Source organism: Castor canadensis, chromosome 5 (assembly GCF_047511655.1).
Source record: "Castor canadensis chromosome 5, mCasCan1.hap1v2, whole genome shotgun sequence".
Taxonomy (NCBI): Eukaryota; Metazoa; Chordata; class Mammalia; order Rodentia; family Castoridae; genus Castor; species Castor canadensis.
The window spans coordinates 6,066,535-6,354,892 of NC_133390.1; the positions used below are offsets into that span (position 1 = coordinate 6,066,535).

A 288,358-nucleotide genomic window follows, 5' to 3' on the forward strand; every position below is an offset into this window, starting at 1 on the left:
AATTTTCCTTTCTACTCTTAATAAAGAACACTGGACATTATTGTTCTAGTAAATCTTTAAGCATTGATCGAGAAAAACAGAATTAAAAGGTGTGAATATAGATTCCAAAAAATCATCAAAGGAAGATTTTGGAACAAGGTGGATTAAAAGTAAACAAATTAAATGAACAAACAAATCACAACTCCTGGAAAAAAATCCATCGAGGGCTATTAGAATTTTTCAAAGTTGCTTAAAACTTGTCCAAACTCAAAGAATTTCAACAGTGAGAGTGAACCTTACTGTAAAGCATTGGGTGATGAAGCTATGTCAACATGGGCTCATCCACGGCAAGGAAGGCACCCCGCTGGTAGGTACAGGTAATGGGGGAGGCTTTAAGCGTGTGGGTATGGGGGATTGGGGGGTGACTTTAACATTTGAGATGTGTATTTGTGTGACTCCACTGTCTACTCCAGACTATGAAAATCTTTTATTTATTTTATTTTATTTTATTCATATGTGCATACAACGTTTGGGTCATTTCTCCCCCCTTCCCCCTACCCCCTCCCTTACCCCCCTAACCCCTCGCTACCAGGCAGAAACTATTTTGCCCTTATCTCTAATTTTGTCAGACTATCAAAATCTTCTGAGGATCAATCTTTATATCCCAGGTCTTATTGCAAGTGTCTTTTACTATAAAATAGTCGTGTGTCACTGCGTGCAGGAGATGCACTGTTGGGCGATTTTGTCATTGTATAAACATAGCAGCTAAGGTACCACTAGGAGACAGAACCTCATGGGACCACCATGGTGTAGGTCGCCCATGGTTGACTGAACTCTCATGCTACATCACATAGCTGCATTTCGAACTTTTTCTGAAGGTCAGTGGCACTTACAAAAATTTTAGAGGAACATAGAAAAATTGGATGGAATTCAGAAAACAGCAAATGTAATGTCTGTGACGATGGAAGCCAGGACTCTGGAGGGACACTGCGGGTGCCACCGTCATTAGATTCTCCTTCAGATCTCACCTGCACCAGCCAAACCACATCTCCATGTAGAAGCCATCCCAGAGGCTCTGCGGGAGGCACTGTGGTTAGATGTCTGCCTGTTGTCAACCCTGGAATTAATCCAGGGAAAGTGCTTGGTGAATACTGGTCACCATTTTTGCCTTGTTTTTTGAGACTGATGCCCACTCTGTTGCCCAGGCTAGTCTCAAACTCCTGGGCTCAAGGGTCCTCCACCCCAGCCTCTTGAGAAGTGGGGACTGCAGGTGTGTGGCTGGGCCAGCTCTGTCACCTACAAATCAGGAGTGGAGGGCCAGGGAAACTCAGAGGCTTATCCTAGACTTAAATTTATTAACTCATGAATGGCCTATTTATTCAAGGAGCATGCTGTCTATAGAATAAAAGTGTCAGATAAGAATGTCCCCATGGTGTGATTCGAAGTGTACCCACGGGGTGATATGAAGTGTACCCACGGGGTGGTATAAGTGTCCCCATGGTGTGATTTAAAGTGTACCCACGGTGTGATGAATTTGACTCATCCGTGTGGTCGCCACCCACGCTCGTTGTCATTGCTGCCTCACGACTCTGGAAAGGGTGTGGTGAGCTCACTATATTTGACAGTCCTTGCCAAAGGGCATGGGGACGTCTCATCAGAAGGAGCTTCTTGCCTTTGGGGTTTTTGCTGTCTTTACCACAATTCCCTTTAAGGTCCTGGCAGGATGATAAGTTGTTCCTCAAATCAGATGAGGGAGGTGTTTCTAGATTATCTGTCCCAAGCCATGGCTCCCTCTTGTCAGCTCTGTTGTCGCTGCATCTCCTCTTGTAGCCCCACTGTCTCTGTCTCCATGCAGTGAGCAGGGAGCCTCCTCCCAGCTGGGCCAGGACTGTCATACACTGCCACAGCCCCTGAATGTTCACCCAGTGGTTACACATGGCCCACATGACTTGGTTCCTAGTCTTCCTGGTTCCTTGATGACCCCAAATCCTTCACACGCAGCCCCCAGACATCCTCCCTCCTTTCTTTCTCTGGGCTCTGTTTATCAGCCACTTTATCAGGACTTCTAGGGCCCCACCCCTACTGCTGCCTTTGACCCCTCACCCTGGCTGCACTGGTCTTCATTTAGCTCTCCCCACCCACTCTCTCAAGAGCCAGGAACCTACTTTCTTCACTGTAGCCATAACCAAAGCCTCCCACAGTTGTGGCACAAAGGCGGTGCTGAATAAGTACTTGAATACTAGTTGAGCGAATGTGTAAGCAAGTGAAGGAACGGGCTAGGGATAGTGTAGAGGCAAAGTCTAGAGGCAGGGGACTTGGATGAGGACTTTGGGTGACAGAGGCCAAATCTGGCAAGAGGCCATGATGCTGGTGGCCCACAGGATGGTGTGTTCTCCTGATAATCCTCAGCAAAGGCCATGGCAGGTGACTCTCTGCTGCCTCCTCCTGGGAGGGGGGTATGTGTCTCCATTGCTCAAAAGATTTTTAAAAGGAGTACTGAGCTGTGGATTCCTAAACTGGTGCTGGTGAACTTAGATGACAAAAGCAAAATTGCTGTTTTCACTGCTGTGGCACTAACATAAAACATTTCCCTCCTCCATTGTCACTTGTGGTAATTAATAAATTACTTGTGATTTTATCATCGATACAACACACACTTATTTTCATGGTGCATTGCAGCTGTTACAGACGGTTTCATATCTGCTTTGTGCTCATCCTGACTTTGATTTCAAGACAACTGTAGATCATTTTATTTAATAAGCTAATAAAGAAATACGTATATGTATTTCTTTATTCTTATACACACACGCATATCTATAGGTACCTTTTTTTAACATTTTGATGCTGACAACACTCACTGATGTCAACTGCTTTGAGATCTTATGTACTATCTATTTCTGGGCCCACAGATTCAAATAGCCTGGGATGGTGGACTATGTAATTAGGTGTATGTTGGTTGTATCTATACTATCATTATTTCCCAAACTGCACACTTTAGCAATTATTTGCATGGTGTTTACATTGCATTAGGTGTCCTAAGTAACCTAAAAAGTGTGCAGGCAGATGCATGTAAGTTCTGCGCAAACACTATGTCACCCTGTCATCTGCAGGTGTCCTGAAACCAGCCACCTGTAGATACAGGGGGACGACTGTATTCAGTTGAGAAACATTTCACAGGCATTACTAGACAGCCACAGTGTCCCTGGCATACAGTGGGGTCCCTGTCTATGGGGTCGAGGGTCCCACTGAGAATGGAAGTTGAAACCTCAGCCATCAGTCATGGAAGGCTACATTTGAATTGGGAGTTGGGGCTGCTGGCCCCTTCCCCTCCACCTTGCTCCAGGAGGGATCTTGGCCAAGGGTGACCTTGGACAGTGTGCATGCCTTCTTCTCAGCTCTCCCCTGCTCTGCTCCACTTCTTTCATTGCTGTCCCAAGCCTTTCCACTAAGGATGACAAAGTCACTTGTTCTTATAAGACTCCACTCCTGTGGCAAAGAAAGGAGGGCATCACTTTCGCTTACCTGGCTTTAAGGGTGGGCACCTGCATGGGTACAGTTACAAAGGCACCTGCCCTTCCTTGGCACCCAAATCCCTAACGTGGACAGAACCTACCTACTTCAGACAGACCCTAAACTCACTAAGGCCAGTCACCAAACCTTCCTATTGACTCAAATAATGCATCTGACTGTGGGCTTGACTGAGTCTCTAAGGCCAAAGTAAAGATTTGGAGAAAGGATGGTGGCGCCCAGCAAGAAAAAATGGGAGAAAGTGAAAAAAAAACAAGTCCTACACGTTGGTAGATCATGTGCACCGATATTCCAATAAAACGCTTTTATCTGAAGACTAAGAATGAGAAGACACGATAGAAATCACTCTCACTTTAACCTCTATCATAAGTGCCACTGTGAAAACTTAGGCAAGTCACTAAGTCATTTTATTGTCATTTTACAATCCAGTCATATTTTGTCTTTCAGTCTTTGTTTTTGCCTGTCCATCTCTGTCTCTGTCACTGTTTCTCTTTCTCTGTCATACATACACGTGCACACACACACACACACACACACACACACACACACAGGGCTGGCCCTGCTCTTTTAAGTGTTAGAGACAGATAAGAGTCTCAATTTCCTCTTTTAATTTCTCCTTACAGTGAACTGGCACGCATCCTTTGCAGGTCCTTCCCAGGCACTAGCTCATCCCTTCCTCAGATCCTAGGAATGCTTTGTGACTGAAGGCTGAAATGTGTGACAAGCACTTTGAAAAAGACACTGTCTTAAAGGAGTCTTACAAGACCATCATCCTTCACAGAATGCAGAACCCTGCTCGAGAAGAACGACGTGACTGTGAGCTGACCAAACTAGTGATGCCGGAATTATTATTCTTGTGACACCTAGCAACTCAAGCCACAAGTTAAACCCTCAAATAAGCCCTTGAACCTCATGATCTTCACCTTAACACTGGATGAACTCTCCGAGAGAAATGGATTTGATTTAACCTCACAACAACCAACCACATTAACATCGCAATACTGTTCAAAGAACGAGTCCACTTACCAGACTTAAAAGACCCTGAAAACATGGGGGTGGGGGAAGTGAAAGGATCACCTATTTCCCTGAAAAGAAAAGTCCCATTGCCAAATGCCTGGAGTAGGAACTCCCACATCCAGAAGCAGAAAGAGCTCGGCTGCCACAGTCCCGAGCGCCTGGTTCCCAGCAGCGCTGAGAAGGGCTGTGCACATTTTTCATGTGTAATTAGGCAGTGTAAGGCGATCCTGCTGCCGACGGCTCCTGCCCTAGCCCTCGCCCGCCGGGGAGAATGGCTTCCAGATTTCACCCCCATCTCTTCTGTCTAGACTCTACGTTGCTAATTTTTTTTTCTCCTCGCTTAAAACAGACTCCAATATAAAATGCCAAAAACAGAAGTTTCGTCCCTCTCTCTCATAAAGATGTAGGGCAGAGCTTGCTCTGCCAGACGAGCCAGGGCCCCATACTTTCATAAGACACGTGTCGTCTGAAACTGACATTAAAGGTTGTCCAGGCATTTCAGTGGGTCATGCAAACATTTTTTTTTTTAAATATGGTTTTCATTAGGACAGGGAGTGTTTCTAGAGGGGTGTGGTCCAGTTCAGAGGCGGGCGGGCTGGGGAGGGAGGAGGCCGGGAAGGCCCAGCCGCCGTGAGAGTTTCTCAACAGGCAGCTGTTGGTGTTGATCTTGACGTGCGCTCTGGGATCCATGGCACTTGAGGAGTGAAGAGCATGTCAGTCCTTTAGCAGGGCATGTCTTATTGCGTAGGCTGGTCATGCAAGTTAAAATACACTCAGCTTAATACAAGGAAACGGAGAAGTTCTGATGGTACAAATTTCCTTCATTAATTTCCATCATGTATATGTACACATCTTGTACCAGCTGAGTGAAGCCTCTGTCCTTTCTCTGCTACAGACTTAAGAAAAACATGATTACAACGGAACTTACTCAACTTTCCTAAGACTGTGAGATTCAAAGAAGTGACAGGCAATTGAAGGAATGACAGTGTGATTTGATCCAAGAGGGCCAGCTCATGACATGACAGCTCCAGTTTCATGTTTTGGTGTGTTGAAGATGTTTTGTTTAATCTTGCCCCCAAATTCCATTTTTAGGGATGCTTTTTTCTCCTGTTGAACTACTTACTTCTGGTTCAGAAATAGTAAACATGCATTGTGAAACTAAGCTTCAGATAAGTATGTGATGATGACTTCAATTCCTCTGTGTGTCTTCATTTTCTTCCTCTATCTCTACCTCTTTTTAATCATGGTCCATTAGGTGATATCCACACCTGTGCCAGGTAGAGTCAAGGCCTGGAAACCTGGCTGCAGTTTGTATCATAAGTTTTGAGGAGCTATTGCTGGTCTTTCCCTAAAAACATGCAAATCACCCTTTTGGTGAGGAACTCGGGAATCCGCAGCTTTCTGGAGTCTGTCAGTGCACCCACCACCTCTTTGGGAGTATGTGCTTTGTATATGGGTGCTGTATGAACTGTAGGAAAACAGGCTCCAGCTTCTCTGTTTCAAAGGTGACTTGGCAACAGTTGAGCTAGAACCAACGGTTCAACAGTAATTTGTGACTTGTACACTCCACACTGCCCCAGCTGACACTGGTGGGAAACAGAGAAGAGGGGAACAGACTTGTGATTTGGTAAAGTCCTCAGTCAAAGGCAAAAGGCAAGAGGTCTGGCTGGGGAATGATGCCTGGAGAGAGATAAGGAGCACTGGCGGGAGGAGGCAGGGTGGCAGGAGGAGGAGGAGAAAGGGGAATGAAGGGACAAAGTCATAGCCATGAATGGAATGACGCCATGACCTCCCAACTTTGTGCAATCAACACACGCTAATAAAAAAGGAAAAACTGTAACACTGAAGGGGAAAAGGGGAGGAAGACAAGTTTGAAATAATGTCAGGGAGACAGAAGGTTTTTGTGGGCCAACGACAAACTTTGTATCTTATTTTCTTAACAGTGTTAAGACTCGCTTTATTATCCCTTCCTGAAAACATTGATATAAACTCACAGGTACTGTTAGCTTTTTACTAAAGACATTAAAAATTCATCCCCACACTATACAGCTCGGATTAAATCCTCAATTCCAGAACTGATGAACATAGTAACAAGTAAGAATTAATTAATTTTATCAAATGCATTTTATTCTTTCAGTCCCAATTTAAACTTATGTGTTTAGATTTGTGTGTGTGTGTGTCGAGGACTGACCCCAGGACCTAGCACGGACGAGGCAGGTCTCTACCATGGAGCCACATGCCTGGTCCTTGGTTAGGACAATAATGAATATTTCTATCATGTGGGTTCAACTTTAATCTATGAAATCTGTATTTCAAGACTTGTTTTAATTTCATCCTGCTCATTCACACAGTAACTATATGTTTATGATGTTTGTGGCAATGGTTTTGCTCACTTGCATTTTGTTTGGACATTTAAATATAGCTTCTTAGGTGTAGTTTGATTTTACTTAAAATTAAATGGCTCTCCCAAAGGCACCAAATCTTACCTTCCTTTGTTGCATCTGGGACGAAGGAGTAAGTCTTGTGACTCATCTGCCTTCTTTCTCTACACTTCTCATGGGACGCTGAAGAATGCTGTGCCCCAAGGAACCATGAACTCCTGGACTACAGGAGGCATCCATCCTCTCAGCCTCCTCAGTGTTCTGTGCACCCGGTGCCACACAGGTACTTCCTGCCCCAAGGAGTGTGGCTTCTCTAAATAGTGCCAGCCGCATCTGCTGTGGAATGGCAGAACACAGTGGCCATAGATCCCAGGCTGCCCAGCTTACTGGGAGCCCTTCCCGAGGTCACAAAAGATTTTGCCCAGAGCTAAGCTCTTTACTCGTGCTTTGCTCTCACTCTCTTCCCTTATCTCTCGTAGCCCTCTGAGGATTTGTGGGTAGACATTCTAATTCCTTGCAAGGACATTAGTTCTTGGTGCATGTCACCTCACAAGTGCAGTATGTCCCTTGTGGGTGTTTGGTGGAATCTGTCAACTCTGTCCTTTACCTCCGGCTAGAGTGTGACAGCCAGCCAGGGAAGCAGATCCTGTGGCTGTGTGTTTCATTATGCAGTGCCTGTGGCCCTAGGAGGAAGGCGATTTCTCTGTAGTGACTCCATTAAGCTTTATTTTTCTTGAGCAAAGTTTTAAATGCTCTACTCTTTAGCATCTCAAGTGACATTCTTCTGAAAGCGAGGGAGAAATTTTGGCCAAGTAGAGGCCACGGGACCTGGCTCCGTGCTCAGTCTCTGAAGTGTCTATTTAGAATAAGGAGAAATAAAACCCCAGGAAAATGTGCTGATGGATTTAGCTGTAATATAACCTACAGACCTGTCCGCAAGCAAAACTTGGTGCCCACTCTGCCAAGCATGTGGCATGGAAAACCTCGTATGAACGCCTTTGCCAACGGGGGAAGAGCAGCCTGCAGGGCAAAACATGCCATCAGCATTGGCTCAAATTCTGCACATTGGGCCATATTTTTTTTCCTGTTCACATCAGAGAGCACAGAACTGGAGTTGTTTTCAGGGGACTGAGTCGTTCTCATTTAAATTATTCAAAAGTTGTATTTGGCTGAATGCTGACTTTCGTTCATTCTTAAGCTGGGATCATTTCCAAGGATTGTTAAAAAAAATTGTTTTTAAAAAACCCCAGTGACTTTGGTAGTGGAAGAATGTAGCTACCTTGCTGAGAGACCCCATAGTGAGCTCAACAGGAGTGGTCTGCTTGGGTGATACTGTCCACAGTTGGACTTCAGGGATGGGGGAGCCCAGGGAAGGAGCCCCAGGGATGGCTGCAGAGGGGGTGGGAGGTAAAACAATGGGGATGTGTCTGGGGCGACATGTAGGTGCAGTGGCTTGCTCTGGGGGCAGTATGCCATAAAACATGTCTCCCCTTCCTCTTAGTTGCCAAGGGTAAATGGACGGCTAAGTCTATCCGCTCATTAGCAATTCGGCAGTCAATTGCGGGCCCAGAAGAAATGTGCACAAGGAAACCACTCCTTAAACCTAACACTTCACAGAAAAGTTTACGTTTTCTTTTCCTTGGAACTGGACTGGAGTTGTCTCAAATTATTTATTGACTGTGGCTATAAAGGAGCAAGATTGGCTAACGGAATTAACACAAAGTGGTTAGCCTCAACTCAGACTAATTTAGAAGAGAATGTAATTTAGAGATGAGAGAGAGAGAGAGAATTCATGGACTGCACTATACTTTATCTTTATCTCTAGTGTATTCCAATCCAAGCCAAAGAAGACCTGATGTAATTCACTTCAACCCAATTTAAAAGCATCATTCAGTATCTCCCATGTGCTGGGTTCTGAGAGTCCCAAAATAAACAGACCAAGCCAACCGTTAAGAACCGCACAGGCTGGAACCGCACAGGCTGGCAGAAGACAAACAAATAAAATCAATGTCAGGTGCTGAGCTCCCCAAAGCAAGAGGGGAGTGGACCAGGGACAGCATGTACCATGGCCTGGGCCACCCAAAGCTTTGCCCTCTGGCTGCCCCTCAGAGACAGACTTAGTGGGTCCATGTCGTCCTGTGGCTTGTGCTTGCTGTTGGGTGGGGCTTGCTTTCTCCCACACAGCACTCTAGGAAGCACCATCGCTCTAGAAGTCACCATCATCCATGGGCAGTACAGGGCTCCACCATCTGACCTCTCATCCTTCTTCCTACCATTTTTTTCCTTCCTTTTTGGTTATAATTATTATTAAGCAGCTGTAAAGGAGGAAGAAAAATCCCCCATCAGATGGTGTGTAAGGAGCAGGGCTGGCCCCAGCTTACCTTGGGTAATAGGAAGCTTTGAGTATTTTCAGGCAGTGCGTGTCAGAATTGTCACTTTTTTTTTTTTTGCCACCAGCTGCCTCCTCAGCCAGACTGCTTTAAGGTGAGGACACCCTTCCAAGCCCAATTCTCTTGGGCCCCAGCATCTTGGACTCTTTGGGGGTTCTAAAGCCCAATGCTGGCTGTGTGGCCTGGTCTTTGTCCACTCCTGAGTCAGGTCCACAGGGTCTTCCGCTTGCAGTGGCATTTGGCTCCGCAGGAGTGATGCAGGCTAAGGGCGTGGTGATGCCTCTGTTGGCTCCATCACAAGCTGATTCCAGACAAGGACTGGGGTTCAGAGGGTTTATCTAAAAAAATGATCCTAGGAGGCAAAGGGCAGGAAAGGGGAGGAAAGGGACAATGACAAGAGTGCCCAGGAGCTGGCTACTGCTGTAGTGGACAGCCAGGTATCAGCCTCAGGGAACAGTAAAGAGCGTCAGCGCTGTGCTTCTGAGGGTTGGGGAAGCTGGGATACTGGTTCCTTCATCAACTGAATTGTACCTTTAGGCAATTAATCCCTGCACTGCCTGGCCAGAGGGCTGATGGAGCTCCAGTGGCCTCTGAGAAAGCCTTCTTCAGAGATGCCAGGGATGTGAGTACTCCAAACAGACAGAAGCCATCAGCATGTGAGGAATGACCCACCACAACTGCAGGTGAACTCAGAGAGGCCAGTCAGTGAGACCCAGGGAGCGACAAATTCTGCTGGTCATGTTTAGGTAGCAGGTCAGTTAGTTGGGTCACATCAGTTCAGGAAGTGATAGCAGAGGCTAACCAATCAATCATCTGTGAGGATGGATTCTCTTTCCAGTGCTACAGAAATGAAGAGGGTAGGCTGTCTAGAGTCAGGAAGTATTGAGGAGACAATCCTTATATGGGGGATTTGTGTAAGAAAGTGATGGGTGGTTAACTAGAAATAAGACCTCGACTCGGGACCCAAGTGCCTGTGTAAAAGGAATCACAATTCTTAATTCCCACCACCACACACACACACATAGAGAAAGGTAATTGATGCACTGATTTTGAGACAGTCCTACTGGCTAGCAGGTCAGCTATTACTTTGTGGCCACAAATGGTTTAGAACTTTTAATCTGACTTAATACATAGTCTCTTTAGGCAGGACTGGCTCTCCCTCAGATAAAAAGCTTGGTAGCCCTCCCCTGTGTGTCTGCACAAATGGTGCCTGGCATATGGAGTTGGTGTAGTCTACTGAAGAGTTTCTCAAACTCTCCATGGTGAAAAATCAGTTCGTTGCTTGTTTAAAAATTCCCCAAATGTTGCTAATGGATATTTTGTAAGATAGAAAAATAAGTTACCACAGAAAAATGAAATGAAGAATGACATGCAGAATCCAAGCTCAAAATTTTATTATTAGGTTGAACAGACATAAACCACTCTGTCTAATTGCTGTAGAAATGTTCCCAGGCTTGCTCAGCTTCTGGACTTGTCTTGTCATGGCTGGTGATGAATTTCACAGACTGGGACCACACTTGGAGCAGCTCTGTCTGTCTCCTGGAGGGGCGAGGTCCTTAGACAAAGTGTGCTCTGGTGTTTGGGGATGGTTCCTTATCCTTCTGGCTGTCATTTGGGGCTGAAGCCTGTGGTTGGTGGAACCCATCTGGAGGTTGTCCTGGTATCTCTCTGCCTCACTGTCTGCTGGTGTCACAGTCCAAGTCTCAGCCACAGCCTGCAGGTACAAAGGTTGACTTAGAAGGTTGACTGTGACCTTACCTCCCTGCAGCAGGCTCGTGGGGTCTCAACATCAAATCCACACCATAGAGGATCACTCAGATCTACTCTGTACCCCAGTTCTGGGGTGTGGAAGCTTCCAGGGTCTTTGTTTGGTGAAACCAAACCCAGAGTGTTGAGCACAACTGCCCAGCATCTCTGGCCAGAAGCTGGAGAAGGTGGTGGGGACCCAGCCTGTCTTCCTCCCCACTCCTCCCTTTGTCCTTCCTGCCCTCCATACTCTTCTACAGGAGCAGGTATCCCCTGTGCTTCTCTCTCCTCCTCCTGAATCCAAACGCCTCAGTGATATCTTGGTGGTAAGCAGGACCCTCTGTCATCTGTGCCATGGGACCACTTCTTTCCCTGAGCCGGATGCTCTGGGCTCCTGAAGCACTGAGGAAGGGCAGAGAGTCTTGTGACTCCTTTCCTGTGCCAGGATCCAACCTTGCACTCTGAATTCCTTCTGTAATGCACACTTATCTACCCTTCCCCACCAGGCAGGTGAATAGACAGCAAGATTGTCCCAGGTGTAGAGTTTGCCCTATGCAAAGCAAAAGAGAAGAAAGTGAGAAGGAGTGGAGTCAGAGCAGGAATTAGCTTAGGGCTGCCAAGGGGACAGCCAGAAGAAGATTTTGAATAAGGAAAGGGTGGCTAGTTGGTGACACAGTGGATGCCCCCAAGATCTGGGTTTGCCTGTTGCCTCGCTGGCTAGCTGTGCAAACCTGGAGTCTCCTCTGTGTCACCATACAGGGTGACTTGTGTGATGAACGCATCAGTCAGTGCTTCTTCAAGGGCAGCTTCAGTTAGTGACCACAATGACGATGGAAAGGCCGTTCAGCCAAAGGGACAAAATGAGGGACAGATTCTAAGGTTGCGTGACTTTGTGACACTAACAATAGAAAGCCAGAATTCTGGCTGAGTGGCTCTGATTGAGGGAGTATGGAGTTGATTTTTTGAATGCACTTGCTGAGGAAATTCCAGAAGGTTCTGGAATTTTTCATCATTTATTTCACGGCTGTGATCTTTAACCTATAAGTTGAATCCTGGAGGTTTCCCTGCCCAGGAGACTGACTCACTGGGTCTGAAGCAGGTACCAGAAAATGGCATTATGGGTTGAAATAAACTTTTTGCCCATTAAAGCCATAACCAGGTAATCATTTACTATCTTAGGGTACAAAAGAAAGCCTTTAATGTATTGATTTTATTTGCATTAATGTGCTATGTAAGTACATTTATCAATACAGAAAATCACTGGGAAGAAATTTATCCCAATTTTTAAAAAATGCAACTATTTTCATAATCACAAGGAACCATGTTGTTAAAACGCGCAAGACAAAATTGTTCACCAACAGAGTTGGTTCCATATCTGTAAATTGCCCAGGTATGGTCATCATAGGGGCTGGGGCAAATCCCCGTGCTCTCTAGGTAATTCCACTTTTTAAAAATACGAATAAAGTCTCTCGATCCATTCTGTATAGCATCTGTCACTGAAGCTCACAGGCAGATGCACGATGTGTTTCATATTAACTTCTTCCGTGCGTTATGAAAGTTGATAGGAATTATGCATTATGCAATTTTACAGAGCAGTTTGTGGTCACCACATTACTGGAGCTGCTGTGTGTTCCCAGGACAACTGCGTGTGATGGGATTGAGGGCGTTTCAGAGGGTGAGGGAACCGCATGGAAGCAGTCTTTCTGGAGGGGTACAGAGCACCTGAGTGTCACTTCTTAGCAGGTGACAAGAAAAGGTAATAGTGATCCCAAGGTTGTAGGCTGAAAGCTGCCCTAGGGGGACGTGCATACCTGTGCTTTCGAGGTCACCAGCAGACAACCACAGAACTTGAGAACTGCAGGGAGCACAGCAAGGGGGAGAAGGACTGGGGATGCCAGAATGGGGTTCTGACACTTCAGTTTGGGGCTGCCTGGGTGTGTTCTAATGATGGCCAGGAGGAGGGAGAACTTGGGATGGAAGGGACAGCAGCTTCCCTTTCGTGGTGCTAACCTTGGGCCCTGGCAAAACCATTTCCATTATGGAAAGAAGTGTCAGTGGATGGAGCGGGGGCTGTGGGAAGGGGTTCAGGCAACTGCCTGTGGCTGAAGTAGAGTGCTGTCTGCTGATTTAGACCCTGGCTGGCCTCAGAATGGTCTCCTGACACATTGGAGCTCACCAAAGATGCGATGTGGCTGGTGCAAGAAGCCGCTCTCCAGTACTTTGTTTAAAACCCAGTGAATCTGAGACTTCCTCCCTCGTGAGCGTTTATGGCCGAGGGACACGCCATATTGAACACATGCTCTCCCAGAACTGCTAGCCCATAAAGTGAGCTCAAAGACGTGAGGGTAAGGACAACAAAGACCAGACCTTCCAAAATGATAACCGGGGTTTATAACTCATAACACCATGCATGCTATATTAAAAGTGGAAGACTTTTTGAACTGCCCCCTTTACATCCCAATCCAATAGTTCTTCCAGCTTTGAAATATCCACAATCTGAATTTTATAGGGATTATTTTTATTATAGGTAAAGCAATTAAATGTCCATATTGAAGGATATAAACCTTTTAAGGCCCTTCTCAGAATATCAAAAGAAAAGGAGGCTTATATTTAACAGGTGCGACAACCCAAAGCAGGACTTTCTGTTGAAAAGGAGCTTGACATTATCCAGTGACAAATACTTAAATTAATCCAAAACATCTTTTGGATAAAAGGGATTTTAAAGAGATTTAGATTGCCCACAAAACCTTATATAGGAAAAAGACCATCTCATGAATTAGACACTTCAAAATACTAATTCTGGTGGAATGTGTCAATGGTGCTTTTACAAAATCTTCCTTTTAAAAAATATTTTAACTTAATTAGGATTACGGTATTTGCCCACAGTATGGAGAATGAATGTGGCTTCCTTGCTTGTGTTCTTCTTGCCTCTCAAGTTAATTTATTAATTCATTCATTAAAACTGGTGTCCTCTTCTTTGGTCTCAGTCATGGACCTGACCAAAGGAAGTTCTGTGGGATGGGGTGGGCTTGAGATCAGACAACAGAAAGAACTTCCTAAATATAACTGCAAGATGCAATCAGAAGAAGACTTAGTAAGATCTATGCAAAATTCTGGGTTTAAGATTCTGCACAGTTAAAGACCCAAGCTTTGTGGGGTTTGCCTTTTGAGAATGTGTACGTGTGTGTGTGTGTGTGTTGTGATATTTTGGGCACCAGAAGTGAGGTGGTGGGTGTCATAAATGATGCTGTCAAAATTGTGCTTTTCTGAGCTCATTCTTTCTCATCTCAACAGTTGTAACCTGGGTTGTTGTGATCCTGTTCTTTCCACCTTTCAAGTAGAGTTGACTCCTAAACCACTCCCACTTGTCAGTCAGTCCCTGTGGTCTGTTTCTGTATTATCATCATCTTTGGGGCAGCTGATAGGGGAGAAGCTGCCAGGGCAGGCTTTATTGAACAGCTGAGTAACATTGGTCCACCGTCTACTCACAGGAGCTCCTCCAACAGGCTCAGATCTGTTTACTTCAAATCACTCCCCTAAATGTGAAGGAAATCCTAGGGTGACTTTTACAAGCATCAAAGAGAAAGTCTCAAAATACAGTGAAATATCCTGGATGCACAATAGTTGGATCATTGATAGAAAAAAGATCCAAAATATGCTTTGATCCAAAATTTGGTAACTGAGAGGAGAGACAGGTGGAATATTTTTAAGGCCATAGGAACTGCAAAATTGTAACTTCTGTGTCTAGTAAGCATGTTCCATATTAAGGAAAACAGAAGTGATCAACGTTGAAAACAATGATCGGGGCACAGATTGTAAGCCTGATGTGGCCTTGTCTTCTTTTAATATGCCCTCTGCTTTTAGTATCACAGTCTTAAGAAGAAAAGGATGCATGTTTGTCAGAAATGAACTCTGCTTCCAATGTTTACCTGTATTGGATATTCTCTTGGACACCTATGGAGAGGTATGCTTGTTTCTGAACCACCATGGTGGTTGTGCCTGTTCTAGAAATTTCTAAGGCATACATGTGTCTCTTCATGAGGATGGTCAGTCATAAAGGCACACACCTTGTTAAAAGCCTCAAATTAATGAGTCCGTTTTGGCATTGCTAGGGTTAAAGACCAGCTCAGAACCTACAGGTTCTGGAAAAGGCGGTTTCTAGACTCAGCTACTTACACCCATTTTATTTTTTCCTTCGCAAACAGGAAACAGAGCCCTGAAGGCTTTATTTATTTATTTTTTTAAAGCTGGAAAGTGTGTGGGGAGGAGCTCTCTCAGGCTGCCCACATACAACCCGGAGCCTGACCCAGACTTGGGGGTCTCTGTGTGTTTTTTCTTCCCTCCTTTTTTTTTTTTTCCTATTATTTTGGCAGACTTTTTGGAATGTCTGGGAGCTAAGGGCTTTGCTTCATGGAGCAGAATTCTGAAGCAAGAAAAAGAGAAAGTTATAGACTAAACCACAGAAATGTAAACACGTCTGCAGCTAAAATAACTCCACTTTCATTGAAAACACTCTCCCTTCACAATCAGACTTCTGTGTGCTACAGTCAATAAAGCTGCATGTTAATAGCGACCAATTAATAGATTATGTTGCTCGGCCTTAAAAGTTGAGGGAGTTTTAATTATTATTTTTCAAATTAAAGGACTGCTTATTCCCTCCCTTCCCTTGGGGTGGGGAGGGGGGGAACTTAGCTTGCTTTCTGGCTGTTTGCTGAAATTCTTGGCTGTAAAAGTTTGGAGAGAGAGGGCGATGGGTAGTTTTCGCTGGGTCGGGATGGGAAGAGCGCTCGGGCATGGACTGGGTTCCTAGAGATCGCGCAGGGACGGTCGTGAAGCCCCGCGGGACACGACCCACGAGGAGGGAGGAGGAGCAGCACCAGGTAAGCGGGGTCGATGTCAGAATTCAGTTAAAAACCGGAGCATCTGGAGAGCTGGCATCGCACAGGGCCCGGGAGGCGCAGGAGCCTTCGCGAGGCTGTTTCTTGCCGGGAAGCTGCGTTCCCACGCGCGGCCGCAGGCCCGGGTGTCTCCGGCCATCCTTGCTACATCCACGGTGCAGGTAGTTTCTCGAGATCTCTCCTTCTGATTGCGACGTCATCGAAATTCTGATTCGCATCACGGGCAGTCGGCGCTCAGTGTCAACTTCTGCTGCTTCGGTGTTTAATGTTTGTAACGGTTTTCGCTGCGCCTGGAAAAAAATCTTACTTCTCCTAAAAAGTGACCCGACACACAGGAGCCGGCTCCTCCGCGGGCCCCCTCCCACCTGCCCGATCGCCTCCCGCCCCCGCCCCGCCCTCCTTCCTTTGCTCCTCTGGCCTCCCGCAGTGGAGTCCCGGGCTCCCTCCCGCCGGGCCAGGACTGTCCCGGCGTCGCCCGGGTCTCCGCTCCTCCTCCGCCGCCTCCCTTCCTCGTCCTCTTCCTCCGCTCAGCCGCCAGTCAGCTGCGTCCTGACCCCGAGCCCGCGCCGGGACCCGGGGGCGCGCGCACGGACACCCCCGCGCGCACCTGATCGCACCCACGCGCACCTGGCCACGCGCGCGCATCCCGCCGCGCGCCCCCGCCCCGCCCCCGGCGCGCACTCGTGGTCCGTGAGTCGCGCGTCTGGGCGGCTGCCCTGCGCGGCGATTGGCGGGAGCCGGGGCCTCCTCGAGGCCGGCGCCCACAACATGGGCTGAGCCCATCCGCGCCTGCCGACCGACCGACCGCCCGACAGACGGACAGACGGACAAACGAAGTCAGTGCGGCCCGCTCGGCGCGCGCGGCCCGGCACGTGCGCGGGCACACGCGGGCGCGCGGACACGCGCGGATACACACGTGCGGGACACGCCCTCCCCCGACGGCGCCACAAGCCTCTCGGTAAGTCCCGCGCCCCGCGCGCCCTGCCCGGCTCCCCGCCCTGGGGGAAGGCAGTGGCTGGGTGGCCCAAGGGACGCCCTCTAGGGTCTTCCGACGGCGGGGACAGAAGGGCGCGCAACCCAGGAGGGGACACACAGCTCTCCAGTGCCTGAGTTCCCCGGGAGGTGCGCGCGGTCGGTTGTGGATGGAGAGAAGCGACACCCGGAGACTGGTGGCGAGGACAAGAGAGCAAACCACCGGGCGTCCTGTGGGACACCGGGGCAGGAGGCTGTTTGTCCTTGTCTGGAAGGGAAATAAGGGTTGAATTAAAGCCCACGCTTGGCTAAAAGTAGAGACCAGGTGTGGGGCTTGGCTGTCACTGCCTGGTGGGTGGTTTGGTGCGGTGCTCGGCATTGCCCGCCGAAGGCGCCCTCCTTAAGCTCCTTTTAACACAGACTCCAGGCCAGGCCAGTAGTGGTCTCCTTCCTTTCCCCCTCTCTATCTCTGACGTTTTTCCTTCAGACTCTGAAAAATTTGGCAGGTTTAAAAATGTAGGCTGTATTTTTAAAAAATCATCTAGTCTTGTTCGTTTCTGTCTGAATCTATTACCCATTTATTGTGGTTTTATATTGCATGCATGTTTTACAAAAGCCACTGCAGTTTATAGTAGAAGACACAACTTATAAATAGCGTACTAAACTGTCCAGTGAAATGACCAAACGGTCTTAAAGCAGATGTGAGTTTCATACAATTCTTCGTTGATCTAAAGCTAACTTCGTTTGCTCTTCTAAAGAACATATTCATATACACGTGCTTCTGTAACTTTCTAGTTCAGAAAACTTTCAGCGGAAATAAAAAGACATCTCGTTCTTCCTTGGGTGACTTCCACAGGGCATAGAGTTTACTTATCGTCCTTACCATGGAGTATTTTTCAGTATCTTCCATTCTCTCTGAGTTCCTAACTAGAATGGAGAGCTGTCACATTCCTAGGGTTAACCCTTCCTGTGCCAGCATCTGTACCCCCTCTGCTCAGGGGCCAGGCTATAAAACTTAGCGTTTATCCCGGAAGCATGAGGGGACGGACAGAAGTTATAGGACACCCCAACTGGATAGATCACTTAACTGGACGTCAAGTACTTAATGAGCTAATCACACCACTGGAATAATAATTCTGTAGAAAACAGGATGGGTTCTGTAAACTGTCGCTGATAAGTTATTTAAAAATTCTCAACGAAGGAGGCCAATACATGTAGTTTGGTAATTCTACCTTTGGTTTTTATCAATGATTTTTGACAATTACGCCAAACTAGAATGTGAAATCTATCTTCAGAGGTACTTGTGAATAGAATGTCAATTTTGTAACACTGTAATTACATGATTTCACATTTATTATTCTGGGTCAAGTTCATGGCGACTTAATTTGCTGAGTTTAGCTAAAATTCTGAAACTTAACATTTACCATTGAATGGATGGTGTGATGGTGGCACACACATCTGTGTTGTCACACCCCCCCCCCCCACTTTGCTGTTTTGTTTTGGTATTAAATAAAAACCTTATTGAATTTTTAATCTTACAAAATCAAATATTTCATTTGTGGTAAGGATCCAAACAGAATACCAAACATACAAGCCAGAAGTCAGGCATCTCTGAAAGATGCCAGAAGTCCCTTTTAGCTTATGTAGTATCCTAAGGTCTTATGTATCCTGTGCTTATTAAATATATCTCATATCATAACTAGGTAGGAGAAAACTTTTCAACATTTTCCTAAAAGTATTATTAGCTCTGATTTTTTTTCTTGTTAGCTATCTTAACACACACATAGAAAATAAATAAAAGGGGAATTTCATGTCTTCCTGAGACAGATGAGCTAGTGTTTCTAAAACCTTTTCCAGCTCCCCTGTGACAACATCAGGAGGTCCTTGTCACTCATCTAAATTGAGTGGTGGGGAGACTCTGTCAGGTTGAATCAATGTCACTGCCGCCTGCTCTGGTAGAAGTCATTCAGAAGGTGTGGATACAGGAACACCTGTTTCAAAGGAGACTAACCAAGGCCAAGAAGCCGTATTTCTCCCTTAAATCAGAAGTTAAGGCAGGAGCGAAATCCCAGCTTCCAGATGCTGGAGTCCTCTAAGATGAGGCTGCAGTCAGTGTCTCTAAATGCAGGTATTTGTGTCACCTCCTTGCTTTTTCACCCTTCTTCTAAGGACTTGAGTTTTCCTGTTGGAAGAAAACAGGAGTTTTCCTGTTGGGTTTCTTTCTGCTTTTCTTGATGTAAGGGTCTCTGGCTTTCCCAGGGAGAAGAAGCTTTAGTTTATGATGGACATGTTGCATTTGAAATATTCAAAACCTAGGAGCGCCATTTATAAGAAAAATAAACTGACACGACAGAGGCACTGGACTATTTTAGGAATGATTTTGGATAATTACGGTATTTGGTGGCAGCACTGTGAGTCGGGAGTTTTGGGGACTTTGGAAGGCAGTGCAGTGATTGATGAGGGTCAAACAAGTCTGTCATCCTTGGTATTTCCAGCACCCTTCTTAGCAATTGATTGATTCAAAGTGGTTATTCTGTAAATACACAGGACTCTCCAATGGCTGGACTGTCATGCAAGCCAGTCCTTCACAATACTCCTGAAGGGGGAACCCTTTTAACTTTACCTTTTATTTCAGGCATTTTAGTGTCATAAGGAGAGAGAGGATGAAATGCTTCATGTTGGTAACATAGAAATCTAGTGAAGGTAGGGAGGGCAGGAGGGAGAGCTAAAATTACTTTGCTAAATTTAAGTGGAAGTAAAATGTAGTCAGCACTAGGAAATTAAAGGGTGCGTCTAAAATGGAGCTCTTTGGGTCTAAGTTTTAGATTTAAACTAACTTTCAAGTTCTTCTACTTCTGGTGGCAGGTCATAATCTGGAGGGCCCTAGCTGTGTATGAGAACCAGTAATTTAACAATGAAACTAGAGGTTCGGGGAATTTGACTCAATGTGTGTTCCCAAGAGTGTGTGTGAAGGAAGCCTGGGTTTGTGACTTCGTCCTGCTCAAAAGAGCTGTGCGAGAAAAGAAATATCTGTCGAGTGTGGAAAACCTGTGTGATTTGTATCTACCGCTGGCTTCTTTTAAAATGCAAGGTCTCATTTGAATCTTTTTAGCAGGAATGAGATTTTCATACATGTTTTTGTCTCAAATGTGATTCCTTTTAGGAATAAAATTCTTCTTATATTCTCCCTGCAGAGAACACTCCGGCATGTAAAAAAATCCCCAAAACACAAAACAACTCTCTAATGGATAGGAAAGAAAACAGGAGCATCAGAATGACATTTTAAAACCAGGAAACCCTCGTTTGGACTTGATTTCTTGGTTTTGCAGAGATTCCCGAATTTTCATGTACAAATGAAAAAAGTGTGTATGCTCCTTGGTTCTCAATACAGGGGGCGAAGGAGCAAAGCCTTATTCAGGAGCAAGTGGCCGGTCGTTTGGTTTTCATTTTCAGTGGGTGATTCTTGGCTATTGGTGGAAAGATTTGTTTTCTCTGTCACCGAGTGGAAATGGTGTGCTGGGACTTTGGGGCTTGCTAAAATATTTAGAGTCATCAGTCACAGACAGACAACACGTGTGCAGGCTTTGCTGGGAGCCAGGCCGGAGAGTGGGAACTGCCTTGAGAAAGCTTTAGTTCCTGTCGCTGCCCCGGGGTCGGGGCTGGATGGTGCCAAGTGCTTTTCTGTTTGAACAGAGGTGACCCTGGGCTGTGGACGACTGAGAAAGCAGATCTTGGTATGTCTGTTAACTGCTTGTCTCCTAGATAATCAACTGATTGGAATTGACCATTGCGGGGCAGAGGCTGGCCCCTGAAATCCAGGTATCTCCTGGTGACTTGATGTCCCTGTGACAAAGGACAGCCTGTGGTGTCCCTCACAGTTCTGCCAGTAGACCTTCACATTAGGAATAGCTGTTGCCAGTGTCAGCACCCGGGGCTAGCCTCTCCTCTGTCTTCTTCCTTTGGTGTGACACAGAAACCCTTTTGGACATCCCCTCTCCATCCACAGACCTGTGTTTTCCCTGCTGATGGCACCTCTGTAGGGCAGTGGCTCTTCATGAGGAGGGGATGGGACGGAGCAGGGAAGGAAGAGCAGGTCTTGGGGCCTGAAGACTGTATGGAACGGAATCCCCTTCTGTGGCACTGCCTTCGTCCCACTCTCCTTAGTCACTGTCATTTGGGCGGTCAGAGCTAGGTACCAGACTTTCCTGAGAACCTAGGGCTGAGTTCTTATTTACCAATGAAAGAACTGGTTCACGACCAGTAATGCTGCTGGTGACCCTCAGAAAATTGCACTCTGCAAATGACCTTAGCTGCCTTGTCATTATAGAGACAGACCTGCCGTGATTAAATGTTGGTGTGTACTGAGCTGTGTGTGCCACACACACACAGCTGCCACCAGGCAGGGAGGACACAAGGAGGACTTCAGAGCATTGGAACTGATTGCAGCTTTACAGTGGATGAACAGAAATGCTTCAAGTCAGCCCCACGCTGCTTTCTTACAGCAGCAGGAACTCCAGGAGCACAGGATCCCACCCTTCCGCTACAGTGAAGAAGACATAGGTTCAGAGAAGGGGCCGTGACAGTTGTGGCACAGCTTAGTGGGGGAATCCTTGAAGCCCAGGACTGGTTGCGGTGGCTTTCAGGATGAGGATGAGGCACACACAGAGGTCGAAGCTGAGCGTAAGTAATGAAGTTTGCTGCAGTGGAAGAAGATGCTTTGAAACAAACACCATTCTCACACTCTCAACAGACAACTTTGAAATTAAATGTATCAGAAAGCCAGAATTTCTTTCCTTTAGGAAATGGGATTGAAACAGTTTTGAAAAGAAACTTCCAGTTGAAGAAAGTTCTGACCAGATTTCCTACTTTGAATGGATTCTTATGAAAACCGTTATCTCACCTGACATTGCCGACACGAGCTGCTGGATTTACAGATCCGGGGCTGTGACTGCACTAAGTTTTACACTTGGCTTGTGCAAAGCTTGCTCTTTTTGTAGTGCGAGGTGCAGCAGCAAGATGACAGAATAAGCAAAAATGGAGAGAAAATATGCTTCTCCAGAATGGAAAAGTACATTCTAGCCTCCTTGACCGTGGCAGTAAAATTGACCTCACTGCAGAGTTTTTAAACAGAAATACGACAATGAAGGTTGAGTCCAGGGAGCACAGCGGGCCTCTGAGGAAGGGAGGTTAGGTCAGCATATAGCCAGGATTTTCCCCAAAGCCCTGCTATCAACACACAAAGCATTATCGATTGCCATCCCGGGCATCAGTGTCAAAGCGTTTTATGTCTCAAACAGTGCTCATTCTGAGGTTGTGTCTTGTGATAACATTGAGTTTATTTTTGCAGTTTTGTAAGACTTGTAAATAGAAGCGATTAAGCAGAATCTCCCACGTACTCTGTAACTAAATTACAAAACCAAAGATAACTCAATAAAACCGTCCCGTAAGTACGTATAATCAACAGGGGCTGCAGGTGTTTGCAAATAGAGTGCATTTGTGGCCAGGTCTGGTGGCTCACATCTGTAGTCCCAGATACCAGGGAGACAGAGATCAGGAGGATCAAAATTTGAAGCCAGTCTGGGCAAAATGTTAGCAAGACCCCACCTCAGTCCATAAGCCACTTGTGGTGGCCTGTGCCTGTGACCCAAGCTGTGCTGGAGTAAGTAGGAGAGTCATGGACTGAGACCCTACCTGAAAAACGAGTAAAGCAAAAAAGACTGGGGGAGTGGCGCCTATCCCAAGGCCTGATGTGCAAACCCCAGTACTGTCCTCCACCCCCCAAATATGGTTGTAACACATTTAGCATCATCTTGAGTTTTTTTCTTTGCAAAAATTCAGCATGAAATCATGTTAAATTTTCCTTATTACTTTTAAGTGACTTGCACGTCTATTTCTCTAAGTTTATTGATCTCCTATTAAATAGAACCCTGTCCTAAAAGTGAGGTGGGAATGTGGACCACCCAGGATGATTAGGAGGACTCATCTAGAGATCAGACAAGCAGATGAAACCTGGAGGAAGAGCTGGAACGTCTGAATGCAGCCCAAACACCCACCTGTCTCTTTGACTCCAGAAACAGTAGCACACCTGAATTTTTCTCTTATCAACTAGTTGTTCTGTGTAATCAACCCCTAGCCCTTTTCACTTCAGATAGCTAAGTTTTTCTGAGGAGGGTCTCCTACGCCAGGACACATATACACACGGATGTTACCACAGGACACAGGAGACACAGAACAGGCAGAGACTGGTCCTGAAGGTTGGGGACTCTGGGAACAGAGGGTTGCTCTGGATGGCCAGAGGGAAGGTGAGTCCCGAAAGAAGCTGGAAAGTGCAGATGGTAGCAGGGAAGGCCATTTTGCCCACTCAGGCCATGGGGCCACCTTGTGTCCTGTGCAAGACACCCAGAATGACACTGTGGGGAAGCCTTTGGGAAGCTGAGATCTAGAAGAGGATGGGTGCACGTGACCTGGACTCTAGAGAATGAACACATTTCTGGGTGATGGAATCTAGAAAAGGTGGATGTGAACATGCCTGGAATGAAAGAAAAAGACGAGTTCTTGAGTCCTGAAATCTAGACGGGATGGAGGCATGGAATCACAGGTGTAGTTTCAAATGTTCTAGGAGACATCGTTAACAAAAGAGAAACAGGTGATATTAATTTTAATATGCCCCAAATAGTATCATTTCCAGTGTAATCAATGTAAAGATATTAATGATGTATTTTACATTACTTTTTTCTGTAATAAATCTTCAAAATCCAGTATGCCACTCCCATTGACAGCACCCCCCGCCCTCGAGCCCCCATCTGGACTGGTCACTTCTCTGAGTGCCATGGCTGGCAGCTACTCCAGGGTGTGTCTAGAATGTTCAGCTCAGGGTTCAGGTTCAATCTTACAAGCAGCCATGAGTCTGGACTTGATCACTCGTTACTTTTTGTAACATTGTATCTCCATTGGCACTTCACCCAAAGCATGGCTGTGGCACCAGATAAGACGGTCACTCACAAATGGAAGGTGGCAGTGACATGTTCACTATGAATTCTGCAGGTTTCTAGTTGGAGAGAAAATGTATGTATACTTTCCTGTTGAGTCACTTCTTGCTTTTAAAGGACAAAATAAAAGCATCTACTTTCAGACTGAAATTTTGTATGGCTGGTAATAAATGACGTTGCTTTTGTTGGACTCATGCCTGGACAACTTCAAGTACAAAAATATTATTGAGTACTACCTATTTAAATACAGGAGGGCACATTTCTTATTTTGCGTGTTTTGTGAATAATACTTTTTTTTTTTTTTTTTGCTGTACTGGTGCTTGAACTCAGGGCCTATACTTTGAGCCACTCCACCAGCCTTTTTTGTGATATATATTTTTTTGTAATAGTGTCTCTCGAACTGTGATGTTCCTGATCTCTTCCTCCCAAGTAGCTGGAATTACAGGTGCCAGTCACTGATACCCAGAAATAATACAATTTTGAAGACTAGCATTTTTAAACTGCTGGCATCCCAGAGAAAGAAAGGAGAGCAATTAAATTTGCTATAACCTGGGTGCTGTTGACTCACGCCTGTTCTCCCTAGCTTCTCCGGAGGCTGAGGTCGAGAGGATTGAGGTTCAAGGCCAGTCCTGGCAAATAGTTTAATAGACCCCTATATCCAAAATAACCAGAGCAAAGTGGACCAGGGGTGTGGCTCAAGCGGCAGAGTGCATGCTTTGCAAGCACAAAGCCCTGAGTTCAAACCCCAGTCCCACCACAAGCACACACACGAATGGATTGCTACAGAATTAACTGTTAAGAGGGCACAGTCACACAATTTGGTCACACTTTTTAGCTAAAACTGGAGTTCATGGCAAAGCCTTAGGAAGTTCATTCATGCTGCTTGACATTATCCAGGCGCTGTGTGGACTGTGTCACTGAATCACTTAACCTTGTCACTACGCTTGTGTAAAGTTCAGATTTAAGTTTTTGGAAAGGAACATCTTCATTCATCAGCAGATTCCGATGAGTAAGAGACTTGCTTTCCGTGTCAGCCTGGTCTGCAGCAAATGCCCGGCCTGTGGCTCCTGCAGCTGCGTCTGTCCCTCTGCCCTTTCTGCATAAACAGCTCTTGCTTTCCTTGTTCTGGGTTATTTTCCCCGGCGGGCAGTGCCTACAATAAAAACCCAAACAAAAGTTAAATGAGTGTGGCTTCTCTCAACTCTAATTGCCAGATCAAATTTTGTACCTAATTCAGTGCAGTTATTGGTGGCCACACATTAATGGAGAAAAGAAACCCAAAAATCTCAAGCCAAGGAACTCTGCTGTGTGTTCTAGGTCAGCCATTATACACGATTGGCTGGAGTATTTCATTGTCCCCCACACAGGGACAAATAAAAAAGCAAGGCTTTATTTTATCAGGCTGCTGCACTTTCAACTGTAGGCCTAGTTGCCAAGTGCCAGCTTTTTTTTTTTTTTTGTGGCAGTATGGGATTTGAACTCAGGGTCTTCCTCTGGCTAGGCAGGTGCTCTACCACTTGCACCACGGCCCCCGCCCTTTTTATTTTAGTATGTTTTTTCAGATAGGGTATCTCCCTCTTTTTGCGAAGGCCAGGCCTCCTACTTTGTCTCCCATGTAGCTTGCACCACTGCTTGGGGGCTCGTTCTTTGACATAGGGCCTTGGACTGTGAGTTTTCTCCATGTGCCCCCTATTATATCACTCATAGTATTTGTTTTCTGTTGATATTGGGTCTTGCTAACTTTTTGGCAAGGTTGGTCTTGAACCTCGATCTTCCTGCTTCAGTAGGTGGGACTGCAGGCATGCACCACCAAGCCAGCTATGTGTGAGCCATTAAGACGCGACTGTAACCCTGTTCCCAAGCTTACTGCAGGTCCACTGGATGCTGCCTGCTGTGTTCACCCAACCCAGTGTCGGCGGGAAGACAAATTTAATTTAAAGTCTAAATTATATTTGAGAGGTCTGAAGCACATGAAGACTTACTTATTAACCAATTCCTTCGGAGTTACGCTCAGTGAATATGTATAAATACAAGAATGTGTGAGGCCAGTGGTCTAAACACAGCACGAACACGACTCCATGTTGATATAAACCACGTGAACTTACACCTTGTCATCCAGCAGAGCTGTCCTTGGAGGGAGGGTCACTGTCTCATGACTTCTGTGGGGGCTTAGGCTTTGCTCTGTCACATGGAAGCACATTGAGACAGGCTGTGCATGCAGGGTGGTTGCCTTGTGGGCGCTGTTCTCAGCTGAGGAGCAACGACCTTGACAGAGACCCTGACGGGTAGAGTCCATTGTGCTTGGTGTTCTCGGGTGTGAAATGATGGAAATGTGATTTGCTCCCAGAAACTTACATTTAGTTGAACTTGGGTTAATAACGACAAGGGTAGAGCTGATTTTTCCTACAGGCTGAGCAACTTCGTTTGCTATGGGATGTGTGGGTGGACTCAGTCACATTGCAAGTGACACCCAGCCCAATCACCTCATAAAGCCACCTAAGCATTGCTAAGCCTTTTCCTGATCCCCCCACTCCCTAGCTCTGAATGCACAAACGTCCCCTCTGCAGCAGTACCAGGTCCCTCCCCAGCCTCCATCAGCTCCATGTTTGGTAGGTGGCAGCATCAGTGAGCTTTCACCTGCAGCCAACGGGCAGCAGGTGAAAAGAAACAAGCCAGCGAGTCTAATGAAATCAGGCTGCAGATATGGCATGCTTTTGGAGTCTCCTGCCCTGTGTGCTGTCCCATGTCTGGTTCTCATGGAAATTTGTGTCTGGGAATCAGGAGCAGCAGAGGGAATTTGCTGGAGGCAGGTGCTGCGTTCTTTGGCCCTTCTTGTCATTGGGAGTGCATAGTAAATGGAGTATGTTTTCTGTCCTAAGAATCTCAGACCAGGGCAGATCTATGAATACTTTTCAAAAATCATGAAGTCTGCAGAAATCCCCTCTGTCTTAAAAGATCGCAAGGTGCTCATCCCAGCTCCTGGGGCCTCTGTCCCTTCCTTCTCCTCAGAGGGTTCCTGGTACTGCTGCAGAGGTGGAGTGGCTCAAGTGGTAGAGCACTTGCCTGGAAAATGTGAGGCCCTGAGTTCAAACCCCAGTACTGCCAAAAGAAAAAAAAAAAAAAGGAAACGAGGGTCAGAATTAGTCCACTAGCACTGGCGAAGACAGCCGGATCAAACCCCGCTTTCAGTCTTTGCTCCGAGCAGGTAAAAATGAGAAGGGCGTCCCTTTAACTTGCGAAGGTTAAACGCATGCTTCCTTTCTGGCAGAGTGGGCAGCTCTGTTTGTTGTGGGTTAAAGCGAGGCACATGTTGCTGGCTACGCTGGGGACTTGATGTGGAATGAAGAGACGTCCTGAGAAGGCTTGAGTTCCCGAGATTTGGAAACACACGTGGCTGCTTTTGAGCAAGGACAGCCATCTGCCTCCCGTGTGTCACAGTCCTCTTTATCTTGCACTTTGTCTTCTGAAACAGGAGGTGACACGTGTGAGCTGTGAGTTAAAGGGTACATGACTGTCTTTCAATACCCAGTGTTTAGATGTAATTTTGGGGACATCCTAAACACATCAGAATAAATGTCACTTCACTTCAGGTCTTTGTGCCAAAAACATCGAACAGTAGTGAGATTTGGTAATGTAATTGGGCTTAATTGGTGTTTTCAGTCTTTTTGGTTTTTTTCCCATGATTCTAAGGAGCCTTTTCAGACACTTGCTTCTTAATTTTTCCCTCCCTCTGTGAGAACAACACCACAGATGCAACTGTGTGTCTGCTTGGTATTTTACCCTGTGCGCACACACACGTCTGTATTTGGGTATGTGTGTGCTATACGTAGACAGAATAGGACGTTTTCAAAAACCCAGAGTCAGTTTGAGCCTCCCTGGGAGTGTGTGGCTTATGTGCACCATGCTGACCTTAACCTTCAGAGAGATTCTGACTGTTTGAGAGCCAGGTTAGCAGATGCCTGTCCCTGACGTGATCTTAGGAGGGACTGAAGGAGGTGAGGAGATTCAGAGGCGGGAAGGACTTTATGCCAGGAAATGAGGCTCTAACTACTGTGGTGTCCATACAGAACTGGACTGGCAAACCTGCAGTCCAAGCAGGAGACAATGGACAGTTCCCCTCTGTGGTTCTGAAGAGGCACCATTAAGTCAGCCGGGCGTGGTGGTGAACAACTGTAATGCCAGCTACTTGGGAGGTGGAGGCAGGAGGGATCAAGAGTTTGAGGCTAGCAAACGCGCTGCCCAGGCAAATGGAGTGAGTCTCAAGAACGAAATAGGAAACTGCTGAGGACGTGGGTCACGTGGTAGAGCGCTTCCCTAGCATGCGTGAGGCCCTGGGTTCATCCGCCGGACTGAAGCAAGAAAGCCACGCAAAATGGGTGACCACACACTTCTGAAAGGTGAGACGGGATTTATTGAAATTACGGGCACAGGATCAAGACGGTCTGAGCAAACACCCAAGGTGCAAAAGCAAACAGCCCAGAGAGAGTGAGTGACCCCTGGGCACCACCAGGCAGCGATCGCCCCCCTGCCCAGGAGGTACAGATGCAGGTGGGGTGGGGAGGCCGACTCACTGCAGCCGGTGCACGTGGACCCCGAGATTTCCCCTCCAGAGAAAATGGAGGTGCATTAAAAAGCAATCAACAGCAACAACAAAAAAGACATGCCGAGTTTAAACCAAAAACCAACCAGAAGAGAAAAACACTTGGGCCAGCGTCAAGGGAAACAAAACTGCGCCAGCAGAAATTTTTCTGGAAATGATCAGCGAATAGTATTTCCATGAACAGGAGACTGAGTCAGAGGCGGGGGTGGGGGCAAGTGGTGCGTGAGGCAGGGTGGAGTCACCGCCCATGCCTGGGGCTCACTATCCTTAAGCACAGTCACTAGCAATGACCGACATTCTGAAATAGGGAAAAGCCAGAGAACCGCAGAGGGAAGGTGGAAAGAATCTGACCTTGGATTTGAACTTCTCCACCCTCCAGTGTCCTAGCTCGTCGTCCCTGTGTCCTCTGAAAGCCAACGGTGGCACAGCAGAGTCTCCTACCTTCGAGAAAACAATGAACTGATAAATAGTGTTACCATGAGTGCAGAAGGCACAGAAACCATTTTTTAAATGGTTTACCTTCAGCTCAGGGTATAGAAAGTTTAGTAAGATTGAGTATCCTTAATCCAAAAACCTAAACTCTGAAATACTCCCAAATTCAAGACTGCAGCACCATGAAGCCACGAGTAGAAAATTCCACGCCTTATCTCGTGTGATAGGCCACAGTCAAAACACAAGTGCACTAAAAATACTGTACAAAATACCTTCCAGCTGCCCGTACTGAAACGCAAGGGAATTTTATGTTTAGACTTGGGTCCTCTCCTTGATATGATATATATACTAATCTTTCAAAGTCCAGAAAAATTTAAAATATGAATGCCCGATCAGGGGCATTCTATCTGGAATGTCACAGGCCATTTGCTTCTGGTTGGGCTGTGAGAGCTAAGTGACCCCTGGCCCCTGAAAATGTCCAAGTCTGTTGGGCAGAACCTCCCCACACCTGTGGCTTCCTGTGCCCTGTATTCCAACTGTCAAAGGTACATTTTTCTTGATTCTTTTTATCTGCGTTGTCAATTTAAGAGATGCTTGAGATCAAAGCAGTGTTTAGTTGTGAAGGCTCTCTTCCCCCAATCTTTCTTCCCTTCCTCTTTCCAAATTGTCTAGCATTAATTTCTTACAGACAGAGCCAGTTTAAGTCAGTGGAGAGCCACAGTCAGAATTTTGACGACCGGGCAGCAAAATTGACCATGTGGTATGTCATGGTCACATGGAGTCCAGCTTTGGAAGTTTATGAATGCTTGCCCTGAAAAAAATCACTAAAAATACCTCTTGAGACTATGACTAGTATTGCAGTGGATGCTATGGTAGCAAGAGCACATGGCTATTTATTTTTTTGGTGACAGGGTCAGACTAGATGAGACACTAAAATGTCTGCCTAAAGACTTATTTATAGTAGTCTTACTTTCTCTGCAAGGCCTGTATTTGAGCTTCTACAGACATAGTTTGCCCGTTTTCTGGGGAATTCCCTTCCAACTTCCTAACTGGGACTGTTAACTACAGAACAGTCTAAGAATTTAGGAAGCACTGATGATGCTAACCAGCCAGGGTCGGGGTAACATGAAGCCTACATCTGCATTGAGAAAAAGCAAACCTCTCCCACAGGTTATTTCCTTAGACATTTCAGAGTTGTTTCACTCCAAGTTCAATTTTTTTTTTTTTAGTGTAGGTTTTTTCCCACCCCACCAAATCTTTTAGTAGCTCTAATCATCATGAATAACCTTGTAAATATTGTGATAAACTTGTCTCTAGAGAATTGAGAACAAGTTGGCTCAGCCTTGGAGCACCCTCAGAGAAGCCCCAAGAGGACCCCACTGGACTGAATGTCACTCCCAGCTAGTTCTTCGGGTGGAAAAGGACCACGTGAAAGTGCTGGCCGCCACATCTATAAGGGTTTCTACAGATCAAGGCACCTGCTGCCAGGACGCAGAGAAGCCACAACCTAAACAGAAGCCATCGTGAGACAAGTGGGTTCCTATATGGTTGCAAAGTGAAATACCCCTTAAGGAAATAGGATTTTGAGAAACAAAGATGTCTTCCCATCATATTGTGGTGTGATATGATAAACAGAAGATTCTTTTAAAAGGAATGCTTGTAGTCAGTAGCAATATTCTCAATACATTTGCAGACAGAATGTCACCCTGCCAAATAGTGACATCTTTTTCACTGCGGTGAAGTCTTAGTTCATTTTCTGTTGCTATAACAAAATGCCAGATACCGAGTAACTTATAAAGAGAAGAGATTGTTTAACTCATGGCTCGGGAGGCTGGGAGCCCAAGAGCCCGATACTGGCCTCGCTGCCTGGTGACACAGAGCTCAGGTCTCTCTTCCTTCTTAAATAAAGCCACTCTTGCCATCATGGGAGCCCCACCCTCATGACCTCATTACTGCCAATTACTGCCCAATGACTCCTCCAAGTGCCATGGTTGGATTAAGTTTCTGCTCTCTTGGTACTGCACAGTGGGATTGCATTTCAACATGAGTTTGCAGGGCCGTCAAATCACGGAAGTCTGAAGGCCAGTCCTTGTCCCTGCCTCCCTGCTCTCCTCTTTCGCTAGCTTGACCTCCCTTCAGGTCCTGTCTCACCGTGGGTCCAGGGTGCCACAGGGGAGGAAGTGTTTGGTTCATCTCTAGAGAGGACAGAGCCACCTCCTCTGATGCTTTTGAGAGGGTGGAAAAGAAAGAAGGGGCGGGGGTGGTCAAGGGGTTGGCTCTCAAGACCCCAGCTCTCCATTCCTGTAGTGGGTGATTTCTGTCTGTGCCTGGCTGAGTCGTCCCCTGCAGGTGATGGAGAACTTGAACTCCTCCCCACAAGCTTTTGTTCTCAGCTTGAAATCTCTCGACTTGAGATTTGCACAGGGAGTTTACCAAGCATACCCTTTAGTCCTTCTTTACATGGACCAGAAATGTGACCTGGAAAAAGAGCCGCAAACACGCGCACACCGGTCCAGGCTTTGGACTGTGGTTCCTGTGGTTTGGGACATATCAGGAGAGGACTGAATCTGGCGAGTGCTTCTGTGTTCATGGCACCTGGCTCTGTGCATGTAGTTCAAAGACCTAGTCTGCTGTAGACACGAATTCGCCTCTGCAATCAGAGGAACAGGGAGTGCTGTGCTCTAGACTCTGGCGTGTGTCAGGGTGGAAAGAAGGCAGGCCAGTGGCCCTGTTCCTGCAGACTGTGCCTCCCCTCGCTGCAGGTGAGGTTCACTGAATGCACATGGGCTCTTGGGTTTGTCCAAAAAGATAATTTTTTCTTCCCTCCCTTTGGGTTTTAGTTCTGAAACTACCAATTAAATCACCCCATAAATCCTCCAGCATAGGTAATAAAACCTAATTTTAGATTTCCTGTGTGCTCCAGTGTCCTGTCTGATTGCTACCAGTTGGCAAGAGGCGACCAAAGAGGCAGACAGCTCCCACCACATGCTGGGTCCTCGTCTTATGTGTGTGGGGTTTGGTCTTAACTCCTGGACTGCTGTACATCAGGTTTCAAAAACCTCTGGAGAGTTGTTTCAGCAGACAACTTCAGTGCAGACAGTAAAGCTGGGGATGCTGGCAGGGGTGGGTATAAGAGTGGATGCACAGGAGGAAGAGCAGGGGCTGAGGTGAGGAGAGGAGTAAGTGGGTTATGAAGAGCCTCAGAGCAAGCCCACCTGGTCCCCTCGCTCAGTTACAGCAGACGCTGAAGCTACATGAAGTGACCTCTCCACCACTCTTGGTTTTGAAGCAAGGTGTCCATCCCTTCTGGAGGCTTGCCCTGGGAGACATTCATACACCATTATGGGCCAGGCTAATGACTAGTGACTGACTGGGGCTCGGCCATGTGCCAGTGTCATTTGAGCTATCCATCCTTTTGATGTAAGGTATCCATGTTCAAAGACTCACCCAGAGTGAACTTGACATTGAAAGATGTGTGTGGTCTTTATCTTTACTTCCCAGCATACAACTCCTAAAATGCTAGCTCTGAAGTCATGTCTTTTTGTATGCTGATGAGGTGACTAGAGTCTGAGGCCCCCTTGGTGGCTTCAGGAAGGGGCTGCAAATCCAGTCGTGCTATCGCTCATTCACTGTCAAGTTTCTCTTCATGTCTTACCACTTCTGATTTGTCATTTTTTCACATTATAATACACGCAAAAGACAGATGGACATTCGGAATGTATAATGAAAAAGAAATTCTCTGTGCTCCAGCTTCCTGGAGGACCCTGGTCACGCCTGTCCTCTGGCTGCTTCTCCTAAAACTCACCTCCGTAATCACAACTTCAGCACATGCAGCTCTCGGTTTGCTGTAGATTTTCTTCTGGGGTGAGTGGGCTTTCTTTCCAATGTAGGTAAGCTATAATGTTGGTTAAATTGATATGCACCTGTATTGTATTGTTATTTTTGGTGGCACTAGGGTTTGAACTCAGGGCCTCACACTTGCTAGGCAGGTGCTCTACCATTTGAGCCACTCCGCCAGCCCTTTTTTTGTGATGGTTTTTTTGAGATAGGGTCTTGTGAACTATTTGCCCAGCTGGCTTGGAACCGTGATCTTCCTGATCTCTGCCTCCTTAGTAGCTGGGATTACGGGCGTGTCCCAACAGAGCCCCTGTTGGATTATAGGAATTATGTACATACTATTTAGAGCCCAGCCATAGAGTATGCTGTGATTACATTTTGTTTCTTTCCTTCAGACTTAGTGACTTTCTGTTGCATGGATTTTCTAAGTGTCCCCCCAAACTCCTAAAGTCTACAAGGAACTGGCATCTCTCTTCAGGGTGGCAGAATGAATTCAGTCATCTCTTGGTTTCGTTCTTTTGGGGGAGTGTGAGGGGCACCCTGAGGAGCCCTGTGCTCTCAGACTGTGTCTACTATCCCATGTCCCCACCCACTGGTGCCTTGGGGACTCTCTTGGTTCTTGTGTTGGACCCCCTGTCTTGAGGTCACCCCACTTGCCTGGTGGTGGTGTTGCCCCTTACGTGGATGACTTGGATGGCAGGAGGTTCTTGTTAAAACAGGTCCCTTACAGTTTGGAAAAGGACACTTTGTCCATATCAGGTTTTGATGGTGACTGAGAAGCTGGAGAGAACTGCCATCTAGTTCCTGCCTCCTCTGTGAAAATCTTAGGATTTTCTCTCCAGTCCATGTCCTGCCCTTTCCCAGGGCTGCACCCTGGGAGGGTCTTCTGCCTCTTATTGTGTTGGGTTTTCAGCGAATTCTGTCTTATGTGTTCATGCCCTTCAGTTGCGGGAAGTTTCTGTATGAGTTCTGTAATAATTTTCCCTTCCATTTAAAATATTTTCTTCTTTTAGAACTTATCAGTAGGACATTGAACCTGACTCAGGATTGTTGCTTTTTTTTTTTAAAGCAACTTTTTTAAAAACTGAAAATTAGATGGATGGGCTGTTTTTAACCTCCACAACCTTAATAATAATTTCTTTAAAGGCATTTTTTTCTGTCTCTGACTTACGTGTTTCTCTGTATCTGTTGGCTGGTGTTCGGCCATTGTCTTCTACAATGAGGTCTCTTTCCCACGTCTCGTGATCCTTGGATAGTGTCCGTGATAACACTGCCTTAGTCTATTTTCTGTTGCTATTGCAAAATGCCAAGGATGGGTGCCTTTTAAGTCATGAGGTTTATTTGGCTCATATTTTTATGGCTGAGGGATCCGAACAGCATGGCTCTGGTGTCTTGTTAAGGACCTCCTGGCTGTGTGGAGGAATGGAAGGGGAACCAGCCCTTCCATTTTAAGCTGAAGCATGTGAGCTTAAAAACTAGCTCACCCCAATAAACCAACACTGATCCCTTCCCAGAGTGGTGGTGCATCTTGACCCAGTTTCCTTAGGCTCCACCTCTGAGAGGGTCCACTCCTTCCCCCCATATCTCCACCACTGACCAAGCTTCCAACCCAGGAGCCTTTGGGAGACCACTCAAACCATAGCAAGGGAGTCACCAGGACGCAGTGTGCCCAGGTGGGGTCTGCTGGCTGGTTGTGTGTGCTGTGATGGCAGTGGAGTTTGGCCGTGTGCACAGTTCTTTCATTTTGGATGGCCAGTGTCTCTGCTGGGGGGAGGGAGGAGGATGAGGCAGGGCTGGTGGAGTCTGGCTGCAGGGCTGAGGCTCAGGTAGAGGCTGCTCCTGGGGAGAGTTCCCCTTTCAGTGCATTGCCTCAGCCCCCTAACCTGGGGAGCCTGGAGTCCCTGTTTTGTTTTTTTTTTTAGAAAGGAACCTTCACTTACCTACTAGGGCACAGGATTGACAGGTGCCTGGCTCAGGGGGCCAGAGAGGGGTCATTGGAGAGGAGGGGGCACTTGAATTGCTCCACACATCACTCTCATGTTTCCAGCCCCTTGTCCCACTCCCCGCCTTGCTGGGGCTCATGGTGCAAGGTGCCTTTCCCTCTACTGCCTCCCTCCTCTGCTGGCCCAGATGTCCCCAAGGTTAGCTGTTACCTTCACAGTCCCAAAGCCCTGTGCCCACCCCACAGAGGCAGTTGTCTGCTCTTTCTTCTCTGTGCGTGAGCTTGTGCTTTTTGTGACGTTCTCCCCTAGGTGAGCATGTGATTTTTCTTTCCTCAGCTGGTCCCGTTAGGTTTTGGAGTTGAGGTGAGCTGTGCTCTAGCACAGACAGACCTCAGCCGCTGTGGGCGGAAGGCCTGCTTTGTGCAAGGTGATAAGGTGGGCCTAACATTCACAGGGAGCCAGCTTTGCCGTATGTGCTCCTTGGATCCTCACAGCTACCCAACAAGAGGACCCCATCACCCCAGCTCACAGAGGCGGACCCTGAGGCTTGGGATCATTGAATGACTTGCCCAAGGTCTCATGGAGAGAAGTGGCCGAGCTGGATATTGACCACCTGCGGCTGGGGTGGACCGTGACCCCATCCTGAGAGGAAGGGGCAGTTCCTGCAGACCTGTCAGAGCTCCACCCCTCTACAGGAGAAGGCTCACGTTCCACATGGGTCTTTTCTGTCCTGAGTCCCACCATCCAGGTGCCTTCCCCAGACCTACCCCAGTGTTTCCAAGTTGCACGTGGTGTGCTCCGCCCCTCAGTTCACACCGTTGTCTCTGCTTCCTGCTGAGGCAGTTGTGCTCATGGATGTACAGGTGGGAAGAGACCCACCGGCTCGCATTTTCTCAGACTCCAGAAGAAAGTAGGCAGACAACCCTGTAGGAACACACATGTGTGCATACAAACACATGAACTTGTGAAGAGACCCAGTATAAACCGACAGAGAAAACCAGGGCAGCGCTGAGCACAAACAAATCAAAGATGCAGTTCGTGGTGTTCACAGCAAGTTAAAAGCAGTGCAATTAGCTTTAAATCTTTTATCATTGCTCATACCATCGGAGACTAAAATGATTAACAACACGTCATAGTTGCAGGTCTCGTATGCAGGGGACACTTGTCACCACAAGCTCGTGTTGATGAGACTGGCGCTGCAGCCTTCCGAGGACACACTGGCCTCGGTCGGCCGTGGTCTCGCTGCGTGGAGGTGCTGCTGAGCCCACGTCAGTGGAAGGTCTGTTACTCACACCCCGGTTCTGACCTCAGTGAGAAATCTTGAGCCCGCAGTCAAGCTTCCTTTACCATTTTAGGTAGATTGGTTTTTTTTGGTGAGTTTTAATAAAAAAGTACACACAGACGTGAAGGCCAGACACACATACACATGCACACACCATGTACGCGCATGCACACACACCACACATGCACACACCACACATGCACACACACACACCATGCACGCGTGTGTGCACCACACATGCACGCACACACACGCACACACCACACATGCACACACATACACACCATGCACGCGTGTGTGCACACACCACACATGCACGCACACACCCACGCACGCACACACGCACACACTCATGCACGCACACACCACACATATGCATGCACACATACACACACACCATGCACACACACTCACATGCATGCACACATGCACACACGTGCATGCACACACATACCACACACATGCACACACACGCACACACGCCCACACACATGCACGCACGCACACCATGCACGTGCACATGCACACACACACACACACTCACATGCATGCACACCACGCCCACACGCATGCATGCACACACACACCACACACACGCACACATGCACGCACCCCCACCCCCCATGTCCGGCACGTGCTTCAGGAACCAGTGTGGTCTGGGAAGGCTTTGGTCTTGAGATGACTTCTGCACTGACTACAAAACCCAGGAGGCTTAGCCTAGGTCTTTGTTGAGAATTCCTCAGGGCTGCAGGGCCACTTAGAGACCAGGCTCTGCCCCCACTGGGCGACATTCCACAGTCTCCCCCTCTGTGTGGCTTCATTTCCCTCATTGAAAACCTATTATAAGTTTGGGTTGGTTACTTTAGTATGTAAATGATCGCAGTGCTCCCCCTTTCTTTTCCCAGCAGGGCGCCTTATTACCTAATAAAAAACGTGGAGTGAGCATTGCTTTCTTCTGAGTGGGGAGACAGCCCAGACAGTGCCCAAACGCCCCTCAAAACCGGGGCCCAGGACACAGGTCAACAGGGCTATGACCCGGTCAGTGTCATGTTTGTGCACAGCAAGTGCAGAGCACAAGGGCAGGAAGGCCAAGGTGGCAGCTGGAGCTGGACATTGGACGGGTTTCCAGGAGCCAAAGGACATTCTTCCCCATAATCCCCTCAGAAATGAGACTGGCTCCCTGGGGTCCACTGTCCCCTTTCATCTGCTCTCCACCCACAGGTGCTTTCCACTGGGCCTGAGCAAATTCCTTCAGGGAGAGAAACCAGATGGTCTCTCTCCTCTCTCTCTCTCTCTCTCTCTCTCTCTCTCTCTCTGTTCTTTAAGCTGAGGAACTCTTTGTTCAAATAAATTGTGCATCAAAGCCAAAGAAATTTCCCCTCCCCCAAAGTGGAGAAATCGTCAGTATTCGCCATTCTCCTTTGCCCTCCCCAAGCCCCACCACACCTGGACTCCCCTTCCCTTGGAGATCAGGGTGACAAGGACTGGCCAGTCCCTTCTGTGCAGGGAGGGAGCCCCTTCCTCAGAGCTGGTGATCTGACTGCCGAAGCTGGGCCCAGTCCAGCACCTTGCTTCTTCATCCCGTTCGCCTTGAACATCGGGTACCAGCCAGAGGGGACAGCTGCCACAGCAAAGCTTCGTCACCGCATTGCATTTTATACTCAAAAAATTGTGCCTCAAAAATACGGTGAGGCCTTTAGTAGTGGCTTTGGGGTTCTAGAAGGGAGAAGTGTATTATTATATCACTATTATTTCCTCAAGGCGTCATTACTGTGAAGATTTTTCATTTACTACTTATTAATCAATGACTATGAATTACTTACTGTTAATTAGATGTAAATTTTTGGAGTGGGGTAGTGTTTTTGCTGGGGTTTTAGTGTGATCCTTTGGTGACAGTTGTTAAGCCAATATTTTTTGTTTGTTTATTTTTGAAGCAAGAATTTTTTTTTTTGGGACTGGGTTATTTCACCCAGCATAGTGTCCAGGATTCAGCCATATTGTAACATGCCACAGGATGTCTTCCTTTTCAAGGCTGAGTAATATTCCATTGTGTATACAGTAAACTTCGTTTAGTTATCCAGTTATAGATGTTTGTGGCGCTTCTACTTCTTGGCTGTTATGAATCTAAGAACATGCAAATGGGACTAGCTCTTTCAATTCTTTTGGCTGTATATACTCAGAAGTAGGAGTTTTGGACCTTATGGTAGTTCTATTTTTAATTTCATGTTGACCCTCCACCCTGTTTTTCCAGAAATCTTGTGTCATTTTACAATCCTTTTTGCTGGGCAAAAAGCTAGCAAAACCTCATCTCAACTAACAAACTGGGCATGGTGGTGCATACCTGTCATCCCAGATAGGAAGGAAGCATAAACAGAAGGGTAACAGTCCAGGCAGGCCACATATAAACATGAGACCCTATTCAAAAATTAACTAATGGAAGAAGGGCTGGGGGCGTGGCTCAAGTGCTAGAGCATCTGCCTGGCAAGTGCAAGGCCCCGAGTTCAAATCCCAGTTGAAAAACCAACATGCCTCCCGCGGCATGGGAGGCGGCACGTCTGTGGGTGTTGATTTGCGTGTCTCTGCTGAGTGTCTGTTCTGTCCTGCTGGCCATTTGCGTACGGGAGGCGCTTCTACTCCACCCCTTTCTTCATAAGGAAATGGAGGCAGAGAAAGGCTGGTCAGGTCATCCATCTGAGGCCACAGCGATGGGGACCGACGGATCTGAATTCGGATCAACACGTTCCTGGTTTGTACCTACAAGGCTACACTCAGGTGGGGGCACAGGTCACAGCAGGAGAAAGTCGGGCACTCAGCACGGATAGCAACTGCTTCAGAGGGGTCGCCAGGTGTTCCAGAACTTGAGCTGTGACCTTCTGTAAGGCCAACCTTCTCTAAGAGGGACCTCTGTAAGAGTGGCCTCTGTAAGCGCGATCCGTAAGTGACCTGTGACGGTGACCTTCTGCTAGGGTGATGCTGGGGAGAGGCATGGAGAGGCCGCCAGGCTGGGGGCCTGCAGGCTGCACACCGCCTCCGACCTCAGGGTTGCGACCTCCGGGTCGCATTTGCTTTCTCACTGGTGGCTCTGGAGCTGGCAGGAGGCTGGAGAAGCCGGGCCAGGCTGGGACGAGGGCTGTGGCTCCCTGGCGGGCCCCAGATCTCCGCCAGCGTTGTGGCTGGCCGAGGCCTGGGCATCAGGGGTGCACGCAGCCACGCAGGGCTGTCCTGCATGACTGGGGACCGTGTGGACTTCGTCTAAGGAGAAGGACAGTAGTAGGGGAGGTCCGAGTTGGGACTGGCAGGCCGTACGCACCCTTCCCGGCTCCAGGGTACCCCAGCGCTGCTCAGAGTGACCTGGACAGCAGCACCAGAGCCTGCCGGTGGCACTGAGGCCACTCCCCGTGCTCTAAAGAGGCGAGACGCGTGGGCGGTTGGCGGTACTGAGCCTTCCTGATTCTATTTTCATTTTCACCCAATTTTCTGTGACTCACGCGCGCTCCCATTCTCTCTCGCAGCCCTGGGGACATCTGGAGCCAAGGAGTCGGGTTGTGAAAGTCTTTAAACAGAGACAAGCTGCGGGGAACGTGCGGTTGGAAGGGGCTGGATCTCGTGTTCGTGGGGGCAGGGTACACTCGGAAGTGGCCGTGGACCTTGCCATAACTGGACGCAGCTCAGGAGGTGAGCGTTTTAGGTGCTCCTTTAATGCCGGTCTTTCAGGTTCTGTAAAGGGGTGGATGAGGCGAAGGGGCTCCCGTCTTCACCCTCACCCCCTTCCCTAGTGCTTCTCCCGGTACCCTGCCTCTTCCTCAGGCGTCTGGTGAGCACCTTCGGGTTGCACCTTCCTCTAGGGATCCTCACAGTGAGCTTGTCGACGAAGAAAATGACAGCCAGCTCACCTGTGGGTCTGTGACCCCAGGAGGGCACAAAGATGTGCACTTCTGTGCCAGATCCCACAGGCAGCCGGGATTGGGCACAGATGCCTGCTCCTCAGTGGTCCTTCTTCTTTCTCTTCAGTCACAGAACCCCGATGGTTAGCTGAGAAGACGGGGGGTGGTGGCGGGGGGAGACTCAGAGCAAAACCCACATGGCCCAGCTTCCCTTGCAGCCAGGCACGGCCATGTGACTCTGTTCTGGCCAATGGCACATGAGGAGGGCTGTGTGCATCTTCCAGGAAGTATCCCCACAAGGGGAAGGTTGAACTTCCTTCCATTCCATTTCCTCTGCCTTCCTGCTGGAATGCTGATGAGATGACTGGAGTTGCAGCAGCCATTTGGGGTCACAATGGAGATGCATGTTGAGATACAGAATCTCAAGAGAGAGCCTGGATCCTTCATCATTATACCAGGTTTTCTCTGTTATTTATTCCAAAAAATATTGTGATAAGATACACATAAAATAATTGTCACCATTTTACTATTTTTAAGAATATAACTCAGAGCGGATTTAAAATATCATGCAGTCATCCCCACCATCAGTTTGTAGAGCATTTTCATCATGCACGTGGACCCGTATTAAATTGTCCTCACGTGACTGGAATATTTCACTTAGCATGGTTCAAGGCTCACCTGCTTTGAGGCATGTGTCAGAACGCCATTCCTTTATAAGGCTGGGTGATGAGTCTGTGCATGGACAAGTGATGTTTTGTTCATTCATTCACCAGCGGGTGGCCATTTGAGCTGTTTTCCCCCATTGGCTCTCATAAGTGACGTTGATCCACGAGTGTCTGAGGAGTCCCTGCTGCAGTTCTCTCGTGCGGGCACCCACAGGTGGGCTTGCTAGATCACGTGCTAACTCTGCCTTCTGCATTTTGAGAGCCGCCGTACCGCTTCCCTTCTCACCCCCCAGCCCTGCAACCCAGGCTCTGGTCCCCCGCATCCTCGCCAGTGCTTGCTGTTTTATCTATTTGTCTGTTTTTGACAATGGCTGTCCTGATGAGCCTGAAGACTCACCAGCAAGGGGCCATTTTCCTGTGCTCACTGGCCACGTGCAGCCCTCCTTTGGAGAAATGTCTGTTTACGTCCTTTGCCCATTCTTGAACTGGGTTGTTTTTAAGCCGCCCTGTTGCTCTTGAAGTCAGTGTTACTGTCTGTCGTGTGCAAAGACATGACCCCCACTGCAGTGCCCCTTGAATGGGGAGGGGCTGTGCCCTTCCCAGGCCCCCGGTAGATGGGGCTGGGATCACTGGATAGGTGATTTGCCTCGGTTTCTCCCCCTGGGGAAAGAAGCAGGGACAGAGGAGCTGAGGTCCCCAGCCCCTCATCCTGTGCTCACTGTCTCCTGTGGGAGGTCCCCACGGGCCAGCATCTGTGAGCCTCGCACACCTCCGTCCGGGGGCGGCAGCCACTGCAGACTTTGTAGTTAGCACTGGAGAATCTACTGTTGAATCCTAAATGTCCCCACCTCCAACAGAACGGCATCTCCTAAAGTGACAGCGACCATGAGGATAACAACAAGATCAGCAATCAGTTTATCAGTTTAGAAGGGTTTGAAGGGAGTGGGGTGCTTTGGATGGTCCTTGTCATTTGTAAGCCAGAGCTGTGACCTGATGGTTTCTTTTTCTTTCGAGAGGAGAGAAGGTTTTGGTGCAGAGATGGAGAGCAGGGATAGTCAGGAGACTTCATGTGAGCATGGGTGTCCTGGCCTGTCGGGTCCTGGAGGCTGAAAGGTGTGGAGAGCCTGGGACGCATGGAGGGACAGGTGCACAGCCCCACGAGAGGAGGTGCTGTGTGCTCAGCGTGGGGCCCCCACAGGAAGCATTCCTAGGAGGGACACCCACTGTGGTGTCCATAGTTTCTCTGCTGGAGGAATGTCCCAGAATGGACGCTGCACCTGTCCTTCTGTGTGCAGGCCGATAGCCACAGTGTACAGGTGGCTCAGCCCATCCCCTCCTCGGCCCTAGGTTCAGCGCATTTCTAGTCGATGTGTTTGTCGTTCTGCGCAGAATATGGGGCTGTCAGTCACTAACTCCTCATGTCGACCTTTACACAGGCGAAAGCTTTGAGGACTTTTCAAGGTGGCTGAACCTGTGTGACTCTTTTATGATTCTGTGGTCTCTGTTTCTTAAGATATGGGAGGAGTGCAGGGGAGAAGAAGGTAGAAACATAAGGAAACAAACAGTAGAAAAATCTTCCTTTATCTTCACTACTATTAGTGCTAGAATTTGACAGCATATCTTACATGTTCCCAGAGTCTACTGTGCTTAATTATATAAATATTTATGAAGAAGAAACCCCATAGCCTTTCCTCACCAGGAATGTGACATCTACAGTGTGTGACATCCAGGATACAAGGCAAGTCTGGCGTCTAATTCATGTCCTTAAAACTTGGGAGAAACCTGGCTGGCTATTTGTGCTCATCCTCCATGATGTCATTTAATGACGATAGAAGAATTGAACAGAGTGGATTGGCTTTCACTTGCTCTGTCAGGAGGCCCACTGTTCATGACAGGTGGGCATTTTTTCTCAAAGCAAGACTTTCTCAAGAAAGTTAGCAGTTTATCAAGTAGTATTTGGGTGTAAGCCACTTGGCTCAGGTCACTATTTCACAAGATCGTCACAGAGCCCTGTCCCCAACCTCTGCACTCTGATGGAGGTAGACAAGTGCTCTGTGAAATGGTGTCTTACCCGGGCCTCCTGGGGACCAGAGATGGCTTCCCAGCAAGGCTGGCCCGTGAATTGTTTCTGAGGGAGGGTCACGGTCAGCCTGGGTGGAGGAAGGAGGCTCCCCGTGGCATGTGCCCAGCCTGCAGCAGAGAGCATGGTGTGTTCAGGTGACAGCCACAGATCACTGAGTCTGGACCCCCCATTGGGCAGCAGGGAGTGGCCAGGGGCTGTCCAGCAGCTGCCAAGTCACCTGGCTGGCTTCCCGGGAAGGGGAGCTGTGTCCGAGGCTCGGATGCAGCCTGGAGGATGACAAAAGCTGGCACTTTAATAACAGCTTCACCTTTCAGAACGAGAAATTTCTTAGGAACATCTGCATTTGGTGAGTGATTGCTACACTGTGAGGACTTGACACAAATCCCCAGGGAGGAAACAACTCACTTCAGCTGTGTCACACTGTGGACTTGCACTATTTCCTCTAAGGAATCTAACAGCTGAGTGTTGGATGTGAGTCACTCAACCACTGGAACAACTCCACTCATCCTGTGTGGGGACCCAATGCCCAGGTTCCTCTCCAGTGCCGCCCTCCCTCCTGGCAGCTGGGCACCTTTGCCTTCACCATGTGTTGGTGTGAAGCAACACGGGCACCTCGTTTCTGGAAGGAGCACACTTGCATGGTACAGACACACAGGAGCACGGACGCACTGAGCTGGAACGCCATCCATCGCACACGTGGGACCCCAGCACCACCTGACGGGGACAGCACGTGAAATCCTAGTTTGTGTGTGTGTGTGGCCCAGGCTGGCCTTGAACTCGCCATCCTCCTGCCTCAGCCTCCTGAATACTGAGATTACAGGTGTGCACCACCACCCCAGCTTGAAGTTGTAGCTTGAGTGTGATGAACATTTCACATAATTTAAGATGAAATTTCAGATAAATTTAACATCTTAAATTTCACTAGGCTCCTTGAAGTTCCCATCTAATACGCAGTGCAAACGGGATGGGCCCTGTTTCATTTCCTTTCTATTTACTTTTGCAAGTTGTGTGTGTTTGTGATATGCATATGGCATGTGTGTAACATGTGTGTGTGGAATGTATTGTGTGTGTGGTGAGTGGGTTTTGTGTGTGTTGTGTATGTATTGTATGTGTTGTATGTCTGTGTTGTGTTATGTGTGTATGTTGTGTGTGGATTATATGTGTTATGTTTGCATGTTGTGTGTGTAGGGAGTAGGTTTTGCGTGTGTTGTGTGCCCATCTGTGAGTTATGTACATGTGGGGTGTCTGTAGTGTAGTGTATGTTGTAGCTATGTGTTGTATGTATTGTGTGTGTTGGGTTTGTGTGCTGTGTCTGTGTGTGCTGTGTATTGTGTGTGTGTGGTGAGTGTCTGTGCCATGTGGTGCATGTCTTTGTGTTGTGTATGTCTGTGCCATGTGTGCTGTGTGTTGTGTCTGTGGTGCATGTGTGTGGTGTGTTGTGTCTGTGTATGTAACTGTGTGCTGTGTTTAAATGTGGGGTATATTTATCATGTATGGTGTGTGTCTGTGCCGTGTGTGTGTGTGTGTGTGAGAGACCTACCTGATAGAGACCTAGGACTCCTTTCTCTCAGGTGTGGCAGTGTGTTGCTTACCTAGATCTGAGGTGGCACTCACTCCTGCACTGACTGGCCAGAGGAGAGGAGGACACTGTCTGCTGAGCCACACTGCCCCTCCTGTCCACACTCCCAAGTGAACAGAAGTCTTGTGGGAGACATGCACTGTGCGCTGGAGAGCGGTGTCTGGCGGCACAATGGCCACCTGCTCCCATGTGTCCTGGCATCCCTGGGACTGCACCTGAGCAGGGGGACACCTCCCTGAGTCCCTTGGGTCCCTGGATCAGTCTGCCTTACTGAGCGATGCAAGGAATTCCCTGCCTGTGCAGCTGTGTGGCTCATGTCCCAGCCAGCAACTTGGCTGTCGGCTCCCTCAACACCAAACTGTCCTGCATTCCTTCTTCTGTGTGTAGCCACCTGCTGGCCATCGGTGTAGTAGAAGGTTGTTGATCAGAGCTACCTGTGGCTCCTGGGTGCTTCATTTCTTCAGTAAAAGTCTCTGTCATGGGGAGGAAGAGGTGGGAGCTGGTGGAGAGCACCTTGGTGGGGTTGGCTGTTCCACTGTAAACTCATAAACCCGGACCCTCCTAGGACTACCCCTGGCTCAGCCTCACCAACACAGCATGACATCTTTGAGGAAAGTCTAACCCTGCTTTTCAGAGCTAACCACAGTGTGATAGGTTGCTGTTGTGTATCAGTCAGAATTTGCTGCAGTAACAAACAGCCCAAATCTCAGTGGCTTATGACAACAGCCATGCACGTCCCACTCGGGGCTCCCCAAGCTGGCTGTAGCTTTGTGGGGTTTGGCTGAGCCCCTTTGATTTCATCCTGGGCCCTAGCCTGGATGGCTGCAGGGTGAAGAGTATGTTCTTCTTGTGGTGGTGGGCAGGAGCTTGCAGGGCATACAGAAACCCGGGATTCTTCAGCTTGCTCTCTAGGATTGGTGCACTTCTGCTTTTGTCCTCATTTACTGGCCTGTACAAGACCCATGGCCAAGTTCATGATTAATGGAGAGAAAGGTGTCTCCTGCTACTGAGAGACAAAGGCAAGTCACAAGATGACTTCTTCTGTTGTGGGGAAGGCAGGAGATGAGAGCTGAGAACAATAATCCACAATCAACCTTCACCGTTCATTTGTCACAGACGTGTTGGGCTGGTACTCGCCAGTGACCTCATCCCTCCTGTGGTGCTCAGTCCCCCCCATGCTCCATCCCTGGCTGTCCCCTACACTGGCCACACAGCGGCTTGTGTGGATACTTACTGGCAGGATGGCAGTGACCCAAGCCCTCTGTGTATGTCACAGGAAGCTTAGTCAAGCCAACAGGAAGCCTGCCCATGATAAGAGTGAGGGCAGAGTTCACATTTTCCTCCCCAGTCCTTGCCTTCTCTCCCACACAGACATAACCCATATTGCCAGCTACGCATAGCAGCCTTCCAGTCTCGGAGATGGGACCATTTTATTTGTTTGGAATCTCTATTTTCTAATATGTTGAAAAAAAATCAGTTCCTTATCTGTAAGATGATGCAACCCATATTTTAAGTAAACAAAACCAGTGTTTTCATGTATCAGTTATTTTCAAATGGTGTTCTTCCTCCTGAAGCAGGCTGCAGAATGCTCTGAGGACTTCACAGATAGAAACCAAGTCAGTGTCGGCTGTCACACATGGGCAGGGGAGTTGGATTGGCACGTGCTTCATCCCTGGAGTGACAAACAATAACAAAAGAACAACTCGTGGTTTTACCATGGCATAACTTCTCTACCAAAGTCTCTACCTCCACCTAGACCAGACCAGAACAAACTCAACCCAACCCACTGCCAGCCACATCAAACCAGACCAGATCCAACACAGCCAAATAGCAGAGGGTGCTTGCCTGGGACCCTCAGTGGTATTAAGCAATACAGTAATGGTTTATGGCCCCTCTGTATCTAACACTTGCGGAGGGACACACAGCCCAGCTATTGTGACAGAGAACAGTATGTAAGCTTGGCTGTCAGCTGTGGATTTTCAGTGGACTTTTCGCCATGGGTTTTCCCATGTAACGCATTTTGAGTTGTTCAGGAGCCTACAGAGCGGCAGACGTTGTTACTGAGGACCTTCTTGTCTTTTGGGATTGATTCAGGAAACTAGCCCATAACCTGCATGTTTTCCTTCCTCTTTTGTTTAGGTTGGTATTCTCACAACAACCACGATGAATTATCTCTCAGAATAAAATTAAGGCTCCCGGTGCTGCAAAGTGGTAGCAATGATGCTACTTTAAGGCAGAATACCATAAATTTACAGATACGACAGTGCCCAGATGTGGCCAGGGAGTGACTAGCTAATTTATGAAGCCATAAGGCTGGTCATAAATCCTGGCCCTATAAACTGTGTCATCCAAGGGAGATTGAAATATAATAGATTCATTGTGTAAGGGCCTCCTGAGTTGTCGCTGTTACATTCAGGCTCAGAGATGGAATGCACTCACATTTAAGATCGTCTGTGCCTTTGGAAGTCTAAGGGCCATAGCCTTAATGAGCAGTGAGGCCAGGGAGTAAAGCAGGCTGAGATGCCAGTGAGGTTAATAGAGTGAGCGGGAAGAAGGGGACAAGCAAGGGCTCGGAGAGGGAGGAGGAGGAGGACAAGGAAATGCCACGTCTTGGAGAAGACATTTACATAGCCAAGGCTCTTCTCTGGCTCTTTGGACATCAGGCCATAGTTCCAGGCCCATGGGTTTGTGAAGCTGAAGCTCTTGAAATGCTCTCAGCTCGATGTCTGGGCAGGCCGGGGCACGAGAAAGAGCTGAGTGCATGGAGCCGTTGACGCCATCTTGGAAAAGTCAGGAAAATGGATGGTGGTGGGTCACAATGACTGAACTTGATCTAATTTGAATGTCTGACCCCTGCAACCCAGCTTTGTATGACACGTGTTGAATTGCATTTACTTGCTGCTTTAGATCACTCTTCACTTCCTTCTTCAAATTCTGACTTTGATTTCAGAGGAACTTGCTAAACTTTCAGAACACACTCTGCTCTGACTTATATCTCCTAGCCACCCTGGAGAGGCAGAAGTTTATTCTCATTCTCACTTGCTAGTTGTAACAAGAATGTCCTGCTGTTGGGCAGGAGGGAGCTAGAAGCCACCTCAGGGTGCGTGACTGCCACATGCCCTTGTCTCCTGCTTCTAGAAGGGGATGCTGGGTGGTCCTCAGTCTCCCATATGTGCAGGAGACAGCACCCTTGATGGGGCCTTATTCACAGAGTGCCTACCTCACCCAGGCACCATTGCTCTTCGCCAGAAGAAACTTCTTTGAAGGGCTCAGTCATACTCAGATAAAATTATTAAGTTCTGTTTTAAAGGATTAAAAAAATTTTTTTTCCCTAAATGAAGGAATTGCCCTCTCTTGCCTACTTGGGGACCTTAGTTATAGTATATTAAAAATGTCAACAACTAATTCTCCTATTCTAGGGGCCAGAGGTGTCTGTCAGATTCTATCTGATTGCACTCCATTATGACTGTCACTTTTTGCTGCTTTGTTGTCAGTTGTCAAAAGGACACATGTCCTTCGGCCAGCTGGAACTCTAACATTCCCTGTTCTCGTTCCCTGTATGCATTCCCACTTCTGAATGGAGCTGCTCACAACGAGATGGTTTTCTGGCCAATTTTTGTAATCAAGGCCGTTTCCCCACTCGAAGCTCCTTACAGGCTGAGTGAGGCCTGGCTCCTTGCCTGTCTCCCAGCTTCTCATGGGGCTGGGTTGTTTCATTAATTTTTTTAACTTCCCACCTATGACTTTGTCTTGTTTTTCTGGACATTTCTGTTTTTTAACCCTGCTCATGGTCTCAGAGGTACCACTCTGTGTGGCTCCATTGACAAGTGGATGGAAGTTGTAAATGGTTTTCCATGAACAGAAGACCTTATTCTTTCAAGTGTCACCCCTGGCCCAGGCCTGCCAGGGGTTTCGCCCCCTGCTCCCTGTTGTCCATGTTGGTATCACCATGGGGTAACTGGGACCTCCTTGCTGTGGAGGCTGATTCCTATTGGTATTTCCCTAGCTGTATCTCTAAAGAAACCTTTCAGAAAACAAAGATGGCGGACCTGAATGCAGCCTGTCAACTATCACCGGTGGAATGGAGGAACCCCCTATGTCACTTGAAATAATTCGCAGCTTCCTCAGTGACTTGAGCCAATACTTAGAACAAAAGTGAGTTCTGGATGTCTCATTTTCAATAAATATTGTATTGTGAAGTGAGGGGGAAGAGGGAAGGTTGACAGTGTGCTTGCTACATTGATACTTCAGAAACCCACGAAGATCATTGGGAATGAAGGCATGGAGACAGTTGTAAGGCAACTCTAACTTGATTAAACAAAATGTTCTTCTGAATGTCAGCCACGGCCATGGTGTGTGGAGAGTTCCCAGCCCTGGGCAGATTGTTGCCTGGCTTTCCTTTTGGTGAGGGAGGGGCTGTGTACGTGGGCTGGTTACAGGACCCTCCTCCAAGTCTGTTCCAGATCTGTTATGGTTGGAGGGAGGGCTGGAAAGGAAAATGTGTTCCGGGCCTGAGCTGTGTTTCCCCATGAGCAGCTCTTTCCAGATGGAACTTTCATGAACTCTCTTTACTTAAGTCATCTTTATGGTACCATTGAATCTTAGAGTGGGAAGAACCTGATGTCATCCTTGCCAGATTTCATGAGGGAGTGAGTGACATTTGCTGAGACATAGCTGTTGCTACTTGGGTCTATGATACCCCTAGGGGTCACACAGAGGTGGGGCAGGAGGAAGCATGTGATGTGAGTCCTTAGGAACTCAGGCATGCTACTTTGAGATGTCACACCCTCCATATATTCTGACACATGGATTCACCTGGGATGACTCTTACTTACTCTGAGATGGTCTTTAAGGAGCTTCTTGATGTTCTGAGTAGTGGCATTGGTGGAATCTTTTAGCTCCAAGAAAATTTCAGACATCAAAACTGAGCTGTATTTATAACAAAGACCACCCCCTATTAATGGAAGGGCTTGTTAGACAGTTTCTACCTGGGAGCTCTGAGGGCCTTTCTTCCACACAAAGCATAGAATAAAAACCAAGGAGGCCGGGAGCCTTCCCTGTTTCTTGTGGTTTGGGTGTTTCCTGAGAAGATTTATGCTTGTTGCCTTTCTGAACCCTCCACTCCACTCCAATCCACCCCACCCTATCCCACCCCACCCCACTCCACCCCACCCCATCTCACTCTACTCCATCCCACTCCACCCAACTCCACTCTACTTTACTCCCCCCTCCACCTCATCCCACCCCACCCCATCCCATCCCAACCTGTTCCATTCCACAGATATCTACTGAGTGTGGACCATGCTCCTGGCACAGTCTAGGTTTTGGGAAGGCACTGTCCGTGTGCTAGTGGCTGAGTACAGGCAATAATCCATGCTCTAATGTCTCCCTCCCTTCTGCTAATATTCGTGAGAACATTTTTTCGCTGAGTCGCAATTCAAAGTTATGTCAAATTATCAAAAGATGAAAACAGTCCAGTATCTTGATGATAAGTCACTCACAACTCAGTCTTCATTGGGTGCTTTTGAGTGCACACTGGATCAGGCACTATGCTACATAGGGAGAAGCCTCAGTGAGTGACACAGGTGGGATTTTAGGGCTCAGAGCAGAGAAGAGCAGTGGCTGACTCTCACAGAGCCTGACAGTGTGTCTCTTTTCCTCACTCTGCTTTCCATGATGTCATCGTGGTGGTAACTTGCCATTGGCTCCGTGGGAGTGTTCACACTAGGGGAATTGGTAGTTGCTATAAACCAGGACTTTTCTCCTCAAATTAAACACAAAGTCAAAACCCTGGTGTGGCAGAGTGGCTAAGTGATAGGGTGCCTGCCTACCAAGTGTGAGGCCCTGAGTTCAAACTCCAGTACCACAAAAAAAAACAAACAAAAAAACAAAAAGAAAAACCCTTTTATCAGCACAGTGCTGTCTGAAATTCCAATAATAATCACTACAGAAATATTCAGCTATCATTTGTTACCTACTTTGTACATACCAGATACCTTATAGACTTCCTGTCAATACCCTCACGATGAGCTCAGGGATGCTCTCTATTGAACAGAAGAAATAAGAAAGTAACTAGCAAAAGTCAGTCAACATTAGAACCAACTCAGGACGCAAAGCCTGCCATCCCACCCTCAGGGATCTAAAGAGCTTTGCAAAGCACCCTTGCATCTCACAGGTGCGCTCTAGATGTTCAATAGCCTAAGAGAGAGTAAAAACTCTCACAGGGGTTTTAGGCACTGAGGGCAACTCAGTGTACAGAATGTTTTGTTCAGGTCACTGTTTTATTCCACTCACTCACTCAGCATCTCTCAGGTTATTTTATGTCATCTGACATTTTATCTCTTGGTGAGGTAGCAGCAGGGTTTGTGGGCAGTGCTGGTATTGCCAGTGGTTTTATTGCTTTGGGAAGATGAGGGACTTGCTGAATATCCATGAGTCTCATGGTGACTTCTTGTTGCACTGGGTAACTGCGTCTCTAAAAATCAATTTGCATTTTTGCCTTTTAGCTGTAAAAAGGTTGTTAGGATCTGCTTGGGATGGATTTCGGGTCGCAGGTTGGCAGTGATATATATCCCTAGCCTTAACAATAATGAACTAAAAGCTGGAGGTGTGGGTCAGGTGGTGGAGGGCTTGCCTAGCAAGTGCAAGGACCTGGGTTCAAACCCAAGTACCACCTCCAAAAAAGTTTGACAATAATGAACTAAGTAGGACTGTGGCTACACTTGCCTGTTAGTCACCTGGACAAGCATGTGGTGGGAGTCTTAGCACAGGGTAGACCAGCATGATGTTTTGAACTGGTGACAGGTTGGCGGTTCCCCCAGTGGAGAGACGCTCTGCTGGGCCCAGCTGACCAGGCTCTGTGCCTTCTCCCTCCCTCCCCAGTTGACCTTCCTCCCTTGTCTTGCATAAGGAGAGGCTGGACGTAAGCAGTCCTGGATTGGTCCAGTGCTCACGGAAGCCATCATCCCAGACCTGGCCCCCTTCTAGCTCCTCCCTTCGCCTTTGCAGACCACATCACTGCATGGTCATCTGCATTCTTGAGTCTGTATTCAATTCAAGAAGAAGGAGGATGTCACAAAGGGGAAGGGCAGGGCTTATGTTAGGACAATAAAACTTTTCCCAGAAATTCAGAGTAGATGTCCGCTTGCACCTTCTCCACTCAGCTCCCTCACATGACGCCATCTACTCAGAAGAGAGCCCGGGCGATGTAGCTGTGACCTGAAGGTACTATCATCAAAACGACACAGAGTGATGGAGAGGATGAGGTGGGGTGCAGCGTGTGTGACTAGGTGTTAGTGACAGGCAACCATCTCACACGTGGACCTACTGAGGGGCGTAAACTGTTTTCCCTACTTGTAAGTAATGGGTTCCTAGTGTGGGAGGGGGGAAATGCTGGAAAGATCCCAGGGCTTTGCTCCTAGCCAGCGCCCTTCCACTCTGAAGAATCATGAGGAAAGACTTCCCTCACTGACAAAGCCTCAGTTTACCTGAATGCCCAATGGGAGGACTGAGCTGTCCTCTTGAGGTCCTGGGATCTGTGGACGTCCATGGTTCTGTGTTTCAGAAGCACCATAACTCAGGGGCAGGATGCAAGTGGTGAAGCTTCTGCAGCCCCAAGCTAACTTTGTGTCTTCAAGGAGCCAGCTCAGCAGATCTTGTACAAGGCTGGCATGGAGGTGAGCCCGGATCTGGTGTTGGGTGCAGGTGGTGGCCCTGCTCAGAGGTAGAACTTGTGGGTATCTTTTGGAGGCCAGCTGCACCTGGACACTGGTCCCTGCTTCACCCATCCCAATGAGAATGATTGTAGCACCTTCAAGGCTATTTGTCACCTTTACTTCATCACCAGGACAGCGGTCTGTCCGCTGTTGACTGGGTTGGTTGGGATGGATCAGAGGAGAAGAAGGGGAAACCACTCACCAGGAATCCTGCTTCTGGATTCTGCCATTGTTGGCTTGTTCTGCCATTGTTGGCTTTTTTTCACCTTTGGGGACAGTGCTGCCTGGGTGTTCTCATGAAAACAGTGATCAACCTACTGCATAGATGGAGGGAGGGAATTCCATGCTGTGCCTGGGATAATTTTCACTTTTGCTGAAGTGTGGTCACGTGGTGAGCTTTGGTGACCAGCTCCTTGTTAATGAATTCTTGGGCTCTAATGAGGGTAAGCCAGCCTTCATGCTCTTGTCACTTCTGAAAAGACACATGTCACCCATGCCTGGAAAGCGGCAGGTTGTGATAGTTTTTATTTATCTGATCCTGTCATTTCTTGTTAAATTTCTTGTGTGTGTGCCTGTGTATGTGCACGTGTAGTGCTGGGGATCAAACCCACAATCTCATGCATGTTAGGCGAGTGTTCTACCACTGAGCTACACTCCAGGCCCCCCAAACAGTCGTATGTAAGTTTATCTGTAGCCATTCCTTCCCCACATGGACACATTCATTCTCAGATCCCACTGTATCAACCCAATTATGTGCTTAAAAGGTAATTTGAGAGTGAATGTTAGGCCGGGCACCAGTGGCTCACAGCTGTAATCCTAGCTACTCAGGAGGCAGAGATCAGGAGGATCATGGTTCGAAGCCGCCCTGGGCAAATAGTTCACAAGCCCCTATCTTGAAAAACCCATCACAAAAAAGGGCTGGCGGAGCGGTTTAAGGTGAAAGCCCTGAGTTTAAGCTCCAGTACTGAAAAAAAAAGGAAAAAAGAGGGAACATTGTGTTTAAGCTGACAAGAACCCGCAAACAAGAATGAAAGCAGATTTCAGTGGGTTAAACACCTTCCAGAAATAGTGACCTTGGTATGTGGGTATCATGTGCGCTTAGAAATGTCAAAGAAAACAAGCAGAACAATTCCCAGTTGCCGTGTGACCAGTTTTCCTCTGTTCACTCATGAACCAGCATCACTCTCCCCCAGGAAATGGAGGATGAAGGAAGGGAAGGGGATATTTTGAAAAGGTGCACACAGGGTTAAGTATATGCAAATGCTCTTGCTGTAGAAGAAATATCCTGTCACACATGATGTGCGGCTTTCAAAAAATAAGCACGGAATAAAAATAAAGGCGCAAGTGTAGAAATGGAAACTGAACACATTTTAAAATTAGTTCGTGAATGTGTGGCGCTGGAACTTGAACTCGGGGCCTCACCCTTGTAGGTGGGCACTCCACCACGTGAATCACAACCTCAGCCTCTGTTGCCCTTTTGCTCTTCTTGTTTCCCACATGGGGTCGCCTGCTGTTTTTTCAATCCTTCTGTCTCTGTCTCCTGAGTAGCTGGGATCGCAGGCGTGTGCCACCACATATAATTGAATGATCAAACAAAGTATCAAAGTTTTATTAAGATGTTTTCATCAAAAAGCTATTCCTGTTATTTTTTAAAAAAAGGAATATAAAAGGGAAAGAAATCCACTCCATAGCGCTTTCAGGATAATCTTTTTGTGAAAATGTTTAACGTTGCATTTGAAGAGTGTTCTAGGTATTAAATAAGTGTGATCTGGCAGAACGGAACTCTTCTGTGAAGGACATGGTGACGGGCTTGGGAATGTCACCCACATTCTTCCTCCTAGTCATATGACTTACAGGGACACTGTCTCTGCATGAAAGTAGATTTAGGCTTTGTTGTGTTTTTGAGACGGTCTCACAGGGTAGCCCAGGCTTTTTTTAACTCACCATCCTACTGCCTCAGTCTCCTGAGTGCCAGAATTACAAGTGTGAGCCACCATACCCTGCTTACATTTCGTTTATTTAAATCGAGGCCATTAATCTGTTGACTTGGGAAACCCTTTTTTCCTGCCTCGCTCTAAGTTCATAACCCAGTTTACCTCCTGGATTCTGTTGTCCTAGACTTCCTTGTTCTGTGCTGAGGGGGCAGCAGTGAGAAGCACAGATGCACCTCCCTGCCCACAGGGGCTCTTGACCCACAAGACAGGCTCAATGTGAGACCAGCAGTCCAGGGCCAGAGTCAATGGAATAATTACAGGGGAAAAACAAAGCAGCACAGACGGAGAGTGTTGGGGGCTGGGATTTTATAGAGTGACCAGTAATGGAAAGAGTGACATTGGAGGGAGGTGAAGGAGGAGCCAGGAGCTATCTGGGGGAAGAACATTCCAGACGGTCGGAACAGCCAGTACCTTCCAAGCTGGAGGCACAGTCAGGAGGCCAGGGCAGCTGGACAGAGTGAGGGGGAGGAGTGGAGATGAGGTCAGAGAAATACGGAGGTGGTGGTGGTGAGGGGTGCCGACAGGCTACCAGGATGACTTGGCCTTTGGTTTGGACTCTGTTCTGGGAAGGCCCACGTTGGAGGGTTTTGAGCTTGGGGCTGATGTGGTCTGATGGGCATTTTCCCACGTCTTGCTGATAGCTGTGTGGACAAAGCTGTCGCAATAATCCAGATGGGCGTGGTGATGATGGGGTGGGCTTGGGGGGCACTGATCCTAGATGCTGATCACGCCTTGGACCTGTGGCCTGAGAGGAAGCCATGCATCATGGATGGGGCCAACGTGCTGGGTCTGAGCAGCTGGAAGGGATTTTTCCCTCTGGTCTTCCGCCCTCTGCCAGTCCTGGTGATTTGGGGTGGTGGGGTTCATCTAGGGAGTTTTGGTGAGAGCGCACTGAGGAGTGATAGGAGGCTCTTACTCAGCCATCTCCATCTTAGACTCCTCTTTCCGCCATGTGAGACTGTCTTCTTCTTTTCCAGTCTCCTCTTCTTGTTGACCTTGGCCAGTGGGCGGAAGCAGCTCAGGGACTGTGTGCAGAACTGGCCTTGGACAGGCAGCATGGGCCGGGGTTGTGTTGCGCTCCGGGCTGCCAAGCCGCGCTTTCAAGCCGTGTGGTCACGGGAAGGAGAGAGACCAGGCCTGAGATTTCCTCTCTCACCACACAGCACAGCAATCGCTCGGATCAAAAGTTCATTGTCCTCCCCACGGGGACAACTGCAATCCTATCCCCTGCCTCGTCCGCACCGACTTTTCATCAGAATGTCGAGGAAGCCAAGCCCCTCGCGCTGTACACACAGACGCACACATGCATGCATACGTGTGTAGTCTATAAATGAGTTAAAACTTTTGCGCAAATGGCACTGTCTCTACACATCCATATTTGATTTTCTTTTTTGCTTGGTACTATGTTTTTACAGTTCACACGTATTGTTATGTTCAGATCTACTTTATGTACTGATCAGCGTATAAACTTCAGTTCCAATTATTTCACGAGTTTCTTTGGCTCCTAGTTATTTACTTAATTTATTTTCTTAGTTTAGAATACATAAGTTTGTGGATGCTGCCTTTGGGACCTACTATACAGCTTTTCTTAAGCTTCCCCATGGGCAGTGTTTTCTATTTGGTTCGGGGTTCTTCGGCACCCCTTTGGTCTAGCTGAGTCTTGTGGGTTTGGGTCTCTGTACAGCTGGCACAGGCAGCCAGGTGTCCCTCTGCCACCCATGCTCAGAGTCCCTGACATCCCTTCTACCACGGGAGCAGCCTCGAGAGCTTCCCAGGCTCCTCAGTCATTTGAAGTCTGCTCTCTAAGGGGACTCTTTCGAGGGTTTTAGGAACTCTTCTCACAAAAGAAGACGGGCATTGTGGGAGGGTGGGTGTACTAATTTGCTCACTGTGGGATCAGCCACTTCACTGTTCTGTATCTCACAGTAAGTATACCAGAGTGTGTTCTGTACCTTAGATCTACACCTTAAAAAAATCCCACATGACCTCCTGCGATTCCAGTGCTTCCTCATGAAACTTCTCTGCCAGCCACAAGGGAGGTCTGGGAGGTCTGCCCCATCACCCCTGTCAGTCCCCTGGCCTCACTCCCACCCGCACTGGATCAGGGCCCTGGGATGTGGGTGGGCAGAGGGTGAGTGATATGAGGCTGCTCCCATACTGGACTCCTGTGGGACCCTGTCCTGCCCAGGCCCTGTGGATGGCAGCCAGAGTGAGAGGATCAGGGTCCTGCAAGCTTCCCTGGCCTGACCCAGGGGACCCCTGTGGCTTCATTTGCACTGATTTCCCAGATCCTCTCTGTGTCAGCCAGCCTGACCTCTCAGGGGCTCTGTGGGTCAGATCCTCAGCCATCACTGGCAAGTTTGAACGTATGGGCCCCTCCCAAAGCAAGGCGGTGGATGGTATAAAGAAAGGAGGATTTGGGAGGCTGTTTACCATGGAGGTGCCACCTTCAGCAGGGAGATTAGTGTCTTTATAAAAGGGCTTGGTGGAGCAAGTTGGTCCCTTCTGTTTGCTCTCCTGCCATGGGAAGAGTGGTTCCAGTAGATAGGGAATCGCTGACACTTTCAGCTTGGGCCTCCTGGACTTCAGAACCACGGGAAAGAGATGTCAGTTGTTTATGAGTTACCCAGTCTCTGCTGTGTTCTCACGGCTGCAGGAACAGACCAAGACAGTCCCTCGCCCGTGTACAGACAGGCTACGCCACGCCAGCCACCTCTCAGCAAGCCGTGTCTCCCACTGAGTGTGTCTGCTGAGGGGGTCCGGCCTTAGTGGTCACTACCCAGGGTACAATTGGAGCCAATGAAGTATTCTGTGAGGCCATCAGTCGCTGTCTACTTGACCAGGCAGTTCTGGGGAAGGTGGTTAGCTCTCTCAAAGACTTTTCTACTTCTGCTTGTAATGCTGTTTTTTTTTTTTTTTTTTTGCTTATGTATTTTGAGGCTCTGTTGTTTGGTGCACATCGCTTTTGGATGTTTATATCTTCTTGATAAATTACTACATTTTTTTCATTAAGGGTTATGCATCGTTTTCCTCTAACAAATATTTTTGTTTTAAAGTCTACTTTTTCATCATAATAAAATTACTACTCCAGCTTTCTTTGTGAGCTTTCTTACCTCTTTCTTGGTATATCAGTTCCATCTTTTTAAAATAAAGTTTTCTTTTTGTTTATGGTTTCGGTGTATATGTTATAAATAAGGTATAAATGGATTTTAAAAATCACCTAGGCTGAGGAGATTTATGTTTTGAGAGGTGATATTTATTGATCTGTCATATGTTTATAACTCCAGGCTATGTCATATATTTATAATTGCAGAATGTGTGTTTACTAATGGCAGCTTATTTTAAGCTTGCCATTTTTATCCTTCCCTTTCTTCTTTTTTTTTTGGTGGCCCTGAGGTTTGAACTCAGGGCTTCACACTGGCTTTATCATGATTATAATGGCTCCTCTCCTCTCCTCATCTGCTGTTTTTGAGATATATCCCTTCTAATTTTAATCTGTTTGGGCTCTTCCTACAAATTTCCAGCTTTTTCTCCCCTCACAATGTGTAATGCATTATGTCTACTCATTTCCCAAATAATAGCAGACCTGGACTCTGACCCCTTCCTCCGTCACTGTGGGATTGCCACATCTCTAACTTCCTTTAGAACCCTTCTTAGTTTGATCCTAATCATAATTTTAATTGTAACAATGCTTACCTAGATTTATCAGCTTGCTTACTAATTGGCTTTATTTAATCTTTGCTGCTTCAGTGCCATTTCTTTTCCTTTCTGGTTTTAATTTCCTTCTTATCAAAGATATACTCAGCTAGTCCTTTAATTAAATATCTATGAGTAATAAAATCTCAGTCTTCACCTCAACATTTCTTCAGTTTGCTCCATTCTTGCATGATAACTCTGCCTGACGTCGACTTTTAGGTCACCAGTTATTTTCCCTCTGCGCTTTGAAGGTATTATTTTATTGCCTTCTGGATCTTCTGTTGCAGAAGAGAAATCTTGTATCCATCAAATGGTTTCCTTTGTAGATAATCTCTGTTCTGTTCTTGGGTCACCTTTAATACTTTCGCTTTGTCTTTGATGTTTCATTGTGATATGCTTAGATGTGGATTTCATTATATTTATTTTTCTCAAGACTCCCTTTTCTTTTTTATTCTGGTCTCATTCCCCACTCCCCGCCCCAAATCTGGTTATCATTTCTCCCCAAGTACAACTTTTCAGTATTTTAAATTCTTCCATCTTCACTGTTTGCTTATCATGGAAGGCCTAAGGAGTGTCTCACACAGCCTGCTTACTCCTCAGCCTGCCCTCCTCCTCTCCTTCTAGGTGCTTCAGTGGCTTCTCTCACCACTTGGGAATAATGAATTTTCAAAATTGTGTCTGGAAGTTGTCTTGTGTTATTTCCGCTCTGTCTATGTGGTTTACTCTGTGCTGTGTCTCATCATGGTTTTAATTTACTTTTAAAATCATCATTGCAAATTTATTTTACAGATCCTTTTAGTTTGGTCTTTTAGCCGTAATGCCTGGTGTGCTAAGCCTCATTCTTTTTGCATCTACTAAAGTCTGTTCATCTTAGCTTTTTTCTCACATACTTTGTGACACTTCCCAGCTTGTTGTGGGGCTCATTTGGTTTTCCTTTGTGAATTCACTGCACCCTGACATGTGAGTGTGAGTACAACAGAACTGTTCTAGGTTTGTTTCTGCCAGAGTCCTAAGGGCTTTGATGGTCCTGGATCCAGTCTGTGTATCGATCAACTGGTAGGGCTGTCTCTCAGTCTTTGTCTGTCTGTCTGTCTCCCTGTCCACCTATCTGGCCAGTATGTGCCATTACTATCGGAAATGTAGTTTGGATTCCTCCTGTGACTTTGTTCCCACTGCACGTGGCCTGGTGCACACACCCACCTTTCCTGCTAAGAGGGTCCAGTTGTGGCTGTCCTGCTTCTCCTGGGTCAGAGCTGTGTCCCCAGTCCTTGTTGGGGATAGACTTCTACCCATGGCCCTTAGGACCTGTATTTGAGCCCCATTCCCCAGGGGTGACTGTGGATCGGTTGCCACTCAGCTCCCTGCTTCCATTGCTCTCTTTGGTTCTGGACCTCGAAGCTTTCTTTTTCTTGCTTTTTGCTATGTGCATAGCATATAAAAATTCTTCTGGGGTGGAGAGTCTCTCATGTGAATCTGCCATGGGTGACCCAGTGTTGCTTTTTATAAAAGGAAAGGAAGAAACAATTTTGTAAAGCCTCATTGGATATTGGTGGATACTGTACCACTCAAAGGTAATTTTCTTTATATGATTTTAAGTTACTGCTGTTGAAAGCAGGATAGTACAAGTGGCTTTGATTATTTATTTATTTATTGACAGGGTCTCAAAGTCTCAGTCCTCCTGCCTCTGCCTCCTGAGGTTACAGGCATGAGCCGTCTTACCTGGTGTGGGGAGGGAGAAAACAGAAACTGTGACATTCATCTGGTAGAGAAAAACTGAAAATTCACCAAGAGTAAGGTTATGACTCTGGTAGTTGGAAGAAAGGGCAGATGGAAGAAAGGGTTTCATTTCATAAACTCTGCAGGTTGTTGGGAGGGGAACTAACCTGGTCAGAGCCAGTGAGAAGTGGGAGAGAAAAGCGGTCAGGTGGCCCACTGTAAGAATACTTTCCAGTTAACAGTTAGACTTTCAGCATGGGAGCAGACGGACCTTAAATCTTGCAGAGAAGGAGGCTAAGAGTATCTGCGTGAAGATTTGAAAACTGCTGTACTCAGCTAGCCCTATTAAGGAAGGGTCCTCAGCAGGCCAAGACCATCCTTCACACCTAACCTGGGTATGTGGATTGGTTTAGTAGTTGGGCCATAGTGGTTCAATTATAATGGCGATAAATGAGCTTACATTTACTTGAATATTTTTGAAAGATAACCTATAATTGCTATAGAGAGAAGTCTACATGCTTTAGTAGGTATGTTTTTGTGTTTTGATCTTCTTATCATATTAACATATCACTTATGACTTCCTTTAACTTCAAATGCAATTTTATACATATATTACATTTTTAGAAAGAATTTAGAATTGTGCCATTTATACTATCCTTATGCAACTCTCTCTGTTTTGCATTTTATATCAAATTTATGTGGTATCTTACCTGGCTGGAGTCTTACAGTAAGTAATATTTTGATTTTCTACTATTTATCTTCTAATGATTTTCTTGTATCCAATGAAATTAGATAATCTTATTTTGAAATTTGATAATTTCACAGTCTTATAATTTTCTTGACATTCTGGGATAGAGACTTGCTATTAAGACCTAAAACTAGTAAAGTTAGGGCTGGTGGAATGGCTCAAGTGGTAGAGCACCTCCCTAGCAAATGTGAGGCCCTGAGTTCAATCTTCAGTGCCACCAAAAAAACAAAAACCAAAAAGAACCTAGTAAAATAAAAAAGAAACAAAGGAGGGAAACAGACTCATCAATTTATTAATGTTGTTAAGTTGCTACTTAAATTACTTTAAAAACAATTTTAAAATGAAACATTTTCTATTTTCATCAGCATTTTACCAAGCAAAGGACATTTTGGGTTTTTCACTTTTTACATTTTAAAAAATTTTGAGTTTCTGAGACAAAGTTTTGCTACATACAGCTCAGGCTGGTCTTCACCCTCCTGAGTGCTGGTTTTACAGGTGTGTGCCACCACACTGGGTATAATGGACATTTTAGTACACACAGACACACACACAGGTAAAATCTGAGGGATATCATCTCAAAAGAAATTTCCTTCAGCTGTGTTAGGTTAGCTATGAATAAAAGTGACTGCTCTACTTCTGTCTCATTTCTCCAAGGATGACTAAACAGCTCTTCAGGGGATCTTTCCTTGTTCAACAGTGGGATATCTCCAGAACTAAGGGATACTGGGTTTGTGATTTTGCTTGCAAAATGACTGATGGATCCAGTAGAAACAGTGAGCAAGCTGGTATTTCCAGCAATGAGCCCTATGTTTATGGCTTCTCCACATAAGTGGAGCTCCTCCATGCAGTCCCACAGCAAAGACCTCAAGAGGGTGGTCAGATTTGTGTCTGCTTTAATAAGATTTAGTCTGACAACTAAAGCCTGTTGGTTGAGTTTGCCAGTCTCATTTGTGTTGGAGGAGGATTTTGTCTGGACAAGAGATGGATTTCAGATCTTTCACAGGGCACAGATGTCCACCCAGAGAGAAGCTCCTTAGTAGGCCAGGATAGGAATTATAACATTTTTTATTTATTTTTTTGAATGACCCTAATTTGATCTTACTGATGGCTCATAGTTCCTTGGGGCTAGAGAGAAATTTGACTGTCACCTTGCCTGTGTTCCTCCCTGGAATATGTTTGGGCTGCCCTCGCCTCGCTGGTGGTTGTGCTCTGGGGAGGATTGTTGTGAAGCTGACCTGCTCTGAATCAAGGCAGAACACTCTTCAGCAACTGCTTTCCCAGTGTGGGTTGCCCTTCATGCCTTAGGAGGAAATTCATATCAACTGGAGTCGTTATTTTTTGAGGCTTCCCCTTGATCTTAGAGTTCTGCTAGTGAAAGACTCATGTGTTTTATTCAGGAAGCTTCCAGCTGCTTAGAATGTTCAGAGATGCTTAGTGCTTAAGGATTTTCTTCAGAAGTCTTGAGGTGAAAAGAAAGAAATCACAACACCCACAAATTCATGTTTTTAAGCATGACTTGGAGGGTTGTTGATCTGTGCTGCTAGTCACTAAGTGTATCATCAAAAAGCAATTTTGATGATAAAGGTAGACTAAATTGGTGTCAGTACATTAATTGTGTCTTTTCCATTTCATACTAGCTACCCCCAATAAGGAAAGTCAACATTCATCCAAATCATTTGGTGTTTGTACAGCTGTTTTTTTTTTTTTTTAAAGATCTTACATTTGCAGCCATCGCAGCCAGGTGTGGTAGCTCCCGCCTGTAATCCTAGCTACTCAAGAAGCAGAGGTTGGGAGAGTCTGGGAGGGTCTCAGTTTGAGGCCAGTGGGGGAGCCTTCAGGACATTCCCGTCCTAACCAATAGAAGCTGAGTGTGGCGGCACGTGCCTGTCATCCCAGCTACTCGGGGAGCATAAATAGGAAGACTGAAGTCCAGGCTCTCCTGAGCACAAACTAGACCCTGTCTCAAAAATAACTAAAGGAAAACATGGTAGAGCACCAGCCTAGCAAGTGTGAGGACCTGAGTTCAAACTCAGGTATTACTAAAAACAGACAGACAAACAAGCAAATGAATAAACAGAGCCCTGTCCCTACCCTTCATTCATCTCCGGGGCAGGAGGGATGGCCGATGGATGGACAAAGTCCATGCAGTTTGGTCTTACAGACCTGGCAGGGGAGGGTCTGTCACATGGAATGTGTCACCTCAGTACAGTCAGGACTGGGGGCTTTCTTCTGTGAACAGGTGGGACCCTGAGACACTGGACAGGAACTGCCTGAATCTTGTCCTCCCGGGGGTGTTTTTGGTGTCTGCCACCCCCTGAGGGAAATGGAGCCCCAGTCTTGAACTTAGGAATCTCCTTAATTGGACATTTCTTCCAGGCACTGGTGTACAGCAAGGGCTTCTGATTCCCAGTGGTCAAAACTGCCTGGAGACCCAGTCGTTCTCGGTTACCTTTGCCATTCCCAGGTGAACCTGGGTAGAGGTTGGGAGGAGGGGTAGGGAAGGAGGGGGAGCTGACCTGGATCCCTGACCTTCACCAGACCATCTACCTCTTGGTGTTTGTCTCTCTTGTAGACCTCTTGGCCTGCCCCTGACCTTGAACCCCACTGCTCGTTGCTTTTCTCTCGTTTCCACATCTCCTGCAGAGCCCAGTGGGCGGTTGCTAACTCTCAGCCTGGTTCGTTCTGACACCCACCTACTTCTCTCTGGCTTTGTTACAGGTTTTCCCTCCGCAGCCATCCACAGTACAAATGAGAAACTGGGTGAGTGAGCTGGGCTCTGTAGTCACAAGGCAAGGTATAATTCTTTCCCTCTTTCATCCTTACTCCAAGACTTCTCAGGTGCCAAATTTCTCCATGCTAATGGCTTAATTTTCAAGTATTGAGCGATCCAGAGGAGTCTCCTTCTTTAAAGCCCATTTTTCATCTGTTGAAGGGTTCTTTGCAGTTCCAGCCTGAATCAGAAACTCCTCTGGGGCCATGGCCAGCTTCTGTCTACCAGTTTTCTCTTCCACTCCACCTGCCACTTTGGCTTCTGGGCCTGCAGGGTTGGAGCAGGAAGAGAGAGGGCAGCAAAGGATGACTTGGTCATGCCTTGTGATTTGGTGTCAGGGAGCCCCCTGCGAAGCTGAGCTCAACGGGGCTCTCCATCGTGCTGTGTGTTGAGGGAGCCTGAGGGCTCTGTGCAGGGTCATCAACCTACAGCTTTCTGTGGGCTGTGATGCCCTCTTGGGTGTGTCTATGATACCCTTACTTTGGGTTTTGTTTTGGTGGTACTGGGATTTGAACTCAGGGCCTTAAACTTGCACTCTACCACTTGAGCCACACCTGCAGCCCACGCCCCTGGCTTCTTCACCCCGGTGCACCCCAGCCTCTTTTATCAGGGTTGACTCCCCCTTACAAGCCCAGCTACCATCCATGGGCCCCACAGCACTAGAGGACCCCCTCCAGCAACCCTCACACTGATGGAAGCCTAGCATGCCCCCACCGTGGCCCTTCCTCCTTATCCATACTCACCAGCGCCAGCAGTTTCTCTGAGAACTTCTCTAACTGGGAGTCAGTCACCATGCCCTGTGTCCTGGAGTCCAGGACCCCAAAGAACCCCTGTGAGGATCACAAGTAGTTCTGTTGAGGCTTCCCTCACTCACCTTGAGCTGGTTGTCCCTGTGCACGTGCTTGTGACACGCCCCTGGCCAATACCCCTGTCCTTTTTGCTGCTGGGTAGAAGGAGGCAAACTCTTCTGCTAAGAAATGTCCGCTGGCAGAGTATGTAGATCTGATAGAAAGGTTGTTTCCTATTTATCATCTGGATCTACCTGTCTGTCTGTCTATCTATCTATCCATCCATCTATCTATCTATCTATCCATCCATCCATCCATCCACCTACCCACCCACCTGTGTCTGTCTGTCTGTCTATCTATCAAGCAATCATCTATCTATGTCAATCTACCTATCTGTCTGTCTGTCTATCTATCTATCTACCTATCTGTCTCAGTTTGTCAATCTCTGTCTTTCTCTAATTATGTCGATCCAAACATAGCTAACTGGCTAGGCCTTATCTATCCATACAGTATCTATCTATTGTGTCAGTCAGACTTTTCATCACTGTGACAAATATCTAAGAGAAACAATTGAAAAGAAGGAAAGAGTTAATCCTGCTCACGATGGCAGAAGTTTTAGATCAGATCTTTTAGTCCATCTTAATGCAATGCTTTGGGCCAAGGTGAAACAGTGGGAGCCAAGGCAGGCAGGAAGTAGTTCCTCCAATGAAGGCCCCACCTCCTAAAGTTTCTACTTCCTCCAAACATAGCACCACCACGTGGGGACCAAACTTTCAAGACATAGATAGAGCTATCTCCCTATATATTTATGTATATGTGTATGTATCTGTGTAAGTAGATGATAGATTGATGATAGACACATAGATCGATAGATACATAGATAAGAGATTTATTTTAAGAAATTGTTTCTCACAACTGTGAGCCAGTTCAGCCATTGTCTCTGCTTCCAAGAAAGGTTCTGGAGATCAGGGTGCAGAATGAACAAAGAAGTTGAAAGCATTAAAGATGGCAGCCACATTTTCCTGCCCGACCTGGTGCCTTGGTGTTTGCTCTGACATCCGGCACAAGGGAGACCACCCTTTGTTGGTAGTGATGGCAGACTGGCACGACTAAGTGAATGATGGGTGGCTTGATTCCGAGGATGCCGGGTCCATCCACACCTTGCCTGAAGCACCAGTGGCAGTCTTTCTGGGAGGGAAATGGTTTCCAGTACACCATCCCTGCATCTTCTCTAGGCCATTTTGGAGATTTCCAGAAGTTATCTCTGGAATCAATGTCCAAATGTAGCATTTCAGAGCTGTGCAGTAAAGGAAGGGGCTCCCTGGGGTCTGGGGGGCGGTGCTGGTGCGTGATACTCTGGTGCACATCCAGATGTGTGGGATTTGCCATGGGACTGGTGACTTAGTCCTGTGTTGCCATCAGCCCATGTGTAATGGGTTTGGTTCATGAAGGACAGTCTTTCCTGTCACAGGATCATGAAGATGGCTCCACAGTGGAGGCAATGCCCAGAGAAGGTCGTGGGGAACTTGCCTCCCTCTTGTCTTCTCCGATATGGAGCCAGTGTGAGACTTCCCCTGCACTTGGGAAGAGGCAGGGCTCACGGGAATAAATTGAGACCAGATGTGTTAGCTAGCTTTTCCCTGCTGTAACAAAATACCTGACATTAACAACTTAAGGGGATGAAAGATTTATTTTGGGTCACAGTCTTAGAGGTATCAGGCCATCATGGTGGGGAGGGTATGGTGGCACAGAGCAGCTCACATCATGGTGGCCAGGAAACAGAGAAAGAGGGGAATTCAGGAAGAGCCAGGGGAAAATCTAGCCCCAAGGACACACCCCTGGTCACCTGCTTCTCACCTCCTGCCTTTCATCCTTCCCAATATCACATCATATTATGACTTCGTCAAGAGATTAATCCTTGATTAGCTAAGAGCTCTCAGGATCTGACAGTCTCTGGAAATGCCCTCATGACACAGAGGAAAGTCTTATTAATTTTCTAGGCGTCCCTCAATCCAATCAAGTTGACAGTTCACACTGGTGTAAATCCTAAGCTTGGATTCCCACTCCTCTGCTTACCAGATCTAGGACCCTCAGTTCTCTGAGAAGTGAGGATAGAAACAACCACCTTTCAGGATCTACAAATGGGCCTGGTGGTTAAATTGTCAAAGGCTGTACAGTTTGCATTGATAATCAAAACTCTGACTCCCATCCAGAAAGAAGGCAGCAGCCTTGCTAGGTTACTTGGGCTCATGATGCATTTTTAGAATAAAAGATTAAGCTGTTCTAGCTACTATAAAAAGAGAAAACTACCCCTGGGTCCTCCATTTTTTGGAGAGAACCAGTCTGAAGGATCAGGTTTTGGGATTACAAACTCTGGTTAGATTCCAGAGGGTGAGGCCAGCAAAGAAAAGTTCTGGTTGGTGCTTAATAACTCTTTCCCAGAAAGGGGGAGACTGCTGAATAAATCTTATAATTGTACCTTGTGAATGCTGTGAATTGGAAACCCAAGGAAAGTTCAAGAAAGGAGAGAATCCCCCAGCAGCAGTTTGGTTCCCCAGGCAGGGGTGTGGAGGCCAGAGGCAGGACCTCCACAACAGGAAGGCTTTGTCCTCCAAGGCGCTTCTCCCCCATTTTCCACCTCCACTGTCCCATCTCAGGCCCCAACCTACACCCAGATTTGCCTCTGAAACCTGGGCACCTGCGTGCAGGTACTGAGAGCCAGCCTTAGCAGTACTCTGCTTGGAGAACAGGGTTCTTCCTGGAGAGTGGACAGCTGCTGGGGGCCAGCTGTGAGGGCCACAACGCAAGCGTGAATCTTAGAGCCCAGCTAGACAAAGCCAAGGAACTTACTTCACCTTGACCGTTGCCATGGCTTGGGTGGGAATAGGAGGCTCTCATCCTTGGGCTGAAGTGCTCCTCATCTTTACACAGACCCCACTTTCCTCCCTTCCACCCTTCTCTCCTTCCTCTTCCCCTCACTGTCTGCCTTTTGTCTGTCTGCCTCTCCATGCCATATGCAAAATGTTCAAAACAAAGACTCTGCTTCTCACAATGTTGAAACCACGCTGAAATGAGAAATCTCATCTGAAGAGGTGACCTCTAATGAGGTCCCCAACACATGGTGTCTCTATTCATGTCAATTGACATTTCTGTTCTATGACAAATTTTCTTGCACTCAGAAATTTGCCTTTCTTATCTGCAATACTGACATGGCCATTCAATATTTGGGAGAAATGACTTATTTTATATACAACTTCAGAAATGATTACATAATTTTAACAGTTTTCTATCTGGTAGTGTTAGCACAAGAACAAGAAATAGATCTCTCTGCAAAGATGGTCACAGACACATTTGCTTCCTCTTAAATTTGACTGTAGGACAAAACTGATTTTGAAGGTCACATTTGCTTCTCCGACAGCACCCAGGATCCTGTTCTCAAGGATACATTTTGTTTGATGTGCTTTCTTGGAAATACGTCATGTTCCTTTAATCTGTGACTTGCTTTAGAGTTGTCTGCTGTTATGAAATTACTAAATATTTGTTTTCCAGTTGAAATGAGGGGAAAAAGTTCCCAGTAAATGTGTTTTCTTGCACAGTGTGAAGTGAGAAGAAGTCATATTTATAGCTGCTTTTCCTTTCTTGATGTCATCTATCTTTCAAATGCAGTTTTTCTTCAACTGTGTCATTTTTACAGGGGACTTTGGGGGCACATTGTGGCCCTCAGACACAGGGTCATGGCTCTGGTCACTGCTCTGTGTCTTGGTTCAGTGGAGGCTAGAGGCCGCCTCTTTGATTCTGAGGTCAGCTCCAATGCCTTCAAGTGCAAAATGACAGGGCCGGGGAGAAGAGACAGTGCCTGAAAGCTCGCCTTGTCCAGGAGTGTCTGCGGCCTTGCAGACTGCACTTGGAGGCTGGGCCACGCCACTCTTCCTTCTGCTCTCTTGACAAAAGTGAACTGGGGATAAAGCATCATTGGCGAGGTTGATTTAGTGCTGTGAGTGGCACAAGGCTTGACCCTGAAATCTGAAAGGAAAGGAAACCAAACCATGATAACCACAGAGCAAAGCAAGACTGGTAACCGAGAACAGTCATGGCCCGGGCCTGGCTCAGACACAATTCACAGGGACTCTTGTCATTTTTCTTCCAGCAAAACTGCTCCTGTTTGTACAGTGATCCTTCCCTGTGACTTAGAATGAGGGAGACCCTCTGGGGAATCCACCCAGATCCAAGAATTGCCTTCCTGAGTGCCGAGACTGGGCAGAGCTGGTAGCTTGGTGCTTTACAAGGAGGCCCCAAGCATCCCCAACACCAACACCTAAAGATGCCAGGTGGATGGCAGAGCATGGAAGCAGTGTGAAGCCCTCTGCTACTCGGGTTCAGGAAGCAGCAGACGTCCAGGGAAGCAGCCGAAGAGCCTCATTTCTAGGTGTAGAAGTCCCTAGTCCTCGGTCTTGCCATAGGTGACTGTCACAGGGACTCGGTGACTTGGGGAGCAGCTGGTTCTGCTGGTCTCCACAGGTGCCCTGGTGATGCCCCTCCTTTATCCAGGTATTCAGGCCTCTTTGATTGTCTTTGGCCTCTGAAACCCAAAGGTGCTGCAGCCCAGCTCCTGAGGGTCTCCTGGCAGCCACTGGGGCTCACCTGCCCCACCGCTGGGTACAGGCACTCGAAGGGTTCCTTTAAATTGATGACAGGAGTATTCCTCCCAGAAATTCTCAAATGCTTTAAGTCCCTTGGAGAGCCGTTGTTAAAACACCTAGCAGCACACCACTTTCGAGGCAGTGGGGTCGTCTGCCTCCAGAGATGACCACACTGTCCTGTGGTTGCTCCTTGGTGTTTCTCCTGGCCTGGTTGGGGGCCTGACCCTCCTCTCTGGAATTTCTCTCTCTCTGCCCTGCTGGCTTCCCCCTTCCTGTCTGTGAACGTGCAGTGGCCCCCGCTCGTCCGCAGCTCCACTTGGCAGCTTGGAGGTATTGCCATCTGTCTTGACGTTTTTGAGAGACCATATTCACCTAAATTTATTTCAGCATATTGTTGTAATTGTCCTGCTTTATTAATTATTAATCTGTTAGTATGCCTAATTTATAAGTTAAACTTGATCATATGCATGTCTAATAAAACATGTGTTTGAATACATAGCTGTATATACACATACACATGTGGACAAGTGACATAGAGAGCTGTGTCCTATCCCATCAGTCGGTAGGTAGAGGGCTCAGTACTAGCCGATTTTTCTGGCATCCGCTGTGATCTGGGATGCATCCTCGGTAGATAAGGGGGGATTCCTGTACCTGCTTTTCTCATCTTTAAAAAACAAATAAACCAGAAAATAAGATAAACCTTCTTCTAGTTCAATTGCAAACCCCTGGAGGACAGGCCTGAGTCTCTTCTCTGTTGGTCCCCAGCTGCTAGCAATTTCGGAAACACTGGGGGCCAGGAATATTGAGTGGTGGCGTTAGTGCCCTCTCCTTCCACTGCTGCTCTGTCCTCCTGTGTCTCAGTTGCTGTACTCCTCGAACTTTACCTTTGCACGTCCTCCCTGTTGTCCACTATAGAACCATTTGAAAACTCCATCCTGACCATGCAGCATTTTTGGAGGGCACCAAAAGGTTTCTGCTTGCCAAATCCAGTTTCAGTCCAGTTTACAAATCGCTGTAGGTGGGACACTGGGGTCCATCCTTGTCTTCCTGAACGTCCTTTCTTGCCTTTGGAACTTAGGTCTTTCCACATCTTCTTTTCATTCTTGGACTGCCTCTCCTTGTGCTCTTGGCTATTTCCTTTCCCCCTTCATTCTGTCATATTTCAGGCTCTGTCCTCAATTCTCCTTTATCTACAAATCCCCCACATCCCTAGGACCTCTGGTAAAGAAGGAAGGGGTGGGATTGTAGGATTTGCATTTTCCAAAAGCTGTGTAACTGAGTCAGGTGCTGGTGACTCATACCTGTAATTCCAGCTACCTAGAAGGCAGAGATCAGGAGGATCCCAGTTCCCAGCCAATCAAGGCAAATTGTTCTTGAAACCCTATCTTGAAAAAACCCATCACACTAAAAGAGGGCTGGTGGAGTGGCTCAAGGTGTAGGTCTTGAGCTCAAACTCCAGTACTGCAAAACAAAACAAAAAAACCTCTGTAACTGACTGTGCTTCTCAACCACTGACACTCCAGCACCGGAACTAAGCAAGGCAGTAAGGGATCCATGACTGTCTCTACAACTCTGCCTCTCCCATCACCCTGAATGAGGGGGCAAAGTCGCCCCTAGTTAGTGCCTAGTTTAGTGCATGGAAACAACTCAGTTGGCGTGTTGAATGGATGGATGGATGGATGGGTGGACTGACTGAAAGATGGATGGATGGACACAAGGATGGATGGATAGATGCTGGATGGGTGGATGAACAGAAGGGTTGATGGATGGATGGATGGGTGGAGGGATGGATTGAAGGGTGAATGGGTGGATGGACAATTCAATGAGTGAATGGATTTGAAGGGCAGTTTGAGTTTGGCTCATGGAAGGAAACAAGTACCACTGCAACTTCTCCTTGGCTATAGAGACCAATCATTGAACACGTCCAAGCTTGTGCTTGGTGTCCTGTGTGGACATAAGGATGAAAGACCCTCTCCCTACAGCTTGCCTCTCGTGAGAACACTCTCTTACCTCCTTCTGAATGTAGGAACCCTTCTACGATTTAGAAAACAGAACTATTACCAAGATAATATTTACGTTTACTTACCTGTTTCTTCCCCTTTCACACGCTGCTTTCCACCCCGTGAATTGAGATGCTAAGTACCCGTCACAGAGCTGCTCTGCTGAGGCATTGCAGTCCCATGGCATGTGAGCCACAGGGATCACTGCCACCGTTGTACCTCTGTGGCCACATTCCACCTCCAATCAGTTACTCAATTAACAGTAAACCTTTGATCTTGTTTATTGGGGTTACATCCCCTGTTACCTACAGCTCAGGGATAGATTGAGATAGGTCACTTATCTTGATAATAGTTGTCTGTTTCCTAAATCTTAGATGTAGTGTAAATAGGGAGATTATTGATCAAGCTAATTCCAGCAGATCGTATTACTTTTAAAATCAGAACTGAAGAGCAAATTCAGCCCATTTGGGTCATGGACACAGATGGTAAAAGAGTGAAAGTGGTTGTTTTGAACACAGGTACTTGAGGTGTAGGATGCTTGAGCTGCTACTAACATCAGCTGCCACCCTAGTTCAAAATGGCGCATGACAAAGGGCACTGTGAGGTGGTGAGAAGTTTTGAGGTGGCGCCCTCACAGTTGGTTAACTTGCCCTTCCTTATCCTCAGCAGAAACCCAGGGAATTGCTTTAATTCTCTCCCCCACCCCATGTTCTCTCGTGGTCCTGTCTCATCTCATGGTCCTGAGGTGACTGTCATAACTCCGAGTGTTACATACACAGGGCATAACTTTTCTTCATTAGTCAAGACCTGTCCGAGAAGTCATCTCACTCACCTCCAGCCCTGGTGTGGAACTGGCCAGGATTATATCACATGCTCATCCCTAAACCAACCAGGAGCAGGGGGAAGGCTGCCCAGTGGTGGGATTTTTCCTGGAGTGGGACCAGCTCCCCTTCCCTGGGTCCTCTGAGGTAGCCTGTACACCCAAGCAAAATTGGGGTTCCTTTTGGAGGGAGAAGGGGCAGCCAGTGGCATCTTTACTAACTACGAAGGACCATAAAGAAAAAACTGGCATTCCATGACTGTGTTCACTGTGACCTTGGGGAAGGCCATGGCCACTCTGTCCCTGGCATTGCAGGTGGGAGTGGAGCCTTTTGCTGGGCTACTGTTGCTCACTCAGGCCCACAATACTTCCTGGCCATGGGGGCATCTCTTCTGCAGAGGTACCTGTTTCTTGTTCTTCTTGGTACTTTGTTCTCTTTCTTCTGGTAACTGACTTCTTCTTTTGACATTTTCACCCTTGCTGACACAGGGTGGCCAGAAAAATCTGCATAAAGAGTGACTCTTTTGTCTAACACATTGGGGAATGAGGAAGTCAACCATCCTTGAATTTAGCAATGCCAGTGTCACAAGCTCAGTCCACATGGGCTTACACCTTTTCTCTGTGGGTAAGGCCCTGTTACTACAGATGAGCAAACAAAGCTGAGTGAGATTCTCTCTCTCTCTCTCTCTCTCTCTCTCTCTCTCTCTGTCTATCTACCTGTCCATCTATCTACCTGTCTGTCCATCTTTTTTAAAGTTCTGGAGTTTGAACTCAGGGCATTGGATTTGCTAACTAAGCACTCTATTACTTGAGCCATGTCTCCAGCCTTTTTGCTTTTATTTTTTTTAGATAGGGTCTCCAGCTTTTGCTCGGGTCATCCTAGAGTTGCAATCCCCTTACCTCTATTTCCCAAGTAGCTGGGATTACAGATCTGTGCTTTCGTGCCCAACCCTGGCTAGCGAGATTTTGTTGCTGCTGGTGGCTCTGTGCATACCTGGGGTTCCAAACTCAGGGGACTTTCTCTCCCAGCATGGCTGCTTTGGCAAATTGAGCTGACCCTTCTGGTGCTCACTGGTACTCAGCTTGTTTGCCTTTGATCATTTCCAGTGCGGATTTCCTGACAATCACATCTGTTCTCTTACTTTTCACAATTGTACAAGGTGGAGTGAAGAGAATCCCAGGTAACACGGTGTGGCCTGCTCTCCAATGGCAAGGCCAGGGTCTCCGCACATTTCCTGAGACACCCTGGCCTCTGCTCTCTGCACTTGCTGGCCCAGGTGTGACTGAGCTGGGCTGAGCAGTTTGCAATCACTCCCAGGTCTCCAGTGGCTGGGTTTCTGACTTCTTGAGTCTGGCTTGCATAATTCTCAGAGTTTTTTTACTCTGATTAGGCCAGCTGTTACCTCACGCGGCTGGTAGCATGTCTTTCTCTGGCAAAGCTCCTTTCCCTGAATTTTGTGACATCTTTTTGGATCCGTGGTGGCTTCTCAGTTCCGTTATGGATAATTTAAGTTGTCAGATAAAAACTCTCAGGATAAATGAAATATTAATAATGCTCTAATGCTAATTCAAAAATACCCATTGCAAATATTTAACAGAATCCTCTCTGGGCTTTACTCTGGGCTTTAAATCAGGTCCAACAATGTCTGAACCATAAATCAGGTCATTCTCCCAGCCCAGGAGAGGTTTTGGCACGAAAAACTACCATAGAATAGCAGAATATCGGCAAGCTTAGCCCATGCTTTCAAATATCTTATTCCCTTTGCAATGATTGGCAACTAAATATTGGAGTTTGCATTTGTCCATGTGAAACTGTTAATGAGGCAATGGTCAGTATTGGCTTTGGAATGGAAAGAGAACGAAGTCTGGAAACACGTTCGTTGACTGAGGATTTGTGCAGCCTTGCAAAGCCTGGTCTGTTTCTCCATTGTCCTCCTATTTCTGTGGAGCCTGAGGCTGCTGGACACAAAGGACCAGCACTGCTCTGTTTGGCTGCTGTTGAAAATAACAGATGTCATGAGGATGCTCTGAAAGTATGTTCAGCATTGTGGAGTGATTGTTCCCTAGCTTTTCCTGATTACAAAGGTGAATATTCTGAAAAGTACACTAACCTTTAAATAAGAAAATCAAAGTTCAACTTTTTTAAAGATCCTGCATAAAAAGGAAAGAATGTGGTATTTGTCTTTCTGCCCCTGGCTTATTTCACTTAGTAAAATGGCCTCCAGTTTCAACCATGTCACTGCAAGTAGCAGTGTTTCCTTTTTTTACAGGTTGAATGGAATGATGTTCGATGTACAAACCATGTTTTCTTTATCCATTCATCCACTGGTGGACACTGACGAGCTTTCCAACTCTTGGCTGTGGTAGACAGCATGGCAGTGATCTTGGGAGAGAAGATATCTTTCTGAATGATACTTACTGACTTCATTTCTTTCCAGTATATCCCCAGGAGTGGAGTCACTGGATCATATGGTGACTCTGTTTTTAATTTCTCGAGAACCACCATACTGTTTTCCATAATGGCTGTACCAGCATCCGTGTACAGGGTTCTCTCTTCTCCACATCCTTCCTAACACTTGTTATCTCGTTTTTTTAATAGTAGACATTCTAATAGCTGTGAGGTAAGATGTCATCATGGTTTCAGTTTGCATCCCCCTGCTAGTTAATGATGTTGAGGTTGGGAGGAGCTGGAGATGCTGGCTAGGGGACACAGAGTTTCAGTTAGACAGGAGAAGTAGGTTCAAGAGATCTAGCGTACAAAACTGTGACACCAGCTTGTGACAATATGTTGTATTTTTGAAAATCACCAACTGTAGATCTGAAGAGTTCTCACCCCCCCAAAAGTAAGTATGAGAGGTAACGCGTATCTTAATTAGCTGGACCTAGCCATTACACAACATAAAACATATTATCCGTGATATGTATGCATATCATTTTTATTTTTCTACTTGGGTCGGTTCACCCCTCCTTAGGCAACCTGGCAGCCCCCTAATCCTGGGTCACCATACTGATGCTGAACTTAGTGTGGACACTGGATCGGCAGAGTGCACTGCAGCCCAGAACTCCTGGACTCAGGCGATCCTCCTGCCTCAGTCTCCTGAGGAGCTAGGACTACAGGCTTGCCCCACCGTGCCAAGCTAATTTTTATTTTTCAATTAAAAGTAAACAACATTTTCAAAAAGATTTTAAAAAGAAGATAATAAGAGACCCTTATAATCCACCGTGACAAACCTAAGACTTGTCCGTTAGTGTTTTAATACACTTCTTTCAAGTGTCCTTTTTTTTCCTTCCTTCCTTCTTTTCTTTCCTCCATCTCCTTTTCTTTTTGTGATACTGGGATCATGTTATACACATGGTTTTGCATCCAGGTCCTTTCCCCCAGTTTGTCATGTATTTTCCATCTCATAAGCGTTCAGCTGCGACACTTGGGCGGTTTGGATTGGATGGCTCAGAGGGACTTCAGGTGGACTTGGCTGGGGGCCTCCTGAGTGGAGTGGGAGGAGCCCTTGCTAAATAATTTTGCACGTTGCAAATATTGATTGTGATGTAATCCCTAAGCTGCTTTCTAATTTGAAGATGTTTTCAACTGAAACAGACACAGCTGTAGTCTACATGTTGTGAAGAGTCTGCTAACTCTCATATTTGAGGATTAGACATTCTACCTAGAATCTTGCATAAGTACAGAAACGTCTGTATTTCCAAACAAAGAAAGAGATTGGACTTAGGTCTGTGTACAGACATATTCTAAGAAAGATTCTTGTCTCTTTCTTTTTAGCTTGGTAGTGTTCTAATCTTTAAAAACAAACAAAAAACTCCAGTAATCCTCCTATCATTTGTAAATTAAAAGAGTTGTTTCTTTCCTGGAACTAAACCGATTGCTTAATTACAGTCCTCAGATGCTTCATTAAGCCTGGCAGTCTGTTTTGAGCAGAGAGAAGTGCTAGGGAAGCCAGCACTAGCTGGGGGTGGTGAGCAAGAGAGATGTCCTCGGAATATGTCCTTCATGAGAGTCCACAAGTGCTCCAGGATGGGCTCAGGCCAGGCTTTCATTTTAGTCCTAATTTTTTGCTTCATAACGTTGAATTTCCTTCACAGGAGTCAGTGTCCTCTCCTGTTTCTTAAAGGGAATGTTTTCAAGTCCTTTCCCCTTTTGGTCCATTTTAAAGTAATGTCTTAAGAAATATGTATTGTGACCTAATGTACAGTGAATCCTTATTTGTCTTTGGGAAGAAAGTAAGGTTTAATATACTTCAATTATTTTTCAGGTTATTTCAAGATCATTGGCGACTCAAGATAATCTGTGTTGATCAAAAACAAGACAAATGACTCCCAGAGAAAAAAGATGGTGGACCAGAGGGCAGTTCAAGGTAAAAATCATCCCAAAGACTAATCCCTTCCCTCTGTGATGGTTTGAACAAAGTTTGCCCCTTTACATCCCTGAAGTTTAATCCCCAAAGTCTCTTGCTAATCTGACTGTGGTGCTTGGAAGTGATAGAGTAATTTGAGTCAATAAGGTGGAGCCCCTGTGATGAAACCCTGGTGGCTTTATAAGGAAAGGAGAGAGAGCGGACAGAAATCAGCCTCCCTTTGCCACAGTGTGGTGCAGCTTGTGGGGGCCAGGCTTGCAGGAGCCTATGGCATGATGCCACAGCTCCAAAACTGTGAGTCAAAATAAACCTCTTTATCAAGTAGCCTGCCTCTGGTATTTCATTATAGTAATGAAAAGCTGACTTATAATACACCCTCCCCATTGAGACTTTAAAAAAGTATGCAAATGTAAATATTTTATATATGATCCCAAACCTCCAATGACCTTTTCTTGGGTCCTTTGAAATGCCTTGAAGAATTACGTGGTACCCTGGACTATTTCCCCCGATCAGGGCTCATCTCCCCAGCTCTGTTCCTGACTGCCGCAAGCAGATTTTAGAACTGTTGCCTTTATGTACTGCGGCCATCACACCCTCCTCCCACCACTTCTGTCTTCTCCTTCCAGAAGAACCACAGGGCCGAGGGCAATGGCAATGGATCTGTGCTTTTACAATGACTCTGGTTTTCGGTGCTATGACTACATTTGGCTTATAGTCGTTTTAGTTATTTTACACAAATGCAGTTGAAATTCCATTTCCAGAGGCACATGCAGTGAAGGAGTCTCTGTACTCACTAACCACGCCCTCAGAAGAAAAAGAACAACCCCACCAAAACCACACAGGAGGCGTCAGCCCTCTATCTCCAGAGCAGAGCAAGCCCCTGAGCTCCTCAGACCATCACATTCCCTCAGAAAAACATCCCAGGGTGGGATCACAGTGGGGCCTGCACACACTAATGGAGGCCAGAATATTGAAGGGTTTCTCCTTGGCCAGCATGGAGCCAGAGGCAGATGGGGTGACTGCATAGTGCCTGCTTGGCCTTGAACAAGTCCAGTAAGAAAGGGTGCTATGATAGCAGCGTAGCTCACACACCAGGCTCTCATCAAGAGCTTCTGGTCTTTCACGAGTTAAAATATTTCAGCAGTTCACTAGTGGAGGTGTGTGAGCCCGTGATGCTGCTGTGACAAAGTCCTAGAGTCTCTGCAGCTTAAACAGCAGAAACATACTGTCTCACATTGTGGTTGTGAAGGCTGCAAGTCCAAGATCAAGGTGTGGTCAGGGTTGGCTCCTTTGAAGGACTCTGAGGAAGAACCTGCTCCTTGACTTACAGATGTTCATCTTCTCTGTCTTCACGCCATCCAGGTCTATCTCAAAGTTTTCCTTTCCATAAGGGAACGATTCACGCTGGATTAGGAGCCTCACTCTAATTTGGTTACCTCTGTGAAGCTTCTCTCTCTAAATGCAATCACATCGCTGGGATGTGACGTGACTTGTGCCCTGGCAATGGCAGTTTTTATCCATATCCTCCAAAGAGGTTTAATTTCTTGTTGATAAGCATTAGTGCACATCATTGAGTTTCTCACACTTTCTCCCATCTCTCTCTCTTCTGCTGCTTGTTAGCTTTTTGTAATCATGACAAAAATACCTGAGATACATAAACTTGAAAGGAGGAAAGGTTTGTTTTGGCTCCTGGTTTCACAAGTTCCAGTTCATGTCCCATGGGCCTGTGGCAGTGCAGTGCATCATAGGGGGAGCAGGTGGTGGAGGAGGCTGCTCACCTTTCAGGGGCCAGAAAGCAAAGACACAGACAGGAAAGGGCTGTCGTCCCAGTATTCCCTTCATGGGCACAACCCCAGTGGCCTGACTTCTTTCATCTGGTCTCACCTCCTAAAGGCTCCACCACCTCTCTGTAGCACCAGAGGCTGGGGGGCAAAGCCTCCATTCTGCGCTTTGAGAGGAGCTCAAGATCCAAACTGTAGCACCTGCTTAACCTCCACAGTGCAGGGGCCAGGACTGGACTTGGGGTAAGGCAAGCGAAGCCTAGGATTTAAGGTGGCACTCGCTCTCAGGTGTGATCCTGAACTTGCGTGGGCCTGAGGGGATGCAGGTCCCAGAGAGCTCCCTTCCTCCACCACACCCTCCCGCCTTGGAAGATGCTGTCCCAGTAATGACGCTGGGGTGGCTGGCAGGAATCAGGCCTGTGCCGTTCTCCTAGCGTTTTACTGGTAAACGCCTGATGTGCCTGCTAACCACGCATCAGGAACAAGTGCAGCCCAGGGCCAGCACACTCACAACAGATTCATCGTGTTGGGTTTGCCAAGTACCATTTGACCTAAAATGTTTTCACTTAATGACCCATTAGCTTAAAATGAAAAATTCAATTTTTGACTCAAGGATGTTTTTAGTCAATTGACAAATGACCCTTATGAGAAGTAGTTGTTTATTTGTTGAGAGTTATCTCTCTCAAAATCACAACATTTATTCCATCAAACTCTTCCACTTGGATCATTTTGCTTTCTTAAAGGTATTGTCTACTACTCGGTCAGTGCTTTCTAGGAGCCTGGTGCTGTAGAGGTGTCCTAGCCATCATTCCTCTGAGCCTCACAAGACCTGATGAAGTAGACAGAGGAGAAGGCCACTCTGTGACCCCATACAGGTTCCATCCAGTTCGGGAAGATACCGGCCAAGCTTTACCTTCACCTACACCTATGGGAACTGTGGAAGCTCCCTCGTTTTGTTTTTTGTTTTTCTCCTGGCACTAAATATTTGTTGTTGTTTTTTTTTAAATCAATACCACCAAGTTTTTGACCACTCCGACACTCACTGGGTGTTCTACAACTCAGTTCAATCTTGACGCTAATGGGCCAAAGTTAGTGTCAAACTCATAGGCTTAATGGGTGAGCTCTCTGAGTGTCCTTCAGATGCTATTCCAAGTGTAGGGTCTGCAGGTGAGCTACACTTGTATCCAGCTTGATTCCAAGATCCACGGGGGTTCTGTGACATCCCCTTCAGTTCAGTAATTTGCTGAAGTGATTCGCAGAACTCAGAAAAGCCCTCTACCTACTTTCAGAGTTTATTATAGAGGATACACATGATCAGCCGGATGGAGATGTATGACGATAGAAGGATTCCACGTGCAGGAGCCCCGAGTCCTGGAGGGCTGGGGTTTACCAACCCAGCATCACTGCAGACACTCAGAGGGGGGATTCTGGAGGCTTCCTTATAGATGCATTATTGATTATGGTCTCGGGAGATTGGCCCAATTCCAGTTCCTCTTCCCTTCTCAGAGGTTAGTGGTTGAGAACAGAAGTTCCAAATGACTAATCAAGGTTTCATCTTTCAAGAGGGGAAACAAAACCCCATCTTGAAGCTATACCAAAGCCCATCAGGAATCATCAAATTAGAACAAAACGTGTTCTTATTACTCAGGAAATCCAAGATTTTAGAGGTTCTGTGCCAAGAGCCAGGGGCAAAGACCAAAGACCTTTCTTGTTACACTCCAGTAGTGTAACACGCTCCACGCTCCCTAGGAGGACAATGGAGATCAGATTTGCATTCTCCAGCCTGCTCTGCCCACACCCAGCATCGGCCTCCATGAGAGTTCACTTTGCTTTCTCCAGCTGCCCTGCTCCCATCCCAGGCCATGGGGTGCCTGGGACTCCACATCTACCACTGTATTGAACAAGCATCTTTGGGCTTACTCCAGCCTTTCTTGGAGTCCTTCTCCTTGGGGACCCCCTCCCTGTGTGTGTTTCTTGAGGTTGGAAGGATGACCAAGAAGGCAGCTGTTTGATAGAGCATGGCCAAGTCACTTGGGTGGCCATTGTGTAGAAGGCCCCAGCATGCAGGAGGGAACTGGGCTTGGGAAGAGAGGAGGGGTTGGAGCTGTGGATGGGGAACCTCTACTTATCTCCTTGCACTGGTCCTGCAAATGTTCAGCTCTTTTCTTAGCATCTTGCAAGACTGCCTTTCTTATAACAAGATGCCTTTCTTCCTTTTGGCCCTGTGTCCCAGTCCACATTTTGGGACATTATATCTAAAGTAACCCAAATAAAGTTTATTTCTATTTGGTAACACATTGGCATGTTGAAAACAAAAAGAAGGGAGACAAGTTGAATTCTTTTGAATGTCAGTGCATATTATTTTTCAAGATGCTCAATATATAATACCAGGCCACAAAACACAGAATCATAAACATACGTTGTCAAATGAGTTTATTATAAGAAACAAATATAAAGTGTTTTTAGACTACATTGGTTCAAGTTCTGCAAGAGTTCAAAGCCAAGCAGATAAAGTAGAAAATAAGAAGCTTCCCAGAGTGACATAGCACTTCATGTCTCTTCATCAACTACCTAATGTTTCAGAAATGGTCGTGAGAAACTCAAAAGCAAATGAGAAGTGCTCTTTATAAAAATGTGTAGCATACCTCCCAACTGGTAGAAGAGAACAGACATCCAAAGGACTAAGAATAGGCAGTGAAGTGTGGATTGGGGCAGCGGGACAAAGGAGGTGGATTTCCCTTCTCCTGGTCTCCAGGTCTACTGATGTTTCGTTAATCTGGTGTGGTGATGGTGGTGGCAGTCACACTGAATGCTTAACCAGTCCCTTTGGTTGATGGAGCCTCTGTGCTGGAGGTCTCCTGGTGCCTGATGTGGGGGAGTGAGAGAAATTTCATTCCTTGCTTCCTTGCCTTTTTTCCAGTCCACATGGCTCTTATTTGCCCAGACTCCTTGGTGGCACATTCTCAACTCTGCAAGGACCAGCTGTCTCCTTCCCTAAATGCTACTACCCATAATTCCCTCATTTGCCACATCCAGTGCTATTTGGTTTGTTCCCAAGTCAGCCCTCTTTGGGTCATTATGAATGGCTTCCTCACTTTGACCCCTTGAGAATTAGGACTGTGTCTCTGTATTCCCTTCCCTGTCATTTACCCTTTCTGCTTTGAAGGCACCCCAAGCATGCATGGATGGAAATGTCACACTGAAACGCCTTTGTACAATTAATTTATACTAACAAAATAAAAACAAACGGGGACAAACCATAAATAAACAAACATATCCCTATCAGAGACATGAGGCACAAATGGTAAGTTTATGTCTTGATCAGTTACAGATGGAGTGACCACTGTAATTCTGTTTCTGGTTCCAGCCTGGCCACAGTTCTGAGTGCACCACACAGTTTTCAGAATCACCGGAAGGCTGGTATGGTCTCAACAGGTGAAGTGGGAAGGCCGCTGAGAATCCCGTGGGGTCTTCTGGGTTGTCCTTCACTTCCCAGGCTCTCGTTGAGAGTAGGATCAGGTTCGAGACCATGTTCAGGGCTGAATGGAAATGGTGTGTCTGTATTGAGGTGAAGTTAGTTTCTTCAGAATTCCTGTTTGACTTTCTTTTTCTCTCTCTGGCTAGAAGAGCTTTAGGGAGATTTTGGTAACTTGAGTTTTCAGAGGACAGTGTCTACATGCTGTGCAATGAGCTACCCCACGCTCAAGTTACCATGTTATTTTGTCCATGCGCCCGTTGGTTGGCCAAGTGAGTTGGCCTTGGTTGGGCGCTCTTGGTCTGGTTTCCCCCTGTGTCTGGGGACTTGGTTGTCCATGAATGAGCTAGAGTTGTCTCGGCTGGGTGCTGTGTTCCATGTGCCTTGCCTTCCTTCAGGTCAGCGTAGCCTGGTCTCACGGTGGTGGAAAGTTAGAAGAAAGGAAGTGAAAATGTTCCGTGTCTCTGGACACGTCAGCAGTGAATTTCCATATCATCCTTCTGCTGCATTCTGTTGGCTAGAGCAGGTCATAGAGACAACCCCAAAATGGCTGGGGAAGAAACTCTACTTTTCAGTGTGAGAAACCCGCAGAGCCGTGTGGTTCAAGGCCTGGATACAGGAAGGGGTGGAGAATGGGAACCATCACTGAACTTGTCAAGAGTGTGATAATAAAACAGAGGCTCTGTGGTCTCCCCTGTTCTGTGCATCTGGAGCTCCTGGGGTGTTTCCATCATCTTTCTGTGCAAGAAGTCACTGGAAACAACTCATTTATTATTTGTCACCGTTCTGTGGGCCAACTGGGATGGGTGGGATGGTGCTGCTTTCCTGGTGTGGTCTGGGCCCACAGTCCCTCTGGAGTCCGAAAAAGACCCCCTTGCAAGCCAGGGGTTTTGCCCTCTGCCATGTTGCTGTGCTGTTCGGGTAGAGGGGTTCCTCAAGTAAGAAGGAGGAGCATCTGGTTCCATTCAGGCCAGGGCTCCAGACTGCATGCTCTATGTCAAAGGCAGCTGTGGGTCAGCCTGGGTTGAGGGAAGGGGGACAAACGGGAACTGCTGATGGAGGCAGTGGTGTGAGTATGCAGACATGTCTCTGGAGAGGGAAATTTGAAAGGCAGCATTTGTGCCTCCAGCTTTGTAGCCATGCTGTTTATTTTCAAGGTTTATTCCTGCTCAGAGGCACGGGCCAGATTTACAAAGGAGTAAACAAAAATGATGGTAGCAAAATAAGTGATGGCACCTAAAAATGTCAATGGGAAAAGGCATTTTTAGTGCTGCTGGCTGAAGTTCCAGAACACCTGAGCCTGGAGTCCAGGAAAAGGTCCCTATTATGGGAGAACTGTGACCAGCCCCCAAGTGGCAGGTGCTGATCTCCACATGGGCCCCAGAGACCATCCTTGACAGGTGGCCTAAAGGCATGGGGTATAGCACAGGAGCAGGGGAGGACATGGAAGTTCCCAGACCATTCTGCTTTATAATTCGGATAAGGAATATAGTGGATGAAACATTAATTTCTGTAAGGTCCTTTGAATATGGGCTCCTTTAAGCTTAATTCATTTAGGACATGTTTAAAATGTGTCTTCAAAATATGGGCAAAACCTACTAATATGTCAACTCCAGTTTTCTTTATGGGCTGTAGGGTAATATAGGCCAATTGAACTTGAATCCCTATTAACCAGGGACTCCTGAGAGGTGATGTCTCCTCTGCTCAGTCCTGATGTCCTCATCTGGACATTGGGACGATGGCTCTGAGTTGAAGTCAGGATTGAGTGAGAAAATGCACTTGCAGCCAGCCTTGGCCCACGGGCTGGAACTTAAAGAGATGGGCAGATGGCATTAGTTCGGCACTTCAGAAGTCCTATTTTCTTCATAGAAGAAAAAGTGTCTCATGTTTTAGTTTTATCTCTGCATTTGAAGCACTGCTCATAGACTTTCCTCACGTGAAAGGATGTGACAATGTGTGACATCTATGAGATGTGAGGTGATAGCTCAGGATGTGTGTAACGATGAGGTCAGGTCAGCTGGCAGACCATCACCTCATTTGTTAATTTCTTGTGTTGGGAACATTCAAAATCCTCTCTCGTAGCTATTCTGAAATGTCCAGTTCATTGTCGTCAGCCACCATTGCACTACTCTGCTATAGAGCATTGGGAGTTACTGCTGCTGTCCAACCGTGTGGGTCATCTCAAGAAAAAGACTGGGTAAGGTTTCCCGTGGGCTTGTCACCCTGGGTCCTACTGGGGCTAAAAGTAAGTGATTTTCCCAATGAAACGGAAGTGAGTCCTCCAGTGACTGGAGGAGTGACGGATGCTCTTAGGCAAACACACTGAAGGCAGAGCTGTGACTCTCTGACCACTGCCCTATGGTACTCAGCCCTCCTGACAAATCAGACAAAGACAAGGCTGCTTACTGCTGTCTCTTACCCCTTTTGTCTTCTAGTTGTCCTGGGTTCTGCACAGCTGGTGAGAGAGCTGGCTTGTTGAAGGATATGATTCAGACTGTTCCGGACCCTGCAGCTCCTATCAAGGTAAGCTCCATGGTGACCAGGAGGCAGACTCTGGTTTCCTTCTCAGCTATGTTCTCATCCATGGCGGCCCTCCTAACACAGGGGCCCCGGCCCACTTCCCCCCCACCTGTTTTTTTATACAGCCCAGGAGCTAAGAAAATGTTTTTCACACTTTTAGATGCTTGGAAAAAACTCAAAAGGAGACTATTTCACAACACATGTAAACTGTAAGAAATTTACATTTCAGTGTGTGTAAAGACAGATTTTTATTGTTGTGCTGGGCAGATGTACATTGTGATATTTTCAAAAGTTCTTACAATATATCAAATATATAATACTTGAATTCACCCCCTCCACCATTCTCCGTTTTCCCTCCTCCCCCTATTCCTGGAATAATTTCAGCAGGTCTCATTTTTCCATTTTATACATGTGTACACAGGATTTGCACCATATTCACCCTCTGACACCCTTTATACCCTTTCCCCACCTCCTCCCCTCTCCCAGTGGTACCAACCTCCCCACCCAGACAGGATCTGTCTACCCTCCTGTTCCTCAATTTTGTAAAAGAAGGGAAAAAAAAGGTATTTTTGTTTGATTAAGATAGCAGCACAGGGAGTTTCCTTGTGACATTTCTGTGTACATATGCATTATAACCCGAGTTGGTTTATCTCCTCTATTTTCCTCCTTTCTACTTTTGTCCCCTTCTTACATTGGTCTCAACAGGTTTTAAAATCTTATATTCATTCTTTTATAGAAACTCCCCAACCATATTCACCTTCCTAACTCCCTTCTTTTACCCTCCGTCTCAGTCTCTCATACTGGAACACAGCCATGGCTGTGTGTCATTTGCATGTTACCTTTGCCGCTGCTTCTGCTCATGAAAGGAGAGTCGAGTAGCTGTGGCAAGGACCATATGGCCCACAAGCTGAAAACATTTACTTCTTTTTTTGTGGTACTGGGGTTTGAACTCAGGGCCTCACGCTTAGTAGGCAGTGCTCTACCTCTTGAGCCACCCCGCCAGCAGAAGACATTTACTATCAGAACCTTTAGAGAAAAAAAATTTGCTGCAGCACCCCAAGTCCTGCTCTGTTGGTTGTAATTCCATCTCCTCTGGTCTTGCTCGATTACCTAGGAAGACACTGAAGGTGGTGGTTGCATTTCTAATGTTCAGATGTTATGCCACCTGAGCACTGACACTTCAGCAGCTTGTCATCTCTTGCCTGCCTGGGGTCCCTTACACAGCCCCTGGTGGCTCTGGAGGTGTGGGGAGGAAGAGAGCCTGGGGCAACCTGACCATTTGTTTCTGTGCACACATTCATCCTGCCTGAAGTTCAGGGTGGGATGAAGTGAAGGTTTTAATATACAGACAAAGACCACGGTAAAATGGGGCTTGAACTACGCTATCCAAATAGGCTGTCTATACCTGTAGCATCTATCTGTCTGTCTGTCCAACCGTCTACCCATCTATCATCTATCAATCACCTACATATCTATCATCCATCCATCAGTCTATCTATCTATCTATTCCATCCATCCATCCATCCATCCATCCATCCATCCATCCATCCATCTATCCTCTATCTTTGTATTTATTTAGCAGGGCTGGGAATGGAACCACTCATATATATTTGGTTTCTTTGAAAATAAAATTAGGGACAAAAAGGAGGGTGATGGGGGTGAATAAGACCAAAACACATTACATGCACATGTAGAAATGTCATAACGAAACCGTTACTTGGTACAACAAATTAAAATACTAAAGAATGGACTTGAGATCAGGAAGAGTTTAATGTATCCTTGGAGCTTTGGGGGTGCTCCTGAGGTTTCAGAAATTGGGGTGACTAGGGATGGTAAGGATATCGAATCTTGCCCAGGGTCAAAGGAGAAGATCCTTCTAGGGACACAGCAATGTGATTTCTGTGTGATATTTTATTAGTGTTTGACGTTTACATCTACAGACATAATGCAGGTGGGAACTGTCTTGCAGACATGGCAGGATGTCTCTAGAAATACTAAAGTGTATTTGGCAAGTGTGTCCACTTGTTACGTGTTTGATAAGTCTACACACAGTACGGGGAAGAGGGAGAATTTTTTCTTTTCAGTGTGTACCTTTCATAATGCAAATAAAAGCTCCCGGGGAAGGCAATCTAGAAGTATTTTCTCTCGTTCTAAACACCAGGGTCAACAACTGAAATTCATTTTATTGGCATTATTTTCCCAACTGACTAGGAGGAAGAGAAAAAGTCAGCAAGAAATTGTTGAAGATTTCTGAAAGTTAATTTATAAAGCTCAGTTTTATACAAACCCGAGGAACAGCGTCTTTGAAAGTGTGCGTTCAGGGGGAGTTCTATATTTGATCTCAGGATGAACTATATATTCTTAGCTCCAATTTATCTTATTATCATTCTGCTTGACATAAATGTAAGGTGAAGGATAATTGGGAGGAATGCTAACTGCAAGGTTTTTAAAAATACATTTCAACTCAGATTGTTTCTGTTTTTCCAAGAGATGCACTGACGACATAAACTTTCAGTCACTAATGCTGGTGCTGGGCTCCAGGAAGAGAGGGTTACAGGAGCCAAGTTTACTTCCTTGTAAGCCTGTCCACACTTTACCTGTCGGAATTTAAGTGATTATTCCTGGACTGTTATTTGGTGTGTATGAAATTGTCATTCTTGACCACAAAGGTAGGAGAAACAGTTTTCTTAAAACGCACCAATTGGGTTTTTTTTTTTTCCAGTAAAATTGTGTATTGCCTTTTGGGTGAGGAAGTTCGTGTAAATGGCGCCTGAGTGGCTTCACTGTGTGTCAGTGGAAAGAGTAGATTCGCCTGTGCCTCATTGCCACTGAAATGCTTTTGTCACCTGTAAAGGACATGAGTGCACTACAGAAGTGGCTTGGTGTTGTGGTTGTGTACAGGGTGATGTCTGAGGTTGTGCGTCCTTCACACGGTCACAGGCCGTCCTGGAGGAGAGGGTGTGTCTCATCCTAAATTGAGTCTAGACTGAGTGCGGTGGCTCAAATCTGTGATCCTAGCTCTCGGGAGGCACAGATGGGGTTGGGAATCATAGTCCACATCAGCCCTGGCAAAACATTTATGAGACAGTTTCAATGATCAGGACAGTTCATTTGCAAATAAGATGGGCAGGAGTTTCACTCGGTTTGCATATGGCGCCGTGGGTCCACATGTTGGTGGGAACACAAATCAGCATTTTGGTATCAGTTTGGTGTGCTTACTTATAATCCAGTAGTGCCACCCACTGCGCACCTGGTTGCGTGTGCACCAGGAGATGCCTATCAGCGAAACGTGCAAGTAGTCCAGGTGCTCATCAGCCGGAGAACGGATGGACAGATTTGCTCCAGTTGCTGATGCAACTACGGGTGTCATTTTTGGAAGAGTGATGTTTACAATAAAAACTGCAAGTATAAGAAGAAGAGAAAGGGAAGATTTGGTTGAGTAGCTCAAGGTGACGTGGCATCCTGAGGCAAGCTTGTGTAGTGCTGGGCGCAGGGCAGTTTCTGTGCTGTGAGGCCACCTGCCATAGCTTTGTAATCAACCCCACCACACTCATTTGTGATGAAGAATGATTTGGAACCTGCTTCTCACTTGTATGCATTCATTCATTGATTCATTCAACAAACAATTATCAATGCCTTCCATGTACCTTCATAGATGGGAAGCACAAAAAAGGACCAAAACGACAGATCTGCCATTCAGGGCACGGGTCAACCTGTTTCTAGATGCTGGGGCACAGCTAGGGCTGCCAAAAGGGACCAGCAGGGCTGCTGGGGCTGGGTGGGGTCACAGGGAGCCTCAGGTTAGCCTCGAGTCACACTTTGCCCTGCTCTGCTGGGCATGGTCTGCACGGTTGAGCTCAGGGCACCTGAGCTCAGGTGTGACTCTGCGTTGGCTGTCCTTGTCATCCAGTCCACAGAGGGGGTGCAGGATCAAGTCTGTTGTCTGCCTGTAGCTAATCTCTGGCCACTGTTCCCAAGGCTGGCAGTTGGGGTTTCTCATTGCTTCCACACGGAAAAGCAATGAAAGAATGGCTGACTTGGGATTTCTTTCTAGTCGTGATGTCCCAAGCCTTGAGTTCTTCCCAGTAGCTTTTAATTTTTGCTAATTTTTGTAAGTGTGTTGGGGCCACGTGTCTAAGGTTTGAAGCTTGGATACACCTTTTATCAGCTGCCTCAGTTTCCCGGGTGGTAAAATGAGGAGGAAATGGCATATCTGCCCAAAAGCTTCACAGGAATTAGATCAGTGAAAGTGCTCAAAGTCTGCACCCGGGAAGCACTCGATAAAGTCACACGGTAAGTTATTACAAGTAGGTCAGGTTAACACTGTGACGTCAACAATTACTTAGTATATAATTAAAATGCTGTTAATGATACAATATGGTGTTATTAATATATGATGTCATGTAACGGTGTACTCTTACATAAAAGCCGTAGGGGGAAAGAAGGAAGAGAGGAATATTCTGGACGGAATTGAATAGATCCCAGGAAGTGCATGAGCTGCTTCCTTCCACGTGGCTCCCCGGCTGCATCTGTGGATGAAACTCTATAAAAGATGGTGACCTTAAACCCTGCATGTGTTTTATAGGAGGAAGAGTCTACAGATGGTTTTCCAGGTAGCACCCTGACATGCGAGGTCTGCAGGGAGTCTGAGAACCCATAGCTGAGTGGTCCTCGTCAGAAACACCACAAAGCAGATGTAGAAAGGGCTGGTCCATGTCGCGGTCACCAGGGAGGGTGAGGTGGGGCTCTGGGCCATTGTGGTTTACCCCCTGGCCACAGCAAGTCATGGATGTCCCTAACTCGCTGCCACCCCTGACAGAAGACACCGTGGGTAGGAAGCATCTCACCCACGTTTGCATAGCTGACGTACACAACTTCACTTCACAGCAAGGTGAAAGTTTATCCCTTTGTGAAAGTGTTCACAGGAAGCCCGTGCGCGGTGAAGGTGGTCTCAGTCCTTGCTGCACCATCTCTTCTCAGTAAATCATCCCTGGCTACGTTTCCATAGCCTGGTGACTTTCATTTTTTGGACTTTTATTTTCCTGCAGGATGGAGGCACTTAAAAAAAAACCCAATGAGTGAATTTGCTGGTTTCTACAATGAGTGCACATTACTCTTATAGTCAAAAATATTATTGCTTAGATTTATTGAGGTATTTGATGTGACCAGATATCAGAGACTTCTAACATCCCGCAGCCCTGCCTGCTGACTTCTTTCTTTGTGTGAGGGGAGGTGGCTCTACCCCTGTCACCTCTTGCTAGCTTCCCATGCTCTTAGAGCTGTCACTATGGGACCTCTTGGGGATTGAGCTCCGTTCCTGTTGCACTGGGACCACGTTCAGGGTTGAAGACGTGCTCCCTGAACAAGTGCCCATTGCCCCCTAACCTGAGGGGTGCTCATTTAGATTCAGTGACACTGACCTTAGAATTGAAGGAGAGGGCTGGGAGAGGCTCCACACCATTCCCAGAATGGGAAGAAGTGGTTCATGGCCTAGACCCCCTCAGAGGACAGTGTCCTCCCCATTTGGCCTTCGAATGAACCCTGAAGAGGGACTGGTTAAAATGCAGATCTCCACCTCAAAGCTGCTTTTCCAGTGAGTTTGGGGCAGCCGGAGAGCTGCATTTTGATAAGCACGGAAGTGTTTCTTTCCGACAACCTTGCTTAGCTAATGAATAATTATGAATAATATTAACCTAGGTTTAGATGATCAATTGAAAACCGTTTCTCAATGGAATCGGTTCCTCTTTTCTGTCTACACCGGAGGCAGCAATCTTCTGCTGGTTGCCCCGAATCTTCTCCTCCCATATCTATGGGTTTGAAGGGGATTATTTGACTTGGATTTTGAAACACCAGAGAGTTTTGTAGGCTCTGGGGCAGAGTAGAATGGTGCCCAAGACACAAGGGCTCTGGTTGTATTTGTGGTAGAGCTTGCTGGGCAGGTGCCCTAGCAAGCCAGTCCTTTTTGCTTTAGTTATTTTTTGGGTAGGGTCTTGCATTTTTTTTGCTGGGGCTGGCCTCAGACCATGACGCTCCTTCCTGTGCCTCCTATACCTGGGATTATAGGCACACTACCATTCTGGCTCATTGATTGAGATTGGGTCTTGCTAACTTTTTGCCTGGACTGGCCTCAAATTTCCATCCTCCCAATATCTGCCCTTGAGTAACTGGAATTATAGATGTGAGCCGCTGTGCTAAGCTCCACTGTGATTTTTAACCTCTGCAGATGTAATGGGTGGCAAAGGGAGGCGTACAGATTATTGCACTTGGAAACCTGAGCTTAATAATTTCTTCCTACTCTGCACACTCTTCTTAAGATGGATGTCTCTGCTGTGAGGTTTTTGGACCCATTTCAATGAGGTCCTTCAGCCTTCTGCAGCCATAGTGAAGGGAGCAGATCAGGCTGCTGCTTGCACAGCCTCCAGTGGCGGAGGCTGACCATTCCCCATGGACATACAGTCACAGAGAATGTAATGGAGGATGGTCATCTCAGAACAAAAGCAAGGCGAGCAAGAGGGGAATGGAGGTGGAGGTGTCAGCTTACCTGGGTGGTCAACAAAGAGGTGACTTTCTGAGCCACTTTTCCCATGTAGGACGTATGTTACCAAGACGGGAGGGAGCAGTGTTCGCAAATGCCCTTTGTCAAGCACTTAGTTGGGATGTTTCAGGAACACCCTGGAGGATTAGGACTGGTGTGAAGAGGGGTGGGGTGGTGTGACTGCAGCGAGTGGGGCTGCAGATGTGGTGGTGAGACCATATTGTAATTTCAACTAAGCGAGGACTTTTAAATTTCATCCTGCACGTGGCAGGAGAACCGCTGAGAATGAGTGACAGGTTCTGATTGAAGATCATTTTTCTAACAGATTTATCAGCGTACTTACATTGGTGGAAGTTGTAAAAGGACCATATTGGCTGCTGGGTGGAGAAGAGCCCAGAGGATGAAAGAGTCAAAACAGGGAAAGGCAGGGTTGGCAGAAGTGGACATGAGGAAGGGACCAGACCAGAGATACACTTTGAAGGTGGACAAGACAGAAGTTGCTGCTGGTTTGGACGTGGGGTGGGACCATCAAGGCCGACTCCCAAGGTTTGGTTGAAATGGTTTGGAATCTGGTGTCACTTGCTCCACCATGATGTCTGAGGGAGAAGCACGTGATGATGGGCAGGGCAGGGACAGAGTTTGGAGATAACTGTTAGATATGCAAGTTGTGATGTCAGGTTGAAGCTGCTGATGGAGTGGAGATGGGAATTTGTGAGTCATGAGCCTGAGGCTCTTGATGGAGGCTGAGTAGCTCAATGGGGATCCAGACACAAAAGAGCCTTGGGGTTGAATGTCAGGTCTCTCCAACATCTAGAGGTCAGGAAGAGGAGAAGGAACCCACAGATGAACTGAGGGAAGTGAAGTGGGTAGGAGTTGAGCTGGGACAGTGGCAGATCAGGGGAGGTGGGCACTCAGCATCAGCCATTGGCTTTGATCTCAGGAATGTCATGGGGACCTTAAGAAGAGTGACTTGGGTGGCATGGGCAAAGGCTACACCACAGTAGGTCTGAATAATAAAGGATGCATAGATGGCTCTCATGATTAGGATTTTGGGGTAGAGAGTGTATCTGTAAGTCATAAGTTATATGTCTGTGACATTGACTCTCCATGATGTTCTGTTATTTTTGATGGTTATTCTGCCTTTTCACTTTTATGTTGTTTTTTAATTCCCTTACAAGAGAAATAATGTTCACATTTGTTTAATAGATGTAATGGAAAATACATTTTGTCTTAAAAAACCACCAACAAAGTCATTCAGCACGTAAGAGACCAGCAGAGCTTCTGAGCGTGTCAGATCCAGTTTCTCTCCTCTGGGGTTCTGGGCTTCGTGCAAAATGGACCAGCATAACTTTGCATCTGGTCTTGCTGTTCACGTCCCCACTCCCAACCCAGGGCTCATCATCAAAATATCTGATAATTAGCGTGGGCATACTAAAGCGAATGGGGCCAGGCCAATCAGAGAGATGAGGGTGGGAGGTGCTCCTGCCAACCTCTGCCACCCTTTCTCCCAGCACACTCCTCCCCCTGCCAGGGAAGTGCTCCTTGCTCTGTCAGCCCTGGCCTGGCCTGGCCTTGCTGTCTGTCCTCTCAGTCTTGCCATTTGGGAAGGAGAAGCATTTGCCATATAACGGTGTCTTGTGTGCCTGGCTTATCCGCTTGCTGGATTGTAAAGTGGGTTTATAATCTTTTTTGTCTTGAGTTGTGCTTGAGCAAATAGGTTTTTAATATATGCGCTGATTTTGAATTAAGTAGGCAGTGGTCACCATGAAGACATAAGGACTCAGGGGCTTCCTTTTATTCTGTGGTGGGATCCAGCATTTCAGTATTCAGCTGCTCGTTCTGGCTTTCTTTCTAGGACTGATGTGGCCAATGTATAGCGGAAAGAACGTGTTCAAAGCCACGTTTGACTTAATTTTCATTGGTGTACGTATTAATGTGCTTTATTTATTTACGGCAGTTTTAGGTCAGCAAAGATGAGCATGCCCCTCCCCCTGCTGCACGCACAGCTTCCCTCGCTACCAGTATTCTGCACAGAGTGTCCCCTTGTCACAATTATTGAGCCCACATTCATACATCATTGTCACCTGAAGTCTATCTGAGGGTTCGCTCTTGGCCTTGCACCTTCTGTGGGTTTGAACAAACCTATAATGATGCATCTCCATGAACGTAGGATCCTACCGAGTAGTTTCACCGCCCAGCCTCACCCCCCTCCCCGCCACCGATCGCCTCCCACGGCCCCGGCATTGCCTTCTCAGGATGTCGGGGGCAGCCACGCACTGCTCAACCACGAGATCCATCCTGAGAAATGGTAACTGGGCGTCCATCACAGCGTGAGCATCGCACAGGGCACTTACACTGGTGGTGTGGCCAGCCGCGGGACTTGGCCTCTTAATGCAGTCGAGATGCAGTGAACTGGAGCCGGAGGCGGCTGGCGTGACGTGGGACACGGTTCGCAGTAAACGTTGTTGATAAGTAAGGAGTCTGCTCTGAAATCGTGGTAAAAGTACATTTCAGTAACCGTGCGAGCTGGGAAGAGTAGTTACGGCCATCACCAGGTTTCTCCACTGCGTGTATTTTATGTTCGCTGATGTCACCGCACACGTGAGTAATGCACTGTGCTATGAAATTATGACAGCTGCGACGGCACCAGGCCAGGGGAACTTTGCAGCTCTGTTGTGATCTTACGGGAGCACTGTCACAAACAGGGTCCATCGTTGTCCTGGACATCGCCACGAGGATCCCAGATCTGCCTCTTTTATCTCAGTAGCTCCTCTTCACTTTCTGAGTCACGCCACTCTACGAATGTGGCATATGCTGGATGGACATGTCCTCCCCACGATATGTACAAGCAGGGACACTTCCATTTGCCACAGACCTACTTCAGCTGCCCTAGTATCCCTGGGAGGCCTGGCAGCTCCAGCCCAGGAACCCTCTGCTGGTGACAGAAACCCCTCTAGGAAAGTGAACGAAGCCAAGTGGGTTTTCACCTGCACTTGTGCCTTGCTAGAAAACGTGTTGCCCCTTGAGCTCAGTGGAATGGCAGAACTTCCTTGGACAGGGCCGGTGTAGAGGGTCAAACTTCAGGTTCATTGACAGACACTCATCTGCAGAGCGAGGCTGCTCGGACCTCCCTGTGCCTGTAGTCACCGGGATGTCACTGAGACAGATCCCGTTCAGTGGGCAGAGTGGGGCTGGGGACCCTGTAGACTGCCCGTGCTGTCCAGCAGTGGTCAACATTCTTCTCACTCGTATCCAGGAAAGCACCTTACAGCTTTTCTTTCTTGTAGCATAAGAAATGAGTGGAAGCACCACAGTGCCTTTTCCCCAAAAGAGAGAGGGCTTGGGGCACCGGGTTGCACTGAGTCTCCGTGGACTTGACCACTTACATCCCGAGATCATTACATCACGTCCCGAGATTTCCTTCAAAGCAGGAGCTGTAAATTGCAGAGAAAGTTTCTTTCTTTCTTTTTTAATTTTAAGGATCAAATGCCAGGGTCAAATGAAAATTCTGGTTGTGTTTTGCTTAATTGAGAGGACATGTAGTTTCGAAGACTGTACTCTGCAAAGTAAACAAATTTAGCTAAAGCATGGCTATTAGTTTTTTAGTGACTCTTTGTGGATTTTCTGGCAAGTGCTGTTTAAAGTTTAACTGCTAATACACTGCTGTTCTCAATAGCCAAAAATAAACAATAGCATCAATTTATCTGGGCCTTCAAATTAATCTCATAAAATTTTATGGTGAGGGTATTGTTGAGCTAAGTTTGAGATCAACAAAATATGTAGTCCTGAGATTTGGGGCTTTTTTGTGTGGTACTCAGGTTTGAACTCAGAGCCTCAGGCTTCTTGGTAGTTGCTCTATCACTTGAGCCATGCTCCCAGCCCTTTTTTGCTTTAGTTAGTTTTCATATGGGGTCTTCTGCTTTTTGCCTGGTGTTGGACTTGGACTGAGATCCACCTATTGACATTCTCCCTTGTAGCTGGGATGACAGGTGTGGACTATCACACCCAGCTTGTTTGTTGAGATGGGGTATCCCTAACTTTTTGCTGAGGCTGGTCTTGAACTGTGATCCTTCTGATATCTGCCTCCTGAGCAGCTGGGTTTACAGGGATGCACTAGCTCTCCTGGTGCAACTGTGGAATTCTTACATGTTTTGTTTTAGGACCTAAGTTTAGGGTTGGGATGGTGCTTTGCCTTTAATTCCAGCTATGCAGGAGGCCTGTGTAGGAGGATCTCAGTTCAGGACTGGCCCCAGGTGAAAATGTGAGACCCTATTCAAAAAATAAGTAAAGCAAAAAGGGCTAAGGGTGGTGTGGCCCAAGTGGCAAAGCAATTATGAAACCCTGAGTTAAACCCCAGTACTGCCAACCCCCACCAAGCCCCTATAAAACAAAGAACCCCTAAGTTTAAGATGTATTTATATTTTGTCAAAAATTAAATTTTTCCTGACTTGTGTTATATGAAAAGCACCCAACTCAAATACTTACTTTGCATGGTTGAATGAAAAAGAGGTTGATGTAAAATTTACCTATTTCATTAACACGTCACAGAACTGTCCTAGAGCCACAGGTGAGACAAGCGGTGATGGGTTGGCTTGCTCCCTGTCCTATTCGGCCATCACGGGAGGTTGTCCCAGAACAATCACACATAAATTAGACAATTCAGGTAGAGTACCAGAAGTATTGCCAATTTCAGAGTTTGGTTTTTGATTTTGGAATGTTTGCATGCATGAAATAAGCTACCTTGGGGCTGGGACCCAGGTCCAAATGTAAGATCCATTATCATTTCTCCAGCCCCGTATACACCTAGCTCAGGGGCAATCTTGTGCAATATTTTTAGTGCACTGTGTTTTTCACTGTGACCTGCCACATGAGGTCAGGCAAGGAATTGTGTCTACACTGAAAATGTTCCTGAATTTGGAGCATTTCGGATTTTGGATGTTTGGATTAGGGAATGCTCAGCCTGGGTTAGCAATGAACAAAGACATTAGAAAAGAAAAGAGACCCAAGGAAAAGATACTTTTATCTGTAAGTAATTTAAACAATCTGCCACTCTTCTTTCTCCTTTGTCTTCCAAGGGGTCAGAAAGTTCACATACATCCAATAACACAACTTGATTTATTAAATCTGAAATTTTTAAAAAAAACCAGAGATCCTATGCTATATAACACACACTTTGTGAAGAAATGTAGCCTTAAATAAGGAGAAAAATGACATTTAAAATACATTTTAGAGTGTTAAAAAGTGTATATTTTAGAAAGACTTTTAACTTCTACGAATGCATGATAAAGACTAAATGAAGGAATTAAGTATTCATGGTTATTTTTGCATTAAGTGAAAATACCGAGATTCAACCGAAAATCTAAAAGTAGCATGTTATACACATCACCAGTCATTTTTGTGTCACTTCCTTTGAAATGGCCCAATAACAGTATGGGTGATTGAATGATATGAAGTTTGATTTTCCACAAAGTGGATCTTTCTATGGGGGTGTGGAAAGCTACTCGTCACTAGTATTGGTGTCACCGATGGTGAGACAGAATTAGGAATGCAAGAGGATTGCCTGAGAGGGGAGGGTGGATCTGACAGACAAAAGGAAAATGACACAGCAGCATGGGTAGGGAGCTTCAGATCAGACGCCATTGCAGGAGTCAGTGCTGGGCACAAAGGGCCAGGCTCCAGTGCCCTGCTTGGCTGTCTGGGACAAGGCGACCTGAGTAGTGAAGACTTCTGGATTCTGTTACAGGAGGGAGGTCTGAGTCCCTAGCATTGACTGGATACCTGACTCTTTCACCTAACTCTTCCTCCCTCCCTCCCTCCCTTCCTCCCTCCCTCCTTCCCTCCCTCCTTTCCCCCCCTCCCTTCTCTTTTTGCAAATTTACAGGACTTTTTTGCAAGATTATCTTCTGTTCAGAAGTAAAGGCCCTTTGTTCACAAAATCTGTATGATTTTTTACAACATGAAATAGCTTCCATCCTTAGAGCTGACACTGAGTGCTTACTGTGGGACAGTTCTGCCATCATCAAAGCCACCACTTTTGAGAATTGGAATGTTTAAAACAATAGGTGATGACTTTGAAAATTCCTTTTCAAGTAACCCTATTGTTCAGCTGTTTCTTGGGTTGAGACCCCAGTGTAAGCATCTGATTTGTTGTACTGTCTGTCTCTTCTGTTATTTAAGGTTGACATGAAATTCTTCTTAGTGATTTTGGTCCACTCCACCATTGGCTGGTTAGATCCCAGGTCTACCCACCTAAATCATGTTGACCATCACATCAACCTTTGCCCTCTGAACTTTTGCAGCCAATAGTTGGTCTTGATGCTGCCATGGGTCCATGTCAGGCCCTGTGGTGTTTATTAGCTGAGATGACATGGGATCCAAGCAGAGGAACTATTTCTTTCTTTCTTTCTTTTAATTCATTTTTCACATGTGCTTGCATTGTTTGGGTCATTTCTCCCCCCTGCCCCCCTCCCCCACCCTCTCCCCCTCTCCCAGCTCTGACCCTCAGTGCTGGACAGCAGGAAGGTCCTGTCCAGTGTGGGTCACAAGGAGGTAGTCCCTCCATGCTGTGCCATCCTCCTGTTCCAACCTCCTTCTTCTACCAGATTTTGAAATTTGGGGAGCAGAAAAACAACTGAGGAAGGATGCTTACCTGGGTGGCACACAGGACACCTTCTGGGCTTCAAGGAGCAGGGTCCATGGCCCCAAAGCCAAGTGGGGTTTGGCTCCACCGTAGGAAAGTCAAAGGTCTTCATGTGATAACACTCATTCACCCTGTGAGCCCGAAGATGGGCTCCCCAACCCTCCCCCGCTTACCGCTGCAGTCGTTTCTGTTTGTTCTGATTATGTAGTTGGTGCTACTCGTGTCATTTTATGTGGTTTTGTCGGTGGTGACATCGTAGGCGTCTCACGTGTTCTGTGTCGGTGTTTAATCAGCTTACATTCACCATCATGACTTCATTTCCTTTCCATGGGCCTTCATGTGTTGAGCTATTCACCGAAATCATTTACTTCTGCCCTCCTCTTCTGTCATGTCACGTGTGCTAAGAACATCGGGAAGGTTTCTTTTTGTCTTACTTTCCAGTCACTTAAAACTGCATTCTTAATCTATGGAATCTGGAAAAATAAAGTGATTCCCACGGGAGAGCGTTTCCATAATTGTAAGAAAGTGGTAGCAACATCTACACTCTTCTACCTTGTATTCCTGCACATCCCTGTTTACTCTGTGAGGATTTGGAAAGTAATGGAAAACAGTTTCTTGTTTCAGGCACACGCTCTGGGATACTTGACCTTGGACTAGGAGATTTTGAATGCCCTCGGAAAAACAGAACGCCTGATAGGACCATTGGTAGAAGGAGTGTGATGTACCCCTTCTTGAAGGATGGAACTTAAAACTGTTACCAAAATCATTTTTACCAATAATACCACTTATTGTTTACTGGTGTGCTAGGATACAGACAGGTAACCTGTTTGCTGGATGAGTTGGGTGAAGAAAGATACACAAAGTCTTACTTATTTTCTGACCACTGTGTCCTTTCTGCCTGCTTAAAGAAAACATTCTCTTCTCTTCTCAAATGATCTTCCAGTCTCACCCAGCTGAAAGATTTTCTGGTCACTGTGGGGAGTGGATTATGAGGAGCCTATGAGAATTTGACATAAGCACAGTTGTGCTCAATGATCTACAGGCTGAGTTTGGCACGGCCCCAGACACAGAAGAGTACAGGATGCAGCCCAGCTGCTTTTCCTAAATTGTTTAAGTTCAGAGAAGCAGGAACGCAGGTTCCTCTTGTTACAAGGTCAAGCCCCTCCCTAGAACTGCTGCTCCACCTGCTTGTTTACACTGGATATAAAAGACTCGCTGAAGTAGGACGGGAGGCTTTGTGATGGGGGCTTTTGATTGGCTGCTGCTGACGCTGACGCTGGCTCGTGTGTCTCCACCAGAGCAGCTTTCTGCACTGAGAACTTTATACATAGGCTTTAGAAAAGCTAAGCTTAAGAAAAGCTAAAGAGAACATGGGATAGCGCAAGTCTAAGGAGTGAGACTTCAAGAGTTATGCTAATGCAGTTTCTAGATGCGGCTGCTGCTGGGTGTCTGCAAGTCTGAGCCCTGAGACTTTAAGAAAACAAAAGAAAAAACATGGGACAGAGTGAGTCTAAGGAAAGAGACTTTAAAGAATAGAAAAGAAGACTTTAGAAGCAAGGCCTAAAGAATAAAGATAGAGAAAAGAAGCAGAGTAAAGAGAAGTAAAAAAGCAACAAGGCTGCTGTGCATTTCCATCTGAGCACCCAGAACACCTGACCCCAGCTTTATGCATGTTTGTCTATTGTTTGTCCTTTCTGCATCTCCCATTGCCCCCACTTAGGCCCAGTTAGGTCAGTAGTAACAGGAGTGAGAGAAAGCTCTTTCCAGTCACTCACAACTGTACATGAATGATTTTATTTTCAGGTATTGGGAAGTATGGTCGCTTGGTTTCTTCCAAAGCTTCAGTTCCCTAATCTTACTAAATAAGGCTCCATGCTTCCCCCAGCTCTGACCTGGCTCAGGCTGGAAGTCTCTGTGTGGAAGAAGGTTTTGGTTGACCCTTTCCCCACCTTACTTGTGCACTTCTCCTGACACCGATTGCTTCCTCCATGACCTCAGAATCAGTGACAGCAGAAGTTTACCAGCTCAGGATTGGGGCATCCTTACACATATTCTGCCTCAGTTGTCTATTTAGAATTAAGGCCTCTGCTGAGACTCTGGGGCCATCAGGAGCTTGACATCTTGCTAAAGATAAAGGAAGAAGAAGAAAAATGTGTAACTAAGTATAAAATGCAATTGTCATAGCTTATGTCAAATAATAAATTAATTCCAATTCAAACAGCAGTTTTCAGTTTTATTCACTTGTAGACTTCCATAGAGAAAACTGTGCATCTCCAATCTCTGTTAATTTTGTATCTTTAGAAGCAAACAGGAAAGGGAAATATGCAGGTGATGCTGGAGAGTAGATATTATGGAATGATCCCCCAACAGAGAGCTCCAGAAGATTCTAGTTATCTTCTGAGGAGTGGAGGGAAATCACCCACAAAATACACGGTTTGGATTTGACTTGCACCTTTAGGAGGCTTTATATCGAAATCGTCATTCTTGTTCCACTGGCTAAATTTCTGCTGAAAGATTAATTGGAAAGCTTCCAAATTGTTAAAGAAAAAAATTAAGAAATATTAAGAAAAAAATCTTTTTTTTTTCCTCTCAAGCTAATGTATGTTTGGTTATTGATACTCAGAGAGCCCTAAAAATTCCAGTCTGGGCCTCCAATTTTGGAAGAGGTCTCCTAGTAACAGGTGACACAGAGCCTTGGGTATCCATTTGTGACATGCAGTGTGGAAGAGCCACCAAGTCAAATGCAGTAGCAGACTGAGGAACTTTTCAGTTCCTTTATGTACCACATTTTTTCATTTGATTCTAAAACACATTGCACTATTGAAATCCAACATGGAAGTATTTCCTTTTGGCTTTGCATAAAGTTTTTAGGAACACGTTAGCAACTAGACATGGAGGTGTCCCAAATTGTCATTTCCCATGGTTACTAGAGAGACTTAGTGCTCTTCCCAGCATTCTGAAGAATGGAACCCATGGTGTCATTGGTCCTAGGTCATTTTAGAGATTTCTCCTCATGAGCACATGTAGCTTTGGGATGGCTTCATGAGTGTTCAATGAAGAGTACCACAGATTGTGGGCTTGGGTGGCAGGAGCAAGAGGACCTTGTATTGGGTGATGGCTGGGTGATGGTATCTCTAGTGGTAGGAGGCCTTGATTTCTCTGTTGGTGACTTCAGATTAACCAGGCTACCTGCTGAGGCTGCTGACAGGCATGATAACACTCTGCCCTAGTGTTATCAGGGTAGGCTGTAGTTCTAAGAACCCCCAAACCTCAGTCGTCCAGCAGATGGTTTGTAGGTCACCTGGTTAATTCTTTTGTGGGCAGTGACTCAGGGACCTGGTCTCCTTCCACCCAGCCTCTGCCCTTCTTTGTGTTCTAGAAGTCTTTCCGTTCAGCCAGTGGGTGGGAGAAGAGTGGAGGGTTGCTCTGGGTGGACTTCACAGGCCAGGTTTCCAGCTACTTCTGGTTGTACAAAGTCACGTGACTAACTGCAAAGGAGGCTGGGGAATGTATTCTGTCCAGATGCCCAGGAGGAAAAAGGACATTGAAGAACACTTGACCCAACCTCTGCCATACCCACAAAGTGCTGCTGAAATCTGGCTAGGTCACGTGCTCTCTCTCCGTATGTGACTCCAAAATAAGAGTCTTTTGTTCTTTCTTGACAAAACTCTGTGTTGTTGTGAACAACATTAAAAAGGAAAGAAAACGTTAGTGAGAATCTTACCAACTCAGATACTTACAATTAATATTTTGAGAAACATACTTCCAGTCTGATTTTCTGTGAAAATACTACATATAATAATGTTTGTCAAAAGAGGTCACAGTTGTTGCTCTTTTTTTTTCCAGTTTTTGAAAACTCTTTTATCATCCAAAAACATTACATTTCTGTAATATTCCAGTTTTGTTTTTCCATATGCCTAAGAGGTTTCTGGTGACTTTATGACATTTTATCCTATTTGAATTCCATCATTTTTGAACTGATGCATTGATGCATTTTTAGGCAGCTTTCAGTGTTTAGCTGCTGTATGTCAAATCATGATGATTAAGTCTATCTTTGGTTATACCTATTAGAAGTCTTTTAAAATTATGATACAGTATTTATGCTGTAGTCATAGAAGTGGAATTTCTAGATTAAGAATATTTTACCTGTATTTCTAATTTCCAAGTTCTGAAAACCGAACACCAGACACCAGCATATAAGAACACTTGTTTCTTCTCAACTTTTCAATATTTGTCACTTTTTAATAATTTCACAGTGTAAATGGAAAGGCATTGATAGGTCTGTGTTTGCTTTGCTAATTGTTTTAAAAGTTGACTGCCCACCTGTACCTTTTCCTGTCCCTTGTTCATTTTTCCCTGTGAACTTGAACTTTATCCTTCAGTTCTGCCAGCATTTTCTCAGTGCCAGAAATGGTGCCTGCTATAACATAAACACCCAACTGCACTTGCCAGTGAACAGGGGCGTTGACAAGACACTTTATATGTTAAGGGCATTAAAACTGTGAAGTGTGTTTCATGTATTTTTCCCAGATTGTTGAAAATTACTTTAAACAAAGTAAACACTTCTCTTGTTATTGAGATCTAAGAAGCCAGGGAGGGCACAATTACAGACAGAGGCATTTCTTTCATATCACGGCTGGCATTTTTCTTTTCTCTGTATTTCTTCATGGCAAACAAATAATGCACACAAACCTCTGTTCCAAAATACTCAGCTGCCATGATGTCATCCCATTACCCATCTACAAAAGTACTAAATACAGGACAAATAACCCCCCGTGGTCTATATACACTGTGAGTGCTTTGCTCCAGCACCACCGGTGTTATCTTCACGTGGAGTCACAGAAAGGCACATGGGTGTCCAGGCTAGGGAGCGTGAGCGATGGCACTGATAGAGGCACTTCCAGTTGGAGACAGTTGTGATGCTGTTAGTGCACTGCTTTACACTGGATGTGACAGTCACCAGAAAGCATTCAATGTGTCCTTCCCTGAGCCCCAGCCCTCCTGGGTTAATTGGCAGGGACGGGCTTGTGCATAGCTATTTTAAAATGCTCCTAGGGAATGCTCATGTCCTGGCTGGTGTTTGCACTCCATCATGCTATATAATATTTTTCTAAACACTGCTCCAAACTCATGCTACATAGACTTTCTAAAAACTATCGTTCATTTCCTCTTTCAAAACATCATAAGAGGATGGTCTCTGTTCAAGGGAATGGAACCATAAGAATTGGTGCAGAGACTGTTATTTTTGGAACATAATTTGAAAAGTTTAACTAAACATACATATTTTGTATATTGGGTCACAATCAAAGCCAAAAACCCTGGCAGATCTCTTGGTAGCCTGTGATATGAAGCCTGTTCCTTAAAACAAAATAGGGTCCTCACCTTTAGGTAATTAGGTAATCATTAATGTCCCAGGGAGACATAAGAGGTGGAGGGGGTTGTGAAAATTTGCATTTATTGAGTTGCCAAGGGGTGAAATTTGCATCTTTTCAGCTACTCATTTTTGCTAGACTTCAAGGGATAGGAGAAAGCCAAGAGAGTAAAAAGGTTTGTTTTCTAGAGAAAAAAATCACACATGTCACCAAAGTATTTTGCATGTAGAACAATTATGGTTGTTTCATTCTATAAGAAGTCCAAGTGCTATGTGGTGTTTTGCATGTATTGTGCTTTTTGTTACCTGTGATTTTGTTAAGTATTAACAGGTGTCTCCAGTTAGCAGTGGTTCAGTCTTACAAATTCTAGCTGTGGAATCAGAGTTTCTGTGGTTGGAATATCCTTGATCTTTTGGGTGACGGCAACTATTTCAGTGGCCAAGAGTGTGTCTGAGCCAGCCAGGGGCACATTTTGTCTCAATTGTAGGTATATGTGGTGAAGTGCCCAGGTATTTGCCGGTGGAAGGAAAATCAGCTTCCACAAAGCAAAGTATGAAATACAACATGAGCATCCATGAGCCAGCAAACTTGAATGTGAAATTTGAACATGAATGATGGCCATTACTTGTGGCCCAGTTACCTACTACTGCTTCAGAGATGGTGCCCCTCTTGCTTTCCTTTTCTTTTTTCACTATCAGGAGAACCTTCCAGATGTCCTCAGTCTCCATGGAGGTGTCTTTTCCTCTTGACTTGTGGAAGTCATTGGGACACTCTCTCCCTTTTGGTGCATTGACACTGGGGTTTGTCAATGTCATATCTGGTCAGCCGTGCACTGACTGCAAGCCACACAGATCTCATGTGATGCAGAATGGACCCCCTCCTTCTCTAACCACTTCTCACTATCTTGGCAAGAATGAACCCATTGCTGCAAGCGTGGGAAAGCTGGAATTTAAAGGCAAGTGAGACATTTGAGGTTAAGAACACAGCTCCAAATCAGTGGCCTCCTGTGAACCCTTCCAGGGGAAATTCTCCATGTGCACGTGAGCAGTCCTTAGCCCCTCTCTCTTCCACCATGAAGTTCATATTCCAACTTGAGGGAAATGACAAGAGGTCATTCTACAGACCACAAATGGCCCTCAGACAGGCACAGTCTCCTTTGAGGTCTGAAAAAAGAATATTGCTCCTAATGACTGTCAGCTGTGGTGAAGACTACCTCCTATTCTCCCCCACACAAGAAATCAGCCAAAATGGATTCATCCTGCCAACTTCAGTAATACTTGGATTAATCAGACATCATTTTTTTTTTGGCAGTACTGGGATTTGAACTCAGGGTCTCACTCTTGCTAGTCTAGTGTTCTACCTCTTGAGCCATACCCTCAGCCCTTTTTGCTTTAATTACTCCTGAATAGAGTCTTACGTTTTGCCCAGGGTAGCCTTGGACGGCAATCCTCCTAACTCCTCCTCCCTCGTAGCTGGGATTATAGATATGAGCCACAGTGCTTGGCCAGGCATCATTCTTATTCTCCAGAGTGTTGGACTGAAGGAGAGAAATTAACATAGAGACTGACAACTAAGTTGAAGTCCTGCCTTGGCATCCTGCACCGTCCGCTCTGAGTTTCCCCAGGAGATAGGCTATGGTGGGTTCCTTTGACAGATCCAGTCTTTGGGAGCCAGGGCTGGACCAGGTTGTTTCTTGGTGGCACCCCCAGCTCCCCTCATTGTATTCCTTTGGATGGAGACATAGTGAGTAACAGGAGAGCTGTGTTGGCAGCCAGGACGGAGCAGTTGAGAGCTGCATATCTCAGAAAGGAAAATGTATTCTTTCAGAGGTGAGGGTTCTTGTGCCCAGCTCATGTCACAACATTGTGATTGTGACAGACATATATCGGACAGTAACTCCCATGATAGTGTGACACACATGGGACAAGGGTGTGCTAGAGTGAGCCTGGGAGACCTAGCCCTGCACTGCCTGTGGCAGAGTGGGCTTGGCTCTGTGTTGGACTCAGAAAGGAATAGAATAGGCCCATCAATGGAGCACCTGTGTGTAAAGGAAGTCCACTTGTACATAAATGTTTTTATTATTTTTTGAGACAGGGTCTCACTATGTGACTCAGACTGGTCTTGAACTTGTAGTCCTCCTGCTTCAGCCTCCTGAGTGATGTATTATGCCTATATTATAGGTGTGTGCCACCATTCCCAGGCATAAATGTTTCAATATTGGTAGATGTGGTCAAAAATCAATCTGGCTGGGTGTGGTGGCACATAGCCTTAATCCCGGTTACTCAGAAGTTGGAGGCAGGAGGGTAGTGAGTTAGAGGCCAGTCTGAGCAAAGTTAGTGAGATCCTAATTCAACAATAAAAGTAAAAACAAAAAATGCTGGGGGCATAGCTCAAGTGGTCGAGCACTTGGCTAGCATGCTGTAGACCCTAGGTTCAATCCTGAATGCTCAAAAAAAAAAAATCAAAACTTCTATGTGATATAAGGAGGTGTTATCTGGGACAAAAGGCTTTGCAGAGTGTAGACTAGTGTTGACTGTAGGAGATGGAGCAGAGTCACTGGGGTCAGTGCTGTGTGCAGAGGAGACAACCACAGAGCTGACAGTGTCCCCATCAGGGGTGCAGGGGCTCAGGTAAGGAAGGGGTTAGAGATGGCTGAAGGCTCAAGTTTGGAGGCCCAGAAGATGGAGGTGCCACTTGTAGACAGAAGAGTCGTGAGGAAGAGAAGGGTGGGGTTGGCCTGAAAAAGGAATGGGTGAGATTGGAGGTTTGGTTCCCAACCTTTGACTTAGAAGAGCTGAGTAGAGATGTTGACGAGGAGTGGGTTGGCATTCCTGAGACAGGGTGTTGCTGAGGGGACTTGAGGACTATAGCAAGGGGACATCATCACCTTTGGGACTGGATGTGGTCATGTCATGGGTGGGGAGCTCAGCAGAAGCCATTTTGCCAGGCAAAATGGCAAGTTGTGTTGGCGGTTCTCTGGAGGAGTGGTAGTAAAGCCTGCCTTGTGTTACGTGTGCCTGGTGTCTGGGGACTGGAGCGTCATCCCATCTCCATTAGCTTTTGTTAAAACAAGGGGAAGACAAAAAAGAGAAAGAAAATATCCATTGCGATGGATTCCTGGAAAATATTCGAGGGAATAGACAATGGCTGGTGTGATAAGCCAGCAAGCCTCGTGAAGTCTCCAAAGGGCACAGATGGAGAGGTGGATTTGGAACGGAGCAGTCGCCAGCATTGCCTGCACTGCTGAGTACCTGGGAGCAAGGGACCTTTGTATGCCAACTCCAGAGCCCAGGGAGATGACCTGGGTGAAGCTAAAGAGACTGCCTCAGTTAGAGGCCCTCGATGAGAGCTCTGACATCCTGTGGCCTCTCTAACAACAAGGAGTGAAGAAAGAGGAGGCTTGGGTGAGAGGCGAGAGGGTGAGAGGTTTCCATTAGCCATACGGGGAATTACATAGGAACTAAATTAGAGATGAACTGAAAAGTAGTTATGGAGTGAAAGTGAATTGCCAATGAGCTGAGGCAACCAGTGTAGCTGCCTGATTTCTGTTCAGCAGAGCTGGGTTCTCTGGCTCCGGGGTGGGGAGAGGGGACCGGGAGGGGGACAGTCAGCATCTTGATTAGTGGCCAGGTTCTGGTAAGAGCACATGAGCTGACCCTGGGGGAGGTAAACAGAACTGAGTTTATAAAGGTCTGGGAAAATCTTAGCTGGTCAGGGAAGAAGAGGTCCTCGTGGGGATACGGGAGGCTAGAGAGAGAGAGAGAGAGAGAGAGAGAGAGAGAGAGAGAGAGAGAGGGAGAGAGAGAGAGTGCAGAAGGGGGAGATGGAAAGGAGAGAAGGCTGTGGTTAACAAGGGGAATTTTAACTGGAGATTTTTTTGCCCTGGTCCAGTTCAGATCCCGCCTGGACTCTGCCTCTCATTTATTCACTTTTATCACAGTGGCTGGCTCGTCTTTGGGGGTTGCTCTGTGTTTGTTAGGATAGGATACCCTGGGAAAGGAAATATAAAATCATGTCTCTCGTCTGCCATACAAAGACCGCAGCAGGAGGGCTGAATTCGGGTCCAGACATTTCTTTTAACTGTGTGTCGTCTGCAAGTCCTAAGGGCTCACTTAAGAATGCAGAACCTGTCATTTCTTTTCCCCCTCTGCTGCTGTCACTCTGGTCCTTGTGTGTAGATCATGGCTCTCTTTCCTGCACAGGCCACAGAGTGACCTGATGAAACACTGAGTTAGACCAAGTCACCACACTGCTGTGAACCTTCCAGTGCTTTCCACCATGGCTCAGATCCTTATGGTGGCCATCTGATCCTGGTTAACTCCTTGACTTCACCTGTGGCTCAGTCCTTCTTTCCCTCTACTGCTCCTATGGAGGTATTCTTGGTGTTCCTCACCTGAGGGCCTCTCACTTGCTGGTCCCTCAGTATAGACCATGCTGCCCAGTATTTATGTGACTAACTCTCTTACTTTCTTTAGGTTTTTGTCACCTCCATTGTAAGACTTTTCCTGGTCATTCTACTTAATAGTGCTCCCTACTTATCACCCCTTCCTGGTTTGATATTGCCTTCTATCATGGCATTCATTTTAGTCATTTATTACTATTTTTCATGCATTTTTTGCAATGACAAGGTAAGTCCAGCAGAGCAGGGGTTTATTTGCTTCCTTGTAGTTCCATCCGCACTTCATACCATGATCCCTGGTGCACAGTGGGTGCTCTATAATGTTCACTGACTGATTGACTATTGAAGTACTAGGCTATAAAAGTCATTCATGCCCACTGTTGAAATCCCTGGTGCACAGTGGGTGCTCTATAATGTTCACTGACTGATTGACTATTGAAGTACTAGGCTATAAAAGTCATTCATGCCCACTGTTGAAAATTGGAAGAAGTACAGAAAAAGATGAACAAGGAACCAAAACACTGTCCATAGTTTTATGTTGAAATAGCCTCACTAATATTTCAGTGTGGTCTGTTTTTGACATATGAACATGTGTACATCAACAGAGAGATGGACTGACCAGGATGAGGGAGACCTAGAATGACAGCATTTGAAGGGCAGCTTGAGGGATATTTGACTTCAGGATGCAAATGCTTTGGGGAGTATAATAAACTTTTTTTATGTTTAAAGAATTGTGGCAATGGTCTGATGCAGTGACTCATGCCTGCAATCCCAGCTGATGGGGAGGTGAAGATCAGGAAGATTGTGATTCAAAGCCAGCCAGGGCAAAAAGTTAGTGACACTTCATGTTTTTAAAAAAGCCTGGTATGATGGTGTATTCCAGTAATCCCAGCTATGAAGTTGGTATAGGTAGGAGAATTGTGGTCCAGGATGAACTGGGCAAAAAAATGTGAGACCCTACCTGAAAAAGAGCTAAAGCAGAAGGGGCTAGGAAGCTGGGGGTGTGGCTCAAGTGGTAGAGCGACCACCTAGCAAGCATGGGGCCCTGAGTTCAAACCCCAGTGCCGAAAGCAGCAAGGACACATTTACAGGAAATGGTAAGTTTCCTGATGGTAATAGGAAGCTTTTCATGTGCCTGTGAGTTTCCTTTACATAAAATATTCTTTTATTCCTTCAGAGTAATGACTAACATGGAACACCTATTCCTTCAATCTCTGTCACCCCCTGGGTACTCACCACTTAAGTGTCATTGTCTTGGAGGAGTGTGAAAATACACTTAACCAGCCGTGCCGAGGATGGGACAGACAGTTCATTTTCTTTTGACAAATCTGCATTGCTATTTTTAGAACTACGCTCCCTCAGGAACATCAGGAACACATTAAGCTGCATCGTCACCGAGATTTTAAAGCTGCATCTTGAAGCTCCTCTGAATGTAATTGATATAAACACTGCTAGGCCTGCCTGTCACGGTCATGATGTCATTGAGCCTGTAAACAGCTTTTAGGCTCTGGAGAGACCATAGCCGATGTAGCAGCGGAATTCATAAACAAGTCTTTGGAAAATACACACAAGGAAAAGTCTGTAATTTGAGTAATTTATGTTGCAAAATCACAGGGCGTCCTGATGCCTTAGAAATGAAGGGATGGAATTAACTGTGTAGTGTTGTCACTTGCAGCTCGTCCTACTTTCAGAGGGCCCATTTTTAAGAAAAGTCATTTGCATTGCAAAAGTTCCCCTGTTTGAATATGCTACAGATTATTTAATTCCTACTGATCTCTCAAGTCATTCTGATGGAAACAAAATTTTTTGGAATAAACTGATAGCATTTTAATTTCAATTATTCACAAGTGAATTTTAAATTAAGATTCTACCCTTCCCTGACACATTGCCTTAAAACTCACGTTATGGTGGCTTTTTCAGATAAATTTAGTGATATGTCAGTCATCCAGGGTTTATTTGTTGCTCTAGGAAGTAGCCATACATGACATAAAGCCAGCCCTTCCTGTTACAGACGGAGTGTAATGAAGTGTTTACAATAATGGAAGGTGAAACGGGGAGGCAGTGGTTTTTAGCCAGTGCTAAAAGGCATCCACCTTCCTGCTCTGGATTTATTTGGATTACCAAGGTGATCGGGGTGGGGGGCGTTGCTCAGGTAATTGTGGTTGGATAGTCTGGGCTGTTTTTAGATTTGATTTGAATGAGGCATCTTAAATAGAAACACATGGGCTTAAGAGGGTGGGTTGGAGCTCTCAGAGGGCCATAAAGGAGTAATAAGCTCTTATAATTGGCTGGTGTCTTTCATCCAGATGGGGTTGACAGCCTTTAAAAATCCTGTAAAGAAAGGCAGGACACACGTACAGTGGTGTTCTTTCCACTTGCATTTGTGGTCAAGTTCAGTGGAGGTGGAAGGGCTCGTGTTCCCTGCTTTGTTTCCCCGTAGCCCTTGCACAGCCACCAAACCCAGTGAAGAAAGGCGCTCTCTCCACAGATCCAAGAGCCCAGGCGTCTTCCTCGTGGACTCGGCTGCCTTGTGACCTTCTCTCTGTCCCTTTCAGGCACCTTCTTAACCCTCACCACCACTGTCCCCCGTCAGAGCCTGGAGCTGGTCGTCAGTGACTTGTGGCAAGTTTCACAGTCATAGAGACCAATTCCTGGTAAGGAAGGATTCGAGGGAGGTGACAAGGGACTGGAGAAAGTTCTAGAAGGCAAGGTCTCATGCCTGCACATCTGTTGATGTCTGTGGGAGCTATATTGAGTCTGACTTATGGGGCACCTGTCACCTGGCTCTGTGCCTGCACTGGTTGCAGAGGTGGAAGGACCCCGTTGACTTCCTGGGAATCATTTGAGTTGGGAGTTTGGGGGAGATTAAATAATTTACCCACTGGGGGTTGTGGCTTACTAATTGCTTTACTTCATTTGTTGCTTGTAGCTATCAGGTTGGATCAGCTGTGTACAAAACATTGGTCTGGGAAGACAGAGATTAACCCTGTGCTCAGTGATTGTGGGTCTCTTTCACAACACTGTGGATGGACTAAATGTCCTGAACTGTCCACTTAAAACAGTTTCACAAAGAAATGACCTATGGTCATGCCAGTTATCCAGAGCTCACCATTACACGTTGTTCACCTGCACTGAAATGGCACATGGTGCCCTAAACCTGTACAGTTGCCATCTGTCAATTAAAATATCTACAGCTGGAAATAAAAAGTCAGAATAAAAATAAGATGCTTAATTTCACATTATGTGAATTTCACCTCAATAAAAAATGACTATAACAAACCAAATATTTTTAAGTGCTGTTTGAGAGAATCACATGACGGAGATGCTAAGGAAGGCGCTGTTCCCTGGGAGACACTGCCCAGCATGAGATGGGGCACCTGCCGGTAGTGCTGGGGTCCACAGTGCTGGCTGCACTTGGGGTCGGTTGTGAGAACACTGTGAACTCCTTAGCAAAGGTGATGGGGGTGGGGAGGACGAGGGACTGGGGAAGTCTGTGGCTTTCATTGGCTCCAAAGGGCCTCTCCAAAAATGCAGTGATGAGTTCTCACTTTCCACTTTTTTGGCTGTATTTATTGATTTCTTTCTAACCTTTCCTGCATAGAAACAACTCAAAAGTTCTATTTGTCAGTCTAGAATAGCACCGTTCAATAGAAAGAATATGCACCACCAGTGTGATGTTATACTTTCTCACAGTCACATTAAAAATGAAAAGGAAACAGGTGGAATTAATTTCAGTCATATTAAAGAAACTTTCTGTAAATACTTTCATTGGAAAGTCTGATATGCCTCAAACAGGACCCTTTCCACAGGCAATCGATGTAAAAATTCTATTAGTGAGATATTTCACTTTCTCTCTCTGGGTTATGTCTCGAGTGACCAGTAGCCACACAGGCTATGGACAGTGTGGATCTAGAAGTCACTAATTTTGGGCAGATGGAGAATGAGGCTTTGGAACAGAGCCTCCATGTCAGCGAAGTTCCTCTGCCTCACAGTATTGGAAGTGGACTCAAAGAGGCATTGTTGCTTTCCATCTTAGGGACAAGAGAACAGTGACTGAGCTTGGCAGTCACTTACTCCTGCTGAGGAAGCTCCTCTGCTGTGCAGGCTGCCCACTGGTCCTGGCGAGGCTCAGGCAGTCTCTGTTCCTGGAGGAGGACTTGCACCTGTGACAGGAGCTCAGGCTTGTTTTGCAGAGTGGATGGTTCAGCTCTGAGAAGTAAGATGGCTCTCCTGGTGATCAAGTGCTAGTGAACAGCAGAGTGAATCAGAGCCATAGCAAGGACTCCTCTGACTTCCAGGTGACGACTACAAACAGGTACCTGCTGTTCCCAGTCTCTGGTGCAGTTATGCCTGGGCATTTGCAGAGAGCAAAGGGACCATGGCACATTGTGAAATTGTGACTCTGTTCAGCCATGGGAGCAACGGAGCTGCTCGCTGACTCAGGACAAACTCCAGCCAGACGCCGGCCCTACAAGCCTGAAACTGTGTTTCCAGTGCCTCTCCCAGTGCAGCCCAGCTGCGGAGTGGAAACGCATTTCTCCTTAGCCACTTGGCCACCCTGGACAAGTCTGTCTCGTTGGTCCCAGGCCACGAAGGAAGGAAGGCCAATCCAAGGGCACATTTGATTACATTTTCTTCTCATACCCTAAATCCTTACATTTTTATCAACCAAAAAATTCTATCTATTGAATTCATCATTTTTTTTTCTTTATTGTTTTGGCTAAGCAAAACTTAACCTACAGAAAAAAAACAATTTCTGGATTGAAATAATTTCAGCCAAATCCATTTAGCCTTTTAAAGTTCAGGGTGATCGATCTTAGCTAATCACGCAATATGAAATATGAATGCTGATGACAGACTCCCGTCCTTTTGGGCAGGCATTTCTCCCTCCATCACCACAGGTACTCCGAGCCCCAGGACCTGCACTGGGTTCTGAACAGTCATGAGCACGGCCAGTGGCCTCTGAAGTTAATGGTGGGAGCAGCTGTGCACACAGGCACACAAAATCCTGGGGACCCATGGGTGGGGCTGGTGCTCTGGAGAGGCTGTGCTTACAAGGTGAGGTTTGGCCTAGGAGGGAAGGTGGAGGGAATCTCGAGGTAGAGAAAAGAGTACTTCAGGCCAGGGGAGAATGATGTTCCTCAGACCCCTGTTATTTTCATGTGATCTGTAATCCCGAAGGGCCTCTCCTTGGTGTTACGTGGTCAGCTTCCCAGCTGGGGCTCTGAATGGAGGTGCAACTGTGGTGGGCTCCCAAAGCCCTATGTGTAGGTTACATTTGATTGGAGACGAGCTCAGTAGCTCTCTGCAGAGCCCATTTTCAGGGTTAACTGACCAGCAAGACCAGCAAGGGCTAACTGAAGATTCCTGTGATTCAGAGGTGGCCTGGCTTGTCTCCCAGTGGTTCAGGTATTGGGAGCTTGTTCCTCAATGTGTGATGTGACAGGCAGTGGAGAACCCTGAAGACAAGGAACCTAGTGAGGATGCATCCTCAGGAAGAATCAGCAAACTTCTCCTGGGACTCCTGTGAGTTTTTATGACAGAGTTGGTGTAAAAGAACACACCTGAACCCTACATTGCTCTGTGGCGCCCAGTCTTGTCATGTGGTCTTTTGTTCCTGCACAAGCTCCCACCATCACAATGCTTTCTACCATGAGGATTTCATCAGGGCCAGGCTGATGCAGTGCCAGACCCCGTGAGATACATAAATTTCTTTCCCTTATAACGTACCAAGCTTCAGGTATTCTGTTAGAGTAACAGAAAGTGGACAAATGCAAAATCTGGTGGGAAGTCCTCACTTGAGCTCCATCCCAGCTCACAGCCCATTGGAATACTTGTCAACAGATATGATGCCCGAGGATGGCATCCAGAGAAAGCTTGCTTAGACAGGGGAGAGAAGCACAGTGAGGTGTGGAAAAGCACGAAGAAGATTGTGTTGATTATGTTTTCTCATTGGTTGGAGATTAAACAGGAAATGCCTTCTCCCCTGGCATCCCATAGCAGTTAACCTGTACTCCCTTAGGGAAAGAGTGTCTGCACATTAAATAGTGAACTCAGGTGAGTTTTAGGGCCGATCTAATAGAACATCTGAAGTTACCATTGAATTGAGAATCTAGGAAATGTGTCAGTTTTCAGCAGTGGACACACTCGTCTTCATATTACCAGTGTCTGTCTCCCGGCAATGCCTTGACATGTGGGGTCCACTTTGGACTGGGTCCCCAGTTTGCTCAGACACAGCCTAGCCCAGCTGGATTCTCTACAAAGGTGCTGTAGGGATGGATGAACGCTTTGGGGAGCGAGTGAGGACGCTGAAAATCGTGGAATGCACCACAGTGGATTTGGATGTGGTACGGGTGCCAGAATCTTTTATTTTTAACTCTGTTTATACTTAGTTATTTTGGCAGCACTGGGCTTTGAACTCAGGGCCTTGTGCTTACCAGGCAAGAGGTCTATCATTTGAACCATGCTCCCAGCCCTCTTTTGCTTTAGTTAACTTTTGGATAGATTCTTATATTTTTGCTTGGGGCTGGCCTCTGACTGTGATCCCTCTACCTATGCCACCTGCATAGCTGGGATTACAAGCATGAGCCGCCATGCTTCATATTATACTTATTAAATAAAATTTATCACAATTAAAAAATAAAGGAGTTGTTGTGGAGGCACATGTGCTGAAATCCCAGTTACGTGGAATGTGTAGGCACAAGGATCATGGTCCAAGGCTGGCGCCAGTCAAAAGTGAGACCCCTAGCAAAGGTGAGTCTCTGAGGTCAAATCCCAGTGCTTCCAAAAATAAACAATATTAATAAATATAATATGAAATTTCCAATCTCAACCATTTTAAACTCAGCAGTGTTGATTACACGTGTAACATAAAATGCATCACCTTGACCCCTGTGCACCTCAGCAGTGGCTGGGAGACTCACACCCCGATCTCCAGGTTTTCATCTTGCAACACCGAAAGTGAGCCCCATTAACCAACACTTCCCATTTTCCCAACATCCCCAGCAACTGGAGCGCACCGCTCAACTCTGTCTATGAATTCCACTGCTCTGGGTGCCTCAGATAATAGAGTCAGGCACAGTATGGTGGCTTATTTCACTCGGCATAACGTCCTCAAGGTTATCCATGTTACAACATGTGACAGACTTTTCTTCTTGTTTTCAAGGGTGAACAATATTCTATGTGTATCACATTTTGTTTATTCATTCATCAATTGCTTGTAGCTTTCACCCGTTGTGAATAAAGCTGCTATGAACATGGTTCTATAAATATCTCTTTGGAATTCTGCTTTCATTTCTTTTCAATATATTCTTGAGGTGGAGTCACTGAATCTTAGGGCAGTTTTATTTTTAATGCTTGAGGAATTGCCGTACTGCTTTGCATAGAGGGTGCCCAATTTTACATTCCCACCAACAGGACACAGACATTCAGTTTCTGTTCATCCTCACCAATGCCATTATTTTTTGTTTTATTTTGTGTTGTTTTAAGTAGTTTCCATCCTGATGGATATGAGCTATAAGAACACTTTTTCAAAAAAAACCTAATAAATGAAGCTACTGAGTACCCGTTGCTTATCTTCAGTCCTTTGGTGCCATTTAAGGAATTATTCTTTGAAGCAGACTGTGTTTCCGGTTCAGTGGCTTCTTACTAGACTGCAGAGAACTCTTTGAGACGGGTGTCCTTTGTGGTCACACGCACTAAACAGCCAAAACACCTTGCTCTCCAAAACCTTAAAAGAAAATTGGCAGAACTGAAAACAATGACAAATGGCTCTTCTGTCACCAAGGGCTTATTGGCTCATGGCAAGGTTAATGTCGTTAAGTAGGTCACGCCAGCACCAGATGCTAAGATTCAAGGTCAGGGCTGTGTCTGAGGAGGTCCTTGAACAACGGAGCTGTCCAGCAGGAGAGAGGCGAGATCTGAGGGCTTTGTTTGCACACACATTGTGCTGCACTTCCTTGCTGCACTACTAGTGTAAGAGACGTGTGTGTGTGTGTGTGTGTGTGTGTGTGTCTATACTGGCGAGGAGGGGCTCTTGCACAGGAAAAGAGTGACTCCATTTGCACTGTGACTGGTTTACTGCAAGAGAAAGCACACACACTTTCCGAAGGCAGGCCGTTAAATATCCGTGGAGCAGCTGGTGCAAGAGTGGCTTGCACCAAGTGACGAGGCCCTGAGACTTTGGAAGCTGGGTTACGCCCTCTGTGGCATGATCTGAAGCCTTTGGTTTACCCAGGGTTGGTTTTAATGAGGTTCTGCAGTGTAGCACACACAAATGGAAAACACATGGTGGACCCCAGGCAAGAGAGAAGCAATAACTGCTCAGATTTTGAGGACGGTTAGTCATACCACAGGCCACCACTATAACAGAAAAAATAACAAGACTTTTAATGCAGTTGTCTGGCCAAATATATTAATTTAAACTGAATGCCTTTAAAACATATTATAGCCGTGAGGCACAGCGAATGTTCCCTTGGCAAGCCATCTTCAAACCCCTCATTTTGAGAGGATTCACGGGAAAGAGCTGAAGTGCAGCCGTTGCCGGGATGTGTGTTGGGAGAAGCTCTAAAATGCCCTTGATGCTTTGATGTGAGACTTCTTTTAGTTTGACACAAAGATGCTAAAATAAAAAGAGATGCATCTTTAAACCGCTGCTGTCTTTGTATTGTATGCCCACAAGAGAATGGCTGACCTTCGTGCAGAAGCAGAGGTGGATTCTAGAATTCTCCAGGCAGGAGCATCGCTGGGAATTGGTCAATTGGTCCTGTACCCTGAGTTCAAGCTACAGAGACAGATTTTTGTGTGCTTTGTGTAGAAATGTTTATAGGAAAAGAGTCACTTAGTGTCAGCCCTGGGTTCTAATAGGGCTTGTGTATTTTTAAATTTGGAAACCTGGCCTCTCAAAGAGCACTACTTCATTTGAATACAACAACAAGCACTTTGCTGACTTCCAGGTTCAGAGATCACAGAGAGAAAAGGCAGGTGCCCTCAGGTGGCCTGCAAGGGCTTTGTTTTTTTTTTTTTTTTTTTTTTTTGTCCTAGCATCTTTACAATCCATTGACAACTGATGAAGCCTGGGGGACTTGTCAGGTCAATGGACTCAATTTTATTATTTGATTTTTTTATATTTCTTTTCTTCTTTTTCTTTATTTTTTTTTTAAAGTGGTACTGGGGTTTGAACTTAGAGCCTCATGCTTGCTAGGCTTGGTGGGCAGGCACTATACCACCTGAGCCACTCCACCAGCCCTATTTTTGTGAAGGGTTTTTTGAGATAGGGTCTCATGAACTATTTGCCTCAGGCTGGCTTCGAACTGCAATCCTCCTGATCTCTGCCTCCTGAGTAGCTGGGATTACAGGTGTGAGGCACCAGCAACCTGTGATTTCTTTTGAATCTATCTCACACACAAATCGATAGGGAAACAGCAGGAGCCAATACTTCTGCTTCCATGAGGTCACTCAGTTGCAGGTGTGTGGACTTGGAAGGGAGCCGCAAGTGCTTAACGGTCAATGTCATCAAAACCTCGGTCGTTTCAAAGGATCTGTTTTCACCTTGAACACTTCCAGGCATGGAACTAAAATCCAAAATCTTTGCTCTTTGTTTTTCCTCACCCTGGTTCCCCAAAGCTCCACTGGACTCCCCCGTCCCCCAGCCTGTCACACACAGCTACCTGCTTAGGGTCCACCACAAAGAATCACCTGTTTCCAAACCAGAATTATTTGGCCAATGCAAGGTGACAAAGTTTCTTTTGGTTTTCTTAAATAGCCCTTAGTCTCAACTTCAGAAACTATTTTCTGCCAGTGAAAATGGAACCCCAGCCACATTCCTCCCTAACTGCATTTCCCCAACTCTGACTGCTTTGTGTCTTATTATGTGCGGGGAAGATCAGTAGATTCTTTTCTTTCAGTCCATATGAAGTCACAAATTCTCACCCTTGACTGGCATAACCAGTAGTCTTGTCAAAACCTCCATGTGCCCAATCATCACCAGATGTCTATGTACCCTTGTCAACGGTAGGAAGCGGTCCCAAACCCCTGGTTACTTGAGATGGGCTTGTCAGGACCTCAACTCTCTCTGGCTCCCACTCTCCTCTTTGCAACATACCAGAAAACACTAAATGTGGCTTCTTGCCCCAACACTGACTTTGTTTGATGAGGCAGGAAAGAAATCACATCAGCATAGTCATTTTCCTTTCTTACATATGTCGTTCTTTCTTGAAATAAACTCGAACCTGCACACAGTCGAGTCAGTTGAAAGAAGGACTTTGTGCAGCCTTCTCCGGCCGGGCTCCAGGTAGCACACTGAGCTCTGGCTGAATCTCTGTCCTGGAGTTCCGAGCCGCGCATGGCGGTGTAATTGGAAACACGCACGTTCACGGCCGCTCTCCACTGCACAATGGCATGGATGTTTTTCCCATCTTTGTTCATTCTTGCTTTGTCTCTGTGCCATGATTTTTTAAATTGAATTCAAATTTGCAGCTTTTTAAAAGAAAACCACAAGAACACAAGTTTTGATTTCTTGAGATTTGGTTTGCCCCTGTCGCACATAGAAAATAGCCCTTTCTTGAGAAGATCCAAGCTAGATTTATAAGGCAATTAAAAATTGCATTTCCGAAGTTAATTTGTTTTTCTCTTAGATTGAAGTCTTTCTCCAGTTGAGGTGGAGTGTTGGCCAGGTCTGGAAGGAGGGTAGCTATTTCCACAGATTGTTCTTCTTCGAAGTGTCAAGGAGGGCCAGCCTTTGTTTTAAGTGGTAATTTTCACCTTCCTGTGGATTCCAGTTTGGGGAAAAAAGTTCTGGAAAAGCCATGTGGGCTGATGTCATCAGGTGGGGGTGGGGCTCACCTGGGGAAGATGAAGAATCCTGTGGTTTATTTTATTCATGAACCGTTTCTAATTATCCCCATTGAGGGGAGGTCACGTTGAATAATGGCGTCCTGACATCCCTTCCATGGGGACTCTACACCACTGGTCACCAGATGTGGGAGGGCAGGCACTTCCAGCTTCCTGATGCTTGGGTCCTGTGAACTACACGTGTTCAGATTCTCTCTCCATGTTTGTCTTTGCTGGAGGGAGGCCAAACTTGAACCCCTACCCCCCCCCCCCCCCCAGTCCCACTCCAATTAAAGTTCCAGTTGGGCCTGTTATCCCATCACTTGGGAGGCTGAGGCAGGGGGATCATGAGTTCAAGGCCAGCCTGGACTAAATAGACTCTACTTCAAAAAAGTCTGGGTTTTAATACTTGTTATTCCTATCCTTGTCTGTGAGCCCTTTGTGTTCTCTGAAGGATTTGAAGGTTTGGCATGATTTTAGTTTATCTGCTACCCACATGGGCCTCTTGAGCTAAGTACTAATGCTACGAGCATTTTCTGAGATGGAGAGTTTCTTATTTAGACCTAACTGCAATATCCTACCTTGGAAACCTGGATGGGTCTTTGAAGACCATTTTCTCTTGTAGATCTTTATGTTTTTGGCTTTCTTTATAGACTTGAAGTCCCCTTGAAGTCAGTTTCACTATGTGAACCTAGAGGAAACTTGCCCCTCCAGCAGTCTGTCCCTATCCTAACGGTCAGGCACGCATTGAGCATGTGACTGTCCGAGTACAGGAACTGTCAGGAACTGGAGGTTGCATCTCCTCCCCAAGACCCCTCGCAAGGAAGATTGCAGGAATTGAGCATTAGCCATGCCAGTTCCACACCCACCTGTGCAGTCTCCTCCATGTTAGCCTGGGTGGCTTCGAGACCGTGACTCGCCTCTTTCTTCTTTGAGAACTTGATTGCCTCTTTCTTCCCCTGGAGGGAGCTTTGGGGCCTTTCTGAAAAATTCACCCAATGACTTTGGCTTGACCTGCTGGAAATCCTTGAACTGCAGGGTTTAAGGAAATTCCCTTGTCGCATGGGCTCTTCCAGCCACGTGAAGGCAACAGACTCCCGCCTGCCCTAATCCTCGTTCCTCCCTCTTCCAGGACAACTCTCCTAGGTTCCTCACTCCTTCCTTCCCATGGGTCTTGTTTTCTATACCATCCTTACTCTTCTTCCATGCATGTATTCCTGATGCCAGCACCACCTTTCAAGATACCGTCATGTCATTCCATGCTAGGATTGCATATAGAAGTGTGCACAGTATTTTGGATTTGATTGAAGCAGCAGAAACAGAGATTTGTAAGCCATCGGGGGTGGGGGGGAGAGGGGCTCTCTGAGTCACCTCCAAGGTGCTCAAGGATCCACCAATCCCAATTCAGATTTTAGCTTCTTTTTTCCCATATGTGGAAAGTTTTCCTGGAGAACTTCACTCTATGTGTGGTTATATGAATATTTCTTTGTTCATTTAAAAAGTGCAAACAGTTCACAAAGTATAAAGTTAAGAAAAAAATACCCCACACCTGGTTTGGAATCCCACCTTGCAGAAATAACAATCGCAGAAATGCCTCTCAAAAACAAGCTGGATAGTCTAGAATCCCAGCTCTATACAATTACATGTCTGTATGTTTTATGTTTAGAGAGAGGTCTGAAAGGATGAGCACCAAAATGATAACAAAGATTAGACAAGAAAACCGTGATAAACACCGTGACCCCATCAGTGGAGCTCCAGGGAAGTGTGTCTCTCAGAGGAGGCTGTGGAAATGTGAAGCCACATTCCAGAGGCTTCACCGGACAAGAGTGTGTTTCAAATGCTGTCACAGGACTCAGCCCCCAGGTGACAGGAGTTCTGCCATTTTATGACGCCATCATATCAAACATGGCTTCCAGGGTACCTTAGCAGAAAAAATAAGAGCTGTTTTCTGTCCATGCCTGGATCGTCAGTGACAACTTGTACTGTTGCCCACAGGCCAGTGGCCAGAGTCCATCTGATGGTCCACATAACTGCAAAGGCTGAGTCTCTCCCAGCACTCCAGAAAATTATTAGGAAATTTATGAAGCTTGAAAATTTATATATATATATACATATAGGTAATAGACTAGAATTACTAGGAAATTCATGGAAAATTTAAAGCATAATGAATTAATTAGGAATTTCCCACAAGTAGCTTATTTCCTAGATAAGACAAATAAGTACTTGAGCAGCTGAAGACTTTAGCACCAAGCTCTGAACTGAAGTCCAAGTGCTGGTCACACACACTGGTTTGTTTACAGCAGAGGGTAAGCAACCACGACTACCACTGTAATTAAGTCTAGGATCCTAATTGTGACTCAGGCCTGCCTTTGTGTGTGTGACCTGTGACTAATGGTGTTAAGTTGAAGGAAGACCCCTGGAAAGCATTTCTTTTCAATTCAGAACTTAAAAATAATGTTCTAATCAATGAGCCCTAAATCTTAAAGAGGGTTTTTTTAACTTCTTGGAAATAATTCCCATAGGATAAGTTGAATACTTGCTATGAAAAATTCAAAAAGTTTTCTTCCAGGAAGCAAATTTACGGTCCATCCATCCATTGGGCCAAAACTCAACATGGGATGTCTCAATGAACGTCACCCTGGGGAATGAATGGGCTCACGGGTGAATTACTGTATCGTTATCTGCTATGGGTTTATTGTCATAGTTTAAGCATGGTAATGTATCTGGAAACAATTTAAAGGTTATGAGTTTGATCATTCAGTGTGAAACACAAATTTGGCGACGTTAATTAGAAACTTTCAAAACACCTGTATCCTTGGAGTTAGTCTATAACTTTTTTCCTGCGTAAATAGTCGGACGAGTTTAAAAAGGACTTTGTTGTGATGTTGGGATGTTGCAGTGGTCCCGCGTTCTATTAAGAGGATGGTTCTAAGTGTTTGCCGTGTGCTAAGCCTTGCTCTTGACCGGGAATTCAGGCTGTGAAATCCCGGTTCCCTGGGAGTCTTTGTTCTGTCGGGGAAACCATTCCCACCGCAATGAAATTATCTATACCTGGAGGGAGGGAGGGAGATGGAGAAAAATAACAGAGAGAAGGAGGGTGGAGCTTTTCATAACATAAGAAAGTTTTCATGGAGAATCGACACTGAACCAGCACTGGAAGGAGGTACAGGGAGAGCTATGTGGGAGACAGGTTCTAGGAGGAGGTCCCAAGGATGGACGGGCAGAGGTTTGAGGGCACCAGACCTGTTGGAAAATCCAACAGAAGCAGGCTGTTCCTGGTAAGGAACCACCTTTGGCCCAACGTTACAAAGGAGTCCTAAGCAGTGATGTAGAGTGTCACGTGTTTAAAGGGAGCCAGCCAAAATATATTTAGGGAAAAATGCAAATTCAACAATGACGAGCATAGGAGGTTCCATCATTTTGGCTGAACAATTTTATGCATGGCTACTTGTAGACATACTAAGCAACGTGACTGTGTAGCTCAAAATGTTCACAGTGATCTCTCTTAATCTCTACCTAGACAAGTGTGCTAGGCATTTTAATTGCAATGTGGATATCACTTCTTTTTAAAACTAAAGGAGCATTCTATTCTTAATGCCAACACTGTACTGCTCTAAAGGAAGCTAAAAATCTGGCCACATCTTGTCAGGAAGGGTACTTACATATTAATTATATTAAATTCTAATAAGCAATTTTACAAAGCTTTGCTACGACTTCCTAGTGTATAATACTGGCCATCCTGTTGGAGACTGTATTGTGTGCCCCTAAAAAACTTAGTCTGAGGTTCTAAACTCTGGTACCTCAGAAAGTGACTTATTTGGAAAGAGGGTTATTGCAGATGTAGTAGGGTATGCCCTAACCCAATATGGCTGGAAATTTGGAGAGGGAAAGATATAGGGTCAATGCTTCTGTAAGCCCAGGGAAGCCCACGGCTGCCGGAAACTAGTGACCAGGCCTCAGGGCCCTCGGAAGACCCTGGCCTGCTGACTCCTGGACATGGACATTTGGTCCTCAGAGCTTCGAGGTAGTGAATTTCTGCTGTTGAAGCTACACATTGTTATGGCCACCCTAGGAAATTCACACATAGTCCACTGAGTGACCTCAGAAGTCTAGAGATGCATGTTGGGCCTCACTCACTGCATTCTCAAGACAATCCTATAAAGTCACACCAGGGCTGCTGATTAGTAACTTCTGACCTCACAGCCTTTCCCATCAAAGCAGTTTATAGGATTGTGGGTCACCTGTCAGTCTTTGACAGATCCTGTTCTGTGTGGAAAGTTCTAGCTTTTCCTTTGTCCACCCTCTAAGAGAGATGGGAGGTTGGCTCCAGGAATGAGCAGCAGGGGGGATGAAACACCGTGGGTCACCTTTCAGCCAACTGGAATCAGTGCATCCTCTTCAGACCCTCACTGATGACCATAGTCCTGTTCGTCGTCCCCCTTGCCCATGTTTTGTCTGTGAAGCTGAGGTTCTCAGGAATCACTTGGGGACACCTGACTCAGTCACTCCTCAGCATTCATAAGCACCATCCACGCACTAGGCCAGCAGTGATCAGCAGCAGGGCATGTTAAACCGAGATTCCTGGACCACCTCGGAAGTTCTCCTAATGTAGGGACAGAGAGGCCAAATATTGACTGCTCTGAGCCTGCGCTTAGAACAGTGCTTCGCTGGACCGTTCTCGTCTCCACTCCATCCTGGGATGTTCATACCACAATGTTGGTTTAATACAGAGCCCTTGAATTGCACCAAGGGCCAGTGTAGGCCAGGCCCGTGACCCTTCCAGAGTGGGCCTCTCAAAAGCCTGGCTCGGTGCTGCTGAGTCCATCACGGAAAGCTAGATCACATCCGAGGGCGTGGAGAAGCTCATCCTCCTCCCTTGAATTACTGGGCTTCTTAGCAGATGGTGAAGGCTCTGTGTCGTCATCTGTTCCTCAGTGCTGTCGAGGACAGGAGTTTCTCCCAAGTTTCTAACACGCTTTTCTGTTGTTTTATGGGAGAGCCGCCTTGCTCTTCTTCCGTGAACAGGTCTGTGTTGGCATATGCATATGTTCTTATCTCAGGCGCAGTCTTTGGGAACATAATCTCACTTTTGAAATCTTTTGTATTGGAGGATTTTAAATTGTGCCCAGTGAGAGGTTTCATCGTGACACTCCACACATGCATGCAATGAACTTTGATCACGTTCACCCCTCTTAAATTTCCCTCTCATGGTTTAACAAAATTTTATACCTGTGCTTTTCATTCTTTTTGTTTTACACGTAACATTCTTATGACAAAATGAATACATAGTTGATATTTTAGTAAATACATTTATATCTAGTTAAATTACATGAATTCATATAAACATACAAAATTACTTGAACAATTAAAATGAAATTTGGGGTTACCAAAACGAAGTGTTTTGCTTACAGTTTTATTCAGTGATCTATTTGTTTATCAATACAATCATGAGTAATTTTTCCCACCATGACAGTCTCCTGTGACGTAGCAGACACTGTATATATCCTTCTAATTCTCCACTGACTCTTTTTCGGTCATTTCTAGATACACATAATTAAGTAGATAAGATTCTAGAAGTAGGCTTACTGGAGTTTGTGGGGAAGAGAGAGAAAGAGAGAGGTGTGCAGAGTGGAGCTTGCATTTTTTCCTGATCATCTCTGTTGAAGTTCTTGTTTCCAAAAGAACTGGCCCACCTGTGGATTATTTACTCCTTGGTGCTCAGTTCCTGTCGTCCAATTGTAGCCCAGAAGGAGAAAACCATCCCTCCCTGTGAGTGTCCCCACACCACCACTGTCATGTGCAGCGCTCGTGTCTGTAACACAGCCTGTCAGAACACTTCACACCTCTCTCCTTCAAGAGTCTCTACAATTCCACATCTTTGAATTCAGGCTCCGCCCCATCCCCCATAAAAGTCCAACCAGTATTATTTTTGAACAATAGTTTCTTAGTGCGTCACTGCTGATCTCATTGCCTTAAAGATACAGGAGCTTGATGTTTCGCTCAGGAAACCCTCCACATTGGTTCATTTGCTTTCTAGGCTACCTATGCTTTTCCACAGACCCATCTCAACTACAGGTGTGAGCAGTAGATGGACTGGCAAAGACTTGGAACCCCAGGCTTGCTTCCTTCCTCTCTTTTGCCAATTGCCTCGGTTGATGGGAGATGCCTGAGGTCGTTTTCTCACTGATATCAGTGTGTCTCTTCTCTCACTGCAAAGCCAATGTGGCAGAAGTCAAACAGTGACATTTGGGAGGTCAGCTTGGCAGGATCCTGGGGTGGGTTGATGGCGGATGGTGCCTCATCAATGAGCCTTTGTGTCTTGGCTCTGCTGACTGAGGGGGTGGAAGGAATCTTGGAGGGAATGAATTGAGGCTTATGAGAGCTTTGCTGAGGTGTTGAGATGGAGTAGACATCCAGGAGAGACCCGCAGGGCTGGAGGATGTGCTGCTGGACCAGATCTCAGACCCTGGGCGCAAACTTGGCTTTTCAGAGTTCACGGACAGGGATGTAGAGCCCTGGAGAGGACTGGCATTGGAGGGAGGCAGTGGGAGGGGTCTCAGGAGGACATGGGACCCGAACTTCACATCACACTAGCAAGGAAGGGGCTTGACGATCCCCTTGTCATCGCTACCCATGTCCTTGGATTCCTCAACAGAAATTCACCTGTTAGTCTCAAAAATGAATTTTCTGAGCTCTTCCTGTAATTCCAATTGCTATTTGTTCTGCACCAAGTCCCACTCCTTCTGCTGATTAATGTAGACTGCCAGTCTTGCTGTTTGAGTTCACCTGGCACTGCATTGTCCCATCCTGTGATTTCCTTAGGAAGCATTGCAAACAGGAGTGTGAGCATTCTCAGGAGGGTGGGCCAGGGGCATTGCTCCCCTGTGCTCAGATTAAGCTGGGAACTCTCTCCTTCCAGGCCTTTAAACATTTCCAAACTAAAGGATACCGTTTCTGCCTCTAGAAAGCCTTACTTTTCTTTATTTGAACAGCCGTATGGTTCCTGTCTTTTCCACCTAACCTAACCTGACCTAGCCTAACCTCTTATCACCTCTCCTGTGTTTTGAAGTTTTCAATCACAGCTCATTTCATTGCCGAGCGTCCTTTCGCTTATTGCATTTTAAACATGCAGCGATGCTTTGAAACAGCTCCAGATTGGAGCAGGATGAGTCCATGACAGCTTTATTCAGCCTGTGTTGACCACCCACTGGCTGGGAGGTCTGGGACAGGGTGATTTCGGTGGGGATCGCCTGTCTGACCGAGATGTGGTTCTATGGACTTGTCACTTGAAAGGCTCAGAAGAGAGTTGGACATCTGAAGATGCTGACACCTTTCCCAGTGGCCGTGGTTGTATAACTATTGCTAGTCCAGTGGTGGAAAGCATAGCTGCCACTTTGTGTCATATTTGAATTTATTCTGTTTATAGAAACCCAAGCCAGAAAGACTCATGGTGTTGGGCAGCTGATGAAAGCAATTTAGTCCTGATTTCTGACACGATGATTGAATGTGAGTTCAAGTCCAATATTGCATTCCATCCTCCTTTCAGGTGGGGAGGGTGAGAGCTGGCAGTGTCACCATCTAGCATGGGTTAGGTCTCAGGGATTCCAAAGAGAGCTTTGATGGGCAAATTGTGGGCTGAATGGTGCCTTCCAAAACATATCTTTTAGAAGTATGAACTAACAAAATAAATGAAAGAAAATTGGATTAATTTTATAATTCTGTTGCTTTGATTCCAAGTCCTGGAACACCTACAAAAACAAAATGTCCCTTTAAGCACAGCCTTTACTTTGGACATGAGAACCCTGTCAGCTGAAGGGCAGGAGCAGCCCGACCTGCACTTTGAGATGGGTGGAGGCGGCTAAAGGAGAGTGGTGGTACCTGAAGCCCTTTCAGGCACCAGCCCACGATTGCTGGGCTCCTGGGAGCATTCCCAGTGAATTCCTTTCAAATTATGTTTTTGAAAGTGGATCCGGGTCCTTTCTGATGTTGATTATTTTCATATGAAATAACATTGCAACCCAGTAGCAAATAGGGATGGAGGTAGTGAGTTGTCCGTGTGGGCAACTAGCATTTTTCTAAATTACAATGGTGAATGGGGTAAGAATCAAATCTAGAACATTACTGAGAAGGGGTGGGGATTGAAGCTCAGAGAAGTAAGTAGTTCAAGCCCACCACTGGCTTCCTGGTCTGAGGGGTCTTGGTTCCTGCTCGAGCTTGCCCCTCTCTCTCTCTGACTTTGGATACTGGACTGGGCCTGTGAAAGCCTCTCTTTCCTTATCTGTGAAATGGAAAGGAGGAGCCTTCCCTAGGACTGTGGTGAGGAATATCAGATGATTAACGCACATGCAGTATTTGCTGTGGCTTCTGGCCCTCGATACACCGGTGAAGTGTGTATCATTGTTACAAGAACTAGCTGCGCTCACTAGGTGTAATAGAAAGAAGGTATAACTTAAGATTTTTCCAGAACATTTCTGGGGAGACATTAGTGACGGGTGATCATTGGGATGCTTTTTAGAAATGTGAACTTGGTGTTCTATGAGCTATATCAACAGGAATGCTACATTCTGGATCCTATGGGAAGCTACTGGGTTAGCACAATGGGCTGCTTTTTCGCCGTAGATAACCAGTTCTCTGACAGTTCATTTTAAAATATCTTGGTGTCTTTCCTTTGTGGCAGTACTGGGGTTTGAACTCAGGACTTCATGCTTGCTAGGCAAGCTCTCTACCACTTGAGTCATGCCCCCAGCTCCCATTTTAAAATATCTAATGCTCGGAACTGTGTGCAGGGCTGAGGTCACAGCTCAATGGTAGAGCACTGCCATAGTAAGCATGAGGCCCTGGGTTCAATCCCCAGAACCAAAGAAGGAGGGTGGGGTGGGAAAGTACAGTGGGGCATATTTTGGGGGGAATCTAGAGATGTGTGATTCAGTGACATCTAATAAGATGACTTTGAGTAGAAACTGGCCTCTCCCAGTCAAAGCCTTCCCTGATAAACTACATTTCAGAACCAAAGCTGCTCCCATGTGAGAAATAACCACCCTGGTTCATACGGAACCAGGAACAACGGAGGTGATGCCAAAAGATACCATTTTGTAGAGTTTATATTTTCTTCTTCTGCTGTTGTTGTGTTTCTATCAGAGAGTCTCTGAGTAGGTTGTCAGCACGAGATTGTTCAGATTCCAACTGAAAATTCACATGAAGATAACAGTGCAGTTTTTGGGATTGGCTTAAAAAATACTGAAGTAAACAGGAATTCACTTTTTCACTTGGTCTTGTCTGAAATTGATTTATGAGATGGGACCTGTATTGAACAGTGATGCATATGTTGGAATTATTTCATATCAAACTTTCATATTGTAATATGGAAGTACACAGAGATAATCACTTGATTATAATGAAATATTTCCTATGCCTGATGATTAAAAATTGTGGGGTACTTTAACTTTGCTATAGAACAGTTATGGCAAAATCCATTTTATGACTTCCAAGTAGCTTTAACTGATTGTAAGTTTTCACAATCATTTATCATATTGCAAATAGGAGAATAGAGTTCATGTGTGGATCTTTAATTTATGATACCCTGTTCTTACAAAGCCAATATAATCCATCTTTCCAGGCATCAGTGCATCAAGACAAAAACCTTTTATTAGTAAATTTATAGGTCCAATAAGGAAAAGGAACTAAGAATGCGTAATGAAGACCATTACTTCAGAAGTAAATCTTTCCTTACATTTTAGAAAAAGTACAAATCTTATTTTATATCTTTTAGTTTAATTAACTGATTTTTTTTTTTTTTGCCAAACTTTGTATGTGAAACAGCTCACTACATTTTAAAAGCAAATTTTTCTCATAGCTTATTCATAGGCAGGGCATATATATCAAAAATTACTGATGCTTCCCTACATTCAAACTAAAGCAATTTTTCCTGCAACAGAAAATTCTCCACTTTGATATCTTATTATTTCTGGCCATCCCATGTGACACCAACTTAACCATTCATTCTGAGACGAGTAATTATCAGATTTGCCTAGAAATAACTGAATTTTATTCACACCGTGTTCTTAATAGTCAAATCACAAATTGTGTGTCTTTGTCCACGAATATTACTAATATGTGAATCTACAAATGGGTCCCACAACCCCTCCTAACACTTCATCACAACAGCTAAGTTAAATCCGTTCTCTTAGAGTTTCAAGTGATGCCGCCCCTGTGTGCTCGGCGCAGCTGTGTCATTGTTGCGTCTAACTGGGCCACAAATTCCACAGACGTTTCTTGTTGCTTACTATTTTATCTTTGTTGCAAAAATTCACAAGCCGCACCGCATGTTTTGCAAACAGATTCAAGGAGCTTCATTTGTACCTTGCTCCTTTCTTGTTTGATGGCGCTGGTGAGCCATGTGGTGCTTATATGGATGAGACCTTTCCCAAGAACCCTGAATATTTAGCTCAAGTTCTCTGCTGTGTCTCTTTCTAAGTTTCCTTCTTTTGTGCTTTGTTTACCCCAGGGATGTTTTCCTGTGGGAGGTGGCATCCTGTAGCATCTTAGGATATGAATGAGGGAGTGAGGAAGACCTTGAAGTCTTTCTGCTGTCTTGCTGTCTTGAGCAGGTTGATAATAACCAACAGCTAGGGAGGTTCTGTGATGGTTGCCCAGGGCTTCTTCCCTTTCATGGCAGCTGCACTTGGAGCTGCTGGCTGTTGCTTGAGGAAACACACAGTGCCAGGCTAGCTGGCCTCACTTCACGTTTGTGACCTGAAGCCCGGAAGCCCTCCTGCTGTACCCTGCTTCTTTGCTGAGCCTCCACATGATAAATGGTCCCAACGCTCAGCCTCAACCACATATCCTTTGTCCTCTGCACTCATCTCTCCCCCTGGAAATGAGGGCCAGTCTGGATCTTCAAAATGCCCCATCTCATCTGATCATTTCCAACCTTGTATCTGTTTATAGCCAGCTCCACATGAATATCTCTGAGAACCTTGGGCTTAAAGTACAAATCCCTCTGGGTCCTCCCCTGTCTGTGTTCTCCAAGTGTCCTCCAGCCCAGTTGAGTGGAGGGGCCATCTTCCCAGTTGTTAAGACCACAGAATTAACAGCAGTCATAGCCATGGATCATCTCAGATTCTTGTTTTCCTTACTCTATCTGCAGGCCAGCACCAGCCGCCAACTCTTCCCAGAGCTCGTGGTGCATCTTCCCTCATCCAGATTGATGGAGTGACATCTTAGGTGCCATTGTGCATGTTGGCAAACCTTCCCTTTATCTAGTAGCTGGAAAAGCTTCAGGTATGTCACTCTGATGAGAAGATCTCATTGTATTTCCGGCCCCATTTTGGGGTTGCATCTGAACTCCTCAGCACGAACTGGCTCTCCCCACCTTGCAGACCATGTCACCTCCCTACACTGCAGTGTTTTCTTTGTTCCCTTGGTCCCTCAACCTTGTTAGGAATATTCAGCAAGCTGATCCTTCAGCCAATCCTCTAGACTGCTAAGTGGTCAGCTCCATTTGTTACTCACTTGATATAGTCTCCCCAAAACGGATCCCTCAGCAGTAGGGACCATCCTTCTGCAGTCCACTCTCCATTCTGCTCTCCTGTTTCCTTCTTGTCCTGGGAATTTAGCTTTGGAGGAGAGCAAATGATGGGCTCTCTTGTCCTTTATCTTCCTTGCTGTTCAAGAAGCACCAGAGGAAAGTCAAGGAAGGGCAGGAGGAGAGAGAGGTCAAGGATTAGCTTCCCAGCTTTCTCCCTGTCCTCTCCTGTGGTCACAGCTGTGGCTGCATTAGGCTCTTCCCTCCTTTGCCCTTTTAGCCTTCAGGGTAATAAAGGCCTCCCATTCTTGCCAGCCTAGGACTTTATCACCCTCTTGTCTTCACTAAATTCTGCCCTCACCATTTGTAAGTCCTCTCATTTGACTATGTACCTGCATCCTATCAGAACCTGGTAGAAAAACAAAGATGTTTTCCTTACTGGAGCTGAGTGTGAGTGCTCTTGTCCACATTTTTCCTAAGGCTATTGTTGGTCTTCATTTTGGACATCCTTAACTGCGTGGATTCTCTGATTATGGCTTTAATTTGCATGTACTGAGTTACTGAGAAGCACAAGCCCCTCTCATGTATTTCGTGGGCATTTGAAGATCTTTTGTGAAAGCCTTTTCATCTTTCTTCCGTCTTTTCCCATTGGGTTGTGTGTCTTCCTATTGGTTTAAAGAAGTTATTTACATATTGTGGATATGAATATACAGTAAATGTGTTAAAATATCATCTTCCACTATATGGGCTGCATTTTTAGCCTTTCTTAAATTAAATATCTTTTGATGAAAAGGGGTTCTTAATTTTTTCTTCATTTTTGATGCAGTTCAATTCGTCGGTCCTTCCCATTGTAGTGTTTTTGTGCCTACAGATACAAAATCTTCCCTTTCCCCAAGTCATGTATCATGTTTAAAATACTTTATAGTTTTATGCCTGTCATATTTAGACTATGATTTATGTAGTCTTGATTTCTACAATACTGTGAGTGACTTATCAAGGTTTTTTTTTTTTTTTTTTTTTTTGCATATAGATAATTCCGTTTCCCAGTTCCATCTACTAAAAATGTCCTCTTTTCTTAACTCCTCTGTTGGGTCACCTCTGTCAAAAATCAAGTGTGTCTCTATTTGTGTGACTCTGTTTCTGGGCTTTCTCTTTTTTTCCATTGCCTTGCTTGTTTAACCTGCACAAACACCACTCTGATCCAATCGCTGTGCTGTCATAATAGTGTTTCTTCTTTAAGAACATCATATCTAATTTTGACCCTCTGCATTTCCATATAAATTGTAGAATCAAGCTGCGTGCTGGGGGCTCACACCTGTAATCCTATCTACTCAGGAGGCAGACATGAGGAGAATCACAGTTTGAGGCCAGCACTGGCAGATAGTTTGTGAGACCCTATCTCTAAAATACCCAATACAAAAAAACAGGGCTGGTGGCATGGCACAAGTGGTAGTGCCTGCCTAGCAAGTGTGAAGCCCTGAGTTCAAACCCCAGCACTGCTGGGAAAATAATTATAAATTTCAGAATCAGTTTGTCAAGTTACATAAAGGTTTTACTTGACTCTTCATTGAATCCATTGCTGAATTTGTAGAAAACGGACATCCTTACAGTGTTAAGTTTTTGAACTCATGAATATGGTATCTCTCTCCATTTATTTAGTTCTTTCAATATTTTGTGGGTTTCAGTATAAAGATTCCAAATACCTTATATTTAATTTAATCACGTATCATGATATTTTTGATGCTACTGAAAATAGTATCATTTAAAGATTTTATTTTCTACTGATACAGATATGTAGAAATAAAATTGAATTTTACTTATTGATTTTATGTGTAGCAAACCTGCCAGTCATGCATTAATTATAATGATTTTTTAATGATCTTGTGATTTCTATTTGGAAACTATCATCTGAAAATACGGTTTTATTTACTTTTCCCCAATCCCTTGACATTTCACTTGGCTGTACTGCTTACATACTGAGGAGAACTCTAGCGTGGTTCGTGACAATCATGGTGTAAGTCAGACTTCAGTGTCTTTCCTCAACTTCAAAGGATTAGGTTGTAATGATTTGTATTAAAGTTTGTGCTTTTCTCAAGGTCTTGGTAGATACCTTTTATCAATTTGTGACATTCAAAAACCTCCCTTTTAGTTGTAATTTACTAAGAATTTTTATCATAAATAGGCTTTGAATTTTATTAAATCCTTTTCCCTTTTTGTTTAACAAGACTATATGAATTTTATCTGAACTATAAATTTGCTTATTCACATTGACTAAAACAACCTCTTATTGTTGGAATAAACCCAGCTTATTCACAGTGCATATTATTCTGTTTTATATAAGGTTGGATTTGGTTTCCTTTGATTTTTTTTTGGAAATTTTGTGCCTGTGTTTTTGTGTGATTGGCCTATAATTTTCCTTCCTAAAAACTCATGTCCTCCTATAATTTTCTATATTAAACATTCCCCCTTTTCTGTTATTTGGTATAATTCTTCTTCAAAGGTATTTGAGAGTTTGTGATAAAGTAGTCTTTATCACTGGAACTCTCCTTTATTATTTTTTTTCCTGGAGTTTTCCTTTAAGAAGTTTTGAGGTCAATTTCCTTTACTAGTTATGGAGCTAAGATTTTGTGTTTCTCCTTTGAAAGTTTTAGTAAATTTTATTTTCTAAGAAATGTAAGATTTTAGCTAGATTTTCTACATTAATTGGTAGAAAATTGGTTATAATGTGCTATTATGCTTCTATTGTCTATAGGAACTGTAGTAATGGCCCCCTTTCCATTTTGACTTGTTATTTTAATCTTTCCTCTTTAATTATGCTCACACTGCTTTATAGATAATTAACTTTTTCAAAAAATCGATTTGTCTGTTAATTTTCTCCACCATGTGCTCATTTCCTGTTTTACTAATTTTGTTCTCATTTTTATCTTCCTGCTTCTTTGGGTTTTTCTAGCTTTTTGGAATTGATGCCTTTGCCTGGCTCCCATGGGAGGTTAACCACAGAAACGGTAATACTGTTGTACACTCCACTTCATACTTACGCTTCTTCTGTATTTGCAGAACCAAGCCTACTTTAAGGTAAAATTAAAGCATCAGTGATCCCTGTGGCCATCTCTTGAGTGTCATGTAACAGGCTCTAAGTAGAAGCATTTTATGTTAAGTGTCCTTTGAATTATTTCTGGGACTCCTCACTACTCATATGAATCAAGCAACAAATACTCATCTATGTCAAGCTCTTTCCTCATTTTAATATTTCTCAGAATAGCCTTAACTAAAATTTCCTTGCTTCTTCAATGATGAACCACACCTTAATTTCTCTTATTTCTTAGTCTTAACAGGTTTAGTCTTTGTTCTCCTATAGTCTGGATGTGCTCTCTTTTTGGGGATGCAACTCAAGTTTGGTTCTCTTCAGGATTCTTGTTAGCATGTCTTAGTATAGAATAGATGCGCAGCCAGGTTCTGGCGGGGCTCACACCTGCAATCCTAGCTACTTGGGAGGCCGAGATTGGGAGAATCACAGTTCAAGGCCAATCTTGGCAAAAAAAAAAAAAAAAAAAAAAGGTACTAGAGAAAAGGTTAGATCAAAAAGAATTAACCTAGAAGGTAACACCCACACACAGGAAATCAATGTGAGTCAACTCCCTGTATAGCTATCCTTATCTCAACCAGCAAAACCCCTTGTTCCTTCCTATTATTGCTTATACTCTCTCTTCAACAAAATTAGAGATAAGGGCAAAATAGTTTCTGCTGGGTATTGCGGGGGGAGAGAGAGGGGGTGGAGTGGGTGGTAAGGGAGGGGGTGGGGGCAGGGGGGAGAAATGAACCAAGCCTTGTATGCACATATGAATAATAAAAGAAAAATGAAAAAAAAAAAGAAAAAACTAATAAACACTTGTCTTTTTCTTTCTGTTAAAAAAAAAAAGTTTGTGAGACCTCATCTTAACAGAAAAGGCAGTGTGGTGGTGCACATCTGTCATTCCAGTGACAGCAGGAAGCCTACAATAGAGGCTCATGGTCCTGGCCAGTCTGGACAAAACGTGAGACCCTACTCCCCAAATAATCGAGTAAAAAATGCAATAGAGCACCTGCTTAGTAAGCATAAAGTCCTAAGTTTAAAACCCAGTACTGCCAAAAAAGTTTAAAAATAAAGTAGATGATCCATAAATACGTCTTGGATAAATGGATAACCTCCTTGTATCTATATTACTATATACTTAAGGATTTTGTGAAGTCTGTTTCTCAAATGGTTGATTGTATGTTTTAATGAACACATCTAAATTTTCTCAGCATTTTAACATTTCTGTCTCAAAATGTGAATTCTTTCAGATTTTTTCCAGTTACAAAAGTAGTAACACATACTTGCTATATTTCAACTTTCCCCAAGTGTTTGACTTAAAAAGGGTTGATAATCCTAAAATCCCAGACCCCAAGCTGAGTGTGTGCTTCAACATGTTTCCTCCGAGTGTGGAAATAACTTTTGTGATCGCTCTTTCGGACTGTTATACCGGGGGCAGTTCATTTAGGACTAGCTCATTCTTCTTAATGCCGTGTAACGCTTTTATCCGAGCTCCATTGCTAGACCTGCAGTTTGTCCTCGGTTCTACGCTGTTACGGATCAGAGCACACTTGTAGAGTGCACAGAGCACATTCTCACACCTGCAGTTTTCTCTGTTGTGGATGTTCCTAAGAATGGACTTCTAGAATAGAAATTGCCAAGTGGAAGGATAACTATCACGTTCCCAGTGCAGACGAGGGCACTTTTTCTTCAGTATTCTTGTCAATGTCACAGGGTCATTGTTCCCATTGTTCCGCCGTCTTTCTTTTCACTGGCTTCCTTTTACTTTTCTTGGATGTTTCATGGACGGTGGACTCTTGAGCTCATCTAAATTCTTTTATGTCCTGTTGCTCAGGAGGATGAGCACACAGGTTCTGTTTCTGTAGTGCCTGGCAGGTCACTATCTCAGTTGACGACATGCTTGCCAACAGCTCGACAGTCTTTCAGACACACACAGAGGCCGCACTCATGTGTGCATATGAAGTTGCTCGGTTCCGGTGGTTCTCAACTGCAGCAAATTTTCCTGTATTCCCAGGGACAGTTTTGGTTGTTGTGCCCTTAAGTAGGGGAGGTGCGGCTGGCAGCTAGCAAGTGGAGGTCAGGAACATAGCAAAAATCCTCCAACGCTTAGAACAAAGAATTATCCAACACAAAATGCTGATAGTGGCCGGGTCGAGAAACTGTGCCATCTATTCTAAGCAGCATTTTAGTAATTCCATGCTTTGTCCTTTCATTCTCTCAAAACTTGAGATATGTCTTACAACTGATTGGTAAGAAGTGATTATGACTCATTTTGATCAGCAGATTCAGTTGTTCCTAGAGATACCTCAAGCCATGGCACGCTTTACACCTCACCATCCCCAAACTTAGATTCCAGGAAATACAAAAGTGTGGCTGTGTCTTATCTGTCACCTCTACATACACTCCACACACGGATTTCTAGATTAGAAATTAGGGGTGTGTGTGTGTGTGTGTGTGTGTGTGTGTATGTGTGTGTGTGTGTGTATGTGTGTGTACGTACATATAAGCTCAGCACGGAAGTTGCATAGCAGCGTGACTGGGTATTAGCTGTGCTCCTGGTCATTAAAAAACCAATTTGCATCCAGCTGTGCATCTGTGTGTTCTATCTGTATCTACTCTAAGGTAAAAATTAATGTTCAATGTCTGAAATAGTCTTATATTTGATTTTATGTCAAAGTAGCTCCGTTGGATTTAATAAAAAGCATAACTAGGGATGGAATGTACAAAATTAGTGCAGAAGGATTGACTTCTTCTTGTGCGAAACCATGAATCATGCCTATTTTGATCTTTCTCTTTCATGTACGTTTATTACTTTTAACTTCAGGAAAATAATTACAAATTGAGATGGTTTCTGTGTTAGGGGAACACTTTTTGGGTTACTGATTCTTCAGCCAAAATATGATTTCTGACATCCATCTGCAGTCCAATAATGTAAGGGAGTCCATACTTCCAGAGTTTGGGGAAAAGATCACGATAAGAATATCTAATTTTCATTGTAACTTTTCTTCTTCCAAATTTTGGGTGGTTAAAGGCAATGCATGTCTAGAGCAAAGCATGTTCTATGACAGCAGCCCAAGGTAGCAGAATGAGCTTTTTCCTGGCTCTTATCAGAAAATCTGTATGTAGTCAGAGGGAAAGGGTCCAATGTGCACTGCCAATTCTTTTTTGCATTTGTAAGTGAGAAAAAAACTAGATGGTTAAAAGATGGCAGTTGTGAGTGATTAAGACTGATCAGGATTAGTGTTCACTTCCCTGGGTCACTAGAAGGTGACAGCTGAGAGGTCCCATCTGTTTTTGGTTTGCAGAAACTGACAAAGGAGCACAACAACGTATGTAGAGCCATTGTTAGTGGTCTCCTCGCTCTTTTAAGGACACAATGCTCCCCACTGTGAAGGTGCAGAGCTATTTTAACTCCAATTTACAGATTAAGCAAGATCTCTTAGGTTAGGGGTCACTAACGGCAGTTGAAAAATTCCTTTGTGAACTTCCCAGTTTTCTGGCTATTAAAGACAATAATAAAATAAAGCGTTCCCCAGCGCAAGAATTCCATTAAAACAGAGCGGCGTGCGAGAGACATTAATGATTCCCAGGCCAGATGAAAAGCCGGGAGCAGCTTCAAGTCATATGGAATCAAACAGCCCAAGTCTAGGCTTAGTTTGGGAAGTGAGGCTGGAGTCTTACCCACCCCTCGCTATCTGGGAGCGGCTGTGATTCTGCCACAAGAATTGAGTTTGTGAGTTTAAAATTGGCCTGGGTGTGGTGGTGCACCTGTAGTGCAAGCTAGATGGCACGCTGAGGCAGGAGGGTCACTTGAGCCCAGAGTTTGGAGGCTAGCCTGGGGACAGAGATTGAGACAGAGAGAGAGAGAGAGATGAGAGCAAGCGAGAGAGCGAGAACACACTGGTCTTTCAGGAAGTCTGCAGGAGTTTGGGGAGATTCCGGCTCAGGACTGCTGTGCTTGCCCTGTTCGTTGGGGATGGACACACATGGGTTAGCTGAGGTGAGAGCCTGCTGTACACCTGCCCATGTTACTTTTGCCCATTGTGAAGTGCTGGTCCAGTGGTGAGCAGGGATGACCACTGGAACCTTCCAGGTCACTCTTACTACAGTCAGAATTGACCAATGGTGCCCCCATGTTGTCCAGAAAGCCCCTGATTTCCAGAGAACACAGTAACAGTTCCTTCCACACACTAGTGCTTTCCTTTTTAGTAACAGAGGGTAGGGGACCCTTACCCTCTCCCCCTGCTTCTCATTTAGCGCCCTTATTTCTATGGATGTCACAGAGTGGTGTGTGGAAGTTTACCCACATCTTTTTGGGAAGGTAACCTTCCCAGGTTGATGGGCACGGGTGTTTCCAGAGGATGAGGCTGGGTACCAGCAATGCAGAATAGACCTGCTGGCACTTGGGCAAGGACTGAGATCTAGGGCAAACCAGGAGGGAGTCTTTTGGAGGGGTAAGTGACCCCAAGACACTGGTGGATCCAACGAGCAGGGGAGGAGGCAGTGGAAATACTGCCCTGATTTTGAAATACTTTTCTCAACTATTATGCAAGTTTTTCTTCAGGTGTTCAGATGATGGTTGCTTTCTGAACTTTCATGCCTGACCCCATGCTTAGCAGGTAGCTGTAACCAAGAAAGACTTGTGGATGGAGGAGTCACACAGCAGGAGTATTTTCTGTAAGCCTGGCTTTTTTTGAGTAACTATGGCATTAGTTACCTCTGGCTGCACAGCACATCACTCTGAAACTTTGTAACTTAAAGCCACAGTCATCATTTCATTGTTTATCATCCCTCATCGTTCCAGGGGTTGGTGGGGACTGAGGCAGGCAGTTTTGGGGTGGTATTAGGAACCTCACACATGCTATGCAAATGCTGTATCACTTCAGCCACATACTCAGCCATTTTGTTTTTATTTTGTTTCTGAGATAGGGTCTTGCTAACTCTGCCTGGACTGGCCTGGAACTCTCTATCCTCCTGCTTCTGCCTCCCAAGTAGCTGGAGTTACAGGAATGCACCACCATGGGTGTGGCAAGGCAGACATTCTTCATGCAGGGTTTGCAGTCAAGTGCACATGGGGCTGGAGTAGTCTGGAAGCTTTTTTCACTTGTGTTGGCTGATACCTTGGACCAATGACCAGAACATCTACCCATGTGACTTGAGTTTCCTCCCATTATGGTAGCCAAGGTTTAAGAATGGTTGTTACCAAGACCACTAGGTAGAGGTTGCCTTGGAAGTCACATAGCTGAACTTGTGCCACAGGCACACGCTCATCCAAACTTGATGAGTGGGCACCCGGACCCCACGTTTTGATGGAGCAAAGTCAATGCCACCTTGGAGAAGAGCATGCATGATAGAAAGTCTCACCGGGCTATCTTGGGAAATATAATCACCGTATATATGGGAAGTACCTACAAGTGCAGTGAATGAAGCATTCTGATGGTTTCTAACAAGTGCTTGTGAGACCAACCTGGGTACTGAAATAGTTCAGCTGGAAATAATTTTAGGCAGAGTTACTTTGGAAAATTGTGAGCACTAAATAGTATACAAAGGAGCTATAAATTTATATCAAATTACAGATGAATCTGCTGTGAGCTCATCATGACACAAGTAAGACAGAAGATGTGTACTCATGGGTTCACTCATTGCTTAGTTCATTCCATGGATATTTTTTAATTGAATAGCCACCTGCTGCCAGGGACTCTAGAGACATTTATTGAGATAGATGCTGCCTTAGAGACAGTTGGCCATTCTCACTTCCTTGATCGGGGGAATTGCTCAAAAAAGGCCACCTCCAAAGTGACCTGGGGCCTGTAGCTGGACCCTTAGGAGAGGAATTGACAGACAGCTGGGAGAAGGGAGGCAGGTGGCCTCTCTCTGTCTCTCATCTGTTTATTTATTATCTATCATGTATGGAAGATGGGCATGGGTGACTACAACTTAATCCAAGCCATCACCTCATTTTCCACTGAAAATCTTCTCAAGGGTTGTTGATCAGGCAGTTGGAAACCAAACAGCCCAGACACTGGGTACATTCTGTGCAGAACTGGGGGAAGAGATGGTGGTTTTGCCACAGCTGGCCTTGGCCACCTCTCAGGTTAGCCACAGCTGCCCAGTGTGGAAAATGCCTGGCTCTGTCACAGCCTTGCTCTCACGATGGGGAGCACCTCACCCAACCCAGGGAAGCCCCAAGTTTGAGTCAAACTCTGGGCACTTGGAGGGCCTCTTCTGAACTAGCCATGGACGCAGATATACTGCCCTTTCCTGGCATCCCAAGCTTTGTGGGCATGAAATTTTCATACATTTATCTTGCAAATGGTGTTTGAGAGACATCATGGGTACAGCCTGGTGACTGTGGGGGACCGTGTTACTCTTTGTGGGGTCAGGAGGGTAGCACAGACAGGCAACCCAATGTATGCTAATTTTTCCTTTGAACACACATGCAAAGGTAGTCACTGATTTCAAATAGAAAACTGGCGCAAAGGAATTAAATGACTGCTTGGTATCCCTGAGCAGATGGGAATGAAGCCAGGCTGAAGTAACCTGTTCAAATTCTCTAGGATCACACGCTGCTCTGGACCCTTCCCTCTGCAAGAATGACCAGGGTTCCCCTCACCACCTCGCTTGCTGAAAAAGTCACCTGGCACTCCTGGTACCCAGCACATAAGTAGCCTTTGGTGTCCTGTGTGCTAGTGACGCTGAGCCTGGGTGCCTTTTCCCTTCTGCCAACATCTCACCTCCCACCTCGCATTGAGGCTGGCCAGGCACCCGCTGCTATGACACCATTCTGCAACACCCAGGTCCTGTCTCCCATGTGACGCCACTGACATGCACAGGCCATGTTAGTTTCCCTTGAAAAACAGCAGAGCGACTGCCTGAGTTCCCCTCTGTAAGTACATCGAACGAGCCTCTGTTCCGCTGGCAGATGGAGTGGAAAACACATGGTAACCACAGTCACTGGGCTCTTGGATGTTGGTCACAGTCTGGCCTCACGCAGCCCCACCTTGGACAGCGCGGACACAGACAAACAACTTTCACACATTGACCTGGCCACCCCTTGATATATGAAGCAGAGTAGGGATGGGAAAGGAAATGCTGTAGTTATTTTTAGGTAGCAGTGAACATAGAAGGAGGAAAGTTGCAAAACAGGCTGTATTTTTGGCAAATAGTGCCAAGGACTGCCTTTTGCATTTTGATGGCCTAAGAGTAGTATAATTGTATAATAAGACTATTTTCAAGAAAACCACCAAATGTAGCTTTCCAGCTTCTTTATTTTATATATATACACATAAATAATACATATATGTATATACATACATATATACACACACATATATGTATATATAAAATACTACTTTGTAAGTAAGCTTAACCCAAAATACCATCCTTTAAAAAAAATGATGACACAAAATATCTTTCACACCCAACGTGACAGGGTAACCCTTCTTCCTCCCACATCTTTCAGCTCTGGAAGGAACCCACTAATACCTGAGTTAGGCAAAGAACTAGCCCCAACGCCGATACTGCATGCACAGAAAACAAATACTCTCTAAATGTGCCTGCTAATTTGATGTAACTTGTTCAGGGAACGTATGAGCCTAACTTGAATTGCTGTGAGGTAGAATGTTTTTTAGGGTTTAAAGTCACAAGAATGACATGGAGCACTTCTACAATGGCCATGGTCCAATCTCGCCTTAGCCTTTGCTCTTAGGAGCAGATCTGTGTCTTTTGTCCTGAAGTGTGCACATTTCCCTTTGTTCTGTAATAATTTGTAGCTCAAATATTTCAATTTTTTCAACGTTATGAATGCTGGGTTTTAATGTTAACAGATTAAAAATGAGGAGGGTTTGTAGGATAACACATCAGTTCAAGGAATTGATGGTCAGATCTAGGCACCTGGGTGTTCATTCCCTTTAAGTGTCCTTTCGAGGGACATTTAGCGCCCTCTAGCGCCAGTGATTCCAGCAGTTGAAAGGGAGGTCCCTGCAGGTTTATGTCTGGCTTCTAGCTAGCAAATAAACAAAGCTTGTAGCTCTCTGGGCAGTGGGTGGCTGCTTCCTAAAATTCTTGAGGCAGGATTATTTTTTTGCCACCATAAATAGAAGATAAGAATAGAATCTGGCAGGCATGCACACAATGGGAAAACCATGATTTTTCTTCTAGATTGATTATCACTGCATTTTCAGGTGTCCCTGACATCACAGCCTCTCTTCAAACATGTGCTAAGATCCATGTTGGAATCAGATGACAGCAAATTAACTGACACCATAACTTTGATTCAGTGCATTCATTTTCATAGGATTAAGTCCGTCTTCATGTGTCCTCCCTGAACTTCAGCTGCATCCTTGCTTGTGATGGGAGATGATATGATATAGAGTGGGTTCAATGTCAGGAGAAATATGGGGTAGCCAGGGTATGGCACAGAGAGCATGCCATACAGCATCCCCCACAGGACGGGCTGCAAGTGTTCCACGTACCTGACTTCAGACATGGACATAGGACTGGTTCAATCTCCAGGTAGCCTGTTGACACTTAAGAAATGTAAATGAATTTATGGTAAATGTTTTTTCTGCCTTGGTTTATTTTTTTATTTCATTTTTGTTACATAATGAAGTTAGCGAACAACTAATCAAATCAACTGATACCAAAATAAATGAACGCCATCTCAATTTAAAAGAAAGCCAGTCTTTAAAAGACAGGAGTAATTATGAATATTAATTACCTGCAAACTTCCATCAGCTGAGTGACATAAGAGTGCCCTTTACTGTCTTCAAGAAATAATCTATATCTTCTATTTAAAATTTATAAAATAATTATAGTTCCAGATAAAAATAAACAGTGATGTCCAGTATCTAGTAAGGAAGACAAGTAGGACTTTAAAAAAATCATCTAAAGTTCTGACTAGCGTTCAAATATGAAGTGACTTTCGGCAGCCCACAATACCTCCTCAGAGTGGCCGAGTATACTACTGGACTAGTGCCTGTGACACAGTACTGGGTATCTGACAAGGAGCAGAGCTGCCCGGCACCTTGTAGCCAGGACAGCCAGTTGCTTCTGCATCCCCCCAAACTCTGCCCTTTGGGCAGATCTAGCCTCAAGGTAGTAAAATGATGACGATAATAACATCTGGGCTCAGCTCTGCCTAGTTACCCGGATAAAGACCTTGAAATGTATTTAATTGTTCACAAATTATATATAGAAACATGGTAATTGAATCAGGAAACTTAAAAGTTCCTTTAAGCTAAACTATTGTGTCGAAGTAATTACTTTCCTCTCAGATTTTTTTTTAAAACCACGAATAATACATTGACATATTTGCAGTCCCTGATAACGGTTTTAATATTCCTGCATTTTTACAGGCAGATGGAGTTGAGAAAGCAAAGTTAGCATAAACCTGAGAATGTGTGGGATGCTTAGGAAACTGTGCTTATCGAAATCGTTGCTTCATTTGAGCCCCTAGAATTGAGCTGCTCTGCTGCAAAGTGAAGGAAGTTGCAGTTTGGTGTTGAGAAGTGAGGATTCAGTATGTGATAATAGTTTCCTTGGTTTGGATTAGTTCATATCAAGCAAGGGCCAGAAGAGCGTAGTAACCACTCAGAGAGACTGTTGAAACAATAGTTATTTAAATCGTAATTGCGCTCTCTTACTCTAGTGCTAAGCCTCTGGCAAACACACACGCACACACATGTGCGCACACGCACACACAGACACACACATGCACACACACGCACACACGCATGCACGCACTTTACCCCCGGAGCTGTGAACGGAGAAACTTTCGGCCATTACCCAGTGTGGAGTGGGCGACCTCGAGGGTCAGAGTGCCTTGTTCCCAGGCAAATCCTGCAGTTGACAGAGGCGGAAAAGTCCCATGCAGCTGTAGTTTTCCATCGTGGACAGCTCCAGAGGCTCGATTCTTATCTCCAGGCTCAGGCATGTCCCTGGCAAAAACCCTTGGGACATCCTTCTTTCAGGGCTCTCCTGAGTAATCCAAATGTCATGCATTTTAAGGCTTGTGTGTCATATTAGGGACAATGGTGAGCATTTTCATCCCATTGTTTTACCCTTAAAAAGCCTGCTCTTTCATGGATCGGCTCCAGGCTTTGCTGTTCTGTGTGTGGAATGTGAGTAGACTGACCTGGGTTTCCCGAATGCTAAGACACCAGTGACAGGGCAGTCTGTCATCTTGGGTTCCTCAGTGCCCACCAGAGTTCCAGGTCATTCAATACTAGCTGGATGGATTAATGTTAGACAGACGACCCCACCACAAAACCCAGGAGCGTCTTCTGTGCTTTCCTGCTAAAATTCCTCAGAAAAGTGATGGTATCCTTGCTGTAGATACTGAACTATGCTGTGTGAATTTTGGTGTGCACACATAAAGTGTCAGTCAGCCATAGAAATTTCATGTGATGCTGTACAGAGCATGCCTGCATTTTCAGATATTTACAAAAACAGAATGTGATATGTTACTTGTATGTCTTTTACATTAAAATATAATTTATGTTCATTGCAAATGTTTTGAAAATACAAAAAAAAAGGAAAAGTGAGGAAATCCAAAAGAAAAGATTCACTATCATTAGTAATAAAAGTATAAACTGCCTTTTACTTTTTAATCAGCTAAGTCTGGGAAGCTTTCTCCTTTCCACGGTGATTTCTAACTTGTCCGGTAGCACGTCAGGGCAGTTTTCCACCTCAAAGTATTCATCTACAGTGTCATTTCCTGGAATATTTTCCTGTTGTGTGGATGTTTAATCTAGGGAAAAATAAGTAAATAGATCATAGTCTCCAATGAAAAGGTGTTTCATGATTCTTTTTGTGATCCTATATCATTTTAGAGCCATATTTCTATTCTCTGATGTGCTCTGCACTCTTGACTTCCCCCGCCTGGAGCAGTTAATAAGGGAAGAGGGTGAGCAGTAGTGGAAACTTCAGAAAATGGGGCAGCATTGTTTGGGACAAGCGGATCATTACAATTTTGCACCATTACGGTGCCGTATAGTCTTTGTATCCTGCATTATTTTCTCTTTTATTTGGAGCAAACCATGAGCAGACTTCCAGAGGGTTCTGGTGAACCCATGCGTGATGGGTTCATGAGGGATAATTGCAAAATAGAAATGTGTGACTCATTCATAGGCACCACATCCACACCACTCACAGGCCATCCTTGTCCAGTTTCAAAGAGGGTGGACAAGTTTCTCTGTCCTGCCAGGCTCATGGCAGGATGGTCTCCAGGTAGAGACCATCTGCATGTTGCCATTTACTGGATGTGCCTGATGGGCTGAGGAGCCCCTTCCCCTACACAGGGTGGCACCTGGGTGGAGAGACACCCAGTTCCTTAAGCTACTGGGTGATCCAGGGCTGAGGCCATCAGGTAACACAGACTCCAGACGAGAGTCTGGGGAGGCTGATTGAGGTCTCCATGTTCAGATAACTCCCCCTAGGGAGATGGGTGGGAGATGGTGCTATGCTTGTCTCCTACCAATAGCCAAGCAAAGTTGAATGAAATGTTTACCTTAAATACCCCGAGATCACCCAACCAGATTCTGTTATGCTAGTCTAGATATTAAGAATTATTCTCTTTGAAAAGGTGGATATCAATTGGTCATTAGAAATGAGGGAGGTGTTAAAAAAAGAAATGAGGAAGATTTGTCTTTTTAGATTTTTGTAACATCATTTATTATTCATGATCCCCAAATTATCATTCTGTCCTATCACTTTTTTAAAATTTTATGCATTTTCAAAATTAGACACAATGAAATGTATGGGTGGAATCTTTACAAAATTGATCAAATTATAACATCTGGTTTCTTTTTATAAGTATGCAAGCCCAGAAACACAGAAATTAGTCTCTAATACAACATTCTTTTTATTAGCTGAAGAATAAGGATGGCTACATTATATAAACATGTGAAAGAAAGACAGGGTTTGTGAGAGAGACAGAACAAAACAAGTGATGTAAGTTACCAACAGTTGGAGTAACTGGGCAAAAGGGTGTGAGGAGTTCTTTGTTTTACATTATAACTTTCCTATAAATTTTTATTGTTTGGAAATAAAGACTTAAAACATTTCATCATGGACTGTTTGATTTGGATCAGGCCAGAACCAAGTAGATCATGAGGAAGAGTTAGACCTAAAAATGCTAACGCTCTCAGGCCATGGGGAACCAGTAAGGGCTGGGTAAAGTGACCACACTGAAGTTTCTTCCATGGCTCTTTTGTTAGCCAGTGGTTCATCTTGCTTAAAGCCAATGTTTGGCAAATCCCTGCCACAGAGCTGCTCAGTGCAGAACTGCAGTTAACATTACAGATCGATTCTTCCTAGGAGAAAACACAAGGCCAGAAATCTCAGTGGAGCTAGAGAGGTTTTGTAAATTTATCCTTCTCAGCCCTCCTGAATTCTAGTGGAAGCTGCTCAGATCAAACAACTCAGGACTTTGAAATTTTAGGGAAAACACAGTCTTAATCAGCCTGCCATCTTATTCATTGTTCAGAGATGAAAAGGGCGGAAGTCAACATCCCTCAAAATGAAGATGCTGGGAACAGATCAGGGTACAACTCTGACACAGAATGAGAGTTCTTCCAGGGTATTTTGCTTTCTGCTTTCTCACCTTCTTCCTCTTTTGCTCCTCCCTTCTTTTCTTCTTGCCTCTTCCTCCTCTTTATCCTCTTCTTCCTTCTTAATTCTCTTCTCCCTCCTCTTCCTTCTCACCTTTCTCCTCCTCCTCTCCTAACACAAGGGGGTGAGTCAGGGGGACAATGAAAGACAGAGAAAGGGGATCGTGTGTGGATCCCTGACGTAGGTCTGAATTCTGAATGAGCTCAAGTCACTGAACAGCCACCTCTGGAACCAAGAATTGGCCACGACTCAGGTTTTGGCCTATTGTGTTCCCTGGGTCCGTGTGGTGACCACACCTCTTTCTGGTCAACTTTCGTGTAGCCACATTCAAAGCAAAATGTTGTTTCTTCCAGAGACCAAGTAATTTCCTGAAAATGAGTAATTAAAGGCCTGAAATCCTCTAAGGAATGTTCAGGCTGCATTGGCCTGCTTCCTTTGAGTGGTAAATTGAAGTGTGGCCCTGAACCTGCAGGATGGATTTTGTTCTCTTAACTCGGTCTTTATGCTGTGGCTTGCATTAGCCGAGTCCTCCCTGGATCTGTGCCTGCAGTGTCACTATTCATCTGTGTGGGACTGGCTCACTGAAATGTTTGTAGCAATTTTAGTTAGTTGGATTTTAAAGCATGATGGTGACAAATGTATTATTATCATCATCATTATTGCTGTTATTATTATTGATTACCCTGACTTAAGACTTTCGGGTTTTCAACTCATTTTTCACGGAGCAAGTAACAACTGCGTGTATTTGGAAGGATCAGTGAAGTGGTTCTTGAACCTTTGGTTGAGATGTTGAGTCGTGAAGTGTGCTAAAAACCAGAGAGCCCACAAATGGTCATCAATTAAGCATGAGCAGTTAGTGCCATGCAACAAGTCCCACCTGCTAAATGTCCCTTTAGGGGAAGGTAGCTCAAGTGCTGTGTCCTGGCCGGGTGGCACTGATGGGGAGAAGTGGGCTGAAGGGCACCTCAGTGCCTTGGTCCCCGTGAAGCCAAGTGGAGTCCCACCACATCTGCATCCTGCTTGGGTCTGGCACAGAGTGTCACATGGGCCACACCGGTCACACCTGCTATGACAGTCCCAGTCCCAGGCTACTGGTGCCTTTTTTTTTTTTTTAATTAAAAAAAATTCTCCTGGCTACATATCATCAAGAAAAACAACATTGTTTTCAGGGTCTCTTATCTCTCCACTCCCAAATATCCTGTTTCTTCAGGCTGGGCGGCCAGGACCAATAGAAACCTCTTCCTGCCATTGGCTGACTTCATTTCCCAGACTTCGCACAATCTCATCCGCTCTAAACAAGCTCATCAAAACTACTTTCTGGTCAGAGAGAAGCAATAATTATTATTAACATTTATTAACGATCAATAAACTTGATTGCATTATGGCCAGCACTATTAAGGTAAGGACGGGGTTCCTTTTCATTTGACAAAATCTCGTTCTTCTTAGGCTTTCTTTGGCTTCCTTTATCAAGGCAGATAAGTTAGGTTGGGCAACACCCCCCCTACCACAATAGAGGACAACAAGATTTCCTTTGCACTGCCTAGTAAATTTCCTTTTTCCTACTCCAACCATCCGCAAGGCTTAAAAACTTCAAACTCAGAAAAAAATTGGGGTTTCTAAATTCACCGTTCAGTGCTGTGGATTATTGGAGTGCTTTTGAAAATTTCAGATTCTTTTTCCTGTGACTAATGGTGCCTGGACGCGGGTCCGAGCTGAGGCAACAGGAGAGAAGAGGTTGGAGGGCAGGGGCAGAGAAAAAGACGGGCTTGTTGGTGTTGAACTTTTGGATGCTCTTCAGGGACTCCCTAGCACCAGGCATGACAGCCAGGGCCCATGGAAGGGAAGAGACGCTGGGCAAGCAGCTGTTGGTAACGGGGCATGCAAATGTTGGCTTGGTTTGTGGGACTGCCGTGCAAGAAGCAAGCCTTGTCATAACTTGAATGATGGTGATTTGGTGTGTTAGCTTATGTGTTTACCGTTAATAAAAACCCTTCTCCTCGGTGCACTGTAAGATTCCTTCCACATGAGGTTGGGTTTGTGGGTTTGGAAAGCAATGGCCTGTTGGTTCTCTGTGTTCTGTGCTGTTTGGTCAGATGTGTTCTCTTGCAGCTGTTCCTAGCAGATAGCTTTGTAGAGTTTTAACCTGGAGACAAATCTGCTTAGGTGGAAATTAAAATGAGTCATGGTAATGGTACGAGTCTGTGACATGGTGGCTCTGTTAAAATATTTCCCAGGCCACCGGCCTCAGTGACTTTTGTAGAAATGGGAGAATCAGCAGCACAAGCAGATACTGAAAGGAAGAAAATGAACTTGATTGTGTGGCGGGTCTTGGGCTTGCAGTGTTGAGATGAGAGGCCTTTGGTCGACTTTCCCTCAAGGATTTGGTTAGCTTGACAGCTCACGAAGATGGAAGCTGGGCCAGAATTGGGCTGAGGCGTTTTGAAAACTCCTCCTGGGTTTGGTATTTTCATCATTTGATATGTTTGTGATAAAGACTTGAAGAACATTCACCATGGAAGCCATGTCTCAGAAGTTCTGCTAGTGTTTAGTTCTCCTGGTGTGTTCAATAATATACTAAAAAAAATCATGTGCCAAAGACGTTCACCTTATAGAAAATTCTATCTTTTTTACTTCAAGGATTCAAATCTGCTGAAATACAGTTTCTATAGAAAGGAACTTTAAAATTAGAGGTTTTCTGTGTTCCACTTTTAGCTAAATGAGTAGAAATGACTTGATTTTATAACCCCAAATGCCTTTTGTTCTTAATTTTGCCCTTATATCTGTATTTTCTAACAATTAAATCAAATATTCTTTGTAAATCTTGAATAGATTGAGTAAAAGCTTATATTCCCCCCCTTCCCAAATTAGTGTACTAAAGGGAATTGGAAAAACAGACTGTCCTGTAAAAGGAATGGTATAGTTTGTGAAACACAACTGAGTTATAGTGTTTAATTTAAGATATATGTTCGTGAAGAGATGAAGTTGGTTTTGAAGTTTGAATGCGCTGTGATTCTCTGAATAAATTTTGGGCAAATAGTTTACACTTGTGAAGGTTGTCCTGCTTGATTTAATGTTTTATTACGTGGCATTACACATATATTGTCTGTCTCCCAAGTGAAACTTGGATTTCAAGTGAAATCTTTCAAAGCCCTCTGTTAAAATAGCCCCTCTTTATAGGTAACTTCCCTGAAGACATGTTTCTGTGAGGTTTTCTGGGTAAAGTAATAAGATGACTTTACAGCCTTGTTTATAGGGTGGAGAAAGGAGGCCTTGAGTCTGTTGATTCCAGTTTTAATTCTGTTAGTGCAAAGCTCAAATTAGCATAGGGAAAATTGCCGCTGTCTGGCGGAATTAGGAAACAGTCCCCATGCAGGCAATTTTGAGTCTTAAATGCACTCTGTGTTGGGTTGTTCCAGTAACTAAATCAATTAGTCTATTAGGTATCAGATGATCCAAATTGAAGTTGGTACCCCACATCTGTGTGGCATATTTTTTTTCTTGCATTAGTGTTTTCAAGAGCCTGGGAGGCACTTTGAAAAGCTAAATATTCTTATCTGGGCTTTGTGATTCTTACCGTCATCCCTCTTGGTAATATGAAATTGGGAACACAGTGTTTAAATTGGAAGAAGTAAAGGGATGTTAGAAGTTTAGATTTATCTCTGAATGTCTGTGCATTTCAGAGCCACTTAAGAGTTCTAATAAAAGCAGAAAAGTCAAGGTCCCTGTTTGCAGGAGACTCACCAATGGCTTTTGCTGCTTCCTAGGTTCCTGTGCTCTGACCATACCTAGTGCTGCTTGCTATACTTGCTCTACCTTTGCCACAAACAACACAGTGTTACTTGCAGATTCCCTGGAGCCTGTAACTCTCTGGGTTGCAGTTAGGAATTTTAATCTGCACCCCCAACACTTTTCTGACCCTGACATGTTAGGCCCTCCACCATTCGGGAAGTCTGATGAAATCCGGGATCACTTCCCAGAATACTGCCTTTAAATGCATCAAAGGAAATACATAGAATTACAATGGAACTCCATTTCTATCTTTGGACTCTGAACCTAGACCTTGAACCAGGGTTTTGGAGCACTGATCCTAAAATTTAGTCCTTAAACTCAGAATCGGGAGGTGGGCTTCCCTTGTCACAGGGCCCCTGTGTGGAAGGCCCTGCAGAGAGAAAACATCGGACAGTCATGTTAGTAGAAAGACCTTAGGAAGCAGACAGGATATGGAAAGTTACCACGGACTCGCCCAATGGCACTGTTTTGGTGACTTGCTTGATGAAGTTACATTCTTTGAATTGACAGACATTGGGGAGTTTGATGATAATTGAAACATGGAGTGATGGATGTGATTAATGAACTTAACAGTTACAATATAAGTTTTTCCCTCCCTCTGGCCTCAATATCATGTGAGCAGCTTCTTGTTTGGGGATTCTGTAAAAGTCAAAAACATGCCAGGTACACAGTGCTGCTGTCCTACTGTACAAGAGTCACCTGCCAGGGCAGGCCCCAAGCTTCTCCCTTGGCCAAAAAACGTGTTGAAAGGTCATTATCTTAAAAAAATGCAGCTTGCGTTCATGGGCCGTTCTGGGACCCAGGCCACCCTCTATAGACGCAATGTGCTTCTGCCTCAGTCTCTCTGCCTGTGCACATGCACCTGTGCCCACCGGCACCACGACTGTGTGACCCTGTAAGCAGAATTGGGGGTGACTGAATCTGTGGATATTTTTCCCCTATTAAATTCACTGCAGGACTGCCACACTTTGAGAATGTTCCAAGACACAACCATTTCTTCATAACCTATATCTTCTTTAAGGTAGTTATTTCTGTAAAGCTTTATTTTGCAAAACATTCCTTTATTTTTTTAAAAACACCACAAACACATACACACACACACTTGTTAATATCTCATTAGAGAGCATACTTAAGAATAAAATAAAATTTAAAAAGAAGCCATTCCTGATGTCTTTAGGAAGTGGTGCACTCAGAACTTGGGAGTCTGTTTCGGAGTGTAGGCCAGAGTGTTATGAGGGTGTCAGTGACGTGGAAGATAGAGTGACCAGATAGCTGGTGCCTAGGAGCATCACAGGGCACAAGGTCCTGGAAGAGCCTGAGATGTAAAATCTCAGCCAAGGGAACGTACAGGGACCGTCTCCAAGCCCTGCCAATGTGGCTGGATCCAGCGGACTTTGTCTTTAAATCTAGGAAAGATCTCAGTACTGCAGGGAAGCAGGATAGGGTGGGGGACGGCTGCTCCCCACCCTGCCCCTGGGAAGCTGCCTGGATAGTGAAGTCTGCAGCCACTGGGAGCTGCCTGTTCCTCGCACAGAGGTGCGTCAGGATGGCAGTGGCTCGGGGAGCTGGTGAGCCTGTTGGCTTTGTCGAGGTCTGAAAGCTGAGGGGTTTGCTCGGTGGCAGCCGGAGGCCTGTGATTGTGTCTTATTCGTGCTTTAGCGTAACAGGAGGGATCCTGCAATGTCTATTTGCTCATTTCTTTTGGAAAATGCATGTTGTTCCTTTGTACAAATTATAAACACAGAACATTCTCATTGCAGAGAAAATGCAAACAAATTAAGAAGTCAATGCAAAGTGCTCCGAACTTCCACGGGCGACAGGGAATTGATTGTTGAGTTGTAGTGTGGGTCCTTCAGCTTGTACGAACCTGCTGGTACCTGTTGGTTCTTCCAGACACCTGACCAGTCTGCTTTTCTCAGTTAATGCTGACTTACACACGCTTCCCCATGTCACTGTGCATTTGTGAGAAGCAGGATTTTTACGCTTTGCTGCATTCTACAAGTGATATCATTTTTATAACCAATATCTCTTGTAGCAAATAGTGTTGTTTTCAAATTTTCTCTAATTACATTGCAGTGAACCCCCTCTCTGATTTTTACAGTTTTATTTTATTAGTATTGATGCTTAGGAAAGGAACTATGGCCTAACAAGTATACTTATTTTTAAAGACCTTGAAAAATTTAAATATTTGACAATTTCAAAAATATTTGCCAGTTTACTTTTTAGATGATTGCACTGGCTCCCACTTCCAGTGGGTGAGGCTGTGGTGCCTGCAGTCGCTCTGAGTATTTTACTCTTTGTCTCCTTGCTTTTCTGACAAGGAAGAGTGGAAACCCATTTTGATTTGTGTTTGTATTAATTTTAGCATTTCATTACTTTTCTCTGTGAATCTATTTCAACTAGTGGCCTACTGTGGCCTCTAAATTTTTATTTTGCTCATACTTTCATTCCCTGCATGATGTAACTTTTTAAAATATATTTCCACCATTAAATTTGGCTGAGTGAGTTTCATAAAGTTTAAGATCAGTCCTCATTCTCTCTCTCTTCACTTTCTTTTCTGTCCTTATTGCTCCCGGTTTCTCCTGGCAAGAATACTTTTGTACACACACTGAAGTCAGAGAACCTGCTTTTTATGATATCCTCTCTGCCTCTCTGTGTCCTCAACAGTGACTGGCAAACTTTAGGGGCTTAATAAGTATTTATTGAAAAAATAAATTTTAATTAAAACTCTTCAAAGTCAGAAGGAAGACTTTGGAGATCAGAGTAAACTAGTCATTGTAAATTCCAGATTGAAGTCTTGCTTCTTTCGGGTGTGTCTCCTCGTACACACCCTTTTAAATTTTAAATTTGTGTTTAAAAGAATATAGAAAAAATACTTCAAAACGTAGCTCTTGTATCTTAAATGCGTGATGTAGATTAGCACCGTCAGAATGGCTGCCTGCTACACGCAAGGCCTTGTGCTAAACTCTGCTCACAGTAACCTGGTGCTGTGCTTACTGACAGATAGGTCAGAGGGTCAGACAGGCCAAGAAACCACTGAAGTCACACAGATCTGTCTCTTCTCTTTATCTTCATGTGGTCTGTTTTCTCCTGCCATTTCCCCTAGCCCCAAATATTAAGTTACTCTACAGAGAAAAGTGATACATTGAATCGTGTGGCAATACATGAAGTAACCAGACAGTGATAATTGTTATAAGTGGTTACTTTATGTGAAAATCGCAGAAGCAACAGTATTTTATTTCAGGTAGATAGCAAAAAAAAAAAAAAGTGCTGGAAAACTTCAAAGCTGTGAACACCATTTTCTTGGTGACAAGAATTCTTCCCATGTTTGGCCGTATTCTCAGGGCAGTGACTCCTCATTCCCAATCAGCTGCCCACTTACATGTCCTCCTCCCAGGTGTCAACTTCCTCGATCTGTCCCGGGCATCACTGATGAAAGCGCAGGTCAGTTTTCTGCAAGGCCTCAGTGGGGCATTCATGGAGTTCAACCCTGGGAGGACTGGAGCAGGGTGCTGGCGTGCGCAGATAAGTGCCGAGAGGTTTAGAAAAGAAAGGCTAAGGCCAAGGAAAATTATTTATTTTTTAAAGTGCCACATCAGAATCCAATGATAACATTAACATCAGGGCTGTTACTTCAAACACTTGTTAAAAACAATGCACACCGAGTTCTGGAAAATGTGATAAAGACGTCCTGCAAAGTCCCACACTCTTGACTTGAACCCGTGCACTCTCAAATCGTCCCCTCCACAACACACTCATCTCCTGCCACTGTGAAATTCTAGCACAGCAAATAAGGCATGGAGTCTTTTTGGTTGGTGGGTTGTTTCACAAGTAATTGTCACAAGGGTGGCTCTGAAGAGAGGACCCACCCTACATCCACCTTTATCTTTCCCCCAATGATTTTTAATTCAGAGCATCATCTATTAAGGACTTTGTGTCCTCTATCCACTTCAAGTCCCATTGGGTCCACTGGAATCTTTTTTTTTTTTTTAATTGACCGTGTACATGTGAGGCTCACCTTTAAGGAAGAAGAAGCTGTTGAAACAATACTTCAGAATTAGTCAATACAATTAGTTCATGTCTCAATTTGAGGTAGGTTTCATAAGACGTTGCTCCAAGTTAAAAAAAAAAAAGCATGTGTTTTTCCATTGCACAGCCTTCTTCAGATGCCTGCTGTACATCCTGAAGTTCCAAAGAGCTCCAAACCACCCAGGCTGCACAGAGCTCAGGCCATATTTATCTTTTGCCCAGAGAGGCACTTGATATTCTGTGTTCCTTCATGGCATCCTTAAAATAGTGTCTGTGGGAAAGGATTGGTCTTATCACCCCTGCTGGGAACCAGAGGCACAGAAGGAGGCACCGATGGCAGCTGGCCAGGGCCAGGAGAAAAAGGCAGGCCTGGGAGGTGGTAGCCAGGGTTGTAGTCTGCCATCCTCTATAGGACCTCAGGCTCCCCCTGGACTCCCTCCCTTCGTGGGGAAGTGGAGCTGGGCTGCAAGGCCTGCTCTTCCCTGGTGTTTAATGACTGCCATTTGCAGGACCATAGGGGTGGTTGACAGCAGTGCCCTGTCAGACCTGGCAGTGGAGACGGGACTGAGGGGCTCATTAAGCTCCTGTGTTCAAATCCCGGCTCTACCATTTTTCAGCCACTTAACTTGTGCCAAGCCACATTCTCATGGCACTTTGTTTTTTTTCCAACAGGGACAATTGTAGCTCCTGCTGTCAGTGTTAGAATTAGATGAAGCAAGGTGCCAGAGCTCAGAACTGTATTTAACAGTATTTAACTGTATTTTACTACCCATCCAAGTCACATTTTCCTTCTAAAACTAAAATTGGGAAATCCTTAAAAGCTTTCTTTTTTTTTTTTTTTCAATGTCTACAACAGTTTGCATATCCGTTTTCTTTTTTTCAAGCAGCCAACTTGTTATTTTCTTCGGACTAAGTTGCTCTTTTCTCTGTGTTGTGAAATTAAAGCTCTGGCAGAAACAGCGAGTTCCCAGTTATGGCAAGCACTGGTCTGCATTGGAGATGGCTTGCCACAAGCTGGGCAGTGCCTACTCTTGCCATTGCCAGAGCCTACCCAGCATGTTTGGGAGGAGACATTCAGGCCCTGGGTACCCTCTGCCTCTCTCTGTGCTTCTTCCTCTTCATCTCTTTCTCCCCTTTAGCAATTGCTACCAACCCAACAGGTGATTTGAAAAGATAAGAAATAGGAACAATGCAAAAGTGACCCTTCCTGGGCTTCTCAACTTGAGGGTTCCTGGGGGGATGTGTTGTGTACATTTCAAGCCCTTCCCCCACCCTCAATCACTTGTCTCATCTCGGGAAATCTGGGACAGGTTTTCATGGTTTTACCTAGAAAAAAAGAACTGAAGACACTATAGCTTATGAGGGTTGGCTTGAGCCCAGATAAAAGCAATCAACACACACACCTTTGATTTCTGTCATTTCACTTCATTTTGTGTGAACTCCTAGGAGCAGAAACATATTTATATTCACATAAAACTAAAAATATGTCCAAGGTCAAATAGAAGTGATTTTCTGAGTTATCTGACTTTCTGAATTGTTCATTCTACCAATTTGAGTGAACATGGATAGTTTTGTGGACTTTACCTCTTTTTAAACCAAAGACTATGAACTCAGCTAAGCTTGTATTAAGCTTAGGAAAAAAAAAAGACAATTTCCTTTGCTAGGGTAGCATTCCAGTGAAGAAAACCCCCTCTTTGTTTCTTGCACATCCCGGAGAAGGTCCCCTCTGTCCCACCCAAGAAGTGTCTCCCAGTGACTCACTTGCTATGTGAGCACAAGCCGATGGCCACTGGTTTTGATAAGAGGCTGGGTATGAAATCAGCACACACATATTTTTTTTTAAGTCTCTTCTTTGGAGATGGAAAACATCTTTTTATAGATCACATGTTTACTGCTTTGGTAAACAGTAAAATGCTGCTACAGCAATTACCTTGAGGAAAAGGGTTTGTAGACAGATACTTCCTGCGTTCACTTCCTACACAGATAGCCAGCCCAACCAGGGTTGCAGCAGGGCAGGAAGGGCCCTGCGTGGAAGCTTCCTCTCTGCCAGTGCGTGGATCGGTCTTGACTCATTTTCTCTTCTCCAGAGATATTGAACCCATAGCTCCAGGTTTTCTAGGGAGAATTCTCCATCTTGAAATAGGTGAGATGTGAAGATTTCAGGCAATGATTTTCACCCCTGGTTCTCACCCTTGTGTTACCTTGCATATGGATGAGACCAGCCACATCTCTGAGTAATACTGTGTCCTGCAAAGGTACCCCAGGCCCTTCAGAATCATGAAAAATGATGCATGATCCTATTATTTCTCTTTGAGAGTCCATTAAGACATTTTCTAGTGTTGTTTGCTTTAAAGTCATTGTACATCAAGCAGAGATCACCAGATTGGGGTACAAAAATTTCAGCTCAGTTTGTTCTCTCCTGAGTTTACAGCAGTTCTTAAATTCCAAGGAATGCATTGTTTAGGCCTTTTGAACCAAAGCAAATAAAACCACAAGACACAAACACTGAACAATAGAGAATCATCAGTCACCCACCCACAGGATATGTTCTTACCCACTTACCCTTTGTGTGGGGAAAACACACATCAAGTCAACAAACAATAACAGTGAACAATAAACTAAACAAAATAAATAGCACCTGAGAGCCTCTGCACCCCCAGCACTGGCAAAGTACCAGAGAATGCAGTTTGCACACTCGGAACATGAGAACTGCAGCTCTGCCCAGCTCACGTGCAAAGAGCTCAGAAGGCTGTGGGACCTCACGGAGCTGCTGCCTGGCAATCTCTGTGTTCCATAAGTGATCGTGTCTACCAGCTGGGAGCCGAGCTACAGTTGGCACCAAGAAGCTGCCAGACAAGGGCAGATGGCGTGTCTTCAAGGGTGCTAAGATGCTATTAACACACTCCGATAATTTTATCACACACTCCAAAGACAAGCTTTGGATTTGCAGTGAAACGGAGTTGAAATGAAATGGCTCGGAGAAGTGTTCCTTCAGAGACTTGTTTGCTTATATGTTTGCTTATCTTGCTGGAAGATGTGATGTTTGAAAACAGCATCCTGTTTGAAGGAAGGCTGCTGTGCTCCTCTGTGTCTGGACCCCAGATGTCTACTGTGCGGCGTTGTCACCTGGTAGAGAAACTCCGCGGGGATCTCCCACCATGTTTCCATACAGAAGCTGCCTCCTGCCACCATGGCTCCTTTACAAAACAATGTCCCTGGTCCCCTGAGTCTGCCTCTATTCCACTGTCACTTAAGTTGCAGCTGTGTGATGCAGGTGCAGGCTGGGCAGCAGTTAGGCTAGTCTCTGCTGCCCAACGGTGTGGCCATCCAACTGGTGTCCTCAACTGCAGGGTTTCTCATTTGTTATATATTTTTTGGCCTGGAGCAAATGCAGGTTCAAGAGCTCCATTGAACAATGTAATGTTCAATGTAATGTTGTAATGTTGAAACAACAATAATGCAAACTTTTTTCTTTCTCCTCATTTCAAAATCAACTGTTATAGGAGTTTAGAAAGTAAAAATTTAGACAAAGAAATTAAAATAATTGACATTACACCATCAAAGATTTGTTGGTACCCGATTATTTTTGTTATATATGTTTGGGTTTTTCTCCATATGGAGAAGGACAGCTAGTTTCTGGTGTGGTCCTGGAGAAGGAGTCAAACCCTATTTTTCCAAAACTCTTAAAGCTAGCACATTCTTGAGAGGAGGTGAGCAGGTGTCCATTGAATTATCATCTTGCTTTGAAATTTTCACAATTTAGAATCTATGGCCTTCAGTCAAGACCAGAAACTCTCAAAACGTGGGTGGTGAACCATCAGTACTCTAAGCCTTAAGTGGTCTTGTAATCTTGTATCTGTCCTGATTGTACCTGGTAAGAAGCAGACCCTAGGGAAAACTGCCTGGGCAGTAAATGTGTGAATGAGGACATTATTTGGGAAGGTGGTACCACTGCCTCTATGATGTAACATATTATAGAGAATTTTTTTATATCATGGAAAATGAAGTTATTTTTCCCCAGATGGATGTGCAGTTGTAATATTCTTCTTATTTTAACAAATCCATACTTTCCCCAAAAAGTGATTTGAACTATGATTTTTTGTTACTTATTGTTCAGATTTTAATGTGCATATTTAAGTGTGTGATTTGAGTTTTGATATACATGTAGATAGTGATAATGTTATTACATTAGGCAAATTAAATATTTATCATCTCCTGTAGTTATCCACTATGTGTGGAAGCGAGGGACAAGGGTGATGCAATCTATTCATAGAGCAAAATTCCCAGTACAGTAGGACATTTGTAAGCACAGCCTTGTGTCATACGAGACTTGAAGACAACTTCGTCCTGCATATCTGGTACTTTGTACCCTTGACCTTCATCAGACCCCTCCTCTCCCTCCTGTGACCACCGTTTTATTATTTAGCTGTATGTATTCCAGGCGTTTTTTTAAAGATTCCACATGTAAGTGAGGTCATCTAGTACTTTTGTTTCCATGACTGACCTGTCTCCCTTAGCATAATTTCCTCAAGATGCAGCCACATTTTGGCAAATGGTAGAATCTCCCTTTTGAAAGTTGAATAATTTTTCATCATGCACACACACATATCTGCGCATGCATATAAACACATATACACAACATGCATCTTTGTATCCCCTCCTCTGCTTGTGTCCACTGAGTGTGTTGCCGTGTCCTGGCTAAGGTGGGTAGTGCTACACTGAACGAGGAAATGCACGCATCTTTCTGCACGCATAGTTTCCTTTGGCTGTATGCTGAAGAGAGGGGTTTCTGGGTCTTATGGTGGCTCTATTTAATTCCCTAGGAACCCCCACATTTTCCAGCAACTAGACAAGAGAGATCCCTTTTCTCCACAACCCCTCCAAACGTTCCTTCAGTCTTTTAGATACTCAACAGCGTAACAGGTGTAAAGTAATTTTTGACTTACATTTCCCTGATGGTTACTAATGTTGAGAACTCTCTCATGTTCCCATTGAGTTGGCCATTTTTATGCCTTCTTTGGAAAAAAAATATCTGTTCATGTCCTTTGCTGATGTGTGGAAAGGTGGCATGAACATGGTGCCGCCCAGAATCTAACTGGGCTTTGAACATTTGGGCCACACACATGGTGAATGCATGCTGTCTCTTCTGAGCCACGAATGGAAATGTTTCCACTGGATAGTGGAAGGCAGAAGTGCAGTTCCCAGGCAGCTCTGGGCCTAATTTGTTCCACGACACTTGTCTAGATGAGGCAAACCCAAGCATACTCTCACTTTTATTGAAGGACACCACCTACCAGTGTTGATCCAGGGTTCGCACTGGGTCATTTCAATGTTCAGCCATCACAGTCCACTGTACCATGTCTTTTGGGGATGAACCAATGAAGAGTTGTATTTGGCGGTGGTAATGGGAACTGTTTTTTTCCTTTAAAATTTCAGTGAAACTATAATTTAAACTCTTAAACAAATATGCTGCTCTTTACTTCCTGGTTCACCCTAAAGGTTTGGAATCTGGTAGATTACCGTTCTGTACTTATCATAAAATGACATCAACAATAGAGGCGATGTAGCATGGTATTTGTAGGTAGCTAAGTTTTCTCATATTGGTTTGCAACATATTTTGCTCTATAATGAAGATTAATTTCAGTAGCAATTAATAACCATCTCATCTAAGCTATACTATGGGATTGGCTTCCTTTCTGAAATTTTAAAATTTGCAAACATATTACCTAATTTACTGGCTAAAAATGTTGTATTGAAAATGTGGTCTTTTATAGAACCTAAAGTATTCTATACTCTTGGTGAGTTTTTTAGTCGACATTTTAAAATCTAACCATTTGAGGATTTATGTTGCCCTTGTCTCCCAGTGACTTCCCATAAACCTGCTGAGTGAATGCATAAATAAATGATGGAGCGCATCATTGAACTCTTTCCCCGAGTGGAGCATTGTATGTGATTAAAAGGAGTGGCCCTCTCCTAGCAGAAATGACAATCTAGCTGTAAGAAGTCAAAGAAAAGGAAACAGATTTTATTGGGGAGTTAAAATGTTAGAAGAAACATGACTGACCATGTAGGGCTCTATTGTCTCAACCTAATTGTGCATTGCATCCGTGAGCTCTTAATTGCTGTAGGGTAATCAAAAGAGACCCAGGATTTTGTTGGAGGTGTATTTATGAAACAACCATAATTGGCTAATTTGTCCACAATTATGGGTCAGAAGACACTCAGGAAATCAGATTGTAATTTCCCCCAGTTGTTTGTTTTTAACCCCTAGCATTATTTCCAAACAAATAAAATTAGGAGAGAGACCTAAACATGTTTTTCACAGCACCTCTGCGCACAGGTGGTTGTCACTGGAATGTGACCTAGACACTTTAGCCCAGTGGTCCAAGGACAAGATTTTCCTAACTGGAAAAAAAATCAGGATATGATCAGCCTAGGCGTTCATGTGAAAAAGTTTGCAAAATTCAAGCAATCTGGTTGCTGTAACCAGGGAATAATGTGATTCTTGGTGCAGACTTCAGCACTTTAGGCAGTTGCAGTACCTCCACACTGCAAATATTAAGCCATGTAATTCCTAAAATGGAAAAAAATAATGTTACAAATCAAATCCACATGGCTGCGAGAACAGATGCTACAGCCAGGTAGTTTCAAACAACAGAAACAGATTCTCTCACAGTTGAGGAGGCCAAGGTGTGGAGAGCAGAGAGCTGGGAGGGAGAATCCACTCCCACCTGCCAGTTACCCACAGTCCTTGGGATCCTCGGCTTGCAGATGCATCACCACGACCTTTGCATCCCCGTGTGGACTGTTCTGCCTCCTGTAAGAATGCTGGCACTAAACCCAGGACCTCTGCTAATCTAGTGTGATCTCATTACAGTTGTCAATGACATCATCTAAATATGGCCAGATTCTGAGGTCCTAGGTAGACAGGAATTGGGGGAAGACTATTCCAGCCCTGCAGGTGGGAAGGAGACAAAAAAAAAAAACTCTCAACAGTGCATTTTCTCCCCTGTACATAATTGCCAATTGGAAAAGCAGTGTTCCCAGTCACTGACTGTCCCCAACGGGGGAGTTACTAATGCTGGGGAGGGATCTCACTTTAAAGCATCCATATAAATCACTTAGGTGCAAACAGCCTTCTGGAAGACATGACTGCAGTTCATCTTCTTGAGAAAATCATGCAAGTTTATAACATGCCTACCCACCATTGCACTGTTAAATCCTGGAGGTAACCAGAGTGAAATCACTGTAGAGTGAAGTGCTCACTCTGGAACTGTTTCAGTTTCACAAGATACTGGATATGGTGTGTGGTTTCCCTTATCTCATCATTTCACTTAGTAAATGAAGAAGTGTGAGCACCTCGGGTGGCCACACTGGCTCATCAGAGGCACATGGGGAATTGGCTCCTTAGACAGCCAATGGCCTCGTTCTTTTGGGCCAGCCCATGCCAATGGATGAGTGTGCTGTTTACATCTTATTAAAATATGGTCTGTGTGCCTTTCTTTATGCCAGTCTTCATGTTGAATCTGCACAGTTCTAAGAGCAAAATCATAAAATGGCAAGATTGGGGCTTACACACATCGAGGACTTAGGCCCAGAACAAGAAACTTCTCTGGAATATCCAAATGTTATGTCTTATGAAATAGATAAAATTCCCAGTGAAAAACTAAACTTCATCTTGCCACCAAAATACAGGCTCTGCAAAATTACCTTGGGAAAGAAACACACCTTAAATTAAGAAACAGGTCAGAAGCTCTGGCCACCTTGTCTGAGTGTGCCCTTGCCTCGTTCAGAGGCACAAGGGTCATGCCAGGGTGAAACATTGGTCAGTTCAAGTGTGTATTGACTGTCCTGCTAAAGCAGCAATACCAAGAGGCTCCCAGTGGGACTGGAAGCATCACACTCATGGGAGTCCTTTGCTTTCATCTAATTTGCAGCAAATTTGGAGATACTGTAAATCCCTGTATGGTGGGTGGAAGGGAGTCCTACCTGCTGTGCAATCCCAACCCCTGCACTGGATGACAGGATGTCTTACCTTCTGAAGGCAGAAAGACACTGGGAAGTAATTGAAGGCGGTGAAAGCAAGACCCCATTGCAAGGATGACTTGTCTTAGGTTGCAGGAGTGCTTCTCTGTGTGACACATGCACTCTGCCATGCAGCTCCCTAACCCTGGAGACCAGCCTGGGTGACACAACCATGGAAAGTGGCCTGGTTGTGTACAAACACATGTGCCAGGCCTGGAGTGTCACTGCTTCCCCATGGGTTCAAGGAGAGATAAGAGCTACTGCTCAGATGGGCCTCTTTGAGGGCTGTTTTAGACCATTCTGGTGATGAGATTAAAACCTTGGGGGAGATAAATTTGCTTAGGACATGCTACATGCACGCTTTCATTTCTTGTTTTTAAAAGTACGAGTCGCAAGTTGCAAACACACTTACAGAGAAGCTAGTTATGTGGCACTTTGGTCCCTCGTGTGGCTTTGTAGATACACTTGGATATTTTTCTTACTTCAGTGCTAGGTAAATTAGACATTTTCATAGTTTATAGCTACCTCTGAGTGACAGGGACTGTATTCTTCACCGGAGGACTACTGTATCATACACACAGACACAATCCAGTGGCTGAGTAGAATCAGTATCCAGGAGGTCCTGCCTGAAAGCAGCCATTTCCAGCTCACCCAAAGCTAGTGATTTTATGTCAAAAATCCCACCCCCTCCGGGGTGATTTTTCACATTGAATAACCTCAGCTCACAAACCAAGGACAGAAGTTACCCGAGCCATCCGCAGAGCCATTACCCACCTTTCTTCTGAGGATGGTGGTTGGTGCACATCTGCAGAGAGGGGCCGTTTATGTGGAATTCAAATCTGGTTGTTTAGTCTACAAGGAAGGGGGAAGGTTCTGTCTCTTTAATGTTTATAACGGTTGGACAGAGCTGTTCGGGTAAAGGTTAATTGCTCTCCAGTTTAAGTAGCTCTGTGCCCAGATGGGTTATCAGGGCTGAACACTTGTTACAAGATTAATCTCATTTCCGACAAGACTTCCCTCTCCTTCAACTGATTTCTGCCCAGCCATTGGAGCTGTCATCAGCCGTTAACACGAGGGTGGATCGCACTGGGATATGTGTTCTGGTATGCAGGGGAACAATGCAGAGACGTGTCCTATCTCAGGGAACATCTTTAGGAGAACACATTTCAGTGGGGTTACAAAGCCTGAGACTTATAAACAGCAAGGACAATTGGAGTGCTTTAACCAGCCCACTTAGTGACAAAGCTCAAAGGCAGTGCAGCCTGCTCCCTGGCCTGTGGGACCATGGACTGTCACACAGAGCCACACTTCAGTCTTGTTGGCTTTTTAAGAGTTTTAAACAGCCATACCATGACCATTTTCACTCCTGAGATCCCTACACAGGCAGGGAGGAGATTGTGTGTTGCTCCACACCGCACACCATTGTCGTGAGTGTGTGACGTGGCTCCAAGGAAGCAAGCTGAAGGGACCAAAGCAGGTGGGCTCAAAGCAGTGAGGAGTTCCCTGTGCTGCTTCACACTGAGTTCTGTGTGCCCGTCGTGCGACTTCTTCGCTTAATCCTTACAAACACTTTAGGGTTCTGTTTCGCGACATATTTGCATAAAATAGTAGGCTGAGTTTTTTGACAATACGTAGCTTCATTTCTTTAGTTTATCTCATAAAATTCCTCTGAGAACATGGTGAAAGAGCACAACCATTGGATTTGGTGTGTGTGGTCAACTCATTCATTCAGTTACCAGCGGCACCCCAGGACTGCAGGCAGCCAGGCTCACTGGGCACTGGCATGCCAGTGGGAGGGGGTTGGGGGAGATTGGCAACTGGAACCCAAGCTAACCAAGATGATTACATCTGGAGGTCAGAGTGTTAGGAAGGGTGTGGTAGAGGCAGGCAGGGCCGCAGGGGCCCTGGTGTACAGAGGGTGACTGGGGAAGGCTGCCAGGCAGAGACCAGAGGAAATGTGAGCATGAGGACTGGGAGGATTGCCTACCTGTGGAGAAGCCAGTGAAAGGCCACTGAAAGGTGGCCCTTTCAGTGCTGGGACTCTGTGTTCTGTCTTCAGTGGTTACACTGACACGTGTGCCTTGGAACAGGACAGCTAGGTTGGGATCCTGGTCCTTACTGGCAACACAGTCTAGGTAGCTCACCCAGTTTACAGAGCCTCCACGTTGTCATCTTAAAAAGGCACAGAGGTAGCTCCTAGTTCAAAAGGCTGGTATGCATTCGTTCACACAGGTGCTTCTCAAAGAGCCTGCCACACCCTTGCCATGTCATTGAGGTGAGCTGTAATTCTCCATTGTCTGTAGTGTTGCCTTTACTTAGCCATCCATTGCTCTGAGGAAAGCGAGACTAAGTCTTAAGTCTAGAGAGACTTTGTTGATTAGAGACTTCTCAGCACAATATTTTTTATCTTGTCCAAAAAACCAGTGGTGCTAAGTGTTTTACCTCACCCTGTTTCTTTAGTCTGAAACAAGGGGTATATAACCACTGCTTTCCTGACAGGCAGTATCTCTGTGACAAGTGACCTTGTGGGAAAAGACCTTTGTCTTTACCACAAGCCGTCATGTGGTTGGCGGAGGAATTTTTTTTTTTTTTTTTTTTTGCGGTACTGGGGTTTGAACTCAGGGCTTTACACTTGCTAAGCAGACACTTTGACACTTGAGCTGCACCTCCATCTCTTTTTGCTTTGCTTATTTTTGAGATAGGGTTTCCCTGGGTTGGCCTGGACTTCGATCCTCCTGTTTATGCTTCCCACATAGCTGGGATGACAGGTACGAGACACCACGCCCAGCTTTTATTGGTTGAGATGGGGGGGTCTCATGGACTTTTTGCCTGTGCTGGTGATTCCCCTGATCTCTGCCTCCTGAGTGGCTAGGATTGCAGTTGTGAGCTACAGCGCCCAGACCTTAAGCAGATTTTAAGCCTGCAAAATGCACAGTGTTGAGGGCAGGAAGCTGACGGAGAGCAAAGAGGGGGGATGGTCTGCTGCCTGAGTGGAGGTGTGAAGACCTCACATCTCAGTGATTCCCCATCAAACCTGCAGAGCTACATTGCCTTTGGTCACCAAGGAGGGTGGCACCAGGGTATTCCAGTCTCCATATCCTCTCTCACATATTCGCTTCCCTACTGAGAAATTTACCCTTTTTCTTCCCAGAGTTCTTCTAGGGAATGCACAGGCCTGAAGTGGTTTGGGGCGGGTGGGGTAGAGGAGTCAGCAGGAAGTCCTCAGACATGACCATTTTTGTTGGTGGAGTCAAGGATCAACAATGTATCTTACCTCCTTATAGTGACTCCATGGGTGACTCATAAATTGGCAAGAATTGCCCCTCCCAGGTTTCCTTGCTATTTCTGGGAAGTCAATGCGCCTTAAAAGACAGGTCTGCTTGTGGGTAAACTTTTAACCAGTCTTCTTTGGGCCCCTCATACTGTCTGAGTAAAAAAATCAGCTGCTCACTTTTCCAATTTCTGTTTTGATTACATCTATATGATAAATAAAAATACAATACTTACATAGTCCTGTTTCGTTCCAAACTCTCACCCATTTGATATAAGTGAACTTAAAAGTGATATCTAAGCCATATGTTGAAGTAAAACTTTATTTGTCAAAATTATAGGATCCCCAAACCATGTCTTCTTTCTGTGGCCACAAGTGACAGCTCCTCCTGGCATGCATAAGCGCTTTGTAGGTTTGACCCTCCCTGATTTGGGTCAGTTTCCTGCATGTCAAGGTGGGATGAAGCTTGTAGCATTGTTGTCCACTGCTGTCCTTTTCCATGAAAGAGGACAGTGTTCTAAAGAGGAGTGGTTATGAGAAAAGGGCTCAGCCTCCCTGAGCACAGTGGACAACTGAAGAGATATAGGACTGCCTCATGCTGTGTCTGCCGGGATGGACTGTGAGTAACATCCAGGTCGCCGAAGCGAGTTTGAGGTCACATTGAGAAACTTTCTTGCCAAGGCTCACTTAGGAAATGTGAGTGGCAACTGGACCCTCCGTACTCACCTGAGCAGGCTGAGGGGCCCATGAGGAGAACGGGGAGCTCAGAATGACCTGGACCACATCGTCCGGGCAGCAGGCTTAGCTCAGCAGCCGTGACCTTGGCCTTTGCCACTGGGAAGGGCAAAGCCCTTCACCCACTGCCCTCTGTCTTCGTAGAACATGGATGAAATGGATCTACAGGGAGGGACAAACTGCGGCACAGGCTCTGAACACACAGGATTCCACTTGCTCTTCTCTTTGCTCACAGTGGGCTGACCTTCACTTTTGGTGTCACTGTTATAAAACACAAACCTGGTCCTGTCACTGCCTGCAGAGTGGGCTTTACTCTTTCCCATCACCTACTCTTCTTAAAGCCTGTATGGGTCTCAGTCCCCCCGCAAACTCTGCCACACTTAGGCTTCTCCAACCCAAAGGCGACTTCCAGGCTCTGGCTCACATTTGCTGGTGAACTCCTACTCATCCTCTAAGGCCCTCTCCTACTATCCCTGCTCTGTCAGTCTCTTTGCTTTGTAGATTGAACTCCTGGCTAAGAATGTGCTTGAAACAAAGGTTCCATGACTTAGAATGGGCACAATATCGTGTTGTGTCTTGGTTGTTCTACTCAATAAGCCGTGGCAGGGCAATGAGTAGAAGGTGAGGACATTTGACTTTGCTTTTCTGGGATTCTTGAAAATGGGGACCATGCCCTGAGTTTCAGTGGGATCTATCCAGGCATTTTTTATCATCCAAGACACAGTTGAGGACCACTGTCCAGAGATGTGAAGCTGTTGAACCCCTTGTTCACCCCCTAGGACAACTAGAATCCAGGCAGAGGCCCTGACACCTTCATTCTAAGGCATCGTGTCCTGTTCGTTTTTCCGGTTCTTATGTGGTGTCATGAGCCTCCCATCTTCCATCCTGGGCAGAGTGGACATGGAAAGATTATTCGTGGAGTTGGCTGTGTTCATGGGATGGGCTCTGAATGGTGACATCATGAATACATCCAGTCACCAGGGGGAAGAAGCGGTAACAGAAGCCACCCAAAGATGGCACACAGTCACCATGTTATTTCTACTTCATTTTCCGAACATCATTTGGAAATAATTTCAAATTTACAGAAGTATTGCAGAGATCATAGAATTCCTGTAACCCCTCCCCCAGCTCCACCTTGTGTTGGTGTTTTTGTAACTGTGGTCTTCAGTTCAAAACCAAGAAAGAACACTGGTACAGCACTGTTAGCCAGGAGTCAGCAAGCTTGGCTCCCATGCCAAATCCAGCCCACTCCTATAAAAATAGCAGGCTTTGCTAGAACTCAGCCACACGCTTCAACTGCCTTTCTGCTACCATGACAGAGCTGAGTGGTTTCAAAAGAGACCAGATGGCCTACGGAGCTCAACGTATTTACCATAGAGCTCTTAACAGGAAAAAAAAAGCCACCCTCTGCTTTTAAATAAATTACAGACTTTAGCCATATTTCTCAAATTTTGTACTGTTGTCCTTTTTCTGATCCGGGGTGCCACGTTACATTTAGTTGTCACGTCGCCCTGCCTCTCGTCCATGACAGCTCTCATCACTCCTTAATTGTCATGACCTTGACATTAAAGAGCTCTGCTTAGGTGTTGCGTAGCATGTCGCTCCTTTGGGTTTGTCATGCCTGGACAGAGGTTACAGGTGTTTACAGGAAGAATATCACAGAGGGGATATGTTCACCTCACTGCGTCCTCTCCTGGGGTCTGTGATATCAGTCTGTGTGATTGCTGGTTGTGTTGACCTGGATCGCTTGGTGCAGGGGCATCTGCCAGTGTAACCCACTGCAAAAGGATGGCTTGCCTCCTCTCCACACTTACTTCCAAAGTAAGTGACAACTCTCACTCACACTCAAAGGGAGGGGAATTAAGTTCCCTCTCCTGGAGGGGCAAGTAGCAAAAGAATTTGTGGGTCCATATTAACATCCCAATAGTAATTAATTCCTATTTAAGGGAGCAGTTTGCAAGCTTGCAGGTACCCTGTTTTGTTGACATGTGTCCCACTATGTCAGGACCTATCAGTAGCTCTTGCTTACAGCAATTAGGACTGGATGAGAAGCAGTTTTCTACTTCCTTCATCCTTTCTCTGTTTATTATTTGAGTTTTTTCTCTAAAGAAGAGTTGTCTCCCCTCCCCCCCCACACCCTTATTTATTTAATTGCATCATTAATTTGTATCAGTATAGACTTTTGGGTATTTATTCTTTGCTAATAATGCAATTGTCTCCCAACTTAATTTGCTGCTTATATCCAGCCATGAGGAACTCCTATGTTCTTTGGACATGTCTTCTGAGTCTTTTATTTATTTGTGAGCCCTTGCTTTCTTCCACTTTCAAGTACAGGTGCCCTTCAACTTACATTGGAGGAACATCTCCACAGACACATCAGAAGTTGAAAACAGAAGTTTACAAAACATCGCTGCACCTAGCCTCCCACTCATCCCAGCGTAGGCTGGCGAGTGCTGTGTGTGGCTCTCTGCTGCTAGCATCCGAGACAACTCCCTACTGCATTTGGCTATTCTGGGACAAAATGTAAATTCAAAATTCCACGATGGCTTCTACTGAGTGCATATTGCTCTCACACTAGCATAAAGTAAAACATCCTAAGGTGAATCGCTGTAATTTAGGACCATCTGAACATTTTTGCCAGCTGTTTTGTGTTCTGAAAACTCCCTGCACTTCATGATAACAGTTGGGAAAGATGTAGAGAGGAGTGGAGATGGTGGATTGCGTCGCCTGCCTGTGCTGGCCTCCACTCACAATCTGTTTGCAGCAGGGAGCGAGGTCAGCCCATGAGCCAAGATCAGGTGCAGAGATGGGCTATGGAATAGGAGCCAAGGGCAAGCTGGACATGGGCTGCTGGGCTCATTTCCTTTGGGGCTTGAAGAGCTGGACAAGGTGTTCTCTGACCCTCAGCAGTCAAATGAGTGTGCTGGTCAGACCTCAAAGTTCAAGGATGGCCCTGTGCAATCATTTCCTTCTTCCAAGGTTGTGAAAAGAGAAACTAGCTTAGTAGCTGTGACAGCTTCTTGCCGCTCCCACTGTGATTTGGGAATGCTTTTTTCAAAACATTTTCTTTGCTTTTTCTCCTGACCCTCAGGGTTCTGACTCCTTCATCTCAGAACACGGTCTACCCTGGGCAGCACCGGTTCAGCTAAGGTCCTTGATGCTGACAGTTTACTTTGGAGTCCTACCAGCCTCCTGCTGTCATGGCATGTCTCTGTGGGACAGTTAGAGTATTAGAAGCTGCAAATACCAGGCTCAACAAACCTTGGATACACTGTCCCTGAGGCTTTCTGTCTGAGCTGGTGACTGTACAATACATTGTGTATGCTGTATGCAGCGGTCAGGAAGATTGAGTGAGATAATGATCACGAGGTGTTTACTAAACTGTAAAGTGTTTCACATATAGATAAGTCAATGAGCTTGCAGAGTGGCTAATGTCCCATTCATTTCATAGAGTGTCATATTTTATAGGAGCAGTTTGAGGTAGCATAGGATAGATAGCTCATTACTCTCTTACTCATTAATTTATTCTACAAATGCTTTGTGTCTGGTGTGTGCCAAGCATTGTTCTATATTCTGGGGACAAAGTTTCTGCCCTCATGGGTTTTATAGTCTGATTATGAATTTTATATTTTGAAAACCAAAAAAAAAAAAAACCCGTTATTTCAGATTAGAACCAAATAACCAAAAGCCCATCTATTCACTCATGATAATCACACAAGTGTAAACCATATTCACAAGCTGCACAGTGAAATCAAGCAGGGTAAGAGGATAGAGAGATGAGAGGGTGGATTTTGGAGGGAGGATGGAGTGATGTGCTGTGTGTGTGTGCAATCTGAGCTGCATTTTATACCCTGAAAAGTCAAAGGGTAGTTCACTGTTCTAGCTGACCCATCACCCCCAGTGTGTGTGCAGAGCACACTTTTCCACGTGCAATTAGAAAATTGCCATCATTAACAGGCAAGGGCTTTGAATCAGGTTCACTTTTTCTGGCTCACAAATTCTCGGACTTTTGAGCATTATGGTCACATTCAGATAAGAGGAAATTAAGTAAGATTAAGCAATGATGTTCCATATAGTTTCTTTCTTGTAGAAAACTAATTACAGTGTGGTTGTTGAGTAATTCTATTGTCTGTATAAGATCTTAATTAGGTCCGATGCTCACTGTGAATGTGGTCTTATTGGGAGGGTAGAAATGGATTGTATATTATCCCCAGAAAGAACAAGACTTGGGTCTGGACAACCCTTCTAGCAACTCTGGCATTGCTCTTCTCAACAGAGGTGCTGGGAGCCTTTCAGATGGACAGTCTTTCTTGATCATGTGGATGGAGACCACCCTCCAAAGGTACCCTGGACTCTGCCCTGTGATTGTTAGAGCACTCTGTCCATCACTGGGACAACCCGAATCGCTGTGTTCCCACACATTCTCCTCCGTGGGATGGAAGAAGTGTCTGCCTCTAGTTGAGAACCAAGAAGTCCTCCATGTCTTTAAGTGCTTCCTTTGTTCTTCCTTATTTTGATATTTAAATCAACCAGTGGAACTCTTTGCCCACGTTCATCACTGACTCTAGGTATCTAGCTTGAGTCTGCCTATAAATTAATGTATGTTTATGGTGGTAGACACATACAAACCAGAGAGCCAAAGTGGCAGAGAACAACTGGAGGCCAGAGAAACCCAGCCTCATCATTTTTGTGCTCAGTGACCCTGACCCTCCCCCGCTTCATCATCCAGTGTCAGGAAAGCATGTACCTGATGTCATCCATGGTAGCTGTTTTGTTAGTATCTAATTTATGCTCAAAATGTACAGTAATCAAGTAGATCTTTTTTCCTACTATTATGTATACGGCAATTTTAATAAGCTCCCAGAAGAATAAATAAACTAGAATTTAGTAAGCATCAAAGTTGGTCATACTTTGAGTTTTCCTTTTTTGTATTCTGAAAGTTGGGTCAGTTTTATTTGGTTCCTGTCAGAGGGCTTTGCTGATGAGGCAGGCAGTTTGCTAAGTGTAATTATCAATGTAAATGTGGAAGAAAAGGAACTACTACTTTACAGTGAGACCAGACTCTGCTCAGCCCTGTGTTCCCGTTGCCACCAGTGTATATTTGGTTAGGTAAATGCAATTATGTCAGGAAAAGGAGCACAGGGAACCCTCACAAATAAGTGACAATTGATTAATAGAAGCCATTGTTTTAAATAAAAAAAGAATAGAGCGACTTAGCTTGGTAGATCAGACAAAGCTCAGAGCAGGAGACAGAATGCTTGGTCTTACTTTCTGCTAATTCCCCATCACATCCGCCTGTGTAAGCTACTCGCTATCATGAGCCTGAATCAACTGTAAACAACAACAACACAACAGTCACGGGAACGCTTATGGCATGCCAGACAGTGTGTGAAGTGCCTTACAGAGAGAAACAAGACAAGTGAGTGCAATCAGTAACCCTACTTTACAGATGAGGAAGCTAAAGTGCAGACAGGATAAGTAGCCACCTGCATTAGTGACTACAGCCTTCCTGGAGACACAGCAATGAGTCCAACCCCTCCCTGCCCTCTAGGAGCTCACAGTTAAATGGCCTGAGACAGACCCAGAAACCACAAGAGGACATAACATCATACACAAACTTTAGACATCTGTGTTCAATACAAATGATAAAATTAAAGAGGCAAAAAACCATAACAAATCTGACAAGTGTTAATGCCCGTAATGGATGGGGGTTATATTAGAGCCAAATGAGGCTGTGTATATGAATCTACTCTGTGAGCTATAAACAGGAGGGGATGTGAGAGGCTGTAATTCTTTCTCCAACATCATCTCATTAACATATGCAATAAGCCTGTACATTTACTACTTTATCACCTATGCAACAGCAAGACTTGCTTAAGACCTGCCTACAAATTCTATTCTTTTACTTCTCAGCTTATTTGAAAATAAAAATGAACGATAATTTATTGCATCATAAAATGTACTTCTTACAAATTCATATTGCCTAAAAGGAAGGAAGGAGAAATAGACCAAATCAATTAGCACAAAGATTCCAAGGAGAAGCAAGATGCTGTTAATTACGCCCATATGTACTCACTCATTTTCCTAAGAGAGTAAGACGTTCCAGACCATTAGAGCTCACTCATGTTTGTGAATTTTATGAGCAGTTGTGGCTGGATTCGCCAGAAACTCTCATCCAAAGTCATGGTAATTCTTCTGAAGAGAACAGTATACAAAAGGTTAGTGGCTAGACTCCTTGGGTTTTCTTGTAAGCAGTATTTAAATTTGATCATAGGGAAAGGCATAAAATAATTAAGAAATGTTTGCTGAGTAAATTAATGAGTTCATAGAGTGATAAACTTAGATAATACTAGGAATAAGGATGGCACAGTTCTGAGGGCAAGGTTGAACTCCAGTCAAATCCCTTGGATTCTCTGGCTAACCATCCTTCTTAGAAAAGCTTCTCCAGTGGACTCTGGCAGGTACCCAGGGGCATGTGTAGGTCCACCAATTGGTGGCAGGACCTTTGATGGACTGAAGCTGGCCTTGACGTCACATTTCCATCGTGAGCACACAGTCTCACTGAGGTGGCAGGGGTGGTATGGCGAGGTGTATGGTGAAGGCTTCCCTCAATGGCAGTTACCAAAGACATCCCATTCTTACCTCTGCTGTGAAATTTGCTTGAGGACCATGAACTGTGGTGACTGGGGCAGGGGAACCTTCAAAGTCATCTCGGGACTCTTGGCAAAGAAAAAACTTCTTAGGAACCGAGGCCGGGGTGATGGGGAGTTTGAAATTCTTTGCTTGTCTCAAGTGTATCTTTTTTCTTTTAGAAAACAAATAAGTTCACAGTAGCCATTGCACGTGAACCCTAACTTCCCTTTCCCTTCGCAGTGTGTGTCTTTTTATTGCACAGAGCTTCAGAAGAGCTTATCAGACCCTCAGAGCAGCCCAAAGTGAGGGAAGGAGAGAGCAAGCGGGCCACAGCACTAGGGGATAAGCACCAGTGCCTCACCGTCCGTGATGGGTGGCAGGGAATGTGCGGATCCACACAAACCCCAGGTCTTAGTCACCAGGGAGCTCCTCAGGCTCTCCGTCCTGAACCTCTCATCTGAAATGCTGGCAGATGCTTCACCTTCTCACCCTTGATGCTCCCAGATTCTGTCATTGCCTGATAGCCAACGGAATGTCCTAAGAAGGCAGGAAGCTGGAGGGAGAAGGGTAAAGCCCAACACACAAATGACCATTGAGTTGTCACAGGCTATGTGTACACATGTCTCTCTCTCTCTCTCTCTCTCTCTCTCTCTCTCTCTCACACACACACACACACACACACACACACACACACACTATAAATGCATTCGCACTCTGTTCTCTAGGTGCATTTCTATATTATATACCAGAATGGCAGACTTTTTCTGGCATTCAAACTTCTGTCGAAATTCACCCGCTGATTATGTGACTTGAATATTTATTGTCTTTCTGTGTTCTGGATCCTGAAATATAAATACTGTTTATCGGAAGTCTCAAAGTCAAGTGCTAATTAATGGATTTCTAACTGTCTTGGATCCAAGTCCATTGCAGTGGTGATTTGGAGATAGCATGTTTAAAGTTACAGAATCCTTTGTTGATGGGTCTTTTGGGGTTTCCACTCCTAATTTCCATGTCCTGATCCCTGACTCACTTACTTTTGACTCTTCATCTGTACTTCCCCCTCTGACCCAAAGACACATCTGCCCCACCACAAATAACTGGTTAGTACAATGCACTTGTGCATGGAAAATGTGTTTCTGATCTCACACGTTGGTTTCTACTTGCTCTTGGGAAATCTTTAGAATGTGTAGAAGTTCTGGAGCCAGCAAGGAGGAAGGGTGAGGGGACCAACTCATTCCTCTAAGGGTACCCCTTGTGTGTGGGGGGTGTGTGTGTGTCTGCTTTCATGAGTTTGATCTTTCTGCAAATGGTAAGGTGGGACCTTGTCCACAGGAAGGAAAAGTCTTTAATTCACTGCCTTGAATGCCAAGGTTGGGTCTGATTCTTAGTATATCCAGTCAGTTCTCAAGTTAGGCGGGTTTCTCACAGAGTCAAAATGACGTAGGCCATCCTTTTCCACATTAGCCTTCTCTTGGTTGTTGGAAATTTTCTTCATTGCCCAAGTCACTAGACTAGCAAGTGACGACAGGAACAAACAAGAACCGGCTCAAGTCCCCTCTTTGCAGGACACAGGGCTTCTAGGGGCCTGAACGTGTTGGGCTGCCTAGGCCAGGTTCAGGATCTGAGTTTTATTTGGGGGCAGGAAGGTGAATTGGTAGGATTACAATTCTTATAGAGAATTTCCATTCCTCGGTTTACGGGTAGCCTCCAGGGACCTGCCAGCATGGGGCTCCCATCCTGTTAAAAGCTGCCCAACATTTGGAGGAAACAGTAGTCCCAACTAATTAAATCAGTTGCCTGTCAAGTTGGTTTATTCAAATCAGTGCCTGACACAGGAGCGGATTTTCCTGTGGCTATTTCGTCATCAGAGCCATTTTATGGAGGAATGGCCATCCGTAGAGAGAATTCTCCAAGCCTGACATTCTTGAAATTTTTCCTGTTAGTTTTGCTTCCTATACAAGTCCCCTGGCTTTGGTAAGGCATCTCCCAGGATCGTGAGGCCAAGAGGGTGTGCAAATTAAGCCACCCCTGCTAAACCCATAAGCACTTTTTAATTAGTGAAAGTCATATTCAAGTGTGCCTTACTGGCACGAGAGTGACATGATCTTCTACAAGATGAGAAGTGTGTATTACCCGCTTCCAGGCACTAAGACAACGATGGCTGTTGTGATTAATGTCCCTCCAGGTTCTGGTTTCATGGACACAGTGTTACTGCACGCATACTAGGGAAACAAGGGCATCGGTTACTTACAGTGAATTAGACATCATTTCAGCATGGTATGATTGTCTGTATCATTGAGGACAAATTTAACAGTAGTTTTAAAATCTATATAAAGAATAATGAACACTTATTGCTGGTCTGTAGAGATCCAGGGTCTGGAATAGCTCATCTCCCAAAGCTGGACTAGTTGTCCCCAGAGCTGTGCAGCCGTCATCAGGGCCCAAGCAGGGTCCTGACTTATTCAATAGTGGTCAATCAAATTAAAATGCATAATTAGAAATGTGGCAGACTCGTAAATGGATGTGTGCTTCACTTTATAAGTAGACTGTCTTGTTTACAGAGAAGTTTTAATTTCACAGCTCAATTGAGCAGAAGGCGCAGAGATTTCTTACATACCCTTGCCCTCATACATGCACAGCCTCCCCCACTGTCACTGTGCCCCACAGGAGCCCATTTGCCACAGCTGTGACGAGCAGCTCATCACAGGCGATGAACACATCGTCATCACCCTGCATTCGTGGCGTGCGTTAGGGCTTACTCCTCATGTGGCATAGGCTCAGTGGCTTTGGTGACATGTCTAATGGCATGTACCCAGCACTAGAGCATCCTGCAGAGCAGTGTCACTGCCCTAAAAGTGTCACGGAGGCGTGCTCCTCCTATTCACCCCTCCTACCCCACAGCAGCAACGCAGCTTTCCCTGTTTTTAATTTTTCTTTCTCCAGAATGTCATATCATTGGAATTGCACACTATGTAGCCTCTTCAGATTGGCTTCTTCCACGTGAAGTGTTTCATTTCTCAGAAAGTCTCCCTGCCAGTCTCTTTGAACAGTGAACGTGACTGGACCCTCTAAAGTGGGATTCAACTAATGAACTCCTGCTTACACAGAACGCAGTAATTTCAAGTCTAGGCTTCTTGTCTAACTAATTTGCACCACTTCCTAGAGTTGGATAATAAGTTTCCCTACGTCTTGCTTTTCCAGGAGGCATATAGGGCCATTCGTGGGACTAGCAAACATACTGAGATTTTAAAACACTAGCCAACCCCAAAACGTCTGTCCAGAAGTTTGAATGGTGTTCAAACTTCTCACCATTTGAGTCACTGCTGTGGATTAAGTGGAGAAATTCTACTTTGGGTCACTCTTGCTTGTTAGGAGAGATGTATTAATTCATTATCATCATGGATAGGAAAGATGTGAGATGAGGCCAGGAATGAGAAGACATGGAAAAATGGGAATATCAAGCCTGCCTTGTGTATAGAGTGAAAGTCAAACTTGATGGGCATTCCAGGCCTTTGAGACCACAGCTTTCCTGCCCCAGGCTGGAGATCACCAGCTCACTGAACAGATGCTGCCAGGATGCTCCTACTTCTGTGCTGTCCCTCAGGGTCCCACGTGAAAGTGCTCTTCGCTAGCCAACATCCCTCCATTCTTCCAAGGGTCAGGCCAATGCACAGTGGTTCCTCTGTTGCTTCCTTCCTTCATCTGCCACCCAGTCAGTCTATGTCATAGCCTGACCTTTTATTACCTGCACACAAAAAGCTCATGCACCAAATATTCAGTGGGTGGGTATAATGCATGGGCACGTTTTTAGGCACTGGAAAAAAGAGAGAAATCCCTGCCCTTGGGGTGCTGTTATTTCTCCATTCTGATGAGTCTCCTGTTCTCTTCCCCCATTCTATTTTTATCTCTCTATTGAAGTAATTCCACTCAGTGTAGAATAATAGGTTTGGAAGGTAAGCTCTTTATGTCACTCCTACTTGTGTCCACTGAACTTGCTCCGTATATGGTGGGTGGACAGTGGTTTTATTTGTATTTGTATGGTTTTATTTGAAGAATCTCTTCTGTATCTAAGTGAAATCCCCAGGATGCACATAAACCAGGAGGACTTTCTGATGTCCAAGTACAAGGCTCAAGTTTAAGTGTTAAAATAATGTTTCTTTATCTAATGGATCTCAACGTTAATTGGGACTTGACACTTGCCAGTGCAGAGATGTACACAGTATGCCCAGGTCATCAAGCTGGGAGGGGGGCAGGGAGTGTAGGGCTCTGTAGCACCTCACCCTGGTACCAGTTTCTCAAACTGCCTCTGACCCAAAGGCCCAGCAGGCTTAGCAACAGGAGAGGATCCATCTCTGCCCATTTCCTCTTTTCCACAGACTCATGACCCATTTTGCCCAAAAAACACCCCACTTTCCAGGAGGCTCTGGTGGAAAGAAAGATCTGTACATTGTAGATAGAGGGTGGGTGACCTGCTTCTTCAGTAGATTCTATCCAGTGTTAGAGAGTCAGGAGCCAGCATGCAGCAAATGGGGGACAAAAATGCCACCCCCACTCTTGTACTTTAAGTCATAGAAGTTGCAAATTTAACACTACACAAAGCCCTACATTGGAAGGCTCGAGAGCTCTCTGTTGTCACCTTAAGGGAATGGCAACAACCTTCCTATTTTGTGGAACTTAGCTACTAAAATATGTTGTTCATAAAATGTTTTATTGCTATAAGACTGTGGGTTGCTTCAGGCAGGATATGCTGTGTCCTGGCCATGTTTAAATCCCCTAAAGAGTGGTGTGCAACATTTGGTCCCAGGACCCCTTTACACTGCTAAAATGTGATGAAGATTCTAAAGCGTGGATTGTTTCTATGGAATGTATCATTGGTATTTACAGAATTAGAAATAGAACCAGAAGACTTAAAACACTTACATATGAATTCACTTCAAAGTAACGGTAATAAACCTATTACATGTTAACACAAGCAACATGTTTTTATGAAAAATCAATATATTTTTTAAATATTTGGGGAGAAAAGTAGAATTATTTTACTTTTATTTTAATAGTTTTTTTCCCAAATCTCTTTCACATCTGGCCTAATAGAAGGCAGCTGGATTCCCATATCTGCTTCTGTCTGGTCTGTGTTGTAGTATACAGCTTATAGCTTCTGGAAAACTCCTTTGCACACCTGTGAGAGGTGAGAATGGAAAAGTCAAATGGCATTTCGTATGTTATAAAAATAGAGGGGCCTTAGGGCCGCCCTTGGAGGGTTCCTGGACCACACTTGGAGAACTACTGAGCTACAGTACTTACCTTGGCACCTGGCACCGTGAAGAGCAGGGATTACAGAATGGGACCCCTTCGCTGTTCTCTGGGGGTCCACAGCAGACTGTATTGGTTGATTGTGTTCCCCTAAATTTGCATGTTGAAGTCCTAACCCTCAGTATCTCAGCATGTGACCTTATTTGGAAGCAGAGTCTTTCCCTAAGTGACCAAGGTGAAATGAGGTCATTGGGATGGGTCCTAACCCAAGATGACTGGTGTTTGTATAACAAGGGGTGATTTGAACACAGAGGCAGATGTGTACAGAGAGAAGATAAAGGGAAGACATGGGGAGAAGAGGATTTGGAGTTGGAGTGGTCTGTCTACAAGCCAGGAGAGCAGCTTCAGGAGGAACCAACACTGCTGACATGTGATCTTGCACTTCCAGACTCCTGAACCATGGGACGGTTGGTGCCTACTGCTGTAGCTACCCAGCCTGTGGCACTATGCCTTGGCAGCTCGCCTGACTAAAGTTGCACACTGTGTGCTGAATATTGAGATGAGTTTCACAGCTGCAGAAGAGCAGCCATCCTTCATCAATGAGAAGACACAGAAATCCAAAAACTAGAATTCTCCACAGGCAAGAACTAGAACAGTCCTTCCAAATGCCCCCGTCCTTAAACAAGTTTATCATTTTGTCTAAGCAGGAAATAGCTGTTCAAGCTTGAAACCTTTGCTCCGGTGCACAGTGAACAGAAAGGAAGTGACCCTGTACACCAGCATCTGCCCTCCGGAGCTCACTCCCCTGTGGCCCTCATACCCCTCACTGCTCCCTGGGTTAACGGTGATTGGAGGGAATACGTTGTTAGCATTCCCTTTTGCTATTCTTAGGGAATGGGCAGGATCCGATCCAATCTGTGAGATTGGTCCTTTATGTGCTCATAGACTGTCTGAATGAAGCTCACACAGCATGCAGGGCAAGGGTGGCTGTAACATTTTATTAGGTGCAGCTTTTGGTACACACATGGCAGGAGTGCTACAAGCATTCTGCTCACATTTAGCTTAAAATAATAAAACTTAAAAGATAGAAAGAATTTTCTTTGTGGAGTCTTTATGAGATGGAAAATATTAATCTATCTCAGGAAAAGGAGACAATCTCTGGGCTTTTGGCCAAGACAGCTAGAGAGGCTCACGTTCCACTCCCAGTCAACTCCAGGTCCTTACGACAACCTTCAAGACTGCACACAGCCTTGTGCCCAACCTCCACCTTGGCTTGCTCTTTCCCTCCCTCACTGGCTGTTCCTGATCCCAGTGTTCCCACCCTCCCTCTCTGGTGCCCACTTCTGGCTTGTTCTGACCTTGCCAGGGCTGGATTCCCCAGGAATCCCTCACCTTTGTCAGGCCTCACTTCCCCGAAGGCCAGCCTGACCATCCTGTGTGAGAAACACCATCTATCCCTCTCCTCTTATGCCTCCTCCCTAGCTCTGCCTTCCTTTCTTTCCTCCCCCTTTCAGTCTTCTGGCTCAGTTCTCAGAACTTCATGTGCATGTAAGTCACCTTGCTCATTTTACTAACTCTTCTTCGTCTTGGCTTCAGGAGTTCTGGTGCGGGGCTGGTGTTCTGCACATCTAAGTAGGTCTGAGATGTTGCTGTGCCTGCTGGTCAGAGATAAGCCTTCCAAAACAAGGCTCTAATCTCTACAAATTGTTGACTGATTGATTAAGAAATCTTTGCATTTTGGTCATTGATATCACCTGGAAGCACCTAGGAGTGACTGGAGCATAAAAGTTGTTCAGTGCATCTTGTAAAATGTCTTAAGTCAGTGGAGACTAGAAACTAACTTCCTGTGAGGAGCTCCTTACCCCTTTGGCCTCCCTATGGTGTAGGGTGACCAGTCTTTGGGGTGATTAAGAAAGCCTTTGTTGGTACAGAAATTCTAATGTAACAGAAGCAAAGATGTTTGCCACATTGGCTGTGAAGGTGTGCTATAAAAATTGTTCTCCAAAGAACACACTAGCAGGGATCACCCCCTTGGATTCATCTAAAATGTACCAGCAGGGAATCAGACACCATCTTAAAAATGGTGACACAATAAAGCTTCATTTAAAACCCTCTTCAGCTCAGAACTTCTGCTTTTGAACTTGACTTTGTCTTCCCTCACTTACACCTATGGGGCTTTGGGTCTTATGGACTGCCCAGTGTGCCATCCCTTCAAGGCAGACATGAAGGACTTCTGTCCATTGGAATTACACAGGCTATGCTTAGACACGGTGCTCAGGCCACTAGATGGGGCTTTTACAGGTGGCTTGGGTGAAGTGGAGGTCCAGTGAGAGAGGTGGCCCAGGAGGGCATTTGGAGAAAAATGAACACACAGAGATGAGGAGAGAAAGAGGAGGGAGAAGGATGGGGCTCAGAAAAAGCAGAGGACCAGCAGCAGTGTGGAAGGGTGTCAGAAGAGTCAGAAGAGGAGGGTGTGGCCGGCCCTGTTCACTGCTCCTGAGTGACATAGGGACTGGCTGCAAGTGTAGATCTGATTTGGCTACAAAGATCTCACTACTCATCTTGGTAGGGCAGCATCAGAACCAGACTGCATGGTTAGAGGGTCAAGTGGGAGATGAAATTTCATTCGAGTTCTGAGATACTTAAGTAAGTGCAGTCATCCCTTGTTATCTAAGGGGGATTGGTTCCAGGACTCCTTTTGGCTACCAAACCCCACGGATGCCCAAGCCCCTTGTAGAAAATGGCATACATCCTTGTATACTTTAAACCATCTCTAGATTGTGTGCAATACCTAACACACTGTATAATGACAAGTAAATTGTTCGTGTACTGTGTTGTTTAGGAAGTAAAAACAAGAAAATAAGTCTGCATGTGTCCAGTCTGGATGCAGAGGTTTTTTTTTTTTTTTTTCAAATATTTTCAACTTGCTGTCTGTTAAGTCTGTGGATGAGGAACCTGGGGAGATGCAGGCTGATGGGATGTCCCTACCTTGGTCACATGCATTGCCGGACAGCTACCCCACCCGACACCCAGACTTATGCCCTTATACTCTTCTGCTTGAAAGCAAAGTATGAAGGTTAGAGACATTGACATGAGTGACAAAAAGTGCACATTTGAGAGATCTTTGTATGAATATTGAGTATTTCTATTTGACAGAACATCCTGGTAAATATTGGGAAAGTGCACTGGATTGCAGAATTTGAACTAACATCACTTTCATTAATGAAAACCCAGCCCAGATGCCAGGACCCTTGGGAACCTGTGTGGCCACCACTTGACAGGACCTTGGCAGAGGCCAGAACTTTTGGTGGTCCAGCTTGCTTGTTTTCTGAGGTCAGAAGCTGAAGGTTAAGAATTGACAGTACCATTGTGGTTTCCTGACTCCAGGGGTTCTTTATACCTTATTTTCATTTTCGAGTCAGTTTAAAATGCATCTGTATCACAAGTTAATAGGGACAAGTGAAAGCCTGCTAGACTGGAAGATGGAATACAACCGAACTCTTCTAGGTCAGTTTCTCTTTATGTAGAAATAGCCACATGGCACCCTCATCAGGTGGGGTGTGTAGGTTGGATGGGTGGGCAACTTAGAAATCCTATTGGCTCCAAAAGAGGTGACCCTACAGAGGTCACAGGGCCTCATGAGCAGGTGTTCATTCCTCACCTGTCCACCTCCACCAGCAGGTATCTTTGTGCTGGTCAGAACCTATGCACTGGTGCACAACTCTGAGCCCTAGAAACTGCCTCTTCTCCTCTGGAAGAGATGGACAGATATGGACATCTGTGACCCTTTTCCCTCAAGCAGATGAGTGCAATCAGTAAAGAGGCTCCTGGTGAAGAGGCAATGCAGAGACCTCCATGTAGGCATCATGAAGGTTTCAAGCCACTGAGCTATTCTGCAGCCAGAATGGTTTGGAGATGAATGAACCTACAGATTTTGTTAAGGAGCAATTGGAACTCCAAAGCATATAAATTTACCAAGGGGTCCAGCCAGACGCCAAGAGAGCCCCTATTGGGTGTGATATACATGTGAGTGGTTGAAATTGTTGGGCAAGTTTATAACTTAAAATTCCAATGTATCAGGGCATTGAAGTCAGCACTCCCAGAGTCGTAAAAATCAAGTCTCACTGGCAACCGGTTTGTTGGGGGCATTAAAACTGTTACGCCAACAGGGTGCTCACACTACATCATGAGAAAAGCATGTGCTCACAAAGGGTTGACACCCTGGCTACTTGGTCCCTTTCCTGTGCAGCAAACAGGGAAGATTTATGTGCTGGGAAAATCTTCTGCAAAGCACAGGCTTAACCTCCTGCCCCCAGGAGGGAGGCGTCATTGCTCATAGTGATGCATGAAGCATGAGCTTGGCAGAGTGGACCCTTGTGGTGGGTGATCACTGACTCTCTCCACAGTGGGTGTCCATGTCTGAGAAAAAGAAAACGTTTGAATTTGTGTGTGCCTTGTACAGTGTGTGGCCTGCACCAGTAATTACTTGAGGATGGGGATGAGAAGAAGAAGGGGTGCCTAAGCTCTGTGTAAGTCATCAGGACTGTGTGAGTTCTTTTTTGCCAGGGCCCCAGTTTCTGCAATACTTTCCATTAGAAGAACCACATTTTATTGTGACTGGTGCATTTTATATACAGAACAGCCAGTGGTCCAGGTCGGATATTACCTCCTAACCACGCCTGAAGACACAGAACCAGCTCTAGTGTACAGGCTAGCTTCCTGCCATTAGCAAGAAGGAAAATGCCTATGAGGTCACGGGAAATGAAAGTCTTGTGGGAGCATAGAAAGAGACTGTGGTTAGCCTCTAACCCACACATGCAGAAATGTTTTCACAGCTCAGTACCTGAGAGATTTTCACCTATCCACATATCTTCTCAGAGATGGAGAAGGGACAGCTTGCAGTGTGCCTGCGCCAGGAAGAGAATGTTGCTAGTTAAATAGAAGAGATTTCATTTTGGTACAATAAGGAGTCTTAGAAAACATTAGTAGATCAGATCTTCTTCTAATAGATCAGGAAGGCACTGAGCTGCTGGCACCAACCAAGCCCCTCCTCACACCTGTGTACTGAATCCAGTGTGACCCCATTGTGGGGTGGGAGGAGGGAGCTGCACCCATTCTTTAAAAAATCCATGCTGTTCCAAGACCTTCCTCTCATGGAAACTTTTGGATTGAATATTTGAAGGCATGACTTAGATAACTGATGAAAATGAGCTGAGCTAGAGACAGAATTGTGGGAGGAGGCCAGGACATCTGTTGCTTCCATCTTGGGCTTGCCAAGGTTTCCCATTGTGCCAGAATTTTCTCATGAATAAAATTCTTGGAATTTTATCGAAAATAATGAATCCATGTGTCAGAGACCCACGGAGGAGACCCGTTCCAGATGTGCAGCGTGATGTATTTTTAGCGCATGTGTTTTTTGAGGCAGCCAAGTGTGGGGCTGCCTCACTTTCATGGGGCCCCCTCTGAAGCCTAGGGTGAGCTATTCCATCCCTCCCTTGCTGTTCAGAGGACTGTTCCAGTGAAGGAAAGATGCAAAGGGCTTTGTCACTCTGTAGCCTGATGGTGCTGTTCTGAGTAGCCTCTGAGCCTCTGAAAACCTGAACTATCTGGATCCCCACCTAGTCTTGCCAGCTGCAGAGTTCAGAAAGGTAGAGTGAGGCTGTGAACTTCTTCCCAGGGCTGCTGTAGGGTTGACCTCCTTGTATAAGGTTATTGAAAAGCCAAGTCTTAAGCAAAGTTAAAAACCATCATAGATCATACATCCCGGAAGAGAAGACCTTTCTTGAGGAGTTTGAGGAGTGTCAACTGTGTGCCATGTAGTGATCTAGAGGAAAATGGGGACGATGCTGTAAGCACATTGCACCCTCATTTGTTCATTTTTTTTTCCTTTTCTGGTGCTGGGCAGGCTGGACAAGTGCTCTACCCCTGAGTCATACCCCTAGCCATTGGTTTGTTTTTAAAAAAAGCCACGAGTGTGGCAGGGACATACCAGGAACCATCCCTTCTTGCACAAAAGTTTCTATTTTGTTGACATCAGTATGGAGTTAGAGCTGAAATCCCAAGAAAGAACTGGATCAGGAAAGGCTAAAAAATCAGGTGGAGCTAAAGTGAATAGTGGGCTCTTAAGAAGAAGGAAAGCTGCCAAAGCATCCTTCTCCCCATGTTAGATGGATATATGACTTTAAATTTTAGTACTTGCAAAGACTGAGTACTAATGACATACGGAAGATGTTGTAATCTTCCTGGTATCTGGCTCGTTAAAGTCATGTCTGCAAATGGATGACTGTGCCTGAACCATGGGAAGACTGAGTCAGCCCTATCAACTTTCTACAATGTGATAGTAACTTAAGTCTAACATTAAGGCTTACATTTGGCCCAGTTGAGAGCAGGGTGGCTATGATCAGAACCACCTCCACAGCTGAGATGCAGAGGACGAGGGAGCTCTGGTTGAACTTGAACATGCTCCCAGCTCACTCAAGGACGTCACTATAAAGTGGGTTCCTGAGGACCCAGAGTCTGCATTTCTGACAAGCCCCCAGCAAGCTCAAACACAGAGCAGGAGGAGGCTGGGGAATTTCGCAGAGAGCCTGAGCAGAGCCCTGCTCCACACTCAGGTCGTCTGGTCCCAGGGCTTTGTTGTGTTCTCTACCATGCTGCCTTCTACATTTTGCTGCATCTCTGTATTTAACTTAAATTTTGTGGTTAAAAAGTAAAAACAAACAAACCGCAACAAAAAGCCAAACATGTTTTCATCTCAAGTGATTTAAAGCTAAAAAAATAAATAAAGGCTGAGTGTGACCTGATGACCATGGCTACTATTGACTGTCCAGAGTGGAAGCATCCATGCATGCAGATGCACCTGAAGGACCACACTTGCACTCAGTGACTTAAAACACACCGACAGGATGCTTCCACATGTTTCTCTATGCTTTTTGTTCATCTCTAAAGGAAAGAAGTAGAAGGGAGTGGTGTCCTTGCAGGAGGGAAACAGAAGCTATTAGCATCAAACACTTTGTTTCCTTTTTTCAGTTGAATTTATTTTAACTGGTACTTAAAACACAAAAATTGCATGGATTAGTGGGTACCACTAATTCATGGATACATTGTTTAAATCAGGTCAAATATGTTTGCCTCCTCAAATCTCCAAATGTCTGTTCCTTGCCTGACTAAATAATAGCCTTTGCCAGGCCAAACAGTCCTGGCCTGTTCTCATTTCAAATTAGAAGACTGTCTTGTACCACACCAAGAAAGCAAAGAAAACAACTATCTTAAAGCTGTGTTGGTTAGGTTTTTAAATTTCTCAAGATTCATTTAAGTCCTTTTTTATTATATAAACCATAACTATTCTTTGAAAATTTGACACAAAACTCCAACATCAGACTATTTCCAGTCTTTCTGATTCCTGATTGAATGCTTCTCTCCTTGCTTTGGAAAAGTTGATTTTCTACTAGCTTTATTTTTTTTTAGGTTACCTACTATTTAGGGTTTGTAGTTCAAGCCTACATGAATTTAAAGTAAAATCCCACAATAAGGTGCTCCATGGTAATAAGACTGAAGGCACAGTTCCTACTTGGGGTGTGAGAGACATGTTTGGATCCCACATAATGCACGATGGTGGGGCTTTCATGTTATTTCCTAACTTAGATGGTTAATATGAGCATCAGTAAGTGTGTGATGTCAAGAAAACTGTTTCAATGGGAGAAACACACACACACACACACACACACACACACAGAGAGAGAGAGAGAGAGAGAGAGAGAGAGAGAGAGAGAGAGAGAGAGAGAAGCTGAATCTAAAGTGCTTTATTCATTTCTTTGCTTATTTTTGAGACAGTGTCTTCCTATGTAGTCCAGGCTGCCCTTGAACTCACTATGTATCACAGGCTGTCCTCAAACTCTCAACCCTCCTGCCACAGGTACCACCAGACACAGCTCGAATGGGAACTGAAATTCAGTGACTTCAGAGGAAGAACAATCAGGTGAAGGTCTCCAAAGGGAGAAGAATCTCCAGTTAAGTTCATTCTGAAGAGCTAGGCAGAAGGAAGGGGAAAGTTCCTTCTAGAATGAAAAAGTCGTAAGCAGGGTGAAAAGGGAAGAATTCAAAGTCTGGTTTATTTGTCAACATCTGCCCTACTGGTGTGCTTAAAGGCAAGGAATGTGTGAAAGCCCTCTAAAGTGCTCCATTAACCAAGATAATAAGTTATCCATTTCCTTATCTTTACATATATTTATTAATACCTGTACATACTGGTATGTAAAAGTGTACATACGTACATATCTGTAAGCCTGTGTGTATGTATGTTTCTGCAAATATCTCAACACCACTCCTGGGTCTTATTCTTGAAGAACTGAGCTGATATGGTAAAGTTGTAAAATTGTTTGATACCGAAGTGATATCATATTGGAGAAATACGTACTTTAGGGGGACTTCATTTGATTACATATATTTTTCCTTTGAGGTGAATCCAAGATTTTTTTATATTTTTGAAAGATTAAAAAAGCAATGTGTTAAATTAGAAAAATGTGAACACAAAGCCAGGCGCTGCATTAAACATGTGATATTAATGTTTCCCCATCTGAAGAATTAAAAAGGAAGAAAAGAATGTCAAGAAAGAACAAGAATGATCACACCCAGCTTGACGAGGCATCTTGGGTTTTTGTGCATGTCGTAACTACAAGGCACTTGGGGCAGGTGAAGGTCCCTGGCGCTGCAACAGAATTGCAGATGTTCATTTATTGAGAGTAACAATTCCTGCAGGTTCTGTGTCTTGACTAGTGGTGGCAGAGAGGGCCTTGATCGTCTGTTTCCTTGTGCTGCTTTTCCCTCTTCCAAGTGTAATTAGAAAGTAAACTTTCTAGGAGCATCTTCTGTATGTGCTTTTTCTTGGAAAGAAACTATAAACAACAGGGCTTGAGACAACCTAATATATAGGTTTTCAATGTAATTAGGGCTGCAAACATCTATTAAAGGTCCCCATGGTGGCATAGGCTCTGACATATTTATAAATGGGGTTCCTACATGCCCTATTTTTCTGTGTGTTATTTAAGAGAAGGCAGGCTTCTATCTGCAATAATTATACCCCAATACATAGCCAGCTCCTTGAGTCTGAATAATTGGGATAACCAAAGGAAAGGACAGGTCATTGGTTTAAACCATTATGCAAGAAATAATTACATGTGTGCAGCTCTGTGGTTACATATCCCTTAGACTCGTGGAAAAGCATCTGTCTAGAGGGTTCTTTACTGGTTTCCAAGAGACTCCACTTACTCTCCTGATCCTTTATTCCATCCTGGGTCCTGGGATGATGCACGTATACCACCCCCTATCTCCAGACCCATCCTTCTTCCACCTCTTATCTCTACCAGCCTTACTCTCTCTGGGTGGTTCTGTCTCTTATCTGAAAAACAGCCCTGCTATTTTTGCAGCTGTGACAAGACAGGGCATCAAAGGACTCTGGCATATGACTTCCCTTATCCACCTTCTTGCTTCTAATAATACCCAGATAGCAGTTAGTGTTCAGCCCTGGGGAGTGATTCCATTCAGACACAATCCCTGCTTCTACCTCATTCTAACTGGATGTTACTTCTCTTTTCTGAGCTTGCTGTGGGCATGAATGACAATTAAACTTATAGGACTGTTGTAAGAATGAAATGCTTATATTCCATGGATCTAAGATGCCACCGTCAATGAAACATACCATGGGTTTTCTGCCACCATAGGAAAAGCAATGCTGCCAGTAACCTAGGATGTGCCACTGGCCATAAGATGCATCCAGATTTCAGAGCTGGTAAAATGTGAAAAAAATGGTGTATCTGACATCACCAAAATAGTATTTAAGAGGATATTATGTGCACAGTATTTAGCAAGGTAATTTGGCTTATATAGGGTGGATCAGCTGTTTATGAAAGTGGCTATGCTGTTGACTGCAGTATCAGGAGTTAAGTAACATGCCCAAGCCTGCAAGGTTATGTGTAAGAGAAAAGTAAAATGGAAGAGTTTATTGTTGGATTGTAATGGGATGGGATCTCAACACTGATAAGGCAGGCCATTGGTGCAAGATGACGTTGGCTTCCTGACGTGGATGGTCTCCACATGGCTGGGATGGCAAGGACTTTTATGAAATTATCTTAAAGCATGGATGGCCTCTTCTTAAAGTGCTCCTTCCACTTGGTGTTTCCATTTGTTTTCCATAATTGTCAAGTCACTGAGACACATAAGACTTGGGGAAACTGAAAGCTGATTTGTGAATCCAGTTCCCAGAGGTCTACTTCTGGCTGTCTTCCTAATTTTTGAAAAGCATGGAAGGGCTGCTTCCCTGGGTGCCCCTGGCATTCTCCAGCTGTGAAGGAGAAATGGCCATTTGTGAGATTCTCTTGTTTTCAACACTTCAAAGCTGCCAGAGCTTCAAGAAAACCAAAGTGTGATGGATTCTTTGCATTAACAAGATAGTATTTTTATGAACCTCGGGGATCACAAATTAGAAACAAATTCGGGCAGAGATCCTGATTTTCTAACTTTCACTTGAAATCTAAGAGCCTAACAAAACATTAATCTATTACAGAAAGACATCAGAAGCCTTGAGATCTTTTTCTGGAAATGTCAGTTGCATACAAAATGTGTTTGACTTTTCTATTTTTGTTTTAGTTTTCCCCTCCAAATCTAGCTATTGTGTATATGCTTTGTTCCACTCAGGTTCAACTTCTTGAAAGTGGACACCATTTTAGTCGCACAATCTGAAATATAACCTAGTTGAGTCTCTTCCCTTTCTGGAACGATAGGTCAACTATTATCTCATGTCCAAGACTCCCTGGAATGGTCCTCATCTGTTACTGGTGTTTTCAATACTCAGGTGAAGTAATAAGCTCTGAAACACCAATGCAGCAGTGTTGATTGTTTGGGGGCAATTTGCTTGAAATTTATGTGTCTCCTCAGTTCATAAAAATGGCCTTGGGAGGGAACCACCGGCTATGTCACACGACCCCAACTTTCCTGGAGCCACAGTAAAAACACCCCCAGACAGGCACACACCAGTGTAAAGTTCAGGTCTTTTTATAGTAACGCAGAGGCGGGCATACTAAATTATTATGCCACATTTCTGCCAGATTTTGACTCCTTTTGAATTCTGTGTTATAAAGCCATTTCCAAGCCTTGTGTCTGGCTGGAGGTTTAGAAAGAGTAAACTTCCCATATTAACTATGGCATCCAAAGACACCTGGGCAGGTGAGAGGCGCAGGTGACAAGGGAGGGAAGCCAGATGAAGGGACATCATGAGCTAAGGCCAGGCAGTCCCTCCAGGGCAGAAGGGGCAAAAGTCACACTCCCTTGTGCTCAGTGCTCCTTTCTGGTTTCGGTCCCATGGGGCTAGGCCCTGTCTCTCCTTTGAGGTCCTGGGAGCGACAGGCAGAATCCTATGCATTGGTTGTTGTCACTCATACTTCACAAAGGGACAATGATACCTTCATGTATATAGTCAAATGGGGAACGAAGTGATGTCGTGGGTTGGTATCCTGGTTTTCTTCTAGCAGTTCATGTTGGTGATAATTTTTTTGAAAGGGTCTCTGAAAATTACACCTCTGTTTTCCTTTTACTTCTCCCATGTGAAACATGCTGTGCTGGGGTGTGTGTGTGTGTGTGTGTGCGCGCGCGTGCGTATGTGGTATGTGATCTCAATTCCTTTTCCTAATCGCTACTCCATTCTAGGTGTTGGGTGTGGTTGTTGAGTCATTTGGGGCGTGTGTTTTGAGCTCGCTGTCTGTTCAGAGAACTGTATTCACCTGTTTTGAAATGCTTATCCTAAAGTTTCTTCGCTTTTAGAACATTTCCCCTCTAATGAACCAAAGCAATGGAATGCTGTTTTCATATTCTGAGTTACATCATTGTATCAGCTTCGAGAAGAATGTTGAGGTATGAAGGAAAGATTTGTGCCCTTACCTCTAGCATTTGTAAGTTTTTTTTTTCTAAATTGATCTCAATTAACTTTGATTTCTTCCTTTAGAAAACCATGTGTTGAAATAATACTTTGCCAGATGTGAGAACAGAGTTCTCCCCCAACAAACACTCACTGCAGCCTCATTTTAGTTTGAATATTTTGTCCCCCCCCCCCTTTTTTTTAAACTTCTGCTACATTTATTTGGCCAGTGGCTTTGTTTACAAGAATATCTTACTTTATCTATGGGGATATACTAATTTTATATTAATACTTTAAAGTTCTTCCTTTTGGTTGCTGATGAAGACCTTTTTAATTTGTAATTTAAAAATTTGCCTTTCCCTTATATATAACTTGTTTTTGCCAATTTCTGATATAAATCACAAATTTATTCATGTTTCTTGTCATCAGAGAGCCAAAGCCAACATTACATAGTGCATTTCTTCCCCTCCAAGTGTTGCTGGAGTCAGGGAGAAAGGCAGTCACCAGCCTGGTTTCTGCTCTGAGTGTTTAAGGCCAGGTACCCAGCACCACTACAGGAAAGGGGATCTGCTCAGCACAAATTGCTTAAGAAGCTATAATTTTTGCCTTTTTTATTAATATAGCCTCATGGTGCCTGTGGTGCTGATTTGACTTTTAACCCCATGACTCTCAGTTTAGAGTCCTTACATTCACTCATTCAGAAGACAGAACCACGTAATTTAGCACCCCAACATCTAGGATGTCCATCACCACCGTCACCTTCAGACAGCCACCTCATGTTCTTCTGTTGGTGGATGGGATGGTGGTGTATAATTAAGGTATTGTTCCCCTCTTGCACCTGATTCTGGCTCTCTGATTGGCACAACTTGACTTTTGGAAGAGTGTACATTCCTGCTTAAACTCTGACCTTGGTCTTTCGCATAGTGTCACCGGGCTGTGATTATGGGGTTCTAATGAAGTCAAGGCTGGAGGTTACCTAGGCACAGATACCTGGCCACCATGCTGAGAGCAAGGCAGAGGTTCATTCCTTCTGACTCTTCCCACTCACCAAGTATAGAGCCATAGAGCAGCCAAAGAAGTTTGTGCACTTGGGAAGCAGGGAGAACACCAGGTCCTTGGCAAGTGGGGTTGGAGGGACAAACTAATCAGATGCTTCTGGGGATGGAGGGCGATCTCCATCTCAAACGGACAGCTGCATAAGGCTCTCCTGCTGAGGGGAGTATCCTTACTTAAAGGTCCAGCCAGAGAACAAGAAGGGAGTGTTAATGTAAAGACAGTTCCCAAAGCAAAAACTGAGAAGGGCACCACAGAGGTGTGGAGATGGGAAAGAGCTGGTGACAACCCAAGTCTGCTTCTTCCCAGCGCCCTGGAACATCTTCACACCTCGTTCAAGGTTAGGTCTGCTCCAACATTTCTTGATCCTGAAAGATGAGAAGGTCTCCATGGTCTTCTTTACTGGCTCCAAAGTTCCATTTAAAAAGTAATCTGTGCACAACCAGGATTTACTTCACACAATTGATAGCGATACAGAGGATGCCAGAAGACTGAAATAAACATGAGCGGATTTCTTTTTTTTTTTTTTTTCTGTTCTAAAAACCAAAATTGGATTGTGTCATAAATGCTCTGCATAGTGGCTATGCAATATATTATTCAAGTAGCTGAAATTTCCAAATTGAATTTGCCTTTGCTGATTTCTCTGTAGAATATCAGCACAGCCATGGCTAACCACTTGCCTGTCTTGGAACCACAGAAAAATGACCCAATGATGACAAATTTCCATTTCTTCTCACGAAATCATGCAGAAAAATAAAGATATTAATAGAAAGTAAGGAGAAAGAGAGAGAAAAGAGCTCTTCGTGATCCAGATATTTTAAACATCCTGATATTTGTAGGCATCTGGATATTCGCAGCTTTTAGGAGGATGGGCTCATTTATCATCCAGATGTTCACCATTGTGGAAGAACTGCTTGAACTCTGTTTCAGTTAATAGCATAGAGAAGAAAAGGCCACCTCTTTGGCTGGCCTTTAGCGATCTCGTCTCCCTTTGCTCTCCTTCTGAGGTCCTCTTCCTCAAAGTCTACAGGCATGAGGCAGGGTTTTGCCAGGTGCCTAGGTGGCAACCTTCACATTTCTCTTTTGTGTTTTTAATCTTCATGACTGTACTGTACCCTGTCTGCCTGAATTATAGATTGCGTTTGTCAAATGATGACAAACGATTGATGTCTTCTAAGACCTTTGAAATTCAACTTCCATGAGCTGAGATTAAAGTGCCTATTACTTGCCTGTTGCAGTGCAGCTAGGGTGCTTCCAGTGTTTCCAAGCTGGGCAGTTCCAACACTTAACAGTCTGGAGGGAAGAAAACAAGGCATTTTTTTTTCTTCTGAAAAGTAGACATGGATACCATAAAAACTGCCTAAAAAGTGTCCCTGTTAGAAGTAACTCTGAAATCAGCAACTGTGGAGACATGAGGGTTCTTTGGAATGCTCTGAGAATGTGTTTCTTTTGGTCTCCAGGAAGCCTTGTCAGTTGTGAGTGAGGACCAGTCGTTATTCGAGTGTGCCTACGGAACGCCACACCTGGCTAAGACAGAGATGACAGCATCTCCCTCCAGTGACTATGGCCAGACCTCCAAGATGAGCCCACGTGTCCCTCAGCAGGACTGGCTGTCTCAACCCCCAGCCAGGGTCACCATCAAGATGGAATGCAACCCTAGCCAGGTGAATGGCTCCAGGTAAGGAGACGCTGCCCTGTTCTACCTCATCTCCCGCTTCCCACCCTTGGAGAAGGCGAAATGGAAGTTAGTCAGTCTTTTCCAAAGGTTGTTCCAGATGGGGGGCCATCGGGGTGGGAATGGGGGCACGGCTAAGAGAATGTGTTCCGCAGTGATTTGTGCTGAGGATAGAGGTTGTAAAACCGGTAGTATATTTACCAAGAACTCTCTTTGAAGATGTGGTGCTCGATTCTATTTCCCAAGCACGAGGGCTTGGTGGGAGGGGGCTTTGCCCACATATGGCACAATTCATCTCTGAGGTTTTATGGCCTGGAAAATAATGCTGTCTTAAGCTTTTATGGAGGGAGAGTGTCAGCTAGTGGCCATGCAGTACGGCATATGTGGAAGACATTTGATTTTGCTAAGGGATCCAATTGTGCACCCCTCCCCCATCCGCCCTCTTCCCCCCCGCCCCGCCCTTCTCTTGATATGTGCTCGCTTAACACCAGGCTCGTATATCTCCCACAGTTATTGCCTCCTGGGTTTTTCATGAATTGTAGCATCAACTGTCCCCTGCACTCAAAAGTGTCTCATTACATGAATAATGAGAAAATGCGAAGTAAAATTAAATTGATATTATAATATACCATCTCGAATATAGTCAGTTAAAAGTAAAACCTCAGGCAAAGAAAGGGTCGTTTCTTTTCACGTTGCATCGTTACATTTCTGCCTAAAGCCACAAGCACACTTTCAGTTTTCTCACGTACAAACCCCTTTTGCATCCTGCAGCCCGTCAGTCCCTGGCAGCCCCATGGGGAGCGCTTGGCCCCATTGACGGACAAGCAGGCAGTTTCTGGGCTAGCAGCACTTCCAGGGACTCAGAATTTGGATTAAAACCAGGGGTGTCTGACTCCACACCCAGAACACTTTCCACCATGCGGCTATCACAGGGCCTCTTTGTCACATATATGCCTTAATCCTAAATATGTTCGAGTGTCATGTTTTATAAGCACTGGAAATCCATTGCGTCAACTGCTAGTGTGGTGTTCACAGAGGTGCCAAGTCACCGTGCCCCAGAGGGATGTTGGTAGTAAGGCTAATGGTGCCACATGGCGGGGGGTATGCCAGAACTTTCCTGGTCCTGGGAAGCCCGTCCATCACTCCTGTGCACCTCACTTTTTTTGAGGTTGGGAATAACTGCTCTTGAATATCACAGTGGTAGCTCATCTGGGTAGAAGTCAAGGCAGGTCTCGCTTGGGTCTCAGGAAGCCATGAGTTCCTGGTGTTCCAAAAGGACCTTGGTAGAAAATTCATGTCAATATTTTGGAGTAGGTATTTCATATTCTTTCCATTTGATAGAACATTTCTGAGACTTAGAGCAATGGGGTGTCAATATGTTCTTCAGAATGAATGGGGTTTACATGGAAGAGTGAGTAGAGTGATGCCTGGAAATACCAACTGACTGAATTTGGGGAGGATAGACTTCCATGATCCCACATCTCAAAGCAAGACACAAAGCTTCTCTAGAGCTTAACTTTTACCTGCAGGAAACATGAGAGAGGGGACAGAGACAGAGACAGAGACAGAGAAAGAGAAAGGATTGAGAGAGGAGAGAAACACCCCTCAAGCAAAGGAACCTGTCACAATTTCCAGCTGACAAAAGCACAGTGGCCATGCCCTGACCTGTGTTCAAGGCTGTGGCCTGGACCCAGCTACAGGAAGGCTCAGCTACAGGAAGGCCCATCTGCACTCAACTTTGCTCACAAAGGAGGCCGAGCAAGAAGGTGAGAACAGCGTGGCAGAATTCAAAGCTTCTCTTGTGCTCACTGTGCTACTCCTGAATCTAAAACCTAAAATTAAGCCAGCATTCTGTCTGTGGGAGAATAGCAGGCACTGTGTCACCTGTGTTCCCTTGGTCAGTGGCTGATGTCCACTTGCCCACCTGGCTGGCATGAGACATCCTTTCCAGCCTACAGTGGTTCTCCAGGGCCTCAGGATGGGTCACAGGGCAACCTGGTGCCTAGTCCCCAAGAAAGACAGGAGGGCAGCTTCAGGTAGGCCCCTCTCCAGGTAGACTGGGGAGGTACCAGGTGGCTGTTGTCTCAGGGGGTGAAAAAGCTGGCACTGGGCGGAGGCTGTGTTCCTTTTCAGGGGCTCTGGACACTTCCTTGCAGGGGGACAGTGGGCACCTCAAGCTCTTCCTGTCTCAGGCCATGGAGCTCCAGTACTACCCAGAATCCTCCCCTCCCAGCTTCTTACCTGCAGTTCAGCTTTTGAAATGAACAGTGCTGTTCTTTGGCAGGCAGGCACCTGGGGACCTCAGACATGCCATCTTGCTCAGGGCTGTCTGTTTGGTAGGTACTCTCTGTGGAGAGAGCAGTCGAGTCTGTCTGTCTTTAGCAAGGCCCGTGTGCTTCCCTGGAACAGTGTGAAACAGGGAAGGGGAGTGTTCTCCCCAGAGCCTTCCATGCCTGTGGCATCCAGTGATGACACAGATGTCAATCATTCCCCAAGAATGTTCTGGGAATATAGCAGATGGCAGGTAGTCGACCTCTTTGTAGGAGAGAGAAATTCAAAGCTCAGACCTGACCTTCCCTGAGCTCAGAGTGTCTGCTGGATTTGTGTATGTGGCCTGGCCTGTCAGTTGGTTTCTCTGGACAGATAGACCTGCAGGATTTTTTATTTTAGGAGCTGATTATAAGGAATTGGCTCAACCATCTGTGGGGTTGGCAAGGCTGAGATCCTTAGGCAGGCTAGAAGCTCAGGCAGGAGTTCAGTTTCATGCTGAGGCAGAATTTCTTCTTCTCTGGGAAAGCTATGATTTTGCTGTCTTTGGCCTTCTACTGATTAGACAAGGCTCCCACCCCACCCAAGAGAATCTTTGAGTTATAGTCAACTTCCAGTGCCTTTGTGCCCAGATTGTTTTGGGTTAAGTGTTGTAGCTTAGTCAGATTGACAGGAAAACAGCCACGACACCGATGCTACCAGAGCATCTATGCTGGTCAGTGAGGGTGGGGTCATCTCAAGTTTTAGATCTCCACGTGAGCACGTCCGAGGACAACCAGTTCTCTGATATCAAAGGGGCTTAGCCAGGCTGGGCAGGAAGTGAGAGGCGTCCCAGAATCCAGGGACTCTCCAGGCTCTGTGTCCTCACAGACCGTGGAAAGGTGTGGGTGGGGAGTGAGAGTGTCTCGTCCAAGTCTGACAGGCTGCCTGAGGATGTGGATGAAGAAGAAGCAACGAGTTCCTTAGTGGGACTGAGATTCATCTCACCACTGGGTTAGAAGTGGCATAGGTGGTAGTGGAGGCCAGCCTTGGGTCAAACCTGCAAGTTTGCTGACCTGTCCAGCCCTGCAAACACCAGGACAAGCGTGCATTCATTCTGCTTTCTTCTGGGGGCTGTGAGTGGGGACCTGGACTGTGCCAGCAGCACCAGGGGTGGAGTCAGGGGTCATAGAGATGGCTATCGACTGGGGGGGGTCCCAGAAGGGCAGTGGGGAGCAGGTGCAGCCCCTCTGCATGTGAGCAACACCAACAGGGTGCAGCTGCTGGACATGCCACCTCTCTGCATCTTTCTGGTGTGCCCCAGACTTACCCCATCTCCTGGTGGCCAGCCCAGTGGCTTCTTCTACCTGCCCCTGCCCTAGGCATGTGTGTAGCTGGCCTTCCTGCAGCAGCAGTGTACCTCTTGAATCTAAGTCCAAAAGCAGTTCACTAAATCAGCAGGTGCCCTTTGGTTGGGACATGCAGGCTGTGACCTGTGTGGGCCTTGCTGTTCTTCTGTAAATGTTTCCATGAGAGATGTACACTCCTCCAGCTCTCTGTAGTGTTGCCAGGGCAAGACCCAGCTCCAGCCACATAGGATCCTCCTTTGCAATGGCTCTTTGTCTGTGCCTGCCCATCTGTTACTTTCACAGGCCAAATGCTTTGCATGGAGGGAAGGAGTTCCTTTCCCAAGTCGTGGGATGTTGCAAAGCCTCAGGCCTAACGTGATTACAAGCTCCTGAGATGAAATATAAGTGTGAAATGAGAACTGTTACCATTGTAGTAGTTTTTATAAAAAAAAGTAGTGTAGGAGACGCAGGAGAGAAAGGAGCTGCCAGTCTGAGCCAACAGGCACGTCATTGTGGGTTTGGCTTGGGTATGGCTGGTTTAGATGGCAGAATTCTTTTAGACATGAATCTAATTTCATGTCGTGTAGACAGAGGACCTCACTTCACAGCTTCAGCGGTCCCTGGAGACCCTGCACCTCGCCTTTCCGCACTCCAGACTCACTCACAAAAAAGCCCCTAGGGCTCACAGGATGGGGAGCTGGTAGTATGTGACCAAACTCAAACCAGCTGTTTTCCTGTATCTTATCATGGGGCCCACTGGGCGTCAGTGCCTGCCAGGCCTCTAGGGAGCCCCCTACTGCTGGCCTTAGTTTACTGGGCTCAAGCTGCTATAGATAAGCCAAGAGGCAGCTGTCTTGTGCATGGCCCCACTGAGCTCCCTTGCAGTTGCAAGGCAGGACTGTGCCCTATGCCCTGTGCCCTGTGTCCAGCAGGCTGCTTTCCTCTGTCTCTGCATCCCTGGCCTGGCCAGCAGGACCACAGGTGGGTGCATCAGGCATCGCCTTCCCCTTTCTACAGGTGATGGCAGTTCCTGTGGCCCACCGACAGCTCATGGCAGCTGGAATTTAATGAGTTGATGTGAATACTGGAGCTAATGGTTCCTAATCACTGAGAGCCATTAGCTCATTGACTCTATTGGGTAGAGTTCTCTGGTGGGTCTCAAAGTAGAGCCCCAGGATCAGCAGCTGAGGGCATGCTCACAAGGCAGACACTAAGGCCCAGCCTCAGACTCCTGCATCATAAAAGATCTGGGTGGGCCCTCCCCAGCAGGCTCTGTTTTTAGGAGCCATCAGGGGAATATCCCACTGCTCTGTGGCCTGAGCAACCTGGCTGACCAGGGAGGAGGACAGTGAGAAGGCACTGTAGCTGGGTGGATGTGGCCTGTCCCGTGAGTGACCTGGGAGGCCATAGCAGGTGGACAAGGTTTGTCCCTAGGAGGTCTGTCTGTCTGATCTGAGGAAGCCTCCCTTGCCTCACCACATGGGCATTTCACCTGGCTGATGATGTCACCAGAGTCTTGTCGCTTCCCTTGTCTGGAAGGAGAGTCATCATGTGATTTGCCTCGCTCCAGCTTAGGGTCAGATGGCAAGTCTTTTGATGTATTATCAAAAGTCCCCTAAAGTATGATGAGGATGACAGAAAGAGGGAGAAGGGTACCTGATTGGTCCATTTTGCTTCAGACAAAGCGGTTATGCATGGAGCTCCTCATTTGCTCAACAGCACCTACTATGTGCACTGTTACAGGAGCATAATAGCTTATCCAAAACAATCCTGACTTGCTAAGTGCACATTTTAGGTGACAAGAAAGCCATTAAACCAGGTGGCTTATTAACATGTACAGCAGTTAAGATGATAGTAAATGCTAAGAAGAAAGGACTGGGGGCATGGCACTCAGGTAGAATGTCTGCCCAGCAAGCACAAGGCCCTGAGTTCAGACCCCAACACTGCCAAAAATTAAACTACAATAAGAAGATGGGGTCTAGATGGGCTGGCCCAAGAAGGTTGCCCCTGAGAAAGCAACATTTAAGTCATGAAAGAGAGAAGACTTTGTGGGTTAGCATTGGAAGGATGTTCTGAGCTGACAGAATGCTTAGCACAAAGCCCCTGAGGTCAGCTTGAAGTGTTCGAGGACAACCAGAGGCCACATGGCTGACATTTAGGGACCAACGGGAGGAGTAATAGATTAGTGTGCAGAAATCAGGATCCTGGGGGGATCTTGACTTTCCCACTGAGTGAACCTGGAAACCGTTAGGGCTTCAAGCAATGGAGGGATGCAAGGCCACTCCAGTTCAGCAGGTCTCCCAACTCCTGGGTTGACACCGGCACCCCACAGGAGGCTCCTGCCCGAGGTGTGCACAAGGGTGGTAGTGGTGGAGTGTGGAGAGAGGCAGTGCATTGTGCAGACTGTGAAGGCAGAGCTCATGTGCTTTGCTGCTGGGCTGAACACAAGATGTGAGGAAGAGAGGAAGTAAGATAGGACCCTGGTTTGGGGAGTGAACCCCAAATGTGCTTAGGATGATGCACAACTAGGAAACCCCTAAGTTAAGGAGCCCACACCCCTCTTCATCAGCAGCCCAGACCCTGGGACTTGAATTGGCTCCAACAAATGCCAGATAAGAAGGGAGGCATTCCTGCCCCCTGGCCTGGGTGGGAGCCTTAATTCATCCACTCAGTGGTTGTCAGTTGCTCCCAAACTACATTTGGCAATGTTCTCAGACATTTTTGGTGCCACATCTAGGGGTGGGGTTCATTCCTGGTATCTAGGGATAGAGACCGGGGTGCTGCTAACTTACAACAGTGCACAACACAGTGTTCTTCCTTAAAGAGCAACCTGGCCCGAGTGGGGCCAAGCAGCCCGCTGCTCCCTGCCAGCTCTGGGCTGCCCTGTCTGCATCCTGCCCTGCTGTAACTGCTGTGAGGGTGGCCCTGCTCTGTTGAGGTGACAAAGGTCTTGTGAGATCCAGATGTGTGCAAAAAACAAAAGGATCAGGACCCAATGACAGCAGAGGTGAGGGTGTGATCCCCTGGGCAGGAAAGAAAGCCTGACAGGGACACTGTTAGTCAATATTGTTGTAACAGTCCATGATATTGAACGGATTCCAGGATACACAGTTCATCCGACTCCCTCAGTGAGCCTGAGGGGTGGAAGAAGTAAGATTACACCCATTCACAGTGGAAGACCATTGAGTTTGCAAAGATTCTTTTAGCTTGTTCAGGTCTACCTGTCGTAGGTCATTTGTTCTCAGGCCTGCATTCCTTGTCACTCCCTCAGGGCCTCCCTGTTTAGGAGGCAACTTTTTTTTTTTTTTTTTTTTACTGGATGTGCTAGGATTTGAATTTAGGGACTCTCACTTGCTAGGCAGGAGCTCTACCACTTGAGCTATTCCCCCAGCCCTCTATGCTTTAGTTATTTCTCAAATAGGGTCTCATGTTGTTGCCTGGATCAGTCTGAACCTTGATCCTCCTATTTACACCTCCCACATAGCTGGGATTACAGGGGTGGGTCACTGTGACTGGCCTGGACACCTTTTCTGTCCTGGTTGGGACAGCAGGGCCTCCTCCAGGTGATGGACAAGCAGTAATGTTCTCTCACTTGTCATCTGAGAGGCATCAAATCCATGCACTAATTGCATTTTGATTTCTTGTATGTATAATTTGAAAAATCACTTACTTTCTCTATTTTATTACAGCAGGTCAACTTACCTGCATTCACCTTAGCATTAGTTTCACAAGGTCTCCAAATGAAGCCACAGTTTCAAAATAGTGTGGTAAGATGACCTATAGCACGACTAGTTCAGTGGCTGAAATGAAACCTGAGACATTCTCAGCGTTTGGTGGTGGTAATGACTCCACCTTCTGTTTGTCATAATGTCAGACATGGTGCTTTGCCAAACTACTACAAGCAGAATGAAATCGTGGCTTTTGACATCAGGTCCCCTCATTTTTCGCACAACTCTGTCTGTTATTTGAAAGCGGCTCACAGCACCTGCTCTCTCTCCGTGACTGTTCATTTTGACTCACTTGGATGGGATGTCACATATTTCTAGAGATGTCACCTTTTCTAGAGAACTTCATGCACTATTTTGGGGTTAGTGACACAACACTAAGTGTATTTGCTTAGCAAATTGGATTGGCATAAAAGAAGCCTCCTAATTAAGCAGGCCACCTTCCAGGCTGTGGGTGGCACAGCGTTGGAGTCTTTCAGTGAGTGATTCTTCCTAACTGTCCTAGTGAGGGCCTTGGTCAGCTCAGGCTGCTGTAACAAAAAATGCCACAGGCAGGGTGGCCTGTACTTCTCAGCTCCAGATGAGAGGTTCATTTTCAAGGTGTTGGCTGAGTTTGTGTCTGGTGAGGACCTGCTTCCTGGTGGGTCCTCCATGATGGAAGGGACAAGGAAGTTCCCTTCTATACAGGCGCCAACACCACCCCAGGGCTCCACTCTCACGACCTGCCATAGGCCCACCTCCAAATACCATCACGTGGTTTCACACGTGGACTCTGGAATGTCACGCGTGCAGTCCACAGCAATGAGGTCACTTAATGATGGCTCAACTTACTTGTAGGGCCTTGGGGCTTTGGGAAGGCCAGTTCACGTGCGGCAGAACTGAGACGTGGATGCAGAGAGAGAAAGGTTGGGCTTAAAAGACACAAAGGCTCTGCTTCTGTCTCTCTCCGGAAGAGAAGATTCCTAGACAGCACTCTGCTATCTTTGCTGTCCTAGGAGGGCACCACTTGGGCGCCATTTTGTAGAAGAGGTGAACACAAGGGTTGTGCTCCTCCTTACAATAAAGTGAAGTCAGCTAGATAGCTGTGGGGCTGCCAGTGGGCAGAAGGGGCTCTGTTCTGGCATTTTCTGTCTTCTGGGGGAGGTCACTAGTGGGAGGGAGGGGGAATGGAGAGGGTAGAGGAAGGTGAATTTGGTCAATGTCCTTTATACACTTGTATGAAAATAGAACAATGAAACAAGTCAAAATCATTGTAAGTGGGGGGGGAGATGAGGGAGAAAGAAGCTGGGGGCTAACCTAACCGAGGTACATTGTAAGCACATATGGAAATGTCACAGTGTAACCCCCTGTACAACTATTATATGCTAATAAAAATGATTTTAAAATGTGGAAAAAAGAGACATCGTTTCAGTTAAGCAGAATTCACATAGCCCACTTACAGTATTAAAACAAAAATCCGAAGCACTCTAATGGTCACTCAGTTATTTCTTTCCTCTCGAAAACACGAGTATGTTTCAAGCAAAACTAAAGGTGCTTGCAAGATAGAAAAGACGTCACATCTGATCTTTGTCATGCAATTGCTTGTGGAAACCTTACTCTGTAGAACGTTGTATTTCCAAATAATGAACTCCAAAATGACACATTCCCCCCAGGTTTCAAGACCTAGATGCAATGTGGTCTTGCTAACTCCCGTTTTCAGCTGTAAAGAGAAATATATACTTAAATAATGAAATGTTCTCAGGGGACCTTCAGGCCCCTTTCAGGGACAAAGAGCTGACTGTTGGGGAGCTGGAGGTGCCTTTTTAATTAATTTTGTCTTCAACTGCTTCAGGGAAGGGGGAGGAACAGGGCTGTTGGGAAGACGCAGAAATTCCAGGTGTAGGGGAGCATATTTAGCAAGGGTAAAAATAACACACAGCTGTGAAGACAAACATCTTTGGTTTCAGTTTGAGTCCAGAGTTCTACATGAATCACTGCCGAGCCCCACCCGCTGCTCGCCCGTGGGGTCTGAAGCGGCTTTTCCACTGCCTCTGATTCAGAAATAAAACAGACCCACAAATTACCCTGGAGCTCTCCAAACAGTCCTCTGCTTGTCTGGGGTCCTAAAAATACCTTTTGTGGTTACTTACAGCCATTCACACTGTGAAGCTGGCTTTTAGGATCCTGATAAGGAAAACCACCTGAGGAGGGACTGATCTGAGTTCAGGGTGAAGCCAGGCCTGGTCCTCTAGCAGGACTGACCCTGACCTCTTAGGGCAGAGGTGCCAAAAGGAGCCATGCTGTACTTCCCGTACAGCTTCCCCAAGTTCTTCTTATCACGAAATAACCTAACAAAGTACAAGGGACATCCAGGAAGACAGGGACACTCTAAAAAACAGCCCTGAGCCAGAGACTGCATGTTTTCTACTTAAGAATTTACCGAGGAGCAATTGTGAACCCAGTGCCAGTGCAAGCACACACGTGCACACGCGTACACACGCGCAGACACGCGGTACGCTGATGTGTTAACTCACACAGTGGTTCACCATTTACAAAGCAAATTCCCATCACCATCTAAGGATGTCCTTACTGTAACCCCAAGGAGGCATCCAGTCCTTTCTAGAAGTGAAGAACATGAGCCTAAACAGGCATCTCATCCAAGGTCAACACTGGGTTTCTAATTCTGAGAAGATGAGCATTCTATTGTACCAGTTGTAAGGGAGGGAGTTCAGTGTCCCACTAAACAGATTCTTAACTTCATTCAGTCACTCACCCATTTCAAAGGCTCTGATCAAATACACTCACTGTAGAGGTGAGTTTGGCAGGTGGACATAGCAGGTACCAGGTGATCAAGGGCAGACATACCAGCCCTGAAGGCACATGGACCAGCAAAAGATGAGTCCCAAATGGGAGAGCAGCAGGGCTGAGTGGCATGTGGTCTTGGAGGGCAGGGTGTGTGATGTCAAAGGAAGTGACCTTGGCCACATGAACGTTGGCCCCATGACAACAGATGGATCCCCAGCTCCCAGGCAGCATAGAGAGGGGCTCCATACATCTTCGTAAATGAAGCAAAAAGTTGACGAGCCACAGACTAAAGTGTCCAGGCATCACTGGGGAGTTTTGATTTATCCTGAGGTGAGAAGTGAGGTTGGCCTGACCAGCTTGAGCTCGTGTTGGGGATGAGAGCTGTGGTGGCACAAGAGAGGACGCTTTGGAGGCACAGCTTGGAAAGAGCCCAGCAGCTGGTGATGGAGACCAAAGTCAGCAGGCTCTGTGTCCAGAGGGAGTCAGAAGAGCAGGAAGGAGGCTGGGCCTGAAGAATAGCCAGGAGTTTGATAGAGTTGGGAGTTGCCTCACCTACTCAAGGCAGAAGATGCGGTGATTTCTAAATTTTGTTTTGACTTCCCTTGGACTTTCTGTAGGGCCCAGTGTCTCCAGTAACTGTTCTGAAAGCAGGGCGAAACACTGATGTAATGTGGCTGGAGAGCTGTGGGTGCATTCAGAGGCATTCATGAATAAATAAGCCATTCACACTCACAAGAGCTGAGGTCCACGCTTGTCAAGCTAACAGCCATAGCCCTCCATTTAACCATGGGCTCTTTCCATGATGGAGTCCACCTCACGACAGACTCCGGGTGAGAAAACGAATGTCGGATGCCAAGTTTATTTTGTTTTCCAAAGACATAAGATCTCTTGTTATGTTCCTTAGCATGTTGCCTCCTTAAAAAATACAAAAAAGATTTTGTGCAATGAAATGAAGCTTTCATCTTGGGTTGTACTTCACTCAGTCTGAAAACTCCAATCACTACTTTCTCAGTGGTCTGTCTTCTTTCCTGGTCCATGATTCTCTCTCTCTGGGCCAGTGATCTGAGTCAGACCTTCCCAGTCTGTTCTTCTGGAACCTTCTGGTGTGATGTCCTTCCACACTTAGGAGTGTCCAGCCATCATCTGTATACAACAAGCACCATGCTGAGCACCTCTCTAAAGTTTGGGGGAGGAGCTTATGACATTTAATTGCACATTGAGGTGACTAACTGTTTCTAACCCAACATCAGAACCCATATGCATATTCAAAGAAACACTACCATCTTCAGAATTTTCCCATGGGTTCTGCCCACCCCACTTAGTCCACACTGGTAGCCTCCCTCCATGACTGGCTACGGAGCCACCAGAGGTGTTCCTTGCAAAGTAATTAATAGTGAGGACATGGAGTCTTGTGACTGTCCATCCCACCATTTTTCTTCCTTTTTTTTGGCAGCACTGGGGTTGGAACTCCAGGCTTCATGCTTGGTAGGCAGGTGCTCTACCACTTGAGCCTCTCCACCAGCCCCTCCACCATGTTTCACGTCTGTGAATGAACACTGCCCATGTAGATGTGCCACATGAGGTCATTCAGTGTGGTAGTCAAGAACTTGAACTCAGGACATCAACTACCCAGGTTCATATCCCAGTCCTTCTACCACCGGCTGTGGCCCTGGACAAGTTATCCAGTCTCTCTCTACTTCACTTGTAACCTTGCTACTTACTGCTTAATAGTACAGCCATGCATCACTTAAAGGCGGGGCACCCTCTGAGAAATGTGACCTTAGGTAATGTCATGTCTGTGTGAACATCACAGAGTACTGACATGAACATGGTACCAGGTGATGTAAAAACGAGACCATCATTTTGTTTGCGGTCTACCATTGACTGAAAAGTTCTTCTGACTCTACTGCACGGAGTCATGTGGATGTGTTGAATTTACAACAACAGCTGACATGTAGTGTTTATCATACACTGGGCGCCTTCTCAATACCTTACCCGATTATTAATTATAATGGTAATACAGGAAGAGTTTGGAGCCTTCCCTAGCTTGTGTAAAGAAATACTAAGTGAGAACATGAATCAAATATGACCTGTAAAGATTTGTTCACTTATGTAAAATGCATGAGATACTCAGAGACATATTACCTTATTTAATGTTGACAATTTATATCTAGAAATTAGGGGCTGTGGAAACTAGAGGAATACATTGCACCTCTTCAGGGTTTTTCATTTTTTAATTATTCATTTATTTTTTATATTTTGACACCAATCTCTATGACTGACCAGTTTTTTCCAAAAGTAGTGTTGACAGCCAGCCAGTATGGAAGACTGGCTGACCACATGGGCTTGGATTTCTATACCTGAAGTGGCAGAGAGCTGTGTGCTTGGGGACACCTGCTTTATCACCACCTGAGAGTTCCTAGGTCTGTTAGGAAATGCTGTGAAGGATGAAACTCCCTATTTCTTTCAGGAGAAACCCTGAGAGAAAGTTCTCTCAAGGCTCAGCCCAGGAAAAGCTTTGCTTCTTTGAATAGCTCCTTTGTGTGTACACCTTGAACCTCGGAATGGGACTCACTTCCTGCTTTGCTTTGGTCTGTAGAAATCTCAGAGGTAATTTGGTGCTACATCTTCAGTTCATTTGATGGGCTGCTTTCATCCCTTGATTATTTTTGTCCGTGTTTTCATGTGTTTATATTCTTTATCTTTATTTGTCATTTTATTTATATGCATCTTATAATCCTCTTCAAATTTTACATGTTTGAGGACAGGTAGAAGATTGAAATATATTCCAAGCCACCACACGTACACATGCATAAAACTCCAGACTTGCTGAGGAAATTGGGAGTCTGCTCCCTAGACAGCTGACCACTGGTTTATTCCAGTTAACTTCTGAGGCTTGGGAACAGCGTCTTCAGTCCTGATACTGTAATTGTGACAAGCCAGCTGTTCTTGGCAGTGCATCTGCCTTGTCACCTTAACCTAAACTTAACAAAATTTCCAATTTGTCTGATATTCTTTGCCATGCTCTTGTGCCATTATTTCAAAATAGTAGTGTGTTCTGAGAAATCGATGCTGAGATGTCAAGGCCTGAGAATTTGACTCTCCAACTACTGTGTAAGAGTGATTATGTTTAAGGCCCAATAAAGTGTTGAATCAGGCTGTTGTCTCTGGTTATCGGAAGGGCCCCAACTCTCCATCTTCTTCATCTTGAAGGTCAAAGCACCTTTCCATCTTATTCCTGTGTTATCTAGAGTGAGAACAATTATGCCCAAATGCCATGGAAAAGTGAGATTGCTACAGAGGCTGAACTCCTCAGTTTGTGTGGTCCAAGGAGTTGTCAGAAATTGTGCAATTCCATCCCAGAATTCTTCATCCTGAGCCAGCCTTCCCGCCCTGGGCTTCCTCCACCCAGTGTGGAATTCGCAGCAGGCTGTGAGCAGAGGGATGCATCTCTGTGCCCAGACTCTCTTCCCTCCTGCTGAGGCCACATGTTGTATGGGATTGTTCAGACCAGTGTGCTGCAGCTCACAAACAGAACCCAGACCGAGCTCACGATGTGGATCGGAGAATGTGGTTAAGATGAAGTGACAGTGTCTTTGAGAGCAGTATCTCGAACTGTGCGTATTTTTACAATAAGGAAATTTATGTCCCAATGAGACGGATACACGTGCCCATTCGCCAAGCATGTAATGAGCCTTAGAATTTCAGCGGCACTGCCGCAAGACTCTGCCGAGAATGCAGAGTCTAAAGGTCTGCCTGCTGCTCTTTGCTGTGCGCCTTTCAAAGCAATGCTCGGATCGTGCAGATCTGTGATCAAGTGAAGGACACGTGGTCCTCAGATCTAGGCAGCAGTTGATGCAGGTGGAACTCCGGATGTGTGGGAGGCTCCTTGGAACGTGGGATGATGTCACTGCAGTGCAGTAAGCCCGGGACAGATTCCCAGTGTGCCCACCTTTCCTGGTCACATCTGGGCAGAGCGATAAAGGTGTATTTATAGCAAAAACTTTAAAGAAACGTGTTTCAATTCTCTGAATCATTATAGGATTTCTTTTTCTCAAATAAGGCAGGATCTGAACAGATAGTAAATTAACTCTTCTCTTCTGGCCCTCGTTCTCGTTTGTATCTGTGTACACCTCCTGCAGTGTCACAGGCCTACTCTGCTGAGGGTGAGCAGTCCCCTAGGCTAGGACACTGTGTCAGAATGACAGCTGCAGTGTGCACACTAAACCTGAGTAACACTGGGTCTGGGGAGTTCTTGGTGCTTCCCTCAAGTTAAATCTCTTTTGCCTTTCAAGGAGAGTGTTGGCTTCACACTCTGCAGGTGTTTTCTGCAGGACAAGAAGCAAGGGGTGAGTTGAGGCCTCCCTTACTCCTGTCAGGAGTCCCTTACTCTGTGCTCAGCACCCACCTCTGTGAAAGGATGATGAGATGATGCCAAAGACTCAGACTGAAGACCTGGGGCTGCTGGAAGGGCATGGCCCACTGGCATTAATGCTACTCTGCTGCCATTAAAGTTGCCAAGGAAATTAGCAAGGGTAAACAAAAATCAGACTAGAGCAACTGGGACTATTTAATGACCAGCTGCTTTGGGTCCAGTGTGTCATTAACCCTGTGGGGTGACTCTCTTTTTTGGGTTAGAGTTGTCCTAGGGTTATTTTAAAAACCATTTGGAATGATCAAAACTGTAGCTGCATTCTATCTTCTTCCGAAACTAAATGGAAGTTATTTCCAATGTAAATACAATGAAAAAAAAGATTATATGTTTTTTCATTGCTCTATAGTTATAAATTCTGGAAAGAGGTTCTGGTGAATTTCATTTTACTGTTTTCTACAAAGAAAGCTGGGGTCAGAGAACATAATGAGATTAATTGTGTTTGGTGGTTGCAAGATGAAAACCAAGTAACTTTACAAAGTATCGCCCGTTTTATGTGTTTATACATAGTTTAGGAAAGCTCTGGCAAAAGTGCATGTTAAGTGCTCTTTGTCTGTAGATCTGATGACAATCTGTTTTGATGCCGTGGGAAATCTTTCCTGATCCATGCCTCTGTTCTTGTCCTCAGAAATGGAAATTAAGACATTAACAATTACAAGAAAAGGGGAAAGGAGTTGGTCTCAAGGATCCTTAGTGTCTCCTATTTTCAGAATTCTGTACATTTCTCTGACCTTTAATTTTCAGATGGTTAACCTTCTTGCTGTAGAAGGAAGACTTGATGGTGCCTAGTATACAGCAGGCATTCAATATAAATTGCCTCAGTGGATGAGTGAATGATTGAATCTAGACTTTATAGCTTTTGGGTACTGTCTTACCAAGTCTCTCCAACTTCTCTTCCCTGGGAAGAGGCAAATCCACCAAAGTATTCACACTTTGTTCAGCTTGTGGAATTTTCCAAAGGAATAGGAAACCAAGTCTCAAGTGAAGATACTCTGTGTTTCGATATTAGGATGGGTGTCTTAGAGATTTGTTTGAAGCCAGGAAAAATTGCATCAAGAGGAAGTAAAGCATGCAGTAGACAGCATTGGAAATGCACAGGGCGTGCTCCCTGGGAGCCCAGATGGTTATTTTTAAACGTCCTTCATGCTAGCAAAGCTGTTAGCGTGCATCAAACAGGGCCACAGGTGGGCCTCAGTCCTGGGTAACCCTGGCCATAACCTCCATCCATAGGTGGTCACTGCTGTCCTCAGTGTCAACACCAAGCTCCCTCCATAGGCTGCAGACTCATGGGCAAGTGATACTGAGAGGGAGCCTGTACCTGAACTCCTCAGAGGCTCAAAAACCACTTCCAGGTCACAAGGTCAAAAACCACTTCCAGGGCACAAGGTCGGCCCTTCCTGTCTACCCTCGCTTCAGCCTCATTCACTGTCACATGGCGAGAGCACACAGCAGTAACCTGCTCCCTGCAAGTGTTCTGTCAGCTGCTGCAGACCAATTTTGCCCATGGCTGAAGAACTAGAAGCCAGGTGGCAGCTTTGCTTCTCCGTGGTGCCCCATGCACTATCCAGCATGGACACCATCTTAGCCTGTGCAGGCTACCAGGACTGGAGCAACTGTGTGTGCATCTCTCATGGCTCTGGAGACTAAGGTCAAAGACTAAGTCTAAGGTCAAGTTGACCTTGGACACAGCAAGATCTGTGTCTGTTGAGGGCTGTCTCGTTGGGTTGCAGATGGCCGAGGGGACTAATCCTACCGTACCCCACCCGCGTGACCTCATCTAACTCTAATTTTCTCCTCAAGCCCCAAACATCCCAGTACATCTCAGTACCGTTACATTAGGCTCAGACCTTCAATATATGCATGGGGGAGGAGAGACACAAATATCCAGGCCATACAAGCCTGGATTTGACCTGCGTGCCTCTCTCTTCCTTGGTCTCTTCTACCCTGCCTCTTTGGCTCTCTCTATCACAAGACCTTGGAGCCTCACTGGATGCTGTCATAATGAAAGAATTTATCTTCTTCCCCCTCAGAAACTCCCCAGATGAATGCAGTGTGGCCAAAGGCGGGAAGATGGTGAGCAGCCCAGACACCGTGGGGATGAGCTATGGCAACTACATGGAGGAGAAGCACATACCACCCCCAAACATGACCACCAATGAACGCAGAGTGATCGTCCCAGCAGGTCAGATGGTCACGAACTCCCTCTGGTTAGCAAAGCACGGTGGCCCTGAAGGAGGGAGAGGGTGTCCCAAACTTTGCTTCTCCTTGCGTGGGGCACTGGTCATGCCTCTGGTGTCTAGAGCAGTGGTTGTAAATAGAAGCCACCAGGAGTCTGTCCTTGTGGGGGAAGTGTTCACTGGGTGCCCTTAAAGTGAGAAAAATAAGGACAAACACACGTGCACACTCATACACACATTCACATACATGTGTGTTAGGTTTTAAGAACATCTGAGGGAAGTTCTCACATCTGAGATGACTCACAGCTCTATTTTGACAGGTAAGAATAAATAAGCATACTTTTAGAGAGAGGGGGAGAGGGTGGGAGGAAGAACGCCCAGGCAAACACAAAACACATGCATTTTTGTGTGTATATATTTGTGTGTGTGTCCTTGAAAAGTGGCCCTTATAGAGAGGAATTTCTCTTACTCTGAGATTATTGGGTATTAAAATGTCTTTTGTGAAGTACTAATTATGATGAACAGTAGGCCTGTTTGTTTCTCAAACTTTCTTATTCAGAAAAGGATGGAAGCTGACTATTGCTGTCTTCCATGTTCTTAAGATCTAGAATTCCAGTTCTTGCTGGCCTGTCATGCAGACTCTAATGACCAGAGTAATTACTTCTTCTCCGCAGAAGTGATTCAAGCTCAAGCTAAAGGAACAGTGTTCTTGAATGCAGGGGAAGTGGCCAGAACTGCATTATTTAGCAAAAGTAAAGACAGTCATAGAGTGAGGCAAGGCTCCTCAGGTGCACACGGCCTAAAGCCAACCTGCACTAACCGTCCTCCCCCGTAAGTGCTTTCTCGGTGTTAGGGGTCCTGGTAAACCTATCTGAGTCACGGTCTCACGCGAGCTTGGACGAGGTGTCCCTAGCATCATTCCCTGCTCAGGACCATGAAGTCAGGGTTAGTCTCCTGGCTAACCGCTGTTTCCAAGGCCACACAGCAGCTGGATGGCCAGGTGAGGATGCCCTTCCATCACGCATCCCTGTCACCCAGTCACCCACCATTCCGCCTCGGGGACTTGGGCCTGCTGTCACCTCAGCTTGAAACCCTTGATTCCAGGTCATTCCACATCTCTGATTATTGCTCTGTACTAACATCTCTTCAGAGAGGCCTCTCCTGACCATTCCTGTTTGGAGTAGCTCCCTACTCCACCCTGCTGTGTGTCATCCCCCCTTGGTCTTGTTTTCTCTGTTTTATTTGTTCTTATCTGGCATAATGTCACATTCTGATGTAAACATTTTCATCTCCCTCCTTCACTGGCACATAAGCCCCTCACCAAAAACCCCTATTTCCAGGGCCAGGTGCAGTGCTGGCCTGCAGTAGGTACTCTGTGAGCAGTAATGAGGGGATGGGGACAGAAAGGACATCAGCCCCTTGGGCACACTGCTGCACTGTTGCTTCTCCTTGTCACAGTGGAAAAGAAGTACTTGGGTAAGCTTCTGTGAGCCCCATCTCTCTTGGCCCCAGGTCTCCTGACTCATGTATTTGATGTGTCATGGCAGACTGGTTCAGATCTCTTCCATGTGGGATCCCCCTTACCCTGTGTAAGGTCACGTCCAGGTTGCTCCTGTCAACTTCCCAATAGAAAAGTTTGAGGTAGTGCAGTGGACCCGCCAAACATTGCACGTGCATCTGCAAGCTGGTTCCTCAGGTTTGTCACCATGTGGGTTTCGGCAAACCTTGAAGCTGACTAGATGCAAAGGCACCAAAGGGGGTCATCCTTCAGGAATGGCCCTTCCCTGGGCTGTTCATAGGTCACAGCAAAGGTGACGTCCCCATGTGCCTTAGAAGAGGGCAAAAGTGTTCTTAACATTTATTGAAAGGCAGGTGACAAATATTCGGAGGCCATCCATTTGGTTTGGTCGTGATAACTGAGCTGTGTATATGAGGCCACCTCACTTGCCACAGTGCCTTAGCACAGGAGACAGCCCTCTTGAATGGGAATGCAGATGTCTCAAGTGTACATTCTGGATGAGTTGTTTCTAAAACAGAGCCCAAGAGCCCAAATGAACCTGGGGAGGGGGCAGGAAGAGCAAGATCTGCTCCTTCATGAACAGGTTAAGGTGGAAACCCAAAGGCTGCCACTCCAGCCCCTCCTCCTGCACCTTGATCCTGATAGATACCATTTCTTTGACTGGGGCAAAACAAAGTTTTAGTTGTGTGAGAAGAGAGGCCAATCTGAGGGGAGGGCTGGAGGAGTCTTTCCTTGCTTCTGGTAGAATCACAGGTGCTGGAGGCCATCTTGGTGCCATCTTGTCCCAGGTGGTGACATCCATGCGCTGTGAGGTCATCGGTATCATTTTTAATAGGGCCAGACTCAAGTCTTTCCACATCCAGTGTTTAGAAAACACCTGCACAGTAAGTGCTCATTAAATTCTGGTTGCACAGATAGAGCCATGGTTCTGTAGGTGAGCTCAATTGGGTTTGGGTGGAAAGCTATTTCGTTCTCCTGGGGAAAGTTCTCTTTCTGTTCTCTCCTTCAGTTGCTTCATCCCCACGCAGGCAGTTATTCAGTTAATTATGTTGGTTAGAGAGCTCTCTGTGGCTGATTTTGCAAGTTGTGTGTCTTTCAGTTATTGGTCAAGCTTCAGGTATGTGTGTTCACACACACACACACACACACACACACACACACACACACACACACCCCAGCTGCATTGCACAACCGGCGTGGCCATGTGGCTGCAGGACGCCAGGTGTGGCATCAGCTGCAGTGCCTGTCTCCAGCTCCAGCACAAGGATCCAGGTTCCTCACTTGGGCACATTTGGGACATGGAGCACTCTACGCAGATAGAAGTCCCCACCTGGTGCTGAGTGCACCACACTCACAATTGCTACTTGTTAGATACCTTGCTTATTGCCATAAATGCAAATCATAAATAGCCAAATGAGAAAATAAATTAAACCAGAATTCTTCCTCAGCATTTCCTGTCCATCACCTAACGTAGACATGCATGCCCTGGACGTCAGCACAGTCCAGATACAGAGTCCTGAAAGTTGGTGTGCAGACCAAAAGTTGATAAAAGAGAGGACGGGGGTTGCCCAGGTTCAGATGGGGCCCTGGTCTTGGAACTCAGTTTTGACATTTATTTGTTTGAGGTGTTTTGCCTTTACTTAACTCCAGAGCTATAGAGAAACCTGAAGAATATCCCTAACAACAGAATGTGCTTGCATATGTATGTATCATGTACCGTGATTTGGTATATTTATACTGCCTCTTATCTTAGAATGAATTTAAGAAAGTTCAAATAAATATACACAGATGGCAATAGCATCAACTTTAGAGAAGGAATTGTAAAGCAAGACTTCCACAGCGAGTGGGACAGGAAGCTGGGTGCATATATGTCGCAGGCATGTGTGTTGCTCGACTTGCTGTGTGTGGGTTACGTCCCAACAAGCTGGTTATAAATTGAAATTACTGCAAGCAGAAAAACGCGCTTTCTACACCCAGCGCATACAATATCCCAGCTCTGCTCTGATTATTCAGTGTGCTCAGAACTCTCACATTGCCTTATAAGTTCCCCTAGCCTGAGCCCTATCTTATAAAAAAGTGTCTAATAGCTTGTTAGACAGCAGTATTAAATACTGCAGTGACTGTGAAAAATGGACTGATTGCTCTGTGTCACTAGCCCAGGAACAGACTACACCTGCAGCTCCCTTGGTGTCACCTCTGAGCTCCACTGTGACAAATGGCATGAAGCCTAATACTAGGCCAGAGTCTGTCTTTCTGTGCTCCTGTCAACAACAGTCAAAGGCAAGTCGGTAGAACTCGGGACTCTGACTTCCAGGTGTTTGCAGCTCTGCCTCGCCACGGCTGTGAACAGAGCAACGTCTAGAAACGGTTGATTCCCACTGCACAGTGTCCTAAATGTCTGCCAGCAGGACAGTGTCGTCTGTGTGCTGGGTGTGCCTCTGTGCTCACTGGATGATTGTGGGGCTCCTGTTGCTTTTGAGCTAGTGACGTTGGGTCCAGCGACGTGCTAACCAAACGACCTACAAAGAGGAAGGCCCAGTCTTAATCCGCCATTCGTGAAAGTTGCAAGATGCTGACCGAGAGCAACAGGACCTCAGATTTTAGCAGCTTAGAGCATTTTGAAAGCCTTTTCTCTTTCTCCATCTTATTCCCTAAGACAGATAATAACATGTGAAGATCCCTACCTGTTTTTTTTTTACATTTGTACTTTTATTTTTAAAATAATCCTGTCTGAGCACAAGCTCTTGTGAGCGTCAGCAGTTGTCTCAGAGATAGAGTGGCCCCATTCCTTTCCAAACTCACTCTTCCTTCTTTCACTTAATATGTCCCAATCACCATAAATAAAATCCCTTCGAGACTTGCAATCCTGCCTTCTTGGCCTGCAAATACTCACGACTGACACTTTTGAGTTGAGTCTAACTCAGCCCTCCATGCTCAGTCCCTTAGACCAGTCTGTGAGGTGTCCAGCAAGCATCAGGTACCTGGATACAGGTCACCTAAGGAGATGGCCAAGCCGGCCAGAGGTAGATAAGACCCACTACGGGATGCAGTCAGTTAGTGACAGACAGGAGTGTGTGATTCAGAGTGACCCAGACAAACGTTCCAGAACACTTGAGGAAGAGAGGTCAGAATAAACAAGATAGGTCACGAAAAGCTTCATTGATCCCCAGAATGATCTGATTTCCAAATGTGGTACCTCCACCATTTCCCTCTGTGACATCGTGTCCTTTGTCCTTCACTTTGCCGTGCTGTCTTGCATTTCCACAGCCCAGGGTCTTCATCCATGCTGCTCCTGATGCTGATCCTTCTTCCTTTGCCAGAAGATTCTGCTCATTCTTTAAGGCATCTTTGAAATCCACCCTGCCCACAAGGCCCTGCTTAATTCTTTGTCAAATTAATTTCTTCTTTATGATATGCCAATTCTTTCCACCATTTCTTATTTTGTTTCATATTATGTTCTCTAATGCTGCTACATCCTTACTTAAATTTAATTCCACAAAGGATTTGAGATGCCCTATGAATTAAATAAACTACTGCTACAACATGGTACTCAACCTGTTGATTGAATAGAAATTCAGAATTAGTGCAAAGACAATTAAAAATACACATGAAGACGTGAGCATGAAGAGGAAGAATGAAGTCATTCTGACCACAGGCTTGGCCAAGATGCTCTAGTTATGCTTTTGTTATGGCTTTGGGCTTCCTGGCAGCCAAGGTAAAAAAGTGTTTTAGGGAATATAGTTCAAAAAGAAGTTTTATAGGGAAGGCAATGTTTATCTCAGCATGGAATTCTAACAGAAGGATTCCTTGACTATGGGCGGGCTCCACAGAGGCTGGAGGCCTGACTGACTTCCCACCCCAGTTGCAGCACTGTGTTTCGACAGCCTGTTTCTTGTGACATTCAGTAAGAACACTGAGTGAGTTATGTTACAGAACAGCTCAGTGCAGGCAGACAACAGACGTTGGTGTGCATCTTTGATGTGTTTTCATGCAAAGACAGGATTTTGAGTTCTCAGATTGAAAGTTGACACTGTGGCTCTTATGTGATCCTCCTTGTGTATGACATCACTGAGCTGGCCTTGAGGACAGGTGAATAACAAGTAATAGAACATATCCCTTAAGCAGACCCTGCTGCCTGGCATGTTATGGTGTTATCTTATTGGTTATTTACACTGTAAGCTGCACAAGGCCAGGAGCATGTCTTGTACATTCTACATCGATAGAGCAGCAAGCAGTGGCCTGTGACCAGGGACAGTAAAGGTGATTGATGGGCCAAAGGTAATACAGCACAAGCTGGGAGGGAAGCGCAGATTCATGGGAGTTGCAGGATTCATGGGGGTCTTAGTTCAATGTCTTCCTTAAAACATGAGAAAACCAAGACTCAGAGAGGTGAAATGGCTTTCCTAGGGTGACATCCACAGGTGGGTGAGACCAGATCCAGTTCCCAAACCTGAAAAGGGCCTGTGAGTAAAGCTGGGTATGGTGGCTCACATCTGCAATCCTAGCTACTCTAGAGGTAGAGATCAGGAGGATTGCAGTTCAAAGCCAGACTGGACAAATAGTTCGTGAGACCCAATCTCAAAAACACCCAACACAAAAAAGGGCTCAAGGACAAGAGTGCCTGCCTAGCAAACGGGAGGTCAACCCCCCAGTACTGCCAAAAAGAAGAAAAAAAGAACCTGTGAGTGAGACACCACATTGCTTTATCCTTCTTTGTCACAGCACCAAGCATTTCCAAGGACCCCTCCCACTCTGTTGACATTAGGGAACGTGTTTCCATAAACTTCTGTTTAAAGTTCTACTGTGCTGAGTTCAACAACTAAATAACTAAACCAACTAAAACTGAAATCCTAAAGTCAAAGTTAATTGTATTTTTGAAGTTACTTGCTGAATAGTGGTTGAAGAAATTGCCATTGGCTTATGTGTGAGACTCAAGTTTAAAAGACAAGGTTGGGGGGCGGCGCAGTGTCAGTGACCTTCTATTGAGCATGCACAATTGTCAGGCTCTAGGACACACACTTTATAGAAAAGGTATTATCTCCAGTAAGTCCCACAGCTACCCTATGAAATAGGACTGTTTATTGTCCTCAATCAAAACTAGGGTTCGAAGAGAGTTGCCCAAGATATCCTTAGGCAATAATTTGAAGAGCCAGAATTCTAACTCACTTCTGTCTGAAGTGAGTCTCACTTTTGCTTGACGGACAAAAATATCCAGGGACAAACACTAGGAAGTGGGGATGATGGAATGTGTGTTGAATTGTTGTGAAAACTCTGCAGTGCTCTTTCCAAGAGGCCTTCAGAAGGGAGGCAGAGAGAATGCTTAATTCTCCCACAGTGGCAGTGGTACTGTCAGTTTTTCTTGAAAAGCAAAGAGCAGAATGGAATTAGAAGCAGCTTAGATTAAGATGAGTGGCTGAGTGTATGTTCCATGTCTACCACAGATGCTTTGGTTTGGCCCATTCTGCTACTTGTGAGGCAGTCCAGTGGGCCTGGAGTACAGGTTCAGCATCCTTTATCAAGGGTCATGACACCTCACCTGTGTTCTAGACTCTGCCATGCCCTAGCTCTGGGATCTGGGAAGTCACTTAATTTTGCTGTTGCTCAGTTTTGTGTCACCAAAATAAGGATGACCTTTCAGGTTGAATAGCCCTTGGCAGAAATCCTTGGACCAGCAAGTGTCTCTGATCTCTGATATTTTGGGATTTTGGAATATTTGCACACACACTGGGGATGAGACCTCAATCTAAACACAAAATTCTTTCATGTTTCATATATACCATTGTACACAGCCTGAAGGTCATTTTATACAGTATTTGTTTTGACTGCAGCTTGTCAACTGACATCAAGTGTGAATTTCTCCACTTGCCAGTTATGTTCTTCACTTTCCACTTATATTGGTGCACAAATGGTTTAGAAGTGGGACTTTTCGGTTTCAGATTTCCAGAGTAGAAGTTTGCTCTACCTGTAATGCCTACACCATATGATGCTGTATGGATTAACTACAACAATTTGTATGAAATGTTTAAACAGGGCCTGAGATAAAATATTTCAAAAACTTTAGCCCTTCTTTTTCTTATTTGTGTCAAGCATGTTGGAGCAAGCCATGGACTCAAGCAATGGACTGGCAGATATAGGTGTCTGTGACAAGCTGAATTTTTCCACACACCTCCCCCCAAAATATCCTGATGTCCTCACCAGGATCTCAGAAGGTGACCCTATTTGAAAATAGGGTCTTTACAGATTTCATCCAGTTAAGAGGCATTCATTGTTGTGGGCCTAATAAAATAACAAAAAAGGAGGAATTTCGGCACTGACACACAGAGCGAAGAGGATGTAACAAAACACAGGGAGGGGCATGTGACAACAGAGGCAGGGGTTGGAGTGATATAACTGCAAGTCAAGGGACACCAAGGACTGCCGACCCCCCCTCCACTGCCCCACCAGGAGTGGGGAGGAAGCCAGAGAGGGTTTTATCCATGGTCTCAGAGGGAACAGTGGCCCTGCTGACACCTTGGTTTTAGACTTGCAGCCTCCCAAACTATGAGAAAATAAGTTTCTGCTAATCTTAGTCATTTAACTGAGGCATTTTGTTACAGCAATCTCACGCTACCAATACAGTACACTTGTCGTAGTTAAAAACTGGAGTGGGTAAGCGTGTCAAAGATGGCCATGGACTGGGGAGAGGGTAGACCAAGGATGAAACTCTGGGACATCAACATTTGAAGAGGGGACCAAGCAAGACAACTCAAGCAGAGAGAAACGTTCATGTGGAATGTGATAAGTGTAAGCAATGTTGTCAGTCATTAAGGGGAGGCAACAGAAAAAAATAAGCAAAACAAAAATCTGCATCATCCAAACACTTGATCAGCTCAAGAGGAGCTGGGATGATGGCTTCATCCACAGAAATGAGCCACATGACCTGGAGCACAGGATGTTAAACAATTAGAGAACTACATAGAAAATATCAGAATAGCTTTTACATATTAAGAGCATAAAAGAAGGAACCAAACAAATGAGGAGCAAGACATGGAATAGATAATTTTGAAGAAGAAGCAATAAAACTCCTGGATATAAACAAGGATTGCCAAATATTTTTAGAAAACCATCAGCAGACTGGTTAAACAGCGATTTGTGAAAGCTAAAGAGTGAATCAAAGCAGACGTGAGGATGTTACTCAGAGCACAAATCAGTGACAGAGGTGGAGGCTATGCAAAGTGCTGAGTTTGGAAGGTCTGGGTGACAGTGTCCCGTGTTGATCTAATAGAAGTCCCAGAAAGGGGAAATACAAAGAGAATGGAAAGAGATGATGACCACCTATCTCCAAATAAAAAAAGTGCAAGTCAGATCAGGACAAATGAAAACATTTCCACACTGATCTGTTGTACTAAGAATGCAGAACACCAAAGACAAATCTCTTTAAAAGTGACCAGAGAAAAAGACAGACTGTCTAAAAAGCATGACAGTTAAAGGACAGAAAACTTCTCGACAGTTCTCTAAAAGAGAGCACAGAGGTGCTAGAAGAAGTCTCAGGAGTCTGGGAGGAGCCCATAGAGAAGAACTCGCCACTAGGTTTTCAACCATTGTTTCACTACCATGACCCAGTGAAGTGAGTCACCTTTAAATGACTTTAATAAACACCTTTAAATGACTAAGGGAGAATCGTAGGAATACAAAGGAAACCGGTAGTCATTTCATTAAAGTTAAGGATGAAGCATGATATTTTCAAACAAAGAGTAAGAGTTTGCTGTTTAGCTGATCCTTACTTTAGTAATAACAAAAGATTTAATAAAGAATAAAAAAAAATTGTATCCTAGAAGAAGGACTGAAGTCTAAGAAAATTGAAATGAGTTAATGTAAGGGTAGATCTAAAGAGAAAAAAGCTATCAAATGACGAGCACAGCCTCCTGGGTGGGAATAGAAAATAATGTGGCATGAACACATTAGATGACGTTATGACTGCCTGGGCCATGCCACCCTGAACGTGCCCCATCTCCACTGATCTCGAAGCTAAGCAGAGTTGGCCTGGTTAGTACTTGGATGGGATATTAGAGGTGGCCATCAGAACTGGAACTTTCTATGTTCCTTGCATTTCCTGGGGGAAATGATTAAGTTGGTGGTTAAGTTTAGATTTCTTTTAATGATTAATGAGTAAAGAAAGAGAATGGAAACACCTAAAGGAGGAAGAAATAAAAAGAATTGAGAAGATCAGAATCGCAAGCAGCCAAACCAATAGAAAAAGCAAGAAAGAAAGGATTGAAGGAAAAATAGATCAATGTAGTTGGAAGGGAGAAATAAAGAAAAGCCAACAAAGCAAAGTGAATGGAAGCACAAAAAAGGAAGTAGAAATCAGATAGACCGGAAACATACATGGGAACAGGCCAGGTCTGCCATTAAGGCAAAGTGACAGATCAAAGTAATTGTCTCAAATGTGCTGTTCACAGAACCATCTTGCACACACACACACACCAGCAAACCATTGCAATGAAATTTGTTAGTCAAAATCTAATCAAAATAAAGCTGACAAAAGTCAAAATTAGACAAAATAGGCTTTTAGACAGGAAGCATTACCAGAGATAGTAGAAGGCCACTTCATAATGAAAAAGGTTAAATCTTTGCCAACTAAAGAACAATGATAAAGGTAGCTATACCCAATAACATAGCCCTGAAATGCAGGAGAAGTAGACAAAATTTCTCACTGAGAAATAAATCAACAACACTAAAACTATAATAATGTGTGAACATTTCCAGATTTCAACCTAGTGGCTTTTTCTAGAGCTCTGCACCTAACAATTGAGAATGTTCAGATTTTAAACACTCAGTGGACATTTGCAAAAATGCAAATGGTTATTTTGATGACTGTGCCACCAAAAAAAATGCCTAAGAAAAATTTGAAAATTCAATGAGGTTCTTATGAACCTCAATCCCTGCCCAAAGTCAATAAAATTAGAAGTAGAAATCAGTACAAGACAATAAAGGACTCCATCCATCAATCAGAAATTGAAAGGTTCAGAAGCAGTGTGGGGCCAGCCCTTTCCCTGGGATCAAATTTCAATTTGTGGGGTAAAGCTTTGCTCAAGTCTCAGCCAGTTCTCTCTCTTTCTGTCTGCTTTGTAAATTTGAGCTCTGTCCTCCGCAAGAGGCAAAATGTAAAATGTTATTTTTACAGGCTTAAAGTGTCTTGGATGCAGAATGGCTGACTTGCCCAGGGTCTGGCTGTGAAAAGATCTCACTGGTTCTGTGATATGGCTGAGGGTGTATGATGGTGTGCTTTTATTTGTTTTTAAAATTCTAGCCAACTGAAACAGAATCCATAAACCTTTTGGATATTAACCACGCAATCCCAAGATTCAAATCAGAGTTTTCAGAGCGGTGAGCTCTCCCTTCGACCATATTATCACCAGTGAAATATGGAACACTAATGACAGAAATGTTTCTAAAACCCCTGGCCACGTGATTCATCAGACAGAGGACCTCCAAAGGCTATTAAAATAATGTGATAAATTGCACTGTAGTGTTTAAAGGAAGAGGTGGCTCTAGCAATTAAAGAGATCATTTATTTCATTTTAGCAGAGTTTGCAATGCAAAATCTGGTGTGTGGATGCGTTCTGTGCAGTATGCTATTGTTGGCAAAGTGCTTTTTGCATACATATGTCATTGACTTTTTGCTTTCCCTAACACTTCCCTTGATTGCCCACAGAAAAATAAAACCAGTTCCGGGGAGGTGAATGTTTATGCCCAGTAAATGGTGGAATCAGAAGCCAAAATGTGTATATTCTGAGTCTCAAAAGGCTTTCTGTTTCATGACCAAATTTTCTATGCTTGGCAGAATGTAAGACATTTATGTTCCTTAGAAAATTTCAATAATCTGAAATTCATCTATCATGAAATGCAGCCTTCTTAGCAGGTGCTCAAGGCCCTCTTTGATCTGACCCTCACTTTCGTCTCCATCTTCCTCCCCCCTCCCCTGTAGCTGCGCCCATGGAACCCTCTTCTGCAGAGGTGTTTCAGAAAACACCTCTGTTCCACTAAACAACGAGCTTTGCAACTTTTTTCAAAATCCTTGTTGATAATCCAGGTTCTACACAAATCCACCTGAAGACTCTCCCTTTTTTCCTAGTTGGGCATTGGTGCAGAGATGGCAGGTGGCCAGGAGTGGGCCGCAGGGAATGATACCCAGGAAGACAGTGGGTCAACAAATGAAGGGCTGTGTGCTTCATGCTAGGGGCTTGGCTTTGTCCCTTGCAAACCATCCTCTGCTGCACTGCTTTAGTTTTTTTCAGCAGTTGTTTGCTTAGGAGCCCATAGGGCAGAAGTACCCCAAAACAATAAAGGGGTAACCCAGTTTTATGTAATTGATTCCTTTCAAATAAAGCAATTTCTATGAAAAAAATGTAAAAGAGAGACTAAAATTTCATACTCTTGAAAGAAGTTTTATAAAAGTGCTCTAACAGGGCTGGCAGAGTGGCTCAAGTGGTAGAGCGCCTGCCTAGCAAGCCTGAGGCCCTGAGTTCAAACCCAAGTGCCACCAAAAAGAAATGCTTTAACATACACAGTCAGCCTTCTGTAACCAGGGGTTCTGCATCTGCAGACTCAACCAACCACAACTTGAAAATAGTCAGAAAAAAATTGTACCTGTACTGAGCATGCAGACTTCATTCTTGGCATTATTTCCTAAACAGTACACTCAGCAACTCATACACAACATTCCATTGACTAGGTGTTATAAATTATCTAGGGATGATTTAAGTGACGACCAATGTGTATAGGTTATCGTTTACATCTGAGGACTTTGGTATCTGCTGGGAGACCTGAGGTCACCTAGGGATCATATTTAGTCCTTTGATTTTTAAAATAATGAATACATTTTTATGAGTAATTTTAGCCTAAGCATTAGATGCTTACTGTAAAAAGAGGAAATACAGTTTGGTGAAAGAGAAAAAATCTAAATTTCCTCATCTCAGTTGGTATTTTGCTATATATCCCTCCAAACTTCTTGCTACAGAGGTGTTTATACACCTTGCAAAATAGTTATATCACAATGATATTTTGAAACTTTGAAGTCTAATCTAGACTGAACCTTTTTCCATATCAATAAGTAGATTTTACCAATGTAACTTTGACTTCCTAAGACTCCTAAGAACATTACTAAATGGATATTTAGGGTGTTTCCAGTGTTTTAATATTATAAACAACGCTACAGAGAACATCCTTGAAAATAAATCCTTGGGCACATCCTGTATTATTTCCTTAGGATAAATTCCTACATGTGGAATTTTTAAGCCAGGAACTATGCACATTTTTATTCATTATGTTTGGAGGCCAAGCTGGCCTCCAACTCCTGGGCTAAGTGGTCCTCCTGCCTCCCAAGTAATTGGGGCCACAGCTGCAGGCCGTGACACTCAGCTAGCTATGTACTTGTTTTCTTTTGGTGGCACCAGGGTTTGAACTCAAGGTCTCATGTTTGCTAGGCAGGTGCTCTACCACTTGAGCCACTCCACCAACCCTTTTTTGGTCTCATGAACTATTTGCCTGGACTGGCCTCCAATCACTGGACGATCTTCCTGATCTGTGCCTCCAGTCACAAGAAGCTAGGATTATAGGCGTGAGCCACTGGCACCCAGCATGCACATTTTGAAAAGCATTTGAAATGCATGTTGAAGTGTTTCTCAGAAAGGTCATCGTGATTTATACTCATTTTGGCAATGATCGAGAATGGCCTTTCACCAACCAAAGGTGAGAATTGGAGGGAACTGGTCTTGGGATCTTGCACATGACTCCTTTGAGGAAACTTAAATGAGCTGTGATGACCATTCGCTTAGTGAGAGACCAATGAAAGGGTGCTCTGGGGGTGATCGAGAGAATGGACCTCTCTTTAGAGCTGTCTTCCTAAGATCTCACTTCACCACTGAACACAGAGCCAGTGAGTTGCAAGATTTATTCATAATTTTGAGGATATCTGATTCTACCTTAAGAGAAGAAAATTGATTCCCAGAATGAACTGATTTCTTAGAAGTACTTACACACACACACACACACACACACACACACACACACACACACACACACACACACACCTTCCCATATTGTCAAAAGCAAAAAAAAAACAAGAAGGGTTTAGCTAATACTCAATGGCAGAACTCATAGGGAATGAGTCAGGTAGGATTGTGGAAGGCAGGAGGTTCTGCTGTGAAGATGTTTGAACTGTCCTCTGCACAGTACTGAAGATAAACAGAAGTTGAGTTAAGGGTGGCCTAAGACCTTGGTAGGATCTATTTTTGTTTGAGGAAGAACCCTGACATGACACAAAATAAAGGAGACCAACCCTCTATGAAAACAGTCTGGAGGTTTGAGCATGTTTTCCATGCAAGCAAAGTCCTGACCAAAAGGCACAGGGCTACCTGAACCCCAAGAGCCAGACAGCATTGTTTGCCTGGACATCTGGATCACTACGTGTGTGTGTGTGTGTATGCATGCCTTTCTGTCAACACTGCCTTTGGCACTTTTGTAGAGGTTCCCTTTAGGGTTCCACGTGTGTTACACTGTTGGTTGAAATCCAGTTCTCAGAGGTCAGGTTGAAGATACACAGGCCCTGTGGCTCACCACTTCCAGCCCAGGCAGTGCTTCTGGGTTGACTGACTGTCTTGCCACTGCACCCTCTGGTTCAGCAGGTTGGGGCAGGGTCTGAGAGTCTGGGTTTCTAATAGGCTCCCAGCCAAGGCCTGTGGCGCTGGGTTGGAGGAGACTGATTTAAGTTGCAGCCCCTAGGTTGATGGCCTGAACCTCCACTGCAGGTTGGAATCACCAAGGGGAGCTTTTAACACCCTGATGTCCAGGCTGCCCTCCAGTCTCAACAAACCAGGATCTCTGTGGATAGGGCGAAGCATCTCCCCAGGTGATTCCAAGGCTATGACCCAGTCAGACTCCTCCACATGAAAACACGAAAGAATATCCACAGTCAATATGGTAAAAATAAAAATGTAGTTAAAATATGACACACGTACTCACTTCAGGACAGTGTTGACTTCTAGGGTGTCCAGGAAGGGAATGGAATAAGGAGAAATCTGTTGTATTTGAAATAATTTCTTTCTTTTCAGAAGATAAGCAAAGGAGGGAGGGAGGGAGGGATGAGGAAGGGTGAGAGCAAGATCCAGAAGGAAGGAAGGGAAGGAAAGCTCTGGGGATGTGGCTGGCTGAGAGTTTCTCTTTCTGGTATTTACTCCTGCAAGCCAACAGAGCCCCACCTGCTGCATTTTTGAGTGGTCCCAAGCATTAGGGGACAAAATAAGGCTCTGAAACAATTGGCTACAAAGTGACAGTGTGTCTCCTTTAAGATGACCAGAGCACCGTGACCTGCCTGATGTCCGGGCTCATCCAGAGAACAAAGGTCAAAGTCTTCCTTTTCCACGTGAAACAGCCTCCCCATTGCAGCTCAGCTCACAGGGAGAGATGATGGTGGGATGAGAACTCAAGGGCCCTCCCTTCTCTCCAGGTGTCTCCCAGGTTCGAGGAAGTTGCTGTCCCCTGTACCCAAGGGACCTTCTGAGGACCTTCTGCTGGGGCTGTTTATACTGGGTCACAGACTGCATTTCTTTTGGGGGTCAGTTGCTTCCACTCCCCAGGTCCTGTCTGTGTCCTATGCCAGCTCCCCTTCCTCATAGCAATGAGCCTGATGACAATACCTGTCCCCTATGACTCACCCTGTGAAGTGTGAAAGCCACGCCACTCACTTGGCCAAGCTCCTGCAGCTGTCAGTTGCAAATCCAAGTTCTCTTTAGGACACTTCGGTTACAGACAGCTCTCTGTGGGCAGAGCCAGCACACAGGAGGGCCAGGGATGGCAGCTCCCCTCCACTTTATTCACAAGTCTGTCACCAGTATTTTATACAAATACTGTTACTATTTTTGTAATCTGTAATAAGCACACTCCTGATAATGTATTGCTAACTCTTATTTCCATATAAACATACCAGCAGCTTCTCAAGGAAATATATCTTTTAGTCTTAGGCATTTTTAAATGAATAAATAAAAATGAAAAGAAAAGTAAAAGCCTGATTATCTGAGCCTCAGAAGAGGCAGGTGCTATGATAATTCGCGACCTGGAGAACAAGTCACCGTAAACACAAAGATTTATGGCTGTGGAGTCTGTCTTTATCTTACCCCCTCTTCTTAACAGTCACTGAGCCTGGCCATAGGCTGGCACTCCTGCAGCCCCAGAGGAGGCTGCTGTGGGGTTGGGTCTGGGCTTGGCAGACAATCCTGCTGGGGTACAGTCTGCCCAGAAACTCATCTTCAGTTGCATAGACTGAGTGTGTTTTACCTCCTTTCAGATCCTGTGCTATGGAGCACAGACCATGTCCGGCAGTGGCTGGAGTGGGCGGTGAAAGAATATAGCCTTCCAGACGTGGACATCTTATTATTCCAGAATATCGACGGGAAGGAGCTGTGCAAGATGACCAAGGATGACTTCCAGCGGCTTACCCCGAGCTATAACGCCGACATCCTTCTCTCCCATCTCCACTACCTCAGAGAGAGTAAGCCGCCCTCCCTCACAGGAGCCATAGCTGTCGCCATGGTTCTTGCAGACTCAAGCTTCTGAGGTTTCCAAGTGCTCCATGGCACGGTACCCTCCTGCCCTGGCCCATGCCATGGAGGATATGCTAGAATGCTGTGATGCAGGTGAACAGTGCACCCTCACGTGGTGACAAGTAGCCAGTGAGAACCCAAAAGGTGACTCTAACACCTGGCTGCCTCCTCCAGGGTCTTTGCAACCAGGAAAGTAGAATGTCACAGAGAAAGGAAGCCTTGTATGGTCACCCACTCACTAGTCTCCATGGCACCCCAAGTTGAAATGAAGCAAAAGATTTCTACCCAATGGGAATTGAGTTTATCTTCCCTAAAGCTAAGCCAAGTTTCCCTTCACATCCAGCATGAACACAGAGAGGGCTTTCACTTCATCTCACGAGGGTTGGCCTAACCTGGCAAGATGGACTAGTGTATTGACGATCAGAGGTTAAACCAGAAGTCTGCTGCATGTTCTGACAACACCACACGCCATCAGAAGGTGCCAGGTGGAGAGGAGCCAACTCCCCTTGGTACCAGCCACTTTCTCCCCTGGATAAAGATGGCCTCTTTAGGTTTTAACCTGCTTACCATGGGGCAGTGATGTAGGTTTTCTCCCCCTTTTCACTTTGGTGTTGCTTGTTGTTTTGTTTTGTAGCTCCTCTTCCACACTTGACTTCCGATGACGTCGATAAAGCCTTACAAAACTCTCCACGGTTAATGCACGCTAGAAACACAGGTAATGCTGACCCACCCTGCCCCAGCACGAGCTTAGGCCCCTGTCCATAGGTGCATGCTTTAAGCTGAAGATTGGGACAGGTCAGAGCTTCACCAGGCAGAACCCAGAGGGGGAAGGCCGATGTGTCCTTCAGCCTTTGGTACCCGAGCATTTCTGGTCACCGCTCCCCCACCCCTTGGCCACCAAAAGATTTCCTTTAAGAAGTAGATATACAGAGTTAGCCATAACTTTGACCTATCTTTACTGGATTACAATTTCCTGCTATTCGTTCCGAGATCCTGGGTTGCGCTGGCAACCAAAGATGTACCTGCTCTGAAGTCTCTGGTTTGGGTTTTTGTTTTGGGGTTTTTTTTTTTGGTGGGGGGGTATTCATTTTAATTCTTAAGGGAATGTTCACTAAGACAAGGCGGAGTTGCATTTTCATTTCTGATGCCACCCTAGGCCATAGGACTTATCTGGATTTAACCTTTTGTATTTGCTAAGGGCAGTAGGAGGGGATGTCTGTCACTTTTATGAGTTTTTGTACCAAGAAAACACCACTACAATTTTGAAGGATATAAAAGCAGTCCCTCACCCAGTGCCTACCTTCTGATCTCTAACCACCGGTCTTTGTTTCTGTTTTGTGCCTGAGCCCAGCAGGGTTTAACACAGTGCTTGGTCCCGACTAACCTCTTCCCTCCCTCAGACTCACCATGAAGGTTGGTGCCCCGTGGGTGCTTAAATTCACTTCCACTTCCCCTCCTGATGGAGCCAGCAAGGCTGTAGCATCACGGGCTGCTTACCCACTGCCTTTGCCTGTGGGACCCTCAGCAAACACCCGGTTAGGGTAGGAAGCCATGATCACCCCTTGCAAACAAGCAAGTCAAGCCAAATGTCTCCCTCAGAGAGAGTCAGTTTTTCAGATACCCACCCTTTTATTTTAAAACATACAATGTAAGTCTTGGTTTGAATATTACAATTAAAATTCTCTATTTTGGGTTTATCTGGGTCATCTGTATTCAAAATACTGTGCCTCTGATGTAATGTAAAAAAGGCTTTGAGTTGGTAGTTTACCTTTCCAACTTAATGCTACACACGTCAACCTAGTAACAGTCTTATGTCCAGACTTAACAAGTAACTCAAAATAATTTACCCACCTCTTAGGAAACACCTTTGGGCTACACGTATTTTTTGATAATTTTCCCCTCTGTTAGAAATTCTTTAACAATGAATGAAAATTTCAGGAAAGCTCTGAATTCATTAATTTTATTATTGTTAAAAGCAATCAGCCAGCAGGACAACAAATTCCAAATGAACTGAACATAGAAAAGGGAACTTTCCCAGCTGACAATGTGAGCATCAATTTTGAAAGAAAGAAAGGAAATATGCATCTGAATAGAGGTGCAGATAAATTTTTAACAAGGTCCAGATAGTTTTAGGCAAAATATTTGTAATTCTTTAGTACTGCTTTCCAAGGGCTCTTTAAAATAATTGATGGATTTTATACAATTTGCATTAAAAAGAAACCCATGTAGTATAGAATTTTTTTAATAAAATATGATTGCTGGCAGGACACAGATGGGGCTCCTACAAGAAGCTATAACATGAAAACACAAAACATTTTAGACAAACAGCCCAGCAGAGCCTCCTGTCTACTCTCAGAATCCATTTCTGACCGTGCTTACACATTTCTCCTGAGGTCTGTTAAGGCAGCTTGGAGGACTCTCCTCCCACATTGTCCAGGGCAAGGTAGATTTGGCTCTCATGCTAGATCAACATTCTCAAGTAAAGACCTTCATGTGTTTTGTCTTTCCTTTTGTCTGCAGGGGGTGCAGCTTTTATTTTTCCAAATACTTCAGTATATCCTGAAGCTACGCAAAGAATTCCAGCTAGGCCAGGTAGGACACCCCCACCTCCCCCTTCATTGAGAGACATCCCAGATGTCCCACTGAGATCAGGACCTAAGTCCTGTGATACAGGAGTTGGTCCCAATCTGAAATGAGTCCCGAACAGTCTTATTGCTGATTCTGTTGACTCAGATTCAGAATTAGATTCAGTCTAACCATGGCATTCACAGACCACACTAAAGGTGTCTGAAGTTGTGAATTACAAGCAGATCAGTGCCTTAACTAGCCACTCTGAAGATAGATGGGCAAAGAAGGGACTCTGGACGACTGAGAACAGGAAACATGAGTGCTTTCTAGCCAATGAAAGACTGATGTCCTCAGGGGAACAGCACAAAGCAAGAGGAACTCCCAAACCAGCAGTAGTCAGTTCCTAGCTTGTCACACAAAGCCAAGTTTTCAGAGCAGAAGCTGAAATAGATCATATTTACCTCTGAATCATATTTCATGGCTTTCTAGATGATTTAATTGGTAATAAATTTACCTATCTTTCATGCAAAAAGAAACACGGAACGCATAGTACCAAGCACGATGTTAGTTAAACTCTGGGAATATGAAAATGAACAGGACTCCGCAAAGATGCCTGACTTTTGGAAGCTCAAGTTCATTCTGCTTGGCTTCTTCATTTGTTGAGTGACTCTTCTGGCTGGCCACCGAGGGCCCAGCGGCAAGCAAGCTGAAATATGTAGCCAAAAGTTCTAGATGACGCAGTAGAGGAACCTAGAACCAGAGGCAGCCATGGACTTGGGTTTAACCTCCCTTTAGAGTTGATGGCCAAGTGCCACCTAGAGGCTATGGTGCAGGAGGATAGGAGACATGGCCCACATGAAAGGAAGGATTGCCAGTGGAATGTGCAGATCTCATAAGAGGAGTGGATGTTTACCAGGGGGATGGTGAGAGGAGGAGGGCATCTCAGACTGAGGGTGGAGCACTGGCAGATACCCATTGCCTCACCAAGGACCACCCGTGAGCCAGTTCTCCTATGCCAGCCTCTCGGATGGTTTCTCCTACATGGGTCCAGCATTCATGTCTTCCTAGACGTGGGCTGGCCCTCCTTGACCTCAGCCACATGTCCAGGCCACACAAATCTCAGTTGAACTGGTCCAGAATCCCAGGCTTCCAGTAAAGAAGATGAGGATCCAGAGCTGGATGATGGAGATTGCGAGGCTTTGGGGGGCTGTTCTTACCTCAGCCCTCCGTCCTGAAGCTGTCACTATGACCTCAGGGTTGCAATTTTCTATTCCCTAACCCAAGAGAAAAAGCTGGCTTCCCTACTCCCAGGAAGCATGTAGACAAGCTTAGCCAAAGTCCGTGGTTACCCCTGCCCTGTTAGAGACCATGGAAAGGTAGACAAGACCCAGCACCTTTAGTAAATAAGACCATGTAAAGACCCCGCCATGGGTATTAAACATCAGAAATGCACATGACCCTGGCTGTAGGGAGTCTGAGCTTGTTGGTGCATCTTTTTATTGTTTTGGTGGTACTGGGATTTGAACTCAGGGCCTTGCCCTTATTAGGCAGGTGCTCTACACTTGAGACACATCTCCAACTCCCATGTGCATCTTTGGGTAAACACAGAAGGGTAGCAATGGGTAGAGATGATTTGTGAACATTTAAAAAATGTTTCTACCCATACTGAAAAAAAAGCCATCTGCAATTTGGCAATTAATCGAAATATCAATTCATTTAAAAATGTGTCTGTTTAAAGCTAGCTCATTGGATGCTGCTGAGTTATAAGCCAGGGGTGGTGAGCTCGTGTTGTGAGCTGGTTTAAAAGACCAGCCAGCGGGCCCCTCTGTGCTGCCCAGACAAAACCACAGACTGGGTAGCTACTTTCCTCATGCTAAACGGTATGGTGGATTCAGGGGTGACACATCCGGGGGTATGGAGAGGAGGGTGGCAGTGGGGTGACGGCTGGCTTCCTCTCTCTTCAGCCCAGGTAGGGTGAAGGGGGCCAACCTGGCCACCACACGTCACTCTGATGGTGCCCTAACATGGGAGCCTCGTGTGACGATGACTTGAAGAGCTCACATTGCTTCTCCATGACTACTCCTGCATGTTGCTGAGCCTCAGTTTACACCCGAAGTGCCTGTTTTGATTCTTAAAGGAGATGGAGAAATTGATATTTGGTCTGCAAAGAGATTAAGTCAGACAAATCAAGCCAGAGACACTACTTCAGGCAGGACTCGGGGATTTGACGTGGGAAGGTAGATCCCTCTTCCTCAGGTCCACCCATGAGCAGTAGACCTGGCGGGAGTGGCCTTGTGGCTGAGGGGGGCCCGTGGGGTGCAAATTGTGAGCAATCTCCATGGACAGGCTTTGCACTGCTGCATCCCAGAGTAGCAGGAGGCGTGGGGAGGGGTGCTAGGTATCTAACCCTGTCCCCGTGGTCAGCAGTTATCTGCAGGTGTCAGAAGACGTGACCATTGTCTCTTTCTTAGAGTCTTTGGGGACAGAGAACCAAGTTCCTGTGATCTTCATGGAGTGACCTTCATGTCCACTTCATTTCTCAAACCCCACACCCACACCCACAGAGAACACAGTGTCCTCGTGCTGACCGTGAAGCAAGGCAGGTTCCTAGGCAACTCATCCATTTAGACCAGAGTCGGGCCTTCTCTGTGTGGACACCACTTCACCAGAGTCCCTGATGGAAGAAGCATCATGGTTTTCATGTTTCACGAGCTTAAGTTAGTAGCCTCTTTTCTGCAGGCCCCTCTATGCACACCTGTCATCCACCTGCTTCCTTGTGCCTCTTCCCCTCCCCGCCCTCCTTTCCTTCCTGTGTTAGGTCACTCAGGCCTGGGCTGATGCCCCAATCTACCTTTTCCTTTTTTTTATGGCCAGCCTCCCCAAACGGATCACTTATTCCAGAACCCCATCGCTGCTTAAGCTGCCGTGTCTACCTTTACACTGAGCCATTTCAGCACCTCAAGGTGGGCGGCTGTAGTGGCCTCACAGGGAACCTCCTGTGAGCTTTGCCCTCATCTCACCGCTTCTCCTCCCATGCTTGTTCCTGGTACTTTTCCACATTTTCCTAATTCAAAACATACCTTCCTCCTAGCCAGCTGTTGGATTAGCATCGAGATTTGTCTCTCCTCTACAAGATGGTAGCATGGCATTTAACATTCTGGGATTTTATGGTCATTACGTCCTGAGGCTTTCTTTGTCTCTCAGCTATTGCTACCAGAAACACTTTCTCCACCCACTCTGTAAGCACCCTTCTCTGCTGAATGCACTCCTTCTGAGGCCATAGCTCCTTGAGGTCTCAGGGTAAATTAACAAAAACAGAGACAGGTATGACTCACAGAGTCTCACAAGCTAGTGTGTGACACGACGCAATACCTGCCTGGCCTCTGAGGAACAGGTCATGGGAAAGCTCAGTCCTGTCACAAGGAAGATGTCCATAGTTCCTTCCTCTCGTCCTCCATCACCATGATAACCTGTATGTCTTGCTATCACCTGGGATATTATGGAAAGACACCAGAGAGTACAGCCTTGACTGCTACTGTGAAGCTGGTGTTCATTGGGGGTTTCTTGGGATCCTAAATTATTCCTCTATTGAGAGGTCGTGCTTTGGTGCTACTCAGCATGACCAAGTGTGGAAAGACAATGAAGTCCTTCACACCGCTCATCAGGTACCATCCTGTGTAAAGCCTTGGTGGCTCCAAAGCATTCTTTGCTTCCCCCAGCTCTGATACAACCATCGAGATAGAGAGAGGGAATGCAAATGGCCCCATCTTCATGTCCTTGATACAGGATTTCAGAAGACTTGAGAAAGGTTAGGAGGCAGACCAGAGAGCAGCTGAATGGTGTTAACTGTTGACTGTGGACTCCCTCCACTTCACAGGGGCTTATAGTTCAGTTCTGGACAAGAGCTCTTGGTCCTACTAATGAGTCTTCCCCATTAGCATTCACGTGCATGAAAGAGGACAGAACCCATTCTTTCCCATTCAGCCCCACAAGGGGCTGGTTCCTATAAACATGGCATGGTTCCTATAGAAAGAGGAAAAGCTCTTCCATGATCCATGTCCTGGTCCTTCAAAAAGTAAAGTGGCTGAGTGGAGGGCACAGAGCTGGAGGGCCCTCTCTCCCATGAGTTGAATGAAAGGAATGGTGGAATTTAACCCTCCTGGAAAAGGCAGCCAGGAAGTTGTTCTGATTGGCTAAAATCTTAGGAAGGATGTGATGGGAGGACCTTCCACCAGCATCAGAAACTGATACCAGCTCCCAGGAAATTGACAGAGTGGTGGTAGGGAGTAAACACTAGTCATCCTCTCTGATAGTGTCTTCATGCTGGTTTTCAGTCTAGATCTTGGAATAAACTATACTTCTATGGCCACCCCATGCTGTCTAGGAGATCAGTTTTGAAGTAGTCCTCTACAGATAAAACAGCAGAGTGAATGCCAGAAAGAAGCTTTCACTACACAAGTATATGAATTAATGACCGGAAGATAAAAGAAGAGAAATGGAGAGGGTGTTGAAATGATCATCCAAAATTAAATGTAAAATATATTCTTATTAGAACTCTTGTGCATGGCTACCAATAAAGGATAAGTAGCAAAGACACATGGGTAGTAATTTTTCAAGCATCTAAGAGTAGAACTGCTCAAAACTCACTTTGCTTTAAGGTGAGGTAGTGCAGCTGCCAGAACAGGCACCTGGTTGTCCTTCATACTAGCAGTTCCCAAGGTCAGCAGTTCCCAAGGTCACATCCCACAGCATGGGATCAGTAGCTGATAAAGAAGCACTGGTCCAGAATCCCATGGAAGAAAACAAAAGCCGCCTTCTCTCCCATGGCAGTATGTGCATGAGCACGTTAGTCACTGTTCACACAAACATCTCAAACACTTGGCTGAAAATCAGGCTCCATTTGGTGTTGTTTAGATCCTGACTTGCTTCCAAGGAAGGATGGGACATGGCAGTTCAGCCTAAAAAAGGATTTTATGAATAGAGTTTCAAAATATTTTGGTAGCAGTAATTTGGTGTTTAATTTTTTCCAGTCACATTTCACGAGAGATATGTTTCTGTCCAAGGTAAACCTATGGCTTGTTGGCTTTTCCATGTGGGTTCCTAGACCTTGGGTGGAAGCAGTCACACTAGAGCTCCTGAGCAGGTTTTAAAGTAGCATCAGCTCTCTGGGGACATCACTTCTGTAACCATCATGTGCAAGAATGTGGATTAGTTTGTTAGAAAAGCTGTAGAAACTCTCCAGAACCGGCTTTCTCAAAGTTCGGTGTGCAAACTAGGATCTTGTTAAAATGCTGATTCTGACCCATTAGGTTCGGGGGAAGATGATGGATTTCTAAAACTCCCAACACAGACCACACTTTGATAAAGAAGGGTCTAGGATATACTTCTGTAGTAATCTCACTTTTAAACAGATGCCTTTGTGGCATAGCTGTCTGCTCCCGAACTAGGCTAGATGCATTAGGATTGCCTCAATAATACAGTCTTCTTTCTGAGGCATTTCTCATACCGAAACTCTGGCTTAAAAAAAAAAAAAAGGTTTTTTTTTTTTTTTTTTAGAAAAAAAATGCAACTGGTTGAGAATTTGTGTGCAAAATATTTTCAGGGACTGGAGTTGAAATTTCGTTGTAAATTGATAGCTGCTGTTTAATTCCCATGTGCAGTCCAGAAAAATGAAACTCTGAGGACCTGGGTGGGAACAGCTGAAAGTCCCAACATGCAAAATGCAGCAGAGAGTGAACTACAGCAGGGTTTGAAAAGCAAAATTATCTAACCCTTCAAAGCCTGGGAGGGTAGGATTTTACCGACCACACGAGCCGCAAAGCTTGCAGCCAAACAGACCAAATAAATTAAGGCCATTGTGTGTTGAGTTTCGTGTTGGATATCATTTCTGTTCTCTTTGGGATATGAAAATAGGAAGACACATATTCTGTAACATAGTCAAACTTTTTGAAGACTGTCCTGCCAGATTGCCAGTTTTAAATGAGGTTAAATGATTTGTTTAAAGAGAAGCTTTAAAATAAATGCATTGTCCTGTCCTCCAAGTGAGATTTTAATGGATGTCACCTGTTGACGTATCTGCTGTGGCTTTCAATTGGCCAAGAATGAGCTGAGACTGATCAGTCTAAGAAGGGACACTTTTGGAATGGCTCTTTAATAAGCCTGCGTTAAAAATAGATGTACATATGCATGGTTGGTAAGCACCGGCAAAATAATGTTTTTGGAATATATTTTTGAAAGAAACTTAGAATGACTTAACAACTTGAAAATCATTAATAGAACTCACAATGAGGATGCAGAAGAATATCTACTAAATTTGCATATGCAAAGTACACTGAAGGTTCATGGGGTACTCCATATTATGTTGAAAAAGCAGAGAAATAATTGCCATATACTTAAGCTCTGAAGGTCATTGCTAATGTGTGAGATGGGTGGAGAATTCTGTTTCAGTCCTGGAATTCATTTCATGCTATTGATTTTGGAGAAATTCTAAATTCATTTAGAAGAGTAGAAAGAGTAGATGTTTGCCTAGAAAAGTAAGTAGACCAGTTAAGACTGATAATATAAATGGGTGAGTCTGTCAAGGGAAAACCCAGGAGCCAACCCCCAGATAGGAGGAGGAAAAGGCAGCTGTCATTTTCAAGGAAGAGCGAGGAGAGTGAAAAGCACGAATGCCATTGGTGGATTCAGCCCCGACCTCAACCAGTAATTGGTTGGTTCATCCACATTGTGGCCTCTGTTTTGGTTCAGATGATAAAGGGGTAAATTTAAGTCGGTCCCAAGATGACTTGGATTGTAAAAAACTTTTAATAAGGTCTTGACCTCTTATTGTAGGGAAATGCTTTCAGTCACTTGAGTTACAGCTCCCAGTCCAGAAGAGAGAATTTCAGATCGACAAAATATACAAATTGTAATTTATAAACAAAACCCAGATGTAATGAAATCTAGGTTGAGTATTTCCTTGTATGACTAGACTTTTTACACAATAGTATTCTAAGAAACATAGAAAAGTATAAAAATCTGTTATAAAAATGACAAGATTGATTTTTTTTTTTTTAGTCAATTCATTTGTCTTTACAGATCTACCTTATGAGCCTCCCAGGAGACCAGCCTGGACCGGCCATGGCCACCCCACTCCTCAGTCAAAAGGTACAGACTTGGCCCTGATTGGTTTGCATGTCACAAGGTGGTGATAACTGTCCATGGAGTAAAAAGTAGTTTTTGTGGCTAATCTGTGGTTTTTCAACATATGAAGGTTTTATTCCATTGCCAATACAATATAACTCATTTTTAAAGGAACCCACTCTGTGTGTGGATTTTTCCTACTTTCACAGCAGAAAGAAAAAAATGAATGAGTTTCTGAGTTTCACCAGGAACAAACAGCTGTTTCACGGGACATTTGAGTAACAATGAACTAATTAGTGATTGCCTTAATTTTGGCCACACACAGCTTTATTTTATTTTCCTGGTGATATCCCCTTATCTATTTATTTTACACTGTGATTCATTTTATTCTGTTTTATCAGCCATCTAAAATTCTTTTTTTTTTTGTTTGTTTTTGGAAGTAGTAAGATATAAACAATTTTTTTAAATAATGGAAAATGTCCTGCTTTTTGTTACAACGTTTGGATTGGGTCCATTAGAAAGGGGATTTTTCCTTACATAAGATCCTTATTATAAGAGTAACACTATTATGTTAATAAGTAACACAGTTGATGGAGGGATTGCAAAACCAGCATCGCCAAAGAGTATGGGACAAATCTCAGTTCTAGCTAATTGTCTTTTTTTCTTTTTTTTTTTTTTTTGGATTTTCAGCTGCTCAGCCATCTCCTTCCACAGTGCCCAAAACGGAAGACCAGCGTCCTCAGTTAGGTACGTGTCAGAGGCCATCCCAACAGCCAGGTGAGGGTCAGGCTCTGCAGGGCTTTTCTGAAATGTGTTACTTCTTAAGTGATCTTAGCTCTATGTTTCTGTTCCTTACAACTGTTCCATATGGAAAATGAGGACTAAATCATCATCTCTTGAGATGTCACTAAAACACGGCCAAAGGCATGTGGACAAAGCGTTCTGTGTGTGTGGAGGCAGCCTCTTTGTGATCTATGGGCTTTTTCATCTGTCTTCCCCTGCTTTGTGTCCCATTGCCAGCGTCTGTCAGGCCCAGGGTGGAAGGCTGACATTGGCCACGAGCTGAATGTGTCCAACACGACTCTGGGGCCAACTGGGGACTTAGCATATTTTCCCTGATCAAGCCTTAGACTATAGAAAGTGCTGGGCTTGGTATTGAGAATCTGGGGAATCCAAGCTCTGCCACCCCCTGGGAGTCCTCCAGCAAGAAGTTTCTCTGAGGTCCTGTGTGACATCTTTTCTTAATACAGAAGTGAGAGGCAGGTGATCTGAGGGTTGGGGATCTTTTCAGCTCTGAAATCTGAAAACATGATTCAGTCAGCTTGGAGTCACATCACACCAAGTCACAAGTATGCCTTTATTTCTATTTTTTCTGCTGTAGATCCTTACCAGATTTTGGGACCAACAAGTAGCCGCCTTGCTAATCCAGGTAAGCTATGGCTGACCATCTTGTTCCTGCTGCCTTTTTGGCAGGGGCTAGTTTGAAAATTAAACCCTTCAACTGAATTTGAAAATTAGATCCCTTCAGTTGAGCCAATTTGAGCGTCATGTGTCACTGGATTATTTGGGTCAGGTTAGGATTTTAGCTTCAGCAAAGAGCATTTGTAACCTAATTGAAGTTGTGACAGTTTTCTAGGGCTGCTGTTGTGAAGCACTAAAGACTGAGCTACTTAATAACAAAAAATGATGTCTTATACCTCTAGGAGCTGGAAATCGAGACGTCATGGGGCCGCCCTTCTGAGGGCTGTGAGGGGAGGATATTTTTAGACTTCTCACCTTGTCTTTCAAATGACCACCATCTCCTTGGGTCTTTTCTCACTATCTTCCCTCTCTATGTGTCTGTCTCTGTGTGCATCCAAATGTCCCCTTGTTATAAGACCATCAGTGGTATTGCAGTGGGGCCTACTCCAATGTCACTTTAACTTGCATATCTCTATAAAGATCCTGTCTCCAAAAAAAGGTTAAGTCTTCAACATGAATTTTATGGAGACACACTTCACCCCTTTACACAAGCAGATAAAATAACCCCCGTTTTTAAGGAAAGTCTTACCATCATAAGACTTCAAATTAGGGTCACCCTTGGTGGTCTGTTTCTGAATTTCAGTGCTAGGAGAAAGAATGGATTCTTAATTGACCCTTCTGTAAACCCATTCCTGGCCAAGGACCGTCACCTGTCCTCAAATTTCAGTGCCAACCGAATTGCTCTGTTTGTTTGTGTTCAGATTAGAACCAGCTGTGCTGGCTGGCACTGCCTTCAGAAATTCATAGCATAAGATACAGATTCACAACTGCAAGTTCAGTGCCAAGGTGTCACATCCACACTGCAAGGACAAGCTGGAATTTGTATTTCCTACACCTGGAGCCAAAGTACGGCTCCTATTCAAGCTTCCTGCTTCCCTACAGAAGAATCCAGACTGTGAAAAGGCGAAATAACCGTTATTCCTGAGGGCCTGGCCCTGACATGAAACTTTGGTTAATGTTAATTAATTCAAGAAATAATTTTTAAGAAATAATTTTAAGTGGTTAATGTTAATTCAAGAAATGATTTTTAAGTGGTGGAGGAGATACAGGGGGTTTTCTTTTCTGCTTTAGCGCAGGGCATAAACAAGGTGCCCAACACTTGTTTTATTTTTTTGCAGTACTGGGGTTTGAACTCAGGGCCTACACCTCGAGCCACACCACCAGCCCTTTTTATGTGAAGGGTTTTTTGAGATAGGATCTCACAGAACTATTTGCCTGGGCTGGCTTTGAACTTCGATCCTCCTAATCGCTGCCTCCTGAGTAGCTAGGATTACAGGCGTGAGCCACCGACACCTGGCTAGGTGCTCAACACTTATTTGTTGGATAAATGCACGTCAGGAGTAAGGAGACTCCGTCCTTGGCCCCAGGGAGCTTCGCACGGTAGAGAGGGGCACAGAGCCTCAGGCTCTTGTCGCTTATGTGGCATCCAACTGGGGGTCAGGTCCCCTGAGCGGTGCCTCCCCATGCCTCTGCTGAAGTGGTCATTTGTAACTGCCCCATAACTATTCTAATACAAATAATAGCCATGTTTCGAGATGATCACCCTCAGTCCTGCTTGGAGAGCAACAGCGTTCGGGACAGATTAGAAAGAAGATAAACCGGAGTTGTAGTGCTCTGGGAATGGTGAGACAATAATGGGAAATAATAATCCAACAGCTTCCCCCCGTCCCCCTGTGTGATCCCCCCACTTGGGATGTGCTTATGCCTGTGATTGCCTCTCTGCCTCAGATCAGCCTTGGAAATTTATTATCTCCATCTTATGGAAGAGGACTCTGAGGCTCAGAGAAGTCAAGTAACTTTATCTAAGTCACACAGCCAAATATGAAGGAGGTCCAGTTTGAAATCTAATTATCTCCCAAGTCTGATTTTGTTGTTTTGAACCCACACTGCCACCAACTAAGTATGAAAGGAAGAGGGAAGCTTTGGAGAATGAGGAAGAAAGGGAGGATTTCCATTCAGTTGAACAACTGTTAGGGCAGAGGGGATGAACCCAAAGTCACAAATATCAGCAGGAAAGAGTCCAGCTGCACCAAACAAGTCGATACTGGCCTTTTCACTCACACAGATTGTCTAAGCAAAATACCTGTGGTGCTGATATTTTCTTACTGCAGAGGTCCTGCTCCACGTGTAGGCAGTCACATGACCCTCAGCAGCTCACACAGGTTGCATGCACCTCCATGGTGCACCGCACCCTATAGGTCCTCCCTGTAGGAGAGGGACAAAGAATCAGAGCCAGGAGACAGGAAACAGAGGCCAGACCTAGGAACAGGGTTGGGGTGTGACAGAGCCACAACGCTGGCATCCTGAGTGGAGGACTACGTATCCCAGGGGGCCTTGGGAACTGGAGCTTCCAACCAGTTGACTTGCTTTGCAGTCAAGTGACTATAAGATAAAAATGGGCTTTATCTAGTTTACAAGGAACGTGACTTTCTGCCATATCCTAGAGCCTCCTGCAGGTATACTGGCCTCCATCTTTCTATTACTGAGGATGCTTCTTGTACTTTGAGTCTCCTTTTTAGTGTCTGACAAATAAATCCATCACTTGAAAATCACTGCCCTTTCTCTTCATACAAAACAAACACTTTTTAAAGCATTTTCAAAGGAAAGATTTTGTCATGCACTGTGAATGCACAAAATACCTGCATATAAGCACCCCAACACCTTATCCCAAATATCCATTTTGTGTGGGCTTAGGGTGCCATGTTTCCTATGGAGAAGAGCGTGTCCTCACATTCTGATGTCATGGATCACTTCTAAGCCACACAGCTCCTTTCTGTCCCATCAGAATGACAGTTTAGTAGGGCACCTTACTGAGTTGAACTTTCCTTTCCATGGAAGGGCATTCTTTGGAGTCTACTTGGGCACTCTTTGATGCTAACTGGATACTCTTTCATGGTGGACATGAAACGGTGAGACACCACTGAGCAGTTGTGGGGAAATTTGGCTGCTTGTCAGGAGGGTGAGCATGCAGTTTTCCCTTGAAGGCGACACCAGCAAGGTCCTGTGGAGGTGTGTGTAGCACTCACCATGGGGTTAGCTGATGCCAGCACTCAGTCTCTGAGCCATGCTGGGGTGGCTTAGGGATTTCCCTGGGTCACCCCTTCTGCCTACAGAGGGTCCAGGGCTGGGCATGAGCTTCCCCCCAGCTTCAACAGAGAAAGTGCCCAAACCACAGCCACCTTGGTGTTGGCTGGAGCTCTGGTTACTTTCTTTAGGCAACTGGTCCTTGCCAGCTGACCACTGCAGGGCCCTGCCTGGGACACTGTCTACTGAGCCCATGAGTCACCGGCTCTCTCGTGGCTTGTAAACTGCTTAGGGTTTTGCCTTCTTTCTCAACCTACGTCATTGCTACTGCCTCTCTCGTTTGGTTTTGACCACATTGGGTGACTGCTTTCTCTGCACAAATGAAGGCTTGCCCTCTGCCCTGTCACCCCCACCCCCACTCCCTCCCACCCGCTGTGGGACACTGCAGCCAATCTTTGTTTTTATTTTTTTTTACCCCAGTCATATTTGTTTTAAATAGTTGATTACCAGGACAAAACTAGCAACTCTTTCCTGAGATTGCAAGGATGTCATCATAGGATGAGAACAGGTATGGAGTATTTTCTCAAAGGGAGGCGGTTTGGCCAAGCTGCCGATGATTCTCTTTTCCATATGATGCGGCCACTTTTAGGTTTTCCAGACCCTGACCATTCTGTCTTGAGAGCCCTGTTCTGTATTCTAAAACACACTGCATCACACGTTCAATGTCACTGTTCGGGCAGTAAAAGTAAGACTTTAATAAGTTGCCTTTGAATTTTGTTATCAAGAATATCTTGCTTAATCTACTGTTGATGAATTCTTAGCAAACACTGTGCGTCATTGGGAATACTCACATGGCGAGGGAGGGTGCTGTCTACACTGCAAATACAGTAGACTCGATTCTGAATACTAAACTTAATAATTAATGAGTTTGATAGGACATTCATTTTATAAAATTTATGTGACTATTCGTTGACTTACACACTTAGAGCTGGGAAGCAGGTGGATTTTGTTTCTAAGTGCGGGGTAATGTTCCCAGGGCTGGGAGGAATTCACTCTTCTGTCCTTTGAGCTTTCATCTTCAGTCGTGATTTAGTGTTCCACGTTCTAGTTCTTCAGAAGCAAGGGCGGTATGAGACCACTTTCTCCTCTGGTCCCTCCCACACACCTTTGTAGAAGTGGACCAGGGACAATTTCCTAAGAGCAATGGCGTTGTTTGAGCAGATGCAAAGTGTGACGTCGGCTGCTCCAGCAGGTCTGCGTATTTATGTGAAATTTGTGCAAGTACTCTCTCTGTGGGAGGAAGTGGACATTGGATGTTTATTTTCAAACCACTGTGTGTGTTTACAGTGAAGCATATGTTAGAATGTTAAATCCAAAACCCATGCCTTTCCTATTCCCAGGTCACCTATGGAATTTTTTTCAGGTCTTAATCCTTAGGTTACAATATGTATACTAAAACCATATGGTGTTCTCATCCCATTCCTTGTATTTTTTAAATGCATACTGGAGACGACAAGTCTTGATTGAGAACAGTGTGTATATGTAGTTCTGAAAAAGCAAAGGCTTGCGTTACAACGAACTACAAGCTGTTAATACATTTCAAATGTGTCGCTAGACTGAAAATGATCTTTTCCAGAACATATGCAAAAGAGGCTGACCTTTCTCACGATGCTGTCGTGTGATGAATTCACAAACATCCATTTCCATGTAGCCAACCTGGAAACAAGGGTTTACAAGCAGGACAATTTATATAGGGAGCTAGTGGGAAGAATCAGGAGAAAGTAGATTTACAATTGGATTTTATAGAACATCAATTCCCTGAAGAGTTACCAGTTCACGTTGCTTTCATCATTTGATCCCGTGGATTCAAAATACTTATCCTATCATAAGTGCTAATCTTTTTGGAAGTAAGCCCAAGGCAGTACTATAGCAGAGTTTGGGAAGGAGGACCTGCCTCCCACCATTTTGGGGGATGGGGGGTGGGCAGTACTAGGATTTGAACTTAGGGCCTCATGCTTGCGAGATTGGTGCTCTACCACTTGAGTCACTCTACCAGCTATGTTTTGTGAAGGGTTTTTTGAGGTATGGTGCCACAAACTATTTGCCTGGGCTGGCTTTGAACCATGATCTTCCTGATCTCTGCCTCCCAAGTATTCAGAATTACAGGCGTGAGCCACTGGGCCTGGCCTCTCAGCATTTTTTAAAGCTCCTAATGACGTGTTCCACACAGTTTAGCTTCCCTTGGTGCTCAACATCACTGTCAGTATTTATGGGCTTCTCTCCTTCATGGAGCCCTAAGTCAACTTAATACAGCTAGAAAGAATGCGCAGATTTTTCTCTGGTTATAGAGATGTAAAAATGATCTCTATGCATTTCATCGGGATCCACACCATTTCTGACTTGGACTCCCAGCTCAGTGAGCTCGCCGGCTAGTCCAGAGGCCCCTGTGGCTTCCCAAGGGGACTTGCCATGGCTCATTGTCACCGGTCCTCCTTGGAAACACTGCTAACACAGTTGGTATTTTGATGCAGGGCAACATGGATTATGGTCACAAGGCCTTCGCTTCAACACTGAAAATGGGTGATCTGGTTTGAAACGAAGCCAGCTTCTTTCTAAACTTCCTCATTTTGAGTGGTTAATTCTGTGCTAGGAAAAGTTTTGACAGAATTGCTTTCTGAGTGCCAGCAAAATGTTATTTTAGAAATAACAGTGTTTACTTCCATCCTCTATTTTCTTCCATAAACTTTCAGATATTTGTTTCCTAAATCTGGTTTATTATTTTACTTGATCTAGCCAATATAAATGGTATTACATCATTATTGCCATCCACATAATGGCCTTTGCTGCCTCACTACATAGGAACAATTAAGTCTTCCATCCACAGAACACCAGGCTGACCCTGGCTATTCTGTGAGGGAAGTCATAAATGGATGGAGCCAACTTGAACTCTGCCCTGTGTGAATTCTCTGCATTCCACAGAGGACTTGGGTCTGTTAGATGAGCCTGAGGATGACCAAGGACCATCTCTTAGGCCATGTCCCCTGGTTGCTGAACCAAGGATAAGGACACGGGTACAAGTGATTCACGAAAGGAGTAATCTCAGGAGGGGAGGAGAGAAGAAGCAGCACAGGAAAGGAGGAAAGCCAAGGAAACTTCTGGTCTCCTTAACACTGCTGTGCAGCTGTTCTTGATCCAACCTGGTCCCACAGGGACCTGAGCAGCATAGAGAGGTGACCCCTCCATGAAAAAAGGGGCCACAAGATGACCACAGGATACCTGGGGGTAGATGAGGCAGACCCTATCCAGCCAAGGGCTACTCTCTGGAGAAGTGAACAACTAAGGGACAGGAGCAGTGACACACAGGGATGGAAGGGGGTGGGGGGAGGGACAGACATGGTCCTGGAATCCAGGCAGCTCACCAAGAGCACTACTTCTGCCTTGGATGGGAGAGTGTCGACTTCAGACTCTGTTCTCACTGGTGCTTTCTGTCCCCTGCTTCTTCCTTAGGTAGTGGCCAGATCCAGCTGTGGCAGTTTCTCCTGGAGCTCCTGTCAGACAGCTCCAACTCCAACTGCATCACCTGGGAAGGCACCAACGGGGAATTCAAGATGACAGATCCTGATGAGGTGGCCCGGCGCTGGGGTGAGCGGAAAAGCAAGCCCAACATGAACTATGATAAACTCAGCCGTGCTCTCCGCTACTATTATGACAAAAACATCATGACCAAAGTCCACGGGAAGCGCTATGCCTACAAGTTTGACTTCCATGGGATCGCCCAGGCCCTCCAGCCCCACCCTCCGGAATCATCTCTGTACAAGTACCCCTCCGACCTCCCGTACATGGGGTCCTACCACGCCCACCCCCAGAAGATGAACTTTGTGCCTCCCCACCCTCCAGCCCTCCCTGTCACCTCTTCCAGTTTTTTTGCTGCCCCAAACCCATACTGGAATTCACCAACTGGTGGTATCTACCCCAACACGAGGCTCCCAGCCAGCCATATGCCTTCCCACCTGGGCACTTACTACTAAAGACCCCACGGCGGCCTTTCCCAACCGCAAACAATCACCCAGTAAATTGCCACAAACTCTATCAGAGAACACGAATCAAAAGTGCCTCAAGAAATGAAAGAATGACTGGGGCTGGGAAAGGAAGCCAGGAAGAGACCAAAGACTCATAGCGGGTGGGAGTTACTGAGTATTATTACAGAAACAAAAAAGATGCTCAAAATGTCTTGTATATGGACGTGTAATCTGTGGTCCAACCTGTCAAAGACGCTGAACGTAGAAACATGAAGTCGTAAGGACAAGTGCCAAAGAAAGTGGCCTATGTAGTGTATAAACTAGAGCAGAATTTGGAATCCTGCTCATGCAAACAGGGGTTCAACTCAAGCAATAGAAATAACACAGTCTTGGCCTGACATACCATTTGTAATGTCATTTTAAGGAAAACTACCTGTATTTAAAAATAGAAACATATCAAAACCAAAACAAACAGAAAAATGAGAGAGAGTGAGAGAGAGAGAACAGGGCCCTTCAAGAGGCGTTGTTATGGAACTCCTTGGTGTTGGCTGTTTTGGTTGAATCCAGTTCATTCCATTTGAGGGAGAGCTACCAGCTGTCTCAAACTGTGACATCTCCTTTACAGTATTTACAGGACTATGAGCCAAATGGTGGACAGAGGATGTGGACAGAATGAGTGTGTGATTGGAGACAAAGGGTTGGAGGAGGAGGAGGAGGGAGTGGAGAAGGAGGAACAAGGCATGGGGAAGAAACTTCTCAAGCAGTAAAGCCTGGATTTAGGACTCTTTGGGACTGTGGAGAATGAGTTATGGAGACTTTGAAGTTTAATGCAGCCAGTGTTATATCAACCTCAGTGTTACGAGAAAGAACACGGCATAATGAAGGAAGGGAGGGAGTAGAATTCAGAACCAAAATTACACATCTCTTTCTTTCTTTGTCAAAAGAAAAATTTAACTGGAATTGTTCAGGACCTCAGCATTAGGTGGGGGCTTTGTCCTCCAGAGGATCAGGTAAGAGGTGGCCTTCATGGTCACCGCAATCAGATCAGAGTCATTGTGGGCAGATGGGCTCCAGTTTTCTTTTCGAGTCGCAAACGCTGTGCGTTTGTCAGAATGAAGTATACAAGTCAGTGGTTTTTTTTTTTCTTTTTATATAATAATTATATAACTTATGCATTTATACACTACGAGTTGATCTCGGCCAGCCAAAGACACACCACAAAAAGAGACAATCAATGATGTAATGTGGCCTTGAATTTTAACTCTGTAATGCTTAATGTTTACAATATGAAGTTACTAGTTCTTAGAATGCAGAATGTATGTAATAAAATAAGCTTGGCCTAGCGTGGCAAATCAGATTGACACAGGAGTCTGCATTTGCACTTTTTTAGTGACAAAAGTTGCCTAATAGAACTTTGTGCTGAATGTTGTGGGTTTTGTGTTATAATTTTACATTGTCCAGAAACTTACAGAAATCAGAACCACAAAAATAGAGATGTTGAACACACAGTGTTGGCTTCTCCAATCCCTCTAGCCTTGTCTTTTATAGCTAGCCCCTTCTGCAACTGAAAGACCAAAGATTACATGTTGGAGCCTCCATATTTATTTCTAGAAAGCAAAGAGGCCTATTAAGCTGAGGTTGTAATTAAGAAACTTCACTTTTGCACTGATTGCAAACCACCCTAGTTCCTGCTTTAGCCAGAAAACATATATTTGTTGAATGGGGAACCAGCCTTTGCTCTTAATAAAATTTTATAATTATTATTGGTGAACAAATCACCATGGACATCTGTCATTACTCACTTTAAAGCAGCAGGGGACCACGAAGCTTGCCACTTGGCTCCTCTCTCTGGATCTCACCAGCCCCACTGTTGTTCTGATCTTCCCATGCCAGAACAATCAGGGACCATGGTTTGGGATTCCCCAGCCCTGAGCCATGTCCCCACCTCTTTCTTGCATGCTTTGTGTATTCCTGTGACCCAAACTCAATTTCTCTGGACATCTTTTATGTGTCACGGTGCTGCCATCTTGGCCAAGGTAGTGTGGTACAAGTCACCCATAAGAAGGAGCAAGATTAAGTCTCTTCACAGCCTGAGCTCACTTTCTAAATTGGCCATTTCATAGTTGTTTTTGGGCTTGTCTTGAACTTCGTAATCCTGTTGCTGTGATTAAATGCACTTGCCAAACCTCTGTGCTGTGGGTATTTTGGCAGTGGTCTGTAGACTTGGTAAGATTATCATTACCCAAGCTTCAGACACCCCTCATTACAGACTTTGAAAGGGGATGCCCAACCATCAATCATTCTGCAGCAGCTTAGGAAAGCCCCCCAAAGCGCCTGTATCTCCTTAGGAGAAAATAAAGGAAATCTGGCAACTGTGGATGGGTGGGGGGAACCCAGATGGTTCTAAAGGAAAAGATCAGTCATTTTTGTTTTGGAATGCAAAGTCAGGGCACACCTACATTCTGCATATACTATATACAAATTTACTCGGGTAATCACTCAATTCTCCCTTTCAAGACTGTACTATGAGCAAAATAATAAAAGCAAGCCACGTTGGACCTAGGGCACTCTCACGGATGTTTTCAGTTAGGTCCCCTCCCCCATCCAGGTTAGCAGCAAGTCTAAGGACAGGCGTAAGCCACTGGGACAATCTTTGGATAACATAAGCTCATACCAAGTTCCCTCGAATAAATAAATCATAACTTGGAGTTGCCTTGATACAGTATCAATGCTTTGCTCCCTTGATAATCTAACTCCCAAGTCCCCAGGTCATTTGGATCGCCTCAACCTCCCCTTCAAGTCTCCATGTCGCGTTCAGTTCACTTTTCCCCACTTCCCTGACTTGCTCTCATTTAAACTCGTGCTCCCCACATAACCTAGCTCCTGCTGGCAAGAGATTTGTCTTCTTTTCTTAAATCACTTGTGGGGCTTTGAACTTGGCGAAATCACCAAGTCTCAGTCAAGACTGATTTTTCTTCTGTCTGATCCCTCACTACCTCTTGGCGGGGCTCAGGTTTGTCGAGACTGGCACAGTGGGAAGGCTCCTGCTATGTACCTCTCAGTGAGGTGAGTAGAAGCACCTGGCTCCTGGGAGCTGTTGCCCTTGGTCATGTGCTGGGAAAATGATGGGAAATGGGGAACCTGCATGCCCCCAAGCTGTCCCTTTACCTGTGGAAAGGGTAAATTTGTAAAATCCTGGTTTAGACTGGGGGTATAGCTGAGGGACTAATATGCACAAAACCCTGCCGACTCCCCAAAAATCTGGTTTAATTAGTCTCTTCTTCTGGCAAATAAAAGTAAGAACTGACTAGTTAGAGAATTGGACTGTTGGCAGATACATCAAGTTCTGTGCCTTCTCTTTTTTTATATGGGTTTCAAAACTCTTGTCAAGGTATTTTCTCATAAAATGGAAATATAGAAATAGTAGTCAAATAATGAAAATGATTAGTGCTTCTTTATTTATAACCCAAGTGGTTTTCAGAGCAAGGCCCTGTCCAGGTGGTGCTCAGATCTACCAACTGGGAAGTTCTCGTGGGAGGGAGGAAACCATGGAGGTAACAAACCTCACAGGTATTTCTGATGACGCTGACATTTAAGAGCCACCGCCACAGGAGAAGAGAAAATCTGAGTCTACTTGTAGAATATTTGCTATAAAATCCATGGAAGTTTATTCTGTAGCCACATGGAAATCAGCCATTGGGAAAATCATTTCATCCTGAGTCTCCTCTGGGCAGCTTAACGGCTAGCATTTCTTCTTGCAAATCACTTACCTACTCTGTGTGACAAACGGCCCCAGACTCTGCAGCTGGAGACACACATTATCGCTCAGTTTCCATGGGCCAAGAGTCCAGGTGTGGAGTGCCTCGCTTCTTGGTTCACAGACTCAAAGAACCAACCAGGTCTGCAATCTCACCTGAGTCTTGGGATCCTTTCCTGAGCTCTCTGACTCTTGGTAGAATTGGGTTCACACAGATATTTGCTCCTTCAAGACTGGAGGGGAAAAATCTCCTGACCCCCATAAGGGGCTCACCTGCTTAGTCCAGGCCCATTCAGGATAATCACTTATTTTTCATCTTCAACTGCAAAATTCCTTTTGCCATAGAATGTATCTTAATCCTAGGAGTGGTGCCCCATCGTAATTGCAGGAACCAAGTGCATTGGGTAGAGCAGTCACCTAGAGCATGTGGTCTAGGGGATGGAACTCTTAGAACTGAACCTACCACACCATGGGTATCTTGGCTGGCTTTCTAGCATTCTAAAACCCTGTGGCCTGCCAAGTATCCTTAAAATGTACATCATCTGAAAGGCTGAAGCTCTGTTCCACTCCTCCCTTTCCCACTGGCAATGTGGTCCCCTGAGCAAGTCTAATGGCCTCAATCTGATGATCCAAAGCTGTTTATCAGAGTCGCCAGGCTAATGCTATATTTTCATTAGTTATCTGTGTTCTTTGAACTCTTGGTTTCAAAAAAAAGAAAAAAAATGCCCAAATTAATGCTATATAATTAAATGGCAAGGCAAACTTTTCCAACTTATCATTGCAATTTTAAACTTCTACTAAATAAAAATCTTCATTTTATCACAATTTTTCCTCAAACTATTATTCTGTTGAAGAAAGTCATAATCTTGGTTATAATCTGCTAGACCATTCTGGATTGCAGATTTGTACAGGAAGCATGGTATATGTAGAAACTTTATGAAAAAAATGCATTTTTCATGTTTTGTAGCAATGTCACAATTCCCTAAAGAAAATAATACACAAATGGAAGCCAGGATTTCATTCTGATGTGGCTTTATAAAGCAGCATGGTGCTCACACAAGGTTGGGACTGGTTGAATGAGCATAGCCAAAGATGGTAGTTGAGAGATTGGTCATTGCCCATCTAAAGGGGGAAAGGGGGTCAGGGTTGAACCTCCAGCTTTGACCCTTGAACCCATTTAGACTTTACTGGGATGATAATACAGAATACAATTAGTACAACTCCAGATGCTGTTGGGCTAAGATGAAAATAGATTGACAAATTCAGGCTTCATAGAATGAGCTAAATTTCATGTAGGATGGACCTCCATCCATATCCAAAGAGCTGAACTATTCAGTGGCACCTGTGGGCAGGACTTAAGGATCTTGGCTATGACAGCATCGCTCTGTAGACTGCCCACCCTGAGTAAGCCAAGTGTGGACCAGGTATTAGTCATGCACGCTCACACCACTTCTTCTAACTGTCCTCAGGATAGAGATTTTAAAAAATTCCTAACAGATTAAGCACCTTACCTTAGCACCCAAGGTGCAAATCAAAATTTATGCTTATTCCAATACTGAGTCCAAAACGAACACTCAAGCTGTTTTATCTCATATTGACAGAAAATCCAATGGGAAGGTGATGTTACTGCCCAATCTTGGGACATGTTTTCTAAGATAGATTGGGAAAGGGGATGTATTTATTCTTCATTGAACAGAGTAATCAATTCGGGGCCTACCTATGAAGAGTAAGATAGACTAAATAGCTCAGTGAAGACAGACTGAGGGAGGAGGAGAGCCAAGGCTATGCCAGGGAGGAATACCTGGAGGGAGGGCTCAGTGTCTCCCTTGGGACTAGAATAGTCTTTATCATCCATTGATTCAGGAGCAGCACAGTGTATGTAAGCTATATGCATGCATGAACAGCCAGAACGATAACCTCTGGACTACAAGTGGGCTTTGTGAGGATGCCCATTGGTCTAACTCAAGGAAGACCTTTTCACAGTTGGAGGAGCGCCAAGTAGAATGACCAACCTTTGTTCAGGAGTTCCCAGGTACAGGTAAGGACCACGTGATTAATTGCTAAGTATTTAGAGAACATGGATTACCTGGCCATTTAGGTCTTTTTCAGTTCAATGAACTTTGGTTCTCCATAATTATCAAATATTATATAAAGACATACACAGAAGATGAGGGAAGAGAACCTGAGTTGAGTGATGACATAGTACCCTCACATTGGACCATTGCCACTTAGTCCCGAGGGGCAGGAGGACATGAGGATTTGAGACAGTAAAAGCACTGCAGTCACCCCAACATGGTGGGTTCCAAGAGCCCAGTCTGCTTGGAGAGGAAAAGCACCTTTTATCTGTTCAGTCCTGCGGGGCCCAGGTGAAGAGGGAGAAGCTACAGCTGCTGGGCTTGCTGAGTGCTTTCTCACTTATGAGGAAGCCTGTCCCCACCCTCCTCAAAGCACACGTGCACAAAGACACACATTGTGGCCATGGTTGATCATAGTCTGCTCGGCATTAGACATGGTTCAGCTAAAAGGGTGCCAGCCTGCCTCAGGGACCCTACCTCCAAGAGGCTGGGAGTCAAGGTTGACTTTTCATTTAAGCTTGTGAGAGGGCAAGGAAGGGATGAGGACGTGTGTAAGAATTTGGACTGGAAGCTAGGAAGCCATTTTGTAAAATATCTTGAAGTACTTTCAAGAAGTTGACAACTTCTCTTTTAAATAAGTTCTCTTATTAATGTTTTGTTTTTTACTTGGAAGGAACATAACTGAAACTTACTTGAAAGGTGAGAGTGGGTGAATGGGTCATTTGTACCCTTTTTTCCGTTAAGGGCAACAGGAAAGGCACAGGCTAGCTGTCCTCTTATTTTCTCTGGGGCCCAGGGCATGGATTTGAAGGTCCTCATGAGAATAGGGAGCAGGCTGCTGGCCAGAGGGAAAGGGCTGACTTTCCAGACTAAATAATTCACAATATGCAAGTTTCAGGTCCAGAAAGGAGCCTCCCAGTGGGTATCATTTTTTTCTCTAAACAGTACAAATTGCTACCATTTTTTGAGGATGAAAACAACTACGGCCAACACAGAAAAGGCTGGTGGGGGTGGCTCAAGTAGTAGAGTGCATGTGTGAGGGCCTGATTCAAACCCCAAGACTGCCTAAATATATATATATACACATACATACATATATATACAAATATACATATATATACACATACATATATATATATACAAATATACATATATATACACATACATATATATATACAAATATACATATATATACACATACATATATATATACAAATATACATATATATACACATACATATATATATACAAATATACATATATATATACAAATATACATATATATACACATACATATATATATACAAATATACATATATATATACACATACATATATATATACAAATATACATATATATACATACATATATATACAAATATACATATATATATACACATACATATATATACATACAAATATACATATATATATACACATACATATATATATATACAAATATACATATATATACACATACATATATATATATACAAATATACATATATACACATACATATATATATACAAATATACATATATATATACACATACATATATATACAAATATACATATATATACACATACATATATATATACAAATATACATATATATACACATACATATATATATACAAATATACATATATATACACATACATATATATATATACAAATATACATATATACACATACATATATATATACAAATATACATATATATATACACATACATATATATACAAATATACATATATATATATACACATACATATATATATACAAATATACATATATATATACACATACATATATATATATACAAATATACATATATTTAAACGGGGCAGACAATGCAGACAATCTTTTCAATTTAACTTACACAATTAACAAATAAACACTAAAATACTTTCATCTCTGTTTTGCAGATGTGAAATTGAAGCTTTAAGGCATTGTTATAAATCACCCTAAGTCACAGGAAAACCTTCTAACTTCCAGGACTCAGAATTCTGAGGCCTTCCTAAATCATCACTCAGATGGCCTCTCTGAGATGACTGTAACCTCCCTATAACTCAGCAGGCTGAGCAGAAGCCTGGCTGTTGGTAATTATCAAACAGGAAGCAAAGCGCAGCCTCCCGTTTCCCCTTCTGCTCTTCAGACTTAGGGCTGGAGGCAGCTCCCCTGATGATGCTAGGCAGACTCAAACCTCCTATGCAGAACACTGAACACGTGCTCAAGGAGCTCCTCTTGGACGAGTCCCAGCTGCTGGGCCATGGCTAGGGGAGGCAAGAGGGGCTGTGACCTGTGACAATGAAGAGACCCCTGCTGGTGAATAAGCTGGTGGCCTGATGTCTTCACCTGCTCCAGTTCTTGTTGTCAGAGGTGGAGCCCTCCTAGAGCGGGCATGTCCTGTCTCCAGAAGTTCTTCCCTTCCCACACTTGGAATTCACTCAGGAGTCAGGCAGATAAACTCATAAATAACACTTTAAATGGAAAATATGGCTTAAGTCTGCAGCTGTGAGGTGCCAAGTCCTCCAGTCTTTCAATGCTTTGGTTGGGCAAGTGCAGAGGAGGGAGCAACTCCCAGGAACAGAGACTAGAACTGGTGTCCCTCTGGGTAGATTCCACGTCTTCCTGTGGGAGAGAGTGGAAGAGGTGGGGAGAGAAGCAGAGTGAGTGCCATGAGGATCCTCCCAGGGGAAACAAGCAGAGTAAGGAAAAATGGTTCCATAACAACAATAGGCCCAGTCTCGGATTGATCAGTTCTCTAGAAGAAATCCATGCTCTCATCATTTTGTCTGTGTTTCTGTCCTTTCATGTTCATCTGGCACAGGGCATTTAAAAATGGAATGGTCACTGAGCTTTAAATCAACACTGTGGGGCCCATGTCCTATGTCATGTAAGGAGAAATGTCATCAAGGGGTCTGTTCATTCACCCAATGGAGGTTGAACACTTGTTCAGTCATTTATCCAAGTTCACATGGCTGTTGGGCAGCAGAGACAAGATTTGACTCAGTCTCTGTCTGATTCCAAATTCTTCATCACTAACCGCTATACTGATGACCCTCTCAATGAAGGACCTGGCTTGATTCATGCTAATTCAGGTGAGGGCAGGAGTCAGGTGAGGCAGGGAGACTAGGCAGGAGGTATGTGATGGTTAGCGTGTGTGCAGGAAGTGGCAGGGATGGTGGACAAGAGAACTAACTGTGGTCATTACCTGAAGCTTAGAGCAAAGCCAGGGGAGAGATGCCTGCAGAAGACCTTGCCTCTTCATGGAGATGCAAACCACACCTGATGAGTCCAGGCTGCAGAATAGTTACTTCAGGAGAGTGAATGCCATTTCAAGGTCAAGTATCCTAGAAACCAAATCATCTAAGAGTTGTTTTGGGAAGTCCTTCTTGGCGTGCTTTGTCTGTGTGCAGCTTGTGAACCTGCCGGAGTGCTTCTTTTCTGTTTAGTTCTTCAGTTCACACTTTTTGGCCCACTGTGGGTCAGAGTCTGTGAGAGAGGTTTGTTTGTTTGGTTTTTTTGGAAAGAATGTTATCATAATCATTAAAATGCAGCCCAAATCCATGGAAAGCAAGACTGTTGGCTTTCATCTATTTCATAAGCACTTGTTAGATGTCTTTGATGCCACAGTGCTGTGAGAGGTACAGAAAAGTGCTGGAAGGAAGCCTTTGCCTTTAGAGAGGTTGTAATCTAGAAAGAAATGAAAAATGTACTTAAGGGTCTCTGGTGCAAGATGAGACTGTGTCATCTGTGAGGGACAGAGAGGAGGAGGCAGAGGTCATTCTAGGCATGCTGATCAGGGAAGGCTTCCTGAAGGAGGTGGTATTTCAGAAGGGAAAAGTTTGGGTGGATAGACCACATTCTGGGGTGGGATGTTGTTGTTCTTTTCTTGAGCAAAGGCATGAGGTCAGAAAACAACTAATCTTCGGGAAAGGAACAGCCCAGTCATGGAGAGAACAGATGAGATCAGGTGCACTCAGAGTGGTATGGCCATAGACCCTTGGAGAGAACAAAACAAAAAAGCAAAGTCAGGCTTGCCTAGCATGTGCGAAGTCCTGGACCTGACTGCCAGTGTTGCAGAGAGACAGACAGACAGACAGAGTTCGAGAGAGACCAAGCAGTCGATGATTTACAGAGTAATGTCAGATCAAAGAAGATGTTGTTTTTGTACTCAATGAGCCAAATCCCGAGGGGTGGGACTCAGGTACCATGTTGTGTGTTGGAAGAGGCATTGGCTCTGTGCCATGCCTACCAGGGTCTGTGGTAGGAATATGGCACACATTTTAAAGTATAAGGAATTAAATGATAGGCCATTTTAGAAAATATCTCTAAGACTTTTGTTTTTGAATGACCCCTGAACTATACCTTGGGCAGAGATTGTAATTAAATAATTGCTGAAAATATGAAAATCTGGGGAGCTGATGTGCAGATCTGAGGACAGAGGACATGAAACGATATTTAAGGCTATTTCACACTGGCATGAGATGGAACAGAGTGGCGAGAATAGCAATATACATTTGCCATGTACTTTTTTAATGGCTCCCATGGTGCGTACATAGCTGGTTATATGAGCACATCTTGGCAAGAGAAATTTGCTTATTCATTCATTCATTCAAAAGAAAGCTCTGATTTACAATGGAACATATGGAATTAGGCCCAGAGGATATGCAAATAGAAGTGACAAAGACCTCAGAGTCTTGCAAAATTCACGTTCTCCCTTGAAGACTCCAACAGGGGGTACACTTCTTAAATCATATAGTTAATAAAAAGCAGAGCTTGAACTTGTAATATATCTTGGCACTGGCCCAGGCCGTTTTCAACCGTGCTATGCTGCTTCCCTGATGGTATTACAAGAAAGGAATAGAGAAATGTCACGAAGCCCAGCAGCAGGCTGTGTGACCTGCACCTGTGGTATGGCACACCCATTCTTTTGTGCCTTTACCTGATCTTAAGTCTCAGCATCTCATTCCTCTGCCCTCCGGTCCAGGACAGAATAGCCTACCTTTTCTAAAGGTTTTTGAGAAGGGTTATTGGGAACAAAATGTAAAAGGAAACAAAACAGGATGTTAGCAGGAGTTACCTCAAGATGGGAAGAGGGCAGAGTCCACAGGGCTCACAAACTGTGGGACCTAGACCATCAGGAATGTTGGCTCTAGGAAATGATAGAAACTTAGAAGTGTGCTTGAATGATGCCCCTAGGGAGATGGGGCCCTGGCCCTGGAGATGCCAGCGCCACCAGCGACTCTGTTTGACATCGAAGCAACAAGTGGGCAGTTTAGACCAGAAGACACTTACTTCCAGGATGGAAAGATGGGGAGAGTCCACAGTGATGATGACATTGAAAGATGAAACTTCTGACTACTAATGGAGTTAAAAGTTGTTCTGTAATGAAATGTCATCTCTCACACCAAATTCAGACCTAATTATTAATGTGCCTCTCATTATTGATAAAACAATTAGAATAAAGATAAAAAGGATTAACACAGTTGCTCTCTTGAGCTACAGTACCGATTCCCAAACTGAAGGATACAATTTCACGTCTGGAACATCTGTAAAGAATCACAGTAAATAGGCTTGGAAGATAACATCGAAAAGATTAAAATCATGTAATCCCTTCTCAGACCTAAAACAATTATGCTATGTGTTAATAATAAACAAAGTAGAAATGTTTTCTTGAGAAATACACTAGCATTTCAAAAAAGAAATTGTAATAGAAGTTAGAAAATAGTGTGAATTAATACAATGAATTTATATAAAAATATGCGTGTGTAACTAATAGAAATTTATACTTACCTGTTTATATTAGGATATAAAAGGGAATGAAAAGTAGCAAATAAGCATCCATTTTAAACATTAATAAAAGAAAGGCAAAACAAATTAAAAAAAACACAAAAAATATAAAGTGGGATATTATAAACAAGAGATCAATTCATTGAAAAAGAAACTTAAAATACCAAGAATTTACAAAGATAAAGTTTTTTTTTTAAAAGGTCAATTGACAAATTTCTGGTAAAATTGTTTAAAAGGGGAGAAAAACACAAATAAATAATATTAAAAATGAAAAAGAGGATAAAACTATGGTCACCAAATGCTTTTAAAAGTTTTGACAATATTGTGAACAAATTATTCATTTGAAAAGTAGATTAAATGGACAAATTTGTATAAAAAACTAAACAGACCATACTGACACAAGAAGAAATAAATAGAAAACCTGGATAATCTTGTAGTCATTAAATACACTGAATTAGCAATCAGAATCTTTCTCACAAACAAAGCTACAAGTGAAGTCAGGTAGGGCAGCTGCCCTGTAATCCTATCTCCTTGGGAGGCTGCAGTTGGAGGCCAGCCTGAGCAAAAAAAAGTTTGTGTGACCCCATTTCAGCCAATAGCTGAGTAACTGTGACATGTGCCTGTCATTCCAGCTATGTTAGAGGAGAGGCTGAGATCAGGAGGATCAAGGTTCTGTGCCAACCTGGACAAAAAAATTCTTGAGAGCAACAGAAAAATATGGGCAGGGTGGCACGTGCCTGTCCTATCAGTGACAGCAAGAAGTGTAAAACTGGGAGATCACAGTCCAGGCCAACCTCAGCAAAAAGCAAGACCCTGTTTCCAAAATGACCAGAGCAAAAAGGGCAAGAGGGTGGCTCAATAGGTAGAGCACCTGCCTAGCAAGCAAAAGGCTCTGAGTTCAAACCCAGTACTGCCAAAAAAAAAAAAAAGCTACAAAAGAAATGACTTCATCAGTGAGGCTAATTAAATATTGATGGCTGAAAATTTTCCCAAATTCTGTGTGAAACACAAAGAGAAATGGCAGTCCCCAATACAGTCTATAAGATTTAAAATGACCTTGAGACAAAAAAACAAAGACAGCACAAAAATATGCCAGTCATCCTAGTAATGTGAAATATAAGGACTCAAACAGAAGATTAGCAATGAGAATTCAGCCATTTAGAAAAATGAAATTAGAGCATGACCAAGAGGGTTTACCAAAATAATACAAAATTGGCTTAGTAATATTGGAAAATCAGTGGAGCTGCCGGACAGGACAGCTCCATATGGGAGAGCAATACATATCAGAATAGACAGAAAGTGTAACATGTATTATTAATTACGCTAAAACCAGGAGTCGAATGCTTCTTTAAGTGGATAACCATGATCAGGTATCTGTAAGAAGCATGCCAGCAAGGACTATACCAAACAGTTTAAAGCTGAAAGCAAAACAAAGATGTCTGTATTATCCTTTCCTTTTGACACAGTTTGGAGGTTTTCACCAGAGCACTAGGGCATAAAAAGTATAAATATAGGAAGAAGGAAGTATTTTCTTATTCATAGAAAGTGTGGCTGAGCAATAAAAGAAAGTAATCACAAGGTTAATTTTTTAAATTCATAGCAGCTGTAAAAACTTATTGGAAAAACTTCAGTTGCATTTCTAAATATTAACATATTTAACACCTCTACTGCATGTAGAAAATCGAACTAGAAAGGTATCATTTACTTAGGGAATAAGAAGCGGACCAATGGGAGGGGGGTGGAGATAAGTGTGGGTGTCGGAGGTAGATATAATCAAAGAGCCTTTCTAAACATAGGAAGTGTCAGAATGAAGCCCACCATGTTGCACAGTTAATACACACTAGTAAAAAAGAGAATTTGAAAATCAATAGCATTAAAAACGTAATGCCTAAGATAAATCCTCCAGTGAGAGCTGGTGTGGTATGGACAGTCAGCATTTTATAGGAGTAACTAACACGATCTAAAACAATGAAAAGATGGATCTGTTCACAGGCTTGGTGAGTCAGGCTTATGAAAATGTCAGTTTGCAAAATGACCTAGAAATCCATGGCATATTTATTATTTATTTGGTGGTTCTAGAGTTTTTGAACTCAGGGCCTTGCACTTGCTAGGCAGGAGCTCTACCACTTGATCCACTCTGCCAGCTGTTTTTGCGTTGGTTATTTTTCAAGTAGAATCTCATGTTTATGCTTGGGCTGGCCTGGACCTTGAATCACACACACCTCCTGTGTAGCTGGGATGGCAGGCACGCACCCCCCACCCCGTAGTAAGACCATGTTTCAAAAAATAGGAAAATATTCTCATGACTTTGAAATACAAAACCATTTTTTAAAACTAGACTTAAAAACTACAAACTATAAAATAAACATTCACATAATTTACTATACTAGAATCAAGAACTTGGGTTGGCAAGTGTCGAGCACTTGCCTAGTAGGCATGGGATCTATCCCCAACACCAAAATTTTAAAGCATCCAGAACTTTTTTCATTAGGAGATACCACCGAGGAGAGTGAAATGATAAAGCACGTGCTAGGAGAGGTGTCTGTAATCCACATTACTGAAAGGCACTGGTACCCAGAATGTAGAACCATTGCACATCAATAGGGAAGAGACAGAAAATGCACAAAAGGATGGAGTTGTTCACCTTGCCAGAGTGGAAACGGGCTAGATAATGTGTGTGAACAATGCTGGAACTCCAGGTAATCAAGGATATGCAAATGAAAGCAAAGTGATATTCATTTTACACTCACCATATCAGCAAGCAGAACAGAGTCCAACCATGAGCACTGATGACAAAGACAAAAGGACAGGATGCTCTAGTGATGGGGACCAATTTAGAAAACAGCTGGATGCTCATTGCACAGCAGGTACAGTGCATGTACAACCAAATCTTTAGTTTTAATCTTTTATGAACTATTCCACACTAGGACTTTCCACAAGTCCACTAAGATAAATGTACCAGAATGTTCCTGTGTGCATGCTTGTAATAAAACCAACATGTGGGAAAGACTCCAGAACCCATCAGGACTAGATTAGATAAAGCAGTGTGGTATATCCACATAAACAAATATGCACACAGTGAATCAAAGTCTCAAACTTACTGCTGAACCAAAGAAACAAGTAGCAGCTAAACATCGATACAATGTTTCACCATGGGTTCATTTATTTAAATTTGAAATATCGTTTAGAGGCTATGTGATGGCAGTAAAAATCAACGAAGAAAAGGAAGGGAATGATTATTCCAAAATCAAGATAATGATTACGTCTCACCAGGAAGAGGGGATGGGATGAAGAAGGGGACGTAGCTCAGGGGTAGAACATTTGCTGAAAGGCCCTGAGTTCCATCTCCAGCAGAAAGATGGGGGAGGGAAGAGAGGGAAGAAAGAAGGAAGGAAGAGAGGGAGGGAGGGAGGAAATTAAAAACAACAAAGAAAAGGGGACATTCAGCACTTTCAAGGACCTGGTATGTTCTCCCTCCTCTTCTAGAGATGTTTTCTTTACTTGATATAAAACACACTTCTGTGTGTATAGGAAGTGCCTTCTAATCCAAAATGATATCAAAATGATATGAAAAGAGACTAAGCCACAGTTTCGCACCCCCCCAGGAGCGCCCCTGCTGGAGCAATGAGGAATTTGAAGTGCACCGCCCTGATTGCTCTTTGCAGGATGCTCCATTTCCTCTTGTGAGGTAGTTGAGAGTTCACATAAGGTACAATGAATGGGTTTTGGTATTCCCCAGAAGGTTTGGCTTCCTCTGCCAAATGTATTCTGTTGGTTGGTTATTGTTGAGGAATGCCTGTGCAGATCCGGCCTGTTTCTCATATGGGTCCCCTGTGATTTTCAGCCCTTCAAGAGAAGGAGTTTAATATCCCACCTTTTTAGTATAGTTGGGACCCCTTGAATAAAATACGGCAGATGTAGGTCTTCTGAGACTAGGTCATAAAAGATAATGTGGTTTTGGGTCACTCATTCTGGGTGAAGCAAACCACAGGTTGTGAGGACTCTCCATCAGTGTCTAGAGAAGTCTATGGATCCTTCAGTGAGCCCCAGTCCTCTATCTCTAGCCAGGCCTTCAACTTTGACCTCACTGACTTCAACCTTGGTCAAGATCATAACTGAAACCTCATGAAAGTCTTCTGGCTACACTGATTCTGAATTCCTGACCCACAGAGGTCATGAGATGATAAGTGTTTGTTTTTTCTAGACACCCACTAAGTTTTAGGGAAATGTGTCACAAAACAATGCACAGTTACATAGCAAAAAAACACACATTGCTTTTTCTGAGCTCTGCCTGTGAACCCTGCCTCCCCTGGTCCATTGCTTAGATGCAGTGTGGCTGAGCTGTGGTCGCCTTGGTTGACCTTAGATCGGTAAGGTGCTCCCTGTCTTCCGAAATGACTCTGCTGGCCCTTGTCTCACCTCATTGACAAAGGATGTGTTGACTATTAAAGAATCTCAAAGCAATGGTTTCCCACAGGTGTTAAATACTTTAACAGGGTGTTGCAGGAGCCTAGTGTGGACTTTCAAATCCATAGATAGTTCCTTCCACTGGTATGTTGCTTGACCTTGGGCAAAGTAGCTAGCCCTTCCAAAGTACTCTTTCCTTATCCATCTAGCAAATAATAGTCATCCAATAAATATATATTACTTAGGACTTAGGTTGACTATGAGGAGAGAAAACAATGCTGTCTCAGGGTGGAGGTTTGTGTCTGTTTTATGCCAGGTACAGGGGTAGACAGTCTAGGGCTGGCAAGGCATCAGTATTGTCAGAAAGCAGGGTCTTTGTATCTTGTTGTCCCACCAAATTTGGCTATTCTGATCAAAGATAGATGCTCTGATTCCAACAGATTTTCTGAAAAAAATAAAAAGCGTTGGATTTGGGCTATGTGTCAATTAGAAAAATAGACTCAGTAGGTTTAGATCGTTTCAAGGAATTGGCTTTTGTGTTGTGACAAGTCCATGGTCAGTAGGCAGCAGGTTGGAAATAAACATTAGATGAGGCCACATGGCCAGACCGAAAAAGATAGGGCACACTCTTCCTTAAAGGGAACAGGTTAGAGATGCTACACACAGCTACACAAGTACCTCCAGAGCAACACCTCAGCTCATGTTCAGATCAGTGGTAAGAGTGCAGAACGCTGACCATCACAGGCTGCAAGTCATCCCACGACTAACCTCCCACAAGTCAGTCTAAACAGTTGAGTGCTTGAGGCGGCAAATCAGGTGCCACCTCATAGAGACTCAGGGGAGGGATGGGTGCCCCCAACCATAAGTCTGAGGCACTGGGCTGGAGGCATATTCTTTGCTTCTTATTGCTACTGAATCTCAGCTCCAAGTCTTGCTAGAGAGACAAGGTTAAGACCTCTCTGAGGACAGGGTCCTTCTCATGCTGTTGGTTATCAGGCCCTGCTAGCACTCTGTGCTCTGCCACAGAACCATGTGTCCAGTAGGTCGGGGGACCTGTGTCTGACCCCATGGGTTTTTCTCCAACCAGTGCTTCCTAACACCACACGTGTATGGTCGCACATGTGTGCTTGGATGAGTAACACCTGTGGTTTACCTGGCACTACCAGGAAAGGATAAAGAAGAGGGGAAAAGCACACAAGTTTCTTTTTTGAATGTCCCTGTGAGCTGCCACAGGACAAATGTGCTTACTCCCCAGGGACCAGATCATAGTAAGTGACCACCTTAACAGCAAAGGCGTGAAGGATGTGATCATCTTTCTGTTGTAAGGAGAAGGTGTGAGGAGGGATGGCCTGTCAGCCTCTGCCAGCAGGGCTGCCCCACACACTGAGTCCTTGTGCCAGCTAGGAAAGGCACTGCTCTGAGCAGAAAACCTCTCTGGGCAAATGCTCCACAATGTTGACATGCCTCTCCCTGCTCCCTACGGTGGCACACCCTTGCACCTGGTGTTAGGAGCCTGGGTTCCATGCCCACCTCCACCTGGCCCTGGCAGCCATGCAGCCCTCTGCAGGGCTCAGCACAGAATGACTTAGTCTCCTCTCAGGACCGGGTGACTTGTTGTAAGCATTAGGGTGGCAAGGTTCTTTCAGAAGTGGGGACTAACATGGGAGGAGGGACTGGAAGTCCTTTGTAACAAGAGGGGGCCCATGCTCCCTTCCCAGAGCTAAGGCACCACTTGAAACAGAACTCTGCATTTGTGTCTTTGAAGATGAGAAATGCTGTCTTCTGTCATGGTACCTAGATAGCAGTCCTAGAGGGATCCGAACTTGGGACCTGGGAAAGATCCTGCAGGGGGTCCATGGCTGCAGGTGTGCCCTTCATGTTTTCATACACAATGGTCTGCCATAGATTGACACCAGGGACATCCTACTGTCACCTTTGGGTTCCTTCCCACAAGGGAGCTGCCAGGGACTTTTGATTTCAGAAGCTTCCTATCACACTTCTGGAAACAGCTCACGCAGTCTGCAAGGCACTGCATGAAGCATCGCCTCTCCACGCAATTCTGCCCTGCCTTCTCCTCTACCGGTTCCTCAAGCCCGCTGTTTTCTCTGCACTGAGGCCTGTGCTCAGCAGGCCCTTCTTCCCAGGCCCCTTGCTCCAGGTCTTCACTCAGCAGCTTACTTCTTGTCCTCAGATCCCAGCTGGCCTCCCCCAGCCTCATTTCAGCCTCCCTGTGTGGACCCACAATGCCAGGCCTGTGTCCTTCATTATTTGTGTATTCATCTCTCATGATAGTTGCTGTGGTTGTTGCAACCTCAGTATAAATCAGAGTCCTGGCATCTGATAGGCACTCAGCAAACACCTACTGAGTCAACAGAAGTTTGTATCAGGACCAACATTTTTACTAGCAAAAGCCAGGGCTAGACTTCAGGCAGGGTCTCAAAGGACATCTCCATGGTGTGACCTTTCCTCTCTCGGCTCTATTTCCTCTCTGTGAGCTGCAATCTCAGGCAGACTCACTTCGTGTAAGATCAAGGTAGTTGAGGAAACTAACCTGACTCAGGGGTTCTCAACCTCACATTACTGATGATTTGGGCTGACTAATTCTTTATTGGGGAGTTGGGCAAAGGCTTATGAACTTGAAGGATGTTTAGCTATATCTTAGTTTCTACCCAATCCATGCCAATAGACAGTGCTAAAAATGGTAACCAAAAATGTCCCCCAATATCCTATAGTGGGCAAAATCACCACTGATAAGAATCATCGTCTCACATCATGGTGTCTTAGCCACTCCAACAGATGACATTCCTTTTTCCAACAGTCCCAAAAAAGAATCCTGTAGTAAAATTGCACTACCTTGCTCTTGGCTCCAAGCCCATCCCTGAGCCCATCACTGTGGCCAAAGAAAGCCAACACACCACTTGGTGAGGCATGAGTTTGCTAGAGCGGGGGTTCAGGTCAAAGACTCACTAATCACATGATTAACGGTTAGGGAAGACTTGTTGCAAGAGGGGGAATGAGGGAATTGCGACCCAAGGAAGACTGCCCGTGCAGTCTCTTCTGAAGGGTTGCATTGCTGCACTTGTGAGGTAGTTAGCACTGGGCCTGCTTCATGCTAAATATCACAGGAGTCTGTGATAGTTATAATAATCTGCAAAGCAGATTATTTTAGGGTTTTTTTTTTTTTGGTGGTACTGGGGTTTGAACTCAGGGCCTTGTACTTGCCAAGCAGATATTCTGCCACTTGTGCCATGCCCCAGCCCTATTTCTGCATTGTAATCCATAGAACAGGCATTTTTGTGGATTTTCTGATGAGATGGCCCATGGTTTTCATGCAATGTTTACCACCATCCTCAATATCAAAAACTGCTTTGACCTTGGTTTCCTCGTTTCAAGCCTTTAAATGGTAACTCAAGTAGAGGCCTTGGAAAAGACAATTGAGCTGTATTACACATTACCCTAAGTAAATACCCAAATCTGTTGATTTGGGCCTATGATTCCTTTAAGTTATACTGCCTATACACTTGTAGATAAATGAACTAATGATTTATTTATTTGTTTTTTTGGCAGGACTGGGGTTTGAATTCAGGGCCTCGTGCTTACTAGGCAGGCACTGTAACACTTGAGCTGCTCCATCAGTGGTTTGTGTGATTGGTACATGTAAACCAAAATGTTCTATGTGAGTACAATGAAGGTTCTCAAATTTGTCTAATGAAGCCAAGAATTTAAGTCTCGATGATACTCACCTTAACGTTTATGACTGTCTCCTTCCCTCCTAAAGGGAACGCAGGCTAGGGACGTAATGAGCATTTGCAGTATTGCTTCTATTTCAAAATGCTAAAGAGTCAGTGGCCGTGTGAGTAGCAGGAGCCAGGTGAACAAAACTTTCCTTCTAGAGACAGCCAATGGCACCTTAGGTGAGACGAAGCATGGTGGAGTCGGAGGAGGGCATCACGCTATCAGTTTGCATTATGACTTCAGGACCCGTGCACACCCCTCTCTCTGGTGCAAGGTATTTGGGGCACCCTCTATGAGTGGCCCCCCGCCATGGACAGAGGTGGCTCTGCAGGGTGTGAGGTTGGTGGTGAGAGTGGCTGGGGCAAAGGCAACCCCTGCCCTTCACAGTGGCACAGGCAGGTCCTCTGCTGTCATATTGCTAAGTCTGCCACAGTCCCTGACACTAGGCCATGTGGCTGACTTTTTTTTGCCCAGCTTCCTGGGATACTCTCTTTTCTTCTTTCTCCTTTCTTTTCTTAAATACTCACTTCCCTTCCTGGTCCCTCCCCACTGCTGAACCTCTGGAGTTCCTCTTATACCCAGTAACTCCCCAAAACCCAGATCCCCTTTTCTTAATATTCCATGAGCATTCTAGACACCATGGGAGGGATAGGAGTGGGTGGGGATGGAGGGGGAAATTCCAGTGAGGTTGAAAGCAGCCGGGGCATTCAGGAGAGGTGAGTTACCAGCAGGAGTGTGGGGGGAAGGAAGGGAGAGCTGCTTTCCTGATTTAAGGAACTTCTCCCATGGTTTGGCAGAGAAAGTTCTGGGTGGGAGGAGAAACTGGCCACGGGGTGACCTGAGCACCTTGTAGGTCCGCAGGCTAGAGAGAAGTAGAGCCAACTGAGGCAAAGCAAGATTTGCTGATGGGTGCTCTGGCCAGGATGCTGGGAGAATTTGAGGGTAAAGAAGGTTGGCACACAGAGAGACATAGATGAATTTCATGTCTTTCACAATAAGATAAAACATCTGATGATAAAAGGAGTCACCTGGAGTTGGGAGCTGGGTAAGGCAGGGACACAATTCCAACTGGGGAAGGCAAAGCTAAATGTGGGTCAGCAATGGAGACAGGTGACTAAGGAACTGAGTCAGGACAGGGGATGGCTGCTTGCCATAGATGGGGCTTAAGTCAGGGTTCTTGAGAACGAGTCTCAAAGAATGACTTCAGAGACATGTTTCCAAGCAGAAGACAGTGACTGAGGATGTGTGGCAGGAGGAGAAAATCACTGGACACAATTGGGTCAGTGCTGAAGATGAGCCTAGCAGGTTGTCCAGTGTCTGAATATGCCATGTTCCCTTCCCTTCCTTGCTTGCTTATGTGTTCCCTCTCCCTTCACGGTGCTGCCACACCACTGCCGGCTCAGTGCTTCTTATCCTTCGAGGACCATTGTGATTCTCCATGCTACACAGTCCACATGTCAGCGCTCCATCCTTTCCACACCTACTGGTTACTCCGTCCTTTCCACACCTACTGGTTAGCCCTACAGTCACCTAGTCAGACCTGTCCGTGCATATTGAGGTTGGAAAAGCAAACAGAGGCCTTCCAAGTCACACCACAGTTACCATCCTTCACAGACTCCAGTCTCTACTTTGATATCTACTGGACATCTCAAACTTAGTGTGACCTCCACCCCCCAAAACTCAAACTCCTGCCACAATGCTATTATAATCAGGTTGTCCCTGCTTTTCAGGAAGTGTGCAAAGCCAGCCCACTTCCTCCACCCCCACCAACACCGCTGATGTCCGTAGAGCCCCTGGTCTCTCAGGTCAGTTTTCCTGCACCAGCAAACATCCTCTGAAGCCCAGAGGGTGACGACACATCTCCTGCCTCACGGGCACAGTTGGGTTCAAGTGCTTGTGCTTCTGTGTGTAAGTTTCCTAATTCTGGGACCTGGGCTGAAGAATAGCTCCTTGTTTAATGTTCATTCTTGTGGAAGAGGGGGAAAAAGCAAGTGCCAACCAGTCAATGGCCAGTAAAAGTTCTGTTCCATGTAGCCTCTGTGTGTGTCTCTTGAGCCAAAGCAAGTGACCCAGTCAGCAGGACAGGGGTGTATCTCTTGTCCTTGGGGGGAAGAAGGCAAGGCCCTGCAAGGGCAGAGGAAGCAAAATCCAGAGACAATATATATCTATTCCAGCTTATCTGTTTCTACTTTCTCCTCCCCTTTCCAGCTCCATTCTCAGAACAGCAGCTAGGAAAATTCTTCTAAGGCCTTCATCCCATCAAACCACTCTTCTATTTAAATTGTTGCCTGGTGCCCGGGCCACTCTGAGTAAGAGAAAAGGCTGATATCCTCATCTTGGCCAGCAATGCCCAGCAGAGCTTGCCTCTTGGCTTCAGATGGCTGCTGAGGCTCCATTGCCTGCCATCCCTGCCTCACTCCTCCATTCCTGACACACTGACCCTGCTGATGCTCAAGTCTTTCCTGCCTCTGGGCCTTTGCATATGTTATTCTTTCTGCCTGGGTATTTCAAGGCTCACTCCCTCACTTCCCTTGGGTGCTCTGCTCAAACATCTGCACATTCTGGTCCACCCTGCAGTAAACCGCAGCTCAGCCTGGACCTGCTGCACCCCCTGCTTCATTGTGCTCTCTGTGACAGGAATCCCAGCACCACCTCCTTTGTGGGTTCACAGGCTGTCTGCCCCACCGGAAGGAACGTCATCTCAGGCAGGGACTCAGGCATGCTTATAGCTTGATCCTCAGAGCTTCTCCAGCTTGTTTGAGTTTCCTGCTCACTCATCTCCAGCGTCTCCCCACCCCCCCACCAAGTCACCGCCCAATCCATCACCCAGGGCTGCTGGCAGAGGCAGAAGGAAACTACAGCCACACTAGGGACCTGCAGTAAAAAAGGTGGGACAGAGGACAGTTTGAAGTGGTGCGGCCTTGGTCAGCACAGGTCTCCAGGCCAGAGGCCTCTGCTTGGCCCTGGCACAGGGAGAACAGAACAGGCCAGGGGCTCTGGGTGGGCCCTGTGTCCCCACTGCCACCACTACTGAGGTTTGAATATGGTGGCTCAGCTCTGAAACTCATGCTGGCTTCATTCCCCATTAGGAGTTACTAAGAATGTCAGGACTGTGTCCTCATAAATTGATTAATCTTTTCACGTAATTAGTAGATTTGTGGCTCAGTGGGTTGGTGGCTATCTGGAGACTGGGTCTTATTTTTTAATTGTTGTGTTGGGAGTACATTGCAGCATTTACAAAAGTTCCTACAATATATCAAATATATCACAGTTGAATTGTCTCCCCCTCCATCATTTTCCTTTATCCTTCCTTCCCCTTCCCTGGAATAGTTTCAGCAGGTCTCAGTTTTCCATTTTCATACATGTATATACAATGCTTGCACCATATCACGCTCCTATACCCTTTCCCAACCTCCTCCCACTGATACCAAACCCCGCAGACTGGACCTGTTCTGGCCTCCTGTTCTCTGATTTTGTAAAAAAAAAAATGACATTTTTGTTTAAGATAGCTACACAGGGAGCTTCATTGCGACATTTCTATGTATATATGCATTGTAACCCAAGTTGGTTCATATCCTCTATTTTTCTTCTTTCTACCTTAGTGAGAGGTCTGTTTAAAAGACAGCTTGGTTAGGTCACCTGCGCTGTGACCCCCAGGCCACATTGGGATTCTGCCAACACGAAGGCCATCATCAGTTGTAGGCATTCAGCCTTGGACCAAGACCAGGAACCAAAATAAAACTCTCCTTCATAAAGTAAGTGCTCCTGTGTCATTAGCGGTGAAACTCCACCTCAGAATAAGCAAAGGAAAATGGCCCTGGGAGGGGAGAATGAACGCATGCTCATCAACCCAGTCCTACATAACTCAGGGCCATGCTGCAGCCAGTGGAGGCTCTAAAGGAGCCTTGCTCTTGCTTGAGTCTTTCCTGGCTCTTATGTTAACTTTTGTACTAGTAACATGTTCCCATCATTCAAAATTAGAAAAAAAAAAGTAGCATGAAGTAGTGAAAATCTTTATTCTCACCCTTCATCCATTTTCCCAGACCCCACAGCACAACTGTTACTCCATTCTTGGGGTATCTTTGAGTGATGGACTGTTATTCCATTCTTGGGGTGTCTTTGAGTGAGGGACCACTGCCTGCTGCAAGAGGCTTTAGTAAGAAAAATGACTCCCTGGGTCTCCACGACATGTGTGGGAAGCACATACAGCTGGTCTGGATCTTCGCTTTGCAGATGGGGACACTCAGGCTCAGAGAGTTAAGTAGCCTGCCCCAGCTTACACAGCTACGAAGTGTGAGACATGTACCCAAGCCTGAGAGCTCCTGCCAGCTGGGAGCTGATTTCCTTCCCTGCTGCTGTCAGGACTTGCAGACATCTGGCACTTCGATTTGTCGTTTGTCTGCTTCCTTCATCTTTTCTACATCCTTTCCCTCACTGGCTCCTGTCACTGACCTCACTGCAGCTCCCAGGGTGAACCACATCTCCAGGGAAGTGCAGAGATTTTGGCTTCTTTCCCTCTCTCTGGAAAGGGGCAGGGTGGACTTGCAGGCTGCACTGTCAGCCCCTTGTGGTTCCAGCCCCACCAGGAAGGTCTTCACAAGCTCCAGATAGGGGAGCAGGAGGGTGTGTGACTGACCCAGGACCTTCTGTCCCCTGGTCTCCTGATAAGCCCAGAAGCAGGAGCTGCAAATGTAAACCACCCCCTCCTGCCCACCGGAAGCATCCAGGCACTTCTCTATTGTTCCCTCTCCAGGGACCGCCCAACGCTGCCTTATCAGAGGCCAGCAGGACAGGGGACTTTTTCTTTTAAAACTAATGACAGGACCTTGTGAAGGCAGCTCTGGCCATCTGATCATCAGTTTTTCATGTTTCTTCACACTCTGGAATCCAGCAAGATGAGTGTGGGTGGGCCTGGCTTGGAGACAGGACTCTGTGGAACGCACAGCCACACACTTGTCTTGCTGAATGTCCCCATGTGTGTGCACGTGTGTCTGTGTGTGCTCATGTGTGCATATTTTCTGTGCATCAGTGTGTCTGCACTTCCATGTGTGCTGCATGTTCAGAGCTCCAGTCCCTAGAAACCTTGGGAGGAGTTTGTTGCTTTTCCCTATCCTGGATGGAGTACGGGTCCTAAAGAAGAACCAATGTTGGTGTCCCTAGAAACCAGTGCTGGTGTCCCCCAAAGACACCCCTATGGTCACCAAGCAAGAGAGCCAGAGAGAGCAGGTCTCCTGGTGGTGGATTCGCAAGCCTGGGACGAACCCCATGGCTCCACTAGGTGGCGCTGGAGCTTCACGCAGCCGGGAAAGCTGCCCGTTCCCCATTCATCTGCCTTCTGGGTCATTGGATTGTCGCTCTAGAATAATGGAGAGGCCAGTTGTAACAACATCTCATGGACTCCCTAAGGACCACAGCGGTGTTTTATGGGGGTCTTAATGGAAGTCGGGCTACAGCCTGCGGTGGGGGTGCTGTAGGCCCAGTTCACGTGATTAAATACACATAGAATTTTGAACTTCTCCAGAGTTCTTAAGCGCACTTTGTAACACATCCCCGCTTCCCACAAGCTGGAAGTTAAAGATGGGGCGTCTCAGGTAACCGGCCTCTCGTTTGTCAGAGCAGGACTCAGACTGGTAGTAGGGTTTTAAGTGGGTGGCCAGTTACAGAAACTGTAGCTGAGATGTGGGAGAGGATGGGGAGAAAGGATTTCGGGGGTCTCCTGCTGCTGACCAGAGCCCTTTCCCCCTCCAGGTCTACAGTCTAAGGACTACAGGACTGGCACCCGCCTGTCTCCTCTTTCTGGGTGCTAGATGCCCTGGAGCGCCGTGTCTCTCAGGGACCAAGTGTCCTGGAAGAAGTGGCCTAGCCCCAGGTTCCAGGTCCTGTCCTACCTGCCTCACCCCTGCCCCAGCGCCCCTGAGAGTTGCAGCACAGAGGGTTCCAGCCCCCAGGTTCCAACTCCAGGACCTCGGTCCCAAGATGTTGTCACTCAGACTGTCTGAAGACCCCTCAGGCTCTCCTCTCCCATCACACCCATTAAAGACCCCAATATCCGCAACGCTCTGCTGGAGGACAGCATGCCCCATTCAGCCCTCCCTTGACTACCTTATAAGCAAAGCCCACTTCCTTCCCCCCTCCCTTCCTCCCTCCTTCCTCCCCCTCCCTTGCAGTTCTCAGCTTGCAGACTCCCAGGCCTTTGCACACCTCTACCTGCCTGCAAGGTCCCTGTGAGGAGGCAGCACACAGCTGAATGCTCCCTTGCCTCCAAGTTTCCTGTCTCCCACTTGACTTTAAACAAGGATAAAACAAATGCTTATAAAATGTGTTCATGTCCAAATTCCTTCCTTCTATGTGGAGATCCTGCCTCCAGCCTTCCCTCCCCCCCTTTCAGAGAAGGAGACTCTTTTTTTTTTAACAGAGGGGCAGGACCTTGATGAGGCAGCTTTGGTTCTCAGGGCCATCAGTTTTAATTCCCCCCTACACACACCTTCTGAACTCGATCTTAGCTGAAAGATGGAGCGACCACTCCCCTGCTGTGGCATATAGAAGGAACCAGGGAGCTGTGCAGACTTCTCCCACCGACCCAGCAAAGCCAGGAAAGAGATCTTGGGGTTGACTGTGAGGGTGTGTACTTCTCCTTTGGATGTCCCTGTGTGTGTCCATGTGTGTCTATGCACGTGTGTGGTGTGTGTGTACCCCTGTGGGTGTATCCCAGGTGTGCGTGCACCTGTGTGTCTGACTCAGGGCTGCTATCTCAGTACTGATTCCGTTGGGATGTCCTCAGGAGAAGTTCATTCCCATTTAACTAGAGACTGGCTCCAAAGAAGAGCCACTGGAAGAAGGTCTGGCTGGCAGATTTTCTGCTGCCTCAAGGGTAGGGACATCACTGCCAGTGAGAGACTCCTTCGGACTGCACCAGCCTGGCGGTTCAGGGTCCAGGAGCTCCCCGTGCACTTAGGCTGCTCTTCTACTGAATCACAGGGTAGAGGGGTCAGATGCCAACGGGGAACAGAGCTGACCTGTGTTCTGTATTCCCCACCTCTCCATCAGACAACCTCAAGTTTAAGGAACGGTGCAGTGCATGAACTCGGTAGGTGTGGTAGCAGGATAGTCATGCCTTTCTATAAAGCATCATTAAATTCAAGGGCGCAATACCTCCGCCCGCACCCATAGCCTGTTTCCACGTGTTTGTCTCTGAGACTCCTTTATCATCCCATCTCCTTTTCAGTTGGAGTTAATCAAAACAGCTCAGATTTAATAGGAGAAATGTTCACACGTGAATCCTTACTGGAGTGAGCAGAGGAGGCGAGACAATTCAGATTGTCAGGTGCCCTGAAAGGTCTTGTCATTTTAACATACCACGTAGGCAACCTGTCATTCATTCACTCAAAAACCATTTATTAAGAGAGGAAAAAGGAGACCAGTGCTGGGCCTGAGCAGGCGGGTCTGGGTGGGTGGGGCTGGCTCCGCCCGGCCACGCCCCGACCACGCTCCGCCCACGCCCCCTCCGGGTGGAATCTCAGGCTTTGTGTGTTAACAGTGTGCGTCCTTGAGCGGTCAGGGCGAACCGCAGACCCTTCTGTGGGTATGGACGTCCGCAATGCCACAATCAGCGTTCCTCGGGGTTTCTGCAGCCGGCCACACGTGACGGGGGAGGAAACTGAGGCCCAGAGAGGTTCAGTCGCTTGCCCAGGGTCACAGGACCGGAAGGTTGACCGCACTTCAGAAGTCCAGGACCTCGGCTGCTGTGCTACACTGCCACAGCTGGGGTGCAGTTGGAAGGTGATTGGTGTTAGGATGGGAAACCTAACCCACTTCAAAAACTCACCCTTTGGATGTTGGGCTGAGCCGTGCATGCAGAAACTCGGAGTGGCCCCTGGAGAGACGGGCCAAGGACCCCATGCACCTGGAGGGAGGGAATGGTTTAAACAGAAGAGAGAAAAATATGCAAGACGCATACAAAATAATTGTGAAGAGGCCTGGGGTGTGGATCAGTGGTAGATCGCTTGCTCAGCATGCGTCATGGGGTTCCAACCCCAGCACTGAAAAAAAAATAAAAAAATAAAAAATTTGGAATGTTGGAACCTGAGGGTTTTAATATGGTCAAGAAAGGACCTGCTACAGCTCCCTGGGACTCTGCGGATGCCTTCCGGCCGGTGGAGTCAATACCGATCTCCTCCAACAGGTGGCGCCAGTGTTTCCTAAACCCTAATGGCTGTGATGGTTCCACAGCTGCGTGCAGTCCTCAGGCCCTATTCTGTATGCAGCATTGTTTCAAAACATGGAAAACTTTACCACAGCTCCCCGCAGCGGGGAAAACACCCCTCTGCTGGTGTAGCTAGACCACTGCACGGCCAGATCCCACGAATTACTGGATCCAAGGATCCAGAGGCAGGAAGTGAGAACTGGGCCCTGCTGAGCTCCTGCCCCAAATCCCCTCAATAGGACTGCTCAATAGTTCATTGTGTCTCAGTCCACAGTGCACAAGACGGCCAGGCTGGAGAGGAGAGGGTTTGGCATGTTGCCAGTCCAGTTCCTGCAGCTGGAGCTGCGGTGGGCTCCCTGATGTCTGATCCCTGTGCCAATGAGCTACCTTTCCTCAGTCAGAGCTACGTGGGTCCTTGTACCCGCAGTCAGCACGCCTTGAGTGTCACCAAAGGAAAGGGAAAGCTCAGGTGCTTTCTTTGTATTTGCTTTTCTCCTCAAGGTGGAAGCAAGTCAATCGGATTAATTGAGGGTTTGAATTAGTTGCATCAGGCTAACTCTAGGGTTTATTGTGCCTCCTCTTCCTCCTCCTCGGAACTGCTGCATGACCAATCCCTGTAATCCTGTGATCCACGGGGCTTAATATCCTTTACAGGAACAGTGAACAGGGCCTTTCTTTTTGAGAAGTGGAAGGCAAACAGAAGAGGCGTTTTATTTCAAAGTCCTTTAACACCCACCCTCTTGTCCTGCTTTACAGACCAGCCACAGCTTAGATGTGGTTTAAAAAAGAAAAGGAGAAAAGGTGTGTCACAGCTGTGCTGAAGGTAAACTCAGTTTCCTATTTCTCAATCTCTCTCTCTGTCTCTCCCTCCCTCCTAACTCCCTCCCCTTCCCTCCTCCCTCTGTCTCCCAGTCTGCCATCCCTCCTTCTTAATCTGTTTTTCTCCCTCCCTTCCTTCCTTCCTTCTCTTTTCTTCCTCTTCTCTTCCCTCCTTTCTCTTTTTCTTCCCTTCTTTCTTCACCTTGGCTGTAGAGTGGGGAAAGACTGGTTGTAGCTCCTGACTCTATGAAGACCAGTGCTCCTCAGATTTTAATGTACACACAAGGAAATTGCTTCAGGCTGTCATTAAAATGTAGACTGCAGGGCACAGGTCTGGGCTGAGATGCACAAGCTTGGTGTGCTGCTGCCTGTGCAGTGTAGGCATTATGGCCTGAGGAGACATCAGCATGCTGTGTGCTGGGAGAGCCTGCCTGCTGCTCTGACAGGGGCCCACAGGGGCTGCTGACTGACTGTGACGAGGCCTGAGATCTTGAGAGCAGCTGGGGCTGTAGGACAGCTGAACTCTGGACAACCTCAGGATGCTCTGAAACCTGCAGCTTTGAATTCTGGATGTTGGGGATACTTTGACATCCAGAAGCTCTCATCAACCAAGGCGAGGTGGACTAAAGCAAGTGAAAAGAAAGAGATGCAGATTTGGAGGCCACCTGTATATCCCTCACTAGATATTGGGTGAGTTAGTGGGTTTCCCATTACTGTAGAAAAAAATCACTGGCCCACTGAACTGAACAGAGCATTATCAAAGGAAGAACTCCAAATGGCTAAAAAACACATGAAAAATGCTCAACATCCCTGGCCATAAGAGAAATGGAAATCAAACCCACATTAAGATTCTACCTCACTCCTGTTAGAATGGCTACCATCAAGAACACAACAAATATTGGTGAGGATGTGGGGGAAAAGGGAACCCTCATCCACTGATGGTGGGAATATAAGCTAGTACGACCACTATGGAAAACAATATGGAGGCTCCTCAAAAAAAGTAAAAATAGAATTCCTGTGTGATCCAACAATACCACTCTTAGGGATATACCCGAAGGAATGTGAGTCAGGTTACAAAAAAGACACTTTTACACTGATGTTTATTGCAGCAGTGTTCACAATAGCCAAGCTATGGAAATGATTCAGATGCCCCACAACTGATGAATGGGTTAAGAAAATGTACATATGTATGAGTGTGTATATATGTATGTATGTACATACAATGGAGAAATTTATATATATAGATATATAGATACGTATATGTAAAGTGGAGTTTTATTCAGCCGTAAGGAAGAATGACACCATGTGGTTTGAAGGTAAATGGGTGTAACTGGAGCACATCATGCTAACTGAAGTAAGCTAGGCTCAGAAAGACAAAGGTCGCCTGTTTTCTCTCATATGTGGGAGACAGACACAATAAAAATGTAAGGAATATTATGAAAAACAGATCACACTAAGGAGAGAAGGGGGCTAAAAGAAGGAAGTTAAAAGGTGAACACGGTTGATGTACTTTCTATATAAGAATGAATATAGAATTTTTAACCTGTTGAAATCACTGTAAGAAGGGGATTAAGGGAGAAAGAAAAATAGAGGGCATGAACCAGTTTGAGTTATAATGCATATATTATACATGGAAATGTTACAGGAAACTCCTTTTAGACCTATCCTAAACAAAAATGCCTTTTCCCCCCAAAAAAGCAGAGGACAGGAAGGTAAAACAGGTCCTATCTGGTGGTCAGTACCAGTGGGAAGGATCAGATATAAGGAAGGCTGTAGGAGGTGAATATGGTGGAATTATTCTGTACTCATGTATGAAAATGGAAAAATGAGGCCTGTTGAAACTATTCCAGGAATGGGGGAGGGGCATAAAGGAGAATGGTGGAGGGGTGACAATTCAACTATGATATATTGTAAGAGAAGACATTTATTTAGCTCACTCTTTTGGAAGCTAAAAGTCCAGGAAGCACAGCCCTAGCTCTGGTGAGGCCCTCTTGGCCGTGTCACCACATGGTAGATGGCAACATGGCAGGAGCACTTTCAAGAGAGAGAAAGACAGTCCAAACTGAGACAGGAGGCAGAAGTGGAATGGGAAAGGGCTGAGTTTGCTCTTTTGTGGCACAGCTCTCAGGAAGACTAATGGGGTTCTGTGAGAAACCCATTCATCCCTTCCAAGGGCAGCCCTCTGTGACCTAATTACTTCCCACCAGGCCCCAAGTCTCAAAGATTCCTCCACCTCCCATCACTGACACAGTAAGCACCAAGTTCCAGCATGAACCGTGGGGGACAAACCATTACCTGGGAGGGGGCTGGCATGTGCCATTTCAGGATGGATGCCAGCCAGCCCCTCTGAGCTTCAGGTTCTTCTAATCTGAGAGTCAGATTTCCAGGTGTGAAATTAGGTTTTGCCAAAGGCTGTACAGTCACAGAGGCAACATTGTGCTTAATTCCCATGGGGTGGGGCCTGGGATGAATGGGTGATCCTGACCCACATTGGAGTTTGAGGAACCCCCCTCCCCCAAGGTCATGGCCAACTCTGAAGGCTTCTCTTTTCCAGTAGGTTAACTTTTATTTCCTCTCAGATCCCAGTTGGCTCATGAAAGGTGCTAACGTACAAGGCCTTTCATTTCCCCATCCAGAGGAGCTGGTGTACTAGCAATTATGTCACTTGGTCCTGGTCCCACAGCTACCAAGTATAGGGCCTGGACTAAACCCAGGTCAATGGGCTTCACCACCTCACAACCACCCTTCTCGCAATCACCTTCTTCTTCTCTGACCCTCAAACATGTCCCTTAGTACTCACCATTTCTCTTTGCCTGTGGCTCAGCAGCACCCCGTCTCATCCTGCATCCCTTGTCCCATCTCTCATGGTCTCCCTAATGCCCTCTTCACGCTGACTGCACACTACCCTTTCTCTCCAGAGATTTTTTTTTCTCCCTCACTCACACATTTTCTTTGCTTCTCAACTACTACCAAAAATAAAAAAATCCCAACTCTTTTCTCCTAAAGAATCTCTAAGATTTGCCAGCAACTCGTTTGATACCTCAGTCACCCCCAATTCCAACTGCACCTCCCAAGCAACAGCCAAGTTAGTGGGTTTCTATTTCTATCTACCTCATCTGTCTAGGTCCCCTCAGTCTTCTAGTTCACCCTGCCAGAGTCTGTCCCATCCTCGAACTTTCCCTCTGGAGTGTGAAGTAACTATTTGACTTCCATGGCGTTATGATGTCACTGATGGTGGGAAAGCTGACTGCACTCAGAGGTGGGGTTGGTCTTAGCTTTCATCTAGAGCCCAGTGCAATGCCAAGTGCTTTACAGGTGCCTGATACACACTGGCTGAGACAATGAATGTATTATTGAATGAATGACTGTACACATGGTCCACCCAGATCATCAAGCCTCACACTCTCCAGGAATTTAAGCTCTTCCTCTGACTGGCAACGGTAATTTCATAGAATTTTTGAGTCCCAGACCCAAAATATAAAAACAAATGTAATATTCCCTTGGCTTAGCTTTTCCTGAATAGATAGACGATAACACACACATGCCACCATGAAGGATAACCATAGAGTTACCCCAGAGAGAAAAATAGATTTTGATGGTCAGTCAGCTAAGATGATCTGCATCTTAGACTTGCTATTACTGCTCATTGGATTTATCCAGATGGTTTATATGTAGATTGTTCATGCCTTTATTCTATGAGCTATAACTTTCTAAAACCATCTTCAAGGTCAAATCAAACAGTTTAGACATTGGCTGGCATGTAATAGACTGACCTTATTAAAAGAGCATGAAGATAAATCCATTGAGGTTTATCTGGATGGATGCCAGAGACCTGAGATGCGTTCTTCGCTAGTGTGTGTAGGCAACAAATCAGATGAAGTGGATTCTCTTGTTTCATTTTGAAGTCTAGCCAGGTTCCAGAAATCAGAACTTCCCACCTTCCACTTAAGTAACTGAAGGCTCCCACATTAGAAATACACTGATAACTGTCACAGAATGATGGTTTCTTGGCACCAGTTTCTGAGATCCACCCTGCCTTCACTCCCCAGGTAGCAAACACTGTTCCACTTTACTTCCTGGAACTATGGCCAGAGACACATGGGACATTCAAGAGAGTCAGTATTTCCATAACTGTCCACGAACAATTTTCTTCCTTGAACCACATCTCTCCAGCCCTCCCCTCAAAAAACAACCCAAACTGAGAATATGTTTTCTTTAAAAACCTCAGTCAAATATCTTGGCTGGTTTGCCATTTTCTTTTAGCAGATTCCAGGAAACAGGGATGCAGGGGTGCCTTCTGCAGCCCCAACTTGTGGGTTTCCAGACATAACCCTCCCAGCCTGACAAAGGGTAGCTAGCGGTCAGGTGCATGGCTTGGTGTTTTGTCTTTTCTTTCCCAAGTACACAGAAGCACAGTTGAGCTTTGCTTTTTATTCTCTGTCAGAAAATGGCTTTTGTTTTTGTTTTACAACTCCGTCACATTGAGTTTTTCCTCCCTCTTATATGCAGAGGGTGACAATGGCTGGGAACCTTAGATGCTTGTTTCTGTGTGCAATGAAACCTTGAGGTATTACAGAAAAGATGCTGTACTCATTCAGGGGCTTATGAGGGCTGCAACTACAGAGAGGGGGAGACCAGCCTGTGGGGGTCTTCCTTCCCCACAAAGCCCTGCCTCTTGCAAAGACATGTGTTGCAGTCTATGGTGTCATAATGAAGCTAGCATATCCAGGAAATCCTCTTTCCTTCAAACCATCAGACTATGAAATCAAGATCCAAGGGACACACCTGTCCCATTTCCTCTCCTACCCTTCAGATGAGAGATCACCAGTGTTCTGGGCAATAACAACACATGTGACTCAGTGTCCTGTTTTGTAATTGGTCTCGTGGGTCTGCAACATGTAGACCCACTGCTTTCTCAAACAGGCTGAGTTTGTGAGACCTCACCAAAGAAAACTCAACAGAGACAATGAATGCACCAGAGGAATCATGATCAAGCAGAGAGAGCCAGAGTCTTGCTGTAGGACAAAACCGTGCTTGTTATAATAATCTGATGCTACTCAATGTACTGTGAAGGCACCTCAACTCTGTAGGTCCTAGCAGACTTATCTCACAGGTTCCCTGCCGCCTTCCCACTGACGCTTCCTTCCCAAGAAAACACTTCTCAGGAATAGCAGGAAGTGCTGCCATTTTCCCCTAAAAGCCAACGATGAGAAAATAGCATGACCCAAAAGGGATTGTCTGCCTTTGTTTGTGTCAAAAAAATTACCTTTCCATTTTTCAGACTCTTTCAAATACATTTATTTCCTTATCCTGTAAATAAATCTTTTTTGTCATTTAGCAAACATCACAGATAGGGCTGCTTTTACTTGCAAGGAAGCTTGTGGTAGACATTGTAGTGTCCGAACAGGGCAGAACATTTTTGAGATGATGAGTGGTCCTGTAGGGGCTGAGCTCAGAGCTGTCCTGAAAGTCTTGCAAGAGAAGCCCCAACATCCAAAGAGCAAGGATGGGTGGTAACTGGTAGTCAGACATGAAGACCAGCCCAAGGACAGTCACTTTTTCAGGTCACCATGAGAGATAATAATTGCTATCATAGCTTGGCAATTCCATGCCAGGCTCCGGGCTATATTCATGCGTATTTTCTCCTTATATCTTCTGAGACAGAAAAACTGGGCCCTAGAAAGATTAATGAGTCATGTAAGGACAAAATTTCACAACTCATAAATGGCAGGGCTTGGAGTCTGTGCAAATATCTCTGCTCTTAACCATTCCTCATATGTGACTGTCCTCTTGCTGTGTCACACGTCACATAAGATGATCTGGCTGAGGAGGGTTGATGACTCCCTTGCCTCCACAATGAGTACTCAATGGAGACAGCAGCTCTTTCCCTGCCTTTTTGTTATGCTGAGATGTCGGATCACCTTTCCCTGTGTGTGCATCTACAGGACACACGTAGACTGGGAGAGTTCACCCATTTTTATCCAATCTTCCTTAGACTGTATGTCCTTGCCGTTTATCTGCCAGTTAGTATGTTTCCATTTTCCTGACCACACTGCAATACCATCGCACACACACCAGGAGTCTGAATATATCCTAACAATTTTATATCCTTCCTTTTGAGATTGTTCAATTGCTAATCTGGCTGCATGGACCTCTGCATGTTGTGCTGATCTACCCGTGCCTTGGTCCGTGAGGATTTGCACATCCGAGGGTCTTCCAGGCTGCAGATTTCCAATGCAACTTGCCACCCTGCAACACGGATGCTCCATCAGTGAACCAGCTGTTTGTTTGTGAGTTGTCCATCTCTCTGTCCCCCAATGGCCAATATTCTTGGCCTGTGTAATTTTGGGCATGGTTATGGGGCATGGCACCGTCGGGGCTGAGGCGATCTCCTCCACCCAGAGCGGAGTCTTCCTCTTTGCCATGATCTTATGATTATTGGGGAACTCAGAGAGGAACCACTTCCATTGCAACACCTTGGGTTCAGACAGGGTTCCCGCTAGGGCTTCCCTTTACATGTTGATCCAGTCCAATATTGACACTGGGCTACGGATTACTAGGCATTGATCCCTCAGGACCAGGCACAGTGTTTTCACTGCCTCCATGAGCGTCCAAGTGAGTATCTCAAAAATTGCATATTTAGATTCCACATATGGGAATCTTTTACAATAAAATGATACGGGTACTGTGTGTGTACCTTGTTTACACATTATGCCCCAGTTTCCATATCCTGTTTGATAGGAAATATCCAGAATCACGGTATCAGTGCGTGCAATGGTATATAACTGACTATGAGTTGCTATCAACTCCTTTACCACCTTAAAGGCATGTTCTTGTTGTGGGCCCCATTCAAAATCAGAGCCCTTCTTAATAACCTGATACAAGGGTTGTAATAGGACCTGTAAATATGGGATATGATTTCTCCAATATCCAAACAATCCAATAGTTTGTTGCGCTTCCATTTTATTAGTTGATGCTTTTAAATTGGCAATTTTATCTAGGACTGGGTCCGAGACCTTTGGTCCTGTCACCGTCCATATCACTCCTAAGAACTTAACAGAGTCTTGTGGGTTTTGCATTTTATTTGGATTTATTGTCCACCCATCTTTCCTTAATATCTCCACTGTCTCCTCTGGTAATTTTGATACCTTTTCTTTGCTCTTTCCAGCTATAATTATATCATCTACATATGACAGTACTAAGCATTCATCTGGGATTTTTAATTTGTCTAGTGACCATTGTAGTGTCACATGTGCTATGATGGGGCTGTTCTTATATCCCTGTGGCAAGCTTTTAAATTGATATTGTTTGTTATTCCAGGTAAACATAGTCATTTCTCTAGATTTAGGGTGCAACGGTAAGGCAAAGAACATATCAGATAAGTCCACGATGCAAACCATCGTGCAACCCTTTTGTATTCTATAAAATAAGTCTTGTACATCTGCTCAGTTACCAAGCATTGCAGGTGAATGCTCATTAATTTTTCTAAAGTCCACAGTGAATCTATAAGTGCCATTTGGTTTCTTCACCAGCCAGACTGAGCTGTTAAAATTAAAGGACTGTGGCCTTTCAATGACTCCTTTGTCTATCAGGATATTTATACATGCTGTCACTTCATCATGTCCTCCCTTCAATGGATATCATTTAGTAAAGAAAGTTGTATTTCTGGCAGTAGTATAGGTTCTACTTTTACCTCTGCCAGATTTACTTGTAACATTTTATTTTTCTTTAAAGGTAGCCATGTACCAAATATTTGTGGAATAATATCCATTCCTAGTAAGTCAGTTGGTGAAGACATGAAGACTGCATTTATTTCTATAGGCTCTCTATCATACACTAATATTCGTACTGGGCATCTATAAGCAATATTTACAGCATTTACTCCCTGTATCTGTATAGGATCCTGTTTTTTGGGGCAAGGCACTGATGTGATAATTGTGACTTCACTTCCTGTATCAATTAAAAATGTTAGGAAGTGGGTCTGTCCATTGACAAGAGCTGGTAGTTGGATGTAGGGCCTGAAACCTGGTGTCTCTGTGCTGGCTGGCCCTATAATCTTGGGTGTGTTTCTGGCCTTGGGCCTCTGCTCATGTTCGGGTCCCCAAAAGGTCTGATATTCCTCATCAGTTGTCCCCATCTGTTCCATCCTGGCCTTCTTTGTTGTATTTGGCCCCCATAGGGGCTTCCTCCATTTTTTGGAAACGGTGGTTTATATGTACCCTGTGGTTGGGGTCTGGTTGGGAAATTCTGTCTCTGCCTACAGCGACATTCCCTTCCAGGCCTACCACACCTGAACCATGTTGGTGCTGCAGTTATAAAGGTGGTAAGCTGCTTTGGTGGCCACTTAGCTTCTCTTTTCTTCTCTACTGGGAAGGACAGTACCTTGCATTTTTCTAAGTTTCTCACTTCCTTAATAAAGTCTGTGATGTCCTGTAAGGTTTCTGCCTGTGCTAAGCCTGTTGTTAGGGTCATTTTTAAATGTGCTGGAGCTCCATTTATAATTATCTTTTTCATGTCTCTCGAGACTGGTGCTCCCAATGGTGTCTTAGTTTTGGGGTGGTAAACTTTATATAAAATCTTGACCTTCTTTACCAGTTTTATGGCCTCATCTAAATTCCTCCACTGAACTGCCTCTGCCTCTACCGAGGACATATCCATGTCTGGTACTGTATTCCTCCACGTCTCTGTTATCCAGGCAACCAAGGTCCTGGTGGCCTCTGGGCGCACTTCCAGAGCCATCAGTAGCCCCTCGTGTATGTGGGGGTTTTCTATCATACCTGTCAGCTGTTTCATTTCAGCTGCCAATAGTTCTACTGTATCGGCTCCATTAGACCATATTCTCTCTAGGTAGGTTACATCTTTCTCTCCTCTCTGGGCAAATTCTGCCCTATATTGTTGCAACTCAGTTCTTGTCAGAGATCTCTTTTCTATTACAGTGGTCTCCTCTCCAGACGCCTCACACCCTTTTACAGGGGTGTCAGTCACCTTTTGAGTTGTTGCTGGGCATGCCTCAATGAAGGGGTTATTTTTGCCTAGGACCTTATTGACCAGTTGTTTTCCCCTTCTTCGGTCAATATCTATGTCATCTATTATTTTGCACAATGTGGCTGGTATTTCTTTCTTTTGGGCCCTTCTCACTATGGGGTTCACTGTGCATGGGTCTGTTAGGGGAATGGTTATATCTGTCCCCTTAGGGTAATCTTTAAATTTTTCCTGCATTAGCATTTCTGTCTCCTTCCAAGGGGACTCTGGCTCTATCTCTACCCTTGTCTTAATTTTACCGCATTTCCTTTTCAGCTTCTCCCATACCTTACTCCCGGAGGTCACCATGACCTAGGCTTCAGGTTCCCCCCAGGTGGCTAGGGTAAATATGCTCTTAATGAGCACCTTCCTTAAGTACCAATGAATGGATCCTGGTGTGTTTAGTTCCTGAATTTGTTTGCCTAATAGCGAGTCTCCAATTCTTTTTTTTTAATTTTTAATTTTTTTATTATTCATATGTGCATACAAGGCTTGGGTCATTTCTCCCCCCTGCTCCCACCCCCTCCCTTACCACCCACTCCGCCCCTTCCCTCTCCCCCCCACCCCCTCAATACCCAGCAGAAACTATTCTGCCCTTATCTCTAATTTTGTTGAAGAGAGAGTATAAGCAATAATAGGAAGGAACAAGGGTTTTTGCTGGTTGAGATAAGGATAGCTATACAGGGAGTTGACTCATTAATTTTATACAATCTTTTAGCTATCCACTGTCTCATAGCCACTTGGTGTTTTTTATGGGGGGTGAGTTCTAAAATCCCTTCCGAGAGAATCTCAGCATTGGGTGCTTCCTTTGCTCCGGAGTGAGGGGTGGCCTTCAACCAAGTTATCCACTCTTCCCCAACCAAGGCTGGGTTGGCTTCTTCTGGGTGGCGAGTGTAGGTAGGCAAGAGAGAAGGACCCACACCTGGGTAACCGGCTCTTCCCTAACCAAGGCTGGGTTGGCGTCCTACAGGTGGTTGGTCAAGGTTTCTGCTCAGGGCACCCTTCCTTGTTCCTTCACTCTGGTGCCTCCAATGCCTCAGTCAGTTCCTGGGCCAAGATCTGTGTCCGGATCACCCTTTCTCGTGCTAGGCTTATAAAAGCTAAAAAGCCACGATTATCATCCCCTTCGGGAGATCCTGCTGAGCACGCCCATTGTCGCCAGCGCTTATGATTCCGTGAGTACAGGTAAACAGTACTCAGGAGACTCTCATTTCAGAGGACAGGATTTTATTCAAACAAATTCACACGGCACTCTCCCACGGATCCTAATGCCTGTCCCTGCTACCCTAGCCGGCCAGGAGTTCCCTCAGGCCCTCCCCAAGCCTCGCTCACCATGCCACGGTTCTTGTGCTTGGTTCTGCAGCCAAGCTCGGGGAATTCCTCACGGTGGCTTTCGGTGCAGGTCTGGCCTCGCGGTTCACTGGCGACACCCAGTGATCGTCAGGAGAAGGGCAAGCGGTGGCTGCCTCTATGTCAGAGCCTCGGGATACACCCTGACAGTGGTCTTCAGTGTTCAGGGGGCAAGTGAGGTTTTGGGTTTTGGCTTTGAGTTTATATACCCGGTGGTGACCTCATAGTTTCTGCTATTGGCACTGCCACCTTAAGTTTGGCTTATTTGCCTATTGCCTGTCACTCTTTGGCTTGGTTTCTAAGTCCTAACACACACTGGCTAATAATTCTTATTTCAACACTTTTTCCTACTTTAGCACAACACAATCCATCAGTACAACAGCAGTCTTATATGTGCTCACCACAAGTACTCTGCAGATTCAGGCAGATTTATGCATCACAGTCCCAGCTTCCTGTCCGAGTTCTGATGCATGCAAGCTTAGTTCCCTTACAGTTCCTGACATCTCATGGAGGTCACCCCATCTCTCATTGACACCCCAGCCCCAAGACCATCTCCTGACAACCTGTAACCAAATCCTGTCTTTTCTTTAATCTCCTACATATTTCAAAGTACTTCATGTCTCTTCATCTTCATTGCTGTCACCCAAGCTTGAGAACTGAAATAGCCATCCATTTGGTCTACCCCCAGAACAGCGCTGCCTAGTCTTTCAGTGTGTAGTTAGAAGCCAGAAGACTTGGCTGAAATTCTGTTTGTTTATGCAATCTATGCTTAGGTTTCTTCATCTTAAAAATAAGGATCATCATGGTACCTGTTTCATTGAGTGCTTGTACATCATTTAAACACTTTGAACTGTGTCAAGCCCATGGTAAATCAGCCAATGGCAGCTTCCACCAATACTACCCATTCTGGCCTCTTCCATCTGCTCTGTGGCCAGTGTAATCACTCCACTGCTCTACTAAAGCCCTTTGCCACAGCTTCCCATAATACGAAATGGTAATATAATATGGAGACAATAGTCTTTAACTAACCTACCAAGAAGCACCCTGTGTAGCCGGCACCCATATCCACAGCCCATCCCACACTTTGCCCCCAGCTTCTCCCAGCATCATCCTCACACTCCAGGCATTGGCTCACTCTTCCCCTCACCAGGAGGGCTTCTTGGGACTTGCATTTTTCTCAGACAGGAATCCCTTCCCTCCCTTCTTTGTTAGCATAACTCCTCATTATTTATAACTCAGGTCAAGTGTCAGTTCTTCAGAGAGGGATGCTGTAGCTCCTCTTACTTGGCTGGTTTCCCCGTGGGAGGTTTCATTTATGAGATTTTTGAGTTTCTGTCTATCATGCTGATGTGAACTCTGTGAGAGCAGGGAATGGCATTGAACTTGACATGGAGCAGATCCTCAACAATATCTGTGGTGAGTGTCTCCTGAGACAGCACCCTCCCTTCTAGCAGAGCTCTTTCCTGCTGTCGCTCTGCCAGCCTGGGAATAGAGACAAGGGGTGGAACTGCTGTGTCTGTGTGGAGCTTCTCCTGGTGTTCCGAGCTCTGGCCAGAGGGGAGAGATACGGTCACTTGTCCTGGAGTTTTACTGCCTCCCATACATGATCTTAACAGCTCCTCACGATGACTCCACTGCCAGTTGGACTCTTTATTCTCCCCGCTGGTCAATTAGAGACAGAGGCCCCAGGTCATGGACTTATCCAAGAACCATAGCCAGATGCAACAGAACCAAAGTGACAAGGCCCTAGGATTCCTTGTGTACTTGTCCTGGGTTCCAAAGTCCAGCAGTAGCACCCAGACAAGGAAAGGCCATGACATACCAAGAAGGTGAACTTGCTCCTTGCCCTCCTCATTCTCCTTCTGTGATAGAGAATTCCCGACTACTCCATTGCCCACTTTTCAAGAGTTAGACTCTCCGGAAGCAAACCCTGAGGTGGAGTTTAGAGAATAGGATGTTTACTGGTGTGCTCTTGACACTGATGGAGTGGAAGGAGAAGGAAGTATGAATGTTGAAGAGTTATCCTCAGTCATCCCCATGGGGACCAATATGGGGGATGTAACTCTTGGGGGATGAGCCAAAATGGCCAAATCCTGGGCCTTTGCACTCCCTCCTCAATCTGCTGATGGTTGTAGGCTTCCCTGGCCTGGAATTTCCTTGCAGTTGAGGCTGACCCTGAAGCCCCACCTTCTAGGTTTGGGGAACTCCATCTTTCATTGCTAAGGAATCTAGGAAGAACCATGCCAGTTCTGCTGATTTTTGTTCTACCTTTTCTCTTACTCTGCCCCTTGCTTATTCAGTCAGCCATCAGTCTGGAAAGAGTTTTCTGAATGAGTGTTGTATGTGGCTGGGGTGTGGGGGTAGCTGTGTGTCTGGGTGTGTGGGAAGCATGGCCTGGGATGCCTGACCTTTGTGTGATTGAAGTACCTAAGTAATTAAACATAAGAAAGAGTAATGAGCAAAGGAATGTCTTTTCTGGTAGAGTTTTTATTTTCTAATCCCCTAATCCTTATTGCTGTAAGTACCCTTTCTGTACAACTGAGTGCAGAATAATGTCTATCCTTGCAGAAGGTCCAAGAGCTACATCTCCCATATATAGGTCTTTCTTCTGTTCTATACTTTGATCTCTGCTGGCTTCTCTGGGTAACTGGTTTCTCATGTGGATGCAGGCACAGCAGATGAAATCCCACTCCTGAATCTGAGGGAGCATGGAGAGGTTGGTGACACTGTCAAGGTCCTGGTGCCAACTCATGGCAGAGCAGGAAGGAAACGAGGGTCTCCTGACCCTCAGGTCTTCTTATGCTCCTGGTTCTCAGGGAGAAGATCAGTCAGAGAAGACCCTCTTCTGCGTGATAGTTTAACTGTGCAAATACCTGGAGTCCTTTTATCATCCAGTTGGATTACTCATGCTGTAAAACTTGAGCTTGTTAGCTTTTTTGGGACCAGAAGAGCAGGAGTCCAGTTTTTGCCATGTTGCTCCCATGAACTCCTGGGAAGTTAGAAAGTACAAGCGCCAACAGAAGTGAGCAGCTGCTCACTCACATTTATTTAACTCATCACCAAGAACATAATTACATTATTATCAGTCCTATTTGCATCTCTGGGAAAGTAGGCTCCAGCTTCAGTTGAGTGGAGCTGTATTGGCTTTTATTTTAACCCACTCACTCTGCTCTCCTGCTCTCCACTATGCAGGGCTGTCTATAAATCCATACCACAGGCTAGGGGTTTCAAACAGTATGAAGATAATTTCGACTGGACCAGAGATTGAAGTTAGCTTCCCACAAGAAGAAACAAGCTCACATCAACCCAGTGACCTGGCAGCTTCTTTGACTTGGGCTGTTCTTTTTATGTCCCTTCCCTTTCATTTCTGTTAGTGGGCTCTTAATGTCTCCTGGCATCAGGACTCAGGCTCCTGCTGTAGACCTGCACCAATGGATACCACTCAACCGAAGGAACCTTGGGACAGACTCAGCATAAACACGGTCCCTTATGAGTCAAGCATCTGGGATAAGTGAACAAACACTGCACTGAAAACCTGGACTGGATATTGTTTAAGAGCTATCACCTGCTTCTGGCCCTCCATGTAGCCCAGGACTGGCTGAGTTGTGATATGCATGCCTTGTCCAAAACCACACAAAGGCCAAAATTTTATCAACACTCAACAGTCAAATAAACACTTGAATCACTTTTTCCTGACTTTGGACCACTTGATAGCAGAGGAAGCGCTCTGGGGAGATAGAGGGATGACCATGTCAGGAGAAATAGCTACTTGAGTCTGGGCAGCAGTGGGACTATGGTCCTCAGAGCTGTCATAACTGCCAGAACATCTTCATGAATGGGAGGGATATTTGCCACCCAAGTCAACTGTGGTCATTTTCACCACATGAAGCTATTATGTTTGACTGTGCTGAGGTTGAGGAAGGGATTATTTGATTATTAAGAAGTGAGGAGACTAAATACAATGATTGTTTTATAGCCCAAGTGACAGACTATCGAACTAATAGGGCTGATTCTGCAGGTTTCCCACACCCCTGCCATATTGGAGGATTACTTCCTTCTAAGTCTGCCAGGATACTTTGGGGACACTCATGAGACCAGTGCAAGACCAGAACTCTTTAGTTATGATTGTAAAGATATTGGTGACAGTGGAACTTTTGTCTGGTGTTATTGGAGACAGATTGGGTGCTTTACAGAGACTCTTTAATCCCAAATCGTGCTTCTGTTTCATGATAGACAGTGGCAATATTGAGGTAGGAAAAATGGAAAAGAGTGAGAGTAGTCCCTCTCTGTGAACTCAGGAACTTCTGTGCCAAATATGTCCATAAATTCCTGATCCTACTTAAAGATCAACTGGAAAGTTGTAAGAGATGGGTGTAGTTAGTAAGTGTCTTTAAAGATAATACCTGATAACTTAGAGCTGAGGTTTCTCCTAGGGCAAAAGATCTGGCAACATCTGCTGTTGCAGATCTTCCAAGACAAGCCTGTCAGAATGCATAGAACAAATCAGAGGGAGAAATGCAGGAGGAACATACCTCCGTCCTTGGATGATTGAGCAGGAACAGGTTCACCTACCAGAATGTGACATTGCCTAATCCACGTGGTCAACTTTGCTGTGATTATAAAAGGGTCTTTGACTAGAAGCTCTACAGAGCATGGGTTTGAGGGATCAAAGGAAGAATAGGAGAGTGGGAAGAGGACAAAACTCCTGTCCTTCTCAGGTGGTAATGATGCCAAGCAAGAAAGTCTTTGCCAGCTCTAAGTTAGAGCAGGAGGGATGATAATCAATGGGTTCCTGTGTGTGGCAGAATAAAAAGCTTAATAAATGTCCTTCAAAGTCAAGGTGATCAATGATCCCATCAACATTGGCTCAGCATTTATTAAGTGCCAGCAATGATCTGGGCATGATGGATAAAATGTTGAATAAGAAAGGGTGTCCGTGCTCTCACTGAGCTAAAACGTTGCTCCTCTTTTACAATAGTGAGCATTTTTCTGGACCCTACCAGACTTCAATGCTTTTAGTAGAGAACATACAAGATTTGAGAGTGAGACTTAACTACTTGTGTAACTATAAGAGTTAAGAAGAAAGGGAAAGACCCTAACATGGGAAATGTCCAGTTAGGCCTGCTGGCCTCTGTAGCTGAGACTCTTGACTGTGCTGTATCAGGGGAATGAGGCCTCTTAGTCACTCATGGTCACCTCAGGCTCCCCTAGGGGCATTCCAGGGGCAGCGACTGTTGGTGACTTCACATCTCTGCCCTTGCCTGGGGGCCTGTTGCCTTTGACTTTGGTATAGGCTCTGCCACATGTGTCCTCTGGCTGAAATTCTGATGGTCATATGAGGTACCTTTCCTCAGAGGGGAAAACAGAGTTGCTCGCCAGCTGGCAGAGTGATCTGGTAGCCCTCAGACAAGGAAGCTGACTATGACTCAAAAGCACCAAGATCAACCAGGGAAACCCCCCTCTAGGGAAAAACCAACAAGGGTCCTTGAAGAAAAAGAACAGAGACATGTGGCAGGGAGGAAGCGACTTTGGCAAAAGTAGACCTGAGACAAAGTGAGGCCTTGACTGCCAGCACCCAGCCTTCTGAGAATAGCTGGAGAAGGGGCCAGCCAGGAGTGCCTGGCTGGGAAACCAAATACCCACAGACTTAGGGGGACATCTGTTCCATATTTTGATCTCCTATTCTACCTTACTCTCTTCCCTTATTTGTGGATTTCTTGAAAACATGTTATATATGAGGGGATATTGATTTTCCATTGATTTTTTTCTTCATTTCTCACACATACCTTAAAAGAATGATGAAAAAAAATCTACCTTCCGCTATGTATTTTTGTATTGCCATCTAAATGTTTTCATCGTAAGTTTGAAAAGTTAATTTCTATGTAACAAGACAAATGTGCAATATGAGATGAGATGATGATGGCTGAAGGTTAGAGTAGATGCAACCTGAGCTGAGAAAATAGGTTACCACTGTCTTACTGAATAAAGCACACAAAACCTCTAAAAGTGACCTCTTACAATTTCTATCTGTACATTTTACAAAATATGTCTTAAAGACTTTGGTAGACCCATAAAGCATTCTGTTGACAAAAGAACACATGACACTAACCTAAACTGCTTGGCTGTTGTGCATTCAGAAGGTCACACAAGAGGCCCAAATACTTTACTTCTTATATCAAGCTTCACCATTCACAGAAATAACTAAAGGAAATGACTGGAAGTCTGTGTTTCTGTGGGCCTTGATTAATCATAAAATAGTTGTTCGAGGCACTACTTTGATTCCCGCTGATGATGCCATGTGTGTACCCTCAGCTGAGAGCAATGAACATGGGACGCTTAAAATGGGTGAAGGGCACTAGGTTTTTACAGCAAGAGAAGGACTGTTCTGAATTGCTCATTCTCCTGCATGTCAGCTCTGGGAAAAGCTACTGCCGTTGATAAGTGCTTTGAAAACCAGTTCTGAGAGAGCTGGCTGCAGAAGTTCTCTAAGTAGGACTGCTTTGGGGAAATACCTGGAAGGAAGGAAGGCTTTGGCAGAGGGGAGAAGCTGCACACAATTGCAACTCAAGTCTTCAGGATCTCCATAGCTGGCATTATCCACAAGTTTTGTCCTAATGCAAGGAAAATGACATAAACAGTTTTTCTCCTTATCTGTGGTTTTGCTTTTTGTTATTTCAGTTATCAGCAGTCAACTGTGGTCTGAAAATGGAAAGTTCCTGAAATAGACAATTCATAAGTTTTAAATTGTGAATTGTTCTGAGTAGCATGGTGAAATCATGTAGCATCTTGCTCTATCCTGCTTGGGACATAAATCATTCCTTTGCCTAGAGTATCCACCCTATATTTGCTACCCACCCATTAGTTACTTAGTAGCAGTCTCTGCTATCAGATTGACTCAGGAATATGGCAATGCTTGTGTTCCAATAAGGTCCATAGTAGCCTAAGGTTATGTCACAATGTCTATATCATTCCTTTTATTACACAGGTATTGTATCACTTTGCATCATCACAAGACGGGGAGTACAGTACAATGAGGTATTGAGGGAGAGAAAGAGAGCAAGAGTCCATATTCACACATCTCTCATTACAGTATATTGTTATAACTTTTATTATTACTTATGTTGTTCATCTCTACTGTGCCTGATTTAAAAATTAAATTTTATCACAAATATGCATGATTAGGAAAAATGTAGTATATACACAGTTAGGTATTCATGGTTTCAGGCATCACCTGGGGGTCTTGGACTATATCCCTTGAAGATAAGGAGGGAATATTGTGTCCACGCAGAGGCCAGTCATGGGTGACCCTCATTCCTTGTAGGGGGATTAAGCTTGAGCAAGGCCTTTTTCTGTGGTTGATGGTGCCACCCACTAAGAAATGCACCTGGACTCCATCTGCAGTCTGTACTCTCATCAGCTGGGACATGGGTGCATCTGCTCCAGAGGGATGTGGGTGGAGCACCAGTGTCATATATCCCACTGCTTGCCCAGCTCAGACACACTTGCTCCTTTTGCTAGGTTTACCCTGTATAGAA

The 288,358-nt window shown here is 45.3% G+C and overlaps 1 protein-coding gene across 8 annotated transcripts; it reads left to right on the forward strand.

The window, feature by feature from the left end:
* Positions 1 to 15,765: 15,765 nt before the first annotated feature.
* Positions 15,766 to 243,018, forward strand: Erg (ETS transcription factor ERG). 8 transcript variants are annotated; one of them, XM_074072635.1, is made up of 13 exons: positions 15,766 to 15,921; positions 75,358 to 75,459; positions 82,798 to 82,912; positions 83,151 to 83,238; positions 190,374 to 190,591; positions 207,156 to 207,307; positions 223,148 to 223,351; positions 224,038 to 224,118; positions 225,924 to 225,995; positions 233,049 to 233,117; positions 233,784 to 233,870; positions 234,475 to 234,522; positions 241,146 to 243,018. In XM_074072635.1, exons 2-13 carry the CDS (start codon positions 75,435 to 75,437, stop codon positions 241,664 to 241,666), a joined length of 1,680 nt encoding a protein of 559 aa, XP_073928736.1. In that variant the 5' UTR covers positions 15,766 to 15,921; positions 75,358 to 75,434; the 3' UTR covers positions 241,667 to 243,018. The 8 variants fall into 8 exon arrangements, with proteins under 8 accessions (XP_073928736.1, XP_073928740.1, XP_073928739.1 ...); XM_074072638.1 differs by having other exon boundaries at positions 15,774 to 15,921; positions 233,784 to 233,840; XM_074072636.1 differs by lacking the exon at positions 15,766 to 15,921 and adding an exon at positions 39,558 to 39,669.
* Positions 243,019 to 288,358: the final 45,340 nt, after the last annotated feature.

Bases quoted from the DNA above. Each gene is read 5' to 3' on its own strand.
- Erg (XM_074072635.1), top strand. From the start codon at position 75,435: ATGGTGGACCAGAGGGCAGTTCAAG. The intron at 75,460-82,797 runs GTAAAAATCATC...CCTCTCTCGTAG, and splicing joins GGACCAGAGGGCAGTTCAAG to CTATTCTGAAATGTCCAGTT. The intron at 225,996-233,048 runs GTAGGACACCCC...TTGTCTTTACAG, and splicing joins AAGAATTCCAGCTAGGCCAG to ATCTACCTTATGAGCCTCCC.